Source organism: Lampetra planeri, chromosome 7, assembly GCF_965212315.1.
Source record: "Lampetra planeri chromosome 7, kcLamPlan1.2.h2, whole genome shotgun sequence".
In the NCBI taxonomy this organism is placed as follows: domain Eukaryota; kingdom Metazoa; phylum Chordata; class Hyperoartia; order Petromyzontiformes; family Petromyzontidae; genus Lampetra; species Lampetra planeri.
In genome coordinates this window covers 10,787,345-11,075,702 of record NC_136113.1, presented here as the reverse complement: position 1 = coordinate 11,075,702, position 288,358 = coordinate 10,787,345, and the positions used below count along the sequence as shown (strand labels likewise).

Here is a 288,358-nt window from a genome sequence, read left to right as displayed (position 1 = left end):
GCGGCGGCCTCTGCAACTTGCAGGAAGGGTTGAGCGGGGGGGGGGGGGCAAGTCTGGTTGTGTGGGGGGGGGTGCACGGGGGAGGGAAATGGAGGGGGGGAGGAAGTCACGCGAGCAGTGGCAGAGCCATTTCCTGACGTCAATCGGATCCCTGCCGGGCGCGTCGTGTGTTATAACAGGCGCGTTCCACGTTTGGGGACCGTCCATAAATGACGTCACGCACCTAGGTGGGGGGGGGGGGTCAGACATTTGTGACGATGTGTGTGTGACGAGGGGGGGGGTGAGAAATGTGACGTCACATCAAAATGCGCAACTTTGAATAAATATAGACAACACGTTCTACTTAATTAAATAGACTTTTTAATGTTTCCTCCTACAACATCAGAGTGCAGCGCCACATTAAATACGTACTACAATGACAATAGTTTAAAGCGATTTGAAGTTTTTTTTCGGGGGGGGAGGGGACAGCTTTGTGACGTCATATTTGAGGGGGGGGTCTGACTTTTTGTAACGCCGTGTGACGAAGGGGGGGGGGGTCAAAAATCGTCCAAAATCGCGTGACGTCATTTATGGACGGCCCCTTATGTGAAAGGTGTTCCCGAATGGATGTACCGCGTTATAGCCAAAGCGCGTTATAGTGCGCACACGTGTTAAGCGACGACTTACTGCGTTTGTGGCAACGAAATCTGGCTTTGTCTTTTCGCACCCGCCATAGGAATGTGGCATTTCCACCACTGGCTCACGTGCCGAGCCAGGAGACGAATGCCGTACATACTCCTTGACTAGATCACATTCCTCGTGAGAACACATCATGAGTTCATCGTCAGCATGGACAAGTAATACATTTTCAACCTCGTGTAAATCCACTGCTGGATGACGGCCTCTCCGAGCCCTGACCATTTCCGATACCACTCGCCACTGATGGTAGCCGTGACCCTGGCATCAAACCTATGTCGCCAGGTTCATAGCGCAGTGCGCTAACCACTGCTCCCCCGCTCCATCCATGCCACGCAGAACAATTTTTTTTTACCAAACCTCTCGGTCTCTCCACGTGGGAATTCAACATTTTTAAGTCCATCAGCATCTGGGTTTTCCAGCTCAATGATACCCAATAGTATTTGTTTCAACAGCGAATGCTGGCGGTCGAAAAGTGGCCGTACCATAGTTCTCCAGACGGCAAACAGAAAAAATGTTCACTCCAGCTGCTCCGTCCGTATGGATCAAGTGCGGCGGTGGCGGCGGCGGGGCAATGTTGCAAGTTGACATTGTTCTAGCGCAACAGTTGCTGGATCGGTTTCTATCTTTTGGGTCTCATCAGCCTACTAACCATGCTGATGAGACCCAAAAGATAGAAACCGATCCAGCAACTGTTGCGCTAGAACAATGTCAACTGTCGCCAGGTCCAACCCAGCTTAAATATACGCTCCAAGCTTGGTGGTGTTTCATTCTTCACCTGAGGACGGCTGCTTGCGTTGTGGCCGAAACGTCGTGAGAATTATTTTATTATGTTTTATTTTCATTATTTTATTATTTCCCTTCTACGTGACTTTACCGAAAGAACCAAGAAGATGAATCCCTGCAGTCACGAAAGCTTTAAATCGAAATTCAATGTCAACTTGTAACATACCAAACAGGTCTCACCGTGTGTGGAACACTCTCGCCAAGTGGGTCTCATCAGCCTAAAACCACAGGGAGGCGATCTCTCTGCCTCGAAACAGATTAATCGAATCACCTAAGAAAGGTCACGAGTGTACGACGTTTGGTTATATCATTGCTGTACAAGCGGAATTACAAACGGAGTTTCCAATACGGTGCGGTGACGATGACGGACGCGCTTTGCTCCGTCAATAGCTGCGCGATGATCACGCAGCAAATGTGTTGAAATGGGCCATCGTCCATCAGTAGAGGAGGTCTCCACCAATCAGAACCAATTATTCTCGTGCCACGATGAAGGGCCATCGCCTGAGAGGCAGTGTTGTTGACAAATGCGCTGAGCTGTTCCATGTGTTTACGGTAAGTGCACGCGTGGGTCCGCTCCTCCGGATCAACAACACACGACAAACACCACGTGGCAGCGTGGAGGCGCTGCTGCTGTTCGTGCTGCTCAGCCGTGTTCTGCGCTCGACGTTTTTGCTTCTTGGAGTCTCTCAGTGCAACGAGAAAACCGAGCATCTCTCGTCGCAAATGAAAGATGGAGTTCGCTTGTTTTACCAACTTCGTTGCTCTGTGGGTCCACCGTGCGCCACCTCCATCACCAATTCCTCTCAGCCCTTCCTCCTTGCCCCCACCGCTCCCCCCATCCCTCCCTGCACCCTCCCCTACCTCCCTCCAGCACCCCCTCCCTCCCGAAAAGCCGCCACCACTAATCCGGCGCGACTCGCTGCTCCCGATCGTGGCTGGGGATTTCCCCATGATGACGGATCGTGGATGGGGATTGCCCCATCACGACGGTGAACCGCGGGCGAGATAGGTGGGGACGCGACGCGCGCAACCGCGTGCTTTCCCGCGCCGCCGATTGACAAATCCCGGTCCCTCTATAAAACCGCGGCGTTCGCGCTCAGAGGGAACAAGCAAACGCAAGCGAGACACTCGGCACGGGTGCCCAAGAGCCCCCCGCCGCACGCGCCGCGCCGCGCCCTCACCCTCCGAGTTGCAGGGCGAGGCCATCGGCGGCCATGGGAACGCTGAACGGGAGGCGGCACCGCCGTGGAGCCGACGCGTTCCGCGTGGCGCTCATGGGGTGCCTGCTGGGGTTCGGGCTGAGCAAGGGACCGGGGGCCGCGCGTGTGCGTCCAAGTGCTGACCCTGGCAACGGCCCGATTGTCGGTCCAGACGATGGCCCGGGTACCGACCTCTCAAGCGCGGCGCTCAACCTCATGGGTCGGGGCCTGACGCGCTTCCCTTCGGATCTCCCCTCGGGCACCGTCGACGCTCTCCTCTCCTTCAACAGCATCTCTCGCCTCTCCGCCGCATCCTCGCCGCCGGCACCCGCGCCCCGCCTGCGCACGCTTCTGCTGGGCTATCAGACGGGGCCTCGGGGCCTCTCCGTGGAGCGCGGCGCGTTCCTCAACGCGCCTGGCCTGCGCGCCCTGGACCTGGGCGGTAACTCGGGCCTGCGGCTCGAGGAGGAAGCTCTCGAGGGGCTGACGGAGCTGCGCTCGCTCAGCCTCGACCACTGCGACCTCGGGGACGATGTCCTCGCGGGCCCTCTGCTCGGCCCGGCCGCGTCTCTGGAGAAACTCGACCTGAGCGGGAACCTCCTCCGCCACGTGCGCGTGGGCGCGTGGGCCCGGCGACACTTCGCCTCCTCGCTGCGCCACCTCAACCTGAAGCGCAACCGCCTGGAGCAGATCTGCGCGGGGGACCTGGACAACCTGAGCGGCGCCAGGCTCCAGGTCCTCGATCTCTCGTCCAACCGGCGTCTCTACGACGCGGTCGGCTTCGACTGGGCCTCCTGCGGGAACCCCCTGGCCAACGTGAGCGTGGAGACCCTGGACATCTCCTCCACGGGGATGGGCAGCGGCCGAGGGGATCAGCTCGGGGGCCTCGCCGCGTTCTTCGGCGCCGTGCGCGGCGCGGCGATCAGCGCGCTCGTCATGAGCAGGATGAGCGGATTCGGTCGCTCCCTGGGCTTCAGGAACTTCCACGACCCGGGCCCCGACTTCTTCAAGCCGCTCGGCCAGTCGGGCCTCCTGAGGCTGGACGCGTCCCACAACCGCGTGGTCAAACTGGGGGCCTCGCTCTTCGCGGGCCTCCGCGACCTCCGCGTGCTGGACCTGAGCTTCAACATGATCCAGGAGATCGAGGCGGGCGCTTTCGCGGGCCTCCAGAGCCTACAGGAGCTGCGCCTGTCGCACAACGCCCTCGGCTTCCTCTCCACCGACGCCCTCTCCAGCCTGGAGGGCAGCCGCCACTCCTTGCGTTCACTCGACCTGAGCCGAAACTTCCTGGGCGCCGTGCAGGGCGGCGCGCTGTCCCTGCTGGGCGCGCTCACGGCGCTCAACCTCAGCGACAACGCCCTCTCCGAGGTGCCCGTCGCCTCCCTGCCGCGCCTCGCGTCGCTGGCACTCGACAGGAACCGGCTGCGGAGCGCGTGGGGAGTGGAGCGCATCTCGGCCGAGCTCGCGCTGCTGGACTTGTCCTCCAACCGGCTGGAGGACGCGGGCGAGCTGTGGAGGGCGGCGCGCCTGCCCAGGCTGCGCGTGCTGTCGCTGGCGCGCAACCCGATGTCTCGGTGCCATCCCCAGGGCGGAGGCGCCACCACCACCACGTCCGTCAGCAGCAGCAACAGCAGCCTGCGTATCCTGGACCTGTCCCACACGCCGGGGCTGGGTGCCGCGCTCAGCAGCAGCCGCGGTGCCTGCGACTTCCCTTTCCGCGCGATGAGCTCCCTGCGCGTTTTGTTGCTGGGCCACAGCGGGCTCGGCTCCCTGCCAGACGGCTTCCTGGAGGGGCTCGGCGCCCTGTCTCACCTGAATCTGGCCGGCAACCGACTCCAGCGCCTGTCCCCCGCCGCCCTGCGGCAACTGAGCTCTTTGGAGACGTTGGACGTGTCCGAAAACCGGCTGAGCGCCATCGGAGCCGCCACGGAACCGCAGGCGGCGTCTGCCCTGCCGGCGCGTACACAGATACGGCTGGGAGATAACCCCTTCCACTGCGACTGCGAGCTCCTGCAGGATGCCCTGGGGGTGGGGGGCGACGCCCTGCAAGCGCTGCTGCAGGGACGCGGGGAGGGCGTCCCGCGCTGCGCCTCCCCGCGCCGATACGAGGGACAATCTGTGCGCACAGCCATGCGCCACGGCAATTGCACCGTGCCTCACCACGACGCCCTGCGGTGATTCTTAGAGGCGGGGGCCTCAGTGGCACCACGACGCCCTGCGGTGATTCTTAGAGGCGGGGGTCTCAGTGGCACCACGACGCCCTGCGGTGATTCTTAGAGGCGGAGGTCTCAGTGGCACCACGACGCCCTGCGGTGATTCTTAGAGGCGGAGGTCTCAGTGGCACCACGACGCCCTGCGGTGATTCTTAGAGGCGGGGGTCTCAGTGGCACCACGACGCCCTGCGGTGATTCTTAGAGGCGGGGGTCTCAGTGGCACCACGACGCCCTGCGGTGATTCTTAGAGGCGGGGGTCTCAGTGGCACCACGACGCCCTGCGGTGATTCTTAGAGGCGGGGGTCTCAGTGGCACCACGACGCCCTGCGGTGATTCTTAGAGGCGGGGGCCTCAGTGGCACCACGACGCCCTGCGGTGATTCTTAGAGGCGGGGGTCTCAGTGGCACCACGACGCCCTGCGGTGATTCTTAGAGGCGGAGGTCTCAGTGGCACCACAACGCCCTGCGGTGATTCTTAGAGGCGGGGGTCTCAGTGGCACCACGACGCCCTGCGGTGATTCTTAGAGGCGGGGGTCTCAGTGGCACCACGACGCCCTGCAGTGCTTCTTACTTGCACCCAGGTGGGGCAAACACAAAGTGTAGCCCGGTCTTCGACCTCTCCACCCCAGGGTTTTGTCCCCAGGCAGCAAAGTCAGACGTGCAGGTGGGATGCTGAGAGGGTGCCCCGTCCCTTTGTTAAACTTCGGGGTGAGCCGGTGCCGGATTATCTTCGTAGCAAAAGTAGCTACATATGCTACGGGCCCCGCACCTTCAAGGGTCCCGCGCTAGATGCTTTCAAGCTATCAATTCCGGTTCAGTGATTCTGCACTTGCTCTATTACTACAGTACTATACTGCCTTCAACTTTTATGAACGACTGGGTGTTCAAGGTTAGTAATTTGTCGTAATATCCGGCTGTATAGCAAAAGAAAAAATACAATTACTTAACTATGCAAATGAAAAAAAATACGTGTTTTTGTTTGTTATTTAGGGCCCCTTTATCACATATGCTACAGGCCCCGCACTAGCTTAATCCGGCACTGGGGTGAGCCCATTGTGGGGCCATGCCCATGGCATCAGGGAAGACGCATCTGGTATAGGGCGTAATGCAGTGGCTTTTAACCGGGGGTGCACGCACCCCCTGGGAGTACGAGAACCAAAGGCGTGCAGGCTGCAGTAAATATTAAGAACCACTTGTGTTAATGCATGAGGGGGGAAGACGCCGGGACAAGCAACGGTCTAAAGAGGCCCAGCCAATCCCAGATCGTGGGACAGCTGAAGTGAATGCGTCTCCACGTGCGTGCGGCTCTCCCAAATTCAAGGGTACATTGATGGACAGATGTTGGGGCGAAATGAAGGTTGAGAAACATGAATGCCCCCCCCCCCCAATCAGGGGAAATTGGCCCTCGTGCTTACAGGACTAAGGGGCCGTCCATAAATGACGTCACGCGATTTTGGAAGATTTTTGACTCCCCCCCCCTTGTCACACGGCGTCACAAAAAGTCAGACCCCCCCTCAAATATGACGTTACAAAGCTCTCCCCCGCCCCCCAAAAAAAAAAACATGCTTCAAATCGCTTTAAACTATTGTCATTGTAGTGCGTGTTTAATGTGGCGCTGTAGGAGAAAACATTAAAACGTCTATTTAATTAAGTAGAACGTGTTTGTCTATATTTATTTAAAGTTGCGCATTTTGATGTGACGTCACATTTCTCAAACCCCCCCCCCCACCCCTCATCACACATCGTCACAAATGTCTGACCCCCCCCCCCCCCTAGGTGCGTGACGTCATTTATGGACGGCCCCTAAGTAAGTTTCGTGTCTCCCCTTGTCCCGCGGGGGGCCCTGTCGCGTCTGCGGTGGGACGTTACGGCGTCCAGCAGGGAGAGAGGTTTCGAGTGAGCCAGAGCTGGGAGCAGAGGTCCTAGAGGTGGAGTTCACATCCCGACACCGTGACGCCGTCTGTCTCTGTCTGTCCGTGGCCACGCGTTCCCTGGTGCAGGGAGAGGTTTGTGCCCAGTTCGAGTACATTGCCGCACTTCCCTGTCGACAAGTGGTTTTTTTTTGCGTGGAAATCATTTCCCAAATCTCAGTCCCCCGTGTGCTCATTTGCTGCCGAACCGGAACAAGGCGCCCACAGAGACCTCGGTGTGGGTTGTCCTCCAACGCGCAAGTCCCGGCAAACGGCGAGAATTATACAATAATTATACAATAAACGTCCTTTGTTGTTAACTTGAGCAAATTGTGTGCGGTCTCTCCAGTGTCGGGTTAAGCTAGTGCGGGGTCTGTATCATATGCTAATAAAGGGGCCCTAAATAAAAAAAATGAAAACACGTTTTTAACTTGTGTCGTGACATAGAGTAGTAGCATAGCGCTGGTTGCTGGCAGGAAAGGAGATCTGTGGCGTACGGCAGCCCTGGCGTCAGCAGGCCAGGTGATTGATACTCCAGAGGGGAAGGTTCTATGGGTTAGGGTACAGAAGGGGCACACCAAGAACTCGCTGGTAGGTTCCAGAAGGGGGCGTGTCCGGGAGCGGAGCGAGGCCGCGCTGACAGTATAAGAGGGGCCCCTGTAGGGGACATCGGGAGCTGTTGTGTGGAGTGGGATCCCCGTGCTGCTGCTGATGTCTTCGTCACCGTTCTTCTCGTCGTCTTCACCGTCATTCCCGTCGTCGTCTTCGTCTTCACCATCTCGGGGCGCTACCAGTCAGGCAGCCCTACCAACTGTCCTGGCTGAGTAGCGTCGCTGGCAATAGACGGACTGATTATTAAGCGTGTTAACTCCGATGGTGCGTGTTAATAAAAAAGTGCCTCCAAGTCTTATCGTCTCCGAGTCGGTCACTAAACCTGCATAGTAAAGTAATTGTATTTTTTTTTACTTGCTATACGGCCAGATAATACGACAAATCGCTAACCTTAAACACCCAGTCGTTCATAAAAGTTGAAGGCGGTATAGTACTATAGTAATAGAGCAAGTGCAGAATCACTGAACCGGAATTGATAGCTCGAAAGAATTTAGCGCGGGGCCTTTGAAAGTGCGGGGCCCGTAGCATTATGTAGCTACTTGTGCTACTAGGGTAATCCGGCACTGGGTGTGTTTTTTTAACCCGGGTGGAAAAGATTGAAACTCGGCGTCAGCAGTTCGGCGAGTTCAGTCGGAGAAAGCCGCGTTCGGGACGTGGAACTCGGTGCGCGCGTTCCCGTTTAATTGGCGCCGCAGCGCCACCTCGCGGACCTCTCCGCGCCGTGAAACCCCCAAGTTCATTGGGGGGATCGGACTCCTTCGAATCGATCTTGAGGTTCTTTGTCGCGGGGGTTCTCTCGGTTGCTTGGGCTACTGCCAGCGAGAGCGTCAGATCGCGAAATGTTGACTACCTCGCCTGGTATGCAAGGAGGCCGTGGGTTCGATCTAGATCCAATTCCTGGCGCATTTATATTTGGAGTTTGCGTGTTCTCTGCGTGATCGGGGGAATTCTCCTACAGGTCCTCTGTTTTTCCCCTCCACATTTAGAATCAGCATGCGTTTTAGACACTTTTAGCGTAGTTTGGCTTATAAGCCAATTCGCTGAGCTATCATTTGTGCCCAGGTCGCTGGTAAAATTTTTAATATATAAAATATTTCTTTATACAGGGCGCTTCAAAAAAATGTTAACACTTACATGCGACTATCGTTTTTGATGTATAAAGAACGGAGAATGCACTGTCACATGATAACAAATTGTGTGTTAACAGCTTCAAAAAGTCTCCCACTTGTTCGCCATCATTGTCAACGCCCGCCTGGAATCTTCTCCAGGTGGTCTCCAGAGCTCGGAGGGCACCTTTCTTCGTGGCATTGTTGCAAATTCTCAGAGAAGCGTTAACATTTTTTTGAAGCACTCCTGTACCACTTCAGTTCAGTAATTCCCGGAGCGGATTTCGTCGCTTGGGGCAAGAGCGTCACCTCGTGGGAAATGAGGGCGGAGGTGGCCTGAAGCGGAGCCCGAGGGCGCCGTTCGCTCAGGGCTGATCGCCGTGATAAGCCACTCGTCTCGGGGTGGTGAAGGTGCCGAACGTCCATCACGGACAGCGGAGTGGAGGAACACTGCAACACCGCGGCGCCGTGTCTCTCTCTAGCACGAGCACCGCGCTCCTGGGTCTCTCATGGCGATGCCTCGAAACGGGTGGCTTTGGGGCCGTCCATAAATGACGTCACGCACCTGGGGAGGTTCCTACCAGTATAATCTACGCAATATATCTTGGAAACTGGCTGGCCTCTACCAGAGAGGGCCTCCTTTAAGGCCCTGTCTCCAGAGGTGTGGACTCGAGTCATGTGACTTGGACTCGAGTCAGACTCGAGTCATGAATTTGATGACTTGCGACTCGACTTGGACTTGCATAACAATGACTTTGTCCCACCTCTGAGATGTGGACTCGAGTCATGTGACTTGGACTCGAGTCAGACTCGAGTCATGAATTTGATGACTTGCGACTCGACTTGGACTTGCATAACAATGACTTTGTCCCACCTCTGCCTGTCTCACCTGTGTTAGACAAGACGACGCCGGAAGGCGATTGCGCAAAGACCATGCAGATCTTTTTTTTAATCATGAATAGCTCGGTTATATATCTATCGGACTCTTGTCGGATAAAAAAAACGGGGTCCCAAAGACACTCCACAATCATTATTACTCAATTGGGATTACACGGCGAGCATCGCCCCCTACTGCCAACACGTGGCAGGGCCTTGCTGGAGAGGAAGTCGTGAGGCTCCGTGAGGCTCTCCTGGGTAATGATAAGTATGATCAATAACCACCGTGATCACAACAACATGCGTATGATTAAATAAACGACTTCCTTATCTGTCAAGGAAAGCAACAGAGACAAACGGCTCTCTTTCAGCAGAGTCCCTGCATTTGTCTATAATGTTGACAGCCAATTATTGAGTATTTATGCAAGTGGGAGGCACCGGAAAAATCCCACGCGTGCGAGGGGGTAACACGCTATCCCCGTACATGGAGATTGATCCATACTTGCTGTACCGCCTTCTCCTGCTGAACCAGGGTGATGCCACCTCGACGTCCACGGGAAGGGCGTTTCACAACATTGGTGCGGCGATCCACGGACACGCGGCCTCCACATTGATGGATCACAGGCTACGCGCATAGCCATCACAGCGTGGCAACCTCATCACCATCACCACCACCACCACCACGATAATCTAGATTATCATCGTCGACGTCACGAACACCACACCACCATCAACAACCACAGCGCTACTGAAAATAATACTGATATCGATTTAAAGCTTTCGTGACTGCAGGGATTCATCTTCTTGGTTCTTTTGGTAAAATCACGTAGAATGGAAATAATAAAATAATAAAAATATAACATAATAAATTATTTTATTATAATACAATTTTAACCTAATAAAATAATTTATAATGTTTTATTTATTATTATTTTATTATTTCCATTCTACGTGACTTTACCGAAAGAACCAAGAAGATGAATACTGATATCATCATCCTGATTATGGGCATTATTGAAGCCATTCGTTGTCACACGTGGTACATATACTGCTGGATGAGGACCTTCCCATCATCAGCACCATAAGTAAGCTGCCATCATCATAAGATCACCGTAATCTCCATGGCCATAATTAACGTCAACGTCATTCAAAAACCACAACCATTACCACGACCATCACGAGTCATCATGACGAAGACATCATCATCAATCGTGAATAGCATCAGCATTGCCCATGTGACTCACTCTTAAACATCACCACGAAAATAAATTATGACTTCATAATGACCACCACCACCATCATAATCATTAATATGACATCATAATGAGTGATGTCATTATAACTGTAATGCGATTATAGTGACGATGATGATGATAACAATGATCATCAGCCCAGCCATCTCCTCTGCTGGGTGATACCAACTCATTATTCGCAAACACCCCCCCACCCCCTTCGTTGTAACTGAATGGTACAGTCCTGGCCAGTCCAAGTCAGGGGGTCAACTCCACAACGAGATAGACGATGGGGGGAGGGGGGGTGAGAGGGGAGGGGGGATTTAACGATCGGGGACGGTTGGAGGAGGGGGGAGGGCGGAGCTTCTCGACTGTCTGGTTCCCATAGAAACCGCCGCCCGTCTCCGATGCGAGTGGCGTCACGTCGCCAATGACGTCATGTCACGTTTAACATACAGCGGTGACGTCACGCGCCAGCGTGCGTTGCACGCGTGCGGTGGTGGCTTGCCGCAAATGTGCAAGCGAAGACAAACAGCTGGGACCCCCCTCCCCCCCCCTCGTGTCGCCTTGAACAGATTGTTGGGGCAATTGCTCTGCAGCGAGTAACCTGTATGACAGCCCACGCGGCACACGAGAGGGTGAGTCCCGCAAACACGCCCGGCCGCCTTTGTCTCCCCCAACCGCTGACGTTTGCACGGACCGCACCGGGTTAATCGTTTCATGCTGAGTCGACCTAGGGGAGACCCAGGACCGGGTGATTTCCACGACACGCGAACGCATCACGAGGAGGCAGTTTGTGTTCTTTAATTTACAAAAAAAGAGATTGTGTTGAGTTTCTTTATATTTTTATTCTTTTAAAAAATGGGTGATAAACAGTCCAATTTCGTAATGATTGCAATGATATTAAGCCGAATGGTTCCGTCTCTTCGTAGGAGATGATGATAATAATGGGGGTAAGGATGATTATGGTGAGAATAATAGCGACGATGATATCTATAAAGATGATGGTGAGGAGGATGATGGTGATAACGGTGGTGGTGAAAAGTGGTGAATCCGTGGGCGGTGCATTAGGCACTGTCCAACTTTTGGCTCCCCCCAAAGTTTCCTTGAGAACTCACAAATTGTGTTTTTATTGTCATTTTTACCGGATAAATGTCATTGAATGCTTTTTCATTTAAAAGGCTTCACGTTTTGGGGGAAACTGGACATCTCCCACCGCTGACGGAAGGACTAAAGTTGGGCAACACTGCCGGAATGAGTTTTGTATGCAAATTGACGCAGTGAATATTCGAATTTGTCATTAAGAGTCAGCATTAGCATAGTGGCGTCGGGATTGTACATGCATCTGCATAATGATTTGATGATGAATTGTCACCATTCAGGGTGGCGATGCGATTCAGCGGTCTATTTTGGTGGCTTTGCAATTGTGGAGACTGTAGCGGAATTTCGTGGCTGTAAGCGTTACGTGAACCCATTGCACACATCAACACAGTCGAGTTTACGAAGTGTCTATTATCGAAGTCTAAACACGCGTGATTTGGAGGCACGTGTTACGAGTTTGTACTCGATTTTAGTCGAATGAGCGATGTCAAAAATGCTGGCAAAGCGAGCGGTTCACATCCTGATTAGGGGTTAACTCAGCCCATCACCATCCCTCCGGGGTCGATACAAAACAAATATACAAGTACCAAGTTGTGGGGAAGTCAACAGTGTGTTTCTTATGGAGAGGCTCACCCCCGTCACAGGAACGTGGAATTCCCACCACTGGCTCTGTGTTTGTAAACAGCAGATGAGCACCGACACGGGATCGGTTGAGACATCACTCTTGGCTGTCAGCCTTGGCCGGGAATCCATCTCGGTTCGTCAAGTCCACGTAGCGCATTGCGCTAACCACTGCGCCACCGCTCCCCGCATGTGAACTATGATGGTGATGGTTGGAACTCCGGCTTGAGGGCGCTGTCTGTGGGCTTAGCACGCGGGGGGCTCACAAACATCAGCGGACGGCTTCAATTCCCGGTCGGGCTCAGGTAAATGTTACATTCACATGGCCGGGACAAGTCGGACCATAGGAAAGCCACTTCTGATTTGCTACAGATAAGTGAGGTCCCACTGGCTGGTGCCAATTCTATCGGTCCTGGAGAGATAATAATGGTAATGATGATTACGGTGGTCGTGATGATTTTAATGGTGATTATGGTGGTGGTAATGCTGGTCATATTGGTTCTAATTATGAAGGCCGTCATGATTATTGGTGGTGATGATCGCGATGATGGTGGTGGTGGTAGTGAAGATGGTTCTAGTGGTGACTAACAGCACTGCCCACGCATTTGCACGGGGATGTAACGTGGATTGCACGCTCTGTGGATTTACCGATATTCGTTTCCCAATGACACTCCCTGGCCTAACTTTTAGTCGTCAAAATGTACAAAATAACATATCAACACCAACTATTTTACATACCAGCAACACATTTATAAATATTACTCAGACAGTTGTACAATTATTTTACAAATGAGGCAATATAATAACAAGTATAACCACAATTAAAACGGCATTATAACCACTAACCATAACAGCCACATCACCACAACTAAAACTACATTGTTAACCATAACAGCTGCAACGTAACCACAGCAATTGCATTATAACTACAACCATAACCGCGTTGTCATCACAATAACCAGAACGATAACCACTTTATAACTACAACCACATAACCACAATAGCACCACAACAACCACATTGTAACCACCACCGTAACCACAACGGCCACGTAACCAAATTAAAACCACAACCCCATTATAATCGCATTATCACCACACCTCAGCAAGAGCGTTTGTAGGTGTTGTACGCGTGTTTCCCTTCCCCAGAGCCGTTTGCGAGATCCAGAACGTGAGTGACGGACGGGACGGACATTTGTGAACGCCGTGCAGACAGATGGGGCAGATTTGACCGTGCCGCATTAAGTTTTTTTTTTTACACAACGGAGTCCATCCCAGAATCTGATATCAGAAATGGCTTGGTCGACAGCGATGGGAGTTGGGGGGGGGATTGGTTCGGGGGGTGAGGGCAGAGGGGGGGGGCGTGCTGGGGCCGCGGGGCGGATGTTGGCAAGAGTTGGCGGAACATGATGCACATCCGGTGCCTCGGGCTCCAGGGGAAGAAGCTGGGGGGGTGGGGGGGATGGGCGTAGAGTTGGGGTCGTGGGGTGGTCCTGGGTGGGGGTTAAGTTGGGGTGGTCCGGGATGGAGGGTTGGGATCGAGGGGTGGGAGACTGAGATGGATAGGGGTGTGTGGGGGACTACGAAAAGGGAGGCTGAGAAAGGCGGAGTTATTGGGGGCTGATGTGAAGATTGTGAGTGGCTGGGAGAGGATGAGGTTTTCTTCGAGGGGGGCCAGAGATGTGGTGTAGGGGGCTGCCAAGGGGGAGTTGGTGGTGGTGATGGTGGTAACCGTAATGTCCGAGAACCACCACCCCATGCCCCCCACGCGTTATTCTCACCCTGCCACCCCACCCCAATGCGTGCTGTCACTCACCCCGCTGTCAGTCGCACACGCGGCCAGGCACGGACTGCGGTGATGTGGTGGTCGTGGGGGCTGTGTTTGCCACATTTCGCGTTTGTGTTCCTGAGCGAAACAGTCGCGTTGTCTTTACTTTTGGTATATACCGCAATTCTCAACTCCGTTCCATCGCAAGGGTGACTGTCCTTCATCGCGGGTTTTGTAACGCACAAAGCATGCTCTTACGAGCAGCAGTATCATCATCATCACAGTTACTCTGCTTATGATGATTGACGTCCACGCTTTTAGAATAATTGTGTGTCATGCATGGGTTTGCCCCGGAAAGCTTGACTTGAGTATCAAGACGATTAAGGAGGATCGTGCTGCATTCGGATGTTTGGCCAATTCCTTGACTCACTGCCGGCTTCATGTGACAGAGTAGCCGGAGAAACGCGGCGTATTCAAGGAGATAACAGCGCTGCCAATCTCTTGGCCACACCTCGCCGCTCCCGCTGACAACACCTGACAAGCTCTGGTGGTCACATATCTCAACACTTTCCAGAATAAACCCTGCTTCGCTTCAGATATCTGACTATGTCGGACACATTTGGGGTAATTTGGTCGGAGTGTGATGGATGTTGTGACATTTTTCAGTCTCATGAACGATTACAATATGTGGCCAACATTTCCTTTTCCCCATTAGTACTTTCCCAGTTGTATCCCGTGTGTTCTATCGGCATCATGTCATGGGTGTGTTCAGAGAAAGGTCCACCGAAGGATGTATCACAACATTAGTGACATCTCAAGCGGAATCTTATCCACATTTCGTGATCGGGCTGAGACCACCAACTCGCTACAGTACTCTTGCGAACTGGGTTTCATCCCAGGTGGTTGAAAATCTCAGGGGTGGCAGCTGAGAGCCCTGACATCTGAGCCAGATGACCATCTCAAAGTGATTTATTGCTCAAATGAGCATTGAGGCGATCCTCATCTCCATTTGACAGCCCTGAGCCAATGGTTGGGATTTATAGAATGTCATGGTGAGGGCAAGTATCTCCATATGTCGATCCCTGTAAAGTATTCATTATATTACCATGTGCAATTTATGTGACACACAGGGGTGATTCGATTCATTTTCGCAGTTTAAGGTAAATATTCAATTGCAGAATAACAAAGAAACTCAATACATTCGTCAAGAACGGTGTGTGGCGTTATGATGAAAAGATATCATAGGCGATGTTTTGTATTGTTTTTCTTTTGTATTTTTAGTTTAAACAGTTTTAGACAGAAATTAAACACAATTGGAGCAGATAACATTGTGCTGTGAAAATTTAAATAATTTGAGAACACATTTGAAGAGCTGTCATTGCTCTCGATTATGCATGTGTAGTGACTGACTTGGAGACGTAACTTATTGAGCGCAATTCTTTAATTAAACACCGAGCACACTTTATACACTTTAGACAATACACACCCTACACTGTTACACACTCTGCTGTCGCTCGCTTATACTCAACTCTACACTGGTTGCTAGCCTACACACAACGCTAGCCGTCTGACACTGACGGCGCTGAACTAAGACAGCCAACTACGTCTAGCAGCGCTATTATCAAGTGGAGACGACAGCGACGAAGGCACGAGACGACAGCGATGAGGGCGACGATCTTCAGCAGCAACGACGACGACAGGGATCCCACTCCAAACGACAGCCCCAAGCTCCCGCTCGAGGTCCCCTTTTATTCTGTTAGCGTGGCCTCGCTCCGCCCCGGCCACGCCCCCCTTCTGGAACCTACTAGCGGGTTCCCGGGCTTCCCTCACGTGCAACTTCTGTAACCTTTCCCCTCGATCCCTCTCGGGTCGATCACGTGGCCTGCTGTCAGTCAGGGCTGCTACAAGCTGCAGATCCCCTTCCCTGCCAGCAGCCAGCGCTATGCTACGTAGTGACCAATTCTATGTCACTACACATGGATGAGAGACGCCAGTGAATCCACTTTGGGATTAAACCATCATTACACTCCAGTCACTCGCTCACCGGAAGTCAGTGACCTCCTTATCACTCTTCTATCACTACTACCATGGTTGCTGTTCCCGTGAACTTCACCCCAGTAAACATGCAATGTTCCATGTTTACTGGGACTCTGTGATGCATTCCCCTCTCGCCACACCACACGCATGCCTAGGACCCCGAGCATTAGCCCCCAGCATCAGATCTCCCCATCTGAGGTTTTTCTTTTCTCCCGAGGCACCTATAGAGAGCGAACTGACCCAGAGTTTCCGCATTGTGGGAATGATTGTCAAAGTCTGATGTGCAGGAGGGGAAAGCGGCCAGCCCCTGGGATATAGAGAGCATTGTGCAATGCAGTGGAGCGACAGCATCAGGGATGAGCGATCGCACAGAGAGGAGTTGGGACCTGGTAGCGTGACAACCGGTGGCAAAGGGCACCGTCTATCCTGGGGAGTAGGGAAGCCTTTAGTTTAAAGAGATTGAGGCGGGTCTCACTTAACGAGTGAGATATGTTCCGCGAAAATGTATCGGTAAGCGAAAATTCCTTAAACGATCATCTTTTACCCATTGACTCCCATGTTACAAGCAGGCACCGTCCCCCCAACTACCCCCCCCACCTACCCGTTCCCCAAACCACTCCTCCCCCCAACCACCCATTATAGTGACACCACGAGGCCCCCCTCCTCTACACTTCGAAACACGCACGCACACAGCACGCGATAGCTGGTATACAAATAACTGCTGGCTGCCGTGCACCCCCCTGCCACCATGGAAGGCATTCGATTGATCGGTCTGCACTCGCTATGTGAACATTTTTGCTCGTTTTGCGAACAAATTGGTCTCAATTAAAATTGCTCATAATAGCAAATTATTGTAGAAAGAATGCTTCGTTAGGCGAAACACAAGCGCTAAAGGTGTAAGAATCACAAAAAGGTGGAGGCAGAGCTAGGAGTAACAGAGAGGTCGCTAATTTGAAGGGATAGGGTCTTCTCGTTGAGGTGTAAATTAACAGACAGGTGGGGCAGAGCTAAGGATAGGGGTAAAAGGGCCCTCGGGAGGGAAACACGCTCTTGCTTCAAAGGTCACACGAGGGTCATCGTTGAGACTTGATGCGTGTGCTCCCATCGTCTCTTTTCCTTAGCTTTAAATTCAAGGATGAGTTTATTGCTGCACAGATATAAACCTCAATTTTACGAACGACTGGTTTACGAAATTTCACGTTAACGCAATTGACAAATATTGGACCTTTTTCGATTAACGAAATCTAATTTCCATGTTAACGAAATTTCACGCGGCACGCGCCTTGAGATCAAACAAGAAGTACCTGGGAGGCTGCGTAATCCGTCCGCGACAGCGTCACGGTATCCCTGCATTGCAACAATAACGCATCCATATCACCTGTACAGTCATTCTAACATGCAGATGTTTTGGTGAGTTCCCTGAAACGGAAATTGTTTGTTTTAATTAATTCTAATTTAATCGTTTTCATATTTATGTTCTTTTATTATTTTTGCATCGCGAAAAGTGATATCGGTGTATATTCCCAAATTTTTGTGTTACATTAATAAGAAAAGCCATTACTATTTATGAAATTTCGTGTTACGCCTGTTTTTTTTTTTTAAAGAACCCATCCCTTTCGTAAAGCGAGGAAAAACTATACTGTATTATCTATTAAGAGCGCTATTTGTTGCTGGCCCATTGGTGTTTTGAGCCATTGGGCCTGCTGTGCTCAGCAGCCATGATAGGAAACCTGCACGGGAGGAGCTGTAAAGGGAAGAAATTAACTGGCCACATATGTGGGGAAATGCATAATAATGTGAAGGTGTTTCATTGACGAACAAGGCTATCCTGGGCAGGAGCTTGCTCATATTTGGAGGTACGGAGCAGGAATATTAACTAAAAACGGAGATTCCGTGCGCAGAAAGCGATTCCAACCGAAACGGAGGTCGAACCCACGCTCGAACACGTACACGAGCAATGTGCTTAAAACCCACGCTCCTTACCCTAGCCCTGACCTTGACCATGACCCTAACCATAGCCCTAACTCTGAGCGGGTGCGTGGATTCGAACAGGGGTTTGAGCACGCGTTCGACCAAGAGTTCGGGTTGTCGTGCTTCGAATTGCTGAATGCAGCCATTAGGGTATCGCCACTCTCCACCGGTTGTTGATTTCCCGCCGTTGGTTGCCATTGGATGATAGACTTGTGTCGTGTGTGCGTAACACGTGCACGAAACAATGGCCTCTATCGCGTCACGGCGCACGTGACGAATGCAGCAGCAACAGCGAGTGGGTTGCTGACCCCCAACCGCGAGCAGCATGAGTTCGTTGTGGTTTTCAAAAACTTTGGGAATTTCCTCCACGGCGCGATTACAACATTTGCAAATATGTTAGCAACCTTTTTGCTGGACTTGCTCACCCCACACACACTTTGACGTGCCACTAACCTCGCTGCAACCGCGGACGTGTATGGGTATGTACAGCTGTACGTACACAAGTGTGTATGTGTGTGGTTGTGTCGGTGTGTAAACATCGGAGCCTAAATGACCAAACCACCAATTTGAGGCCACAACAAACGAAGATCCTCCGTTTAGCTTGAACAGACTGTTGGGGCAAGTGCTGACAGCGAGCACCTATGATGTTTACACACCACACCAGGTACTCATTTGAGGCTTAGTCAACCCAAGGGAGGTCCAGGACCGATTCAGATTCATATCACCGGTGTGTTGGCCCTTGAGAGGGAATCGAACTTGCCGGGTTAGTAGCGTGGCGCACTAACTGCTGCACCACCGCTCCCAGCACTTTGAGGTCACACGCACGGTCACACACGGACCTGGGGAGGCTCAGCAAGCTTTGGGCCTGGATACTAATCCAAGCAATGCCCAGTATACATGCAACGTTGGGCCAAACATGAACTGGAGAGCAGAGGGCAATGCAGCAAAATCGGTTGTTATACTGCACCTTCTATGCTCTCGCGTCTGCGCTCCGTCCCTGACGAACTTGTGTTCTTGGTACGGCGCGTAAACATCAGTTCTAGGGATACAAAGGCGGCCAGGCCTGGCTCTGACCACCAACAGCACTCGCTGGGCCCAGCAGTTTGTTTCAATGCGACGCGGGGGATCTCGTTTTGGCAGGGCGGTGCGTGACATTGTTGAACTGTGGCAGGACTGACGGTATGAGGGTGTGTGTGTTGGGGTGTGTGTGTGTGTGTGTTGGGGTGTGTGTGTGCGTTCTGGTGTGTGTGTGTGTGTATGTTGGGGTGTGTGTGTTGGGGTGTGTGTGTTGGTGTGTGTGTGTTGGGGGTGTGTGTGTTGGGGTGTGTATGTGTGTGTGTGTGTTGGGGTGTGTGTGTTGGGGTGTGTCTTGGGGTGTGTGTGTGTTGGGGTGTGTGTGTATGTGTGTTGGGGTGTGTGTGTGTGTGTGTGTTGGGGTGTGTGTGTGTGTTTTGGGAAGTGTGTGTGTTGGGGTGTGTGTGTGTTGGAGTGTATGTGTGTGTTGGGGTGTGTGTGTATTTTGGGGTGTGTGTGTATGTTGGGGTGTGTGTGTGTGTGTTGGGGTGTGTGTGTGTTGGGGTGTGTGTTGGGGTGAGTGTGTTGGGGTGTATGTGTGTGTTGGGGTGTGTGTGTGTATGTTGGGGTGTGTTGGGGTGTGTGTGTGTGGCCTCATCGTTGGGAGCGGTGGGGTAACGGTTAGCGCACTGCGCCTTCCGAACCTGACGAACCGAGTTAGATTCCCACTCACAGACAATTGCAAGGGCGGATATATTGTCTGGGCCTCTCGGAGGTCGATTCGGCCTTAAAACGAGTGCCCAGTGTGGGTCAACACCAGCGCTGGAGGGACAAAGGCGGTCGGGAGTGGTGCTGGCCACCCACCCCCTCGTGTGCCGCAGTCAGCCATCATAAGTGTTCGCAAACAGCCCTTGCCCCAAGAGTCCGTTGAGGCTATACGGGGGATCTTTGTAGTTGTAAGTGGGAGAGGGGATGTTGTTCATGTGCGCGTGTGTGTTGGTTTGCAAATGTGACGTCCGTGTGCGTGCGTTTGTGTGTGGGGGAGGGGTGTCCGGGTATGCGTGTGTGTGTGTGGTGGTGTGAGTGTTGAAAGGTTGCCCGTGTGTTGATGTGTTGGTGTGTGTGTTTACGCGTGTGTGAGTGTGTGCGTCTTTGTAATTGTACATGTTGTACACATGCCTGTTGGTTGGTGTGTGTATGTGAGTCTGTATGTTGATGTGTGTGTACATGGGTGTTGGCATGTATACATATATGTGCGTGTGTGTGTGTACACGTGTATGTGCACGTGTTGGTGTGTGTTCACGCGTGTGTGCATGTGTGTGCACGTGTGTGCACGTGTGTGTGAATGCATGTTGGTGTGTGCGTGTAAACGTTTGTGTGCACGTGTTGGTGTGTGTTCACGCGTGTGTGAATGTGTTGGTGTGTGTGTTCACGCGTGTGTGCGTGTGTGTGTACATGTGTGTGTGAATGTGTTGTGTGTACATGTGTGTGTGTGTGTGAATGCATGTTGGTGTGTACATGTAGGGAGCGGTGATCCGAGTTCGATTCCCGCTCACGACCAACTCCTGGGTCTCCCCTAGGTTGACTCAGCCTCAAATGAATACCACGAGGGAGGCGTGGGGCTGGCTACCCACCTCCATATGTGCTCGCTAACAGCACTTGCCCCTACAGCCTTTCCCTCTCGGGAGTAGTATGGGGAGTTTGATTCCCGCTCACGGATATTAACACCAGTGGCGATCATCTCGATATATCCTGGACCTCACCCCTAGGTTGACTCAGCCTCAAATGAGAACCTCATGCGGCCAAGTTGGTCAGGCCACCCAAGCCACGTGTGCCGTGCTGGCCTTCAGAGGCGCTCACTAACAGCACCAACACACAATCCACACGTGAGTAGTTCACGTGTGGATTGTGTGTTGGTGAGTGTGTTAAGGCTCATCGTGGGGGTTGGGGGGGGCATCTCTATCTTTGTGTGTGCAGCGAACTAAGATGAAGGCATTGTCGCACACACGCGGACCCATGTCGCCACAGTGGACGTATACTGTAGCTTTACCCACACATCACGGGGTGTCAATCCGCTTGGTAAAGGTCTCCCCACAATGTCCCACAGTTGTGAGGATTGCCTGACCATCATACACCACCACGCAAGTGCATTGTACTCGAGTCCACTTGTCGATTGACAACGGCGGAAAAGTGACGCTGTCTCCATCACGAACCGTGGGACAAATCGCCACATCCACGTCTCTTTCACTCGTTCCATGATTTTGTGAATCTGTCCCCAACGTGCCTTGCGTGTGGATAGGAGGCCACGGAATTGGCCTCAGATGCAGTTCTGTGACATCCCGCGTTCAAAGAGACCCTTCGCTGGCACACACGGTGGTTCATTGCTTAATGCGAGTTTTCCAAACGATTTGACACCTTTATCTACTACGCCTGTTAAGAACGAAAATGTGTTAATTTTGTGTGCCGGAGGAGGGGGGGGGAAGTAAAAATGACACAAAACCACAAAAAAATCACCACCCCAGTGAGCATTCAACGTTGGTCCAACGTTACAATGTTTTAGGGGACACGAGCTGCGGAATTGACCTTCGTGTTGAGGTCGAGCAGGTGCTGATGGGTTGCTGCATCGCGGGGTCGTCAAGAGATGGCGACCGTTTGGAAGAAGCCTTCATCCAGCAGTGGATCGATCATGGCTGCCTGCTGGTGGTCATTCAGACTCATCACAATCAGCCACTCAACTGATGGAGATGATCACCATGGCCATTATCTATCAGCCACGATTGTGATGATGGTTATCATCTCACTCAACTGCTGGGATGATGGAAGATGATGATCATCGTAACCATCATCAGTCACGATGATGATGATGATGGTTATCATCTCACTCAACTGCTGGGATGATGGAAGATGATGATCATCGTGACCATCATCAGTCACGATGATGATGATGGTTATCATCTCACTCAACTGCTGGGATGATGGAAGATGATGATCATCATGACCATCATCACCAGTCATGACGATGATGGTGACGATGGTTATCATCAATCATCCGTGATCAATCCACTGCTGGATGGGGGGGGGGACATGAATAGTTGGTGATGATGGTGGTGGCGTGCCACGAGAGGGCGTGCGTGTGGCGTGTCCCGATCACGGTGTTGGTGGTGGTTGGTGGTGGTGGGGGGGTGCAAGGCGATGCTCACCCCCCCCCCCCCGTGATTACGCGGCGATGTGCGTCACGGCGCCGCGCACAGCTCCGCTCCATCCTCCTCTTGCTCGATTCCTCCTCCTCATCCTTTCCCCTCTCCGCCGCATCCTCTCCATCCCCGTAGCTCGCTCCCCTGCCACTCCATCCCTCTCTCCTCTCCCCTCTCTCGGCCTTGCGTCGGGCACGCATCTACCCGCTCGTCGCTGCTGCTGCTTGCTGCTTGCTAGTGCTGCTCTTGGAAGGGCATCGGCTCGTCTTGAAGACCCTGGAGTGACCAGGGAGCTCCGTGCAAAAGCACAGAAGAGGTGAAATGTTCGCGAAAGAAATGCATTTAGTGTACGTGTGTGCGTGTGCATGTGTGCGTGCGTTCGTGTTGGGGCTCGGGCAAAGGCCCTTGCAGGGGAAATAGAGGGGTGTGCTTGGAGAGAAGGAAGCATGGCCATTGGGGGTCGAGGCGAGGGGAAGGATTTTACGAGAGTGGGTGGGTTCAGGGGAGAGAGGTGTGTATGTGTGTGTGCTGGCCATGCGAGCCAAGCTTGTGCGTGGGAGGAGGAGGAGGGGGGTGATAACAGCGCCCCTGCTGTCAGCCTGGCTAGCCCACTGCTGCCTGAACTGCTGCCTGCCCGTACCACGTGTCTACTGTCTGCCTAAACCACGTGTCTTGAGTGTCTACTGTCTTCCTAAACCACGTGGCCACTGTGTACCTGAACCACGTGTGTGCGTGTTTTACTCGTTTGCCTGTCGTCTGAATTTCTGTTGTCTGCTAGAACCACGTGCTTGCTGTCCTTCTAAACCAGGCGTCTTCACATTTTCCTGAACCACGTGGCTGACTGGCTGTCTATTGCCTGTCTTAATCACGTGCTTACAGCCTTGATGGATTTCTGTCTAAATAGCTATCTGTGAGCGAGCCTTCGTGGATGTGAGTGAAAATGCTCTGCGATTACGTATTTAACTTATTCAGGAAAGTGTCAATGAGTTGCAATCCTTTTTTTTGGGAGGATCCTGCATTGAGCTATTTTGCCAATTCGTTTAAAAATAAAATCGTAAACTTGTGTTCTTTCGTGTGGGTAGGAAACAGAAACATCCACTAAGTGGTGACATCATGGCGTTTGTGCCAGAAGAGGTGCACTTTCAGGTGCGCTTCTGCGGACGTCTGGAACGCTCTTCCGATGTTAGGAAGCCGCTGGGGCTTTGCAATTTTCATATGGATTTAAAACATTTCTCTAGAACTGCTATTTGTGTTTAGTTTGTTATCCTTCCCCGCGCCTCCGATGAGCACGGTTTGCTATGTATGGCGTAAAATTAGTTCAACATACATACTTTAAGGCCACGTGAAGTTTCGAAGGCTCACTGACAGGAGGTTACGTGGCAGACCCAGATGCCATGGTTTGAACTGGCATACCGGATAATAATTCATAAACCCATTCGCAGTGCTGACATCTCTGGACACCACCACCACCATCACTGGGTTTGGGTGTTTCACAAATCTCTGTGATCCTCCAACTCCTTGCCTCCTAGGATCACAGGCAGGTGTGTGTCGCCACATCCAGCCGAGGTCACCATCATCTTCATCGCTGCACCAAACTCCTCCTGGTCCTGTCACCAGAGTGGGATGAGTAGTAACTCAGTGTTGAGGATGGTTGTGTTTGATGAATTATTAACCATGTACCGTGGGCATAGGAACACAACAATGATAATAGTGACAATTATTTATCCAGGAATTCCTGAATCTCAAGACTCGTTTAAGAGCGGCCTGCCTTGGGAATGCAAACCTGTCAACCCATACGGTGTCCCCGTATTCTTGTACAGGGAGTTGTTTTCAGGTCCATACCGCGTACAGTCGTTTCAATCCTGGCAACAATAAAACAAAAATCAACATGAGTGTGAGCATCAACATCTCAAGCAAGCAGCAGCATCAGCATGCAATATCACATACAGCATGATGAGTGGCATTAACGACAATTATCAAAATTAATGCATAAAACAGTGTTTGTTTAGTTACATTATTTTTATCTTCTTGGTTCTTTCGGTAAAGTCACGTAGAAGGGAAATAATAAAAATAAAATATTGTTTTATTTTTATCAGTCACGTAGAAGGGAAATGAAACATTATGTTTTATTTTTATTATTTTATTATTTCCCTTCTACGTGACTTTACCGAAAGAACCAAGAAGATGAATCCCTGCAGTCACGAAAGCTTTAAATCGAAATTTTACATAATTTTGTCTATTTATTTGTGTTTATCCCTTGTCATGGGACTCTGTAGGATGAACGTTGAGATTTATAAGGGCACGGGGTGACCAACAAGGTCTGAATTGGTCTGTAATAAGGTAGGCACTGATAAGGGGTTGACAGGTATGGGAATGTTTTGACCATTTTTATGAATTAGTCTTTGGCTACATGTGGGGAGGAAGCCAGAGAATCTGGAGAAACCAAGCGTGTATACAGAAAAGGGATTTTCACTCTAGCACTGCCATCTACTGCCCACCTGGTAGCCCCATGCTACACCTGGAAAACCAGGCGGTGGGCCATCCACGTACTAACCAGGACCGACCTTTCTTAGCACTGAGGTCTGACGAGATCAGATACATTTTTTGTGATTTTTACGTCGGCATCGGGCAGAGGTCGCAAACGGGTTTTGATTCCTTACCCATACCCGGCCGCACCAGGGTCGCAAATCGGTACCTGTATCCGTACCCGGCCGGGTACAGGTAGCCGTATCCTACCCGTACCCTACCCGAAATGAGTGACAAACGGTTACTCACCAGTGACTCACGGCCTACCCGTACCCATACCCGGCCGCACCAGGGTCGCAAACGGGTACCCGTACCCGTACCTTGCCGGGTACGGGTAGCCGGGTATTGGGTAGGGTATGGGTATCGGGTACCCGGTTGCGACCTCTGGCATCGGGGCAACGTAAGTTTGGCAACTGCTTCAACCACAGTTTTCATTGCAGGGGATTAGCCGTCTGTGATCCCTTCAATTAGTGGCGTTTATGGACCTCCTCTGCCTACCAAACATTGCCCCCCCAAGGCTACTGTCCCTCTCAAAATCAGAATTGTCCTTTAGAAATGTGGTTAGGACTGGATATGACAAACTACATCCGGTGATGCTGTCACCTTAAACATACTGTACTGAGGAAGGCGAAAGCCACCACAACTGCCCTCGGCCCAGTCACGGTTCACGAACCCGAGTGCCGAGCGGTGTGGGTGGTGATGTGAAGAGAGTGGGATCGGATGGAGGGAGAATGAGCCGCGGACCTGCCCTTGGGCAGATAATTTGCAATCAAGGGAGATGCAGTGTTAATGATGACGAGTTAATTGATTACTGTGAAAAAAAGGAACAACATGCCTTTCACGCCGCGTGGCGCTAACTTCAGTCGGCTAGAATAATTGATAAATTTTCTAGAAAGGGGTTTGATTTGTCGAATGGCGCCCTAAATAGAGAATGGCTTTATCGGTCAAGTTAGCTTGGAGTTCAATTATCCCACCATTTACAAAAGTCAGCGTGTGACCCACTTCTTAAGAGACCATATCAAGGGGCTCATCTCCTTTGGCCGTCCTAAACCAACGGTGGAAATTCCACATTCCCATGGCATGGACTCATAATCTTGGAAGACCATCATCTGTGTTGACTTCCCACACAGTGACACTGATTGTATCTTCCCTGAAGGAATGATTGGCATGGTTGACCCAATAATGGAATTTGAACTCAGCCTATAAATGCTGTACAGTAACAGTAAACGGAATAAAGTACAAATATTTCCTCCGTGGCCCTGGCCTCAATGGCCTGCAGTGGTGACTATTGGTGGAGCTGTTAGTGGTGTGCGTGGCAGTGTGGAGCAGAGGTCGCAAACGGGTTTTGATTCCTTACCCGTACCCGTACCCGGCCGCACCAGGGTCGCAGATGGGTACCCGTACCCGGCCGGGTTCGGGTAGCCGGGTATCGGGTAGGGTACGGGTATCGGGTACCCGGTTGCGACCTCTGCTGTGGAGGGGTTAGGGGTAAGTGACTTTGCATGCATGTGGGGGTGTGATGATGGATGCATCGGTGATGGGTATTGGATTGATGGGTGGTGGTTGTTGGGGTTCAAGGGTGTTGAGGTGTTGGCCTCATGACCTACAAGTGTAATGTTGGCCTTAGTTGGTACCCAGTACTCTCCACCAACAACACGTGTGTGTGGTACTGCATACATTTATTTATATAGTGCGAGGCAGTTGTTTATACAGCAAATGTAGGTAAAATTGGAACGTCTCTCTACTCATTGTGGCTGTCCTCTCCTGCATTACTGGGCCCTAAGCCGCTTCTAAAAAAAATCCACATGAGTATGGTCGGATCTAGTCCAGTACATTGATAAGACTTCAATACATCATGTGGCGTTGCCTCATTAAACCGAGCCTTCAAGAATTGATGATAATGATGCTGACAATGAGTTGACTGACCAGGGTATGTTGTAAGAGCATGGTGTATACATCATTGACAATAAATGTTGATACGAGCAGCAAGTAAAACGTATGCATGCAAGTAATAATACATATGCATGTTTTTCTTCTACTTATGTATTAAACCACATCACGGTTGGATTTTATTGCAATACTAAAAATTGGCTTATTCTTATTAAGAAGTCCATGGTGTTCTGCAGCTCAGCTATTATATTTGCAAACAAACTCAACATAATTCGTCATTAACACAGTGGAGGGTTCCTTAAAAGGTGACGGTTCGGGCAAAGGTCCTTTGCGCCACTGCCAATGCAGTATCACTAAATAATGTATAAAATAAGCAGTTAAAATAGGTATCCACACACACCTGGCACACATCTGGCACACATTTACATCAGCACATTGGCACATCTACAAACACGCTCACACAATGCAAAGATCCCCCGTATAGCCTGAACAGACTTGGGGCAAGTGCTGTTAGCAAGCACCGATGAAGGCCAGGACGGCACACGAAGGGGGTGGGCGGTCAGCACCCCGCCCGGCCTCCTTTGTCTCCCCCAGTGGCTATGTTTACTACACATCGCACCACGAACTCATTTGAGGCCGAGTGGACCTTGGGGAGGAGACCCAGGACCGGTTCGGATAATCATCACCGGTGCTGACCGTGAGCGGGAATCAAACTCGGGTCGCCAGGTTCGTAGCGCTAACCGCTACACTACCGCTCCCCACACACACACACGCGTGTGAGCACACGTGTGTGAGATGTCCACGCACACACACGTGTGTGTAATGTCCAGGCAAAATGTGCACGTGTGTAATGTCCAGGTAAAATGTTAACGTGTGTGGAAATGACACACGTGTGTGTGTGTGTGGACATTACACACGTCCACAATGTCCAGGTAAAATGTGCACGTGTGTGTATGTGTGTAATTTCCACACACGTGTGTGTAATGTCCAGGTAAAATGTGCACGTGTGTGTGGACACTACACACACACGTGCGTGTGTGTGTGTGGCCATCACTAAGCCTCGTCCAAAAAAATGCGAGAGGGCATCTTTAAAAAAAAAACACGCGCGGCGCGCGCTCGGGATGAGCCAATCGGAGCGCGTGCCGGGCACCACGTGACGCGGGAATCCCGCACCACCCCTTCGTGTTGAAGGAGCCCCCCCCCCGCGCGCCCCCCGGGCTGCCCCGCGTTGGTTAAAAGAGAAATCCGCGGAAGTTCCCCCCCCCCACACACACCGACCACATGGGTACACGCGCTTTGTAACACGGCGAAACAACAGCAGTTCTAAGTCTAGATTTGAAGCTTTCGTGACTGCACGGATTCATACTCTTAGGTTTTTTCGGTAAAGTCACGTAGGTAAAAATAAGAATAAATAATAAAAATGATAATTATTTTATTTCTATTATCATTTTTATTTTTACCTACGTGACTTTACCGAAAAAACCTAAGAGTATAGTTCTAAGTCTCTTTTCTCGCTCCGGCGAGCATTGTGAGGCATCGGGTGGGCGAGCTCGTCTGTGTATTCCACGTTCCTCTGGCGGGGGCGGTTACTTCGCAGACGACAACGCCCGTTTCGCTGGGGATCACTGCTCAATTTTCACACGATGTGGTGACTCATTTATCTTGTATCGACCCTGTTAGGGAGGGATGATGATGATGGGCTGAGTTAACCCCAAGACCAGGATGTAAACTCGCAGCTTTCCGCTTTGGGAGCCGCTCCCTCTGCCGTTGAGCCGACCAACGTTATCGAGTTTTGTAATCGAATAGTTACTGTACATCGTATCATCTCTGACCTGAGCCTATCAGCAAACCACTGGGGCTCTTAAGGCTCGGCCCAGATTAGTGGTGGGACAGTCAGCGTTGTAACGAGACGGGAAAACTTGACTTGCATCCCACTGGGATTTGTGCACACAGTGTTGGTGCACGGTGCTTTTTCTGCAATATTTTGCTGTCTTTTCTTGGATTTTCTGTTTGCACGTAGTCACTTTAAGATCTTCTTGGTTCTTTCGGTAAAGTCACGTAGAAGGAAAATAATAAAATAATAAAAATAAAACATAATAAAATATATATTTTTATTAATAATAAAAATAAAACATAATAAAATCTTTTATTATGTTTTATTTTTATTATTTTATTATTTTCCTTCTACGTGACTTTACCGAAAGAACCAAGAAGATGAATCCCTGCAGTCACGAAAGCTTTAAATCGAAATTCACTTTAAGATGTTTTCTTGTTCATGTTTTTTGTTTGTTGCGGTTGCACCCGATTCAAGAGCCGAATGGCTCACAGGGCTATGCCAAATAAATGACACTTGAGATGTAAACTCCCTCGCCAGGTGTGCAGGAGGTCGTGAGTTCGATCCCGACCCTGACGGCTGCTGTACATTTGGGGTTTGCGGTGTCTCTCCCGGTGGTCGCGTGGATTTTTTTTCTCTCTCTTTCTCCGGTTTTCCCCTCGACATTTAGAAGCACGCGTTTAGATTATTTTGCTGCAATAAAATCTCCACGTGAGAAGGCCATTTGCGTTGAGCTGTCATTTCTAGCCAAGTCGCTTCTGAAGCGAGTAGATCAGTGGACTTTCCCGATTAATAAAAACAATAGTTTAGTTTTTGTATTTTTTTTTGTGATTTGTTTACTTTTACTATACTCTTCACGCCTATCGTGTTTTTGTATTTATTGTAGCGTTCTGACCCGCCTCTACTGGACATCTGATCTTCATAGCTCATCGGATTCCCCCAGTATCAACAAATATTCTGAGCCCAGAGTGACACCAATCGACCTCCAAGCTGCTACCTCTTGTGGGCGCAAATTTGAACAAATTTGCCTTTTCTGACGTTTCTATTTGCAAGCATAAAAGAAACTGAACACATTCGTCAATAACACTGTGTGGCCTTAAAAGAAAAGTACATAATAGGTGAGATTTTGGACAATGACCAAAATCTCACCTATTATGTAGCACATAAAGAAGAGTCATTACCTGAAATGTCCCTTTTTGTATCGTTTAAGGCCATACAGTGTTATTTTAAAACGTGTTTAGGTTTATAATGCATGTTTTTTTGGGGTTAGAAAGCATAAATATAAATGTGTTGTTAAATCTGCTACCACCCAACACAGCCAGTTAGTAAGGTTTGTCACGTAAACAGAACATGCCAATTCGTTGCTAATACAGCACACCGGTGTGTTGGAGATTAAATCCACAACATTTACAATTCGAGTAGGTTTACTCTCCAACACACCGGTGTGCTGCACTAGTAACGAATTGGCATGTTCTGTTTACGTGACAAACCACACTAATTGGCTGTGTCCGGTGGTGGCGGATTTCACGACACATTTATATTTTCACGATCTAACCCAAAAAGCCCTTACTATGGATGATATTGGCTGCGAAAGCCTACGTGTTAAAGTGTTTCGTTTTTTTTTATTGTGATTGCCAATACAGCAGCAAGCAGCATCGCCAGATAATTGATTCAAGTCTGAGCATAGAGGTTGCCAATATTTGTGCCACATTTCAGCTCTCAATCCCTTCTGGAACATCGTTCGAATGTGCAGCTCTTTTGCATTTTTACATATTTCTATTTTGGCTCCGTAATCTTGACCAATGTTGAGTAATTACACACAAACACCGACGCTGTGACTCAGGGTGACTTCCTGAATTAGCACTCACATGCGCGTGGAGACTGTACGCATGTGTGTTCACGAGATGTATATGTGCAAGTGCAGCCCTTTTGACAATCCACTGCTGAATGAGGATCTCCCCACGCCGTGCGGGTTACGAGGGGTTATATGACCATACTTCACCTTGCTTGTCAGCGGTTAAACTATATAGCTCTTTTTCAAAAGCTACCTGGCCACATACGATAGCCAAATGAAGTGGCTTATCACGTGTAAATGTATAACGGCCAAATTCTCTCAATGCATATTTCTTAATGTGGAGGGAAAACTAGAGGACCCGGAGAAACATCCACGCAACCAAGGGGAGAACATGCAAACTCCAAATAAACAGGCGTCAGGATCAGGATCTAACCCATGACCTGTATACCAGGCGAGGTAGTTAACATCTCTCCATCATGGCGAGCACAGACCCTGAAGTGTAGAAGTATTATACAACAACGGATTTTTTCTGCACTACCATCCGCTGCACATAACATAGCCACACTGCAGCCCATAACACCTGTTATGTATGGTGGTGGTCACCCATCCACGTTCTGTCCAGGCTCAACCCTGGTTAGTTTCCAAGATCTGATGTAATTGGGCACATTTCAGGTGATTTGATCAAAGGCTTACTGGCCATTATATGATTTAGCAAATAAAATTGTTGATCTTCAACTCAATGGGGTATTTTACAGGAAAGATGAGTTAGCAGCATTGAGAACCTTGGGTTTACCTATGGCAGTAATTGGTGATTAACTCGGGCTCTTCTTTTGAAGGGCGATGGTCACACATCATGAGCACTGCATGTGCCAGAAGAAGAGAACACGAACGCAATGGGAATTGTTTTTTCCTTTATTTTGTCGATAATAAATATGCTCCCAGCCACTGTTTGCATGAGCCATGGGTCACCATGAGCAGACAGCTAAATTACATCTTTCGGATTCTTAGGATTTTTTTTGGGAAAAATCCGGAACTTTAGAGAGCCATATTAAACCCAAAGATTCGTAGATTTGTGAGAAAATATATTTGGAGCGAAGCTGGCATGTGAATAATTATCTGGTTTCATTGCAAATCTAGGGACTAAAAGAGCCATACTAATGTAGTGGGTTCTACGGAGGCACACACTTGAATTTGGAGGCAACACGTATATTACACGACCACAACAGGGTAACTACATTAACGTATACTGGTTAACTAGACCACAATGGGTAACTAGACCACAAGGGAGTAACTACATAACGGGGTCAGTCAGTAACACACTGCCTGACCCACGATGCCGAGCGTAAAGACCGAAGACCGAGGACCGAGGATCGAAAAGACGTAGCATCGTCGGGTTTCATTCCAACTGACAGCCGCGATTGCTCTCGGGATCTCCCCTTTATGCTCCCGGTCGTGGCCTCACTCCTCCTTCGGCCACGCCCCCTTCTGGATCTCACCAGAAGGTTCTCGACCGAGGATCACGTGCCCCTCAAGCCACCCTTTGGGCCCCCTCGCTACCCTGTCCCGGTCACGTGCCCTCCCGGGTTCACCTAGACCAGGGGTCGGCAACCTACGGCTCCGGAGCCGCATGCGGCTCTTTACGGGCTGCTTCTTGACGATATGTACGTATGTACAGTATGTACTCAGATGCATTGCGGCTCTTGAAATACTGAATTTTGTACCGAATTGGAAAGAAATGGCTCTTCTTGTTATTTTGGTTGCCGACCCCTGACCTAGACTGTCACGTCCTTACTTGTCCTCTCTCTGACTGTCACCAGAACCATGCCCCCTAGGGCCCGCTTCCATGCCATAGCTACTCTGGTGCCAGAGAGAGGCTCAGGACGCTCAGTTCCACTCTTGTGACAGTAGCTGGCGCTAAACACCATAGTGACTCCATTTACGTCACTACACTCAGGCATTTATGGTATTTGCCTCGTCACTTTCTGGTCATGTTGCCCTGCGAATGTCCACTCAATCAATTTTAAATCACAACTCATCCACAGTCTCCTGCAGGAGGGCACCACTGACACCCCCTCTATCACCGGAGACTTGTCATATACCCTCTAAGTTGTACTCCCTGAAGCCGTCCCATATTGCCTACAACCTTTACGAGTAGACAGCTCACTCCTCTTGCAGGCCTGGTGGATTTTCTCTCATCTCAAATTACAATTTTAAGCATACATTTCCAAAATGTCACCTCTTAAGCATTTTTTCCTTCATCTCCCACCCTCCTCCAACCTCACGCTCTCGACTGTCTACAGTCTACCAAAACCAAACCAACACCTCATGCCTGTATTCTTTGGTTATTTCGGTAAAGTCACGTAGATCCCCCCTCGGTCTAAAGTCTCTCCGCCTCTCTGCTCAATGTTGGTGATTTCAAAATCCATGTTGATGATTCATCTAATTCTTTCTCAGCCACATTCAATTCCATCGATCTCTCCCAACTTAATCTCATCTCCCACTCATCGCCACACTCTCAATCAGCCTCGTCATCCGCAACACCATGTTCATCGCTCTCACCGCTATTTCGTCCTTTAGTGTTCTTGACCAACACTTCTCAAATGTCTCCTTTTTTCTCCCTAGGCCACCGCCTTCCAGGTCCAACATCTTTTTTCAGCACAACCAGACATCTATCTCCTTCACATATCTGCTCCCACATTCTGTCTGAACTCGCTCCTCTGAAAACTCGTGCCTCTCCTAGAACATGCTTGGCCACCTGGTACACAAACACCCAGTGTCACTGTTCACTCACATCCGGCCTTGACGTGATCTCATTGTGGAATGGTTTTAGGTTTGTTTTTTCAGCTCATTGTTGCAATCTCCAATTCGTACAGTTGGCTATGTACGGTGCGAAAGAAGTCCATTTTACATACATACACAAACTGGAATAATCCTACATCGGCAAACATTCCACTCTCAAGTCAATATTCCGATTTGATTGTGCATCCCCCTAAACTTAGGCAATTTGAGTATATACCTCCTCAAAAAGCCACATTCATAAACCTTGGATCAGAGCAGTGAGTTTTCAGCACTGAGGTCCTGCGTTCAAATCTAAGTTCTAGCCACCCATGATTCACGCACGGCCGTAATTATAGTGAGTTGATGATCTTATCCCGGTAATCAATTACTGTAACAAACAAAAATCACAAGTTTGGTCATTTTTAGGTTAACTTTTCCACGGGACGTTCTCTGACATGTGGTGATGCAATGTCCTGCAACACTTCCTAATTGGCATTGTGGTCTGATGATGACGTGACACCAACAACACCAACGAAATAAAGAAATATCATTGGTCAGTGTAAGCGTCTGAGACAAAGAGCACAACGTCTAGAACGTTCCAGGGGTGACTAAGATACTTTTATATTGAGCCCTCACTGTCTGCTGTTTAATTTGCGCTTTGGCTATACCAGCTCTTCAAAAACCTGACCCTTTAGCTTCTTCTAAAAATACCACCCTTATACGCAAGCTGAACGTCAATGAACAAACCACACACGCACTCTGATTCGCTGTGCGTTACCTTGCATGCCGTGCGCGTGCAGTTGAAGCAAGTGCAGTCCGATGTCTTTGGTTTAAAGTAGTGGTTCTTAACTGTTACTGCGGCCTTGCACCCCTTTGGTTCTCAATCGTAACAAAAATAATCATGTTTATAAATACATATGTTTGATGAAACAAAGTAGTTGTACTTATGTGCCCGTGCTTAACTTGGTGTTTCGATGATTTACCTTCAAAAAAAATCTGGCCACGTCTCGCACTCCCCGAAAGGGCATCTCGCACGCCCAGGTGATGCGTGCACCCCAGGTTATGAAAGGTGCAGTCAAAACAATGAACAATTCAAAGACTGTGTGTAGATGTGTACATGCGCGGGATGTTCCGGGCAGTTCCGACAAGCGTTAGAAGCTCCGTAAATAGCGAAGAAAAATAAAATAAAAAGTGTTCTAGCCACGGGCATGAGCGTGACAGTAACACCACTGGTGAAGTCAATATAGTGCCCCTGACCATAACTTTAAAGTAGTTTTTTGTACATAAATTAATATTTAAATTCGTGTTTGACAGCCTGGGGTGCACAGCATCGCATGATTGTGTTGAAATAATAGGAAACTAGTTTTCACAATTTCGAACACATTTCCAGCACTTTAAAGTTGTGGTTAATCATCGGTCCAGTCACGACGCGGATTTTCTACTTCAGGCATAGCCCGCCAACCAAATGGGCCTGTAATTCAGATTGAAATAATATGTCCACCTTTCTTAATAAATGGAGAAATGCTCGTGAAATACCACAAAATTGGACGTACTCAGACAAACTGACTTGTCATCCACGCTGGGATGGGGATGGTGCATTCATTTTCGTGCTTGTGTCAAGCCGTGATTCTTCCTTAAATCAGCCTTATTTTTTGTAGTATCTGTACACAGCTAACTTGAAAATGACACCCCAGGGCAGGGTGGCAATGCATTAAGAAAGACCCGGTTTGGATGCATGACTCGGATGCCTTTCTGTGTTAAACTTTCTGTGTTCTCCCTCTTTACTGCATGTGTTTCCTCCAGGTTTTATGGTTTTCTTCTATAGCCAAAAGCATTCATTTGAACTGGTATTGGCCAAACCTCATGAGCACGTTGACTACGTACGGTGGCAAAAGAAGTTCCACCTGCATCCAAACAAATATTCCAACTCGTGACCCTCCTGAAAATGAGTCTTTAGACTCAGTGGAGCTTTACCGAGCGTGAATCAGTTCTTGTTATTTTGATTATTAGAATGAGCTTGACATTTTTTTTCCAAGAGGTTGCCCAATTAGTGGAACTGCCTATGAGATGCAGTAGTTTGTTTCTGTCTTATCCTCCTTGTCACAGGTAACAACGTCCATTGAGGTTGATTGCCTCATTCAAGGGAGACCTTGGAAACCCGAAAGAGGAATTTCTTGAAATACATGTTTTGATGAGTGGACCTTGGATAGGACTAAGCACGGGTGGTGAAACAAAGTTTAATTTTCACGGACTCTTCGCTTAAGGGTGATGGTTTATAGCAGATGAGACTGTTACATTAATGTCATCAACAGCAGCCATGATCAATCCACCGCTGGATGAAGGCCTCTCAATGCCATCGCCTTCTCTCACAGTCCTACGATGTAACGATCCACCTCGAGTATGAATGCACTACAGTACATCGACACATCCCACTGCCACCACAGGTCAAGGAGGCATGATGGCCAATGCTGCCAATTTCTATTCTTCACTCCCGTCCTTCTGCTCAATCCCGCGGTTGTTTGCAAATTGACATGTGACCTCTAATGTCTCTCCTCGCAGCCACATTACCACCATTACCACAGTCTGGCTTGAGCTCTTCACCTTGTCACACTCGTGACACGTTCATCAAGGACCATTCTTAGAATCTCAGCATCACCACCACGTGGGTTTTGGTCTTCCCCTTGGTTGCCATTCCAATGCCTGTATCAGTCACCTGCTCCCCACCACCCTGCAGACGTGTCCCACATCCTCCTCTTCCTAGTCACATCCACAACGCTTTCCTGCCACATTTCGTCCCAAACCTCCCAGTTGCTTATCCCATCCTTGAGTGAAATCTCCTGCATCCTCAGCTTGCACCTGTACTGTATTGGACACGTGCAGTTTGAGTGTCACACATATATACAGTTGCCATATATCCAGTAATGTTTGCCATATAGGTTAATTCTGAAGTTTGCCATCAAATTACATTGACGTGTTTAATATATTCCCGAGGGGCCACTAATTGTGGGTCAAGTTTTAATGAGAACAGGTCGCGTCGCTTTAGCGTTAATTGTCGCTTGTGGACAGAAATGCACGCACGCTCAGGCAGGGAGGTAGGTGGACAGGGCCAGAGCAAACCAACCGCACGTTCACAGCTAGAGAGACAAAGAAAGCAACCCCATCCTCATCATTATCATCATCGTCATCATCGCGCCATTATCCCTTTATAGTAAAAAAAAAGGACTGTACGATGAATGATGATGACGATTCTTCTTGTGTGCGGTAGGGTTTTAATAAGCAGTGGTGAATATCTGAAATGCCGCGGCTGGCGAATGATCACTGTGGGCAGTAGCGTTGCAAAAATGGTCCACGGTTTGAGATCGGTGACCGCCGTCTCTCTTGTGGGTTTGCGTAATTGTCCTGCGGTGTAGGAGGAGATGGTGCAATCAGCCGTGCGATGAATGATGATGATGATAATTTACAGACCTTTGTCAATCCGTGCCGTCTCAGTTGATTGAATTGTCTGTCCATACTTCACCACGTTGGCCAGTGTGGAGTTGGCAATTACGGGGTAGCGTTGACGTTGAAGCATAGTCCAGTACAACGGTGGATATTTCTGCACTGATCTGATGAGACCCGTTGCACTCGAGATGAGTTGTGCTCCCAGCAATAGGAATGTCACGTTTCCACCACTGACTCAGCACTGCCGTTGTAGATGATGATCGCCAATACTTTGATAGAAAAGGAGATAATCTGACTGTTGTTGACCACAATATGACTAAAAGAAATGCAGACACTGACAAAACATCGCATTGTCATTTGCTCGCCTTTGACCATCCTCTTATCAGATGCGTGATGGCAGCTAATGATGTAAATATTGACAATTCAATGCTTAATCATAAAAAAAATGAATTCATATTTTATTCCGATTGTGCTATCTTGTTTATGTCATAGGATTAATTGTCCATTTGTACACACCTCGTGTGCTTTATAGAATGGCCCATTAAAGCAGATTTCACGGAACTACTTCTGGGATCTCTTCCAAATATGTTCTTTCAAGGTTCTTTTGTTAACCGGGTGAAAACTAAATAGGGGGTGATAATTGCTATATATAATCCCAATTGAGTAATTTGCCACAAATTTTCGAATTTGGATAATTTGGACCCTCAACCACACTCCTGGTGCTACACCTTCCCATGCACCCTGCTACAGATAAATATTAATCGCTTGGGAAATATATTAAAATTTTCGAAATTATACATTTTGTCAAATTAGGTGAGAAACCAATGTTTACATGATTGTTATTATTTAACATGATTGTTACTGGACTGACACCATGAAATCACTAGATTAAATATACAGCAGGGCGGTTTCTTCATTAGGGCGATTGGGCGACGCACCACCAATGTCATTCAACCACAGAGTTTCGCGAGCCGTCACTGTCAGCCTCTGGATATAGTCCAATCAGCGTCATGTCACGTTCTGTGGAGTACCGCCTCTTTTTGGGCGATTTCACTCCGGCTGAGAATCGCCCCGAGTGTTCCCATAGACTTACATTCAAAGATGTTTTTTTTTCGAACGGCGGGCGCTGCAATGCATTCTCTATGGCTTCCGGGAGGGCTCGCACTAACATGCTTACGTCATCATACGTAAGCACGTTTCATCCAACAATATTATTTGTCGCCACCTAGTGGAATCTTTAATACAAGAAACTGTGTGGATTGTATTAATAGTGAGTATAGAAACACACAAGATGTATTGTAAGAGTCACTTTATTTTTCATTAATATTAAAGAAGTGAAGTTGCCTTTACATGCTTAAGCTGTTAATTTATCCATTGCATGGGTGGACCTTATCCTTATCAATCATCCAGACATTTGCCCCCCCTGAGAGATTTTGCAGGAGCCGCCACTGATATACAGTAGACTCTCGATTATACTCTTTGGTTTTTTCGGTAAAGTCACGTAGGTAAAAAATTAAAATAAATAAAATCACGACGTTTCGGGCGCAACACAAGCGTCCTTCTTCAGATGGGGACAACTTAGCGAAAGCACACCGCACATTAAAAAAAATGTTACCTACGTGACTTTACCGAAAAAAACAAAGAGTATGAATCCTTGCAGTCACGAAAACTTCAAATCTCGATGATACGCGTGCGGTTTATCCGATTTACGGATTATCTGCGCACACCTGAGATTTTGACGTAAATGAATAACTCATGAATTTTCCCTTAAGCCCAAATTAATAATAATAAAACAGTTATACATTGTTATTCTTGGAAATGTTTATTACAAGTCACGTACTTAAACCGAACAAATACTGTACTGTTGAGGCGATCACGTGATCGCCTCAACAGTACAGTAGTTGGATATCTTTACAACAGTGGGCGGGGTTTGATTGATTTTGATTGACGTGCCTCTACAATCCGCTTCGTGGGCGGAGTCTTCTGCGCGGGAGCAGGAAAGCGTTCTCACTGAGCACGCGCATCATCGGACGGTCGATACAAAACAAACTCTTAACTGAAAATAATTTATACCTATATTAGTCGTTTCATTTTTGGATTATCCACAATTTTGAATTCTTTGCGGCCGTCCTCACCGTCATTAGCGTGGATAATCGAGAGTCTGCCGTGTATATATCAGAGTGTCTCTGTGCTGTTTGGAGGACTGGTAAGTGGTCGGCTTTTTCGATGAGTCTCAGCTCGTGGAAGAAATTCCACATTACTATGACAGTGACCAGTCTGTCGAAAAACAACCCCGCTATATTAGCCTGCCAATGAAGCTGGTTGTGAGAATGTAGTGACTCCTGTGGGATGATGACTAATGAAAATAATACATCATTTTATTTTTTATATATATCGTCATTCATGTAAATGCTTCTCGAAACACCGTAGAAATTCTAATAATCACAGTTTTCTCACAGAGGTGCGGGAAGCCCAAGACAATGGGAAGGCAGCCAGATCTGTGCCAACAATTGTCCAAGCTCTATGGGCCTTTATTGGGATGTTTAGTCAACGCCATTAATGAGTGTTTATACATGATGAGTAATTATGATGATGGCACTCGTGATGATTGTGGTACTCAGTGAACCCCTGGTTGAGATTTAAATTCGCGTGCTCGCACACGGGAGCTCTGCCGCTGAACAAACTGAACCTCCAGCGCAACGTTTCCTCCGGAGCGGTGGTCGTGAGATTGAGACTGCAGCAGAGCGAGCAGAGGGCTTGTCTTGTGGGCGTTGAACAATGGCAAGCAAGGAATTGTGTGATTTTTTAGCTGTTGTACAACATTTTATGATTTATATTCTTAATACAGTGGTCGCCGACATACTGCGCCTTCTTGGTTATTTCGGTAAAGTCACGTAGAAGGGAAATAATAAAATAATACAAATTAAACATTATAAAATAATTCTCACGACGTTTCGGCCACAACGCAAGCAGCCGTCCTCAGGTGAAGAACAGGTCTGTCGGAAAGACAGCGTCTGAATGAGCACCACCAAGCTTGGCAGCGTATATTTAAGCTGCGCCTCTGTATATGTGAACTGCATTCGTTGCTGAACACCCAGAAGCCGAAGGCATTATTTATTTATATTACAGTGCCTGTGCAGCGGTGTCCTCCACCGCCCCTCTCTCTCCTGCACAAAGCACCGAATCGATTGCAGTGCTGTTTGTATATCCTCCATGCGGAAGGAGGGCACCTGGATTTTTAACGGGGATTTTTTGAACGTCCGGATCTAGGCCCCCCGTGCTCGCACCTAGCCCTTTCAATGTGGAGGCCCGTCAAGTTCAGGGCTGCGAGCCCCTGGTGCCACACTCCCCTCTGACTGAGGAGGTTCAGTTTTTTCGTGGTGAGCCGCCAAGCCTCCTCCGTGGCCGTGGCCGGGAGTTCCGAGTACCATGACCTCCTGGGTCAGTTGGGGGCTGTGAAGGGAAACAGCGGGGACACATATTTCGTGGTGGCGAGATGTTAACTCCCTCGCCTGGTATACATGAGGTCGTGGGTTTGATCCCGGCCCTGACACTTCTATATTTGGATTTTGCATGTTCTCCCCATGGTTGTGTGGATTTTTCTCCGCATTTATAAATTTGCATTCAGAAAAAAGAGCTATGTAGCTCAAGTGGGCCTTACCGGGTACAATAAAAATAGTTAAGTAGTTTTAGTTTTAACACCCCATCCCCTTTGACATGACAGTGCGCCCGGCACACATGTTTAGAGTCCGGGTGCCTGCCACGGAACGGAGTTCACATGTACGGAGTCAAAGTGTATTGGTGACCGCCGTATATAAACTTGGCTGAAGGTAAATACGGAGCTCTGCTTTCTGTTTCTGTAGCATTTCATGGCATTTCATGGCATAAATACAGGACCCCCGCCTAGGCGGTTTATTTATGTTGCTACATGTGTGGGCGGTTCCACCATTACTAATGTACATTTCATCCACTTTAAACATGTGGATGATCATCACTATAATTATGAAGTTGCTTTTTAGTTGGGCTGTTGTATGGCAATCAATTAAGACTGTAATTCAGATATGCATAATCTGTACTCAGCAGAAGTGACGTTTTCATTACCCATTCAGTTTTGTGTGTCTGTCAGAGCATTCAAGTATTTGGCTGCTATAAATTTCCACATAAGCCACTTCGTTAAGATATCATTTGTGGCCATGTCGCTTCTGAAGGAGAGATATATGGCTCAGAGGGCCTTACCGTGGTAAAATAAATGGCTTCGTTTTAATTTATCCAAAAAATAATCCTTATTTGCTACATTATAGACAAACACCTTCAAATGGTGCCCCATATGTAAGGTCTATTTATGGAACTGCTCTGGCTAAGGGCGATTTCACGCTTTTTGTCATCAATCGACACTTTGAAGCAGTCCCACCCCACATCACCATCACCGCCGTCATTATCGTCATCATTGTCATTATTGCCACCTCACGTCTGCAATATGAGCCACACCTGCAAATGGCTGCATAACCTCGCCGGGAAGTTGGCAAGAAATTGTCACGTGAATATGCTTGTTCCTGCCGTAAGAACATGGAATTCATTACAACTCGATCAGGAGCACAAAGGCAGAGGACCACCACCCAAGGCTGCTTCGGGCCTGATGTTCGCCATAACTGGAAATCGAACTCAAGCGCGGTTTGCCAACCACTCCATCCGCTTTACCCTGATACTGATATCGGCGGTGGTGGTGCACGGCTGTACTCCAGCACTCTGGAGGAGGCGAAAGTTGGTGGACCATACAAATGCCGTGAAACTCCCTACCCGTGGGCGTCAAGGAGCTGTACCCTGGCTCGCTAGGCGGTGCAGCAGGTGTGGACTTATCTCTATTTGTCCCATCTGTATTGGATAGAGTGCTACCCTCGTTCATTGGCTGAAGACATTCACATGTGCAGTATGTGCCTCTGTGTTACAGCTCGCAGCTCGTTGTGTGATGCAGTTGCATTAACTAAATATAAAAATATGGATTTTGTTATAGGAGAGGCCCAGAACCTGTTCGTATTTACACCAGTGATGTCATTCTGGTCGTCAAATTCATCGTGCGGTATGCTAACCACTACGCCACACACACACTGCGCTCCACCGTGACCCACGCGCCGTCCGCAGGCTCCGCGCACCGCCATGGACTACGCCACCATGGACTACCAGCAGGGCTATGCCGAGGGCCGCAGCCCACTGCTGCACGACAAGGACCCGCGGCTCCCCACGGGGGACGACCCGGGCCCCCGAGCCGACCCCGACGACCTGGACGAGTCGCTGTGCCGCTTGCCGCTGGCCGACGGCGCTTGCGGCGGCGTACGCACTGAGCTGCTGCGCCTGCCCGTGCACCACGACCACCACCACCACGACCACCACCACCACCAGCAGCAGCAGCAGCAGCACCGGCAGCACCCGGACGACCCGGATGGCCGCGGCGACCCCACAGTGCCCTCGTCCTCCTCGTCCTCCTCCTCATCCGTCGCGGCCGAGGACATGAAGGACCCGCTGTTGTCGGCGGCGGCCGAGCCGGGCGAGCTGGAGATGGGGGCCGCGGTGGAGGGCTGCAGCCGGCTATTCGACGCGACGAGGATCTGGCGCCTGTCGCTATACCCGGCGGACGGCGCGGCGGCGTCGGCTGCATTCTACACGGGGTCGCCGCACGCGGACAGCGTCGACTCGGCTTCCTCGCCCGCGCCGCGCACAGGTGCGAGCGCTCGCGCGCGTTGCTTGCGTGTGCACGTGCATTGCTTGCGTGTGCGCGCGCGTGCGTGTGGGGGGGGGGGGGGACGGGAGCGTAGCGGTTCGAGCGCTGCGCTACGAAGCTAGCGACACGAGTTTGATTCCCGCTCACGGCTAACACCAGTGACGATTATCTGAAGCGGTCCTGGGCCTCCCCTAGGTCGACTCAGCCTCAAATCAGCACCTGGCGCGGTGTATAAACATCGACACTGGGGAGTAAAGGCCGTCAGGCGTGGTGCTGGCCACATTACCCCCGGATGTGCCGTGCCGGCCTTCATAGAAGCTAGCTAACAGCACTTGCCTCAACAATATATTAAGGCGATACAGGGGATCTTTGTCTTTTGCAGCGCGGACATACACATGCACACACGTAAACGCATAAACACACGCGCGTGTGCAATACACGAACCAAAAGATTTGGTTCGGATCAGTCCGAAAATATGGCGGTGCAGAAAGTAACATCACTAACATGGCGTCACGCCTGCGGTTTTACCATCAGACGTGGTGTTGTGATGGGTGATGGTCCCTTTTGTAAGCATGAAGCCTTCTTAAATCATCGTGGAATATAAATCATCCATAAAAATAATGTCGTTAAAAATCCAAAACGTTTTATTTGAGAAGTCATAGTATCGCCACACGCAGTGCATACGAGGGGAGATCGCAAACTCTGCGTCCATTTTTACGGAGGAGCTTTGCGGCCTCCTGTTGAAGCGAGACGTGGACATTGCGATCGCCCCTCTCGTATGCAATTACATTTTTACTTATTAACATATTTCACCTGGATAATTCCGTGCGATGGAACACTTCATTCGCAAGGGTGTCCAGCGTGTCAATTGGCTAAAACATGGCAAACATGTAGTGGCACATGTACACACAGTGTTTGTATATAACTTACACATGTCTGCACAATGCGATACAATTTATACACTGTGTATGAAACCGAAAGTTCAGTGTTAACCTGCATCAGACCACGCTTACGTTCAGATGCATAATTTGGACGTTTCGAATGTGCAGGATTTAATTTTACGACGTGATATTAAGGAGTCATTTTTGTACTCATGTGCGCGTGTGTGGTATTTGAGGAGGTGAGCGTGTGCTGGATTCATTAGTGAGACTGCTACAAATGAGATTGGATGCTGATGGGTGGGGCGGGGGGGCGGCGGGCGACGGGGTGCGGTGCGATTGATTGTGGCCCCCGTGCCGCTCGGCACGTTCACCGCCTGCGCCCACGCGCGCTAACGCAGCCGCTGCGGACCCCTGCACGCCCGTGTTCACCATCGTGAGCCCGTGGTCTGTCTGCTACTGCATGATGAGGCCGCCCCGCGCTGATCCAATCTGTCACGGGGCTGCGGTGGCACAATCCGTCGCGCTTATCTGTGTGGATGTGATCTCAATGCCCCCATCGTTACCGTGTCCGAGGCAGGTAACGGTGAATCTATTTGTACGCTCACCGTACCAGCGTGGGCTTGTGAGAATGGATTATTTATAGTTTGCGCAGAAACACGTGCGAAACACGAACCGTTACCTCTCGACTAGGTGAGCGAATGCTCGCTGGGAGCTGGTGGCCATGCACGTGACCTGTAATCCAGCACTGTGGAGGCCAGAGGTGTGGACTCGAGTCATGTGACTTGGACTCGAGTCAGACTCGAGTCATGAATTTGATGACTTGCGACTCGACTTGGACTTGCATAACAATGACTTTGTCCCACCTCTGAGATGTGGACTCGAGTCATGTGACTTGGACTCGAGTCAGACTCGAGTCATGAATTTGATGACTTGCGACTCGACTTGGACTTGCATAACAATGACTTTGTCCCACCTCTGGTGGAGGCAGTCGGGGGGGTAGGTGGATCACACAAATGCGTCAAGCTCCTAAACACGCTGGGCTGTGAGGTCGCCACCTCCTGGCTTGTCAGGGTATGACAGTACATCAAGTCGATTCATTTCCATCGGTATTCCATCTGCACGGTTTCCTCCCACGTGTATAAACACTCAGCGGAGTTGACCAAACATCCCAATATAGGGCCACAGAGCTTGGGCAATAGAAATATTCAAATCCGAACGGTAAACATAAGAAGAAAGATGCGTTCGTTCATTCGAACTATGACCCACAATTGGGTGAAGCTCGATCATCTCGCGTTGGTTCATTCACTCGCACAATCCGCTATGATTAAGTTATCATTCAATTTCAAACCTTAGCCACTCGCAAAATAAAGTGTGTGCGTCTTTGTTTTTGATGGCAGCGGAGGGGTGGGAGCGGTGCGGGGAGACGACAGGTAATTTTAATGTACAGCACAGTGTGTTTTTTAATGATAATTTGAGCCACATCAAATCGTTAAACGGTTGCAAAAAAAAAATGCCTTCGTGCCTCTGGTGGTGTCTGTAATTAGAGCCAATTAATGAGTTTTCAAAGGGTTGAGCACTAGTGGCTGCCTAACGAGGTTAACCCCCACCCCATCACGACCACTGCTGGTCAGGAAAAGCTCAAAAGGCGCAACTTGGCTTCCCACACATTCATGCAAAACCAGCGGGACTTTTAGGCGTCGTTCAAAATAGTTGGCAGTATTAATAACGAACAATAATTTACGTAACTTTTTGCAACCCACTGCTGGATGAAGGTCCACCCATTATATGGCCATCATGGGGGTTGTTTGACCACACTTCACGATGCTGATCTCTGCAGGTTGGTGAAGGTGGGATGGTTAAGGAAGGACCAGTACCGATCGTGATATCACGCGCCACTGATGCAAGCCGTGGCCAGGAAACAAACTCACGTCACCGGGTTCATAGTGCAGTGCGCTGTCCACTCTCCCACCCCCTCCATTCCCCCTGATCTATCTATATATATGGACATCTACTGTACATTTGTGACAAAAAGCTTTTTGGCTCATCGGATTCCTCCAGTATAAATAAATATTCTAATTAATGTATAATTCGCAAGTGTCCGTCCGTCATGCTGTAGATCCCCCAAACGGTTAATTCCCTGGACATATGAAGACAACCAACATTTTTTCTCTTGCCAAGGAGATTCCTGGAAAATCGTCGCCTTTTCGAATTTCCAACGTTTTGATGCCAAAAATTCAAGAAAACTCCTGGGAACATCCAATCGGGCACCATTTGTAAATGATCATGTAATTGGAAGGTGCCTTGCACTGCATCGCTGAAACCAGGACCTGATTCGTAGAGGAGAGTGGAAGATCGAGGGTTATCGTGGCGTATCCACCTACAATATTGTCTGTCCACAAGTCTTAGAAATTACTTCAAAGCATATGGCTATTTCGACACTAATAATGCAATGTATAGACATTGCAGGGGGTGCATACGAAATCCAAATTGCTTTCTTTTCACGTATTTTTTATCCCACGCAAATGCGAAGGTAGTGCTGTAGTGAATAATGTCCTTTATTCACTCAGGAAACCCTGAATGGGTCCTCAATACTCTTTTCATCAGGGTCCTGCATCTATATATCTAAGCCAGTTGAAGCCTCCTGTAAACCACGTGACTTCTGTGTGACCACGCCCACTCTGAAACCCTCCCCTCTCCCCGCCACCTGTGAAAACAGACGCTGCTACTCCTTGCAGCTCACCCCTGCTCGCTGCTTTCTTCTGTCTCCCTCTCTTCCCTCCCCTCTCACCCCTCTCATCATCGTCATCACCCTCTCATCATCGTCATCACCTTCTCATCCCCGACATCTTTGCCCGGCCACTCCTCCTCCTCTCTTCTTGCTGCTCACCTTGAGTCATCCGTCTTGGGACTTCCATCCTGGCATCGCTTTCCTTTTCCCAATCCTTTCTCTTTTCTCCATGCATTATATCCTCAACTTTGCTCCCCATCCCGTGGTGTGCCACGGGTACAAAGCTTTATTGGGATGACAGGTTGGTTGTATTTTGCATTTGTGGTGGGAAGCGGAATAATAATAATGCAATTTATAACGCGCGCAAATTTGCGGACGTAACGGCCACAACTCAGAGGCGCGGAGCCAAGCTCAGAGTCGCTCGAAAGCACGATTGTAGAGGTGAGTTTTTAAGTCTCTCTTGAAGGAGGCGATTGAGGTGATGCTGCGAATGTGCAGAGGGATGATGGCGTACCAGACTGTGGGGGTTGCCACCGAGAAGCGGCACATAGACGTGACCATCCTGGATCTTGGTATCAAGAGGAGGTCGTGAGTCGCGCTGCGCTGGCATCTGCTGTGTGCTGAGCTGCAAGTTGTTAATAATGAAGAAAGGTACGGCGGGCAGGCAGATGCATACACAGGAGTCAAAAGTGAGCAGCTCCTACAGGACGACGAGCCCCACGGCATAAGTGAAGGGGACCGCGTTCCCCGCTTGCTGTCCCGCTTTGCAAACTGGGCCCTCTTGCTTCAAGGTGGCAATGGACACGTGGTATGGCCTTCGTATGAAATACAGCACAACGTCACACATCCAACCATCTTATATTCTCCCTGACCAATTAATCGGCCAGACCCAGTACAAGTACATATTGCGTAGCTGATGAAAAGATAAAGACACTCGACTGATTCGGAGTGAGACCTCTGCTGCCAAACCGGAGCTGGCAATAAGCACACTACCTAGGTACGGAAACTTTTCTACTCTCTCCACACCTGCCCCATCACTCCTGGGGAGTGGAGGGGGTGGAGTATTTGATGACAGTTGAGGGGGTGGAGTGTTTTCCCCACCTCCGATATCCCGGAGTTGGCTAAATAAGCTGAAGTTCAACAAGCATATGACTCAAAAGACCCAGGTAGGTCCTTAGCTTTTGTGGGCCCCTATACTAAGGCCTCACTTCTTAGTGGCATGCTGTAGGTTCAGCAAGAGAGCCTCCAATTCCTTCTCAGAGTGAGCAGATATTACCAGATCAGCATATAGAATAACATGGTTGACCAATGGGGAGCCATCCCTTGACTGCACCCGGGCATCGATCAGCCTCCCATTGTATCTATACCAGATGTGAATTCCTTTTGTACAGCCATGGAAAGCTTCTCAAACTATCTGGTCGAAAAATATGTTAAATAATGTAGGAGTCAGATGACATCCCTGTCACACCCCAAGGTGAACAGGGGATGGCTCTTGACTCCTGGGCTTTCTCACCATCATGAAGGCACTTAATGTTTGCGAGCAGAGAATCAGGGACTCTGAAAGCACGAAGAACAGCTCAGTCAATAAAGCAGAGATGTAGGTCATGTTGGAATTCCATACACCTCTGCTGTAGCAGACGGACAGAGAATATGACATCCTTGCAGGTCCGCCCCAGCCTGAAACCACTTTGGGGCTCCACAAGCCTCACCTCGGCGTGCCTGGCAAGGTGATGTTGAATAATCCTTGCAAGGACCTTTCCCGGCACACTGAGGAAGATGCCCCAGTCGTTGTTACAATCAGTATGGTCCCTCTTCTTAAAGAGAGGGACCACCGGGGCATCATTCCAATCCTGTAGAACCTGTCCTTTGGTCCAGACTGTTGTATTGATGTCACAAAGAGCAGTCTGCAGACAAATGCTACCCTCCCTCAGCAGTTGGCTTGGGCGATATGCTCTGCCTGGTGCTTTTCCTGGTCTCAGGCTTTGAATGGCACTCCACACTTCCTCAACAGTGTTTGCACGTCAGCCAGCCACTTACAGGGGTTGGCTGCTTCCTCAAATATTTGAGGCATCGCAGGCCCATTCGGGTCCACTCCAGATTACCCCATGATGTTATCTAAGCTGAAGGGTTTCCCCTAGCCCAAGGCCTGACAGAATTACTCAGAAAACCTGCAAACCCGTTCCTGGGGGTCAGAGGTCAGATCACCATTCTTTCCCCTAAGGATGGTGATAGGTGTGGCAGTTACAAGTAACTTTTCTGATGGAGTTAAAGAGTGCTTTGTGATCGCGTGCTACTGAGACATCTTCTCAGCAACCCGTGATCACCACTCATCTTTGCAGCATTGCACGGCGGCTCTCCAAACCTCCGAGCGAAGGCTGATAAACCTCATTCTCGGACATGGGATGTTGTAAATGGTGGGAGTGGGCCTGCTGCTTTCTTTCAGCTAGCCGGAACACCTCCGTTTGCCAGCATCTCTGGGGATGTCTGGACTGCGCAACCAATGCTGCCATTGCAGCTGCATGAACCACAGTTATGGACCTCACCCGTTTCACACATACACAACAAAGAGCCCCCCTATAACCTTAACAGACTGTTGTGGCAAGTGCTATCAGTGAGCGCCTATGAAGGTCGACACGGCACACAGTGAGCAGCGTGGTGCTTCATGGACGCACCACCGCGGGTGGGCTGTGCTCACAGCAGCATCGCACACACATCCAGGACCTGGATTCTCAGGTCCTGCCGCCTCCTCCATCGCAATATTGAGTCAAAAGCATAGACCAGCCTCTCTCCACGTGGCCCTGTCGCCCTACACACACAGCCCTGTCTCCCTACACTGTGTCCCAAAGCCCATGCCAGGGGTGGACCACCATTTGACCACACGACCGCATGCCTCTGCAAGCCCAGGGCATTGCACAGCCCTCTTGCAAAAGCTATGGCGAATGTCCCTTGTGAGCCACATAGAAAACCCACACCCTTGGCCTGTTCTCATGACCCCTCCGATTCCGCTGTGTCCTCGTAGTTACCATGGATTGGCGATTATCGATCCCCGCTCAGGTCTTGCACGTGATGTACACCTCAGGCTTCTGTCATGGATGGCCCCGCTCGGCCCTCTATAGCAGTGGGTGTCAACCTGTGTCTCTTCGGGCCACTGCTGGTTTCGCAAGGCCGTGGGAGGTGGTGCGTGGAAGCTTGACACATCCCGCGATTTGGAGGCATTTTAGTTTCGAAACACGTGCCATCGAGACGTGGTGGTCCGCGAAAGTGTTTCAAGGGTTGACACTGACAGACCGTGGATCCAGCAAGATGACGAACCACGGATCTATACGACGATGCCCCCCCTACCTGCAATTGTTTCCCGCACGACCACCTCCACCGGATTCCCCACGCGATGAACCTCTTCGTCGTCTCTGCAATCTTGCTACCTACAAGTCTTCTTCAGGCAAAGGTCCCCCGTATAGCCTTCGACAGGCTGTCGGGGGCAAGTACCGTCAGCGAGCACACACGCCGCGCGTGTAAGCAGCGCACACACATCGACACAGACGCAAGCACTCGGGACACGTGCGTGTGCTGCACAGCCCCATGCACACACACGAGCACGCGGCTGCGTTGATTGGTCACTAGGCCAGCACAACAGCCCACAGCCCCCTCAAACACGACGAGAGGCCCCCATCTCACTGATGCATCTGTATCTCTCCCCCCCCCCTGTCTGTGTCTCCCCCCTTCTCTGTGTTCCGCCCCCCTTCCCCTACTCCCCATTCTCTCTCTGTATCTCTCCCTCTCTTTCCCTGTCTCTCTCCATAGCCCCCCCCTCTCTCCTCGCTTCTCTTCCTTTGTCTATCCCATTCTCTCTCCCTTCTGTTTATGTCTCTCTCTCCCCGCCCTTCCCCCCTCTTCCCCTGTCTCTCCCGCTGCGCATCTCTCCCTCCTCGCTCTTTGTCCCCTCTGCGTTCTTCTCTCCCCGTCTCCCTCTCAGCGTCTCCCTCTCAGTGTCTCCCTCTCAGTGTCTCCCTCTCAGTGTCTCCCTCTCAGCGTCTCCCTCTCAGCGTCTCCCTCTCAGTGTCTCCCTCTCAGCGTCTCCCTCTCAGTGTCTCCCTCTCTCTCCAATTTAGCGTCTCCTGGTCGCTCTGCGTCTCACATACACCCCCCCCCCCCCCATGGTCGCTTCTCTGTCCCCTCTGTGTGTCGCCCGTGTCTCTCTCTGTCATCCTGTCTCTGTCCCCCCCCCCCCACGTTTCTTCCCTTCTCTCTCTCTCCCACCCCACTCCGCTCGTGGTGCCTCCTCCCCATCTCTCTCGCGCTCCCACTCTCCCTGTCTCCCTCCCCTGGCACTCTGCCAGTTGTAAGGCTGCACACTGAACCCCAGCAGCTATTTATAGCCCGCTCAGGGTAAACATTCTGCCTGGCTGTTGAACAACGCGCGCTGGCAACACGCGCACGCGCACGCACGGAGTCGCGCACGCACGCGCGCACACAGAGATGCACACGCCACATGTGTGAACACAACGATGCACACGCTACATACGTGAACACAACACGCGTACGCGTTCCCAAAGCCACACACACACACTCACATTTCACTCCCAGCTCATGCACCCAGCAATATACACAGTCATATATATACACACACACGCGGGCACACACACGCACAGTCACAAAACGCACGACCTCACGCACGCGCACGGAGTCACGCACGCGCAAAGTCACATCCACGTACGCGTGTCCTCGTACACACCTCGCCTGCAGTGCCACACACGTACAGACACAGCCGTGCACGACATCCATACGCATCTCCACACACACATATTCACATATACACATCGTCACACATACATACATACATGCACCCAGACTGTCATATATATACACACACACGCACAAAGATTCCGTCTTTATCTTTTAACAGACTGCTGGGGCAGTTGCTGTTAGCAAGCACCTAATGCAAAGACAAATATCCCCCCGTTAGACTGCTGGGGCAAGTGGTGTAAGGGAGCACCTATTAAGGCCGGCACGGCACACAAAGAAGTTGTATTACCAACACCACGGACAGCTGCTGCCTTTGTCTCATCGGTGCTGACGACAATAAGACACCGCATCATGTACTCATTTATGGCTCAGTGAACCTAAGGGAGGGCCAGGATCACTGATGTTAGCCACGACTGAGAGTTGAACCCAGATCACCAGATTCATAGCACAGTGTGCTTAACCACGACATCACGACTCCCCACACAACTAATGCACACGCAGTCCCACACACACACACACGCATTTTGACACATTATACACACGCAGTCCCACTCACACACACACACGCATTTTGACACATTATACACACGCACTCTCTTGCACAGTATCGCCGACGTGAAGACACACCCACGCACACAGCCACGCACACACAGCCATGCACACACACACAGCCATGCACACACCCACGCACACAGCCACGCACACACAGCCACACATCCTTAGCGTCACAGTCACACACACGTGCACACATACACCCACGCACTGTCATACACATGCAGCCGCCCCCACATAGCCACATACATACACAGCCATGCACACACACACACAAAGATCCCCCATATAGCCTTCACCGACTGTTGGGTCAAATGCTATTAGCGAGCACCTATGAAGGCCGGCACGGCACGTGGGTGGGTGGCCAGCACCACGCTGGACTGCCTTTGTCTCCCCAATGGCGATGTTTTCACACAACGCACCAGGTACTCATTTGAGGCTGAGTCGATCGAGGGGAGGCACAGGACCGGTTCCGATAATCGTCACTGGTGATGGTCGTGAGCGGGAATTGAACTCGGGTCGCCGGATTCGTAGCGCAGTGCGCTAACGACGACGCCACCGCTCCCCAACGCACGCGCGGCATTTATACGCACTGCTGTTCACGGTACGTCTCAAACAAAGGAAACCGCTGTGATGCTGTAGACATTGGGTAAACGAAAATAAGGAAATTATTGTGTTATTCATACTTCGTAGGTAGCATGTTGCATTTTCCTCCCATGGGATGTTGTGAATGACGTCACACACCGTATTAATAGTAATACACGACTGTAATAATTTACCCTGCATTGTTACTAATGTTGCCGTACATATGGAATGCATGAAATTGTTTCTAATTTCCGGGCTCGACTTGCCCTCGTCACGGTGATGATAATAGTGATTATTATTATTGTTGGGCTTGTCTTGGCGTTGCATAAGTAATGCAAGTGTTTGTGATTTTCTAATCGTCTTGTTTGTCCGTGTGCTATACCACAGTTAGACTTGTGTGTGTGTGTGAAGACGCCATGTCAGTCTCGTTTTTGTCAAATATTTGGCTTTTGTATTGAACAATGCGACGTCCCTGACCAGTCTGAATTTGGCATTGATTTTTTTCCCTCTCCCCCTGTGTTTGCCTTACGGAGCCCTTTAGGAGAAATGCTTAAATGCCAGATGCACTGGTTGGGTGGTTGGGCTGCGTTGGGAATATGGGTTGGGTGGTTGGGCTCTATTGGGTAGATGGGTTGGGTGGCTGGGTTTTGGTGACTGCATTTGGTGACTGGGTTGAGCGATTATGTGTGGTGACTCACGTGAGTGGCTGGGTTTTGTGACCGGTTTTAGGTGGCCAGGTTATGGTGACTGGGTTAGGCGAGTTTGATGGCTGATTTTCGTGGATGGGCTCAGTAGCTGAAATTAATGGCTGCGTTTCGAAGCTGGGTTTGGTGGCTGGGTTTTGTGGCTGGGTTTGGAGGCTGGGTTTGGTGGCTGGGTTTGGTGACTGGGTTTGGAGGCTGGGTTTGGAGGCTGGGTTTGGAGGCTGGGTTTGGTGGCTGGGTTTGGAGGCTGGGTTTGGTGGCTGGGTTTGGTAGCTGGGTTTGGAGGCTGGGTTTGGTGGTTGGGTTTGGAGGCTGGGTTTGGTGGCTGGGGTTGGTGACTGGGTTTGGTGGCTGGGTTTGGTGGCTGGGTTTGGTGGCTGGGTTTGGTGACTGGGTTTGGTGGCTGGGTTTGGTGGCTGGGTTTGGTGGCTGGGTTTGGTGGCTGGGTTTGGTGACTGGGTTTGGTGGCTGGGTTTGGAGGCTGGGTTTGGTGGCTGGGTTTGGAGGCTGGGTTTGGTGGCTGGGTTTGGAGGCTGGGTTTGGTGGCTGGGTTTGGTGACTGGGTTTGGAGGCTGGGTTTGGTGGCTGGGTTTGGAGGCTGGGTTTGGAGGCTGGGTTTGGTGGCTGGGTTTGGTGGCTGGGTTTGGAGGCTGGGTTTGGTGGCTGGGTTTGGAGGCTGGGTTTGGTGGCTGGGGTTGGTGACTGGGTTTGGTGGCTGGGTTTGGTGGCTGGGTTTGGTGACTGGGTTTGGTGACTGGGTTTGGTGACTGGGTTTGGTGGCTGGGTTTGGTGGCTGGGTTTGGTGGCTGGGTTTGGTGGCTGGGTTTGGTGGCTGGGTTTGGTGACTGGGTTTGGTGGCTGGGTTTGGAGGCTGGGTTTGGTGGCTGGGTTTGGTGGCAGGGTTTGGAGGCTGGTTTGGTGGCTGGGTTTGGTGACTGGGTTTGGAGGCTGGGTTTGGAGGCTGGGTTTGGAGGCTGGGTTTGGTGGCTGGGTTTGGAGGCTGGGTTTGGAGGCTGGGTTTGGAGGCTGGGTTTTGTGGCTGGGTTTGGTGACTGGATTTGGAGGCTGGGTTTGGTGGCTGGGTTTGGAGGCTGGGTTTGGTGGCTGGGGTTGGTGACTGGGTTTGGTGGCTGGGTTTGGTGGCTGGGTTTGGTGGCTGTGTTTGGTGGCTGGGTTTGGTGGCTGGGTTTGGTGGAATGGGTTTGGTGGCTGGGTTTGGTGGCTGGGTTTGGAGACTGGGTTTGGAGGCTGGGTTTGGTGACTGGGTTTGGTGGCTGGGTTTGGTGGCTGGGTTTGGTGGAATGGGTTTGGTGGCTGGGTTTGGTGGAATGGGTTTGGAGGCTGGGTTTGGTGGCTGTATTTGGCAGCTGATTTTCCTGCCTGGGTTTGGTCAGGGGGTGGGAAGGCCCCCTCGGTACTAAGGGTGCTAAATTGTCATATTATTTAATTGATTTCAAGTTCCGTGAGTGCCCGCCACAGGATGGATTTCAATGGTCGCTAGTCGGAGTGTGTTGGTGACTAACTATTGAAACGAATTTTAACATAAGTACTGGGTGAATCCCAGTATATAGAGGCTCAGGGGATTTCACAGGTAAACCGCTCATTATGATACGGCTGTCATTACCATCGCGAGCCTGGCAGCGGGGGCAGTGCCGCAATGCTCGCGACTCGCTGGATTCACACGTGACCTCGTGTCCTCTGTGCTGATTAATAGGCCGAGTGTGTGCACCTGACCACTCGATCACATCGATGTGCCACTGTGTGTGTGTGTACGCATTTATGCTCACTTGTGTATATTTATATGTGTACGCACATGTATTTACATACGGGCAGAGCCCCCCGGTTACGGAAGGGTGATGTTCCCGCGAACGATCCGTAAACCCGAATTTTCCGTGTGTCGTCGGAAACTGAACAATTTTCCCCCAAGATCAAGATAAAATCCCATAGCCGGAAATAGTTGTGAGTGACAAAGGACTTAATTGTTAGACGAGCAAGAAGGAGAGGGGACAGGCATTACATTATCCGGGTCAACATCAGCAGTCGGAGGTTCCAACGGCAGGGCTGCGTCTCCCTCTGCAGCCCTGCAGAGGGAGACGCAGCCTTGACTTCACGCCTCGTTCCCCCCGCGGTATTCATCAGCAACCTCACCGCGCTGCACGATTCGCGCTTAGGGGCCGTCCATAAATGACGTCACGCGATTTTGGACGATTTTTGCCCCCCCGCCCTCGTCACACGGCGTCACAAAAAGTCAGACCCCCCCCCCCCCCTCAAATTTGACGTCACAAGCTCTGCCCCCTCCCCCCCCAAAAAAACCATATTTCCATTTTGAAAATAAACATACTTCAAATCGCTTTAAACTATCGTCATTGTAGTGCGTATTTAATGTGGCGCTGCACTCTGATGTTGTTGGAGAAAACACGTATTAAAAAGGAGGCGTTGGAAAGCTTAAATTTAGCATAAAATTCACTTGAAAATATTCAACGTCTAACTAAAACTGCAGATGTTCAGAATATTATATTGTAATTATCTTATAATTATAAAATATTAAAAGTAATTATAACTATAACAAAAAAATACTTGGAACTTTGTAGTAGAACGAAGCAAAATATAGAGTACAATTTTAACAATCATATATTCATTCCACAGAATGAAAAGCCCTGGTAGAATCATTAGAATCAAAATGTTTAATAACAATCATTAAGAAAATGTTCAAAATGTATGCTTCTCCATTCTCCCATGGAGAAGCAAAATGCTCGTTCATGGAATAAATAAAAGGTGACCTTAGTAAATTTAAATTATCAAATAGTTAATAATGAAAATTAATCAAAATTAGTGTTGTTATAACAATTCTATATTTATTTAAAGTTGCGCATTTTGATGTGATGTCACATTTCTCAAACTCCCCCCCCCCCCTTGTCACACATCGTCACAAATGTCTGACCACCCCCAAGGTGCGTGACGTCATTCATGGACGGCCCCTTACGTAACTAACGCTAACATTTCCACATATCGAGTTTTTTAGTAAGTCGGGGACTGCCTGTGCTCTCTGTAGAATGATGCACATTGAGTGATTTACCGATGACCAAATAATTGGCAAAGCGCCCGATCTCATGCGATCTTCGGAACTAAGGAGGGTTGAGCCTCAATAGCACTGGCATGGGTAACCACTGTGCATCACAGGTACTATAGGTTGTGGGGCTGCGTGGCAGGTAGCAGAGAGCCAATGTAGCAAAATCCACTGTTGTACTGCACTCCAATGCACCCACATCTATGCTGCCCGTCTTCATCAACCGGCACTGATCGGTGTGGTCAAGTGTGGTCAAATAACCCCCACGCTTAGTATGGCTTGGGGAGGCCTTCATCCAGCAGTGGATTGACAAAGGGCTGTACTTGTGCATTGAGTGCTTACTAGGTCTGAGTTTCCTATACAACAGAAGGACCCGAGTTTGACTCCTGGCCTCTGGCCCTGTGGGTCACGCCTACTCACCTGGCAAAGCCTCACTGGAGGGCCATGTAATTGGGAATTGTATACCTTGTTATGTAACGATATACACTGGACATAAAAGAGCACGTTGCATTGTAATTGTGTGCAATGGATGTAAGAGACACAATGCGTAACTCATGTGTGTGTGTGTGGGGAGCGGTGGTGTAGTGGTTAGTGCACTTTGCTACGAACCCGGAGACCCGAGTTCGATTCCCGCTCACGGCCAACACCAGTAACGATGATCAGAATTGCTCCTGGAGCTCCCCTAGGTTGACTCAGCCTCAAATGAGTACCTGTTGTCGTGTGTAAACATTGCCACTGGGGAGACAAAGGCGGCCGGGCGTGGTGCTGGCCATTCACCCCCTCGTGTGCCGTGTCGGCCTTCGTAGGTGGTCACTAACAGCGCTTGTCCCAAAAGTCTGTTGAAGCTACAGGGGGGATCTTTGTCTGTCTGTGTGCGTGCATTGCTTGCGCCGCAGAGGAGAGTGTTTCTCCGTCCCCGCACGGAGGAGCGCGCGACGGCAGTGGCGACGAGCACACGGACCCCGGAGGCGCTGGCGGCGCGGCCCCCCAGGACAAGAACCGGCGCGGGCGGACCCCCCGAGACTCGCCCGGGCAGCAGGCGCAGCACACTCAGGCATGCGCTGCAGCAGCAGCAGCAGCATCACGCACCAGCACGCAAGACGCACCAGCACGCACCAACAGCAGCATCACGCACCAGCACGCACCAGCACGCAAGACGCACCAGCACGCACCAACAGCAGCATCACGCACCAGCAGCACCAGCACGCAAGACGCACCAGCACGCACCAACAGCAGCATCACGCACCAGCACGCACCAGCACGCAAGACGCACCAGCAGCAGCACGCACCAACAGCACGCAGCAGCACCAGCAGCAGCAGCACACCAGTGTTTGTGAACGTGCGCACACGTGTGTGTCGGTGCGTGCATGCATCGATTTGTGTATGTGTGTGTAGTCGTGCAATCATTGCTGTGTGTGTACTGTGTGTACATACACACACACAGTGCGGAGCGGTAGTGTAGTAGTTGGCGTGCTGCACTACGAACCCGTGCGACACAAGTTCAATTCCCGCTCACAGTCAATAGGAGTGATGATCATCTGAGCCGGTCCTGGGCCTTCCCGAGGTTGACTCAGCCTCAAAATGACTACCTGGTACGATGTGTAAACATCGGCACTTGGGAGACAAAGGCCGGGTGTGGTGCTGCCCGTGCCGGCCTTCGTCGGTGCTCGCTAACAACACTTGCCCCAAACAGTCTGTTCAATGCTTTACGGGGGTTTCTTTGTCTGTGCGTGTGTGCTTGCGTCGTTCCAGGCGTGCAGCCAGTGCGGGAAGGCATTCCGTAGCGGCAGTGCCTTGAACAAGCACTACCTGTCGCACAGCCAGGAGCGCAAGCACGTGTGCGAGGTGTGCCACAAGGCCTTCAAGCGGCAGGATCACCTGTGAGTGCCATGCTGGTCTCGCACTCACTTAGGCCTCCGCCGACATTATCGTCATCATCGTCATCAGCAATCTCCATGACTGTTATCATCGCCGTCACACATCGCCCCCTACTGGCAGGCTAATACCACTTGCAAACCAGCCCGCCGTACAAATTGTGCCGCACAGGGACAGCTGCCACCGGCGGTGCTCTTCGTGTGCACGTATCTGCGCGTGCGTGCGTACGTACGTGCCCGCGCGTGTGACACCAGTCTGCCGTGCCACCGACAGGGCGAGCCACATGGTGACGCACCAGAAGAGCAAGCCCTTCTCCTGCTGCGCCCAGGGCTGCCTCAAGAGCTACTGCGACTTGCGCTCGCTCAAGCGCCACTACGAGTCCCACCACAAGCTGCCCTACCCGCCCGAGGGAGGGCAGCCCTTCCCCACGACCTCCCCCGCCGTCGCGCGCTCCGAGCCCCACCAGCCGCCTCCCGACGGGTGCCCCACCGATGCCAAGGCTCCGCTCAATGGCCTCGACCCTCCGTCGCATTGCCCCGACGACGATCCCACGACACGGTTGTCGCCGCCGCCGCAGCAGCAGCACCAGCACCGGCCGACGGGCGACGCGGCACAGACGCTGGACTCTGCCGGCCTGCCGGACGACCCCGGGGCGTTCCAGCTGCGCGTCGTGAGCGTGACGGTCAGCGCCGAGTACACGGAGGGGGTTGTGGCGGCTCAGCCGGATGCCGGCTTCCTGCCGCTGCCGGGGGGCGGCCACGGCTTGCACCTCGCGCCGGCCATGCCGCCGGTGCCGCCGGCGCCGCACGATTCCCAGAACCACGCTCCGCCGATGCCGCGGCAGGAGCAGCGGCAGCCGGACGGCGTGGGCTCTGCACGCACGCCGGAGCTGCTCTCCGTGCCCAAGCTCCCGGAGCCGGCGCGCCCCGCCAGCTGGCCCCACCCGGCCGCCAGCCAGCTCCTGCTGGCGCCGCCGGGCGAGCCCCCGCCTCCGCCTCCGCCGCCCCTCCCCCCGCCCGCGCAGCACGGCCCGTGGGCCGCGGCCTCGTTGACCCAGGGGGCCGGCGACCGCCTCCTGCCCTCGCTGCCCGCGGGCGCCGATGGGGCGGCTCCCTCCCGCAGCGGCCAGAAACTGGACTCGTTTGTGCAGGCGTTCGCCAAGAGGAAGCCGGCCGTGCCGGGCGCGGTGCCGAGCGGCGCGCCGGGCCCGCCGCTCCTCCTGTCGGTGTTCGGGGAGAGCGACCTCGGCGACCTCGGCGACCTCGTCGCGCGGCGGGCAGCGGCCATGGAGCAGCTGTCGCCCGTCGGGGCGCAGCAGTTCACGCTGCCTTCCACGCACGGCTGTCATCAGGCGCAGCAGCAGCAGCAGCCGCCGCCGCCGTACGCGCTGCAGGTGCAGGGCAGTCTCCCTGCACCGTTCCACAACCAGCAGCAGCAACAGCAGCAGCAGCCACACGATGCGTACAGGACACACGAGTTCCAGCAGATCCAACAGCAGCTCCTTCATCAGCATCATCATCACCCTCACCATCATCACTCGCACCATCAGCTGCAACAACAGCAGCAGCAACAAACTATGCAGACTTTGGAACAATCCTGGCAGCAGCAGCAGCAGCAGGTGCAGCAGGTGCAGCCAGCAATGGCGCAACACAAGATAGAAGCCATACAGCAGCAGCAGCAGCACTTTCCGGCAATGTCCCTCCATCAGCAACCTCAGCACGGTTACCTCCGGCTGGCGCCGCAGACGACGCAGGCGTTTGCGCCGGCGCCCGCAGAGCGTCCGCCGGCCTCCGAGTGCGGCGAGCCCCCGAGGCTCGGGAAGCCGGGCGAGGGGCGCCGCACGTACGGCGCCCACTTCCTGCAGCCGCCGGTGCTGGGGCAGCACGCGCTGCGCCCGTCTCACGGCGGCGCCAAGCAGGCGCAGCAGCACGCGGCTAACACGCAGGTGCCTGTCAGTGTCTCGCCGGGGATGAGCGAGTGAGGGAGGGAATGTATGTGCGTATGCTGAACTTCTGTGGCGCCGTACGGAGCCCACCATGCTAATCGGAGTTCCGGGGGAAGGGCAAATAACTCAACATGTAAAGTAAAGTGACCATTTTGAAGATTTGACAATGAACAAGATATGATTAACACTAATGACCTGCTTACTAACCATCAAAACATGATCTGGTTTCCAATGTCTCTGTCTCGAGACATTGGCATAATTTGAACGTAGCTTTGACAACCCCCATTACCCCCTGCCCACCAAAATGGAAAAGATTGTTGGAAGATAGTGAGGGCATTTGTGCATAACCGACCGTGCTAATTGGAGGTGCAGGGGAAGGACAACAAAGCATGCGATGCTGTGACCGTCTTTGTTTGATGGATAGCCAAAAGCCGCTGCGAGGATGACCGGAGTTCGCATGATGGTGTATGCTCCTTGACAAGAATGAGTGAGTTAGTGAGCGAATTTTGTGTGAGTTCGTGACTTGTGTGCGTGGACAGGCAGGCGGGCTGGCGAGCCATGAGGCGAGTTAGCGACGGAGAGACTCGGTGATTAATTGAATGAGTGGGGTGAAATGGTCAGTGAATATGGGAGTTGATGAAGTGGTAAGGTGAATGAGTGAGTATGTGAACGATGGTGAAAATTAGTCAATGAATGGGTGAATCGGTGAGTGAGTTAATGGGAGAGAGAATGAGTTGAGCGCCATCAGGCGCTGACTAACGACGTTGAGAAGCTCACCTCCACTGGACTGACCCACCCCAACTTGGACATCTGTGAAAAAGAGATTCATAGCTCGTTAAACTCCTGCAGGATAAATGGGGGCACCACGGTGGCGAGATGTTATCTCCCTCGCCTGGTATACAGGAGGTCGTGGATTCGATCCCGACCCTGACTCCTGCTGTATATTTGGAGTTTGCGTGTTCTACTTGTGGTCGTATGTATTTTCCCTCCCCCCCCCCCCCCCCCCGTTTTTCCCTTTCATATTTAGAAACATGCTTAGAGTATTTGCCTGCTAGAAATGGCCACGTAATAAGCCACTTCGAGCTATGGGCCTTACCTGATAAAAAATAATCTGGCGGCTTTAGAGGGAAGGGGGCGCCGGATTTTCAAAAATGCCGGATAATCACATCATTATTTAAAATAGCTTGTTTTTGCATATTATTGCATAACATTATGTGCGTGTTTTAGTGTTTTAAATGTTTTACTATATGAAATTGATATAAATAAATAGACAAAAATAAATATCCTACTGTTAAAAGTTACTGTATTTACCGTACTTACCACTCCATTCTCGAAGACTCTGCATGAGGTGATGTACGTACTACGCTCTTGTTCCAACTACCATGTGTTTGGCGATCGCCGGACTAGTACGGCCTTTGGAGCGGTTTTGCCGGTTTCACCGGATCGGCCCCGAACCGCCAGATAATGTTGGAAGCCGGATAATCACGCACCGGATAATCTATGATCAACTGTTGTGGAGTTTATAGTTTTACGTACCCTCTATCACGGTCACCCATTCCTCATCCCTTGCACGCCTCTGCCATCTAAATAATTTCATGCTTCAAAAATAGTTTTGTTTCATTCTGATTCTGGCTTTGCTCGTGCGGCTCGTGCAGTTCCAGCCAGTGGCGGGCACGGCGGGGCCCGGCCCCATCTCCGTGCGCCACCTCCTGTCGTCGCGCCTCCTTGCCCTCTCCGCTCACCGTCCGTCGGCGCCGCCCGACGGCTCCGCGCACGGCCACACCTGGGCGCAGGTGAGTGTGGGGCCCGAGGCTTGGCACGTCCGGTATGGTTCCCTCTCCAACCAGCCAGATGGAAGTTGCCGTGTGGTTAAGCTGCCGTGTGGTTAAAGAACACCGGAAGTGAGTGTGGCGTGTCTGTGTGACTGTGGCGTGTGCGAGTGTGGCGTGTGTGAGTGGTGTGTGTGACTGCAAGCTGCGGTTTGGCATGGAGGTCTCGCTCTGAATCGGCCGAGTGGCATTATCTTTTCAACAGTTGCGTAACGCTGTGTAGAAGCTACCTGGCCTATCACTTCATCCAAAGCTCTGGGTCTTCTCAGCCACAGTTATGCCCTCCCTTTTCTATGCTTGCAAAACGTGGAGCCCTTTCAAGGAACATCAGCACTGGTTTTAAGCATTCAGGCTGCCCTGCCTACAATCAATCCTGGGTTTCACCAAAATGGGTTGTGTGAGGAGTTCACAGACCCTTGCAATATCTGGACACAAATCCCATGAGTATGCTCCTCCGGCAGATGAGACTGCATTGGCTTTGGCTGGGTCATGTAGCCCGCATGCCCAGCCACCGCATGCCCAAGCAGCTTCTGTGTGGCCGCATAGAGGGGGATAAACAGGTGCGGCACGGTCTAGAGAAGAGATGGACTGATGCGGTACAGGAGGATGTGGAGCTGAGTGGACTTGCCTAATGCCAGTACCAGCGGTGTCAAGATGGGCCTCTGTAGAGGAGGCTTGTAAAGCATGCTCCTGGGCAGTTGGAGGCAGTCGCCCTGCAACAACGGCAGAGGGTGGAGGGAGGAGCAACATTCACAACAATGAGTGTCGGGTGGATAAAACACAGCAAGTTGGCACAGTGGGGAGCACAGGTGATGCATCTGCCACCAGTCATCTCAGTCAGTCAACCCATAATACCTGTGTCTGTCTCGTGACAGGCACAGCGAACCGTTCTCACTTAATGTAACGGTCTAAAAGTGCACCTAGCCTGGCACAAACTCTGTGGTTGTTGTTTTGTGACTGCAGAGCGTGCGTGTGACTGTTGCACTTATCTGCAAATGCGCTGACAAAGTTGCAAGTGACCGCGTCCTACGACCTCATCATGTGACTGCGTGACTGCGTCACGTGACCGTGCCGTGTGCAGGGCCCGCAGAACTCGGTGCCTCCGCTGCCGCCACACCACAAGCCGACGTCTCCCGACAGGTGGAGTGAGGCGCCCTCTGCATCATCGCATCGCCCCCGTCCGTCAACCACTCGGCATCTTAGCATTCAGTGCCTGCAGCCGCCCTTTCACGACCAAACTCCCTCGCACAACGGGGATTAGCAGAGCGTCCGTGTGTCTGGATTGGTGATTAACACCTTACGATACAACAAAACAACTGTTTTGCCAGGTAGGGCCATTTTGAGCTATGTAGGTCTTTGTCAGAAGCGACCTGGCCACAAATGATAGCTCAACGAAGTGGCTTATGTGGACGTTTAGAGCAGCCAACGACTCTAAACGCACGTTGATTATAATTGTGGAGGAAAAACTGGAGGATCCGGAGAACAATCCACGCGACCACGGGGAGAGAACATACAAATTCCAAATATACAGGCGTCAGGGTCGAATTTGAACCCATGCGAAGTAGTTAACACTGTGCCACCATGGCGCCACGGTGGAGAGATGTCGATGTGAACCCCGCACCCTGGGTTTGATTACTGGCTGTGGATTATGTCAGCTGATAATGGTTCTGGGCTTCTCCTAGATGGACTCCGCTTTAAATGGGTGCCTGGTTTGGTCTGTCAGTGTTAGCACAGGGGAGACAAAGGAAAGTGAGCTCCACATATGAATTTGGAAGCGTCCGTCTGTGTGTATGTGGGGAGCAGTAGTGTAGTGGTTAGGGAGCTGCACTACGAACCCAGCGACACAGCCAACAACAGTGACGATTATCTGAACCCTGTCCTAGGCCTCCTCTAGGTCGACTTGGCCTCAAATGAGTACCTTGTGCGGTGTGTCAAAATATCGCCACCAGGTAGACAAAGGTGATGGCCACCCACCCCTTCGTGTGCCATGCCGGACTTAATAGGTGCCCGCTAGAAGCACTTGCCCCAACAGTCCATTGAGACGATACCGGGGGATCTTTGTCTTTGTCTGCGTGCAGCGTGTGGGTGGCTGGCGATGGCATGGAACGTGCGGCCCTGGCGTGCGCGTTGTGCGGCCGTGCCTTCCGCAGCCTCCCCGCGCTCAACGGTCACATGAGGCTGCACAGCGCGCGGCCGCCCGCCCATGCCGCCAGGGTGAGAGATCGGACACCGCCACCGCCTCCATTCTCATCGCCCGCTGTTGTCGCCGTCGCTCGCGCTCACCGTCGTCCCCGTCTCGTCCTTGGCAGGATACGGACGGCGCGAGAGCCCTCGCCGCCGCGGACGCGCAGCCCCGTGGCCTCGAGCCGGCGCTGCCGGCGTCCCTGCCCGTCCTGGCCGCCCCCCTCCCGCTTTCCCAGCATGCCTTGCACACAGGCGGAGAGGGCGACGGGAATGGCGCGGTCGCCGTGAAGGCCGAGCCCGAGACGCCACCCGTGTCGCCGCCTGCCGGAGCCGAGAAGGTGGCGGCGCCGCCCAACGGGGACCCCTGCGCGGTGAGGTTTACGCATCGCACCCACCGCACCCGACGCACCGCGCCCATACCACACCGTACCCAACGCACCGCACCCAACGCACTGCGCCCATACCACACCGCATCCCACCGCATATTGCAGGGCTGCACCTTTACTTCTTAATATTTAATATAAATTGCAATCTTTCCACCCGCTAGGAGACCCTCGGCCTCAAGAGCCACCCGGGAACGATTCCGGGCCTCGCGATCGGCAACGGGGGTGGCGCTCCCGGCTCCACCGTGACCCCCACCGCCCGCACCACCGACACGCAGCAGCAGCGCAAGCAGCGGCCGCGGCCCCAGCCGCTCATCCTCCCTCCGGCGGCGGCGTGCGGGGCACCCCCACCGGGCCTCGGGGGGCTGCCCCCCCAGCAGCAGCCGCCCCCCTCGGGGGGGCTGCCCCAGCCGCCGGTGCTCTACCAGAGCCAGCTGCGCTCGCCGCGCCTCGCCGACCTCATGGAGCGCTCCCCGCTGGAGCCGCCGCCCTACACGCCGCCGCCCATGCTGAGCCCCGTGCGCCAGGGCTCGGGACTCTACTTCTCCACGCTGCTTTCGGCCTGTGCCGGCGGGGGCGGCGGCCCGGGGCCTCCGCCCTCGCTACTCCTCACGCCCAAGGCGCCGGCGACGCCGCGAATCCTGCTCAGCCGCTCCAGTGAGTGGCTCTTTGCCCCACGCCGTCGTTCCATTGCCGAGGTGGAGGCCGTGCGGAGACATGAAGACCGCAAGATGTCGCAGCGACGCTAACGCTCGCCGCGTGTGTACTTGCGGTGTGGTGGCCGTGCGTGCAGGCAGCTTGGAGAGCTCTGGACCTTTTTCCTGCTACGGAGACGACTCCTCCATCAGCATCGAGCCGTGAGTTGCTCCACCCATGTGTTCATTGCGCCTTGTGTGCATGTGTGTGTGTGCGTGTGCATGTGTGCATGTGCGTGTGTGCATGTGTGTGTGTGCATGTGCGTGTGTGCATGTGTGCGTTAGTGTAACAGTTAGTGCCCTGCGCTACGAACCCGGCTACACGAGTTCGATTCTCGCTCACGGCCAATACCAGTGACAATTATCTGAATCGATCCTGGGCCTCCCCTAGGTCAACTCAGCCTCAAATGAGTAGTTGGTATGGTGTGTAAACATCGCCGCTGGAGAAACAAAGGCGGCCGGGCTTGGTGTTGGCCACCCACCTCCTCGTCTTCCGTGCCAACCATCATAGGTGCTCGTTAACAGCGCTTGCCCCAAAAGTTTGTTCAGGCTATACAGGGGACCTTTTTCTTTGTCTTTGTGTCTCTAGGTGGGGAGCGGTGGCGCAGTGGTAAGCACACTGCGCTACGAACCCATCGAGCCGAGTTCGATTCCCGCCCACGACCAATAACAGTGGCGAATATTTGAACCGGTCATGGGCCTCCCCTAGGTCGACTCAGCCTCAAATGAGTACCTGTTGCGGTGTGTGAATATTGCCACTGGGGAGACTAAGGCGCCCGGGCGTGGTGCTAATCACCCACCCCCTCGTGTGACCCTCCTAGGTGCTCGCTAACAGCGCTTGCTCCAACTGTCTATACAAGGCTATCAGGGCGATCTTTGTCTTTGTATGCCTGTGTAACGCTTACGAGTTCATTGTGAGTGCGGATGCCTGTGTCTCAGCTGATTGCCTAAACTTCTCGCCCCAAACAGCCTGTAAGACAACGCGCGTTGGGGGGGGGGGGAATCTTCTTTGCCTTTTCATCTTCTTGGTTCTTTTGGTAAAGTCACATAGAAGGAAAATAATAAAATAATAAAAATAAAACATAATAAAATAATTCTCACGACGTTTCGGCCACAACGCAAGCAGGTCTGTCAAGTAGACAGGTCTGTTGAGTAGACAGAGTCTGTCTACTCGACAGACCTGTTCTCCACCTGAAGACGGCTGCTTGCGTTGTGGCCGAAACGTCGTGAGAATTATTTTATTACGTTTTATTTTTATTATTTTATTATTTCCCTTCTACGTGACTTTACCGAAAGAACCAAGAAGATGAATCCCTGCAGTCACGAAAGCTTTAAATCGAAACTTCTTTGCCTTTGTTTAGGCGCATCAACATCGGCACGCGGTTCCAGGCGGAGGTGCCGGGGCTGTGTGAGTGCAGCGGGCCGGGCGGAGCGCACGGCGCTGACTTGCTGTGGCAGCCGTGGCCCTCGCTGGAAGACGACGCGGCCACGCAGCGACAAGGTGCCGCTCCCACTGCCGCGGCCCTCGCACCGAGACCGCAGGAACGACTCACCGCAGCTGCGCGCGCGCCCGCCGCACTCGCAGTCCCTTTCCGTTGTCATCGTCACCTTTACTCTTAGTTTCTTCGGTAAAGTCACGTAGGTAAAGAATGAAATAAAAACTAATAAAAATAAAATGATTAAAAATCACGACGTTTCGGAGGCAACACAAGTCTCCGTCATCAGGTGGGACCGTCACAGCCAGATTTGCTGCATCAAGTGAGGCACGGATTCCAAGATAACTTGTGTTGCCTCCGAAACGTCGTGATTTTTGATTATTTTATTTTTATTAATTTTAATTTCATTTTTTACCTACGTGACTTTACCGAAAAAACTAAGAGTATGAATCCTTGCAGTCACGAAAGCTTCAAATCTAGAATCGTCATCTTTATTATTTTTCCGTGTTTTTGTTGTTGTGGCAAGAACACAAGTCCCGTACAACGCGTCGATGGTTTCTGCGGTGGGTGGGGGGCGGGGTGAGGGGAAAAGGGTCAGGGGAGGAAGTAAGCAGCATTCTATGGGGAGATCGGGTGTGGGGACATGGGTGGAAAAGACAGGCTCTAGATCGTCCAACATACACGTGTCTTCATGTGTTGGGGTGACAACCGATTTTTCTGGGTTTTTTTTTTTACTCAACTCTTTTTCAAGAGCATCCCGCTAAGTTAACGCGATTGGCACGTGTCTCCAGATTGAGCAATTAGCCGGTAATATTTTCAAAACTTGGCCTACTCTTTCATGTCCACCTTAAATTGAACGTGGTGCACTTGATGGTCAATGCATCCGCAGTATCAATCAAGGCGGTCTGCCGCATCGGAACTCCGAACCTCTGCATCGAGTGGTGAACGCTCTGCCACTGGGCTACGTCACCGCCCTCACCCACACTCAGGTTCTGCTACAAACTTTAGTTTCATATTCTTGGTTCTTTCGGTAAAGTCACGTAGAAGGGAAATAATAAAATAATAAAAATACTACTATAAAATTCTCACGACGTTTCGATTGCAACACAAGCAATCATCATCAGGTGTGAAAACTACAGCAAGAAATTTTTAGCTGAAGTGGGAGAGATTATTTTATTATTTCCCTTCTACGTAACTTTGCTGAAAGAACTAAGAATATGAATCCCTGCAGTCGCGAAAGCTATGAATCGAAAATTAAACTTTAGTTGATACGGAGCCTCGGAGTGTTACCCTCGCGCTAACAAGTATAAACATTCACAAATTGTCGGTTTGATTGGGCCCTCTTTGACGAATTTTGGGAGTGTGATTCTTCTTCCGTATTGCTGATGATGTAAATACTGAACAACAACTACGATGTCTCGTTTAGGTGGTCAAGTCAGACAACCGCGTCAGTCGATTCACAGCAGGGCGGCTCCACAAATGAGGCAACCTCCGTCAGCATTTAAAAAAAATCATTCCTTGTGATGCACGTGGGGTGTCACCTTGAAGGTCGTTTTAGAAATATGGCTGATTTTCGGAATGGCTTGGCGTGTGCACACAGATAAAAACGAGTGGGTTTGTGAGTACGCGCATCACAATGGTAGTTGGAGCGTTTTATATTTCTTTTTTAGAAAGGTAGACAGTCAAAATGGATGGTCAACATGACATTCGCAAGGACACCAGGTGGTTTAGGGAGGCCTTCATCCAGCATTAATTGTTCATGGCTAATGATGGTGATGATGATGATGATGATGACCGCTCAATTGATTGGTCTGTATTGCTTTACGTCGATATTGATTTCCTGCATCGTTAAAGTGTGTAAAATGGAACTGCTCTGCTGAGCAGCAACATTCAGCGATTGCCACTGATAAAGCCTTTTGCTCAGGTGAGGTTCACGCCATGCGTGTTTTAATATTTACCGAATAAAAAATGTTGCATGTTTTTGTTTACGTGAGTGTAGGCAAGGCCCGATTTAAACAGCTTGGAATTTTTGGACTTCCCCCCTCCCATGGGAAGTTTCGCCTCTCACGTGCCGTGTGAACGATTGCCATGTGAATGCCGTGCGATTGCCGTGTGATTCCGAATACTTATTTATATACGTTTAACTTCTTTCGTAGCCAACCGTGCTAATCGGAGGTGCGTGGCAGGACGACAAATTAAACACAAAAAGCAGTTCTAGAGATATGAGTTTTCTAGCGAAATCAGTTTTCATCCCATGAGCTTCATCGGAGGAATCCGATGAGCCGTGAAGCTCTTTTTTCACAGATGTACGGTAGGATCGCCATGTACATGGCGTGCAGTTGCCGTGTTAATTGCGCGCGCGGTCCTCCCCCTATACCCCCTCCCCCCCCACCCCCCAGTGGAGCAGCTTCTGGCACTGGCTTCATCGAGTGCCGTGCCGGGCGGCGGCACGAACCGCGAGCTGGCGCTGCACGTGCTGCACCAGGCGCGCGGCGACGTGCTGGTGCGTACCGGCGTGGGAAGACAGGAAACTATTTTGAGCAATTTATTTTTATTTACTAGGTAATGCCCACTGAGCTATATAGCTCGGTTTTTCAGAAGCGACCTGGCCACAAATCATAGCTCAACAAAGTGGCTTAACATGTGTAAATGTATAGCAGCGAAATACTATAGACATGTTGTTTCTAAATGTGGAGGGAAAACCCAGAGGAACCGGAGAAAAATACACACGACCACGGGAAGAGAGACAAGAAAACTCCAAATATGCAGGCTTGTGTTGGGACCAAACCCACAACCTGCTGCAAAACAGGCGAGGGAGAAAACATCTCACCACCGCAGCATCCTATCCAGCAGTGGCTTGGCAACAGAGGTCGCAATCGGGTACCCGATACCCGTACTCTACCCGATACCCGGCTACCCGTACCCGGCTAGGTACGGGTACGGATAAGCCTTGAGTCACTGGTGAGTAACCGTTTGTCACTCATTTCCCAACGTCTTGTCTCTTCTCACAATTCAAGTTCCTAGAATGAACCCACCCGCGCCTGCAACATGGCTTCATCCCAGAGGTCGCAATCGGGTACCCGTACCCTACCCGATACCCGGCCGGGTACGGGTAGCCGGGTATCGGGTAGGGTATGGGTACCCGATTGCGACCCTGGTGCGGCCGGGTACGGGTACGGGTAAGGAATCAAAACCCGTTTGCGACCTCTGCTTGGCAGTGGGCTGCAACGTGTGCCTCCAGTATTGTGTGTGTCCTCCCGCAGGCCGCCTTGAAGACTCTGCTGTCTGGAGAGGTGACGCCTTGGCAGGGCCCTCACCTGCACGGGTACCACTACGCAGGTGCGCGCACGCGAGCGGCAAGCCACGGCCACGCGCGGGGCCGAGCGGCACGCATGACCACTCTGCACATGTCACCAGGCCGGCTGTGGTGTGGCAACCACTCAGATTTAGTTTGGTGGGGACCACAATGCACTTCTTCAGGAAATGCTGTTGCTGTTTTTTGCATATCCACAGAGGCCATGTGCTCTGCACTGCACAGCGTACACACCCGGTGCAGCGCACGTAATCACACAGCGTGTAGACACAAGCGCAACACGCATGCACAACCACGGAGCACAACCACGGAGTACAACCACAACCATCCGCACGGCCGTGCACACGACAACATCTTGCACAATCGTACAGTGCACACAGTACCAACACACACAATCACACAACACAAGCACGCACAGCTGCACAGCATATGCAACTATAGAGCACGCAAACACTGCCACACAATACAGACACACACAACCACATAAAGACAAAGATACCTCGTGTATCCTTGACAGAATGTTGTTAGAAAGCACCTATGACGGCCAGCACGGCACGTGAGGGGGTGGGTAGCCAGCACGATACCCGGCCGCCTTTGTCTCCTTATTGGCGATGTTTACACAAAGCACAAGCTACTGATTTCAGGCTGAGTCGACATACGGGAGGCCCAGGACCAGTTCAGATCTTTGTAACTGATGTTGGCCGTAAGCGGGAATCGAACTCGGGTCCCTGTTTTCGCTGCGAAGCGCACTAACCGCGACACTACTGCACACACAACCACATGCACAATCATTGACGGATATTATCTCACGAACAGTACACGGGGTAAATTCGATTGGTCTTCAACAATAAACTGTCCCAGATGCCCTACCGACACCGCAAACACACCAACACGTGTTTTAGGATTATCAGATATTCTACCATGTGATCAGCTATCAGTTTAACCATGTTCAAAGTTCACAACTGATTTCCAACCCTGCCATTCTTCATTTTGGACTCAAAACCCCCCGACTGACAAAAAATACCCAACGTTCGAATTTCAAACTTTTAATGCAAGCGGCCGAGAAAGCCATCATTTACCTGGTAAAATTTAAAATAGTTGATAGTTTTATCTCTGCGATGCATCTCTGAGACACCTTGAGACGCCATGTCCATTGAGGTGTTGTCGTGTCTGCGTGCGTGCGTGTGTGTGAATATGCGCGCACAGGCTCGGACAGCTGGAGCAAGCAGGAGAAGAAGCAGTTTGTTCGCGCGATGATGGCGCATGACAAGGACTTCCTGCTGGTGCAGAAAGTGGTACGGAGCGGCCCGGTGGGGGAGAGGCACAGGGAGGGGGGGGGGAGCAAGGGGGGGGTAGCAATGCAACAGGAGGGGGGTGGTGTGAAGAGACAAGAGGAGAGACCCGTAATGTTGCATCGGGAGAACGAAGGACAGAGAGAGAGAGCGAGAGAGCGAGCGAGACGGGGGTTGTGGATGTTACTCTGACATCGCTGTGCTTGTCCTCCGCTTTGCTTCCATTATTTTTTTCTTGGTTCTTTCGGTAAAGTCACGTAGAAGGGAAGTAATAAAATAATAAAAATAAAACATAATAAAATAATTCTCACGACGTTTTGGCCACAACGCAAGCAGCCGTCCTCAGGTGAAAACCAGGTCTGTCGGGGAGACAGCGAAAGAACCAAGAAGATGAATCCCTGCAGTCACGAAAGCTTTAAATCGAAATAAAAATCCATTATTTTTATTTAAAAATTAATCAAATTGGTTCACCAGGAAAAGGCCAGCGAGATTAAAGATCTCGAAGAAGCAGGCAGTCTCCCAAAACGTCTGAACCACTCGGTCACTTTTGAAAAATGGGACTCTCCTTGTCTCTCGAGTTCTCGTCTGGTTATGAGCAAAATCAACTAAAAAAACTAGAACAGACTAAATGAGGTGACCAAGGAGAGCACTACAAACACCGGCGCGGTGGAGATCGCGCTCTTCCACCCTGCGAGCCACAAGCCGCCCCTTTGATCAGGACCTCGTCTACCCCATGTCTAGCGGACGTGAAGGCGGGCACGTTGAAAAGAGAGCTCCCCTGAATATTGGTGGCAGCGATGTTTGGGTTTGTATAGCGTCGTCGGTCATTCAAATTGCATCTCAAAGTCGCCGAGGAACCGCAGGCAAGCTGGAAGGCAGCCAGGCGGCGACGCGGTGCTGCCAACAATTGTCCAAGCTGTACGTACGGTCCTCGACATTTGAAGTTGTTTTCAGCCAATTGATGATGGCAGTTTATACAACAGGCGACTTTGCCGTTTTGCTCGAGCTAATGGTGACTTCCTTAATCTGGGTGGATATTTCCACAACCCACGAATTAATTAACGATTGGATTCGCACACGCAAACACACTATTCATATGCAGTACTTACACAGGCACACATGTCGTACACGCACGCACACATACAAGACAAAGACCACCGTTGAGGAGAATGCTGTTTGCAAGCACCTATTCAGGCCTGAACGGAGCACGAGGGAGTGGTGTGGCCAAGCTACATGCCCTGCTGTATTTCTGTCCCCAGTCAGTGGTGATGTTTACACATAACAGCAAATGCCACTGTTGCTAGCACCACATGCATATGGAGATATGCACTCACATGCACACGCACGCCTATTTGCACACATACGCACACGAGTTCTCACACGCACGTGCGGGTATACAAAAACAAATAACAATTGTTATTTTACAAAGGTAAGGCCCACTGAGCGGCGATGTAGCTCTTTTTCAGAAGCGACCTGGCCACAAATGAGAGCTCAATGAAGTAGCTTATCACGTGGAAATTGATAGCAGCTAAAATAATCTCAATGTATATGTTTCTAAATGTGGAGGGAAAACCCGGAGAAAAATCCAAGCAACCACGGGGAGCACATGCAAACTCCAAATATACAGCAGGCGTCTGGGTCGGGATCGAACCCAGGACCTCCTGTATACCAGGCGAGGTAGTTAACATCTCGCCACCGTGGCGCCCCATACACACGCAAGGGCGCGCACACGCCCCGACACATACGTACACGTACGCACAAATGTGCACACGCGAGCGCACACGACCAACGCAGAGTAGACACGAGCGCGTAAACTAAGAGGGAATGCAACGTAGGGTTAATGCTATTTATATTTTACGATTGTTAATTAATCAATAATGAATACACTTCAAACACTTTGCTAATCCGTTGCTCATTATTTATTCAACAATCAATATGGCTTGAGCCCATAGCTGGTGCGATGTGAAATGAAGGGGACCAGGGCCTTCCCTTAAATTGATACTCTCGCAGCAATTACCGCCTGCACTCCCGATCCAGCTGCCACTGCTCTTTAGCAAACTCACAGAGGTGCCCGAGCAACGACAACAAATTAGAAAGAAAAAAAAACACTCAACACATTCGTCAATAACACCGTGGCCTTAAGGATATAAAACATGTAACAGGCGACATTTTGGTGGGCAATGGTCCTTCATCGTAGCACAGAGAGGCCATTTGAGAGAAAGGGCTACGAAGGGTGGGAGATTGCACTTCACTCCATGGGGCCAGATGAGAATCACATTTTAAAAAAATGTTTCGCAGCAAATCAGGTGGCCTTTTAGAAAGCTCAATAGAAAAATAATGAGCGTGGTTGAAGGGATGGTGATTGATCCGCACAAGAACCTTACGGCAGCAGAGGCGACGGTGGCACCAAGATGATTGCAATGGAATTGTTCTGCCGTGAGCCCCCCCCCCGTGCGAGAGAGCCCCTCAGTATCAGAATGTTTATTTACATTTTTTTATTGAGGCAATGCGCGGGCCCCTTACATCACGTTGTGTGCCGCACGTACACACCGTCGACATAAACTCAGCCGGTTATGAAAAGCAGGGTGCGGACTCGGGTAAGGGTAGTTTTTTTTAAGTAAGGGGGAGGGGATGACTAGGGGAGGGAGGGAGGGAAAGAAAAACATGAGAGGCGACCTGGACGACCGTGTTTACCTTCCACCCCTCCGAGTCCGGCTCCCGTCGAGTCTGTAGGGGTTATACTCCCGTCTCCCGACCCTCCATCCCGCTGACTTAATTCAGATGTATAGAAGGGGATCATTTGGCCTCGAATTCCCCCTCCTTGCCCTTGAGCTTATACCAAGGTGTGCTCGAAGCGTACTGTACCATTGTTTCCAGGAAGGTGGTTTGTGCTTCCAATTAACCAAAAACACGTTCCTTCGGAGTGGGCAGGTAGGAACTTGGTTGGACAGCGCGGCGTTCAGGGGGGGGGGGGGGCAGTTGGATGAGTGGGCGTGTTTACCCTTCCCCCCCACCCTCCCCGACATCGTCAACCAATCGCGGCTTAGCTTGGTGTTCGGTGGGGAGGTGCATGGGTGGGCGGAATTCCGGATATGCACGACAGACAGACAGACAAATAATCCCTGGTGGGCAGTGTGGAACCTGTTGTTCCTACCTGTATAACCTTCCTGGCTAAAACATTGAAGGTTTGGAGGAGAGCGTGTTGATGCCTTGAGCCCGCGGGAGGCTTTGGTATCCTTTCTTGATGGGGATAGATCTGTGCCACGTAAGTCTACAAAAAAAAAACACGCGCAATCTTGCCGTAAAGCTTCGCCACATCCGGGCAATACCAGAAGGCGTGGAGATAATTCTGCACTGAACCTGGAGGGCATCTAGGGCAGTCTGGTGAAATCTTCATACATTTCCCCCTGCTCTCGTTACTTAAGTATACCGCATGCACAAACTTCAATTGAGTTTGAGGGAAGGAGCTCTTGGGCCTACTTTAGGGGAAAACATTTAAATTAATAAAAGTAAAATAAAATAAAATAAAAAAAATCACGACGTTTCGGAAGCAACACAAGCCTCCGTCTTCAGGTGGAACCGTCACAGCTGTCGTGATTTTTTACTTTATTTTGTTTTATTTTACTTTTATTAATTAATTTTTTTTACCTACGTGACTTTACCGAAAAAACCTAAGAATATGAATCCTTGCAGTCACGAAAGCTTCAAATCTAGAACTACTTTAGGAGCTCAACTTATCCTATTCCGAGTCTGCGGTGTGATCTCGTGGGGCACAGACCTATCCCACCACTTCTTAGTGACTGGTCTCAAGACAGGGTTTCCCTTTTCCCTGGAGCCAATAAGCCTCGGATAGGCTATATTTATCTTTAGGAGTCTCTAACCAATTGATAATTGGGTGAATTAAAATCCCTAAGTCCTTGTCCAGGGATTTCATTATTGCATCCTTAATTTGGCTGTATTTGAAGACTGTGGGATATATTTAATTCGCACCTCTTCAAAGGGTAACACCCCATCCGTCCAAAGATAATATAGGTCCCTATCCAGGCCGAGGCCTTTCCAGCAGTCCCAGCGTTATGACCTTCACCCCGCTATCGTGAGTAAAGGGTTACCCTAAATTGTCGACCCCCCTATGGAGACGGGGTTAGCAGGTAGGCTTCTCATTCCCTACAGCTTTCCCGAGTCGAGGTGACCCGCCAGAGCGTTTGTGTCCCTCGCGGTCTGGTCTTGATACTTGCCAGCGCAGATCCCTCGAGGGAGCATGGTCTAGTCGACTCTTGCTCCCAGCACTTGGCGATTGCTTGCTCCTGTGTGTCCAACCAGTCTTTCGTGTTGTGGAGGCCTTCCGCCCTGTGATATTGTCGACAATCTGGGAGGGCCAGGCCTCCCTAATCTAATGGCTACGTGAGGTGGGAGTAACCAACGCACGCAGGTTTGTAGTTCCGTATCAATGAAGTGATCCTGGAGTGTAACGTCGCAAAGAAGGTCTTCGGTTAACTGAGTGGGGACCATCCTCATGAGGTAAAATAATTTGGGAATGATCATCATCTTCATTAGATGTCCTCTGTTATACCGAGAAAGGTGTCTGCCCAAGCAGCTAGCAGTGCGGTTGTTTTCTAAAGCGCCTTGCAGTGAAGTTGATCGAAACAAGCGAATTCAGGGAAGAGGGCACCATGAGGCCGAGGTCTCTGATATGGAATGGAGAACATTTAATTGGGAGCAGGTCTTCTGGAGGTTTGGGAGACACTGCTGATCGGGGCATTAATTCCGATTTTGTTACATTTAGCAGAATTTTTACTTAGACTGGAGGAGGAATCCGTTGAGCTATGAACTAACTCAGCAATTGGCCAGTCGATTTTCATATTTGGAATACGACGCCAGCAACACAACTGTCTACTCTTCTTCAAATGACGCCACAGTGGACATTTAACGTTCACTGTGAAGCAGAGCGTCGTGCGGTTAAGCGAGAAAACACCTCCCATCTCACGGCTTTAGCGATCGCCGTTCTGCGGCTTGGCTCACTGAGATGGTGTTCGCCAAACGCGTCCCCGTGGGCCCGCCACGTCGTAACTGCAATGCTCTTGATGATGCTGCTGCTGCCGTAGAAGAACGCACACGGTGTCATCTTGTCTCTATCTTGTCTCCAAAGTGGCCCATCGCGGGTCCTAGTTGACTCCGTATTTCCAGCACAGTAGGGTGGGGGCACAGGTGGTGCATCGGCCCAGTCATCTCAGTCAGTCGACCCATGGCACCTGCTGGGTCTGCCCCGTGACCTCCTGCCAGCGGGCGTTCGACACTTCACGTGGCCTCAACGTGCACCTAGCCTGGCACAAGCGCCGTGGTGATGTCACCGCCGTCATATTACAAACCGTGAACCAAATCCTATTTTTCTCATTTGCCTTTGAGTTTGCGGATCGCGGATTTGCCGATTGCGGCTATTTTCAAGAACGTAACCCCTGCCGTGGTGGGCAAGGGTTTGGTGTACACCCGCGGTATTAACCTTAGCGGTGGGCTCAGCGTAAATCCTGCGGTTAAAATCTGCCAGGCCACGAGCAGCAGCGAGCTAAAGCCAGGACGATCCTTGGAGACTGCAGGCTGATGATTAACGCTTAACAGAGTTGGTACTTACGCTAATAGCAAAAAACACCACCGCTCGGTCACACGCGTGAAGCAAGACGAATTTCCAACACCTCACACCAGACCAACCTTAAATGTCCTCCCCTGAGATATTCCTGTGATACCCCTCTGTTAAAAGAGAGAAATCATAGGAACTAGCACCGCATTAAAAGTCCGTGGCAGCTCCACCAGTGGGTCCGCTCTCTCTCTGCCTTTTAACCGTCGCAGTCGCAACACTCTTGTAGCCGCTGTCAGCATGAGTGGAAAGCAGTCGAGCAGTTTTGGTGTTTTCTATTCATAAACAATGTTACACCGGACAATCCCTCGAGATGGAACGTATCATTTGCAAGGGCGTCCAATGCTGTCAACTGCCATTTAAAGAGAATCCATAATGGCACTTGTATGTACATTGGAAATCTATGACTTTTACAGTTTGTATTTATACAATGCATACCGCACCCAATTAAACACGAAACCAAACACATAAATTCCAAAAATAATGGTGAGCACCACAACTCCAAACAGAATGCTTTTATAGCTGTAACAGTTGCACATGTCATGCCGGTGTTTTGTGACTAAAGATTTTGGTGAGTTCAGCTGAAACGCCTCCACGAAGCAGTGGCTGGATAAGAAGATGGCGGCTTGGAGTGACAGGCCCAGGTGATAGATGGTGGCACCAGTGACCGGCACAGCACGCAGCAAACAGCTGGCAGCAGCTGGCAGCAGCAGTAGCAGCGGCAGCAGCTGGCAGCAGCAGCAGCTGGAAGGCAGGCAAGCAGCAGTAGCAGGCAGGCAGGCTGGCAGGCAGCATCGACATTGCATTGAGCAAGCACTGGTACTCATGTTAATGTACAATTATTGTGAGTACAGTAAGATGTTTTCCTTTAGATCTTCAGGATCGACCAGAGGGTGACACAGGCAGTGAGGTGCCTGGGTTGCTCATAGATCGGAGCGCTGAGCTGCTACTGCTGAGTTCCTGGGTTGTCCAGGCACCTGCCTTTGGTTAAACCGGGTTCTCAATTTCTGCACGAAAAAAACCCACCACCTTCAATTGAGCTCTGTGCTTAATTTGACTGAATTCCACCTCTGATAATGAAAAATATCGATTTCATTGTCTTGCGATGAACATTGCTCTTGGTGGGGAAGTGTTGCCCCCTAATGTGCAAATCAAGTCACGTGACGGCATCTCAGGAGGTGGCTCTGATATCCACTTACGTGGGCCGTTCTCTAACACGAAAGCTCTGCAAGAGTTGGCTACTTTGACCCAACGATATGACGCTGATGGTGCAATCGGGGATACATTTACTAAAAAACAGGAGTGGGAGACCCCCTGCTGCTCCCACGGTGGAGGAGCAGATTGGTAGCCTTGCACCGTGACAGACACTCGGGGTGGGAAGTAACTGCCTGGGGTCACGCGCTCGCCTGTTCCGGCGACACGGACTTGGAGTCACCGTCGAACTCACTTCCTCCGTGCCTTCCAGCAGCCAACAGTAGCCAACAGTAGCTCCGTGCCTGGCGTGATGATGTGGTGTGGCACGACCGCAACGCACACGCGCGTACGTTCACGTGTGTGTGTGTCGAGCGGCGGTGTGCGCTGCCATGCCGGCAATTTTTTTTAATCCTCGGTATTGGGTGATGCTTTTTGCGTTTAGTTTGTTGTCCTTCCCCTGCACCTCCGATTAGCACGGTTGGCTACTTACGGTGCGAAAGCAGTTCAACATACTCACTTACGATTCCTATCCTAAACATTCGTGACGACCGATTATGATGCATGAACGTCAGTGCCGGGGAGACTGCATGGGTTGCGCTAACACCACGATCCTCGTGTGCCATTCTAACCCTTAATGGCTTTTGGTGAGCAGCACTTGCCATCCACAGTCTACAAAGATAAACAAGGAAGGACGACGTCTATGTGCGTGCGTGTGTGTGCACGCGTGCGCATGGTGGGGAGCGGTAGCGCAGTGGTTCGTGTGCCGTGCTCCTCTGCAGCCTGAGTTCGGTTCCCACTCATCGGTAACGAATATCTGAACTGGTCCTGAATCTCCCCTTTGTCGATTCGGCCTTCCAATAGCTACCTGGTGTGGTGTGTGTGCACAAAGGCGGCAGGGCGTGTTGCTGGCAACCCACCCCCTCAAGTGCTGCGTTGAATTAAAAATATTTCTGCTCGCTAACAGCCCCAACAGTCTGTTAAAGGCTACAATGGGGGATCGTTGTGTGTGTGTGCGTGCGTGCGTGCAGGTGAAGACGAAGACCATGGCGCAGTGTGTGGAGTACTATTACAGCTGGAAGAAGCTGCTGAGACTCGACCGCAAGCACAGCACCCGGCACAACGAGGGGGGGCACCAAGGGAACGCGGTAACAGCCACGCACCCCCCCCCCCAACGCACGCACAGTAAACATGCAACGTTGGGCCGACGTTGGCCTGTGGTTGGAAGTTCTAGACCAAAGTTGGCCCCAGGATTCCATATTTACCAGGCATATGCACAAAGATCCCCCATATAGCTTTAGCAGACTGTTGGGGCAAGTGCTGTTAGCGAGCACCTATAAAGGCTGGTACGGCACACGAGAGGGTCGGTGGCCAGCACCACGCCCGACCGCCTTTGTCTCCCTAGTGGCGATGCTGACACACCGCACCAGGTACTCATTTGAGCATGGTCAAGTATGGTCAGACACGCGCACTCACAAACGCACGCACGCTGAGCACATAAAGATTCACATCCCCACAACCACAGAGATCAGATGAATTGTCACAATTTGGATTCAAGAATATACAAATTTTCGTCCAATTATCACCGTCTCATTTGTATTGTATGTATGTAAATTGCCTGTTCTGTACAGTTTTGTTTGCTGCATTAACATACTTTTGACATGAGTTTATTGTCCACGTATAATTTGTAGAAATCCGCACTAATTCCCACACCCATGGCTCGATGCACGTTAGAATAAATTTCAGTTTTAATCAATGCATCGTTACGTGCCCAATATATAACCGCGCACACTCGCGTCGCCTTGCGAGTGCCAGTCGCGAGCACCTATTAAGGCTCCGACGGCGCACGGCGGGGCTGCGGTGGCCACCCTGCGTCCTCCCGAGCGATGACAGCCACCATCATCTTCCTCCTCTAGCTGCAGCCGGTGCTCGGCGGCGGCGGCGGCGGCTGTGCCAGCGAGGGCGCCTCGGAGGAGGCAGTGAGCCGGAGCGGGGAGGAACGCCCGCAGAATGAGGCAGCGGCGGCGGCGGACGCACTGGGAGGCATCCCAGGGGGCGCCCCCCCGGTGCTGGCTGTGCGGCACGCCGCCGTCACGCGCCTCGCCCCCTCCTTCCCGTGCGACGTCGTGGGCTGCCGGGCTGTGAGTGACCGCACGCCAGCGCCTTCCTCTCCCTCTCCCCGTCCACCGCGGCGTTGCCCGTCTCTCCCTCGTTCTCGCGGGGCCGCCGCGGACGGTCTTTGAGAGAGCCATTTGGTCCCATCCCTGCTGTAAAGCTTTCTGCTGTTCTATTGTCCTCTCTCGTTGTCTCGAAGAGCTGTTACTCATTGCCCTCATTTTAGGAAAAAATGCAATGTGGTCCAAGATTGCATGTCGAGGGGCACGATTAGCTGTAGGATGGCCAAGACCACAAACCCTTCTTTTCTGTAGGCTCAGCATACGACAACCATTGATCTCTTGAAAGACGTTCGTCATTCCGCTTATAACTTGAGAACGAAAAGCAGATAAAACTGCAGATAAAACTATTTGTCAAAACGTAAAAAAAAGTCTGCCTGGCAAAATTGCGAGTTCGTTTTTTTTGTTTTGCCAGGATCGTGACATGACTTGGAGAGTGGCCACAAAGGGTTTAATCGGTGTTGCGAGTGCTCTCCGGACACATCTATGACATTACAGTGCCCTCTGTTGGTGCGTTGCGAGAGGTCTTTTAACTCGAGAACCAAGCGCGAGGGCGAGCCTCGTGCTTCCGCGGTCGCCTTCCTGCGTCGTGCACGGCCGTGGTGGCAAGATGGCACTGAAGCTGCCACCGAAGTTCGTGTTTTTGCAAAGTTTTTGGCAATGCAAATGACACGGCTTTGCTTTGCTGCTCACCGCGAGTGCCGGGGAAATAGCATCGTGCGGTCGTGCGTTGGCATTTTTTTTCGGGTTTTAAGGAACATGCGACCGAAAAGGAAATCATCATTGTAGTTTGTTTCTATAACCGGGCAAGAGTCAGGTGCGTTGCCACCTTAGCGCCCTAGCGCAGTGTAATTGCCGTAACTTTCAGGATGGCACCCAAGCACTACAGAGCGGTGCAGGCAAACTCCTGCCTTGTAGTTTAACGCTTTTTAAACGAAGCTTCACACCTTTTCCAGACAGCCCGAAACTCACAGCCGAAGTACGTCGCTGCAAGGTGAGAGTCCTTCGTTGCTTGCGCCACTTGCTCATTGGCAACACGGCGATCACGCGATACGTCCATCGCGTCAAGATGCTGCTACCGCTGCTGCCGCCCCTCTCTCACGCCGCGCGCCGCTGTCTCTCTTTGCTCCGCCCGCCCGCCCGGCCCCTGACCACGGCAGAGCTTCGCCTCGAAGCAGGCCCTCAACGGGCACGCCCGCGTGCACCTGGGCCTCGTGCAGCCGCCCCCGCGCGCCATGGCTCGCCCCCGCGGCCGCCCGCTCGGCTCCGGCGCCGCCAAAATCGTCGCCGCCACCGGATCGGGCGGGGGGGTCGGAGGGAGCGGCAGCAGCGGCAGCCGGGGCGGCTCCCCCACCGCGTCGTCGACGCACAGCGGCGACGCCGAGCTCCTCGCCGTGTTCCCGTGCCGCGAGTGCGGAAAGTACGTGTGTGTGTGTGCGCACGCACGCACACGCAGATCAAATACAGACACAGATTCCCCCGGAGAGCCTTTCACAGACTGTTAGGTCGAGTGATGTTCGCGAGCAGGTATTACAGACAGCATGGCACACAAAGGGGTGGTGTGGCCAACAGCATGCCTTGTAGCACTTGCACTAAGCAGTTTGCGACTGCTCCCCACACATGCGTACACATACATATAAAGAGAAAGATCCACCGTGTAGCCTTAAAAGACTTGGGGCAAGTGCTATTAGCGAGAAACTATGAAGGCTGGCACGCCACACGAAGGGGTGGGTGGTCAGCACCACGCCCAGCTGCTTTTTTCTCTCCAGTGGCGATGTTTCCACTCATTTGAGGCTGAGTCGAACTCACGTCGCTGGGTTCATAGCGCAGCGTGCCAACACGTGCTAACACGTGGACACACACGCATGTACCGTGAGGCAACATAGCCTGAGACTCGACAGCGAGTCCTAAACCAAGACATTACGCGTGCAGCATAATAATGGGTTCAAAGCTCATTCATTTATTGATGAAGCATTCTATAAATACAAATAGAGAGTAACGTGTAAATATACATTTGTATTGAATTTGAGTGATAAATTAAATAACCGACTGAAGAAGCTGTGATGTTTTGACTCAAATAGGGGAAATAATTTGTTTGGGTCTCTTGCTAAAATATGCAAATATTCCACATGCTGCTGATGCTGCTGAAAAAAAAGCGTAAAATGTTAATTAAAATTAAACGTGACACAAAATGAGTAAATGGTACCTGGGTGTGAGCTCAAAAGTGCCACTTTTATAATAAGTTCTGGTAATTAGACCATATTTTTAATGTCTGTTTATAAAAGTTGCACCTCTTGAAGAACTATCACAATATATTGCATTTGATAATTGGGCCAAAAGTGTAAATAATTACTCATTGGGCAAATCTTGTTTGTAGTATAAAAAACTAAGAATGATGCTGATGTAATTGCACGTACAATATTAAGGGCATAACGAATATTGACAGTAAAGTAACATTGCTTTTGTAAAACAATAGCATGCTGCCCTCTTATTTCGGTGAAAATTTAGCTAAACGATTTATTCTTTGCAAATTTGACATTAAAAAATGAAAGTAAAGTATGTACATTTTATTATAACTTTGTAAAAATATTGAAGGGAAGAGAAATTAATATTTAATTACATATTTGGACCAAATTTTTTATGAAACAGAATGCAAACTAATGTTATTTTTAACCAAATTGGGCCAAATGTTCATATAAAATGTTTATAACATCTGAAAATAATGCACGTATATATTATTTTAAAAATATATGAACATTGAAGATTATGCTAAGAGTAGTGTATGGAATGAATAATTGGACCAAAATTCGCAAATTTTTGGCCACAACTTGACGTTTTATTTCGTTTTGGATATAAATTGGAACAAAGCATTCATGTATTATAAATATTACAAATATCAGAGATACATCAATAAAATGTCGTATTTTGATACTTGGGCCAAAATTGGGAGAGAGAAATATGATGTGATCGTCATTCTTGTAAGAATTTGGGCAAAACATGTTTTTAAATATGTAAAAATGTTTCATTATGTTTTGGGCAAAACCTAAGAAATCATAAATCACGTCATAACAAGATACATTCTGAAGTAAGTCAATAAACATTGAATTGCATATTTGGGCCTAACCCATTCTTGTCAAATATTTTTGCATTTTGTTTTCATAAACAAACGAAAAATAATGTCTTATTTAAAAAAAATGTAATATTGGACATGAGACAATCATTGCATTTAATGTGTCAATATAATGGGTACAAATGCGGAGCTACTGATCATTTTTGGCCAAATTGAAAATTACGTCTTGTGTTTAGACAAAATTTACATTTACGCATACACGGTTTATAAAAGTTGTAACTTTTAAAAAATATGCCCTGAGCAGAGCGCTGCGCATGTGCGTGGTGCGCGTTTCTCGTCATCTGCCCTCGGACACGAGACTCACCCACCCTCGCTCCCCACCAGGGTGTTCTACAAGGTGAAGAGCCGCAACGCGCACATGAAGTCACATCGGCAGCAAGAGAAGCCAGACAAGCAGAGTCAACAGAAGCAGCACGAGCAGCAAGAGATGCAGCAGAAACAGCAGCTGCAGTTGCAGCAACAGCAGCAGCAGCAGCTGCAGCATCAGTTTCTGGAGCAAATGCTGGATGGTTCGAATCATACTCCTCGGCCCCCATCACTCCTGTGTCCCGTCGCCCCAGACCTTTTCCTCCCATCCATGTGACCTCACCAGGCTTGGCAGATCAGCTGGGAGCTTGGAGAAGAGACGGAGCGATCCCTGGAGGGAGCTCCGTGAAGGGTGGGGGAGAAGGGGGGATGGAGGGGAGAAGGAGCTCACGTGCGTGGAGAGGCAGTTAGCGACGCAAGGGCAGTTGGGAAGCAGGGGGGGCAGTGGGGACGGTGACGAGGGGCTGCACCAGCAAGAGGAAGCGAGGGGCAGTGGCGGGGGGGGGGGGCAGTGATACAGGCTCCCCCAGGTGGGATCACACCTGGAACACAACTCAACCTCGGCCGTATCTCGAGCCGCAGGACTCGCGTCCCCTCGCTTCCCGTGTGCCAGTTTCCCTCCGCCCGAGATGTAAATTCGGCATTGTGCGCATGTTGTGCTGCTGCTGCTACTGCTGCCGATTGGCAACGTCCGTGCCGGTGGAAGACGCCAGGCTGCGGCAGTGAGGGCCGCCTGCCGTTGGGAGGCCTGTGGTCAGCATGAGTGCTTTTACACGATTTGGTATTGAGCTGTTACTTTCATTGTGTTGGGTTTTGTCCCTCGAAGGAGAACGATATCACACCGCGCTGTACATTGCTGTTTTTGGCCGTGGCTGTTTTTGCCGCTCGTGCGTGCGTTTCTATGCTTAGGTTAGGGTGGGTGGTAGTTTGTACGTAGGTGGAGTTTATATGGAGTTGAGTTTCTTTTGTAGCTATGGAATCCATGCACTTTGGTACTTTTGAACAGACTTAACTGTGGCAGTTTCTGTACCCCCCGACTGTGATTTCATGCAGTTTTTATTTGAGTATTTTTTAAGAAAAATATTTTAAAAAGTGAATAGTTTGAGCACCGACAGTGTGCCTCTGCTCAAAGGCGGCGACAACTCTGAATGAGACTCTAATTACATCTCTCATCTCTCAATCCTGCGCCTCCCGCTAACACCTCTGTCTCTTTTAGGTCTCTTTTAGCAACTTTCTCTCTCCCAGCAAATATTTTTGTAAATTCTTCTTTATTTTCTCTCTCTCTCTCTCTGTTCAGTACCTTCTCCCTTTCTCTCTCCCACCCTCTTTCAGGCTCTTTCTCTCTCTCTCTCTGCTGGGTGTTCGTGCCAAACGTCCTCTGCTGCTGTGCTATGCTTGAGTACGTGTGTCGTGTTTGTGTATTACCTGCCTGTGTGCCGGTACAGCATGAGGGAAGTGTGGTTGTTGGGCAAGGGATATTTTTAGGATGTGGGGAACGTTTCTGGGCACCGGCTGAAATGCAGGGTGAGATTGGCCATTGTTGGGTAGGGGGTAAAGGTGGCATGGCGTGGGGTGGTCCAGTGTCCAGGCACCTCGTGAGGGTCAGGGCCGCCTGGGAATGGATGCCTCAACCCAGCTGTGTCCCCCTTGAGTGTGGCCTCGTCACAGTTCGAGACGTGGCACGGTGCTATGTGCGGCAGCTGGAACAAGCAAAAACCAATTCAATTATCACAAGCCAGCAAGCTCGGTGTGCTAGCCCTCCAGAATAAGCGTCCCCTCTCTACTGAACTTGCCTGGTGCTCTCGGTGAACGCTGCGTCGCAACTGTTCATTGTAATGGCTTTTGGGGACTTTTATTTTGATAGGGTGGCATGCCGCAGTGCCCAGCTGGATAGGTCAATGTCGGAGCCAACTTTTGTGCTGCGTAGCCAGAAGATCAAAAAACGGAAAATTACGTTCTTTTTTTAATCGAAGAACATCTTTTTTAAAATCTTGAATATATACAGTATTGGCCCCACGCAATTGTTATTTATGAAGAGAAACAGCAAAATCATGTGCCTGAGTGGTGAGCGTGTTCCAGTACTGAGTGCCACTGGTTGGTATTAGGGTAAGAAATGCAAATCATGACTTCGAGTGTTCATACAAAATTACCCAAAATATCAACAGATAAGCACAACGATCACGTATGTCAGTATTTCTACCATAAGGCGTAACGTTAACAGTTACCATTTCAGGAACTAAGCAACGCAAAATGTTTTGTAGAAAATAAATAAACATTGAACCAAAAATTGGTTGACATTTTGGCCAAGGGGCCTTACGGATGGGGAAACTTTACTACAAATCAAATGCACACACAAGCTGTATATACAATGCAGTAACAAACATATACTTTACGTAGTACGGTGTATTATAAATTATGCGCACACAACAGTACGTCCTATGAAAAGCTACAATGCATGACACATTGAAATGCATTGTAAATTTTTCATTTTTACAACGTTAAGCCATTCAATAAAGTACTGTATATAAAATGTACAGGCACTCAATGGACTCTACGCTAGGTGAAACAGAAGTAAGATTTTTTTTTTAAAGACTGCTAAAACGATGAGCATTCTCACAGCCCATTTAGGCGGTCGTACAAACAAAATTGATTATTAATAAACACAAAGTTAATTTGAAAACACCCGAGTATTTTCAACATTCAATGGTTTCCAGTTACCGTACGAAGGACTGCCCTTGAGTTTAGCACCGGGCTTGGTGCTCCAAGATTGTGTCGATTGTGGGGGGCCCCCTGCACTTCAGAGTGGGGGGGGGGGGTACAGCACTGGGCATGACCCCAGGTTAACGGGGTTGTTGGGTTGGGGGGGGGCATAGGGGGGGCCGCAATCGGGCAGGGAGGGATCAGGAAAAAAAAACTTCGGGCACGCGGGTTCTTTCTCGTGGTTTTTGTACGTTTTAAAATTTACAAAAAAATTACAAAAAAAAGTCGTTTTGCCTGTGACATGATGACAAAACAGATCTAAGAGTATAGTTGTACATCTTTTGTACGTGATACTTGAATGTAACAACTGATTTCGATCTGGTTGCACTTAAAACTGAAACACGGCGCCTTTCAATTGTGTACTACGGCCTGGCACTATTCTAACAGTTTCCATTTTTACGGCTTTTCATAGATGTGTGAGCACGCATGTTCTGTTTGGAAAAAAATTAAAGAATGTGACATTGTGGCCTGCGCGTGGGTTCCTGCGTGCACATGCAAACAACCGCGGTAGGATTTGGTTGGAAATTCAATATTCATCACTTGCACCTCTCAAACCAACTGTTTGCTGAAGCTGGCCAACTGCGAATTTTTATTAAATGAAATTCTGAAAATTAAAATTCCATAAACGTGTGTGTCACACCAATTGCTCATTCCCATCAGTGTGATGCATGTGTAATGTATATCGGTATTTATATTCATTTTAATAAAACAAATTAAAGTAGGATTCGCAGAAAAATTTAAGGTTGCGTTACAACTCCACACAACCGGCCACCTTCAAATGCCAGTTGGTTTGAGAAGTGTAGGCGATGCTGTTGTGAATTTTAACTTTAATATTGAACTTACAACCAATTCTGCTGCTGTGTGCAAGCCTGCAAATGCAGCTGGGGCTTGCGGTTAAAGCCCTCGGCTCTGAGACGCAACATTATCGTTTCCCCCCAATACGGTCTAATAAACGTTTTATCGGCGTTGGTGGTGCCATAGGAGCCGTTAATAGAACATCTTGGTGGTGGAGCTCAAAGGACGGTAAGAATGGAATGAGATTTTAGAGCAGCAGGCCATTTGTCTCCCGTGCACGTGCGGTGATGAATTCCCGCTACGATGTCTTGTCAACGCCACACCAAGCCTCCACGAGACACCAAAGTAGGTTGATTACACAAACATCCATATGCTCATTGGATTTGAATTTTTATAGGTTTTGTTTACAATTAGAATTGAGCGTTTAGAAGTGTACTCATAGTTTTAGAGAAAACTAAAACAGTTAGAAACCACGAATAATTATAAACTTATAGGCTTCAAATATTACACCCCCGAGATGAATTTCAACCAAATCACAAGACAAAGCTCAAGGGTGACCGACCCTTTAGAAGTTTAGATGAACGTTAATTGCAAGTGCGGTCTGCATGTCCCGTTCCAAGTGGAGCATTTTGTGCGTCAATTAAACCACATTGCGGTTTCCCATTCTGGCTCTTGGCACCGAAATTGTGGCTCTTGGGATAATTCTTAATTAGGACACTGCCAATGGAGTCCGAGGAGTCCCAATGCTGATACGTTGAGATGCAAGTCGTAAGTTCCCCCATGAAATACACGAACCTGCCAGGGTTATCCTCGCCATTCATCGCTGTTGACACACTAAGCAAACAACTTGGATGTCTACTCGTCAATATGACAAGAGTGGATAAGTAGCTCAGTGGTTCACGTACTGAACTGGACGTTTTGAGCAAACTTACCGTCGCGGCTCAAATAAGTGGCCAGTGATACCCGAACATGTCCTGGGACTGCCTTCAAAGATAAAGATACCCCCCTTAAGAGACTTGGGGCAAGTGCTGTCAGCGAGCACCTATGAAGACCGGCATGGCACACAAGGCAGAGAGTGTTGAGCACCACACCCAAACGCCTTAGTCTCCCCAGTGGCGATGTTTACACACTACACCAGGTGCTAGCCGACCTAGGGGATTCCCAGTACCGGTTCAGATAATTGTCCATGTGGTGATGGCCGTAAACAGGACATAAAAACTCGGTTCGCCGGGTTCATAGCGCAGCGCGATAACCACTGCACTACCGTTCCCCAACCACCTTCACCCACCTGCTTATGAGCGTGGTCAAGGGTGGTCAAAAGTCCCTGAGAATGCAAGGCACAGGGTGGACTTTGTACAAGTGGCTTGACAAGGGGATGTACTACAATTATGAGGTGGCCCCTTTGTGAAAGATACAACCTCAATGGATCACTTAGGTAAATAATGATTTTACATTTTTCAGAATGCTGCCAATAGGGCATTCATCTAAACCCATAAATAGTGAAATACAAGAATGCACGTGCAGTACATTTTCCCCCCACAATGTTTTGCATACAACACTTTACATGAAGAGGGGTAATTTTATCAAATGTGAAAATACAATAAAGGAATTCAAAGCTGGCTAATCCACACTTCACAACTGATGTAATTTTACAAAAGAAATTCCACAAATGAATAGGTAAAATAGTTTATTTTAATATAATACATTAGCTATGTTATTAAGCAAAATGTGCAAATTTGCATATTTTAATGTAAAATATATATTAGACCATAAACTACCCATTCTCTTTCATTGGGAAAAACATTCTACTGAAATCTGATGAAATTTATAGCACTGCAATTAAAATCAATACAAGGAAAAAAATCTTATTTTTTTTAAATACTGTGGTGTTGTAGGAAAGTCAAGTTTTCGTACCAATTCACTGCCAAAGCAGTTGCACTAATGAACAATTGGTATCCAACTCTGAAATGACCGATTGAAAAAATAAACATCACACGTACACCTTTACATCACAAGGAGGTTCAAAACACAAAAATGTTACATTGCAAAACGGTCGTAAACTTTAAACTATGTAAGACTTCATCTGTTTATGGAAACGTTACACAAGTAAATGGTTATACAGCAATCGAAAGGAAGACAATTTTTTAATGATTGTCTTGGAACCCATCACACACAATGCAGGCGCACACCCTTCTGAGGACGCGAAAATGAGTACAAAAATATCCTCACCACCTGCACTACAACTGTTCTTTTTATTTATTGGCGCATTTTCCTTTTAAAAATATTTACATGTGAATACGCATGGATACCTTGCCAGAATTACAATCAGAAGACAAATGGTCATTGCACATGTTAGATAATTTAGTGTTTTTATGCTTTTTTATGCTATTTACTTTTTGCTTCAGGAGAAGTAGCCCTACCCAGAGGTAACAACTATGAAACTGAATGCAAACATCGAAAAACAAGTTTTTTTTTTCTTACAATAACCCTACAGGGTTCTCAACCACAACCTTTTGTTCAGAGGGCATGGGGTACACTTGCCAGGCACCACTCAAAACTGTGTGAACCATGATCTCGCTAGCTCTGGATTAGCATTTTAAAAAACACCTCTCTCATGACACGGCCACTTGGGCCTCTCTCCTCACTCTTTCCGCCATGGAAACAATTCACATTCGGCTCATCTCTGGAATGTTAGGTACAGCACTGCACGCACCAACAATGCGCCAAAGCTACCAAGTGCTTTATTTATGTCGCCGTAAGAGACGCATCGCCACACTTAAAATGTTTCTCGTTGAATAATCAGATAGTGCCTCTTCATTTTAAAACTTCATACCGCCCACGCGGAGTGTTATCGCTGGAAGGCAGGTGGGCGTCAGGGCGAGCCCAGGAGCTCCTTCAGGGTTTTAGCGATGGCTCCAGGCTGCATGGACGCGAGCGTGATAAGGCCGGGTCCCATGGCGGTGTGCAGGCTCCGTGCCAACCTCACCGTGGAGGCACGGATGTTACCGGTCCCGCCGGACATCATACCCGTGCCCGTCATGTTACCGAGCAGGTGCCAAAAAACCGGCAGCACGTTCCGCTCGACGGCCTGTGGCTTCTTCGTGTACAGGTTCTCCACTAAATCTGCGGTCACAAAAACGACATCACGACCTCTCATCAATGCTTCGAGACCCGCTGGCTCACCGTAACAATAAATAAACATACACTGCACGACAATCATACCACCAATGATCAGCATACTGGCTTAACGGGATTTTCCATGGAACAAACATATGTAGTGACATCGAAGAGGTGAGAGTAACAGAACACTGACATGGTATGGTTTATTTAAAATTGCTTAACTTATCATTTTATGCTCCTATTAATGTAGTTACCCAGAACATTAGTAAAAGCCTAGACAATGTTTAAAAAATCACAATAAATATTGTGAGAAGAATATGAAAACGATGGACGTCTCTTATTTTCTGTTACACAGCAAAGGGTTTCTCTACTCGTATACTTAATCATCTATTATAATTCCTACTGATGGCACAGCTACCAATGGAACAGCCGATAAGAATTTAAAGGTGCGGTTTACGCCTGATAAAATGAAACGTTTGACTGAGAAGCCTAGAATGATAAAAGGAGTTGCTAACAGTCCCATAGGGCTGAACTCAGAAACACTTTGGTTGGACTGTCACCAAATGTACTTAATCAGCCACATTGCATTATATTTCTTTTCCAAACTAGATTTTAACCCAACCTGACAAGGACATAACTTCCAAGTGATCATTCAGTTCCGCTGTCATGTGTGGATGCTGGAGTAGTAACGAAAGGCCACGTGTGTTAGATGCTCCTTATTTTACAATTCATGAAACTACCATGAGATGAGCCGTTTGGAATTATAATGTTCAATGCAGCAGTCGGAAAGAGGAACCATACCTGCGAGACGTTCTGTCATATCCAGTTTGACTCTTCCACTTCCAAAATGGGCTTTATTGGAGAACAACTGCAGCAGATGGATATTGTCTGTAAAATATCAAAAGAAATACGAAAACTGATTTGAGGGCCATGTGAAAACATTTTTCATGAAGATGTAATCGAGACAAGTGGAGAGTAAGCGAAGATGACGTATTTCATGATTATCTGTATGGCTTTGTATCGAGTGGGATGATGGTTGAACGGTATGTGTGCCACAGTTATTCGTAAATGCGTAACCTGAACTACACCATGATTACCCAATCATGGTATGTAATGATTAGCAAGGAAATGGAACAGTTTCTACACATTTAGCTGTTTCATTAACAGGAAAAGGTTGACAACTTTTTATTGGTGCAGATAAGCTTCTTCAATTGCTCAAAATCAACCCACAAATTCTCATGATAAACACCACACACTGTCCACACTTGTATCCTGTGCACAATTCAATATGAATGTGGCACCCACAACTATCAAAATATCGGGGTGCATCAAAACACTGAACGGACTACTACGAGCATGGAAGCTGACACGCTGTGATGGTGAGCACACTGGACTTGCAATCCAGAGGTCGCCGATTCCATCTTCCGGCACCAGCAGTTAAAACCAGTGGGCCAAGTTTCTCACATCCCCCCCCGCCACTGCCTCTGTCCACCCAGAAGTGTGAACGGGTGAACCAGTCGTTTGATCGGCAGCTCGTGTATGATGGGATGAAGTGTGTGTATTCCCACATTTTCCAACATAACTGAGACCAATGTGGAAGAGTAGATAACATGCCCTCTTGTGGAGGCCATTCTGCGAGCAATGTCGTGAGCGAGCAATTGCCGGGCTTTACCTTCGCGTTAGCATACTGCACTCATTTTGTTTTACTGCTGCAACATTAAACACAATGAATGGTCAATTACTCCACTCCCCCCCCCCCCCCCCCCCGTTTAGTTTATTGGATAAATTTTTGTTCAGACTGCACGGCACTGTGCCCAGCCACCTTTTTTTACCGTCAGTGCTGATGCCGACACATAAAGAGGCACCCAATGAAGTCTGAAACACTTAGGAAGGGGCATCACGCGAGTTTTTTAGCCACCAATTACTAATGGTTTTTGTCCATGGGTCGGGATCAAACCTGATTTTTTAGGTTTGTAGTAAAGCACACTGACCACAGAGCGACTGCTCCCCAAAGTCTACAAATGTAGCCCAAAACCAAATTGTGCACAATGAATCTCGGATTTGAATCTGGAACGTCAGTGGTGCTGACTCAATGTTCTGGCCACCCGAGACACCCAACCACTGCTCACTCTGACCTTCTGACACACGCGACCAGCAGCTGCCACATAAGCTGGGAGCTATCGGTCGCCTTCTTGATGTGGCCGTCTCTCACCGATATGTTGCATGAGTGTGTCGATGACGCTGGTGGCAGCGGTGTAGATGCCGCTTAGCTTGGAGTTGAGGTTGTTGTCCACCACGGCTGGCACCACCGACTGCACCACCTGTACCAAGTTGTCCTTGAGCGCTGGGATAATGAGCAGCAGTGACTCCAGTGCTGCCTGGTTCACTTTGCTGTTTGACTCCTGGAGTCGCGGCGTGAACACGTCAAAGAACTGCATTCATTAAAACAAAAGGAAAAACAAATTGGCATAATTCACGTCGAGGAATGGCGCAAGGGTTTGGTAGAGAATATAAATTTGCGTCACTCCCAAAGCCACTAGCCTACATGGTAGCCAGACGGTGGCAGTATGTAAAATGTGCTTGTAAATTGTCTGGGAAAACAGTTTTTGAGTTGTATCCCATCATACACATGTCTGGGTCTTATCCTGATACTGTGGTTTCCTCTCACATATCCCAATGCAAGCCCCTCCTGCAAGAGTTCTGAGACTCGGCGAGGCTTTTCAGGATAAACATGATATATAAAACATCAAACATATGATAACGTTCATCTAAACAGGGGACGACACCTGTCTAAAAGACTGTCTATACGCAAAGCACCACATGTAAGCATTACGTTTGTAAACAAGTTTTTGAAAATTATCACTTGCCACTATTGGATCAAACTAGACACAAATTTTTCACTGATACTGGTATCCCAATGCAATTCATCGTCAAACTTTGACCATCTTGAAAATCCATCAAATATGTACAGATTCTATTTGTGGCATGAATTGAATTATTTATCAATGGCATTCTTATATTATTCATTGGCCTGAAAAATCACTGCTCAGGAACGCTCCATTAGGCTGCACGGAGCGCATTCACAGTGGACGATCGGTTTTGCGTCAGGGGTCATTACCCCTTTATTTGGGCTGGTTAATTTGGACGCGACACAGCACACGGAGCACATCAGTGTGGGCTCAGAGACCGTGAAGAATGGGGCCGGTCTGTGCAAACAGCCCTCCCCCCTACGTGCCTCACTCAAGCCTTCACTCTGTTTTGCTCTACTCCTTTAACCACCGCACACACACACTGCTTCCGCCGCAAATACATGCATTCTCACGCAACGCAGCCTTGTCGTCAAAACACTCGACATCACCAACACCACGCGCCCCCCCCCCAGGACTGCACCACGACCCGGTCATAGAACAAGAACCATGCCTGGCATCTTATTATATTCAATATTCAATGATAATGCAATGTGTGCCACGCAAAGTTAAATTGAATGTATGGCGGTGCCCATCTCATGGTTACACAGCCCTGAGCCTGTGGGTGGAAGTTCCACATTCCTCTGGTTGGGGTGATTCTTCGTATATGACAGTAAAGTTAATTTTTCCCCAAAAAATCGTCTCAACTCAGGGCTCAGTAGAAGTGCCTTCGGCTCATAGATTACTTGAACAAAACTACACAAAACACATCAAAATCATCAAAGACGATTCAAGTTTCTTAAAATCATCAGGCCCTGTTCTTCACAAAGGGGCTGGCAAAACTTACCGATCAAATAGGATTGCCACCTTTTCCACAGACCAAAACTGGGCGTATATTTCAGTCAGCCGAGGTCTGTGAAAACTGCAGTATACTGTAAGAAAGTTCAACACAATGCCACCACAGACCTTGGTACAAATAAATTCCTGCCACCGGAACACAGATGCAAATTGCCGGAGTGTACGAGTCAAACCCAGCCAGGTGACAACCCTATGATCAACTGCTCACCTTGACCACGTTAGAGGCCACACAGTCGGGGTTGGCATGGCAAGTTTCCACGAGCATTTCGATGCCCTTGATGCGCTCGCGGAAGTCTTTGGACGCGAGCAGTCCCGTCACGGCCTTGAGGCGCTCCGAGTAGTCGCTTTGGCTGCGTGCCAGGGGCCGATAGGGGGCTTCGCGAGGAGGCATCGCCTCCTCCCTGGCCGTGGAAGCGTTGAACAAATTCGGTTACATTTTGGCGGTCAGCTCTGCACACACGATTATTTTGTTATCATTACTATCACTGGATTCGTTTACCGAGGAAAGCCTTACGGAGTCTCAAGACTCTTTAAGGAGAATCCTGCCAAGTTTTCGCTGTAGAGAACGATGACTGACGTTTTCCTATTCTGGCAATTTAGAAGTGATCTAAAAATGTGGCTATTTTGGAACGTGGTATGCCATCACACAATGGCCTACTATTCTTTAGATTAAGGCACGGGAGCTTCAACATCCACTGTGAAGTAGACCAGGACGGCCTGCCAGATTAGAACCGGAAACCTCTGCAACAAGCAACGAATAGGCTACCGCTGGGCCGCGTCACCGCCCAAGACGGCGGAGAATTCTCTTCTCGCTGTGCATCATTGGGTACTTCACTGCAAAAGGACAAAGGGGACATACGGCTGTTCTTACTTCCAGTCCTCTTGAGCCGAATGTATTCCAGGTTTTCTCAATAACCCATCATGAGGTGCATTTACATTATGAATGTGTTATTTGTTTCTTTCGGTTAAGTCACGTCTAAAGATAAAATAATAAATTAAATTAAATAATAGAATACGACGTTTCGATTGCAACACAAGCAATCATCATCAGGTATAATGAAATAGCGACATAAAATCTAACCAGAAAACTATAGACAGACATATTAGCAGACATAGCGAGAGCAACACAGGTAACAGAGAGGGGTGATCGTCTCTGTGTGGTGGCCTTAAATAGACAGAGGGGGGGGCAGAGGCAGAGAGAGGGAGGAGGGTTAGAGAAAAAATTAGCATATCAATGAGTGGTCAACAGACGTGGTGCTGCGAATGCGATGGCACGGCAAGCAAGCCTGAAAATCAGGAGAAGGACACACTAAAATTAAATAACCTAGTAAAGTATCGAAATGTAATGTAATACAACACAGAGGGTCGGTCAACACACAATTAACGCATAGCCTGGTTGATTACGTATTTCAAAGATTGCTAAGTTAGAATTTAAGTGTGAACAATCTAAAGAGAGGACACAGGCAGAGAAAAATTAAGATTATGAATGTGATTAAAATGTATTACAAATTAACCTTAAAAAACGATCATTTGCAATGTGCAAATTATACACTAAGGCTACCATTATGCCAATGGAGGGGCCTGATGCATAACAAGGAGATGGTCAAAACAAACCATTCTTAGTTGTAGACTCTTTACTAGTCTGTCGTACAAAAGTTCACCACAAGCACAACAGACATACATACAAAGTCATAAACACGACAGTAACAATAGTAATGGAATTCAATAGACTGCCGATGCAAAATATGTGATTATGTTAAGTGAATGTTGTGTATAATTGAAGAAAGCCCTTTTGATGGAGGACGGTGAGAAATTAAATAATATAATCAAGGATAAGATATTAGTGGGAAGGCTTTAGTAACAAGGTTGTTCTATAAGAATGAACTGGTAAATTGGGATGAATGCTTAGAAACATCTATTAAGATGCACCTGATATCTATTGCACTCTTGCACATTATTTCTAAGTGCACATTTGGTGCTGCCAGCGGGCTGAAAATCACACCGACCCTGAACGACTGGCCTCGATGTTATCGGTAGAATTTAGTCTTGGAGAATTAACCACTCGGCGAATTGCAAGATGACTGGTGAAATGGATATTCGGCTGAGGTCTGCTGGTCCAGTAATAGGCGAGATTTTTGGAACTCGAGTAACAAGTGCATGCTTCCACAGCTTGCGAACAGCGCCAATGACTAAGCTGTTATGTATTAGTTTGGCTAGGATGCCACGGAGTTCATGGACATTTTGCTTACAAAGCCTATATGGGATGTAGTTCGCTCCCATAGCAGTTTTGGCGATTGGCTCTGTTACCATCTCATGTTGGTAAGCACAAGCTCCAGCTCCATCACCGAAGAATGTGAAAGCTGCTTGAGATAGCTATCAGTGATGATGAGACGACGGTGGTGGTGGTGGTGGTACAGCCACTGACCTGGCCCTGGTGTTGGTGCCGTCCCTCACGTCCTGAGCGGGCCGCGTTCCCAGGCCGCTGCCGGGCAGAGACCGACGCCCGTGTGCTGACGATATCTCGGGAGGGGATTCTCCAAGGCCCTGTAGGACCACGAAGACAGGACATTTCAAAGTTCAAAGTTAATTTATTAGGTATAGCCCTGTGAGCCATTCGGCTCTTGAATCGGGTGCAACCGCAACAAACAAAAACATGAACAAGAAAACATCTTAAAGTGATTATGTGCAAACAGAAAATATGGTGACATGACGCACAGACCCATCACAGATGGAGATACGGCACAGACACGGTTAGCATTACACTATGCACCGACAACACCTCACTGCACTCACTGTGTGGTTACTTAATAGTGCACATTGGTTCACAAGTTAGTTACATGGCAGTACATACCAATGACAGTGTTTGCTGGACAACAAAAGAAAATGCTATCCGTAGTGTGGTTTTGGCGAAGACTTACTTTATTCCTGAGCGTGGTCACGGTGTCACGCACGTAGTGCAGATCCTTGGGCAGAACATACTTATCAATCATTTTGTCAAAATCCGGGTGGCCCATCATGATGAACAGCATCTTCTTGCCGTAGTACCTGTGTAGGTATAAAACATGCCAAGCGATATACTTAGTGGAAATCACTCACACAACCAATGGTTAATTATAAAATGAACAATTAAAACATTGCTGTGATTTGGAGACAAGATTCAATAAAAAAAGAAGTATTTTTTTGTAAAATGTTTACCATTTATCTAATTTATGTTTCTTTATTTTTTATAAGACTTGTAAAGTTTAGCTTGCTCCATTATCTTGAAAGCATATAATTTATATATAATTTGCAAAAAACAGTCAATGGTTAAATTTTCACACCATTGTCAATCAATTGCTAAAAGGCCTCCCCACGCCATGCTGGTCATGAGGTTGCTTCAGCATACTTCACCACACCACAGTCAGTAGAGTCATTGACCAGCGAGTTGAAAAGGGGGCAGGGCAGGCCAGGACCAGTTCAGATATCACTCGTCACCGATGTTAGTCGTGGTAAGGAATATAACACGGCTCGCCAAGTTCGTAGCATAGTGCGTAAACCATTGCACCACTGCTCCAAGACTTATGCTTACAATATACAAATCGAAGCACCGTTACATGGCTATAGTTAAGACTCCCATAAAAAATACAATCTCAGCTCAAGTGTCGAGAGAGGCGTCGTGTGCAAAGCGGAGGGGGCACCTGGTCTCGGGGGAGGCGTCCTGCGCGAAGGCGGTAGCTGCGAGCAGCACGCGGTCCGTCACGTCCTTGATGCCCGCCAGCAGCCGTGCGGCTCCCAGCCGTTCCACCACAGGGATGAGGTGCTGCGCTGTGCACTTGCGCACGTATATGTTGCGGTGCCTGTGAACGTTTTGCAGGGTCAGGGCCATGGCGGTTATTAAAAAGCTTTCCAAACAATGGTATAGTTTGTAGACATTAATGACAACTTTCTTGAAAAATGACAATAGGTTTTTGCGCTAGTCTGACACTTGTTTTCCAAAACCATATAAAATATAAATTATCATATAAAACGTGTTTTTACAATTTTATAATGCGGTCCACAAGAAACGGATTACTGTGCTGCTGTGACTTGAGTTCCTGGAGGCTGAAAGTTACCCGCATGTGGTGTGTACTCATTGCAACGTGGTGCTTTTTGGGAATTTTTACTGTTTCAAAACTAATCTCGCATTTACCCCAGTGCAATAATGTTCATGTCCAATCTGCATAAAACAAAACCACCAGAAGTTCCCTTCAAAAAGCTACATGTGTTCCATAAAAAAGAAACGAGATTCTCTCCGTGCATCTCGGGCCACTCACGCAAATCCCCCGTTGATGAGCGCAGTCAGTGCCCGTGTCGCCGTCACATTTGCAACCATGGTTTCCAGTGCCTTGACGATATCTTCTCGCATGAAGTTGTTGGTTTCTCCGGACTTGTGCAGCAGCACCTGGGTCACTGTGTCCAGCTCCTGGTCCATGCCCTTCTTGAGGTGAACGAACATATCACTGATGCAGCTCACCGCAGCGCGGGCAACCGTTGAGCGAAGGTTCTTTGCCTGTGAAATTGGAGGGACAGTTTTACTCTATCACTAATAATGTGCCTCAAAGTTCAGAGCACTGAGCTGGCACGACTTGAGATCCTGGGTTTGAATTAAAGCAGCCAAACCTGTGATTAAACCAGGTCCTCAAGTAAGGAAAGTGGATTGTCTCAGCCTGGTCACTAATCATAATATATTACAAACATTTTTGCTGGCTGGATTCCTGGCTGGCGTGCAAGTGCGCGTGTGTGGAGCGCCAAACTTGCGGGATGCCGTCACCTGCATCCCACGGCATTGAGCCGGGTTTGTGTATCGTGCTGACGTCACGGCTCCGCCACCCACCCTCTACCCCGGACATGTATATCGTGCAAATACATTAGAAGATAGAGGAAGATAAGGGAGGTAGAGGAACGAGATAAACGAGGGAGTAAGGGAGTGAAAGGGCATGAAACGGAGAGGAAATTTAGAGCAAAATGTAAAGAGAGTGAGGGAAAGCAATAAGCAGTGGGAGGGAGAAAATTATGGAGAGGCAAGAAGGCAAAGGTGAGAATAAGGAAAGCAAAGGTGTGAGGTGAGGGAGAGACGGGGGGGGGGGGGAGGAGGGAAATGGATGAGAAACAATGGAGGGAGGAGAGGAATATAGATGGCATAGGTAGAAAAGAGGAAACAGAAACAACATGAAACATTGAGATACATTGGGATATAAAATGAACCAGTTATGTGCGGGTTGCTTTTGAATGGAGAAAAAAACCGACCATGAAAAATTGTTCTGCAATTAATTTGGTAAATTTAGTAAACTTCAGAGAATGCTGGAGAAATGAACGACACCTGCCCATCTGATAGGCCTGTAACAATTCACCATCCTCGCTATTCAATGAATTGTTGAGCTTCAAGGTCGCGATTAAATTCAAGCAGCTACATTTTTGCAATTTGGTGTAATGCAGCATCTACAGTGATTCTAAGTGTGACGTAAACCCAATTTCAACTAATTGATGTACTGCAACACTGCTACCGTCCAGCATCTGTTAAAACTTCATTTCCGCAGATCATCCTTGAAAACACTTACTTTTTGATAATATTCCCCATCCAATGCAATGTCTAGTTTAAAACAGAAACATACGCACTCAAAATAAGTGACTCCACGTACGAGGGGCATCAATCTGCCCGGTCGCGCTGCAGAAACGCAAGACGAAGCTCACCTCCTTGGTGACAGCAAAGGAAACCTCGTGCAGGCGCGTCGCTAGCAGCTCGGGGTGGAAGGTGGCAAGCCGCTGTGCGTACGAGATGCCCAGCATCTTTTTCTCCCTGCACGAGAGTGGCGTTTTTCACGTTATCGATAACTACGTCTAAAATTTAGAAAAACAATGTATTATCCTTCACCAACCTTCACCAAAGGTGGACTGACAGAAGGCCGTAAGTTGGATAGGAAGTTGGGTCCTGAGGAGAGCATTGCTTACTTCTAGAGAAAACAAATGACGTTTTACATTTTTAAGTCAATATACGAGTGGAAAGTATGGGTAGAGTCGATCATGAGATCAAGGCATTTGTAGTAGGTTGTCTGTTCGAGAGCTGTAATTGGTGGGGCTAGAGATGGTTGATCTGTGTTCAATGAGGATATAAAATTAGTTTTACTAGTATTAAAGAACAATAAGCAATCACATTCGAAAACGGTGTGCAGATAGATTTGCCCTCTCATTCCAATTTGATGGCTGTACAATGAAAAGTTTGCTTTAATATAGGACAATCAAACAAGTTACATGGTTTTATGCCTCCTTTTTTTCAGACCCCCTAATGAGTTCCCTGCTTTTGGCTGCCAGATCATCATTGCCATTTGAACTATTGACAATCTTGATACATACAAATCCAGTGTGAACCCCAACAAATACAACTATAATGACAAGTTGCTTTGAAGCGGATATGTTAGCATTAGAGCTAAAGCCAAGTATAAACTCGAAACAATGTTGCCACTACCACTCACCAATCATCTTTTGACAAAAGCACGAGCAGCTGATCAATGTCTGCCTCGGGGGTTGAGGATGGCTTCAGCTGCGCCGATGCCAGCTCCTCTGCTGACACATGCAAAGAATCCTGGCCTCTGGAAGTCTCAATATGAGGTTTGATTTTCTCAACTGAAAGAAACACAATGTGGCAAATAAAAAATCCATCATTTCACCAAAAATAACACACAATGAGCTGCTCTCAAAGCACATTTCAAACATACTAAATGAATACAAATAAATGTTTAAGTCATTGTCATAACTGCTTAACCAATGCACAGATGATAGGAATTTTCTATTGAGAAGAAATCAGGAAATGTTGTAAATGTGTGGTCGGTGGCAGATCTTGCCAGGTTTTTGCTGGCCACTTGTGTGCACGGCAGGCAGATTGGGTGTAATGAGATTGGTCTTCGCAGCACTGGGTCTCTTCTTTATTTCTGGAACTGGGGAGTGTCTGGTCTGGACGATATTAGTGGGGTTCATCAGACGTTCGGACACAACGCCTCCGTAGACAGCCAAACCTGCCCAAAAAACACAGTGACCAACATTAACATTGCCACAGAACTCAGTGTACACATAGCATTCGCAACACTTAACATCATGCTGACAGAAACAAAACATGATGCTATTGTACAACTGAGAATAGCATTCTTAAACCATTTAGTAGTATATACCGAGATTGCATGCTCGTCACCTACTCCAGAATTGTCAGGGTTTGGAGTCGCAAGTCAAGATTCAATTATTTTTGTAAAATTTTTACCATCTCATTGGTATTTTTCTAAATGGTCTGATTTGTACAGTTTTGCTCACTCTATAAGCGTAACTGTAACATTACATTAACATAAGCTCCCCCGCCCATGCTGCTGACCACTTGGGGTTATGCCCATTTTAAACCTTTATAAACAGTTTGCCTTTAGAGGCTAACCTCTTTTTTTTTTCCCTATGCTGATGACGACCGCTTGTGTTGCGATCGAAACGTCGTAGTTTTTTTTATTTTCTTTGAACCTATCTACGTGACTTTACCGAAAGACCCAAGGAATATGAATTCCCACAGTCACGAAAGCTTGAAGTCAAGATTTGTATACCAATTTACCAACCGTGGCCTGGAAATTTGAGTATTCACAGATAAGCACGGTGTTAAGGAAGTCACGTGATGTATGACAGCATGACATCACTGTATTGTGACGTCATTCGTCTGCGATCGCCATTCTATGAATCTAGAACACACGGGTCCGTAACAGGCATTTATACATTTTGCAGGGCCTTGGTCCTCCTCTGGGCCACAGTGCCACCTGTGTAGCCGATTAGCTGTCCGTCTGTTCTGTTGTACACACTGTCCTGTCATTCTCGCAGCGCATAGACCGTGTCGCATCGCAACCACATTCACATTAACCCTTTCCCGCTCCGAGATGTCTGCAAGTTGCAGGGTGGGTCCCGTTCACCGCCGAGTCTCGGAAGGCCCAAACGGTGCCATAGCGCCGTTGTTTTAAAGACATTGCACGGTATTCATCCAAGAGAACTGAAAATTCGGGAATTTTAAGCAACACACCAGAGACCGAGCTGTCGTCTATGCCGACTCTCCCAGGGTCGATAGATTTGAGCTGCTGCCACAAATTCTTGAAGTTGTCATGAGCGTGTGGATTCACGTTCTCCCGGCTGGGAGGGTCCCTCACGACCAGCTGTGGGAGTATTGCTTTACTGCTCTCATCCTTCTCGGGATGCTTCAGATGGATCTTGTCCAACATCGGAGACCGTAATGAAATGCTCAACTGCAAGGAAACACCCAAAGACATTTAGATTTTTCATAATAAACGCAGTACCAGCGTACGAAGTTGTATTCCAGTTGTGCTACCGCATCACGACATTGGATAAAAATAATTAAATTTTTAATTCCCAAATCACATTTTGCCAGAAAACAGCCCATCATAGAACTACTCGTGAATATCCCACTATGCCAGTATTTTTTTGCATATCAATAAAACATATTTGTCAGAGCTTACACAGACCGAATTAATTATTTAAATTATTATTTTTTGTGCATTCATTGGTGACCGCATCCAAGACAACTCCCAACACTTGAGAACCCAGTTTAATCACAGATGGCTGCCCACATTCTAATCTACGATCTCTGCAAGGCTCAGGACTTTGAACAAAATTAGCCTCCCGAGCGTCCCAGCCACCTCAACTGTAGATGGAGGACCACTGCCCAAAGACAAGTTTTTCTATCTTTCAATTAAAGTGTAAATGCACGAGCGAGCTCGATACATTTTCGACGCACGGCGCTCGCAGGTGCTTACAAAGTACAGTCCTGTCGCCGTGCTTCACTATGCAGCCCATAGCAGGTGGATATCATTTACCGACAAGCGGCTGGCATCAAGTGACTACATTAAAAAGTAAACGGAGGTGAAAGCAGTGAGTGCTACTCACAGTATTCCCACTTTCGCTGGCACCATGGCTGATGTGAGGAATGCTTTTACCATTTACCCCATTCATAGATTTCCTGTGATCGTTCCTGATATATGCTTCGGAACTTTTCGCTTCTTCCTCTGCAGAGGTATTTCCAAACTCTGTGTTGTCATTGACCAACCCAAACAACATTCCTAAAGTGGAACGCAAAACAAATGTTATAAGGAGTGGGAGAAAATGTTATCCAGTTTAAATAGGTAATGTCATGCGTGCAATATTTGTATAATTAGCAAAGGAGTGATTATTATATTACAGCAAAAGCTGTTGTTATCTGGCACTTTACCATCCGGAATACTCTATTAACCGGTATCTGTCAAGCACAGCCATACAAATCTTCTGTCACGTATTTGTAAAAATTCCGACAGCCATCCTGCATCTCGCCGTGTGCTTATCGTAGATCTGTTTACTAGAGCTTCAAGACACTGCTCAGTTGTGGCGCTAGTGGAAAGATGTACCGACAATACTGTACACGACTGTATATTGTACAGTAGCAAACTCCGGTAATCCTCGTAGTGGCGGCTTTGGCTAACCAACGAACAAAAACGGTCACTGCATCACACGCTTTCAGATGTGCTTCTGCAGCCATCTGGAACGCTCTTCCTTTACGATAGTATAAAGCCACTGAAACTATGCACTTATAAATCTAAATTGGAAGCGAATTTTGCGAGAATTTATTTTTGTATTTGGTTTTGTTGTCCTCCCACACCTCCGATTAGCACGGTTCGCTACAGTACTGAGCAAAAGAAGTTCAACATACCGCTTCTCGACAATCAACTTAGAATTGTCGACAACGGACTAGCGAGCACCTCTGTAAAAGAGTATATCATTTATTATATCATAGCAGAAATGTAGGCTTAGTTTCTTTCTTGAAAAGTTTCATGTATTTGCAAAATTTGGTGAACCATAAGTATTACTTTTCGATAACCGGAATATTCTATTAACTGGCACCCTCCATTCCCCATGAATGCCAAACAAGAGCTTTTGCTGCGTAATAACGTGCAAAAAATAGAAAAAACGCAATGCAAGTCCAAACGGCATCCAAAAGGCAATCCAATGGGTATAGGAATTTGTGCACTTTTTCTCAACACCTTTTCCAACAACGGCCACATCTTTGGTAGAGTGCTGCTGCTCAGAAGCTGTTGCAACATCCATAGAGGCTGTGAACACAAACATCCGTCAGAACGAAATGTTCATCGGTGTAAATCAAGTGCTCACAACAGGAGAAAACCAAATTTCAGTGAAAGGCAACCACACACGCATTCAGATAGTATCTTCCAGAAACAAATGATAATCAGCCACAGTTCCACACAATTATTTTTGCAAGCATTATTCAGGATGGATAACAGAGTATTTGAAAATTTCCCGAGTTTTTTTTTTTTCAATGGGAGGGAAAAATGTTCACGACGTTTTGGCCAAAAAGGCCTTCTTCGGTAACTACTGAAAATGCTACCTTTTTGAATTCTAGATTTTAAGCTTTCGTGACTACAAGGATTCATCTTCTTAGGTTTTTTCGGTAAAGTCACGTAGGTAAAAAATTTAAATTAATAAAAGTAAAATACCTTTTTGAAGTTGATTTTTATGCCTGCTGGTTTTGGGCAGCGTATCCTTGCTCTGAGAACTGCCTGCAAAGATATTCTCCACACGCTTGACTCCTTTCTCGGTGTAAGCGCCGCCTGAGTTAATCTGCTGCCCAGCCGCATTCATGCCCCTGTCAGTCTGCGGGAGGCCTGCGAAAGCAAGCAGCCCCAGCATGGCAAAAGTTAATAAAGCGTGCTCAAAGTCACCATTGCTAACAACAAGACACGCACCTTGAACATGTAACACATGAAATGTGCAGCAAAGCTGATTAATCTTTCACTTTTGTATGTGTAACTATTGGAAAAGTAGTAAACTACCTTTAGGAATAGCTTCCAATATAGGGTCAGGTTTGGTGATGAAAGATACCTCTTCAGTGCTGTAAAACAGAATACAAAAGATACAATGTCCGTGGCTTCCACGAGTACTCTTCTTTAAGAGTGCACTGGTCTATGCTACAAATGACATGATTGTATTGTGTACCAGATAAAGCATACAATTAATATTAACAAGTGCAAATCGAAACATTACTTGGACATTGAATAAAGAAAAACAAGCTATCAGTGCAGGTTTAATGCTCATATATATCACATTTTTTTATTATGCATTTCAGATGCACAAACATCACATGTGCCACCCGTACATTACATCTTGACACACGCACGATTCATCTACCTTTTTGATGCAGACTTTGTTACAAATGCTTGCTGTGCGGACGGTGAGGGCGCATTTCCACCAATGCTGGCCTTGACCCTCCTCTCCTGGCCAAACTCGGAAATGGGGGAGACGTTGGTCGGGGTCACGGTACGCGGGGTCACGGTACGCGGGGACGCCCCCCCGCAACTTGCGTCCCCGTCCGGTGGGTTGCTGTCTTTCAGCCACTGTGCATGCTTCTTTGCAGCGCTCGATCGGAGGCTCCGCAATGAGTTCTGTATCTGGACATTGGGAAGAGCAGGGAGGTGGGACCAACGTTCAATGTGAAGGGCTGCTAATCGCGAGCCCACTTGAAAGACTACAGGGTGTGCCGTGAAATTAGCGTGCATCCAAATTGCGAGAATTTGTTTTTACGTTTTATAGCATGTATGCATGAGCGTTTGTCATCCGTAGTGGGGAAACCTCTAGTCAAGAAAATCAAATCTGAACAAACCCCGAGTATAAAACTTTTCTGCAATTAGAGATGTAATGGAAAGTGGGCAAATTACAGGGTTACCCAAAACTTGGGGATAAATACCAAAACAAACGACTATTTGCAAATATGCAAACACATTTTGCCCAACAGCAACCCTTTGGTTTCCCGAATGCTAGTTAAATACTTCCAAAGAAAAATGCATTTTGGAAAGCATTACATAATCCACAGACGTACAGGATTTTTTACTAACTTGATTAAAATGCGAAGGCACACAACAGCAATAAATAACTTGAACTATTAAAAAGGGTCATGCGTTAACTCGGAAATACTTTTTTGCAGCGTCCACTCGGCACACACACCCCCTCCCACGCACTTGTTTATGATTTACCTGGCCTAGTTAGTGGGGTACAATTTCTTATCGTACAAAAATGCACAGCACTTGTACAAATTCCATTGACATTAGAGATTAAGGTTGTTCAAATACATGTAACAAATATCCATTTTCATTAGAAATGTAACCATTTGCCTTTGTGACATTGTAAAATATGGTCATATATTTGGAATGTAGCAACACTTCAATTCCTTAAACACAATCATTTAACTCGCAATACATGTATAAAGCAATGCGTATATAGATTATTTTCAATTCGTATGTGTTGTGCAATCTAAATCTTGGAGCAACTACACATTCTAACTTGATCACATATTGGCTTCAACAAAATGTATTATTTAATCAAACCACCACTTACAATTGTAATATATTGATAAATGGGCGTGTAGTGGCTAGCAAACTCAACATTGAACTTGGCAACCCGAGTTTAATGCCTAACCATGGCAAACATCAGTGGCGAGTGACGTCTGATCCAGTCCTGGATTCTCACCCAAAATTCACCAACACGCACTGACCAGCCTGGTGAAGTATGTTCAAACAGCATCCATAACTTACATGGTGTGAAAAGGATTCAGGAGAAAGTTTGCAAAGCTTTTATATTCCTCAATTGAAGGATCGAAGACTGCAGCAGAATTACTATATAGCCGTGGGCTAGCAGACCTCAACATCAACATCGAGCTCCTTAAAATATTGCGATACGCAATAGAATAGAATGCTGCGAGAGGCGTTAATCCTGCCAGAGTAAATTTAGTTTTACATTCCAAAATAATAGCTTTGCTTAAAATGACGTGCCTTTACATGTGAACAGCACGCCCACCTCTTCCAACTGCACCTCTTCCGTCTCGCTGTACGGTAGAATACCACTGGTCTTGCGCTCGTGGCTCTTGTTCGCCTTCTCGTGGTCCTGTGTGCGCTTTACGACACGGTCAAACGGATCCCTGGCGCCGCCGCCGGCGAGAACGTCGCCGTGGTGCTGCTCCCTGTCGTTGAAAGGGACGCGCGGGCTCATGGTCGCCTCCATCGGCGGCATGGGCCTGCCGTGGCCCGGCAGGCGGCGCGACGCCGAGCGCGCGAGCGTGGCCTTTGTCGGCACCGGCGACACGATGCCCTCCTCTGCGCACGCAGGTAAGGCACAGCAGACAACATAGCAACATCGTAACCGGAACAGCTTCACACATTTGTATTTTGTTAAGACACGAGTGATACAATTGTTTTTTTTTATATACATTTGACACATTTTTTATAAATGTAATTAACTCATGATTGGAGTTCACTACCAATGAGCTGAGCAGCTGAGAAATGCAAATATTGCATTCACACTGAAGGTATTGTGACAACGTGCAACAAACGAGGACATACGTCGCTTCCAGTTGACAATGAGTGCAGAGCCCATGTAATCTTCCGTTTTTAAATTGCTCAGAACAGTTTAATGTCAACAGTTACTTTGTTTAACTAGTGTATTCTTTAACCGGATGCTCAGGTGAGAGAATATTTTGTTGACACTGTGGTCCTGGTGACGGTGTAGGGTGATTTGTCACCAAGGATAGGAGATACAGCACAGACTGTGTTCCGTGAAGTTGACACCTTCCCCAATCGTAAATATCATGACGCCAAAATGACTCCGACAACTCTGGATGCATTGAGTGAAATACCAAAATTTTTTTTAATTTTAATGTCTTTAAAGGGCATGTTTTCTAAATTCTGCTCTTATAGCATAAGCTTCAAAAAGTTTAATATAAAAATGGATTACCAAATAAAATATCCTTACAAAATGGTCTTCACCATGCCTAACATGCTACAAGGCTTAAAACTTAATTCCGTCTAATACCCGTACCCATTTGAAGCTCTTCTGTAAAACGCTGCGGCAGTTTTGTGCGAGGACGGGGAAAGTCCTCAACATGTTCGGAAGGCCAAGAGTATGCGGAGCGGCCCTTGTGTGTCTGCTCAGCGCTAGCGGTGGGGAGGAGGTGGCTCACGTCCACAAACACGCTGTCACGCGTGGCCGAGTGGCACACCACACTCGAGCCCTCTGCCCAACTGTGCACCGCGGCGGTGTGCTCCGCTCTTGTCGCTCGTTTCGGGAGCATTGAATTTTTGTTGAGGTTACTCGCAAATGGCTCTAAATTTAAACAGATACAGATATTTCAACAAATAAACAACAAATAAATAACAGAAGTAAAGCATATGAAGGAAAAATTGTTAAAATAATTAGTCAATCTTCATTTGAATCTAACTTTTTTGACAATGTTTACTGTGTATATCACCGTGTGTTTGATTAAGCCTGTGATGACAGCTATGGGGTACCTTGATGTGTAAACCACTGGTTAGTGGCTTTTCCGAAGAACGGGCGTTCAGTTTCAACACCCCTTCCCCGCTCTGAGTCCAACTCCTCGTTAAAAAACTTCCCAGCCTTGTGGATTGCAGCAAGCGGTCTGTGTGTGGCGAGGCCTACAATAAATAGAAGTGGCCAATCAATTTATTTGCAATTTTACAAGAACTGTTCGTTGAGGACACCGTGTGCCACACGCACCAATCACCTCCGTTCCCCAGAGCAAAAGCAGATGTCAAAGCATTTTCACACCACAAAGCAATTACTTCCGCGTGCAAGCAGGCCACACATGAAAGTTAAATTATTTCCATTAAATGTTACTGCACACTAAATAAAAGCACACCCCATAAAACTGTTATTAATCCAGTGGCTATACATTTGAAAAGTTTGAACACAATTTTATGCTTAACATTAATGAGGTAGTTTTTCCCGATAAGCCACATTTCAAAGTGGAACGCATTCCACAAACCTAGCATTTACAATATTGACGTACAAAAGTTAGCACATTTATGCGCACCATGAAACTAGACTTTACCGACAAGTAAACTACGGATAGTAAGTACATGTCAAGGAAACACAGGTCTGCATCACACTAATTATACAAGGACCAAAGCCCGGAGGACAAATTGTACGTGCTCAATATAGAACAAACTGTAGAACGTAATGACTCTGATCTTCCACCGGCAAAGCAGCCTTTAAAAAATAATTGGCTAGGCATCCTTTCGGACGAACAATCAACACTTAGTTTGCCGACACATCCAAATATAAAATAGCGAAGCTTCAATCACCACACACACACACCACACAGAGGATATTTACCAGTAAATGAATTGAAATCCTGTCTGCCATGGACGGATGCTGGTAATGGCAATTCTTCACCTGGATTCGCCATGGGTCCCTGAGACCAGCACTCGGGAGCGAACCGTGAATCCTGCAAAGGGGCCTTTCGTTTGTAACCGACTCAGCGCCGCATACATCGCCTGTCCGCAGCAAAAAGTGAACGGCTAGTGGGGGTGGCGCTTGTAAAACGAAAAAAATTAACCCGTAAAAACAAAGTGTTTCACTATAAATCCTTTATATGCGTGGCATCGGTTTTATTTTATTATTCATTTCTGTTTTTCTTGAGTAAGAGTTTCATTTTTATCACATTGGTATTTTAAATTAAATATGAAAAAAAAATTTTCCTATAAAGTGGAAAATAAATTGTCACGCACAACGAGTCTGTGTGCAAAATGTCAGCTCGATTGGATCACGGGAAGTGGGTTAAAAAACGACCGAAAGATTTGCACGGTCGTAAGCGCGCAAGCAAGTGAACTTAATATAAAGGATTTAAAAAACAAAAAGGACTCCATCCTTACCGACGGGAAAACGTAACAAATAAAACTCAAGGTCTTTTTCATGGAATTCACATTTGGGCATGCGCTATCTGCGGTTTCTGAGGCTACAAGTTTAACATTAACAAAAACAAATGCTGACAAACGTTTTACCTGGGCAAGAGAACCAAGCACACCAAGTTGGATGCAGAGGGTGGGTGGGTGAGGGGGGTGTTCGTCAGTCATAGTACCCCTGCTGTGAGCAGTAAATTCCATCGCCAAAGTACACAACATCCTTTTATGGCCAACTCCAGGACTGGTGGTGGGCAACACATTTCAGTGAAGCGTACAAACAAATAAAATATATGTATGTACGGCATTTAAGCGTGTGTTGTTGCTCCGTTTTAAAGAATTCTGTGGATCAACTTACACCGACAATCTCCAGAACGAGGCTCCTCCTCCATGGGTATTCGAGAGATCTAGTAGAGGCAAGCTCCTGGAATCTCCCATGAATATTTTACTTAATTTCTGACACGTACAGCCATGTTTGTTCGATAACTGTTGGAAGCGAGCCTCCCCCTACAAAATGTGCATTGGTGGGAGCTTATTCAACCAAACTTCACCGTAAATGTCGAGTATAACAACCGATTTTTCCGTACTGCACTCTGCTACTCAACACGTTCTTACCTGGTCATTACACGTGCCTGCCTGCCTTTCCATTGCGAACGAAGCACTCGCTCCAAAAAACTGACACCATTTACCTGTCGCATGATGGACATGCTGCCACCCGGCAGCCTGTTGCTCTGTGGGATGGACTCCACCGACGCCGACCGAATGAGGAGCTCTTCCTCCCACGGCAGGCGGCTCTTGGGACGTCCCGCGCTCAGCACCCGCCGAGAGCCGACGGGGGCTGTGCCCTCTGGGTGGTGGTGCTGCTGCTGCTGCTGGTGCTGCGGTGGCTGGTGCCGAGCCGACAGCTCGGCCTCGGCGCCGTCGGCGCGGGAGCTGCGTGCGCTGGACGAGCCCCCGGCCAGGATCCACTCCATGTCGGCGTCGTGCGTGGCCGCCTCCCGCGCACCCCGCGCGCCAGCCGACGACGGGAAGTGCGTGGCGTACTCCACGAGGCCCGAAGCGCCCAGCTTGGGCAGCTGCCGTCTGGCCAGCCGCGCCTGCACCGCGGCCATGAGGCCGTCCACGTCGGCGCTCAGCTCCACGGCGTCGACCGCGTCCACCAGCGGCGGCAGCTTGCCGGGGCCCATGAGCGCGGCGAGCACCGCGAACGTCTCGAGGGCGGCGTGCCGCACCTTCCTCTTGGGGTCTGCCAGGCTGGGCGCCAGCACCCGGCACAACTCGGGCAGGTTGAAGCGGCTCCGCGGGAAGGAGAGCACTGCCGCGATCACCGTGCTCAGGATGTCCTCCCGCACGCGCGCGTTGCTGCGGCTGCTGCCGAGCGCGCCCAGGAGGATGTCGAGCACTCGCTGCGGCGGCACGGCCTCCATGAGGCTCAGGAAGATCCTCAGGCACTCCTGCTTGGTCACCTCCTTGCCGTCGCCCAGCACCTTCACGAGAGCCGCCACCAGGGGCTGAGCGTAGCGGCCCAGCTCGCTGCGCAGCTTGCCCACCAGCATGCCGATGAGCTCCAGGGCGCCGTGCGACACCTTGAAGTGCACGTCGTCGAGCACGTTGCTCAGGAAGCCGACGAGTCCCAGGACGTTGCACGCGGCCAGCGTCCTGCCGTCGGCGCGGACGATCGCCTCCTTGAGTTTGTCCACGGCGCCCACTCGCCGCTTGTAGTCCGTCTCGTCCACCAGCTCGTGCATCACGTGGCGCGGCACGATGCCGAACTCGCAGTCCTCGAGGCCCGACGCGGCCACGACGCTGCTGCCGCTGCTGCCGTCCCCGGGCTCCCTGGGAGAGGCCGCACCGGAGGCCACCGCCGTCGTCGCCACCACGATGTTGACCCCACCGCTCGCCGCTCGCGACCTCTTGAGCAGCTTCTCCACCTCGGCCCTGAGCGAGGCGGGCAGCCTGCGCAGACACCCGTCGAAGACCGCGTCCCCCACCAGCGACCACACGTGCTCCAGGCACTTGAGCGCCGCGGGGTCGTGCTGGGTGGGCCCCGTCTCCAGGCCGCCAGGCGAGAGCTTCTCAGCGGCGGCGCGCACCACCTCGCCGAGGTCCTCGCGGGCGAAGTCTTCCCGCGTGAGCAGCACGGGCAACAGGAGCAGCGCCTGCGCGCTCACGTCGCCGTCCCGGCTGCGCACCCCGTGCTCGAGCAGCGCGGCCACCACGTGGCCCCTTCGGCGCGAGTGACGCCCGTACACGTGCAGGGTCTGCAGCGCGGCCTTGCGCACCGCGGCCTGCGGGTCGCCCAGCTGCGCCACGAGGCGCGGGGTCACGACGGCCATGCAGCGCTCGAGCTGCGGGCCCAGCTCGGGCACCACGTCGCCGATGAGCTCCAAGCACTCCTTCCTCAGTCGCCACGCCTCGCCGCCGCTCAGGAGGGCGCCCAGGGCCTGGAAGAGCGCCGCGCGTTGCTCCGACAACGCCGCCGACGCCGGCGCCGACGAGGAGGCGAGGCCGCCGCCCGCGTCCGCCGTGGGGGGGTAAAGCGAAGCGCGGCCCCGACTCGAGCCGGGGGGGGCCAGGCCGAGGCGGAGTCGGCCCAGGGCGGCCGCTCGCTCCGAGTCGCTCCCGCGTCGGAGCTGCTCGAGCACCGCGGGGTCCTCCATGGGGCGCGGGGCGCGACTCCCTCCTCCTCCTGGGATCTCGGACTCCAGAGGCGGCGGGAAGGGGAGGTCGAGGCGGTCTTTGACGCGGCGGCGATTCGGAAACAATGGTGCCCCCCCCCCCGTTAGGTGCGGCCGCTCTTACAGTGAGTGGCCCAAGGCGCAGGACGACGGCGTTGGCGGCGGCGTGAACGCGGCCACTTGGAGAAGCGGTCAGGTCGAAGCGCGCGGGCTGGCGGGGTTTAAACAGCGGAACGGGCGGAAGCCGCGGCGCGAGGCAGAAGAGAGACGACGCAGAAGAAGAAGAAGACGGCGGCGGCGGCGCGGGGCCCCACGGATGAGCGTCGATCGTCGTCGTCGTCGTGGCCGCCGCGGTCCAACGACGGCGCCGTGCGGACACCGCGGGGCCCCCCCCCGCCCCGCGCCGCGTCTCCCCTAGCAACGGCGGCCTCGCACCCTCCTCGCCACAGCAGCAGCAGCAGCCATCGACCTCGACGACGATTTTAGTTGTGAAGTGGAACGGCGGTGGGTGGCGGGTGGCGAGGAAGGGAGCGGCGGCGGCGGCGTTGTTTGTTGTTGAGTCCCCGGAGCGTCCGCGCAGATTAAAACCCCGCGGCGGCGACGGCGCCGAGATGGCGGCCACGCGATCGCCAAGGGGGGAGGGCGGGGCGAGGGGCGGGGCAAGAGGCGGGGCGAGGGGGGAGGGGCGAGGGGCGGGGCGTCTTCACGTGACGCCACCCGCGCGCGCGCGCTCGCGGGAAGTGACGTCGCGCGCGGCGGAAGCGGCGACGGGGGCCGGTCAACGCTGTGGCAACCCTGGGGCCGGGGAGGCGGCGCTCTCGCGTTGTGTTTGGTGGTGGTGTTGTGTGGTGGTGGTGTTGTGTTTGGTGTTGTGTGGTGGTGTTGTTTGGTGGTGGTGTTGTGTTTGGTGTTGTGTGGTGGTGTTGTTTGGTGGTGGTGTTGTGTTTGGTGGTGGTGGTGGTGGTGGTGTTGTGTGGTGGTGTTGTGTGGTGGTGTAGTGTTTGTGTGGTGGTGGTGTTGTGTTTGGTGTTGTGTTTGTGTGGTATGTCTGGTGTTGTGTGGTGGTGGTGGTGTTGTGTGCAGTGTTGTGTCTGGTGTTGTGTGTAGTGTTTGTGTCTGGTGTTGTGTTTGGTGGTGGTGGTGTGTTGTGTGTAGTGTTGTGTTTGGTGGGGGTGGTGGTGTTGTGTGGTGGTGGTGTTGTTGTGTGGTGTTGTATGTGTTGTTGTGTGGTGGTTGTGGTGGTGTGTGGTGGTGGTGTGTGGTGTTGTATGTGTTATTGTGTGGTGGTGGTGTGGTGGTGGTGTGTGGTGTTGTGTTGTGTGGTGTGGTGGTGGTGTGTGTGGTGTTGTATGTGTTATTGTTTGGTGGTGGTGTGTGTGGTGTTGTGTGGTCTTGTTTGGTGTTGGTGTGTGTGGTGTTGTGTGGTCTTGTATGGTGTTGGTGTGTGTGGGCCCCAGTAGTGTAGCGGGTAGCGCTACGCTGCGTTCCGAACCTGGTGACCTGAGTTCGATTCCCGCTCATGGCCACCAACACCCATTGACGATTATCTGAACCGGTCCTGAGCCTCCCCTAGGTCGACTCAGCCTTAAATGAGTACCCGGTGCGGTGTGTAGTAAGCATCGCCATTGGGGGAGACAAAGGCGGCCGGGCGTGGTGCTGGCCACCCACCCCGTTGTGTGCCGTGCCGGCCTTCGTAGGTGCTCGCTAACAGCACTTGCCCCTACAGTCTGTTATAATACGGGGGCATCTAAGAAGCGGGGAAGATGCCCTTCCAAGAAAGGAAGTAGTCTTTCCTCTTCCGAAAGATTACTTCTATGTAGCAGGAGAAATCTCCCAGAAGAGGAGGGCCACCGGTTGGAGGAGTGTAACGATGGAGCACTTTTACAACGACTGCAAAATAAAATTAGCCTCAGTAATCCATTGAGTGTCTATTCACAGATACTTAGCAAACACGTAATGACATGTGTGTAGACATCACCTAAATATAACTTTCGGGGTTTGTATTTTGTACCGCGGTGGCGAGATGTTAATTCCCTCGCCTGGTATACAGGAGGTCAGGGTCGATCTCCCTGCTGTATATTTGGAGTGTTCATGTTATCTTTCTCTCGCCTTGGTCGCGTGGATTTTTTCTCCGGGTCCTCCGGTTTTTCCCTCCACATTCAGAAACGTGCGTTTAGAGAATTTGGCTGCTTTAAATTTCCACGCGATAAGCCACTTCGTTGAGCTATCATTTGTGGCCAGGTAGCTTCTGAAAAAAAAATAGTTCAATATTTGTTTTTATTGTTTAACTGCTGCCAATCAACACCAGCTCACAAGCCAGCGCTGCTGAATGGCTGAAGAACCCAGACATCGATTATTCTAAATCGTTTGTAGCTATTCCAAAAAAAATTTGCTTATCTCTGCAACACGTCGTACGAAAGGTGGATACGGGTTCTGTATAACGATTTCTCGCTTCGGAGGTAATGGTTAAAGTCAAGGATCAATTTAAGCAACATAACTTTCTGACCTACGACTGGACATCTGTGGAAAACAGCTTCATAGCTCATCGGATTCCTCCAGGATAAACACTTATTCTGATTCTGAACATTTTCATTGGCTTGTTTGTGCAATTATTTTCATACAATTTGTACACATCGTAAATAATCGATAAGAAATTCACTTTTGAGTTCACCGTGTCAGGTTGAGTGGACCTGGTGGGAGAACAGACACGCAATGCCACTGCTCATATGCTGTACTCCCCACCCTACCAACTCTTCTCTTCCCTTGCATGCAATGCTTTACCAAAAACGCCATCATTTCTCCAATAAGTCACACCACAAACAACAGTTCGTGTTAAATACTTTTTCCTGGATTACAATAACGTACATTCAAACATAAAGCATTACAAATGTCGCTCCCACCCTGCAATTTGACGAGAGCAGAGGCCACATTTGTCATTCACACAATGTGTAGCATTTCCAAATTCATAATCCTATTATCGAAAGGCAATGGCAAGCCTTTTTGGCAATACCCTAAATATTGCAACGACTTTTCGAATACTTTTTTTTCAAATCAAGATGGTTCAGGATTTGCCGAACAGGTAAAAAACTAAAAATATTCAAATCGTTTTAATATTCTGCCAATGTTTATATTGCCACTTCACAAAGCTCATGGCTGACATATGTGCTAATCCAAAGCACTACATACAGGTGAAATCGTAAGAAGGGGGCATTCATACGCGTTACAGCGATGAGCAGGTGTCATCAGCCTGACATTCGATCACTCCGTATCACTCGTGTCTATTCACGTTCTAACTTAAGAAAAATTACATAATGCGTGTGAACCCTGATAAAGACCCAATTTAAAAAGTATTCAAAGCATGAATAGATGCAAGCTGAGATAAAAAAAACAGCATGTACAAATAAGAGACACCATAAAATTAACACGTAAGCTTTTTGTGATCAATATTATTCATGATTAAAGTCGTTTGGGTTAGATCACGTGAATGTGTTGTACACCCACCTGGACCAGACAGCCATTTAGTGAGTTTGTCACATGACCAGAACGTACATTATTACTTCAGCACACCGGTTGTGTGTTGGAGAACAAACCCACAACATTTACAATTGAGTACGACGTTTCGCTGATGATAGTGAAACGTGTATTTAGGTGCGGGAGATCTGAGGAAGAGACGACAGGAACGGTTGATGTTGTGACCATCGCTCTCTCCACCATCGCTGGTCCGGATAAGATGTTTATGTTGTAATCAGAAGAGCTTAGCCACTTTTGATAGTGGGTCGTGGGTACGAGTAGGATTTTTTTTTTGGGACGGTGGCATCTGTGGCTAGTACAACAATGTTTAGCAGCAGTAGCCCAACAAATGTTCACAACTAGTTGAAGAACAACTTAAAAGTACTTAAATCTTGATTTGAGGCTTTCGTGACTGCAGGAATCCATACTCTTTGGTTCTTTCGGTAAAGTCACGTAGTTAGAAATAATACTTATTCCGCAAATGTTTATGAATTATATCCTCAAGTCTGGGACTGGCTTGGAAATTTAATCCGATATGTATGATAACGTGGATAGTGATCATGATAGTGATAATAGTACGTCAATGCTGTTTAGCAGAAAAGCCTGAGTCGCAAGACGGTCTCTTTGTCAAGAGGATCCTGCATTGAATTGTTTCACCAATTCCACGAATAAGTGCTTGACATTTGGAAGAAAAACTGTTTACTCATCAAATCTCGCATATACGAGGGAATACCACTCAAAGCTTCATGCATAAAGATGAAAGACTCAAGAATCCTTCTGCGTGGACTGCCATACCAAAAATGTTAAGAACTGCCCTAACCTAAACTAGTATCGTAGTGCAGCATTCTTCATATTTACTACACACCTATCGGTTGTGCCATTCCACCAGGTGTACCTTCCCACGACTTCAGAAAATAACATCTAGTTTCGATTTAAAGCTTTCGTGACTGCAGGGATTCATCTTCTTGGTTCTTTCAGTAAAGTCACGTAGAATGGAAATAATAAATATAAAAATAAAACATAATAAAATAATTCTCACTATTATGTTTTATTTTTATTATTTTATTATTTCCATTCTACGTGACTTTACCGAAAGAACCAAGAAGATGACATCTAGTTGTTAAGTGGTCGAGGACGGCGCTGCCCCCGTGACAGTCATGACTGCGAGATATGCGTGAAGGCCCTCACTCTACTTAGTTCTCCTCCGTGGGGCCCGGGGAGCAGATGCCTCGTCCCTGCACGAGGAAGTCGGGGCCCCCGTCCAGCTTCCTCGGGTCACCGTGGCCCTGGGCCACGCAGCTGTACTCCAACCCGGCATCCGCACGGCCACCGTCGTCCGCGGAGCTGTCATGACAAAAGCAGGGTCTAGTAGGTCACCAAGATAGCATTTACAACGAACGCGTGAGAATATCGCCTTCGTGTGTTTTTGGGGTTTGTCCTGCAACGTTGTCCGACGTTTCAGTCCACGCGCTGTGACCTTTTTCGGCACATGGAGTGAAACATCGGACATCGTGCCAAGCAACAGGCACTACAACACACGGTACGACCAGAATACAGTACTCATCACAGAGCTGTGCAGCTCGATGGTGAGAACCTGCATAGTAAAGCTTAGGAGAGTACACGTACAGCCTTTGGTCAATCCACTGCTGGATGAGGGCATCTGTGTGCCGTGCGGGTCGTGGGGTTTATATTCTCATACTGCACCATGGTGGTGATTTCGGGTGGGAGCATGATAGTACAACAGTGGATTTGCTGTACACAAAGTAGCTCCACAGCCTATAACACCTGTTAAGCGAGGTGGTTATCCATTTAAGCACTAACAACTATGGTATGTACACAGTACAAAGAAAGAAGATGTCAGCACAAACATAAGCAATTTTTTTAAATAAATAGATGTTATCTTAAAGGAGACCTTTTTTACGGAAACACCATGTGACAGTAGAAGAGCGACATCAGATTTTTAGGAATTGGGTTGATTTCTTAAATTGGGATCTAAAAAAAAACGTGTGCCTGTTGATGCGTTGTGAACAATACAAATGTTTCAGAAAAATACTTCTCTTCGTCCCTCTTTCCTCGCATTGCTCAACATTAGAACTCCCTCCAAATCGTCTCTGTACACCCAAGTTCCTTTAACCTTGACTCGATTAAAGACGCATCTTGGGCTATTATCTGCTATACTAGTGCAAAGATGACTTGGACGCACTTGTCTTGAGATGGTTTATTTAAGGTGCCACGTGCTCGCAATCGAACAGGCGGAGACCCCACTGCAACAGCCCAGAATCTCCCGCGCGTCTCCCTTAAATACGATCAGAGGCCACGCCCCGCCCTCATTCCCAAACCTTCTCACTGGTTCTAGACCACTCACTCTACCAGCAGACTCCACTGTCCTCTTCCGTCACCTGGCCATGCTCCTATTCTCGATCATTCCCGTAGCCACCAGTCCTATTGTACTGCAGGCTCACTCCCCTGTAATTACCTCCCGTGGCCACTAGTCCATTCACACTGCAGGCTGACTCCCCTGTCATTATCTCCCATAGCCACTAGTCCATTCACACTGCAGGCTGACTCCCCTGTCATTACCTCCCATAGCCACTAGTCCATTCAGACTGCAGGCTGACTCTCCTGCCATTACCTGCCATGGCCACTAGTCCACTCACACTGCAGGCTCACTCCCCTGCCATTACCTGCCGTGGCCATTAGTCCATTCACACTGCAGGCTGACTCCCCTGTCATTACCTCCCGTGGCCACTAGTCCAATCACACCGTATGTTGACTTTACGATCATTACACAAGCAACGGTGTCTTAGCTGCTGGCTGTTTTACGCTAAATATCCCCTTTTGACCTGTTTCCAGCAATCATGATTTAAAAAAACTAAAATTATCTGTTCATATGTGTATTGCATATTCAAACATAAAAATTGAAATACGTAGTAACGTATACAGTCTTAAGCTTGAACATGAAGTTGCTGCAGAATATGCTATTACATGCACCCCCAACTTCTGCATTTCCAAATTGAATTATGTAATCTCTCCTAATGTCCATGTTCACAGCATGTGTGCTGTGTAGGATGAGCAGGAGGTACATTGCCAGTCTGCCATTTTGACATGAAACCAAATTGCAACGATTTCTGTTCAAATCCGCATGGCCGCTAATAGGCCAAGCGCAACCAGACACGTACTCGAATTTTCGTGAGAGACCAGACGAGTCGTCTTCACACTCCTCCTTGGACGCCCTGGCCGCTGCACTCCTGGCACCTTTGCATAGTGCATGCGCCAGCTGCTGTTGTTGATGCTGATCCGTTTGATATTGTGAGCTGGCATTGTTATACAGGCTCTGGTCATCCGTCATATTTTTCGCTTTAAACATGGAGCTGGGCGCACTGCAAAAGATAGAACCAGCGTTTGTTTTGGGGGACTGCCTGCACTCAGAAGTTACTTCATCCGCTAAGCTTCTCGGCACTGCCACCGCATGCTCGTTCATCAAAAATGTTCCCATTTTTTCTTGGATCGCCGGTGAAAGCTGCCTGAGCCGGCCCGGGCTCCGCTGCCTGCCATGGGGTGGCGGGCTGGGCAGCTTCCGTTGGCCGAGTGGGGGGCTGGGCAGCTTGCGCTGTTCTCCGGGTGGGCTGGGGAGAGGACACGGAGTGGAATGGCCCGGCTGTGGGGGCGGACTGGGCAACCTCCGAAAGGCCTGCCTGCGCTGCAGGTGCTGGCTTGGCTCCGTCGCCCAAGGTGGAGTGCTGGGGCATGCGCCCCTGGGTGGTGGGCTGAGCTGGCCGTCGTGCGACAGTGGTTTGAAGTGCCTGCTACTCAGAAATGGTGGACTCGCCTGTTCCTCCTCCGTGGAGGGCAGGTGGACTTGTCTCCACTGTCGGGGTGGGCTTGCATTCCTTCGTTGAGATGGTGGACTCGGTTGTCTGATTATCGGTGGACTGGCCTGTTCAGTTAGAGGTGGACTTGACTGTTTGTCAGGGCAAGGAAATGTTACTCGCCTCCACTGTGACGGTGGGCTAGCACCCCTGCAATGAGGTGGTGGGCTTGGTTGTCCAGTCCAAGGTGGGCTGTGCTCTCTTGTACTAGGTGGGTTAGTCTGTGTGGTTCTAGGTGGGCTTGCTTGTCTAATACCAGGTGGGTTAGTCTGTGTGGATCTAGGTGGGCTGGGGTGTCTGCTTCTAGGCGGACTTGGTTGTCTGGAACTAGGTGGGCTAGCCTGTGTGGATCTAGGTGGGCTGGGATGTCTGCTTCTAGGCGGACTTGGTTGTCTGGAACTAGGTGGACTAGCCTGTGTGGATCTAGGTGGGCTGGGGTGTCTGGTTCGAGGTGGACTTGGCTGTCTCGTTCTAGGTAGGTTGGCCTGTGCGGCATGTTGTGCCAGGCTTTCCCGTCCTGTCTGAGACTTTGTACTTGAATCTTTATGTTGTGTATGTGGACTGGGTTGTCTACAGTGGGGCGGTGGGCTGGCCTGCCTGGCTGTAGGTGGACTCGACTGTCCATCTGGGTTGACTATATGACTCTTTCTCCATTTGGCAGGACTTTTATTTTTGTGATGAGATGGGGGGCTGGGAGGCCTGGCTTGAGACACGCTGTCCTGCCTGTCTCTGAGTGGTGGGTTGCCTTTTGGAGGTTTTGAATCGGCACTTATGTCCATGTAGCTGCCATCTCCCCGCTCCTTTGCGTTGGAATGTTGGGAAGGTGGAATGAGCCCATCGTCAATATTCATGAGGCTGTCGGGGCAAACTACAGGTTTGAGCAACCGGTATCGTGTGGGTAGTGGAGGAAGAACTCCCACAGCATTAAAAAGCTTCGGCTTGAATGGTATGCAACTTGTGCTGCTGTAGCTAGGCATGACAGGGTTCCTGCTTGAATTGGTTTTAGGTGTGATAACTGGCACAACCCTGCTCAGTGGTATATGGGACTCATTGTTTTCATCTGGCAGAGATGGCTGGGCGTGGGGAATGATGGCTTTTAAAGGACCAGATTTTTTTATGGAGGAAACCTTGTTGCTCTTTGGCTGCTCATTCTTGTTCCCTTTAAGCAGGCCGTGATTTGGCAGCACGCTGAATCCCTTATCGAGTGACGTCTTGATCCTGCTGCTCCTCGGCTGGGAGCCCTGCGCGGCACTGGATATCTTCGGCCTTCTCTGCTTGTCCATGAGGACACTCTGCTTCGCCGTCTGGAACGTCGTCTCCAGGCACTTGGCGATGCTCTTCTGCACGCGGTGCAGCTCCCGGAGCGTCACGTCCTCCTGCTGGTTGGCGAGCGAGTCGGCTGACCGCGAGCGCCTCCTGTTTGCGCCCTTTGATGGGCTGCCTTGTGCCGTTTTGGGCCGGTTGCCCGACTGCAGTTTCCCCCCCTCCTCCTCTGACCATTCCGGGTCTGGGGGCCCTGGCGACATGAACAAAATGCGACTGCTGATGGCCTCCTTCAGCTTCAGTACCAGCTCGTCCATCTCGCTCGAGTTGCCCACGATTTGCATCACGTGCTGCTTGGCAAAATCAATTTGCCGCTCGTCTTCACGCTTTCTGTCCCACGTCGCATCCAGAACGCCGACCTCGACGTGCGCCTCGTCCACGATTTCATCTGCGAGTGCGTCCAGAGAGCGCAAGAACGAGCTCCTGCCCTGCTCCGCCATGCCGTGGTCGAGCGGTGCAAGCGCAGTGCGTCCCACCGCCGCGCTCCCGGTGTCCCTCGACTCGGCAAACATGGAAATCTGCGGGGGGTAAAAGACGTCCTTGAACTGCTTCTCAAGCGCGCAGTGGTGGGACATGGACCTGTTGCCCGGCGGCTCCGTGCCCTCCAGTTGACACACCGCGTTGCACACGAACGTGTGCCCGTTGCCGGGCGGCCACGACTCACAGCGCCGGCCATCCCTGCGAGCGCACGCGTGCGTGCCGCTCGGCGAGTCGGTGCACAACTCGCTCAGTGACTCGTTGTCGGCGGCGATGCCGCTGTCATCCGAGAGGGCTGTGGCTCTCTCGTCCGCGCCGGGTGACGGGGCGGCTCCCACCGCATGCAGGGCTAGCTGCGCCATCGTAGCCGCCACGCTCGAGTCCAACCGCATCTTGGCGATCATCTTCTCCTGGAGTTTCTCGTGCGCCGACTTCATGTAGCCGACGATCAAGTTGAGGGCCCCCGACGTGGTGCTGTTGGTGCTGTCGCTGATGCCCTGCAGCTTGTTTACCGAGTAGCACAGCACCTGCTGCGGTAAGTCAAGCCCTTCCATCTTGTCACTGCACTGCGTCGAAAGTCCGAATTTCAAACTCTTGAGCAGCGCTTCGCCGGTGAGCACGGCGCTCTGCATCGTGCTGTTGATCTCCTCGCACTTGAAAAACAGGAAGCTGATCATTTGCTGCAAGCTCTGCTGGGTCTCCACTATTTGGTCGGCAGAATTCATCATGTCGTCGTAGTCGTGCAGCGTGTGGTTCAGATACTCGTAGACGGCCTTGTGAGCCTCCACCATTCCGTCGGGAAAGTCGATCTTGCTCCGCTCTTCCTGCCCGTCCGCCTCGCTCGGACGCCGCTCCCGCTCCGGATTACCATCCTCCCGTGTCTCACCGACATTTTCAGGCACGGCTGGGCAGTGATACTCGAAGTCGTCCACTTTGCTCGACGCCTTTATTTTCGCGATCAAATCTTCGGCAAATGCCGGCTGTCCCGCGATTACCTCGGACATCACGAGCGAGGCGCTATTGACGATCCTCTCCCTCAGCCTCTCCTCCACACAGACGTGCACGATGTCCTTTTCTCTCGGGACGTAGTAGCCGATGTGGCCGTCGTCGTCCGCGTCCGAATCGTCCGTCGTGTGTTCCCCATCGTCGCCGCGACGGCCGCTCGAGGTCATCACCCAGTCGGACCGCGAGCATCGCTCGCTGACTGCTCCATCGCACGAATCCCGCAGCGGCTCCTGCGCGCAGGACTCATCTGAGCAGGTGAGGCCCAAGTGGCCAGGTAAGGAGGGCAGCACGTCCGCGTGAGATGGTGTGCACCCCATGGCAATTTCCCTTCAACCTGTAAAGACAGGACACACATATTACAGGTGTGCGAATACAAACATTTACAATGCACAAACCGTATTTTGTTGAGGAAATGAGATGACCAAACCATGTCATAAACGTTCGGCGTTGTTCTGGATGTGTCGGAACATTCTTGAATGAGTGTGCATTGTTAAAAAAAAATAAACGTACAAATAACACAGTGATTTTATTTAGGTTAACAACAGACAGTATATCAGCTGTTCACGTATACCACTGAACAACTTTTATTTAACGACAACCAAGTTGTGAATAAATATCAACTCTTTGGTTCTTTCGGTAAAGTCACGTAGAAAAAAAATAAATTAAATTATAGAATACGACGTTTCGATTGCAACACAAGCAATCATCATCAGGTAGAAAGCAAAGCTAGTGACCTTAGAAATACAATGCAATCCAACACAGAGAGTCGGCTAACACAACAGTCAGCACCTCACCTGGTTGATTACATTCATCCAAAGATTGCTAATTTTGAGAGAGAGACAAAACACAGACACGGAGACACACAGACAGACACACAAGCAGAGAGAGACAACACAGAGACACACAGAGAGAGACACACAACATAGACACACACACAGAGGAAGACCTTAGAGTAATTCCTGCAGTCACGAAAACTTAAAATCAATAAATATCAAGTTCATTAAAACCATTCTATAGTCACATTATATAACATTAAAAAGCTATCTACAAATGTAATACATTATTATATATGTACAGCCAACCCAGTTCTCTCGGGGAAATATAAAACAAACAGCTGTTTAAGTCACCATTTATTTCAAATTACATTTTAAACAATTGCCTTGTTTGCATGGCAGCTGGTTGGGTAAGCAGAGCTCGGATTAAAGAGAACACGACGGACAAAATAAGCCTCATCGCTCCGTACCTCCATGGCGATGACCAAACGCAGCCAACGTTGCCCATCTTCCACGGCAGCCGCCCTTGGGCACGGACTCCATGTGATCGGTGACTCAAAACAACAACAGCAGTTTTAATTGTATTTGACACCTTATCGTCGATTCGCTCGCAGATTGTCCACGGGTCGCCACCAGCGCAATGACGACAGTCGCCTGCCACGTCCGTCGCGCAAGGGGAAAAACACGCAGATGGTGGCGTGAGGTATTAGGGTAAAACTCTAAGCTGATTAGCGGGATTCTCCGGCGGGATCTGGCGCGTGCCTCGTGGTGCCACCTGAACGGGATGGCGCTGACGGAGTGGGTGACGGCGGTGCCAGAAAGCTGTGCCTGGGAGGCTAACCCACACACACACACAAACGTGAGAAATGTTCAATTGCATTAAGCCACAGTGGCTTGGGGAGAACCATGGTGGGGAGATGTTAACTACCTCGCCTGGTGTGCATGAGGTCGTGGGTTCAGTCCCAACCCTCATGCTTGTATGCTCTCCTTCTGGTCGTCGTGTGTATTTTCTTCCAGGCCCTCACGTTTTTCTCTCTACATTTAGAAACATGTGTTTAGAGTATTTGCCTGCTATGCATTTCCACGTGATAAGCCACTTCGTTGAGGTATCATTTGTGGCCAGGTCGCTGGCCACATACTAACCAGTCCCCATGACCCAACAGGCGTGGGGAGTCCTTCATCCAGCAGGGGATTGACAAAGAACAATCATTCACAATGTAAGTGCCCATTTTTATCTCTGCTCACACTCAACAATTACCAATTTTTTGTGTCAATTACACAACTAGCAGCGAGACGTGGTGACACGTGGCCTCTCCCCTGCCGGTATGTTCCCTTCATCAATGGAGAGTGACACCTTTTCTGAGCCAAGCACTCACTTCATAACGCATCTCATCAATAAGTGACTCCCACCACAATCGATCATCAGCCAGGTCCATTTTTATTTAATCGATCACCACAACAGTTATGAAAACAACACGTAAGAAATCACGACACCAGTCTAGCGTAGAAATCGCCTCGTCTACAGAGCCGGTGAGCCAATGTGTGAATCCACGTCTTAGTAGGCGTTCTATCGCCGTGCCGAGTTCCACATTGATCTGTCCTGACGCATTCAAGGTCACGTCCCCGCAGACATTTTCAGATCAGTCCCAAGTCTGGAAGCTCCCAGCGTGACGCCTCCTTGTTGTGCTGTGCGGTCAATCCCACCGTGACTGAAGGAGGCACTCGCAACCCAGCCGCCACAGCCCGGCGCAGAATATTCAAGCGTCGACCTTTCAGAGCTCGGCTTACGTAAACACCTTTTAAGACCTGTGGTCTATTACGTGAACATGTCAAGGCAATAAAAAATATATGTAACATCCAAGGCATAAAAAGGAGTTTTCGTGGCTCGCGTTTGTTTTATTCAAAACGATGACTCAATCGGTCAGTTATATGCTACGATCTCAGCCTTCTCACCACCTGAACTGGAACCCAAGTAAATAAGAGGAAATATACTCTTTGGTTCTTTCGGTAAAGTCACGTAGGTATAAAATAAAATAGATCACGACGTTTCGGGCGCAACACAAGCGTCCGTCATCAGGTGGAAAAGCATGGTCTGCTGCTGATGCAGACTGTTTAAAAAAGGTTTGAAATGGGTGCAGCCCAAGGGTCATAAAGAAGTGGCTGGGTCTAGTGATGTTAATGTGGGAAATTATCATGTAACTAGGCACGAAAGTGGCTATGTTAATGTGGGAGATTAGCATGATGTTAATGTGGGAAATTAACATGTAACTGGGTACGAAGTGGCTATGCTAATGTGAGAGATTAGCACGGAATAACAGCTAAAATAACAGCTGACATGTTGCGCCCGAAAGGCCGCTTGTGTTGCGATCGAAACGTCGTGAGTTTTTTTGCTTTTATTACTTTCACATTTTATTATTTTTATTTTCTACCTACGTGACTTTACCGAAAGAACCAAGAATATGAACTCCTGCAGTCACGAAAGTTTTAAGTGAAGACATATATATTTTAAAAGTGTCATGCACAGTGCATGTGACACGCATTTCAACCCCTTCACACTTCTCACATGCGCACGGAGTCTCGTGCAATTTTTTTGCTCACTGCCAACCCGCTTCGGCAGACGCAAACACAAATCGCGCACAAACGCACACTACTGACACGCGTCTGCTTTGTGAGGCTGATGTGTCAATGTCGAGCGACAACTACAAGGTGACGTTGCGGTGGTGGAGTCAGACAATTGCGTCAGGCGTAGCGGAGTGGTACATCGCATCCCTCGTCATGGTGAGTCGGGCATGCAGTGAGTCGTCAATATGTTCCGTGCTCTTTGGTTTTTTCGGTAAAGTCACGTAGGTTTTTTTACACCTGATGAAGGAAGCTTGTGTTGCCTCCGAAACGTCGTGATTTAATTTAGTTGTTTTAATTTATTTTATTGTATTGATTGTTTTACCTACGTGACTTTTTACGAAAAAAACAAAGAGTATGAATCCTTGCAGTCACGAAAGCTTCAAATCTAGAAATATGTTCCGTGGTCTCTTCTGGGTGACCACATTCGCATGCTGTCAGGCAGTTTTTTTTATTTCCCATATGTGCATTGGGTATTTGAATCTGCTGCCGCCACCGTTACGGTGCGGATGGTGGTTTATAAGGGTCGTAGCTCATAAGCTTGGCGGAATAACGAGGCCAGGGATCTGCATCATCATCAGATCTTGCACGAGGTGTGTTTGTGACTTGTTGTGAAATGACAATCACGTTACGCGTTAAGGCCATTCTATTCGCACGAAAACGGCGCAAAACTCACACTCACACCTCCCATTCCCCAGGCTACCGTGACCGTTTAAAGGTGAAGATATACACTCGCTATCCCCAATTATGGCAATTGGTAAATCTCACACATTCACCATAGGAAACCTAACAGGCCTGCAACACCGATTCTATTTTTGGGTGCTCTCGCCATCAAGGGGCAATAGTGGCGAGTGAACCTGCAACACCACACCACCGTGCTCGTGCCACGTTACCGAGGGCACCGTGACACGCCTCCCGCTCACCCGTTTGTGTGCGGAGCGCGTGCTCCACGAAGAGCGGCGCTGGGCACCTCCCCGTCTCGGCTCCTGGCGTGGAGCTCTCCCCCCAGCAGCCAGGGCACGTGGGCCAACTCGGGCACCCACAGGCGCACGTACTCGCCCTGCCGCCACCACCGCACCACGAAGCGAAGCTCGGGACCCGAGCTGCAGCGAACGCGTGCGTGCAAGAACGTGCGCGCGAGTGCGGTGTTCGTACGTCGGTTTTATGAGCGTGTGTATGTATGTTGAACTTCTTTCGCACCGTACGTAGCCAACCGTGCCGGTGTGTTTGTGTGGGAGTATATGCCCGTACACGTGTGCGTTCGTGTTGCGTGGATTTGTGCGTGCGTCCGACTGTGTTCGTGCGCAAGTTTGTGTTTTGCGCGAGCGAGCGTGCGTCTTCGCGCGTTTGTGTGCAGTGGGGCGTGGTGCTGGCCACCCACCCCCTCGTGTACCGTTCCGGCCTTCATAGGTGCTCGCTAACAGCACTTGCCCCTAACAGTCTGTCAGGGCTCCACGGGGGATCTTTTTGTCGTTTTGCTCACCGTGGGGTCGTAGTCCATGGCCTGCTTGATCATGTTGAACTTGCGCGGGTCATTGCCCACCCCGGGCCACGCACTGCCGGTTCCCGTAGTTGCTGCCCACGTCGTGGTCGATCTGCGCAACGCGACAAGCGATCCTCACCCCCGTCCCTCGCTGTCCCCGCCGCCGCTCGACGTCACCGCCACGCGAGACCCCCGGCCCCGCGGCACGCAACGAGAGGGGGAGGTCACTCCCTGCTGCTGCTGCAGGGCGGTCGTCTGCTGCCCGCGCTGCCCGACTGACGGCAAACACGTCGACCCCAAAGGGTTCAAATCGGCGAGAATCCGACCGAAAAACCTTTTGGGGGGGGACACTAAAAAACGAAAAATGCGCACAAACCAAAAATATTATTTAAAAAACTGATCAAATTTTACTTAAAATGTAAGTAAACGTTAAATGCAAGCCCCTAACCCAAGGAACTTGCTCCTCACACTCCGGTCAACGTTGTCACTGTGTCATTTCGTTCTAAAGGACTGCACCCCTGGCCCAATTTACCATCCCGACTGCAAACGGTGCAGATAGCAGATCGTTCTCATCGCGTTGATGTCACGGTGCAGTCAAACTGTGGTCAACATTCCGAAGAACATAGATCTTTTGTCCCTGAGGTTTTCTCCATTCCTCGCTCTCAAACGCCACCTCACTGAGTCATTGGTGCAAGAGACATTGAACTGTCACGCAGGCACGGGCGAGTCTACTTTCTGGTTGAAAGAGGGGTAAGAGGTTACTAAATGACTTTGCGTATAGCGGCAACAGAGGAATGTAAACTACTCTGTGAACACCCCAACAGCAAATACAATAATAACAACCTCGGATAGTTGTTATTCGACTCACCTGTTTCTCATAGATAGGCTGTGAGTAAATACGACGTTTTGGGATCTGACCCTGATCATGAGGCCTGAACCATCGGCAGCGGCTGCAACCGCACTGCACTAAATCGGGCTGAGTTTATGAATTGCAGGTAAACAACAAAAATATGAGAATTCATCGCAATGCAATGAGACGCTCAACATTGTGAAGCTCCGCGAGTGAAACACCGTGAGTCTCACGGATTACGCTGAAGACTCGCGGTTTTTCACAATGTTGAGTGTCTCACGGCCGTGTGCATCACCCAAGGGTAATCCCCGAGACTTGGGATATGTGTGCCAGCATGTGCTGGAACCACTCCCGCATGTTGGCGTCCACGAATGGAATTCCAGTGCGGCCCTCTGTATACACAATCACGTGCGCATACGGTGATGGGAGGGTTTTTTTCCCCAGGTCCTTTTTGAATCATTTTTTTCTTTTTCTCAATTTAATTCCAATTATGAGATTGGAATCGTGTCAGGAGAGAAAGTGTCCATCTGGAGCTCTCGCAGAGCAATGCATCACCTGGTCTATAGCAACAGATATTGCAGAACTATGAGACCCCTTTAAAGTGACCTTTATTTAACTTATATTGTACACTTCCCTACATACCCTGCTACAAGGACATGTTGGATGGTAGAGCTACCATAAATTAATTATCCTCAGAGGTTGAATTTAGCTCAGTTACATCAAATAACTAAATCACGTGATGTTTGTGTGTGTGTCGAGACATTGTTGATCGATTGCAGACCATTAAATAGCTACACTTGTAAAGCCACGTCGGTATAAAATAAAATAAATCACGACGTTTCGGGCGCAACACAAGCGTCCGTCATCAGGTGGGAAAGCTTCAAATCAAGATTGTAAAGCCAGTTTCAGCACTGGTGGGTGAAACCTGGATTTGCATTTGAACCCAGCTGAGTGCCCTGTACACTGAGCAACCTCCATCCCGAGTGGGTCTTAAAACAGCAAACATCCGTGAGCCTCAAACGTGTTCTATTTAAGCAATCACAATCAACAATATTTATCGTGCGTTCAGTAAGTGCACGTTTTCTCGTCCATGCCCATTTATTTTACACTGCCAAGTGCTCGTAATTCAGTTCACTTGAGGCACCTTTCCAAGCGGCGAAGAGCTTCTCGTCCTGTTTCCATGGCACGTGTTTGTCCCTCAGGCCTGCGTGGGACACAGCGGCGAGTATTTTCATTAAGCAGTCTCCCTCCTTAATCCCCTTGCGTTCCTCTCTTAGAGCCTCACCTCTTCGCCATTGTCCATTATCTTCCTATTCCCTCCCCCGCCCCTTCAATTCTCCCCTCCCCTACCCTTTCTTAAACCCTAGGTGGCTAGGAGATGTTAACTACCTCGCTTGGTATACAGGAGGCCGTGGGTTCCATCCCAACCCTGACGCCTGCTGCTGTATATTTGGAGTTTGCGTGTCTCTCTCCCTCGTGGTCGCGTGGATTTGTCTCCGGGTCCTTCGGTTTTTCGATCAACATTTAGAAAGATGTGTTTTGGGTATTTGGCTGCATTACATTCCACACGATAAGCCACTGTGTCGAGCTGACATTTGTTCCCATGTTGCTTCTGAAAACGAGCTGTATAGCTCAGTGGGCCTTACCTGGTAAAATAAAATACAAATTGTTTAGTTTATAGTTTTATGTACCCTCTATGGCGGTCACCCATTCCCCATCCCTTGTACGTCTCTGCCATCTAAATCATGTCTTGCTTTACCCTATTTTTGTTGTTGTAAAAGGCGTTCTATAAATATAAAATACAATAAAAATGGGGACGGCCATTTCACGAGGTGCATTACACCTGAAGTCGAATGTGTTTTTTCGCACTTCACGACCTCAACTGCGCGCACCGTTCAGCTGGAAAATCTTCTCCCCCGCACTTGAGGCAAACAAAGTTGAAGTAGTCTCGCCACGGCAGCTCAAACAGCACCCAGAGGAGAGAGAGAGAGAGAGGCAGCCCAAGGCACGCGCAGCCAACGAAGTTGATTCTCTTAAAGATGTGCACGCAGTTGGCGTTGGCCTTGCACGAAAACAGCCGTACGGGCAAGTCTTCAGGTTTGCGTGAAGGAAATCGTTTGTGCTCGTGTCGCAATTGTGCTGTACGGCGGCTTGAGATGCGGTGGCAAAAAAGCTAAATGAAAGGTGAAGGCGCGGCCCTGCAATTGCTGGCTCACGCTCACTGCTGGCAGAGGGGCCACCAGTAGAGGGAGCTCTAGAGAGCCCCTCTGGAGGGTATTGTGGTTTACTCGTCCACGCTGGCAAGTACGTCTTAGAAGAGGTTTGAATACCCACACTTTGCCACACCATACGCCACTTGCCGATGATCTATGATGAACCTGATTATACAACTGGATTAACTGCTGAATATGCATCCAAAATTGCGTAGTAGTGTGTGGGATACAACACTTTTATAAGTTGGGAGATATTTACCACGCATCAAGTTGGGCCCTGTAACAATGTCAAGCTTTGTGCGTGCTATTCTTTGGGTCTTTCGGTAAAGTCACGTAGATAGGTTCAAAGAAAATAACAAAAATAGCAAAAAACTACGACATCAGCTTGATGACGGCCGCTTGTGTTGCGAGCGAAACGTCGGAGTTTTTTGTTATTTTCTTTGAGCCTATCTACGTGACTTCACCGATAGACCCAAAGAATATGAATTCCTGCAGTCACGAAAGCTTCAGGTCAAGATTTTGTGCGTGCTTTTTTTTATACGTGTCCATGTTTGTGTAAACTGGGGCCTGAGTCTATTAAAACGCAGGAGATATTCCCACGCAAGTCGTGCCCCGTGACCCCGTTTTGTTAAATCAAACCGTGAACAAAAGCCCTGTGCTGCAGTTCAAACAGAAGATTGACGACAGTCAGTTCGTCAACAGAGCCCTTTAACATTGCACCACGTGCCACTTCACCTCCCGCCGTGCTCCGCTGCCTCTCACAACAGCCACTCCACCGTCGGGGCAAATCCACCGCTGAGATCGTCCGGGCAACCGTCTCACCCCAACCGTCTCACCCCAACCGTCTCACCCCAACCCATCCCGACCCCAGATGACGGCCGCACACTTTGCGACGCGTGCGCCAGGACGAGGGGAGTGGCCGCACCAGGGGGTGCTCTACACCAGGAGGTGCTCTACACCAGGGGGTGCTCTACACCAGGGGATGTTCTGGTCGGCCACTCTCTCCGCCTCGTACTTCTTCCAGAGGTCGCAAACGGGTTTTGATTCCTTACCCCGTACCCGTACCCGGCCGCACCAGGGTCGCAAACGGGTACCCGTACCCTACCCGTACCCGGCCGGGTACGGGTAGGGTATCGGGTACCTGATTGCGACCTCTGGGATGAAGCCATGTTGCAGGCGCGGGTGGGTTGATTCTAGGAACTTGAATTGTGAGAAGAGACAAGACGTTGGGAAATGAGTGACAAATGGTTACTCACCAGTGACTCACGGTCTACCCGTACCCGGCCGCACCAGGGTCGCAAACGGGTACCCGTACCCGTACCCGGCCGGGTACGGGTAGCCGGGTATCGGGTAGGGTACGGGTATCGGGTACCCGGTTGCGACCTCTGACTTCTCCACTTCCTCGTGGATGCGCCGAGGGGAGATGCAGCCCAGCGCCAGCCTGGGGTGGCAAAGGTGGCATCGCGAGGCCATGCAACGCTGGTGAATCCACTTCGATGTCGACGTGAGACGCCGATGCTCAGAGAATTCCAGGGCCGCATAGCAAACGTAGCCTGCCATGATAAGGGCTCTCAAATTTCGATTTAAAGCTTTCGTGACTGCAGAGATTCATCTTCTTTGTTCTTTCGGTAAAATCACGTAGAAGGGAAATAATAAAATAATAAAAATAAAGCATTATAATATGTTTATTTATAATTTTTATTATTTTATTATTTCCCTTCTACGTGACTTTACCGAAAGAACCAAGAAGAAGGGCTCTCAACTGAGGACCGCGGATCTTTGTAAAGGTCCACATAGTGGCGTGGCACGGTCAGAATGGGTCCTGGTTCAACGAATCTAACAGGGTCCTCTGGTGGGCCTCAGTGCAGTTGCGTCGCCAGCACACGCGACAGCTTACGCCACTGGGTGGTCTATGAGCATCATTACTGGGTTTGAGAAAGGCTAAGAGCGCTCAAGTGGTTTGGAATGTGCCGAGGATGTTGACGAACAAAGCTCCGTGCTGGATCTAAACACCTAATTCAGCGCCCGTGTCTCTTGCAGGAGGACCATAATTCTCAATTTAAAACGTGGCAAGCGAACGCGAATTTGAACGCGAGGCGTCTGCATCAGGCAGGCAGCTTGGTGGAGTAGTAGCCCGCCCCGATCAGTCCGTTGCCTGTTTCTTTGTACTTTGCCACGGACAGAGCCTTCATCAACAAGAAGATCAACAACAACAACCGAAATTTGCATAGCATCTCAAAGCAATCGTATCTCAAAGATGCTTTAAAATTGGAGGAAGAAGAAAAACAACAACACGTGAACATGATATAAGAGGAATGGGGCAGTTAGGCAAGGGTAACACGTGTGTACGTATGTTGAACTTCTTCCGCACCGTACGAGAAGCACTGACGAAAACTTTCCACGTGCTTCCCACGCGCAATGAATACTGCTGCTGATGATGATAGTGATAACAAAATAGCAATACGATTGATGCTGATTACCGCACAATTATCATGATAGTGATGAAGATCATGGTGATTTCGATAATATTGATATTTCTGATGATGACAATGCCATTGATAACTAACACAAACTCGTGAATTATCGTGAATTCTCAAGTGGCTTCTGAGCCAGCAGAGAAGAGTTCGGACCCACGGCTGTGGCGCGTCCTGCCAGCTTTCCCTTCTCGCTGTCTCTCTCTCTGTCTCTGCTCCCTCTTCTTACCTCTCTCTCTCTCTGTCTCTCCTCCCTCTTCTCACCTCTCTCTCTCTGTCTCTGTTCCCTGCACTTCTCGCCTGTCAGCGCTCGCTTTGTGTAACTCACGTGGGGCCACGCCGCCCAGCGCCGTCATCTGTTATGCAACCTCCACGTTTCTGTGACACAACTGAGTGGCTGCGTCGTAACCACGCACACACACAGAAACGTGTTCACACACACAAGGACAAAGGTCCCCCGTGCAGCCTTAACAGACTCTTGGGGCAAGTGCCGTTGCGCGTGCAGCACCACGCGTGGCCGCCTTTGTGGCGATGTTTACGCACCGCACCAGGTACTCATTTGAGGTTGCGTCGACCTAGGGGGAGGCCCGGGACCATTTCAGATAATCCTCACCGGTGTTGGTGGCCGTGAACTGAACTCGGACCCGGCTCGTGTGGTTCCTGGCGCAGCGCGCTAACCGCTGCGCCACCGCTCCCCACATTGCACGCGCGCACACAGAGAGAGAGAGAGGCGCGTGGAGGCTGCGACCACCAGAGGGCGCATGGCAGCTGCTGCCCATGATGATGATCCCATCATTGATATCCACATTTACACAACCCGCACTCACCGGCACGGCGAAGTCTGCTCAAGCAATTCCCATAGCCGACACGATGTGAGCAGGCCTTCATCGGCGACTTGACAGATCACTGAACATAATAATATAGGAATTCATCTTCCTCGTATGGGTGATGCAGGTTGGAGTGCAACCGCTGTGATTTCACAGTGAGGTGGTGAAGGAGCCAGAGGATTGCCGAGTCTAGAGTAGCAGGAGTGGTGAATCGCTTCTGTGATGATGCCTCCTCCTCCTCCTTATCCTCCTCTTTCTCAATACAGTATTTGTGAAGCGCCCACGGTTCTGTCCTCGGTAGTGACCACCAGGTTCAGACTTTGGTGCATAGGCGAGTTCGGGCAAATGCCCGGTGGGCCGGTCTGCGTGGGGAAATTGCAAATGTGATCAAAGTAAATACATACATTTATATTTACACACCATTTAGATATATTATTGCAATTCAAATATTGTATTGCCTCTTGTTGGGTCAAGATCTTGGCCGAAAAGACGTTATCGGGTTTTGTTTTTTTAGCAGCGATATTATCGTCACGTTATTTTTGGGGGGGGGGGGACGCTGAGTCGGCATTAAGTCCCCCGTATTCGGCAGCCCCAAAAATCCTTCCTCACCGGCCCCATTTGTTGTTGTTTTTCGGACCCCCCCCCCCCCTCCCCAAGTGGGACAAATGATGATCGCACGCCAATTTGTGGCCCGGTGTGTTCACAAACGCCGATTTTTTTGTGAGTCCCAGTCCGTCACTGGCGACCACAGCCACCACCGCACACTGCCAGCGAGTGTTTTTCCTTTTCCGTTTGTGCATCGCCAAGGATCCCGATGGTAAATGCACAACATGCCATGATGATATTGATATAGCGGTTTGAAAGAGTACTGTTATACTAATAAATTGTTATCTCTGGAAAGCTCGCTGAGTCTTGAGACTCTTTTTCAGCAGTTACATTTAAATGTTTGGACAATTCCAAAAGTGAGTGTCCGGCTTCATGGGGGACAGAAAACAGGAAGAACCCGGAGAAAGCCCACGACAGAGCGAAATGAGAATCCATCGTTGTGCTGCCATCTCCTCGCTGTCTCCTAGGCAGCCTCATCCCTTCAAAAGATATCCTGAAGCAGAACATCAGTGCTGCAAATGAGATTTGTGACGTTCATCTTTACCCATGTATCGATAGTTCACTTTTATCGTGCAATTGTATTCAAGGACTGTGCGTTGTCTTGGTGTGGTCTGGGACTGTTTTTGCTGTTGTTTTACTCTCTTGCCCAAGCTCGTGAATTGGTGTACTTGTGCAATTTAACGTATTTCTTTTTTTGTGATTTGCTTACCTTTCGTATATTTTGCACTCGTATCGTATTTTGTATTGTTTCCTGTTGTAACTGACTCACCCGCCCAGACTGGGCATTTGTGAAAAAGAGCTTCATAGCTCATCGGATTTCTCCAGGATAAATACAGATTCTGATTCCCAAAGAGTCCCCCATTTAAGCACTAAACTGGCTCAACTCTGGAGAATATAAACGCGAGATGATGGAGTCCAAACAACAATCAGTCCTCATCTTGAATCCATTTGCAGCAGCTGCGTGTCACTGGCTGCTCGCAAATGCGCATGAATTATAATTTCATTTCAGATACTTTATTAAAATAAACTTTTTTTCTGGCTGGTTGTTTGGCTGGCGGGAGGGAGTGAGGGAGAGAGGGAGGGAGGGACAGATGGTCAAGTCCTAAAGACGTGTGGGCTGCTACATACAATATATATTGTCCTTATATGGCTACAGCGTTATTGACGAATGTGTTGAGTTTATTTTGTTATCTGCGCTTGCGCGCCGCAGAAATCGCAGCAGAATCGCCAAATAATGCGTTGGATTATAAACAGTTATTGACATGATCATGAATTAATATTCAAGGCGGCGGAGCAAGCGATTGAGGTGAAACGCGCTCGAAGTACAAAACAACACCCAGCGGTCAGAGGGGACCAGCTCTCGGAGTGCGCAGGCAGTACAACTGCACCCGGGGCCCACGTGACCGAGGATCCCAGGCCCCGGCTGCCACAGCCGCGCCTCGACACTTTGCGCACCGCGCTTGCAATCCAGACCATCGATCATAAAACATCCGCATGTCATACCCAGGCAGTCCAAGTGCAAGAACCAGGCTCAAAATCCCTGCTTGGCTTTCGATGACACACGTGCGACGAGATGGGGGCGCGTCGAGTCGAGGACCCGCGGTTCAATGCAGTGGTCGGGGTTTGCCGCATCATCAATAACTCCACAGGGTCATCACCCGCGGTGGGGTCAGCCGCGACCTTCGCCGAGCGGGGAGGTGGAGGGCACCTTGAGCTCCCTCGTCTCTCTCTCCGAGCCCATCGCCCTGTAGCCGTAGCTCGTCATCATGGAGGAGCAGGCCTCCTGCACCCTGGACACGCTCTCGAAGGACATCTCCTGCCTCCACTTGGAGGCCACGCGGAGCGCGTCCCTGGGACGCACGGAGAACGCGGGCCCGTCCGCCGCGGCGCCGCGCGTCATGTTCAGAGCGAACGAGAGGAGCTGCGGATCGGCGCTGATGCCGGCGAAGCTGAAGAGGCGGCGCAGGGCGACCACGGGCTCCTGCACCAGGTCCTCGTATCGAACCAGGGCGTAGCGGTGGCGCAACAGCGCGGACGCCACGTCATCCAAAGAACCACCTCCAACATCATTGTAACCACCACCACCACCACCAGGATCTGCACCGCCGTCACCACCGCGGTCATCTGAATCGCCACCATCAGCGGCATAACCACCTCCCGCGGCACCAGCAGCAGCAAATATATCTCCGCGGCCTCGCATGCTCCGGCTGATGTTGTGGTTGGCGTCGCAGACGACCTTCAGCGTGCTCAGATCGTCGCCGAGGTCGTGGAAGGCGCGTCCCCTGGACAGGTGCACGGCCCTGGGGTCCCTCACGAGATGCACGACGCGGAGGCGCAGCGCCGGCTCCTCGAGAAGAGCGCGCAGCGCCGCGAGCTCCATCAGGCGCGTCTCCTTGATGACGGCGTGCTGGTGCGCCAGGCACGACTCCCGCACGCCCCGCTCCAGCCTCTCTCCGCCGCACGCGCGGAGGCAGTCGCTGCCCCGGGGCGCGTCCCGTTTGCCCCCGGCCGTGACCACGGCCGTGCCCGTTCTCAACGTCCCGCGTCCCGTCGGCTGCGCGCTCGCGTTGCAGGCGGGAGGAGCGCAGAGCGCGCGGCTCTCCGAGAACTGGAAGAGCTGCGACAGCGTGGCAGACCTCATCGTCTGTTCACCATCCTCTTCTTCCTCCTCATCCCCGTCAACAGCATCGCCGTCACGCCGACGGTGTTGGCGAGGAAGCGGCTGCGGACGATTGACGGGGAGCTTCAGGTACGGCGCGAGGGCCGCCGCGCGGCACTGGAGGAGTGACCCGAGCAGGGAGGCGACCTCCGCCTGCCTCTCGAGCATCCCCGCGGCCGCGTGGAGGGGCCGCGCGTCCCACACGTGCCACGCGGGCTCGGGCAGGTAGAACACGTCCGGGTGCCGGTTGAATATCTGTCCCAGGAAGGAGGAACCCGAGCGGAACGTGGTCAGGATGAGCGTGCGCGTGCGCGCGGGGCGACTCGTGCCGGGAGGTGAACTCGCATTTGGACGTTCGGCGGCACCGTCGTCGTAGCTCTCGACGACGTCGCCGTCGGCGTGACCGTGGTGGAGGCGACGAGAGGCGCCTCGGGGGGAGTTGCCCAGGCGGTGCAGCAGCAGCCGCAGCAGCGGGAGTGAAATCAGCACCAACGCGAGCAGGAGACGCGCGAGGCTGAGCGTTCGGGACCCCATCTAGGAGGGGGCATGGGGCGAGGGAGTCAATTGATTTCCGATCGCATGAGCCACGTACCCCTCGCCCACGCACACATATAACTCCTCCTGCTCATGCAAACTACCTGTATGCACTGGCGGAGTCAGTCTCAAGACTTTGTTTCGGGAGGGTCCCGCCTGCTACGTCGCGATTTGTGGCCAATTCTACTCACGAGTGATCGCCTTCGTGTGCGAATGGAACCGAATGAAAATGAAATAAATAAAATCTAAAATTCTAAACGCGGAGATTACCCACCACGGCACACTATGGGATTAGTGCACACGCTCCGCACAGATGGATGCAGGAGTCCATTGCTGGACTGTTATCTCTTGACCAACCTCGCAGGCAAAACCTCCAACTCCGGGAACCCCTAAGGCAGTCAGTCTCCCATTCAAACACCCTCCAGGCTCAAACCCGCTCGGATTCCGAGGTTTTGGATTCCGGATCGCCGGCATACACGATTTTACATAACGTATATTACAGTACTTTATAATTTCCGCTATGACGCACAGAGATGATTGAATACGGCGCCGCAATGCAAACTCGTTCGGGAATGTGTTACAAGTGTTACAAATAACATTCCTTACCGCACTTCGCATTGTGGCGTCCGAGTGATGGATGGAGTGGCGATGACTCTTGCCTCTTGCAGACTCGCTTTCACAACTCCGCAGGGAGCAGTCGCCGAACGCGAACTAACCCCCACACGTAAAGCTACCCAAAGAAGCGAAGGTCACCACCGCGACACGTTCTCGTAAGGGAGAGCGTTGCACGAAGACGCCTGCGTTGACCGGGGGGCATTCCGATGTGTGTGTGTCCCTCGGTGGTGCCGAGCGAGTTGACGTTTTGAGAGCGAGGCGACCACCACCACCACCACACGAGACAGAGCCGCACGTGTCTCCTCGCTCAGCTGCAACGGTGGCATCCCGTGCAGGGCGAGCAGCTGATAGCCCGCGCGTGTTTTTGCAGCGGGGACAGCTCACACGTGGTGCTTCATAAAAATGTGGGGCTTGGCTGACACTGCGGCTATTCACGTGATCATATATATACACACACACGCACGCGCACAGTATCTGCAGTTCAGGCGTACAAACACAAAAATGAAAGCAGCAACACAAAGGCATGGAAAACAGATTCCACCTCTTTCTAGCGCTTTCGGGCTGTTGGGCAATCTATGGGAAAAAAATTGCTTTGTAGCTCATAGGATTCCTCCAGTATGAGTACGTATTGTGATTCTGAAGCAGTGTTAGCGAGCAACGATGATGGTGCACCTGACAACATCACGCCCGGCCACCTTTGTCTCCCCGGTGCTGATGTTTTAACACCGCAGTCGGCACGAACGTTTAGTGCCGATTTGACCACTGGGAAAGCTGAGGACCTGTTCAAATAATCTAGTCCAGCGAGGTATCGTCCAAGTTGTACCATCAGGGCCTTTTACAGCATCCTCTGGAGCTGGTCGTGTTAGGCAACATCTCCGAGCTGAGCTGCGATGAGAGTACAATGTGGTTCATTTTGACGAGCAGAAGGATAACGGGTTTTTTATCTCATCGCCGTACTCAACAATGATTTGATCTCGCGTTTTGAACGACAACGGTGGACGATAGATTGGGAGAGAATGTGATCTGATGTGGCCGCCCCAAAGCCCTGACTTGACAGCAATATAACCGCGAATTATGAAGGAGAACACTGCACACTTAATACAGTATTGATGAATATGGAGGAACTCAAAACAGATGTCCTGGACTATACGTTCACAGTCTGCGGCCAAGATCCACTTTGGAAGATCGTGTCGGGGGAGAGCCTGGGCACAAATCAGATGTGCCCTGAGAGAGTGGAGGCCACAACGACGCGCTGTTCCAATCGGGGGGTGCAGTTTTTTTTTATGAAAAAGGCCACGCTGTAGAAGTCACGATATTGAGAAATTTAAAATGCTGTCCAGATAAACAACAACAAGAACAACAACAAAACGCGGAATTTTTCTTGGAAGTCTCCCCAAGTTATTGTCATTGCGATTAAGTCGGGGAGTAACAAACAAAAAAACGCGGTTTTTGGCTCTCAAGATTTACATTTCGATGTGGATACTGGGCTGGGGCGAGGGACTGTTCGTCACCAATAATGGCCCCGAGCGAATATCGCACTCACCGCGTTAGATGCCACTGCTCGTTACACATGCACGGCACGCACTCCACGTGCGTGTGCTGTTCCAGTGTGGAAAAAGAGCCCAGGGAGGGAATGTTCTGACATTACACTCGACACTTAGGGCCCAAAGTCAATGGAAAATTCTGACCAAATCACCTACAATACGGCCGATTTAGTCACATCTCAAAAGCAGATTTGAGCTCGGATAGTGTTTGTATGGGAAACCAACGTGCGTACTAGGTGTTATCGGATACTTCTGGGCTACGTTTGCGAGCGGCAAAGGGTAGTGGCACGAGTACCCATTGTTGTACCGTACTTCTATATCCTCCCGCGTCTACCGTCCCCGCCTTCACCAACGGGCAAACAACCCCGACGACCAGCGCGGCGTGGGGAGGCCCTCGTTCAGCAGTGAATAATTTCCCACTATTATTAAGTGGGAAATTATTTTACGCGATCTATAACCCAAAGAAAGCCTCTTATGGAAAATTCTGTTCGCTTCCGAGTGACGTTTGGATTTGAGATTAACTTATCTTATCTATTCACGTTTCGTTTTGTTGCAGAGGTTTGACGCCAAAGGTGAAACAAACAAAAAAACGCCTTGTTAGGAGTTTGCCTGTGATCCCGTCTGCGGAATATACGACGATTGCTGTCTTGCTTGCGCTTATTGAATTCTACGCTTCGTGTGTCCTTAATTCAAGAAGGGAAGTTGCATGACCGAATCGCTCACTCCGCTTCGCGCGGAGCTGGACCGATTGTAGCTGCAGGTCGCTTACTTGGTCTTCCCCTTCACGCCACTCGGCTAAATCCGAGTTGATCTGAGAGGCGGCGTGAGTTTGGGGGCGGGGGGGGGGTAGAGTGATAAGCCACTTCGTTGAGCTATCATTTGTGGCCAGGTCGCTTCTGAGAATTAAGCTAATTGCTTAGTGGGCTTTACCTGGTCAAATAAAAGTTTTTGCGATTTGCTTACATTTACTATAACTTTCACTCCTTTACTGGACATCTGTATAAGAGCTTTATAGCTAATCGGATTCCAAGTTGTGCAAGGCGGAGGGCGGAGTGTGCGCGCAGCAGGGGCACAAGGGTAGCGCTTGCGTGGTGACAGCAGAAGTGGGTCGGATTCACGACCTTTTTAAATCCGTTATATTAAGTTCACTTGCTTGCGCGCTTACGACCGTACAAATCTTTCGGTCGTTTTTTAACCCACTTCCCGTGATCCAATCGAGCTGACATTTTGCACACAGACTCGTTGTGCGTGACAATTTCTTTTCGTGAAATTTTTTTTTCCTAAATTTTACACTTTTAGGTACATTTTTTTTAATATTTAATTACCAATTGCTTAATGGTGGCAGGCAATCATCTGACCCATAGGTGGCAGCCATCTCAAGCCAGAGGACGAGAAGACTCTAGCCGCCCGTTTCAAAGACCAATGTGGGCTGGGTTGTGGCCCATTGAACACGCATATAAAGGATTTATAGTGAAAAACTTTGTTTTTACGGGTTAATTGTTTACCTGTGCAAGACGTTGTACCTGCGACCATTCACCCTGAGGTCAAGCAGGGCTGAGTCTTGTTTACCCTTAGCTGGGACATTGCCTGGGAAACACGTGTTTTATTTAGGCTTTGGCTGCGAGGTTGCTAGATGACATTTCATTAATGGATTCCTGAAACTACTGTCTATTATTGTACCCGCATTTAGGCAGGAAAGCTTAAATCTGATCCTCGTTGACTCTTTTCAGGAGGGTCCTGCCAGTGTTCTCAGCAGAGAGACTATGAGTGGTGAAATAACATTGAGATATGTAAAAATTGAGAAATGTACGTCTCATTTGTCTAAATCGGCGCACAATGGCCTTCGTGTGCACCGCGGTGGCTAGGAGATGTTAACGACCTCGCCTGGTATGCAGGAGGTCGTGGGTTAGATCCCGACCCTGACCTCTGTTGTATATTTGGAGTTTGTGTGCCTCTCTCGCCGTGGCCGCGTGGATTTTTCTCCGGGCTCTCCGGGTTTTCCCCTCCACATTTAAAAACACGCGTTTAGAGTAATTGGCTGGTATAAATGTCCACGTGATAAGCCACTTCATTGGGCTATCATTTGTAGCCATGTCGCGTCTTAAAAAGAGCTACATCGCTGTGGGCCTTACCTGATCAAATAAAAAGTTTCAGTTTATTTTTACATTTTCAAATGACGTCTCTGGGTCTTTAACGCGCACTGTGAAACGAGCAGCACGATATACGGCTATGATACCAGATCACGACGTTTCGATCGCAACACAAGCAATCGTCATCAGTTCTGCTGAAGAAGGCTACTTCAGCAGCTTTTTCTTGCTGTGGTTGTCCCACCTGATGACGATCGCTTGTGTTGCTATCGAAACGTCGTGATCTATTATTTTTCTACCTACGTGACTTTACCGAAAGAACCAAAGAGTATGGATTCCTGCAGTCACGAAAGCTTCAAATGAAGATTGATTATTATACCCGCAGTGATAACCAGTGGGAGTCGCCGATTTCGAACCCTGATCCTCTGCAATAAGCGGCGGACGTACTAGAGCTGGGCCCATAGCCTGACTATTAGGATTTATAGTCAATTCACAAGAGCAAACACTTTGTTATGTTGTATATGTAGGGCCCTCTTTTAATCGCTTAACATTTCTGCAACACCGCCACCCCTGCATGTGGCAATGGACCGACACGAGGGATGCGAATACATTTGATAGATTTGGATGTACTTCTGTATTGTCACCGAAAACCTGCCCGGTAGATCGAAAATGATCAGGTCGCTGTTCATCCGAAATTTCCCCTCGAGGGGAGCTCCGCCTTGCTGTGGCAAAGAGGCGTGGGAACCTCGTAGAGCCGAGCAGCCCGAGTCGCTAAAGTCGAGGACAGGTGGCACCCATACACCAGCCAGGTTCTTAGCGAGAGGAAACACATCTCCCTTCACCAACCCGCAGGGATCAGTTTTCCATTTTCATATCATCGATCCCATTCTCAACTCGCGAGTTTCAAGGGGATGGGAAGTTGGTTTCATCGCACATTCAGTTTTTCTGCATAACTTTTCGTGCAAAGATAAACATTTGGGTTTCCCCCCCTTCCCGATGGTGCAGAGGGTGATGTCATTGCAGCATTACCACCATTACCACGGTCTAGGCCCTCTGGGACTGGGTGGCGTCCCAGCTGCGCCCTCTCACGAGGACGTGGCCCACGAGGTGGAGCCATGAAACCCAGCCAGGCAACATGTGGACCCCAGCTGCACGGGCTTGCCACACGCACTGTATTTGGCATCGACACGAGCGGGCTTTGAACAGCAGCGAATAGAGAATGATCAGCCACGAGCTTTCATAATCATCAGCCATGTTCTATCCACTGCTGGCTGCAGGCCCTCCCCGCCCCCCCCGAACCGTGGCTTTGTCTCAGTCTACTCTGGCCGATTTCATCGCTCAATTTTCGCGGTGGACGTCTTCTTTGATTGCCAATGTCGTGATACTAAATCACCAGCCATCGTATATTCTAGTGACGTCTCCTGCCAAAGCACACTTTTCTTAAAAGTCAATGTTTCTCATTTCCGTATGTTAAATCACGACAACCTGCTCGTGTCCGCCTGTATATTATCAATTCGATTCAGGTCCACGTTTAATAGATCTACAGATGCTGCGCTTGTCCAGTTATGTTCCACCAACAGATATCTACAATTGTTGAGTGAAATTGCTGGACACGACTCCTTGTTTTTCTCACATTTATCCTGAGCCCAACGTTCACAGCTTTCCAATGGGCCATTACCTGCTTATAAATATCATCAACCATGTCTGAGGCAGGAATTTCCAAAAACGTCACTCGTTTTATCCCGTTACCCAATTGTATGTATAATTTGCTATATAATGTATGCACGAGTAAAAAACTCGCACGCTTTATTTACCTTAAATCTAAAACTATCTTGGCAGCATATTGTTAACAAGTGTTGTACCAACCGACATTCCATTCGCTATTTCATCGTTTGCCGTTACAAAGCAAAGACTGATGTTCGGTCCAAGGTTTCAATCATTTGTTGCTCACAGCTAAACCAAAAATGCATCTTTAAAACAGACGCACAGACTCCCTTTACCTCTGCATGTCGTCATCGCATACCTCGTTCACAATCTATTCGGAGTCACATTCAAATTATAGCCACTCATCTCGACTTGTAACGCACACCGTATTCGCTCATTCTCGAAGAGAGAGAACGACTCAAAGGCGCGAGGATCCACAGATACTTGAGAAGGCAGCCACGCGGTGAGCGGACACCAACAATTGCTCAAGATGTACGGGCCACTGCATGAAAATGGTTTACGGAAACTAACCGGACCACCCGAAGGAAACCCGCGCGTGCGAAGGGGATAACACACTCCATGCCATACAGACGGGAGAGAGGTGGAGTCCACATATTTCCTGTACTGTCTTCTCCTGGCGAGCCAGGGTACGGCAACATCGATGTCCATGGGAACGAAGGTTCACAACATTTGCGTACGATCCGCCAACCCTCGCCTCGAGTGCTGAATTGCAGACGTGCACCACCATCGCTCAGCATCATTGTGCCCTTCATACACATATATATAGGCAGACACATCTAGTGTAAATGTTTTGTGTTTGTTTGTTACAAATGCTAGCTTGGATGTAAATGTGGTGAATTGGTAGAATCCATCTTAAAAACCGTATGTTGTCACACATGCCCACCAGCCCGACACGACTGCAGTGCTTTCTAAAGTTTATTACAATTATCAACATGCGTTTCTTTATTATGGTAATCATTAAGGTCAGTCTTCGGCCACTAAAATGGTTTTGTTAGAAAAATATCTGGCACATGCTTAATCCACCATAAAAAAGTGTCCAGAAAACGAGTCTGGAGGATGCGAGCCGACCTCCACAAGTGGGCTCTGGGAGATGAGCCAATGTCTAAAAAACGCCCTTGAAATAAGCACACGGGCCGCACGCAGCGTGGCTATCAGTTGTGCAACATCTTGATGGAGTTTCAAATCCCAAGACTTTCGGAAAAAACAAAAACATTCGTCTCCAAGCCAGATCGGCGCTCGTGTACGAGGGCCGATCTGGCTCAATTGACGCAGCCATCGTTTGGATTTCCTATAAACTCCGAGGCGTTGTGCAAATAAGTCGGACGTATTTCTCATTACAAACTTTGAAAGAGACGCTCTCACTGACGCGCGGCAACGGCACTGCGGGCATCTCCCAAGGCAGGTCTAACCTCAGACGGTGCTAACAATGGGCACTGTGTGGATTCTAGTAGAGCGTGTCAACGATTCGCCTGCCCCAGCAATGCCACGATTTAGGGGCTGCAAGTCAATTCAAGAGTTGATGCTTTTTCGTTTAATTTTGGCCATCTTGTAAGTATTGTTTTCTAGCTCCCGTTTATAGAGTTGCATCTGCTCCATAATCCCAAATGTAACATGAGCATAACATCGTTTGCATAAACTCGTGACTCTCTTTTCTTGCACGCCATTTAATGTATCGCAGGCGTGCGAATCGTCGTGAATCGATACATCGTCACATGCCTCATGGACAGACTGCACGGCGCAGACACACACACGCACACACGCGCTACAGGCTCCTCATCGTAACTAATAGCTGCGGCCAAACAGAGTGTACGCTTTGGCCGGCTTGTTGCAGCCGACGCACGGTGGTTTGGAGGCATCGTCCATCTTCTTCAGAGGGTTGAAGGGGATGCACAAACTCTTGGCTCCCATGGACGGGGCCCCCGGCTCCACGTCTGCATCCCTGTGAAGACGCACAACCGCCACAGCGACATACAACGAGGCTTCAAATCGCATTCCAATGTTACTTCATTCACAGCCCCTTTCGATTTAAAGCTTTCGTGACTGCAGGGATTCATCTTCTTGGTTCTCTCGGTAAAGTCACGTAGAAGGGAAGTAATAAAAGAATAAAAATAAAACATAATAAAATAATTCTCACGACGTTTCGGCCACAACGCAAGCAGCCGTCCTCACCTGAGGACCTCACCTGAGGACGGCTGCTTGCGTTGTGGCCGAAACGTCGTGAGAATTATTTTATTATGTTTTATTTTTCTTATTTTATTACTTCCCTTCTACGTGACTTTACCGAAAGAACCAAGAAGATCACAGCCCCTTGTCAAATCAAAACGCGATTAAGGCCTGCCCGTGCCGTGTTGGTCACGGGGGAGGGTGTCGTCATTTGAAATGTTCGCCGCATGGAAATTCGGCTGTCTCCAAGCTGCAATTTTTCCAAATTAAGTGAAAATTATACTTCATGTCATTGTTTATGTGCAATTACTGATGACCAGGCTGATAACATTAACTCACTACACACTTGGAAACTGGTTTGACAGGCAGCTGCTTTGATACAACACCTGCGTCTCAGTGGTGTCAGGCTGAGAAGAAACCCACTTCCCTGACAACAAAAAATAGTCACACCTAACATATACGACACATTTTATTGAAACTAGATAGGTTTTACAGGGTCCACTGCGAAAATGTACGACCACTTTATACAGCGCGTATATTACAATTGAATGGGCAACATGTCAGGGCTTATGCCGATGCTGTATGCATGACAATTTATCAATTCCTCCTTTTGAGCATTTGCGTGTAGGAAGAAAGTGCAATGCGTGGAGAAACCCCATGCGTTGACAGCCTGTCCATTACAGAACGAGCAGGCGTGGATCTTAAGCCACACAACGTCACTCTGCCCTCTCCAAAGCTGTAAACCCAGCAGCACTCGGGTGTCCAATTTAGCCGAAAGTCATTTGAGATTGGCAATATTGGATCCAGAGATTACTCTGTTGTAAATAGTCAACACTAAAACCTACTTGGACTCGTTGAAAATTATAAAAAAATAATATAAAAAATACATTTGTATTCCTTTTATGACAGTAGTGGAATGTGGACGTAAGTTGTTGGGGTGCCACGGTGGCAAGATGTTAACTCCCTCGCAGGGTACGCAGGAGGTCGTGAGTTCGATCCCGACCCTGACGCCTGTATATTTGGAGTTTGTATGTTCTCCCCGTGGTCGTGTGGATTTTTTGTCCGGGTCCTCCGGTTTTTCCCGTCATATTTAGAAACATGCGTTTGGAGCATTTGGCTTCGATTAACATCCACATGATAAGCCACTTCTTAGAGCTATCATTTGTGGCCAGGTTGCTTCTGAAAAAGAGCTATATAGCTAAGTCGGCCTTACCTGGTAAAAATAAAAAAAGTTTTAGTTTAGTAGGTTAGTTTGTTTAAGTTTATAGATGTTTTTGAACGGACAACAGTTTAGTGTCCAGTACCTGCTGGCTAAGACTTCAAGGCAAATGGAACCATTCTGTGAGAGCTTAAAGAATCACAAATGCCCCCACGTGCCCGTGCTGCCGCCCAGCACGCTCGCGCGTACGCAAACACGCACCTTCCATTGTGACAAGTCGCCGTGAAAAGACCCCATTTCTTGGCCACATGCAAAAAAGCTAAACCTAACCATCGCACGTGTTATTTGCAACTGAATATATTCCAGGTTCCACTAAAAGAGAAAAACCTACAGCCACTTTGTAGAGCGTGTATGTTGTGTTTAGAATGCAAGATGTCGGAGCTTTCATGGATGCTGTATATTTACGAATATTTAACTTGCTGGGTGTGTGTTAAGCCGGCATAAACGGCACATTATCTAAACGCGCTTGACCATATGCGGGTAGAGGCTCGGCAGGTTCCACGCGGGTCCGCACAACATGCGCAGCCCACGCCGTGACTATTTAAACAAGGCAATTATCCTGGTACATGCCGACGCAATGCAGATACATTCCTGAGCCTTCGGGACAGGCTGCCGCGTGTGCTACACAACGCACCTGGCGGTGATCTTCTTGATCTCGTCCTCGCAATCCATTTCCAAGCAGAAAGGAACCTGCGCCACCTGCATAGGTACAGAGAGGGATGTGCATGCGCAGGGTCACGGAGGGGTCTCGCACGTATGGCACTGGCAGCTCAACGGTTAGGCTGTGCCAAGAGAATTTGGTGACCCGATACCTAGCCCAAGCAATGGGTGGTCCCATCTCCGTTAGTGAGCAGCTTCTCGGTCTCTTTCTCTCCGTTCACATTTGGTAGGTCACTTCGCAAACCACAAGTGTGCTGTTGTAGAAGCGTGAGTAAATGTCAAATGCATTAGCCAGTTGTTTTACAGCACACATTCGGCATGCTGCATGAGGCAACGGTTTACTTTAAACGTGCCTGCCATTATGAAAGTCAACCTGAGCTCATTTTCTCAAACAAATTTTAAGCATAATTTCGCAATACTATTAAAACTAATTCATTTTCTTAATTATATGCTTGCCAGTTTAAGCAACACGTAACAATGTTCATGTATTTTAGCGTAAGCTGCACATTTCAACACACCTGCAATTATCACAACTATTTCACACTGGACACAGCAATAATTGTAATATTGCCGTTAATTATTTAGCCAGGAGAGCCTTACCGAGTCCCAACTCTTTTCACATTTCGATCGGGATGTTTGGGAAATCCCATTCATGACCATTTGGCTTCACTCGAGAATCCGGAGAATAGCCCACCGCACGTACGAGGGGGGTGACAATCAGCACTTCGTCACCTGGCCACCACGCAGCAGCACAAATACAACGCCTAGCGCTGCTGCTGTGCCACTGTCGTCGAGACCATTTGTGATGCGAGCGAGAACACAAGGTGCGCAAAACAGGTGGAGGGGACGATGACCAAACCCCAGACGACCTCACCTTGCCCTGGTCGATGGCCTTCTGCAGCTCCGCCATGCTGTCGGCCACCACCATGTGAGTGTGCAGGTCCGTGCACGCCCTGCGCGCCGAACACAGCACACGGCCGTCATCTATCGTTAACGAGTCCAACTAAACGCCGGCGACCCCACGAGAGGGCGGCGGCAGTTCTCAAACTCCGGTCCCCACGTTCCGAGCTTCCAGGTGATAATAATTGACAGCGTCTCATCAATCCACCGCTGGATGAAGGTCTCCCCACACCGTGGCAGTTATGGTATTCATTAACCATACTTCACCATGCTGGTTAGTGCGATTAGTGAAGGGGGATTTAGGACTGGGTCAGACATCACTTAGCGGTGGCCGGGAGTTGAACTTCAGTCGCTGGGTCCGGAGCACAGTGAGCAGTGTCAGTGCGCCACCACTTCACCTCCTCGTTCAAGTATCTCACGTTGACTTCCTTAAATGTCTACTGCGAGCATTAGTTTATTTGTGATGCCGTAACGCGAGAAGGAGCTTGGCAGGTATGTATGGAAGCACGTCACGTATTGTCTCATATCATAGATGCAATTCAGTCGGTGGAGGTATGCATGCCTTGCACAAATATCCCTCGTGTGGCCTTTGTGGACTGATGGCACAAGAGCTAATCCCGAGTACCTCAGCAGGCCAGAATGGTGCGCGAGGGGGTGGTGCGGCTAAGCACCACTCGAGATCGCCTTTGGCTGCTCAGTGCTGATGTTTTACACACCACACCAGTTACTCATTTTCGGCCAAACGGACTGGGGGAGACCCACAACAAGTTTCTGATATCACTCACCAATGATAAGAGCCATGGACAGGAATTGAACTCAAGTCGCTGGGTTCGTTAAAATAGTGAGCGATTCACTGCTAACACCGAAAACAGTTGAAGGGCGTTTTAGGTATAATGACCAGCAGCAACGGGGGAAGTACCGTCTGGTGAAGAGTAAACAAGCAACCACAGAGTCACGGCAGTGGAGAAAACTGTACCCTTATCACTCAGATAAACACTGATGACTTCGCTTCTCAGCTACAATCCTACAAGTACTGGGTCAAGGAGAGAGCAGAGGAAGGACCACACCAAATGACTTTGCATAATGAGAGTCAGTGTACAGCTAGCAGTCAATTTAAAGATAATTGTCAATGTGACGTTAATATTATAAAGCTGACAGTCAGTGTAAAGCTGATAGTGTAAAGCTGATAGTATAAAGCTGACAGTCCCGAGGTCAGTGTTTCTCAACTCCAGACTTCACAACCCCCACCGTACAGCTTTTCATGATTACCAACCATCCGTTGCATGCAGTGTGCAGTGGCTTCGTTAATGTACGCATTTTAAAGGTTGACAATGATGTCAAAGTGGACCCCCGTGGTATGGGTGGCAAGGACTGGGCAGTGGAGAGATGCCGCTCTTCGGTGTCGCTAAAGGTGGGCACACGTACTTGGCGTAGAGGCTGCTCTGGATGTTTTCGAGCAGCTCCTTGATGAAGTCCACGGCCTGCTCCTCCTTGCGCACCAGCTTCTCGCCCAAGTCCCTCCGCACCGCCACAAACTCGCAGTTGCGCACGTCACGCGGGCCCAGCTCCACGCGCACCGGCACGCCCTGTGTGCAGCATCGCGGCAACGTCGACATCACCCGTCAGCGCCACTGAACGGGGTGGAGCCAAGTGACGTTAAAGAAATGGACAGCAGGTGGGCCAGGTGGCTCAGAGGTGAGATAGGCGAGCGGCACTGCTGACACCCTGGCATCGAATCCAAGCAGCTGCCTCCGATTCAACTGGCGTCCCAAGTGTCCTGTATTGATGCACTCAACCACCAATGACTGCACAAATAAAGACTTATCATATTAAATCTGGTTCTGCATTCAATTTGGCTAAATTCTGTCTCTGAGAAAAATTATTAAGCTGATCGTCATGCGGCAAACAGCAGGGTAGGTGATAAAGTGCTACCCCCTCTCCTGTGTGGACCAGAAGTCACAGCATGGAATCTCAGATGTATTTCAGTGGTATCCGCTTCCGTGGGGCATTTTCTTAACATGGTTGCCGTGCTTTGTGAAATCTCAAAATTACCTTTGTGTCTCGTGACATGACACCGATATCACGATAGTGGATAACGCTTGGGGAAAAAAAATATTCAAAAACACTTTAAAAGAGTGTATAGAGGTGAAGGGCGTGGGGGCTGGGAGGAAAGCACGGCACCTTCAGCTCCCAGTGGTTGAATTTCCAGCCCGGCGAGTAGTTGTCGCGCGTGTCAGCACGGGCGCGCACGCCAGCGTCCCGCAGCCTGCGCAGGTACTCCTCGCACTTCTCGTACAAAGTCTTCCGCTCCCCCTCGGCCAGGTTTACCGTGACGCCGCACGAGATGATCACCACCTGTACGGCGAGGTCGCAAGGAACCCCGCGGACAAAGTGACTTCATCCCATCCCATCAGACGCACGAGAGGACTCGTCTTATCGTCCCCTGTGTCCACCCCCCCCCCCCCCGGCTACATCTCTGGCCCAACACTCGGGATTCATAAATTAAAAAAAAATTACTTAGGCTCATACAATAAATGCATCGAACCGCGCAAGTCAGAAGAATAACAATTCATTCCGTTTCTATCCTATGGAAAACTGGATGGAGCCAGTGTAGAGGATGGCAGGTAACTGGCACTCCACATTCTACCTTTACCCCACACTCCATTTTCTTCCCACCAGACCTGAGGTAAATTACAATTGTACTGTAATTGTGTCACTCATAATGAATGGAAATCACAATGTAATTGTGGCATCAGCCAGCAATGTTGCTGCAAGTTCATTATATCTTAATTTTGGAGCTTTCGTGACTGCAGGAATTATTCTTTGGTTCTTTCGGTTAAGTCACGTCTAAAGATAAAATAATTAATTAAAGGAAAAGTTCATTATAATGAACCCCGGGTCACTCGCCGCCACTCCCTGTGATGGTACCTGCAAGCAGGCCACGCGAGGGGGCACCACCAGGCCCTTGTCGTCCCCGTGAACCATCGTCATCACGCCAATGCTTCTCGTCGTGAGGCCCCACGAGTTCTGGAACGCAAAGGCCTTCTCCCCGGGACGCTCGGGGTCTTCAAACTCGACCTCGAACATCCGCGAGAAGTTGGTGCCCAGGTGGTGCGACGTGGCGCCCTGGATGACACAGACGCAATGAGCCAGACGCCCGTGTTGGGGGATGGCCGCTGGGCGGCAGCTCCAGGAGCCGGTGTGAGACGGTGTTTTGACTCCCGCAGAATTCTCACCCCGGGATCAACGTGAAATACATTATGTGAACCACGACCGCCCCAAGCCAGTCTAAACCATTCTTATTTACTCACAGCTGTAATTATGTTATAGTCAATTTGCCTTGTACCTTAAGACAAACCAAAGCAAATTTGGACGTGGTTATATGAAACATTGGGCAAAAACCATAACCCTAACCACCGAACTCTAATCCTAACCCGTATAAAGTATGCTCATGCTGCGGGAGGCAGGGAGTCATATTGATATTCTTGCAATTTGTATGTGTACCCAGGGGTTCAAACAATATAATATTCCGAATGTGGGAGCGGTCATTTTTTCACAGGGGAAGCCAAATCACAATAACAAAATTTGTACCACGATGGTGGGTGGGGGCGGGTGTCCACACACACTCCTGACAATTCTACAGGAGTCAAGATACAATCCGATGCTGGCACGTGGACGCCAGCAGGCCCCCCGTTTGCGCGGGTGTCACGCGGCGCGTTAAACGTCCGCTCGTCACGCTGCCCGCTTGCCTGGATGGCACGGCCGCTGGCGGAGATGAAGGCTTCCACGGTAGTCGTGTAATCGGCTCCAGCAAACTTCTCCTTCTCGGTTTTCTGTCCCCGCACGACCGGAATGGCCAGCAGCTTCTCGTAGACGTCTGCATACAAGTCGAGGATCTGACGCACCTGCCGGGGAGATGCAAACGGCGCATCGTGAGGGGGGCGTGTGACGCGCTCGTACAGAAAACACGCTCAACCGTGCTCCCATGCTGTGAGTACTGCATTGCACGTGCGTGCTAGGAAAATACACAATTTCATTAGTTAAACGTTACGCTAATCGTACACGTACTGAATTGAGTGCATAAGAATACATGCAGCTCATTTTCAATTTTTGAAAATGATATGCAATGGTTACATTTTATCTAATGAGGTGAACGACGCTGTGCAAATGAGACAATGAAAATCAATATGAAGGATATAAAAAATAACACAAATGTAATTATACATTTCTAAAGTGGATCAACACCCACATCTATAGATCTAAATCAGCTGAAATCTCCGTGAATCACGTGACCTCTTTGTGACCATCCTCACTCTGGGCCCTTCCTGCTGAATTAAGTCAAATCTAATAAAAGTCTAAAATCTGAAACCCCCCCCCCCCCCACTCTCCCCCCCCCCCTGTGAAAACAGAACCTGCTTCTCCATGCAGCTCACTTCTGTTCGTTCCTTTCTACTCGCTCCCTCTGCTCCCTTCCCTCTCATCATCATCATCATCACCGTCTAATCCCCGACATTTTTGCCCGGTCATTCCTTCTCCCCCTCCACCCCTTCCTACCCGGCGATCCTCCCCCTCCTCTCTTCCTGCTGCTCATCTTGAGCCGTGCCCTCTACGTCCGTCTTGGGACTTCCAACCGGGCAGCGCTTCCCTTTCCCGATCCTTTCTTTTTCCATGCATTAGATCCTTGAATGGACTTCCCTTCACATGGTGTGTGCCACGGTTGGACGTTTTAACATTACGATTAATTGAATTTTAGAGAGATGCATTATAACTTTTTTACTCTGCATTATTTATCTACTCACGTGTGGAGTTGCTTTCATATTTCATTTTGAAACGATTGAACACAGTAAACAATTCATATCTACGTTTCAAACCTGAGCAATATCACCGCAGTCAGAATTTTATTTCCATTATGAACACCTCTGAAGTTTATTAACTTACGTGTAATAGTTGTTGTTGTTGTTCAGAATTGTGTTTATTAACGTTTGGTTCTACATGTACAACTTTTTAAATAAATATTACGATTTAACACAGGACACTCTTGCGAAAAAGACCAGGTTTCATATCGTCTTCATGGGTTGTTGTACAACTCCTGGTAAAATAGTGGAGTGATCAGCTCGCAGTCTGAAGGTTGCGAGTTCAAATTCTGGTTGGGCGTTGACGACGACCATCATCCATCTTGGCTCAACTGAACGAGGAGCATCACTTCGTGGGGAAGTTAACAGTGGTTGTCTTATAGAACGACTTGCCCCTCCATAGGAATGTGGAATTTCCACCACTGGGTAAGGACTATGTACGACATATGAGCACTACCTCCTCCCTCAATGGTAATTTGAGCAGCAAATGACTTTGCCTTAAAAAACAGTGGACGATGAATACAACTACGTAACATCAGGGAGAACGCCAGCTGTGCTTATTCCCGCAGTGTGCTTGTGTAATGAGCGACTTCCGCGTCACATCGTGTAGAGGGTACTTCTTCTTTACTACTCACACTGGGCACAACACTGGCCAATACTTGTTCTCCCTCACTCTGAGTATAACTCTAGGTATTAACGCCTCTACTGGCAACACACACAGCCGATCACTCGGCGTGGTCCCATCGCCCTCACTCGGCCACGCCGCTGTCTGGCGGCGTGACGATAATGGCGATGGAAACCCCGCAGGAGATCTTCTACGTGGCCAGACGACGGAGTGAGATGTCGGCGAGCAGCGACGCAGCCAGGACCCCACACACGAGCCCCGAGTCCTGGCTCCGCTCCCCCTTATATCCCCCCAGGCGTGGCTAGGCCCCGCCTCTGGCCACGCCCTCTCGTGGAACCTTCCAGCAAGTTCCCGGAGTATCTCGGTTAACCCCACCCTGTTACCTTTGCCCCAGATACACCTCCTTCTCTGATTGGTTGGTACTTAACCGCGCCCGTACCCGAGATTCCCTTTCCAGGCCAGCAGGTGTCACCCTGTCATTACACTTGTATCAAAAGCTGCTCTTTGCCTTCCACCCCACCAGTGTGATGTAAAAACGTGTCGCTTATATCTGGTGTACTTATATCCAGCTACCACTTCACTACTCCTACCCCCCTTTGAGCAGAAGGGGTTGGGATTTGTTTGGGTGCCATGGTGGCAAGATGTTATCTGCCTTGCCTGGTATAGAGGAGGTTGTGGGTTTGATTCCGACCCTGACACCTGTATATTTGGAGTTTGCATGTTCTCCCCGTGGTGGCGTGGATGTTTCTCCGGGTCCTCCGGTTTTTCCCTCCACATTTGGAAACACGTTTAAAATTAAATTGCTATTATATGTTTCCACGTGATAAGCCACTTCGTTGAGCTATCATTTGTGGCCAGGTCGCTTCTGAAAAATACCTTTCTAGCTTAGTGGGGGCCTAACCTGATCATAAAAAAGAAAATAGTTTGTTGGTGGTGGAAGCGCAGGAGAAACCTCAATTTTGGCGTCCTTTGCATTGGCGTATGCCGTGTGGCCCTCCTGCCACAGGAACTCGCGCGTGCGCAGGAAAGGCTGTGGGTGCTTGAACTCCCAACGCTAATGATGCAGACACACACGCACAGAAACAACAAAAAACATCAGCTGCCATCCGCCACTAATTGGTGGTGGCATCACTATTGTGCCTCTGCCAGGTTGGGTGCATTTCAAGGCCCTTTGGTGAAGGCTTACTGTCAGCAAGTCATGGGAGATACCCAAGTGTTTTGAGTTAAAAAAAACACATTTTAAACACAATAAGAATTAGAATCAAATATTCAATAATCTCAGGGCAAACTGAAACAATAGAGCCTTTTAACCTTAATCCTCAGGATATTTTTTTAATGACGCAACAGTGATTTCACAATGTTGTTTGTCGAGAACCAAGCTTTGAGATGGGTAGAGGTTTCGAGAGTTTGAGCAAGTTAACTGCTCGGTAGAGAGGACAGACTCACCACCACACTGCACCACTGGTTCAGCTTGATGGGCAGATCCCGGTGCGACTGCACCCACTTCGCAAACGCGGGGTACATCACTGCCAAAAGAAGGAACGCGCGCTGGCATTACCAACCAACACGATTACATCAGGATTGACGCACGCAGCTCACATGCACAGCTGACAAGCAGCGGTGCACTAACGACGGCATCTGTGCTGAACACCAAGTGATACGCTAATGATGCAGACACACTACTGCTCAATCAGTGTGCGAAGATTTGCCATCCACTTACAATGATGAATTGTCACGAGACATGGTGTCAATATTCAAGATTTTTTTTATTGCCGTTAATCTAGTACCTCGAGTGCCTACAGGGATAATGGGAACCAATTCCATGCAACATGAATAATAATGTAAAGTTCTTGTCAATTAACTGCCGGACGATAGCCTCCCCTTGCTGTGTTTGGCCATATTTGATCAAGCTGATCAGTGCGGGTCCGTGAATGGGGGCCCAGCTCTGGTTCAGATATCACTCGCCACAAATGTTAGCCACGGTTGGGAATAAAACCTCAGATTGTCGTGTTCATAGTATAGTGTGCTAACCACGTGCAGGAATCATTGAAAGTATCATGACCACAATAATCTATTTTAATTAATGAATTGATGCAAAGTTAGAAGTCTATTGCTCAGCCAAAACGTTTTCAAGACTAATGGTCATGTGACCAGTGGATGCATTTTATTTGATATGCAGTAAGGTTGGAGGGTTTGATGACAAAAAGACAGACCTGTCTCGCTGGTTGGACGGATTGCTACAGGTTCTGCCAGATCCGTTTTGCCTGATCTGGTGACCCATGCAACCTGAAGTAACAAATAAATTAAACAGTTATAAAACAGGGGAAGACATTTTAAGGTATTCTTATTCATTCCTGTAATTTTCTAATAATCACCGAGAGAACACTTAAGCCTGTACCAGAGGACAAGCTACGTGCTGCACATCCCACAGTGAATCACTCTTTATTTATCCTAGAGAAATTCAAGGAGCTATGGAGCTCTTTTTCACAGATGTCCAGTCGAGGCTGCTCAGAAAGTTACAACAATACAAAACAATGAAAGGAGTGCAAAGTATAGGAAATATAATCAAATCACTAAAATACAGAAACTACAACTACACTATGTTTTATTTCACTAGGACAAGCCCACTGAGCTGTTAGTTTTTTTAAAGATACAAAACTGGTCAGATATGATAGCTCAACAAAATTGCTGATCATGTGGAAATTTAAAGCAGCAAAATTATCTAAATGGTATCCCTCCAGAGCACGACCCCGGAAGAACAACACATTGCTGAAACAAACGTATCGAATATGAACCCCAAATTAAACCGCATCGTACATCGCAGCGAAGTAACTAGAAACGAGCTTAATTTTAGATGACTCACCTCGGGAGCGAAGTCTGCAATGTGGGATTTCTCTCTCTCCAGCGCGGCTTGGGACACCAGCATGGGGAAGTAGCAGTTCTCTACACCCAGCTTCATGATCTCAGCGTTGAAAAACTGCTGGATGGCCTCCCAGATGGAGTAGGCCCAGGGCCGCAGGATGTAGCAGCCGCTCACATCGTAGTACTCGACCAGCTCAGACTTGGTGATCACCTTCAAACGTGACGTGTCAATAACGACATTAATAATTATGAGTCGCCAGAGAAATTAAATGTAAATGGTGATTGAGGCACGCCATGGTGTTGCTCACTGGCTGAAATCACGTGACATCAGCTGAGCGGTGTATTGCACACACAGGACAGCGATGAGTCCGAGATTCTTACCTGGGAGTACCATTCTGAGAAGTTTTCCAACTTTTTCACTTCCATGCCCAGTCTAACGTACACACACACACAAATGCACAGATGTGCCCAAAAATTGACCAATGTCAAAACAAAATGAACATTTGAGGGGTGCCTTTGAAAAACGTTATAAGACACCAAATGTAATGGTCCATAAAGCAGGGTTTTTGTTGCAAGACTGCAGATTAAGTGGTGGATAAATTGTTAACTCAATTGAGCAGTCACCTGTAGGGAGATGATTCAATAACAAGAGGATTGGAAAGCGTTCCAATGGAGCTGGCACGGGTTATTATAAAACATATCTGTGGGTTATCACGTTTCCCCACCACATCCCTCATATAATGCCCATTACCATCCCAAAAACTAGATGGAATTGGTGATCAATTACAATTCCTAAAAAATAATAATCTATGATCAAACAAAACAAAGATCACCCAAGTATAGCTTTAACAGACTGTTGGGGTAAGTGCTGTTAGCGAGCACCAGTGAAGGCCGGCACGGCACACAGGAGGGTGGGTGGCCAGCACCACATCCGGCCGTCATTGTCTCTCTCGTGGCCATGTTTACACACCGCACCATGTACTCATTTGAGGCCGAGTCGACCTAAGGAAAGCCCAGGACCATTTCAAATAATCGTCACCGGTGTTGGTGGCCGTGAGCGGGGAAATCGAATCCGGGTCGCCAGCTTCGTAGTGCAGTGCACTCCCCGCTACAACAACAACCGCCATTCGCCACTAAGTGGCGGTGACGTCACCACGACGCTTGTGCCAGGCCATGTGCACCCTGAGGCCACGTGAAGTGTCGAACGCCCGCTGGCAGGAGGTCACGGGGCAGACCCAGGTGCCACGGGTCGACTGACCGAGATGACCGAGATGACTGGCTGATGCACCACCTGTGCCCCCTACTGTGCCAACTTGCTGTGCTTTAGCCACCCGGCGCTCCGCTCGTTGTTGTGAGCGTCGCTCCTCCGCCCTCCGTTGTTGTTGGAGGGCGACTGCCTCCAACTGCCCAGTAGCGTCCTTCACGAGCCTCCTCCACTGAGGCCGATCTTGACACCGCTGGTACCAGTCATCGGCAAGTCCACTCAGCTCCACGTCCTCCTGTACCACATCACTCCATCTCTTCTCTAGCCCGTGCCGCGCCCGCTTAGCCCCCTCGATCCGGCCGAACAAAAGCTGTTTAGGCATGCGGTGGCTGGGCATGCGGGCTACATGACCCAGCCAACGCAGCCTTGCCTGCCGGAGGAGCTCACTGATGGGACTTTGCCCAGATCTTTCAAGGACTTGTGAGCTCCTCACACAATCCAGCCTGGTTAAACCCAGGATGGATCGTAGGCAGGCCAGCCTAAATGTTTCCAACCGGCGAAGATGCTCCACTAGGGGGGTCCACGTTTCGCAAGCGTAGAGAAGGGAGGGAATGACCGTGGCCGAGAAGACCTGAAGCTTCGTGCGGAGCGACAGACCAGGTAGCTTCCACACAGCGTTACGCAACCGATGAAAAGATATTGCCGCTCGACTGATTCGGAGTGAGACCTCTGCTGATAAACTGGAGCCGGTCATAAGCACACTGCCCAGGTATGGGAAACTCTCCACTCTCTCAACAACTGCCCCATCACCGATTGGGAGTTGTGGGGGTGGAGTGCCCGATGGTACAAAATACCCAGGCAGGTGCTTAGTTTTGGTGGGGCTGATGGTAAGGCCCCACCTCTTAGTGGCACGCTCCAGTCTCAGCAGCAGCGTCTCCAACTCCTCTTCTGAATGAGCAGCTATTACCAAATCATCGGCATACATAACGTGGTTGACCAATAGGGAGCCATCCCTTGATCGCACCCGGGCGTCGATCAGCCTCCCATTATATCTGTACCAAATGGTAATTCCCCCGGTACAGCCATTGAAGGCTTCACGAACTACGCAGTCGAAATAGATGTTAAATAATGTGGGAGCCAGAGGACATCCCTGTCGCACCCCAAGGTGTACAGGGAAAGGCTCCGACTCCCGGCCACGTAGTTTTACCCGGGCCCGCTCACCATCATGAAGGTCCTTAATGATCGTGAGCAGAGGGTCAGGGACTCCGAAAGCACGAAGAACAACCCAGAGCCCAGTCCTACTGATGGTATCATAGGCCTTGACCAGGTCAATAAAGCAGAGATGTAGGTCTTTTTGGAATTCCCTACACCTCTGCTGTAGCAGACGGACAGAAAATATGGCATCTGTGCAGGACCGCCCTTTCCTGAAACCACATTGGGGCTCCGCAAGCCTCTCCTCAGCATGCCTAGCAAGGCGATGTTGAATAATCCTTGCCAGGACCTTACCCGGCACACTGAGGAGTGAGATGCCCCTGTAGTTGTCCCCGCTACACCACCGCTCAGACAAACACACAAACACTCACTCACCTGGTTTGCTTCTTGGGGCCATCACTGCTGCTCGAGCCTTTGTCCTGCTCCTTTGGCTTGCTGTCCTTGCTAGCGCTCGCACCTTTGGGTAACACCTCCTTCTTGGGTAACACCTCCTTCTTGGCCTCCTGCTTCTTGGCCTCCTGCTTCTTGGGCTCCTGCTTCTTGGCCTCCTGCTTCTTGGCCTCCTGCTTCCTGGCGCCGTTCTTGGCATCCCCGGTGCTGGCGGGTTTGTAATCGTGCCCCGTGGCCGCCTTGTACTGTTCCTTCAGCGCCAACAGCTGCTTCACAGCTGCCTCCACTTGCGCCTGAAGTTGATGGAAGTGACGTCAAGTGAATTCAACAATAAGTCATACTAATTAAAACCATCTGTCAAGCCTTTTGTAGATGAAGGCCACCACGCTACACAAAATGTAATAATTGTAGACTTATCACAATGGTAAGCAGTAGATTGTCAGGCATACTATACATTTGTTATTCACTAACATACTACATTTAGACTGAACTGAATTTATAGTGCAAATAAACATTTTGAAGAATTAAAATAATACAGCTCAAACACAAATTTTGAAGAATTAAAATAATACAACTTAATTATTTTTCTCCATAATGCCTCCAACGAACACGCAAACACAGGCAGTTGCAACATGCGCTGGTCTGCAACATGATATCTTTGTAAACATGTACATTTATGCAGCCGCTGGTAATTTCCCAGGTCGGGCTGCGTGTTGAGAACTTCTCAAGCGCTCGCTTCATGCTGCTGCGGAGCACTGACCCGTGAAGATCAGATTCAGAATATTTTCATACACTGGAGGAATCCAATGAGCGAAAAAGCACTTTTCACAGATGTCCAGTAGATGCCCACAGCAGTGGTTGCAGCACGTGGAGAAAGCCCGAAAGAAGAAATGCTCAATGCGCAGCCAACCCACAAAACCACATCTGGAAGATAGGAGCTCTTAGCCGCAACTGCAGCTCTCTTTAATAAATGCGACTAGGTGAGGTGGCACAAAATATGGTGAACTAAATATTACGAGTCAGTCTGTTCACTTATATTTAATCAGGTAGGAGTATATTGCAGCAATACATTTAACCAATAAATATGTCATATCTAGAGGAGACACAAAACACATCCCCCAAATAGCCTTAAATACAGCTGAGGCAAGTGTTTTAGCGAGCACCTATGAAGGCCAATACGGCACATGAGGGGTATGTGGGTGGCCCCAACCATGCATGGCTATCTTTGTTTCCCCAGTGCTGATGTTATAACACCGCACCAGGTACTAACTTAATGTCGAGTCAATCTAGGGGAGGAGGCCCAGGACCAGTTAAGATATTCGTCGCCGATGTTGGCCGTAAGCAGGAATCACACTCGGCTCACCGGCTTCGACACAAAAGACCACACACCTTTTCAGCCTTGCTGGTTTTGAGCAACCTCACGGCCTCCCCCTGCTCGGCCACCTTGTCAAACAGCTCCTTGCCAAGGGCTCCTCCGTCCGAGGGACCTGCTGCTCCCTTCTCTCCGCCCGCCACCGCAGCCACCGGAGAAGCCACCGCAACCACCGGAGAAGCCACCGCAGCCACCGCAGCCACCGAAGCCACCGCAGCCACCGCGGCAGGGGGAGCATCTGCTTTGTAGTCTTGTCCCGTCGCGGACTTGTACGCAGTCTTGGCAGCGAGCAGCTGTTTCACCGCGGCGTCGATCTCATCCTGATGAGCAGCAGGTGGAAAACGAAGGAGTAAGTGAGAGGCACAAGAGCTTGAGGGCGACACCATGGAACAAGGTGCCACGGTGGTGAGATGTTAACTACCTCGCCTTATATACAAGGAGGTTGTGGGTTCGATCCTGACCCCGATGCCTATATATTTGGAGTTTGCATGTTCTCCCCGTGGTGATGTGGATTTTTCTCCGGGTCCTCCATTGTACAACATGATGCAAATAGGAAATTTTAATAGAGCATGTAAAATAATCAAGGATTTTTGAAAGCACATAATAAGTTCCAGCTCACCTTGGGAGCCTTTTTCCCCTTCAGCTCCCTCACTTTGTCCCCCTGTGCCGTCACGCTGTTGAAGAGCGCCACAGGGTCCGACGAGCCACACTGCTGCTCGGACGTGCAGTTCTGCGCTGGCGCTTTTCCCGGTTTGTACTCCTCCCCGGTCTTCGTCTTAAACTCCAACTTTAGCGCCAGCAAGGCCTTCACGGCCGCATCAACTTCCTCCTGTGGAAGCAGTGACGCAGGACGACACACCGGTGAGCTCACTCTGACAAGCTCAACAATAAACCTTTATACCTCACTCCAGCACCAGCAAGGCTTTCACGGCCGCATCAACTTCCTCCCGTGAAAGCAGTGACGCAGGACAACACACCGGTGAGCTCACTCTGACAGAGCTCAAGCAATAAACCTTTATACCTCACTTCAGCACCAGCAAGGCCTTCACGGCCGCATCAACTTCCTCCCGTGGAAGCAGTGACGCAGGACAACACACCGGTGAGCTCACTCTGACAGAGCTCAAGCAATAAAACTTTATACCTCACTTCAGCGCCAGCAAGGCCTTCACGGCCGCATCAACTTTCTCCTGTGGAAGCAGTGACACAGTACAACACACCGGTGAGCTCACTCTGACAGAGCTCAAGCAATAAACCTTTAAACCTCACTGTGCAGACACAATGTTTGTGGCGTAGCGTCGTTGGCATGGGCCTTGGCATAAGGAATGGATTGGGGACCAATCCATTCCACATTTCCCCCACTACTTTGTAGATGGGAGAGTGCAGGCCCATTCCACCCATGGAACCAGGTGCAGTTGCAACTTCCTGCACACTCGACAGCTACGGCACTGCACAGCGCGTTTTGTGTGCACGTGTGCGTACGCCCGTTCATTGCGGTGCAGCAGAGGCCATCTGTGCCGCGTGCCGTGCCAGGCTCGTGCCGTACCTTGGCCGCCTTTTTTCCCTTGAGCGTCCTCACCAACTCCCCCTGCTCCGACACCAGCTGGTAGAGCCGTGCCGCGTCGCACGCCGGCGCTGCGTTGGGGGGGCACGATGCCACGGCCGTGCCACTCGCGAAACCGGCCGCCTTCTGCAGCGACAACAGGAGGACAGAAAGGGGCGCAGCACTGGCCCTTCAGTGGTTGAGCGAGCACTTGCTATTGGTAACTGAAGCACTTCTGGTTGGAAACTTTTATTAACCCGGTGGCGTAGTGTGATTGGCATTGGCCCGGATGAAAGGAAAGTAATGGGACTATTTCTCTCCACCTTTCTCCCTCTTCGTAACCTGGCGACTTGGGCCCTCTGGCCCGTGGGTCCAGGTGCAGTCGCACTGCCTGCACACTCGATACTGAAGCAACTTTTTCAACTGCTGCTCTACTCATGGTAGTACCAATCGATCTTCAGTTAACTGCCTCTAGTCGTTTCCACAGATGAACTCCGAGGTTTAGTCGAATTATTATGTTGAGTTATGTATTGCAATATGATTTTACATTGAACTGGGACCCCATAGCGTAAGTGGGAGGGGGTCTTTGCCTTTAAGAATGGCAGTTCACCAGCATTGATTTAAGCAAGCCTGATGCGACACTGTATGTCGAAACCAGTCCAAAGTTTGCTTGTCATAAAACAATGCTGCTGAAATTATAGACTCCCAGAAGCCCGTGCAGTTGATTGTTTGTGTAAGAAACACTTTCGTTTTTTATGTGGAGACACCGATATGTGAAGGAGGTCTGCTTAAGTATTTTGTACTGGTAGGAACCCACTGGTTCCACCAGCCCACAGGGAATTATTGTGTCTGTCGTGCAGGGAGGGGCTGGGTAGGGAGGGTAGGGCTGGGTGGGGAGGGTGGGGCTGGGTGGGGAAGGTGGGGCTGGGTGAGGGGTGGGAGGGGTGGGGGCTAGGTGGGGAGGGGCTGGTCACCCCGTGGTGCCCTTATAAAACTCAACGTTTAACCTACTCACGCCGGCTTGTGCCCGCCCTCACAGTCGGGCATATTTGCGGAATACACCACGCCGCTGTTGACTCTGGCCATTGACCGAGCAACCCAACGTTCCTACTGGCTCCCTCCGCTGGAGGAATGTGTAAAGGGCTGTAAGGTCGCCACGGTGTCTCTCTGAATCGTCCCCACCTCTTTCTTGCCAGCATCAGCCTTGCTCTTCTCCCTGGAGCCCGACGTTGGCATATCCTTGGTGTGTCCGTCAGGGATGTAGATGAGCACACAGGGAGCCTCCCTGCAGCTGTGTGGGCTGGAACACAAACATCTCCCGCATTGAGCCACATGTAATTTTGAAGAGAACATTTGTATAAGCATGCGTGATACGAAGAGTGATGTGGCCAGCACCACGCCCAGCCTCGATCACAGCTGCTTCTCTCAATAGTGCTCACATCAATACATCACTGCACTCAGTACTCATTTTGGGCTGAAGAGACCAAAAGAACCCCCCGGGTAGATTTATATCCGGATTACCAAGTGTGCATTACCTGCAATTGGACCTGCGTCAGACACACACATTGCAATATACACAAGAAAACACACATTCACACGTATAAGAGATGTTATTAAGAGTGTGTAACCATCCATCTCTCCCAAGTTTCAAAGACGTGTCGGATTCAGGGTGACAATTTAATACAGGAATCATTAACTGCCACTGTGGCGCACGGTGTAGAAGCTGTAGTGTGCAAGGACACCGATGTTCGTAAATCAGTCAGAATTCTCATGCGCCCGACTTGATACCATGCATTGTGAGCCTAATATATGCTAAAAAATCCATCAACTAATGCTTCGGCTCATGCTCATACATTAACACACACTTCCAAGTACAGCCCTCTTGTCAATCCACTGCTGGATGAGGGGCCTCCCCACACCGTACAGGTCTTTGGGGTTATTTGACCATCCGTCACAACACTGGTCAGAGCAGGTTAGTGGGGAGCATACATTAGCACACAGTACAGTGCCCCAACTACCCCCTGCTGACAATATAGACCCACAGCAGTCTGCAGAATCCATTTCACTGATGTCAGTTGCCCACCCAAGCATTATCCAGGTTTAATCCAGCATAGCTTCTCAGATCTCACAAAATTGTGCACATTCTGGGTGGCTTCGTCATAGCCATAAAACAAGAACACACGCGCGCATAAAACCTGTTTAAAAGTGCCGTCCTGAAGGCGGTGGTGGTGCGGTGTCTCTGCAAGGCTCGGCGAGCTGCACCCACCTGATGGTCTCATAGGGCTGGTCGCAGATGTAGAAGCCGCGTCGCTGCACCTGGATGATGTCGCCTTTCTTGAGCTCCGCCAGGCACGGGTCCCCAATCATGGCCGTCTCTTTCTGCACGCGCCCGCACACGGAGTGTCATGGCACGGACGTGGCCGCGGGGACGGAGAGGCACGAGCGGTTGGGGCGCGGATCACAGGGTGTGGGCGGTGCGCAGCTTTGGGTGTGGAGCACTGACCACGAGGGTGTGAGACACAGGACATTGGGGGGTTCGTTTACAAAGTGTTTGAGGAATCGGGTCTTGGGTATAGAAGACGGATAGTGGGGCACAGCACATGGAGTGTGGAAAATAGGTCATGGTGTGTGGAGCATGGGACATTAAGTGTGGATCACAGGGTATCGAGGAGGAGGGGTCTTGGATATACAACATGGAGTAATGGGACACGTGGCACAGTGTGTGCGACACAGAGCAATGTGCCATCGGTACAGGGCATGGGTAGCAGCACACGCACACGCACATGGTGGGTAGCAGCACACGTGCACGCACATGGTGCACAGCACGCGGGAAGAAGACGACGACACACTTCGCAGGGCAGGGGGCGGGGGCCGGGGGGGTGTGGGTGCAACCAACCTTGCTGTTGCGGTTGATGAAGTCCTTGAAGTCGTCGTCCTTGCCCAGCACGGCCTTGGAGATAATGTGGTCGTAGTGGACACACACGGCGGGCGTGGCGGGGCCGCGCGCCGTCTCCGCCAGCCACGTGAGCTTCGTCGTGTTCTTGAAGTCCTTGTTGTCCAGGTTCAGCGCCGCCTCCACCGACGACACCGCGCCCGCCGCCGTCCTAAGCAAAGCCGCGGCAACAAAGCGTCTCTTGCAAATCGAGGTATTTAATTAACAGTATGGAAAGGGTAAAACGCGGTAGATTTTTGCAAATAGAACCTCTTTGCACCAATTTTGCCTCTGTTTTGGGAAACCTTTTGGATCAATGTGGCCAGTTTTCAATGGGCCAAGTCCCTTAGAGATGAACGGACGGACATAAATGCTTTCAACAGCTGGCCCGACAGCAATTATAAAAACAGAAATACATGACCAAATATAGAGCATCGTTGAGAGACTGAATACCGCGCGTTCACTCTCAATGCGAAAAGTTTGGATTTTGGTGCAGTGGCAAGGTGTTCCGCACCGGTGAATCTTGCCGATGCGGAGGTTCCCCCAGTTGATGAAGGTGACGACTTCGCCCTCACGCAGCGTCTCAGCGTCGGCGCCGTCGATCAGCACGCGCGGCCCATACCACACGGTCTTCATGCCGACCGCGACGTTCTGCCGGCAGCACACGCAAGGGCGACCCCGAGTCAATCCCAGGTCACGGATTTGCTCGCTCAATTTCAGGGCAATTGAAGCCAGCAGTGGCATTTTCAACCATAATGAATGTACATAATAATTAATGTAGTTGCCCCGGATCTGGATAAATGTGTTAGTCTCCCTATAATAGGCAACTGGAACAGCAACGTTCACTCCGATGACAGAGGTTATGTAACTACCCAATGTTGTTGCGTGCTATGTGGACCAATCACTGTGCACCACATTATTTAGTAACAAACTCGGGTTTAATTGAAGTTACAGAACTCTGTCACTCATACCACGTTGCCAAAGCAAGTTGCAGTTGTTGTATAATAGGCTAGCATTTCGGGCAAAAACGGCAAACACCAACACCACCAGCCAGTCAAGGAGAGAGGCCGCATGCTTCTGTAACATGAGAAATAAGTGTAAAGCCACGCGGTTCATTTAACATTGAGCCTGTGTGACTGTAGCCAACAGTGAGGGGTGTCCGTCTTACCTTGGGGTGGTGGTTTAACATGTAGGCTTTTGCGACCAATATCATCCACAATACAGGTTTTTACCTTGGGGTGTTTGGCAGCATCCTTTTGCTCCTCCTGGGCCCCGGCCACAAGAACGGTGACAGCGCCCTCCTTCTGCAGCGCTGTGTAGCGCGGGGCGATTGGGTCGATCACCTGCACGTACACCGGGTCGCACATCAGCCCTCGAAAAACCGGCTGGGACTCCCACACACGATGAGGATTTTCATCTTACCTTAATTGCTCACAGAGGGCAGATTAACTTTCTTAACAGTACAAGAATCCCTCTGATTATCTATGGATGCCATATCGTGATGCATTGTAATTTTTCTCCAAATCGGCACTGAACGTACCAAGACCCTGTCATGTTCATTATCACACAGAGAAATCCACTGCTGGATGAAGGTCTCCTCAAGCCATCACCATCTCTAGCTTCTGCACACAAGCTGATTTAATTGCTCCATCTCTGCAGTAGATGTCCTTTTGGGTATGTTCCCTCCTTCGGCTGCCACTGGGTCAATATTTTCGATCCCCAACCACCTTTCGGTCTTCTTAACAGTCTGTCTGATGGGTTTAGGATCGTGTAATGTGGCAATCAATACCGACGTTAAGTTAGGTGAAGTTGCATAACACCCTGCTCCAAACAATGAGAATAGAACAAGCAGGTAAAGTTGGCATAAATTCCACGTGGCGATGACGTCAGTGAATGGGTGATCAGATGGAGAGCACACAAGCGCATTCCACCATGTGTCGTTTAAAAGGGGTTTCCCACCCTCAGCAGGCGTTACCCACCTTCTTGTTAAAGGCCCAGATTTTGTCCCATTCCATGTTCACGACCGAACGGGAGGAACCCTGCGGGTAACAGGAGAATCACACGTGCGGTGAACACAAAAACAGTGGACTTGCGTCTGACCTGGCATGACCGGCACGACGACGAATCGATTTCAATAACTGGACTAACAAACAGTAGTGTCTTGTAATTTCATTTTGTTCATAAATCCGTATTGTGCCTCATTTAGCAAATTCACTTTTCATAAAATCATTGAACATTTATCCAAAATAAGTTATTATTGAAGCCAAATGTGATATGCATTTAAAGAAAATAAGTTAGAAATTATACTTCCCAGAAAAACCCTCTTAAAACACTAATGTGACAATAACAAATGGGTTTTAAGGTTTTATGTAACAGGCAAACAGCTGAAGATGTGGACACACCTTAGCCAGGCAGCGCCATATTCTAAAATACTTTGCAAAGAAGGAAACTTTATATAAGCGTGTCAGGTCTGGCGCACGCGGTGATGCGGACGATGTTGTCCGCGTAATGCTCCATGCAGTACGTCTTGCGACAACGCAAGGTGTGTCGCGTTTGGTACCTGGGCGGCAATGAACTGCTTCAGGCCCTCCACGGTGAGGCCTCTCCTGAGCACGCCCCGCACGGTCGGGAAGCGGGGGTCATCCCTGGGTGGGACAATCGCATTAAATCATCCTCCCGCAGCAACAGTAACAATAACACTTTGGATTGACGTACAAGTACCATTGTAACATTGTTTGGCAATAGGTGTAGCGGCAGAACAGTGTGACGCAATAGTCTGAACCGAAAAACTCAGTGTAGCCTTTAAAGTATTTTATAGATGCACTGCTGGATGAGGCCCTCCCCACACTGTGGGGTTATTTGGTCGTACTTAAGTATGCTGGTCAGTCGGGGTTGGTACAGGCCAAACAACATATAATGACATAATGCCCGATCCACACATAGGAAGGAGACATCACAGCGATACACTCTGTTACTCCTGTTGCGGTTATCTGGCTTTACCACCTGAATGTGAAATTGTAATTTTTGCTCTGCATCTACATCCGTCATATGAGAGAAGAAGAAGGGGTTGAGGAAGTTAGGGAGCATGTTTGAGTACATTACAATGGATGTTTCTGCAATGCCCTCTGCTGTCCACAATGTAGCCCTGCAGCCGTGTACAACACCTGTAAGGATGAATGGAGCGAACTCATACAAGCACTTTCGTCCAGGCAAAGGTTCGCTTAGCTTCTGAGATGTGATGAGATTGGATGCATTCCAGGTAATTTGTCCGTCGGAAATTTGATTTATATCATATCTAAAATGCAACCGCATCTCAAGAATTAGTAAAATAAATTGTGGGATTCACATTCTGGGGTAATAAGGAAAAGTGATGTGAGGAAATATATAAATGATTTGGGGAAGGGGTAGTGCAGTGGTTCGCGCACTGCGTTATAAATCCAGTGACCTGAGATTGATTCAAACAAGTCCTGGGCACTCCCTACTCCACTTCACCAACTCGCACTGACCAACGTGGGGTAGTATGATCAAACAACTCTCATGACCAGCACGGTGTGGGGAGGCCTTCATTCAGCAATACATTAACAAACGATTGTAAATGATAATTATGATAGAAGTGGGATTATGATGATGATGATGATGATGATAACAACAATGATGACATGCTATGGAAAAAACGCAACTCTTGACAAATCTATCTTGACAGAATCGGTTGGTCAGCAGATGAGCAAATTAGTGAGTCGTTGAATAAACACCGCAGGGAGACAAGGCAACGGACAATCACTCACCAGCCCTCTACGAGTCCCTCCTCCACGAACCAGGTGAGCTTGCGCTTGGACAGCACGGTGTTCATGAGGTTGAGGCGCGCGTACGCCCACACGTACGGGCGCCGCAGGCCGAGCGACTCGATCACCCAGTAGAACTGGTCGTCGCGATCGTGGTACTCGGTGGTGCGCAGTGCGTGCGTCACGTTCTCCACGCTATCCACGATGGGGCACGCAAAGTCGTACGTCGGGTAGACTCTGCGGCCGGGGGGGGGGGGGGTGAGGTCGATGGGGCGGCGAGATGGTTGTTACGGATGGAGAGATAGCACATCGCTACTGGAGAACCTCACCGCATGACTCGTTTTTCTATGTATTTACTCTACTCTCCAGAATATGCTTAATTGTTAATGGCGAACTGTTATTATTGATTGACGTTTCTATAATATTTAGGATTCTTGTGGATCATTTACTGTATTGCTTTATTAAACTAATTACAGTACTGGTAGAGAGAGACACGGCTCACCTGTACTTGCTCCCGGTACGTGGGTGCGGTTCGTTCTTGCAGCGGTAGAGAGTGGGGTCGCGCATGCAGCCGTTGTTGGAGTTCATATCGATCTTGGCGCGCAGGCAGCACGTCTGCCCCAGCTCTGAGCCCTTCTTCATCTCCTCCCACAGCTGCAAATTCTTCTCCACCGCTGCACAGACAACACCACTGCCGTCGTCACTACCACTCCAGAGGTACAACCGCCATGACGATGAAAATTATCATAGAGGACATTAATTTAAATGAGGCAGGAGATGTTAATGTTAATCAGCGGTCTCTACATCACATGGGACGTATTTGCTAGGGGTGAAAGAAACCAGCCTTTTGTAAGAATAGGCGGAGTAAGTGAATTAAAAAAAGTTCATTTTAAAGTATTCCAACGAAGCAATCTTAAACACATATCACATTTTTTTCAAGGACACCCCTCAATTGGCCTAACATCCCCACACCAGACCGAGCTGTGAGACTAGGTGACGACATTATTGGTGTGTTCTGCACTGTGATAGAGGCGGCAAATCTCACAGTTGCTCCTGTTCTTGGACTCAACGCGCTGCTCCCGCTCCTGCTTCATGAGTTCGGCCGGCGTGTCATCCACGTACGCCTTGCCCTCCTTGATCAGCTTCTCGGCGTACGTGGCGATCAGGTCAAAGTGGTCCGACGTGTAGGTGAACAGGTCGGGCTTGATCTTCAGCATTGCCACGTCCTCCAGAATCACCTGGTGGCCACGGAGCAGGAGAGAACAACAACAGCAGCAATTTGAGTTGATAAGGCAACTGCATCTCAAGCCGCTCAACAAAAATAAAAACTACATTTTGGTAGAAAGGGAGTGGGATGGGGGGGGGGGCGGTCAATGGAGGGAAACACAGAAGGGAGGGAGAGAGAGAGAGAGAAAGAGCAACACGGCCCGGAACCAAGCAACCAGGCTTGAGCACCAGCAACGAGTCCTAGGGACAGCCGGGGCAACCAGGGCAGCACCAATGAGTCCCATGGCATCCTCAGTAGGCCATAGACCAGGACCCATACACCAACGAGACCCAGGGCATCCATCTATGTCGTGCTCCTAATAATAGCCCGAAACGTAATGGTAAGTTTAACCCCAACGTTGAATCCTTTAGCAAAACTATAACCCGAATGCTAAACCCTAACTTCATGGCTTTTCACCGAGAAGTTGCAGAGACCGAGTAGAAGGTAGGGAAAGAAATGAATGGGCATGTAACAATTAATCAATTAATTAAAATACATTACTATACTCTCAATGCGTAGAATTGTGCATACAAGAATCAACTCTTTATTATTTATGCAAACACAATCCATTTAGGTGAATGGGAGAATGAGACTATAAATTATACGGGGGGAAAAAATAAACACAGAAACGAGACGGTAAAAAAAAGAATTGAAAAAAAAATCATGATTGATTTATGACCCAGAACTATGGCAATTAATTAAATTGCAGCAGGCGAGTGAATCGTTACATGCCAAAAAATAATTACGTCAGCTTCCCTGCTCTCTTCACAGTGACCACTCTAACCTTCTCAAAGTCCTCCTTCTCCTTGGCGGGGTTGGTGTCGTCGAAGCGCATGATGAGCTTGCCGTTGAACATCAGCTGGTAGTACTGGTTAAGGAGGGCCGCCTTGGCATGGCCAATGTGCAGGAACCTGCCAAGGCAAACCCACAGCATATGCACTCGCAGGCACAAGACGCACAACCTCCATCACTCGCAATGCTGAGAGGCATTTTACTTAAGAACGTATATGATGGTGTTGAGGATGTTCAGAATGATGATGATGATCATCATAACAATGATGATCATCATGTTGATGTTCATGATGATGATCCTAAAGAAAATTATCATGATGATGATGCTTATGAACATGGCTATGCTGATCATGATGGTAATGATGGCAACGATTGTGGTCATGATTATATGTGAAAATTAATTATTATGATGATGCGTTCATACCCGCTGGCCTCCGGGGGAAACCTCACGACCACCTTGCCCATCTCAGCGCCCGGGAGCTCCACAAATTTGCCCACGTCCTCCTTCTTCTCCTTCCCCTGTAAATCGACAGTCCCCGTGAAGCAGCCTCCTTACACATACATCTACCAAATGCCCCGGACAACCAAAGCACATTAACAGCCCTCTTTTCAATCCACTGCTGGATGAAGGCCCCCCCGACCTTACACTCAAGGAGGTTGCTCACCACGATTCACCATACTGATCTTTGCAGATTTGTGAAGGGGTGCCCAGCACCAAGGTTAATAAATCACTTACCATTGGTGTTAGCCGTGGCCAGGAATTGAACTAAGTTCACTGGGTTCACAGTGCAAATCATTCACTATTGCGCTAACATTTTACCCCCTGCATCTACTGTACATATCCTGAAGTTGCCGAGGCATTAAGTGCCCTGCCGTTTCAGCCTACGGAAGAAGACATAATTGTGTATTTCGCAGACACAATGACTTCAAATTACCCAGAACGCACCTGATATCATCAGATCACGGAAGGAAAAAGGATTAAGCCTATTGAGTACTGAGATAAGTGAGCATCAGGCATAACAAATGTTATAGGCTGCAGGAATATGTTGTCAGAAGCACAGGGCAGTGCAGCAAAAAAGTACAGTACTTCTATGTGCTTCCCACCGTCACCAACCCACACTGGCCAGTCAGGTGAAGCATGGTCAGAAAGATCTTCATCTAGCAGTGGAATAACAAAGTAACTGTGCTACTACCACAACTACTACTACTCACTCCCGGGGCGGCAGAGGCGCTGGTGGCAGCAGCAGCAGTGGGTACGCAGCCCTTGAGGTTCCACGCCTTGGAGACGGCCTGGAAGGTTGCGTTGGCAGATAGAAAGGCAAACCAGCGTGCCACGTGCGTGGACGCCTTCTTCTGATCCAGCATCACCTGCCACATGTTGTTGCCTGCCACAGGACAGAGCCAGGATGAGAGGTGACGTGTTAAAGCTATTTTTATTACGAATAGAAAACGACCAACACTGAGCCACACTCGCAGACTTGGCAGCATCTATAGCCCCCTCCACAAATCCTGTTTTTCATCTCCATTGGACTAAACAAGTCGACGTGGCAGCTGTTGCAGTGGTGTTATTGTTGCAGCCTTGTTGCAGTGGTGTTATTTATCCCAGCTCACTTATAAACAATTGGATATTAAAATTAATGTTTGTTTCTGGGACGGGGATTAATGTGTAAACTGTATATTTAGTTTACCGACGCCCTTGGACATATGTCAAACTTAAACGATGGCGTGGCAGTGTCGCACACCTTTCAACGCGGCCCACACACTGATGTCGGCCAGCGAGAGGGCATGCCCGACGAGGAACGTTCGCAGTGCCAGGCTCTCATCCAGCTGCTGCACAGCGGCCGAGAACGAGGTGGTGCCACAGAGCATGGTGGCACCAAACTCCAGCCAGTGGTCGACCTGCACACAGCGACCGGCAAAGGCGCTTGTCAAGTGCCTCGCGCAGAGTGCACGTGTAATAATTCTACCCTCCCCCTCCCTCCCTGGCCCCAACGAGTCGATTAATTTACATGATTTGATGAATTTTGAGATTCTATGAAATGTCGGGATTGAATGGATTATCATTTCGATTTAAAGCTTTCGTGACTGCAGGGATTCATCTTCTTGGTTCTTTTGGTAAAGTCACTTAGAAGGGAAATAATAAAATAATAAAAATAAAATATAATAAAATAATTCTCACGACGTTTCGGCCATAACGCAAGCAGCCGTCCTCAGGTGAAGGTCTGTCGGAAAGACAGCGTCTGAAGACTGAAGATGCCGTCTTTCCGACAGACCTGTTCTTCATCTGAGGACGGCTGCTTGCGTTGTGGCCGAAACGTCGTGAGAATTATTTGATTATGTTATATTTTTATTATTTTATTATTTCCCTTCTACCTGACTTTACCGAAAGAACCAAGAAGATGGATTATCATTATGTGGGGATGCAGTTTCACTTTAGAACAGATTATTTTTTTTACTCATCTTTGGCATTTCATTTGTATTATTTCTTGGTTATTTATATCTCGTTTATACAGTTTTGTTAGATTCATCATTCTGTACGTTGAAATTATTTTGCACCGTACATAGCCAACCGAGCTAATCGGAATATTAGCATCACAGGTTACTGACTGGGCAATTGTAGACGCTGCCGTTACCTCTGTCTGTTCCAGGAGGTTTGCCCCATACAGCCCATGGCTAGGGCTCTGACGTGCGATGAACCGGCAGATGGAGTTGGGGTCGTTGAACGTCACGCTCCTGCCAAGAAAACGCACATTTTGGTCACTCATGTGTTTGTTTCAATCAGCATTGATCAACGTGGGTGCGGAGCTAACATTTTGTATCGAGCTCAGGTGGCAACTCATCTTGTGATTGCGCTGGATAGACACATTCACTGCATTACCTTCCCCCAAATGTAAAACCACCCACAATGCCACTGCCACAGTGAATTACAATCAAATTGAATAACTAAGGACCATAATTTTTCCATATAATACATTATATTTGGGGTGGAACAGTAGAACACTGCTCTATGAACCCAGCAACCTGAGTTCAATTTGCAGCCAGTTAAAATAAGTGGTGAGTGATATCCGAACTGGTCCTGGACCACCCTTCAACAACCCGCACTAATTAGCATAGCCAAGCATGGTCAAACAACCCCCACGACTGATATGGCATGAGGCCTTCATCCAGCAGTGGACTGACAAAGGCGTGTCAAATGTGTAAATTACAATGTTTATTAACATGACATATCACTGTCATGTAAACACATGAGGTCTTGAAAGTCCTAACTTGATTGTGACACAACCAACCAGCTATATACACTGGGAAAATGTTATTTTACCTAGAAGATAACCATTAGAAAGATCTCCAAAGGCATGACATTACCTCACTTATATTTGGGAAACATTTCATTTGTGCATTCTCTGCTTTAGGACTTAACCAGTGACGAATGAATGATGAAACCGACTGAAAGAAAAAAAAAATTAAACATTTTTACACTGATCTGTGTTATGTCATTACTGTATGATTCAAATCGTTTTTATAGTCAAAATCGCCAAATTTGCGGAGCTCCGCTGCAAATACAGGAAGAGACGAGAGGTGAGGCAGCGACGAGCTCAGCCTCCCCTCTGATTGCGCAACCCCTCAGTAACTGGATGGAGCGCGGGCAATAAGCGCATGCCTGTTACTATCTCTCTGTATGCCACCAATGTAATGATTACATTGGTGACAGACATGTAATGATTACATCGGTGATATATTTAGACTATACAAATCATACATAAATTACATTTATAACACAGATCAGTGGAAAAATCTTATTTGTTTTTTTTTTACTTTTCGTAACAGCTATTTTCATTGGAGTATGACAGGTGAGGCTCTGCCGCCCCTGCCTCCCCTGACCTCACGTCCCTGCTACACATCCCATATTTTAATTACCCCGCTTGTCTTTGTTTCAGTCCTGGACACTTACTCGGACACCCGGAGGCTCGTTTCCTGTCCTCGCACCACTGCAATGAGCAAGGAGTCCTTCACTTGCTCAACAGCCACCAGCACGCCTTGAGTTCACAAACGACAGCACGCAAAGACCGAGTTATCGACAGGCAGCAGATGAGGCACAAGAACGATGATGTCATCTCAACGTGAAAAGAATGCTGTACTGCTGTTTTGGCAATGAAGACGTTCGACATTTTTGTGTATTTGAGCAAAACTTTTGGTGAAACAATCTTAGCAGCACACTCCAAGGTTTGAAACCCGACGAGGTATTCCTGGATAACTGACTACAAAACTTTTCTATAATATACGTGCACAGGCGTATGCAAAACCAGCCTGCATCGTTAAGACACACTGTACTACAAAGTACAGAAATGGGGCTTAAAAGGAATACATCATGATCAGTCACTGGGCCAATTTCATGTATAATTTGGTGATGATGCTGTGTTAGCAGTGGTGCACGAGCACAAATAACAAAAACTACTCATCACATCGGTCAACTTTTCCTTAAAAGAATAAGTATATTCTAGACGACGTTTCGGGCAATGGCCCTTTTCTTCACATCACACAGACAGGCCAAAGGTCAAAGTGATGTACATTTCATAGTGTCGAATTAAAAATGGTAGGTTCTGAGTTTACGGTGCCATGTTCATAGCACGTACGTGCATATCAACACAATTCGCACAAACTTACAAGGACGTGTTTTACACAGGTCAGCTGTTTATTCATGTACCCTTACACTGTAGTTTGAGGAAACAGTCCAAATGCATGTGTGGCCACAATGTTTCACTTCTCTGCAGACACGGGGCACGGCTGTTAAGTTTTCTTAAGTGACATGCCTAAGAACTGATGATCATCGCTTTGAAAAGGAACGGTTGTGAGTGCTAAACGTCTTGTCTTTTTGATGAATTCCTTTAAACACGTACACCAAACCCTTCACAATTGCATAGCCCATCAAATGGCAGTGTCCCATGGTCTGTAACTTCGGGAGCCGCCTCCACTCATCGACAGACAGGAATTCACCCAAGTGGCTCAGCGTCCTGTATTGGGTTTTTTTCTCTCCCCCAAAAGTATTTCATTAACAAGACGTTTCAGGTACACACACGGAGGATATGAAAGTAGGTTGACACCAGCACATACACAATACGGATTACAGTCCAATGGAAACCTGTCTAAACCGCATGTTTCAATAAACTGTTTCAATAAACTCGAGAACGTTGGTGTCTTCCTAAGCTCTGATACTCCTGTAGGAGAAAGGTAACAATTAAGAGGGGGACGACCTAAATGCCCTAATGAATGCTCTTATAAACCAATGCCCACTGGAGGAGAGAGGTAGTGATCGGGTTCCATGTTTGGTGGCAAGCTTCCTCCTCGCCCCTTAGTTTGGCACTCAAGATGCTCTAGAGCGGCAATGTTTGACAATTTATTGGCCCATTCATGCAGTGCTGGGGGAGCATGCTACTACTTCCAGTTTGACCATAAAACACCATCGGTTGAGCAACAACACAATGAAACAACACAATGAAACAACACATTCGTTGCTTTGTGCATTGAGACGGTGGCGGGCGGGGGATGATCCCATAGTTTATACGGAGTTGCTAATTGTCAATAACAGCCGGCAATCTAAGATATTATTTTTTAACCAAGCCCTAAATTTGGTGATGACCAGGAATGATGAAGAGGATGAAAGTGGAAACCGTTTCAGAGTTTTCTTTAACAGAAAAAAAGCTGCTGGATGATATTGCCAATTTATTCAAGAAACTCTTTGGCTAAGAAGTGTTTTGTTTCCACGCAGCCACACAAGGCAATTGGGTTTCTGTGTAGCTGATAAGCTGAACAATCAGGTTTGATCAGGTTTGTTCCCTCAGTGTCGAAACCATTTATAATTTTACATACAACGCTTATTATCTCTATGCGAAAATTTACTTTAATGACATGTCACAGCTTGCTACATGAAGGCTTTAGTGCAAAGCGTGATGCCGTTGTTGTTGTTGTTGCTGCACTAATCTTAGTGAGCCTCAAACAAACATTCAGTGTTAAATACTGTATAGAGTTAAGTATAATATACATACTTTCATGGTAAATTGATGGTGACAGCGGTTGTGATGATGGTAGCTCTGATGGGACACTGGTGGTTGGTGAATGAACATGGCATTAGTCATAATCGTAGTTCGTAATCATGAATATGTTATAGATATCCTCGCTAATGATGTTGTTTCGTGATGACGACGGCAGCAGCAGCAATGTCGACTTTATCAGCGATAGTACCAGCTGCTGCAGATACTGCCGAGCACATCAACGATGAGCCAAAGCCGACGATGCTTCCGATGACAATATATATACAAAACCACGAAGTAACCAACTTTGAGGCCCGGGTGCACTAACAATGATCACGTCAATAAGAACAATGACAGCTGTGATGTCTCCCCCCACACACTCCTTCCCACCCAACCTATCAACCCGTCACCAAACCCAGTGTCCGTGCTGGCTCAGAGGCTACTCACCGGCAGGCGGGCTCGCCTCGTTCACCACGAGCTTCAGCTGCATGTCGACACGAGCGAGGGGACACGACGGAGCCACACGAAGGCAGTCTTCACAGCAGCAGCAGCAGCGGCAGCAGTGGGCCTCCTCCTGCTCCTCGTCCACCGTCTCCGCTGTCGCAGGCCCGGGCCACGTTGTGCAGAGACCCCGGCGAGAAGAGACCTCCCCTTCCAGTTACGTCACTTTTCTGAGACGAATTGGCGGCGGCCATATTGGGTAGGGAGACTTCTCCCCCCCCGCTACGTGTACGTTGATGACGCAAAGGGGCGTGGCGCTGAGTAGGTTGAGGCTGCCCCCCCGCCCCCCGCCATCCACCCCCAACGAGTTCTCTCCTTTACCAAGATGGCGAATGGGATGCTCGTTGCTAAAGTTAACGTCAACACCAGGTGGTAAGGAGTGTATCGATTCATATCGATTAGACAAAAAACAACGATCCTCCCCCCCCGGTGTAGCCTGTAACAGACTGAAGGCGGGAACGGTACACGAGGGGGTGGGTGGCCAGCACCACGCGCGACCGCCTTTGTCTCTTCCCAGTGGCGATGTTTACAACACCGCACCGGGTACTCATTTCAGGCTGAGTCAACCTAGGGGAGGCTCAGGACCGGTTCACGTAATCGTCACTGATGGTGGTGGTGGCCGTGAGCGGGAATCGAACTCGCCGGGTTCGTAGCGCAGCGTAGCGCTAACCACGACGCTACCGCTCCCCCACTCTCTATAGGACCGCACGTACACACGTGTAGTTACGATTGCTTTAGTATTACACTTGCTACTGTTCGTGTAGTTACGATTCCTTTAGTATTACACTTGCTAGTGTTCGCTTGTTTACCCATGAAAGTATCACCGAGTCCCAAGACTTGTCTGTCGAAGTCATTTTGCGGTGTCCTCTTTCAAACTTGGGTACATTTGGACCGCACATGGCGTGGGTGCAGGCGAATGTGTTGCTTGAACCCAAGTTAAAGTTTTATTAAGTAAGGCATATCAGTCTTATACCGCCTGCGTGTGTGTCATTGCACATTGCAGTTGCATGTCAACGTGTCATGATGCAATCCACCAACAACCAACGACAAGGATTTCACGATCGTTGCAACAACGCAATGAAGGTGTAACGTCACTAATGTGTACCCGAGTGGATCGATGAATCTACAATTTGACTGAAGACACGGCTGTGATGAACCTGTACAAGCTTAAACAATTACCGTCTCTACCTTATTAACACGTCGGCGTTCGCAACTAATGATTCGTAATTTAAATGGTTACTCAATTGGCTGTCGGGTGGTGGCGGGTTTAACGACACATTCACTCGATCTAACCCAAACAGCACCTGTATTATGGATTCGTTATTGATTTTTGGTCAGATCGCATTAATGTGTCGTGCACCCTCCACCCAAATAATATCACGTGAACAAACGTGCCAATGTATCACCAATGTGGCCTTTAACGTTACGTGGCCGGTTACAGACAAAAAAAATCGTCTAACGTGATTTTGTTCTCTGCCATGTACTTGTCTTTCAGTGACACACGAATTATAAAGTTAACTGAAGGTGTTTCATGAAACTGTCTGCAGGTAATTAAACCCAATGAGCTCCCTGGAAGAGAAACTGCGAACCTTTCTAACTGGGCGACCACCTTGAAATAAATGATCGACGGCAGAATTTGCTTAGCACAACTTGCATACGAATTACCATCATCATCGGTCAATTTCATGGCTTAATTGCCGAAAACCTGTCCATAATGTAGCCATCGCTTCACGGGCTTTACGTTGAGAAAAAAAATGTGCAGTGTAATCGAGACGGCCAAACAGTCCCGTATTGGGAGTGAACTCAGCTGGTTATTGCCCTAAATTCAAGGAATTTGGTGATTAAAAGTCACGATGGTTATGCATTGTGAAGAATCCAGTGATGCAATGCGAGAGTAATGTGTGCAGAATGCCGCCCAGGGTCTCGTTAGGACACATTTTGTACACATTGTGTGGCGATAAAGTTTTACAACGGACATGTCAATTTGTCCTCACCGTCGTTTCTTCAAAAACACGCAACATTATTTGAAATGCCGTTTCAAAATGCATTTTCAACTTTATTTTTGCACCAACATCAATTTTCACAATCCCACGATTCATTCTCGTTAACACATTGGTCCACTCTTTACCTCAAGCATTTAATGTAGATTGGAAATCAATGTTTTTTTCATTAATTAATTGGACACATTAAATGTGTTTGCCAAAATTCCAATATAGTTCTAATCATGTGAAAATGAACAGATGCATCTTTAAATTTAAGTAATTGGCTTGTGAAGACACCTGTATGGCTTAACCTCTATGGTTCCTGAAAGTTTATAATAGAATTTTGAGACTGCTTCAAACCAAGCTCACCAACAAACTCGTAACAACTTCACTAAATTAACAATTACAACAATAGCATTCCCAATATCACAACCACCAAAACAGTTTGTAATACAATACATTGAACTTTTAAACAGTTCAAACTAAAAACAGGCAGGATAACTTGCCAAGACCTGCAATTCAAAACGAGTGAATCGTATGGCCAGGTTTGTGTAAAACGTGAGATCAGGCTGGTAAAAATACAGGTAACAATTTACCACTCAACAATTATATCAATGAATAACATGAATTGTTGCGATTCAGGATCAGAATTTGTTTTGCTATTGTGGTGATCCAATCAAAATGCAAATGCATAGAAATAATAGGTTCCTACACAATGTACTGCTTGTATAAGGAGCTTAAATTTACATGTATGAATGAAACGTATGCCTGGTCAAAATGCAGTGGTTCAAAGGCCATACACGTGGGCATCCAGGTCGCACAGATTAAGAAGCACACCCGTCTCACGCTGACAAAAACTTGGAAAAATGCATAAAGTAACATCCCGCCAGGCTTGTAGCATAAATATATTCCAAATGATACAGTGCATTGCACACTGGATTTTTAAATAGAAATATGAGAAACTACTGCACCTATACAATTACATATTGTACCTTATGCATTCGAAAAAAATGAAGGCCTGGTCTTGCACGCATTTTTTTTCTTTTGCAACGAGGTATGCGTTTCTTCATCTCAAAGATTTGACAAATATTTTCTAGCTTGAATAAACACCACTTATTCGAGCAAGAGTTAAACTGAAATTAGATGCAATGTTTTCACATTAATCAGAGAGCTCATCAACGCAAGTTCACTTTACGTGCCAAGCTGCTCTCGCGGCTGGGTGGTGTCAGCTGCCATGTAACTGTGCGACATTCAGCGTAGGAGGTGTCGTGTCACCATCAAAACCGCGTCCCGCGCGGCAATGTCAGGGCTTCAACGCGGCCTTTGTGGTGGGCGGCACGCGCGCCGCATAGTACTCGTAGTCTGTGAGCGCCGCCAGCACTCCCGCTGAGTTCATGTGCTTCACCTCCTTGTGGTACTCGAAGGAGTTGCCGTGCATGTCCGTCAGCTTCCCTACATGCAGACACGCGAACAGCACCAACACGCTTTCCATCAATACAAAAATAACAACTATCACCAAGTTACAATAATAAGTATATTCTTTAGTCATGTAATTACCCCACCCCTCTGCACCAGACCCCCTAGCTTTCCCTCCTAATAGCAATTCAAAGAATTGTCACAATTTGGGGCTTGTGATTTGCTTCAAGAATTGATTGTTTAGTGGGTTTTTTGGATGTTCTTCTTCAACATGCAGACGATTTTTACAGCATTGCTTCTGGTCATCAGTGTTCGTTTTACTATTCGAGTGTATAAGTCCGCACCTCCCACAGCATGCAGAATGGCTTCCGGAGCACACGTGTCCCACTTCTTACAGCCGAGGCTAGCGAACACGTAGGCCGACGCCTTCCCCTCAATCAGGAGCAGAACCTGGGGTGACAAGAGTCGCGTGACATTTTCACCCACGCATGCAAAGTTGGTGACCCACGCCGAGCCGTGGGTCACCAGGATCGACACATTGCCGAGGGTGCAAGTGGTATGGTCACTCCGAGGTGCGTAGCAATGTTTTATAAGTTTGGAGGGTGGGCAGCTATGAATGTCCGTGTCGAGTAGCCAATGAGAGCAGCCGTCTCCCCTGCCAACTATGTTCTCACTCCCATGACTGCCCCAGCTGCAGTTTCAGCAAATATTGATCCAGATGTGCTCATTCTGTATAAATCCACATTGTATTGCATTGTTAGTGGCAAAAATAAATGTACTTCAAAACCTTCTGATGCAATCGAAGTGTCGTCAAATAAACCCCGTGGCCGACACGACATGGGGATGCCTTGATTCAGCAATGACAATTGACGAAGACCTGTACATTATTGAATATTTAACAGGGGGCTTGACACTCGTGGTAAGGTTGACCTCACCGCACGATCCCACTCTGATGCCCATGCGCACCTTGTTGCCGGCTCCTCCGACCCGCAGCACATCGGTGGGCTCCATTGCGTCCACACAGGCGCTCACCACGGGGTTGCTATGCGAGCGCGTCGTGGTGATGACGCGCTTACCCGCGGGTACCGATGCGGGAACATATCCAAAAGCTCCAAGGCCCAGCAGCCCCCACACTGTGCGGCCCATCGTGGCACCCTCACCCGCCTGCGGCATACGCAAGCACACGGGGTTTCGCAATTTCAGGAGAATGTGCAAAAAAAACCTTTAAATTCACAAATGTTAAAAATATATGAAATATCTAAAATATTCAATGTGTTTTCGTTGATCAAGTGACATGAGAAAGCACGGAGGTCACCGTAATACGTTCATGTGCATTTCATATTTAAACTGCACGAGATAAAAAGCACAAACCTGGTAGTTGAAAAACGGCTGGTTAATTACTCCAGCAATCGCCTTTCCCTTGTAGGCGATGCCGATGAGCACCGTCACATTGTCGAGGAGCCCTGTCGACGGGAAGAGTGGATGGGGATCAGCTGTGGTGAAAAGCAGCTGTGGTGTCACATGACAAACAAAAATGTAAACGGGGCAAGTGCGGAGTGTTTAAGGAAAGAAAGAAAATAAACCACCTTCAGTGTATTCCTTCGTGCCATCGAGAGGGTCAACCCAAACCACGAGCTGTGAAAATAAGCATCAGGTTCTGTTTTAATGATCACTGTGTGGCAACCAAAAGCGCTTTTGTGGTACAGTATTCCCTTGCTCTTCACAAACTTGCTATCCGACGAATCGCATCTGGAACTCTATAAGACTGCATTGAGAGAAAGTGATTAGATCAAGTAATAAGATAAAGTGATGTGAGAGATAGAAATTATCAGATTTAGAAGCATCTGCAGACATTGCATGTACGATATTCGTAGGCAAATATCGGTGAAGTTTGCTATTCATGAGCATCTCCGAAATGTATCCCTTGTGAATAACGAGGGAATACTGTACTCCACATCATCGTACCAGCACTGCCAGTCTACTCATGATATCGAATGGTGGGTTTTGATGCTTATCAGACATTACACAGTAATTGTGACACTCAATAAAAATTACAACGCCTCTTGCTTAATACATTCCATTGTATGAATAGTAATAAGAATAATGGACACACTTTGTTGAGTAACAGAACATGTGTTATACAACATGTGTATTGCATGGCAAGATCCCATACTCTTCTGGAACTTCATAGAGGATATCACTTGTCAGATTTTATTCGGACACAACAACAAAGTAGTGAACGTGAATGTCTTCCAGAAATGGCTATAGAGGTGACTTCTCAACTAGCTGCCCCTTTATCAGGTGCTTACTCATCGGCTAGTTGATAACCGGTGCGGTGGGAGAACGTGAACGCCGATTAAGGACGGCTGCTTGCGTTGTGGCCGAAACGTCGTGAGAATTATTTTATGTTTTATTTGTATTATTTTATTACTTCCCTTCTACGTGACTTTACCGAAAGAACCAAGAAGATAACTGCCACCTGCTTGCGTGCCATACACACCTCCTCCTCCTTCACGTTCTCGTACTCCGCAGGACACTTGTGTCCCAGGATCTCCTCCATGAATCCGTGCTCCACCATCTGGGCATCCACCTCTCCAGGTGGCAAGTCCTGGTACCGACAAGTGTCACTGTTAAACACCAAGCAAGGAGAAGCGGCCGCCTGGGCTCAGGGTCAGAGTACTGAGCTGGCACCGCTGAGTTCCTATGTGGTTAAAACGGATTCTCAGGTGTAGCGAGGTGATGGTCTCTGACAAGTCACCAATGACTGCACAAAACAATATAACATTTTTTTTTACTTAATTTCGTTACATTCCAGCTATGAGGATTAAAAAAATATCCGTTCAACTGGCATGTGGCATATATCTCTATAGCAGGGCACGTGGGAAAGTGCAGTGCCCCTGGTGTATATAGAGAGATCATAAGTATCTTCTTGGTTCTTTCGGTAAAGTCATGTATTATATTATTTTATTATGTTTTATTTTTATTATTTTATTATTTCCCTTCTACGTGACTTTACCGAAAGAACCAAGAAGATGAATCCCTGCAATCATGAACGTTTTAAATCGAGAGATCATAAGTAGTTGTGCGACGATTCATCCCGCAGGCTGTGCTATAACATGGCCGATTCCACTGCTCTGCGAGAGTCCTGAACAGATACTTCATCTCCTGACATGATGCTGAGAGATTGTGCTGATGGTACACCATCTGAAGAGTAGAAAACTTGGCAAATACTGTTGATGTAAATCATGTTAATTTCTTTAAAAACATTTCTCGAAATGTTTTGGGTCAATTCGAAGTGCCATAGTGAAGACCAAGATTTTACAGATACGGATTTGCTTACGAAAACATAACCAGCGCTTTAGGGGAATACAGGGTTTGAATGAACAGAGATGACGTGTTTTCAGCAGTACACCGCCATAGCAAATCAGTAATGAGTAAGAACCTAGTGAGGACCAGAGAGGCAAAGCCTTGAGGAAATCTGGTGAGTAGATGCTCAGAGGTCAAAACACAAGTGTGGGCTGTTTAGGGTGAGAGATGGAAGGTACTTTTATGTGTCAAATGCACAAACGCCAAGCACTCCTCTCACCGCACCGTGCCACCACATGTACCCACCTCCTCGCCGATGATGGTGAGCTTTGGGAACTTGAGGGCGAGCGAGGTACAAATGCTCTGCTGAGCCAGGCGGTCAGCCTTGGTCTGAAGGTCATTAACATTCTCCTGCGCACCACATCGCAAACCCCGTTAACACTCCCCCATTCTTGGGGACTCACCCAACGTTTACCAGCAATAACGAGAGGCAAGCTCCGTTAAGACAACTACGAGCAATTTTCCTAAAAAGACGGCTCCGTGCGAGCCGACAACATAGATCAGTGTTGTCCATGTTGTCAGTGCTGTCAGTACACACCCATCGAAGCGGATGAGCGCAGTCATCATTACCAAGGGTTTAGTGGGGGTTAACACAACAATTTATGTGGGCTCCGCTCAAGGTCATGGCTTGCACAAATGTTTCTTCAGCCGGCAAGCACAGCCACTTTTTTTATGGGCCACCATACCTGTGCACTGTGTGGTTAAACCCAATTCCCATCGCCAATCCCAACCACTCCCCAAGGGCTCAGCCAATTCTTCCCAGACACATAGCCGAGAGCCTAACCCAGTCCTGGGATGACAACCTAATCCTTTTCTACAAATAAACGAGACCTTTTCTACAAATAAACATATGGACTTACGTAACTTCTTAAAGACCGACACCCTAACAGGGAGAGCTTACACAGAATCCAGTGTGCGAGTTCGGTGTGCACACAGGCAAAAGTCAAGGTGAAGAGGTCATCACGACAAGTGCCATCGATGCCACCACACCTTGCTTCCATCCATCATCTCAACATCACTTCATCTTTGACAGAAAAGTGGAAACTAGTAAACTATTTGTTCATGTGTTTCATTCAGGTCCTGCATTAACATATTTCTCCATTTTAGATTAAGGACTATTTTGCATGCAGGAGGAAATTCCAGTATCTGAAAAAACCATACTACCTTAACAGCTAATGCTCAAAGGTTCATACAGCATATCTACTGATAACTTCACATACCACTGGGTTTTAAAGTTTCACAGATGAGTGATCCATCAAACTGCCTCCAAGTGATGGATTGAAAGGTGTGCACCGTCACCTATTATACACCTTTTTCTTCTAAGGACATTTAATTGACATATCTGTTTGAGTTTTTTATTCGTGCGTGTGCACCACTGCCAATGCAATACCACCAAATAATTTTCTTAATTGATTTGTGAATTTGGTTGTGCACAAATTAAAGATATGCACGCTGCACAACTGCATCACGGGAAGGGGGATCGGCTACGTGATTAGGGAGCACAGGAATACAACTGTTATAATTCAGAGTGTCTGGGAAGTGGCATAGCGTGGTTGGCATGGGCCCTGATGCAAGGAGTTAAATGGGGCCTCCTGTCCAAATGACTCCATATCCGCGCCTGGACCCCCATTTCCCGTGGTCCCTGGTGCAGTTGCACCGCCTGCACACTGTGTATGGGACGAGGACAACTTTGCAGAGCGCAGGGGAGAGAGCCCGGGTGTGCACACCTTGATGACGATGCCGAGATCTCCGGCTCGGAGGACGCTCCGCACCAGCTCGGCCGCTCGTTCCGCCACTCGCCCCGCGCTCGCCAGCACCCGCAGCACTAGGGGTCCGCTCATGGTGGGGTCCCCGCTCGCTCCTCGATGCTCACCGCCACGTACACCTGCCAAGACGACAAAGACACCCCCGTAGAGTGTTAATAGCGGGCTGGGGCAAGTGCTCTTGAAGCAGCGATGTGGCCAAAACCACGCCAAGCCATCTTGGTCTCCCCTGTGCTGATGTTTACACACAACACCCGGTTGTATATTCGATACTCTTAGTTTTTTCGGTAAAGTCACGTAGGTAAAAAAATGAAATTAATAAAAATAAAATTATATTTTAAATGAAATAAAAATTAATAATAAAAAATTATTTTATTTTTATTAATTTAATTTTTTTACCTACGTGATTTTACCGAAAAAACTAAGAGTATGAATCCTTGCAGTCACGAAAGCTTCAAATCTAGAATGTATATTCAATGTTGGGTAATTACTAGAAGAGGCCCAACACACGTTCAGATATTAAACACTGGTGTTAGCCGTGGCCGGGAATCAAACTCAGGTGACAGGGTTTGTAGCCCAGTGGGCTAAACCACTGCGCTACGAAACCCTGCTCCACACACCTGGCACACCCTGAATAAGTGACACGCGTACAACAGGCGCACGAGGTTAACGTGCCCGCACACGGCTGTATTGAAATGTACCAGGATGGCAAGCGTCGCCAGGAGGCGCGCTGTTCGGTGTGCGATAAATGCAAGCACAGTGCACATTGCGATGCACGACCAATGAAAGTTCGGACGCACAAACTTCCAACACATTAAAACAAACACTTGGTACTGATCTCTTAGGCTAAGCAGGTTAAGTGAGCCTCAATTGTGCGTGGATGCCCCAACACAACGCTTCAAACAGAGAAGGTATTGTTTTAGGTTGTTTGCGAGGCTACGTTGATGGCATTATAGAGCAGTATAACAATATATTGTTGTATTGTACTACATCGACGTATCTGACCGTATTCTTCTACCAGCGTTGTGACAAATGACAGGGCACGCGTTCTGAGGCCCCTCATCCAGCAGTGGATTGGCAACACGGGGCTGTAGTGTCATACACAAAGACAAAGATCCCCCGTGTAGCCTTAACAGACTGTAGGGGCAAGTGCTGTTAGCGAGCACCTATGAAGGCCGGAACGGCACACGAGGGGGTGGGTGGCCAGCACCACGCCCGACCGCCTTTGTCTCCCTAGTGGCAATGTTTACACACCGCACCAGGTACTCATTTGAGGCTGAGTCAACCTAGGGGAGGCCCGGGACCGGTTCAGATAATCGTCACTGGTGTTGGCCATGAGCGGGAATCGAACCCGGGTCGCCGGGTTCATAGCGCAGCGCGTTAATCACGATACACTACCACTCCCGCTACACACACACACGTGCACAGGCACACACACACACGTGCACAGGCACACACACACACGTGCACAGGCACACACACACACGTGCACAGGCACACACACACACGTGCACAGGCACACACACACACACGTGCACAACAACAACAACAACCGCCATTCGCCACTAAGTGGCGGTGACGTCACCACGACGCTTGTGCCAGGCCATGTGCACCTTGAGGCCACGTGAAGTGTCGAACGCCCGCTGGCAGGAGGTCACGGGGCAGACCCAGGTGCCACGGGTCGACTGACCGAGATGACCGAGATGACTGGCTGATGCACCACCTGTGCCCCCTACTGTGCCAACTTGCTGTGCTTTAGCCACCCGGCGCTCCGCTCGTTGTTGTGAGCGTCGCTCCTCCGCCCTCCGTTGTTGTTGGAGGGCGACTGCCTCCAACTGCCCAGTAGCGTCCTTCACGAGCCTCCTCCACTGAGGCCGATCTTGACACCGCTGGTACCAGTCATCGGCAAGTCCACTCAGCTCCACGTCCTCCTGTACCACATCACTCCATCTCTTCTCTAGCCCGTGCCGCGCCCGTTTAGCCCCCTCGATCCGGCCGAACAAAAGCTGTTTAGGCATGCGGTGGCTGGGCATGCGGGCTACATGACCCAGCCAACGCAGCCTTGCCTGCCGGAGGAGCTCACTGATGGGACTTTGCCCAGATCTTTCAAGGACTTGTGAGCTCCTCACACAATCCAGCCTGGTTAAACCCAGGATGGATCGTAGGCAGGCCAGCCTAAATGTTTCCAACCGGCGAAGATGCTCCACTAGGGGGGTCCACGTTTCGCAAGCGTAGAGAAGGGAGGGAATGACCGTGGCCGAGAAGACCTGAAGCTTCGTGCGGAGCGACAGACCAGGTAGCTTCCACACAGCGTTACGCAACCGATGAAAAGATATTGCCGCTCGACTGATTCGGAGTGAGACCTCTGCTGATAAACTGGAGCCGGTCATAAGCACACTGCCCAGGTATGGGAAACTCTCCACTCTCTCCACAACTGCCCCATCACCGATTGGGAGTTGTGGGGGTGGAGTGCCAGATGGTACAAAATACCCAGGCAGGTGCTTAGTTTTGGTGGGGCTGATGGTAAGGCCCCACCTCTTAGTGGCACGCTCCAGTCTCAGCAGCAGCGTCTCCAACTCCTCTTCTGAATGAGCAGCTATTACCAAATCATCGGCATACATAACGTGGTTGACCAATAGGGAGCCATCCCTTGATCACGTGCACAGGCACACACACACACACGTGCACAGGCACACACACACACACGTGCACAGGCACACACACACACGTGCACAGGCACACACACACACGTGCACAGGCACACACACACACGTGCACAGGCACACACACACACGTGCACAGGCACACCTGACGCACAATGTCAACTACTGGACATCTGTGAAAAAGAGCTTTGTAGCTTATCGGATTCCTGCAGTACAAATATTCTGATCGCACACCAACACCGTCTCTTTAACTCCCTGCACTAACAAGACACAATCAGCAATAGACCCACCAACATTGACGTACCACCACATGATGTAACAATGTAGCAACAGCACACTAAACAACAAGCCCACGCCACCAAAGTGGTGTGGGTTTGTTGTCCGTCCCTATGAAGCCCTGGGTTCTGTTGGGCGAAGTTACAGGAAGCAAGGTCACAATTGACCACATGGTGGTACTGGTCACATCAAGGAAAATTGAAGGCCCCTTGCTGTGGCCGGCACCACGCGTCAATTGACACCCCTTGGGACTGCCTTGCAAACGAGAGGTTTCATTTCGATTTAAAGCTTTCGTGACTGCCGGGATTCATCTTCTTGGTTCTTTCGGTAAAGTCACGTAGAATGGAAATAATAAAATAATGAAAATAAAACATAATAAAATAAATCTGAAATAAAACATAATAAAATAATTCTGATAATTATTTATGTTTTATTTGTATTATTTTATTATTTCCATTCTACGTGACTTTACCGAAAGAACCAAGAAGAGAGGTTTCATCCCAAGGGGTTTCACTTCCCAGGTGAAATGTTTAAATAAAGACAGCCACACACGGGAACACCACAAACACGTGGGAGCTGTGATGAGTGGCGGTGACAGTGGGGGGTGGGGATGGGGGGTGACAATCCAATGGTGGATAGAACATGACTGGCCTCGTCACAGAGACGTTCTCTCTCTGTATTTTTGTGATATCCGTCTGCTTATATGTCTGTCTATAGTTCTCTGGTTAGATTTATGTTGCTATTTCTTTTATACCTGACGATGATTGCGTGTGTTGCAATCGAAAAGTCGTATGCTATTATTTAATTTATTATTTTATCTTTATACGTGAACCAAAGAGTAATTCCTGCAGTCACGAAAGCTACAAATTAAGATTGATGCTGTGAATTTCAGTGGTTGGGAACTGAACTCGGTTATCCCACTACTACTACTACCAACCAGCACAACACAAGCAATGACACAGAGTAAAACACGGACATCATCACCACCACCACCCCGCTACCCTCAACAGCAAGTCGCTGTCAGCGAGTCGCAGCTACGAAGGCCGACACGGCAACCACCACGGGGGGTGGTGGGTGGCCACCCACGCGCCCGGCCGCCTTTGTCTCCCCCAGCGACGGTGTTTACTACACACCGGCACCGGGCACTCGTTTGAGGCCGAGTTGACCTACACGCGGCGCCACGAACACTTAGAAGTGGGGGGGGGGCAGGAAATGCGCAGAGCTACACAGCGCCACGAGTTAATACTGCACATAGCAAGTACACCGTCTATAGATATTATTAATACTGCACAAAGCAAGTACACAGTCTACAGATAGTATTAACACTGCACACAGCAAGCACACACGACTCTACAGATATTATTCACTTTAACGAGTGTACAAGACTAACTTTAAACACAGCGCTTCTTTACAAACGCTACCTCTTGTATCGGCCCCGCGGTATAACGACGACGCTGCTGCAGCTGATGATGATGTCGATGATGAGAGGGAAAGAGACGTCGGGACAGACACTGGGGGGGGTGATTTAAAAGACACGAGGAGCCTGGAGAGAGGGATGTTCAGAGGTACAGAGCGACAGGGGTGTACGAGTCACCAGGGGGGCAGACACGCGTACAAGGAGACACGATGACACACAGACACCACCACCACCAACCACGAGAGACTGAGACACACACAGAGGGGAAGACGACAGCGAGAGAGACGGAGAGACACGGGGGGGGCGAGACGCAGCGGTGTGGCGGTGTCTGTGCTGAAGGCCGCCCGCGTTAAATGGCCCCGCGGGGCCCGGGGAGGGTGGGTTCAGGGTACCGCCTCCTCCACCCCCTCCTCCTCCTTCTCCTCTCCCCCCCTCCTCTTCCCCCACCTCCTCCCCCCCTCCTCCCCCCCTCCTCCCCCCTCCTCCTCCCCCACCTCCTCCCCCCCCTCCACCTCCTCCCCCCCCCCTCCTCCCCCTCTCCTCCCCCCTCCTCCTCCCCCACCTCCTCCCCCCCCCTCCACCTCCTCCCCCCCCCTCCTCCTCCCCCACCTCCTCCCCCCCCCTCCACCTCCTCCCCCCCCCTCCTCCTCCCCCCCCCACCTCCTCCTCCACTTCCTCCTCCACCTTCTCCCCCTCCTCCCCCCCTCCTCCCCCCCCCCTCCTCCTCCCCCCCCCTCCTCCCCCCCCCCCCCTCCTCCTCCCCCACCTCCTCCTCCCCCCCCCACCTCCTCCTCCACTTCCTCCTCCACCTCCTCCTTCTCCCCCTCCTCCTCCTCCCCCCCCCCCTCCCCCCCCCCCTCCTCCTCCCCCACCTCCTCCTCCCCCCCCCCACCTCCTCCTCCACTTCCTCCTTCCCCCCCTCCTCCTCCCCCACCTCCTCCTCCCCCCACCTCCTCCTCCACTTCCTCCTCCCCCCCCCTCCTCCTCCCCCACCTCCTCTCCACCCCCTCCTCCCCCTCCTCCCCCACCTCCTCCTCCTCACGGTGCCACTCGGCAATCTCACGGCACTTGCCCGTGCGCTCATCTCTCTCTCGCCAGTCGTCACCTCAGCTCGACACCAGGGTCATACCACTCATACATGTGTTGGGTAAGCAGCAAGTGGTGCAGGACTCCATCAAGCACCGTCTGCCAATGCGTCTTACGGTGCAAATGGACGCAGTGCTCGATTTAGTCGCGTTAACTTTCAATACGGGTTCTTTACACTTCATCTTTTACCGTATTTTATTTCACGTGCACACTCTTCGCGTTCTCCCTCGCAAGAGATGTCTGGCCTCAGTGGACACTCACCACGGAACGAGGCAAGTAGTACTTAGACTGTACTGGAGGAATCCCATGAGCTATGCAGACCTTTTTTAACAAATGTCCAATACCTTGTCATAAAGACCATCCCTCTGTCTAGAAAGTAATGTGGGGGCCCCCTTATACCCTGGCAACTAGTACGTGCACCGTTTTCGAGTACATTTTGTGTTTCAATAAAAACATCTGGAGCTGTGCTTTGGTGTACACTTTTCTTTAGTTAACTCGGGTACCCTGTGTGAAGAGCGGGTGGCGTAAGGGTCAAGGTCCCTGTTTGCCCGGTATGTTGAACCCACAGGCTGCTGCACCTTAACCCTAACCGTGCTGTCCGCAGACCCGCACAGAACCCACACACACCAAGAGAAGTAAAACTTATCTCAATATCCCTCTTCTATAACCTTTCAGGCTCACACGGAGCATCCATTTACAACCCACTCTTCCAGGTCCTTGTGCATCCAACTACTTCAGCTGTGCCAAACATCACGTCCCATCGCCTTCCATTAGTGCCTTCTTTACACATTACAGGTGGTTAAACACGTTGGGAACTGCTTTTGCTGAGGCTGTTTGTATCTGGGTAGGGTTTGTGGATGGAAGGGTATTACAAAAATAGCATCTATGGTGGAATGAATGAAACACAACTGCAAATATTGGTGTAACTTTACGTATTTAGGCCTAAATGCAGTTTGTCAAAATATATAAGTTTACAATTTACCATCAGGATAAAAACTACTTTAAATACCTTTAACAAACGATTAAATGTTAATGTAAAGCAAAAATGATCTTAGGTATTACCTGTGCAATGTGACTGAGATGTAATATCCTAATGGAACATTCCCATTGAATCCTGAGATGTCATCTAAAAACGTACATCATCATAAATCTACCCCTGCCTAAATATACTCAGAAATGCTCTTGTAAAATCGATAATCAATCTCAATGGATTCTTACGTGGTTAAAATAATCAGAATTCTCATCACCACAGCTTCCATACACTGTTCAAATATGCATGGAATTAGCAGAAAAAAACATTTTAAATGTGTGGGTAAAAGCCAGATCCTGCTGTAAATCATTCACGTACAAAAAAAGCTTGGTTGTAATATTGCCCACTATTATGCAGAGGAGGACGATGACCTGTAGGAATCACACCAGAGAATGGAGTCAACAACCCAGTGAGCAATAACATTTTACAACAGAATGCGAACGTTGCCATTTGACTCGCTGCAAAGCTTGATACAGAAGAAAAAGAATCACTCGTGTAAAGGCACAAACGGTGACCAGCCACACCATATGCAAACCATCGTGGGAGTAGAATTTGGTTCAACGACACTACATGACCCCGTAAACACCCTCCTTAAGAACTCAAGTAAGGATTTCATGCATGGAGCACTCCAAGAAGTCACGACTAAAGTGTGCACATTTCTTTCCATGCCGATACTCTAGTTTGAAAAATGTAATGCCATTCTCTCAAAGTCACCATCAAGCAACATCCTCAAATTGCAACGGCTAGAGAACATTACTCGTGCCATACTTGGTGTCCATCATCGACAACTCGACTCAGCCACCGCTCTCCGTACTCTTCATTGGCTCCCATTCGCTAGCAGGACAAATTATAAACTCGCCTTTCTTTTTCATTGCGCCTTCACCACCACTTTCCCACCATACCTAGCCTCACTGCTCTCTCCTTGCACCAAAGCTCATGGTAGAACCCTACGCAGCGTTACTCAAAATCTGTTTCAGACACCAATGTCTCGACGTGTTACAGCCTCACGTGGGTTCTCTGCTGTCGCCCCCTCGGTGAGGAACTCTTATCCCTTTGCACATCCACAACATCAAATGCACTCTTGACTTTTAAGAAGCATCTAAAGGCCTGTTTGGTCAGGCTTTTGAGCAGCAGAGCTTGGCACTGTGCCCCTTGAGTTTTTGACTTGTCTGCAACATCTGGCCCGTTGTCATAATTGCGTGCAAAAAAATCTCTGTAGAGACTATACATGTTTCACTTGTTCATTCCATGGATGCACGTTTCCCAACATGTTAGTGACCATGCTGCAATAAGCATCCATGCAGTCAACACCTAACGCGTGGATGAATTCCTGGAAACATCCATCTACTTCTCAAAGTTTTATTCAGCAGAGATCAATAAAACATTACCTCGCTTCTGGCTTTCGCAGATATCCACGGGAATTTTCTCCCTCCCCCCCTCAGATTGGGTCAGCACTCGCACAATCCCTACACAAAGCAGAGCATAATTAATCAATCTGTACAAATTGTTGTACCAATAGGACAGGTTTTCTATAAAATGTTTAGTCTCATTGCAAAAACATTTCTATTTCATTTGACCAGGTAAGGCCCACTGAACTATATACTGTAGCTCTTTTCCAGAAACGACCTGGCCACAAATGACAGCTCAACGAAGTGGCTTACGTGGAAATTTATAGCAGCCCAATACTCTAAAAGCATGTTGATATTAAATGTAGAGGGAAAAACCAGAGGACCTGGAGAAAAACGTATGCAACCATGGGGAGAACATGCAAACTCCAAATATACAGGCGTCAGGGTCGGGATTAAAACCACGACATCCTGCATAACAGGCCAGGGAGTTAACATCTCGCCACCACAGAGGACCTGGAGAAAAACGTATGCAACCATGGGGAGAATATGCAAACTCCAAATATACAAGCGTCAAGGTCGGGATAAAAACCACTATGTCCTGCATAACAGGCGAGGGAGTTAACATCTCACCACCGTAGCACCCCTAATCAGAGTTCAATCCCAGTAAAAGCTGTTTTAAAGCTATATCAGTGTAATGCTGTGGTCAATAGCTCTGCAGAAAATACTAAATGTCAGATACCACATCTATCCACATCTGTTGCTGAGAACTGAGTAAATGAATGCGTTTGGAGACCTATCAGTTTTAGTACTAATTCTTTTGCCACTTGCTGAACTTCCAACATAGTTTGTGCTGCATGTTTAGATTTTTGCAAGTGCTCATGTCATGCTTTAGGTTAGCTTTTCTAAATATTGGACATTTATCCAAAACACACAAACAACATAAACAGGGTGTTGTACCATTTATTTGAAAAACCATATACAGTATCTGCAAATTATGGGCCATAACAGTTCGTTACATACACATAAGCGCGAATTAACAGCTGTTGAAACTTGTATCCATATATGCCTGGTCAATCTCTATGTGATAAATGGCAACAAGTCGACATTTATAAAACGATGTATGATGAGGCTAGACTTAAAAGCCTTTCTCCAACAACCACCCCTTGAGTTGGGTATCAAAGTATCCTCTGATTGTTAGCTTCATGGAGACTTCATTGACTCTTATAAGTGGTTCCTCTCCAGATAAAGTTTTTAAGAGTTCTCGGACTTCTTTCTCCAGAACCTGTGGACACATTAACTGCATCAACGACAATCTCAATGTAAAGAACATTCATGTTATCAGTGCACACCAATGCTTGTATTAAATCATACAGGCATGCAGCCCGATAGTCGTAGAGCCAGGATTTGATGAAAAAAGGAATCGTGTTTTGCATCATCTTTAGTATTACAGTATTACTATTATTGTGAATGTTGTTCTTTCTCATTTACAAAGCTTGGTTCACTTCACTTATCTAAACAGAACAATATCATACTATTTGCATTCATAATAATTTACAGATTATCAATCCATTGCTTCCCCGTGCTGTGTTGATCGTGGGGTTGTTTGACTATAATTCACCACACGAATCAGTGCTGGTTGAGATATCACCACTGATATTAGCCATTGTTAAGAATTGAAAGCAGGTTGCCCAGATCATTCAGCAGTACACTAATCACTGTGACTGCTCCCCCACTTTATTTGCAAATAAATAGCAAAAATAATTCATAGATTCTCACATGCACGAGTCGATGCGTGCATATTTAGTACATTATTGCATTTTTGTTTGAATAATCAGTGCAATGTTACAAGCCTCATGGAGACTATCTTACATTTATGTTAAAAAACCAAAACACTTCCAATGATTTAAAATCACTAAGGTGACAACATAATCAGCAATTGTATTTTAAAATGAGACATTTCAACTACATCAAGGAGATCTCGTCACCATTAGCATGAAATTTCACCACAATTACTGTTGGCTAAAGTAGGTAACAATAAGTTGACGTGGGGAAGGAGTCCACGTACATTATACAGCTCAATAGAATGCCCAGATTATGCAGTTAATGCTTCTCACTTGTGAAAGACCAAACAATCTGCTGTTTTATGATCATCCGTATTTCCAGTTGCCCAAGGTATATTAATCAGTAACGTCAATTACATTTTTAGCAATGCATGTGTAATGCGACAATAAGACACTTACCCAGATATCGCCTTCGATGTTGCTGATGACTGTCAACTCCCGATTGCCGTGAGTCATTTTTTGATACACGGGGATGTTGTGCATTCGTGTTCGCTTCACAAAATATGGAAGAGCAGGTGGTGGATCTGATAGGGACAGTATTATTTAACGCCCATTAATAGCCAAGTACCATTAACCACACGGTAATAGGCAACAACCAATATCACCTAGTGAACAGAGTTCAACAGAATTACATTTCAATGCACGCATTAACTTTGTAAAATGAATGCAATGAATCCAGTTGGCATTAAATAATTTAGCAGTAGGCAGCCAACACAAGTAGATAATACAAATAATTTAGTTTGGGCTGTTGGTCAAGATGAATGACAATCAGTTTCCAAATTGTGCGACTTTTTAAATATACTTGTACACAAATCCAACCGTAGCTATTAAGGGACGAAGGGGTAAAAAAAACATCCCTTGCATGGCAGCAAATATGTGGAACCAAAGAAAACTATTTTGTATGTAAAGGTTTAACTTCACCAGGCAGGTCTTTGCATGTTCCAGTGGGTGAGTGTACAAAAGTGTAGAAGGAAATTGCCTCCTTCCACTTGACTTTCCACTTAAGTGACAACTTCACGGAACAAATGCCTTCCCTGTGTAGTCAATGACCATCTTGCAAATGTTTTCACGTTAAACCAGGTCTTTAAAGACAGACGACCATGAGGTTAGTCCACATTTTAACACACATTAACCAGCATCTCAACAATCATGAGACAAAGGTAGTATGCCTATCGCAACTGTTCATAAGCATCAAACATGTTTTGTAAGGACACAGTAGATTTGGCGAGGGATACATAGTTTTCACAGGTTTCGGATAAAGTTCAGTTATGGCACGGGAGTAAAATAAAATCCGACCTTCTCAGTTCACTTTCTGCAAGGGCCTACATTACATGAAGGCTGGAATATGGAATACTGCAGCTGCTCTGTATAACAAAACCATTCCTTCCCAAGCGGTGTCTAAACTGCATGCACTGCTCCATAACTATGAATGTGCTTTTTGAGTTATACCTCCATTTTAAATGTTATCCAAAATGAATGTCACCTCATTTAAGTTTGAAATTATATTTCTATTTTTCATTGTGTTACTTTGATTCTGTATTTCATTAATATGCCATGCTTTGTTGTGAACCGTCTTTCTTGAAAAAAGAGAGTCTTGTTTTGGTTTCAATGGTTCTCACCTGGTATTAAATGTAGGTATTTTAAAATTAAACAAGCAATTGAATGTACTGTGCAGATTCACTAATTGCCTCACACCTCATGTGAACCCTTTCCCATTCCGAGACATCTGCAAGTTGCAGGGTGGGTCCCGTTCACCGCTGCACCTTGGAACGTGTAAGCGGTTAGCATTAATTTTATTTAGAGAGGTTTAGTGCCGTTGTTTTTAAAGACATTGTACTCTCCGCAGATAATTATAGGGACACGACTTCACACTATGATAGCTGGCGCCAAATTGTGCCAGACACCCATTGTCTTGTGGGAGCCTCGATACCAATAAAGTTATTTTAGTGTACGTCATCGGAACGGAATTGGAAGAAAAACTGATGACGTACATGTACATCATCGGAATGGGGAAGAGTTAACATGTGGATTTGACTAATAGGGAATGATTATTAACAGGCCCACTCTCACCTCGTGGGGGGCTCCACCCTGACGGCGTGGGGTAGTGCTCGTGCTTGGGAGGCGTGGGAACTCGGAGTGGAGGAATCAGTCTCTCAACGTAGTGAAAATCGTCGTATGATATTTTTACTCCGGTGTATTGGTCAGGTTGAGATGAAACTTTTTCACAAAAGCACTGTAACAGAAAATAAACACACGCAATATTAGATAAACGTACAGCCTTTTTTGTCAATCCACTGCTGGATGAGGGTCGTCCCACCCTGATTAGTGCGGGTAGGTGAAGGCAGACAGCATAGATGTTGATGCCTAGTACCGTGCAATGCATTTTTCTGTCGTTCCCTTTGCTCACGTGGCCCCGTGCAAGCGACACATGATACATAATTAGATAAGATACAGAATAAATGCATTATCACATCCGATTAGCACTGTTGGCTACGTACAGTGCGAAATAAGTACAAAATTACATACTGTATGTAGACGTTTTAATGCACATAATTCCTGTCTGGATTTAACATTAACCCGTGTGGTGTTCAATTAAATATCAACTATTTCATAAGGATTCCATTTATGAGTTATTGCATACAGCCTTTGTTCATTTACTCTCCGGTATAGAAGTCCAACTAGTTATGTATAGTTTAGTGGACCAAATAATATATGCTAGGGCGGATAACGCTCATATTCCAGGCGCTTGCATGAACCCCTTCAGTTGTGCAATATTTGTTGATGTATTGCTTTTACATTCATAACAATGTTTACTCAGGGATGTAAAATCATGTCATGAGCACAACGCTACCAAGGTCTCGTACTCAGTTCCTCCGTATGCAATGACACCAGAAACTGAGATGCAGACGTTATTGTGGCAGTAAAAACGCTGTGACGTGGTACATTTAGACGCTGTCTGCTGTACATTCCAAGTGCATTCTTCGTGCCAAACTTGCAATGATGCGGCAGCTATCAACGTTGACAGTCATGAGTAACCGGTGCGAATTCAACATTCCCATGACAGACGGAAATCTTTCGACAGAATGAACATCCTTTACTTCCTACAAAATGGTACTCGTATCGATTCCAGATGATGATAACACTCATGACGGGCCGGGTCAAACGCCGCCCGTGTGCATTTGAGCTGTCGACCTTGATACCACAGCGACACCAGCGAAGACGGGATACGTCCATGCTGACAAACCAAAGCACAACAGTTTGTATCTGTCTCATTGAAGTAAACCCCGTGCGTGCACCGTTGGCCGATTAAACAATCACTGCTACAAGACATTGTCTTCTTCGCGAGGCTTTGTAGTCTTGACGGAGGAGTCAATGTTACTTCATGCCGTTAATTTTTTGATGAGCAACTCAAACCCCCTTGTCTGTGTCACGAGCTGCGATTGCCATCGTTCTGTTGTAAAGATGCGCGCGTGGTGGAGGTCTCACCCGGGCCGGGCGCACGAAGCCGGCAGCCGCGGGGATCAGCGCCCGGCGCGTCGCCGCCGCCACCACCGCGGCAGCCGCCATGCTCCTCCAGGGCGCCGCCATCTTTCCCTGCGAGGCGAGCACGTGACCGCCCTCACGTGACTGACTTCCACCCCAAGACAAAGGTGCCCCGTGTAGCCTACAACAAGCTGTCGGGGCAAGTGCTGTTAGCGCCTATAAAGGCCGGCACGGCACACGGGGGGGATGGGTGGTCTGCACCACGCCCGGCCGCCTTTGTCTCTCCTCCCCCCCCACAGTGGCGAAGTTTACACACCGCACTTGGTACTCATTTGAGGTGCCCAAATACAAAGATCCTCCGTGTAGCTTTAACAGGCTGTAGGGGCAAGTGGTGTTAGCGAGCACCTGTGAAGGCCGGCACGGCACACGGGGGGGTTGGGTGGTCAGCAACCACGCCCGGCCGCCTTTGTATCCCCCCCCCCCGTTGCGAATTTTACACCCCGCACTTGGTGGTACTCATTTGAGGTGACCGATACCAAAACCCGCCACAACGGCGCCTGTGCCAGGCCAGGTGCACTTTTGAGGCCACGTGACATGTCGAAGGTTCGCTGACAGGAGGTCACGGGACAAACCACGACCAACCACCACCACCACCAACCATCCCGTCGTGGATGGTGTAAATAACGTCACGTGGGGGGCTGGGGGGGGGCTCATGCACCCCCCCTCCCACCACGTGACATCCCATCGCCCACAGCAACCGAACCCATCCCGAGACCACGTGACCGGCTCCCCGTGTTTCCACGGCAACCCCATCCATCCCGACCACGTGACGCGGATATGACCACGGGGCAACGTCGCTCGCCCACGTGGTTCAGCGCGACGTCGCCCCCCCCCCTCCGCGCATGCGCACTGCGTCCCCCCCCCTCCTCTCTCTCCCTCTCTCTCTACCGCCTCCATCTTAGGCGCCTCGCAGGTGATGCAGCGCTCCGGTCTCGCAGCGGCGCTTCTCTTCTCACCTTCGCTCTCCTCTCCCCTCGCTCTCCCACCCCGCGTGAGGGAGGCCCTGCTCTGCTTGTAGTTGTATGAGCGCCGCACGGCTCGCGGGGGTGGTGGTGGTGGTAGCCGAGGGGAGGTTTGGCACGAAGGCCTCGGGCCTAGCGCGGCGCCGTCCTGGGCCGGTGGCGTGAACCGACTCGGCGTGGCCCCCGTCTGTGTCCAGCCTCTCGCTCTCTCTCTCTCTGCGCGTTAACTCGGGAGAATGTTTCGCTTAAGATACAGCCGGCCACGTGGATTGGTGTGTGGTGGAAGGGGGGGGGGGTCATATTAAAGGGGTTTGTACGAGGGGCTGGTAATGAAAAGCGAATCGTGGCGACTTCACGTGGTGTGTGGTTTTTAATGCGAGGCGGATTCTAGGGTTCCTATCGCAGCGGGAGGTTTGATTATCTTTGTACGGCGTCTTGTGGGTCGTATTTGCGTTTGTTGAACTTATTTCGCACCGTACGTCACCAACCGTGGTAATCGTAAGTACAATCGCGCTAGTGTATTCATTGTTTCATTTCAGATTTATTTTGTTGGTGTTGAGGGGTCTAGGATTCTTGTGGAAGGGCTTCATGGCACAGCGGATTGTGTTCCGTGGACTCGTTTAATAGTCGGGCTTAACTATGTTCACAAAATTTTTTTTAAAAAGTTTTGAAAAATGGACCGCGACACGTGTTTTGGGCCGGAGCTCCGCGCGTGAAGCCCGAATGACTGCGTGGCTCAGCGACCAGGGGCTGTTACCCTCCTTCCACGCGTATTCTAAAGTCTTATATGTACAAATGAGACAGTCATCTTTCGATTTAAAGCTTTCGTGACTGCAGTGATTCATCTTCTTGGTTCTTTCGGTAAAGTCACGTAGAAGGGAAGCAATAAAATAATAAAAATAAAACATAATAAAACAATTCTCACGACGTTTCGGCCACAACGCAAGCAGCCATCCTCAGGCGAAGAATGAAACACCCCAAGCTTGGAGCGTATATTTAAGCTGGGTTAGAGGGGGGGGAGGTGGGAAGAAGAGCGCCTAAACAAAATAATTTGCATATCAAGAGGATATGCTGAATTCCTCTTGATATGCAAATTATTTTGTTTAGGCGCTCTTCTTCCCACCTCCCCCCCCTCTAACCCAGCTTAAATATACGCTCCAAGCTTGGGGTGTTTCATTCTTCGCCTGAGGATGGCTGCTTGCGTTGTGGCCGAAACGTCGTGAGAATTGTTTTATTATGTTTTATTTTTATTATTTTATTGCTTCCCTTCTACGTGACTTTACCGAAAGAACCAAGAAGATGAGACAGTCATCGCTCATACTCCACTGATCGTACATCTCCACCGATTATCTTTACAGCTTCAACATGCAGCTGTTTATACGAGGTCAGAATGTCCACGCGTTGGACATTTCTGCGCACGAAACCGTCCATGAGCTGAAGGTAAGTTCTTGCAAGTCTGATGCGACCTTCACTCGAGTCCAGATTACAAGTACAGTATGGGGAATTACTCCTTGAATATTACTCACATCGTCAGCCAGGGTAAAGTCACTGCTGGATGTTGGTCATGAGGTTTGTTTAACATTACAGTACTTCACGCTGGTCAGTGCGGGTTGGTCATGGGCAGCTCCAGGATAGGTTCATGTCACACCAGATAAAAGCCATGCCTGGGAATTGAACTCTGTTCGCCTGGCTCGGCACATTTCCCTGCTCGCCAAATTCCCCGCTAGAGGGAACTCATCTCCAGATGGTATTTGGCCTATTCCATGCTGACCAGACACCTTGTTGGAGATGTGAGTGCCCACACGTTACACCACCACTTTACACCTCTCAAATACCTTGCATAGAAACATTTAGTAAATGTGGCCGTGTGTTGTGTGCGTGCAGGAGCGCATTGCTCCTTTGGAGGGGATCCCTGCCGAGGAGCAGGTCCTCACGGTGGCTGGGGCCCCCTTGGAAGATGACGCAGTGCTGGAACTGTGCGGCCTGGCTGAGCACGCCACCCTGGAGCTGACGGCTCGCCTCCTGGGAGGTGTGCCCCTACGCCGCGCTACCTGGATTTTGCCAAAACGCGATGATGATTGACGCAAAGGTTGCACGTGTTTGCTTTGCTGACCCGATGTGATGCGTGTGTGTGTGGTGCCACAGGTAAAGTGCACGGCTCGCTGGCGCGTGCCGGAAAGGTGAAGGGTCAGACTCCCAAAGTGAGTTGAAACCACATGTGTGTTTTGTGAATATGGCAGGGTATGTGGATGTTTGTGTTGAAGGCAAAAGGAAGTTTTCCCGAGCGTTATTATTGCTGGGAGGGAGCTAATTCACAGTTCTGGTCAGAGGCAGTAAGAAGCTGGTATAGATTACCTTTGCCCTGAGTAGCATTTCGTTAAGTGTTCATTTTCACCATCCTAACAGCGATGGAAAAAATACATTGTTATGCAATTTGAGTTTGTGCTGGCATTTAGACCTTTCAATCACTTTATTGTAAACCATCACCTTCAAAGTCATACATTTAATGTAAAAACAAATTCTAGTTAAATTGAGGTCACTTGTGCAAATGACACTTCCCATGGTCTCTTGACTATACATAATACACTTACAACAGTGGTGGTAGGGGAAGGATATTGACCTGTTGTCTGGTTATGCTCTTCAGGTCGCCAAACAGGAGAAAAAGAAGAAGAAAACGGGACGCGCCAAGCGACGAATTCAGTACAACCGGCGCTTCGTCAACGTGGTGCCCAGCTTCGGCAAGAAGAAGGGCCCCAACTCCAACTCTACATAAATGCTTCTAAAATCTGTTGCATTGTTTGCTTAATCACAATTCTAGAAATACACCCTGCAAACAAAACCTTCACTGTGTGGTGTCCTTTATTAAAATCTATATTTTTTTACGTGTAAAAATGTGAATAGTCGGTAGAAATGTTTCTTAGTGCTCGGCCAAGTGAATGCCATTCGCGCTTGAGATGTGCAAAAGTGTTGTCAAACTGCTTCATAATGTCAAACTGCTCTGAGCTTGAATTGTTTGACATTAATTAACCCGGCAGGGTTTTAAAGTCAACTTGGGTGGATGGGTGGTGGCTCTCCTGAGAGATCAAATCTGTGCAGCCACGTTTGATTAAATTAGGTTAAATAGTTGATGTGGCCTGGTCACAAATACAAAAAGTTTGCTTTTGCACAACTTTGGATTTAATATGAGCTCAAACTGGTTTCAGGGAAAACATGAGTGCATGACAATTTTGGGATTCTACCAGGCTTGTTTTCTGTGGGGGGGGGGGGGGGCAGTGATGTGCTGCTTTGGCATTGGTTCTTGTTAATGGCACATTTTTAATCATGGATGGGAGACAGAATCGATATTTATACTGGAAGAATATGGTGATCTTTGAGGCTCTTCCACATTCAGTAAGGGTGGATCCGGAATTTCAAACTCCAAAAAACCGACTCGAAAATGCGGTCATAAATTATGCCGATTTCTCAACATTACATGCAAGGCAGGAACCAACCAATTTCTAATAGTGTTAAAGAGAGATTTTGGAAATGCTTACTGGAACTGTTACATCTGCAATGCGGTACATAGATGAATATTGTTTTTTGGGTAACATCTGCGAGGCTGTGAAAGACCAAAGTGCGAGAACCCTTTGCCACAATCTACTGAAGATCAAGATAGGTTTAGAACAATATACTGGAGGAATCTAGGAGGGGTGGGTAAGAATGTTACAACAACGATACAAACAATATGCGTGCTCATTTTAAGAAAGGTAAAAGCTAAACAACCATCCCCATTCAACCAGGCAAAGCCCACTGACATTACCTTATTTGTCAAGCAGCTTGGCCACATGAGAGCTCAACGAAGTGTAATTTATGGCAGCAAAATAATCTCAATGCTTGTTTATAAATGTGGACGGAAAAACCGAAGGACCCGGAGAAAACAACCACGCGACCACGGGGAGAACATGCAAACTCAAAATAGACGAACCCCAGAACCTCCTGCATACTCTGCGTGGAAGATAAGATCACACCACCGTGGTTCAGAGGCCGATTGCATGAAAGGCTTTCATTGAAAACCATCTCAACCTGTCGCATAATGAAAGAAAAAAACCCGTGGAGGAATTTAAAACTCCGTATGACGAAGCAGATCACAATTCGAGACGGACACCATCGCAATATCCACTTCGTGGAAAACTGCCCGTGGGTGGAAACTTAAATAGTCTCAGTCCCCAGTGATTTAAAAGTCACGCCAATCTTTGCTCAGAAACAGCCCACCACTACATAAAACTTACAAAAAACCTTCGGGCAGATCATCGCCTATCTCAGAAAGCCACCGTGCCAGAACGTGGCCAGCAGATGTCAGAATTGGGTTCAAAACGCTCCCCGAAAAAAAAAATCAACCCCAACGACCTGGGGGGTGGTGACGGACGTCGCGAATTTCCGCGTGCGGGTGGCGCCCCCGTGTGGCCGCGACAAAAGCAAACGAATCCACGGGCCCACACATCACGGGGGTGGTGGTGGTGGGGTTCGTTCGCCGTTTGACCTCCAGCCGACGACTACTTTAGCCGACTGCCGCCCAATGTTGAGCAGGGTCAGGCCCAGGGTCCGCGTTGGAGTTGGGGGTTGGATCCCGGCATGGCAGAGCCCCAGGCGCGAGCTTGTGGCCGCGACAGAAAGGGCAGGAGCGCGCGGAGGAGGATATTGCTCAGCACCGTCTACCACTTCGTCGTTGTCGTCGTCAGCGGCGGCGGCATCGCCATCCTCCAAGGAGGTGCGAGAGACGTTCGTCCGCTTCTTCAGGGAGAAGCACGGACACGCGTTCGTGCCGTCCTCGAACGTGAAGCCGCGGGCCGACCCGAGCCTCCTGTTCGTCAACGCCGGCATGAACCAGGTGCGGTGCCGTGGACGCGAGGGGGCGTGGGACAGCTGAGAGCACGTGGGCAGAGTGCCGAGAGGGCATGGGCCGGGTTATGAGAGGGCATGGGTTCTGAGAGGGCACGGGTTCTGAGAGGGCATGGGTTCTGAGAGGGCACGGGTTCTGAGAGGGCATGGGTTCTGAGAGGGCATGGGTACTGAGAGGGCACGGGTTCTGAGAGGGCATGGGTTCTGAGAGGGCACGGGTTCTGAGAGGGCACGGGTTCTGAGAGGGCACGGGTTCTGAGAGGGCACGGGTTCTGAGAGGGCATGGGTACTGAGAGGGCATGGGTTCTGAGAGGGCATGGGTTCTGAGAGGACATGGGTTCTGAGAGGGCATGGGTTCTGAGAGGGCATGGGTTCTGAGAGGGCATGGGTACTGAGTGGGCATGGGCCAGGTTCTGAGAGGGCATGGGCCAGGTTCTGAGAGGGCATGGGTTCTGAGAGGGCATGGGCCAGGTTCTGAGAGGGCATGGGTTCTGAGAGGGCATGGGTACTGAGAGGGCATGGGCCAGGTTCTGAGAGGGCATGGGCCAGGTTCTGAGAGGGCATGGGTCAGGTACTGAGAGGGCATGGGTCAGGTACTGAGAGGGCCAGGTATTGAGAGGGCATGGGTAGAGTGCTGAAAGTGCTGAAAGAGCATGGGTAGAGTGCTGAAAGGGCATTGGCTAGGTACTGATGGAGGTTGTAGGTTTTGAATTTAATGAAAGGGGCAATAGTCACGAATTTGAGGTGAGGCATGGCCCGATAACGGGCTACGAAAGTCATTTGAACCAATATCCCACAAACAGCATGTGACATAACCTTCACCTGAAGCATAATCAGTGCCATCACCTTTGGCATTACATTTGTCAGCCAATCCCATTCTATCACCTGTACTGTAATGTGTATCCATCACCGTGCCAACACCTGTACCATCACCCTGTATCGTCACCTGTACCATCTACCGTGCCACAATGCCTGTACCGCCACCAATGTCATAATCTGTACCATCAACTTTGACATGACCTGTGCCGCCCCGTGTGCCCGCACCGTACGCAGTTCAAGCCGCTGCTGCTGGGCAGCGTGGACCCGCGGAGCGAGCTGGCGCGCTGCACCCGCGCCGTCAACAGCCAGAAGTGCGTGCGCGCCGGCGGCAAGCACAACGACCTGGAGGACGTTGGGCGAGACGTCTACCACCACACCTTCTTCGAGATGCTGGGAAACTGGTCCTTCGGAGACTATTTCAAGGTGGCCCATGACGGGCGGAGGTGGCTAGGCACGTGGTCTGTGATCCAGAACAGTGGGATTCCGCAGTGTTGAACAGTCGGCAGGAATCTATGAACTTACTTATATATTTGTACTCCTATACTTTATTTACGTTTATTTATTTTTCTTGACTTGCTTAACTTTCTTATACTTGGCACTCTTATCGGTTTTTGTATTATTGCTATAACTGTTGTAACTTTATGACCTGACCGTACTGGACGTCTGTGAAAGAGAGCTCCATGGCTCATGAGATTACTGCAGGATAAATACAGATTGTTATTCTGAGTAGTTGTAGGAAGTTGACCCAGCACACGTTAGAACTGCCAGGTTGCTAACAATGTAAGGCTTTTTCTATCTTTGCGTGTTCAAATGTGTCGAGTAGCTACAAAAACAAGCACTATTATTTTCTAAGATCGTTTTTGCAATGAGACATTTTACTTGCTTTCACAGCAAAGCAAAGGCTAGGTAACACATACTGAGCAGAGTAACGATGATATTGCTTTGTTCAGAAGTTGTATCGAGGCAGGAAGAGGACTGAACTGGTTGCATCTTGCATGTAAGCAGAGACACTTTCGGGTTTTGTAACATTTTCAGGCCTCATTCCACAATTTACGTCTGGTGTATGTGGCGCGTGATGTTCGAATAACACTGTGGTATCGTTTGTGTTTTTTTATAAACACACGCAGAAAGAGGTATGCCAGATGGCTTGGGAGCTGCTGACGGAGGTCTATAGAATCCCCAAGGAGCGTCTGTACGTGTCATATTTCGGAGGAAGCCAGGCCCTGGGGCTCAAAGCGGACGAGGAGTGCCGGGAGATTTGGCTGCAGCTCGGGTAAGTGGGTGGGTTTACCGTGGGTAGTGGCAGCACCAGCACCTGCGTGTGCCGGAGTGGGGGTCAGGACATCTGCTCGGGGCCCTGGTGCAAGGAAAATCTTTATCCACTTTCCCTCCTCTTCATAGCCTCAGGCCAGGTCCTGCCGGGCTGTGGACCTCTGTGCAGTTTCACCGCCTGCACACACGATAGTTACGCCACTGCTTGCTATCCCCACCCCCCGCCTGCCTCCCGACCACCTCCTGTGCTTCCCAGCGTGCCCGCGCCCCACGTGCTGCCCTTTGGGGAGAAGGAGAACCTATGGGAGATGGGCGAGGTGGGCCCATGCGGCCCGTGCTCCGAGATCCACTACGACCACGTGGGCGGGCGGGACGCGAGCGGCCTCGTCAACGCCGGGCACCCGGACGTGGTGGAGATCTGGAACCTGGTGTTCATGCAGTACAACAGGTGCGCCCGGTGGTCAGAGCAGCACAAGCGGGGCATGGGCCAGCGGTGACACAGCTACGGCCTGCTGTCCTGTGAGAAACCCAAGACATAATAATCTGTGAAAAAGAGCCAAATAGTTATTCCGGGATAAATAAAGATTCTGACTGATAAACATTCTAAAGATTCTGCATCATGAGGCCTCCTTTGCCAGTACCAAAATATAATAATACGGTTTTTCCCCTTTTTTCTGGCGACAAAACTGAAACCTTTTGCAAGGAATCATGTTTACATTAACCACAATACTTGCAGTAAAAATGCAAACAAATGCTTACCCCGAGCCCTCATTACTCTGATAGTGCGTTGTCTTTGAACTGTGCGCCTTTTGGCGTCATCTGGTCGAACACCGTATGAGACTAGGCTCTAAGGAAAGCTGTCTCTGGTGAGGACCAATCAGTTTCAAGGACAATGCATCAATTATCAGAGTGTTGTTTTTTGTTTGTATTCTGACTGCAAGTATTGTGGTTAATGTCAACATGATTCCTTGCAAAAGGTTTCAGTTTTGTCGCCAGGAAAAAGGGGAAAAACCCTATTATTATTCTAAAGATTATAAAACACAGTAATGAAGGAAGTGTCTGTGTGCCTTATGGGCTAGAGCACCTAGCCGGCACCGCTGAGATTCTCAGTCCGAATCCGGTCATTGCTCTGTAACAGGGCAGATGGGAAACGGCTGCCCCGTACTGCGTGGATCGGAGATTACTTAAATAGATCTCAGAAATAGTTTTGTGACATCTGCTTCCGTGATTCATTCTCGAGCATGGTGGGATGCGCTGCTCTGCGAGAGTTCCAAATGGAATCTACATCTTGTATCGTGACATTGATAGCAAAATTTAGATAACATTGGGGAAAAGAACCCAAAAATAATTTTGTCTGATAAGCCTGCACTGCTCTTGTAAATCTGTTACCCGTGTTTAATATATGAGTGGTTGAGACCAATGGCACCTGGGTCTGTTGGGTGACGTCCTGCCAGCGGGTGTTCGACACTTCACGTGGCCTTAACGTGCACATAGTCTGGCACAAGCACCGTGGTGACGTCACCGCCACTTAGTGGCAAATGGCGGTTGTTGTTATTGTGTGAGGAGCGGTAGTGCGGTGGTGAGCGCACTGCACTATGTAGCAACCCGAGTTTGATTCCCACTCAACGACCAATGTCAGTGGTCTATATTTGGACCAATCTTGGTCCTCTCCAAGGTTGACTCAACCTCAAATGAATACTTGGTACGGTGTGTAAACATCAGCACTGGGGAGACAAAGGTGGCCGGGCGTGGTGTTGGTCCACTGACCCCCTCGTATGCCACGTCGGCTTCCATAGGTGCTCGCTGACAGCACTACACGGGGGATCTTTGTCTTTGCGCGGCAGGGAGGAGAACGGAAGCCTCCGCCTCCTGCCGCGCCACAACGTGGACTGCGGGATGGGACTCGAGCGCCTGCTGGCCGTGCTGCAGGGCAAGCGGTCCAACTACGACACCGACCTCTTCACGCCCATCATGAGCGCCATCCACAAGGTCGGCCCAGCTCCCCGCTGCCCCCGGTGTGCGGTTCCATCGGAACCACGGTGCAGGAAACTCCTACTCTAGGCTGTGCTAGCACGGTTGGCTACGTATCGTGCGAAAGAAGTTCAACACACATACATGATATATATACGTAGTTGCCATTTAACGATGCTTTTGTTAAATTGACTGAAGTATTTTACGCCAAGGAGCTGCACAGTGTTGTTTGTGGGAGATTGGTTCAGATGACTCTGGCAGTCACTGGAGGTGCAACGGTCAGTCAACCACAATGTCAAAACTATTTTTTGTATTCTTACAATGGTGCCTACCGCTGCATGGTGGCCTTGTGCTGTGCCCCACAGCCACGTGCTGAGGCCCAGTGCTGCAGGTGGTTGTGCGTGGTGCAAGACGTGCAACGTAGTCGGCACTCTACTGTGTGCCGTGCTCTACCGTGTGCCGTCTTGTGCCACGAATCGCCACAAGGATGCACCATCCTTGTTGCGCCCTAACCCCCGCCGCGCGCCGTTCCCGACTCGCAGGGCACAGGCGCGCGCGAGTACCGCGGCCTGGTGGGTGAGGCCGACGAGGGCCACGTGGACACGGCGTACCGCGTGCTCGCCGACCACGTGCGCACCCTGGCCGTGTGCATCGCTGACGGCGTCTACCCCGGCATGACCGGCGCCGAGTACGTGCCACGACCTGGCACACGAATACGCAGCGTTACATTGCAAAGACAAAAGACAAAGATTCCCCGTGTAGCCTTAATAGACTGTAGGGGAAAGTGCTGTTAGCGAGAACCTATTAAGGTCAGCACGGCACACGAGGGGTGGGTGGGTGGCCAACATCACGCCCGGCCGCCTTTGTCTCGCCAATGGTGATGTTTTTACACACCGCACCAGGTACTCATTTGAGGCTGAGTCGACCTAGGGGATGCCCAGGAGCGGTTCAGATAACCGTCACTGGTGTTGGCCGTGAGCACAAATCGAACTCGGATCTCCGGGTTCGTAGCGCAGCGCGCTAACCACTAAACTACTGCTCCCCACAATGTTACACACAGCCTGGCACACACAAACACCCCATGCCATGCCTTGGTGCACACACAGCGCCCCACACCCATGTCACATACACACCATACCAGATCATACACAGCCTGGCAACACACAGCACTCAACACCATGGTGACCATGGCACACATACCCTTGTATGGACACCATGACACACACCATACAGCAGTGATCTCGGGAGATGTGTGTATGTGTGCTTGCGTGTGTTGTGTCCGTGTGTTGATGGATTGCCTGTTGGGCCCGTGTGTTCCTAGGCTGGTTCTGCGACAAATCCTCCGTCGCGCGACGAGATTTGCCGTCGAGACGCTGCGGGCCCAGCCAGGGTTGCTGGCCAGCCTGGTGCCCACGGTGGTCGACATCCTGGTGGGGCTTCCCCTGATCTTCTGCCCTCTCACCGTTGCCACGCCGTCGTGACCTCGCCGTCACGTTGACCTGAGAATCACCAGACCTCACCTTGCTGTCACCACACCACATTGATCTCACAAGTGCCACCCCGGCCGTGATCCGTATTGCGATCTTCACCCCCGCCCCCGCTTCACCATTCTCTCCCTGCCCACGGCGCCCTCACTCCCCACAGTCCTCTTGGTGCCAGAGAACGATGCAAAACTCATTGCCGTTCGTGCATATTGATGACGCCTGCCGCGCTTGTCTTTCGCAGGGCGACACTTACCCCGAGTTGAACAGAGAGGCTCAGGTGGTGAGTGTTAAAAACACGCACCAACAAACTCCCCCTATTTGTATAACAATGCTGTCCCCCGTTTGTTTGTGATTGGACGCTTTGCAATTAAGATTGCCTGTGCCGCGAACCGACTCTGTTCCTCCGCCCCGGTCCGCGGTGCCTGTGCCGGATTATCCCAGTAGCAAAAGTAGCTACGATATGCTACGTGCCCAGCACTTTCAAGGGCACCGCGTTAAATGCTTTCAAGATATCGAATCCGGTTCAGTGATTCTACACTAGCTCTATTACTATCGTACTATACTGCCTTCAACTTTTATGAACAACTGGGTGTTTAAGGTTAGCGATTTGTCGTATTATCTGTGGCTGTATAGCAAATGAAAAAAATACAATTCCTATGCAAGTAAAAAAAATTGTGTTTTAATATTTATGTGTTTTTATTTTATTCCGGGGCCCTTTAATAACGTATGCTACAGGCCTCGCACTAGCTTAACCCGGCACTGCGCGGTGCCCGCCCCGGGCGCGGTGCCCCTCGCGCAGGTGATGGACGTGATCAATGAGAACGAGGCGGCGTTCCTGTCCTCGCTCTCCCGGGGCCGGCGCCTAATGGAGCGAACCGTCGCCAAGATGGGCACAGCGAGCACCTCCTTCCCGGGTACTGGCGGCACGCGCCCTGCGGTCAATTGTAGTCGCAATTGCAGCAGCATTTGTAGCCAAAGTTACAATTACGTTTCGCGACGTCACTACACTTGTGGCTGCGGCGACTGTATATCCAACATTGCTGGGGTGACAGTGCGGTGATGTCATTTGAGTGTGCCCAGCCTGGCTATGTACATGCGTGGCTCTCTTTTTTGTTAATTCACTGCTTCCCCATGCTGTGCGGTTCACGGGGTTTATTTGATTGTACCGCGCTGGTCATTGGTGAAGGCGTGGAACATCGACGTGGGGGCATAGAACTACACTACGACAGTGTGTTTTGCTACACTCCCCTCTGCTGCCATCACGTAGCTCGGCAGCCCATGCCATTCGTTATGCATGGTGGTTGCCCATCCAGGCACCATCCAGGTTTAACCGTGCTTAATATAAAGACATCTGAAAAGCATGGGCACATTGCGGGTGATTTGGTCATAGGCTCAGCCCCAATGCATATCCTGTAAAACAAGATTGATTTGTTTTTCACGAGTTCCGTCGTTAATCACGGGGGATTCGAGTTTAAAACAGCAGCGTGCGCTGGGGAGCGAAGTGACGTGGAGACGCGCGGCACGCTGTGTTCCGCCCGTGCTCGGCGCGTGTGCAGTGGACGTGGCATGGTCGCTGCACCGCGGCCTCGGCTTCCCCTTCGACCTCATCCACCTCATGCTGGACGAGCGGGGCCTCTCGCTCGACACGGTCGCCTTCAACGAGCTCGAGCGGGCGGAGGTGGGTGCAGCAGCACACACGCCAAGGCACGCCAAGGCACCCCAAGACACCACACCAAGACATAGATCCCCAACATCGATTGTTGGACCAAATGCTGTCTGCGAGCACCTCCTATTAAAGAAGTTCCACATACATACGTACTCCACAACAGCAAAAACAACCAACATTCGCCACTAAGTGGTGGTGATGTCACCACAACGCTTGCGCCAGGCTAGGTGCACTTTGAGGCCACGTGAAGTGTTGAAGGCTCATTGGCAGTTCACGGAATAGGCCCTCTTGCTTTCGGTTGACCGATCATGGTGACTGGCAGATGCACCACCCGCATTCCTCACTACCACTTGGCTGTGGTGTAGGCACCTGGCGTTCTGCTCGTTGTGAAATCTACACCCACGCAGACACGTGCACCTACTGAACTCACGTCCACACACACGGGTGAAAACGCACGCACACTGACGCGTGTATATACGTGTACACGTGTACAAAATTCGGCAGCGCACGTCGACACACGCCGTCTCGACGCGCGCGTGTGGTGCATGCAGCTGAGGAGAGCGCAGCAGCAGAAGCAGGAGGGGGAGAAGGGAGAGGCCCCCGGGCGAGAGTCTCTCCTGCTGGACGTGCACGCACTGGACGCGCTGCGCAGCAGAGGTGTCCCCGCCACCGACGACGCCGCCAAGTACGCGTACGAGCTGCGCCCCGACGGCCGATACGGTACGATGGCCCCGAGGTGCACGTGGTACGCACGGAACACACGGGGTGGCACGGCATCACGGCGTCCGCAAATGTGATTGTAAAGCGGTACCTTGTGTCTCATCTGTATGGCTACGTCTCGGCGAGCCGCATCTGTTTGCACGCCACTCCCAGGCCCGTAGGTAACATCTGGGCTGAAGGGCGCCAATTGAAGAACCCTGGCTTAGTGGTTCTAAAGCTTGTGGTATAACCACGCCAGACACAGCAGCGCGGACACATGTGCACGAGTCTCAAAGTGACGCCCGTGGTCGCGGCCGTGGCGTCGGCGTCTGTCGCGGTGCAGAGTTTGCCCGGTGCTCGGCGCGGGTCGTGGCCGTGTGGCGCCGGCCGGGTCTGAGCGACGTCGTGGGGGCCGGAGAACGCTGCAGCCTCGTGCTCGACGCGACCTGCTTCTACAGCGAGCAGGGCGGCCAGGACGGCGACACCGGCGTCGTGCTCGCGGTCGACGCCGCCGGGCAGCAGGTGCGGGCTACGGGCGCGGCATTCGGCCAAGAGACGAGAGGGGCCGGCGTCAGCATGCGGTTGCAACCGTCGAACCGACGCCAGCCCTACGTCGGCCCGACTTGGGCCCGACGTTGGCCCGACGTCGTACCGTGTTTTACTGGGTTGCGCCCCGCTCGTGTTGTCGCAGGACATCGTGGCCATGGTAGAGGACGTGCAGGTGTGCGGGGGGTTCGTGCTGCACCACGTCGTCACACGCGACACCGTCCGCGTCGGGGACCGGCTGCTCCTCGCCATCAACGAGGTCTGAGATGCTGCCGCATTTAAACACGTCGCAAAACTCCGGTCGAATCGCGGTTGTTCATTACAGCGTATGCCGTGGCCAGCATTTGTACACGCAATCGTCTTTGTTATGTCTGTGGAATAGGAATACAACTAAATCTGGTGTGGTGACACACTCCTGCGACCCAGCGTTTTAAAGGCAAACGGATCGTGTTCGATGTGAAAGTTCCTAATCTGCTGGGCTGCGTGATGGCCAGGAGATGGCAGTATGGTAAATGGGATATGAACTCATCTGGTCAGAACTTTGAATTATACCAAAGTATTGTACACGTAGAACTTACTCGACGAATCGAGATGAATTGAGGGGCACCACGATGGCAAGATAGTAACTACCTCACCTGGTATGCAGGAGATCGTGGGTTTCGATCCCGACCCTGACGCCTGCTGTATATTTGGAGTTTGCATGTTCTCTTGTGGTCGCTTGGATTTTTCTCCGGGCCCTCCGGTTTTCCCTCCAGATTTATAAACTTGCATTTATTTGGCTGCTATATTATTTGGCTGCTATACATTTCTATATTATAAGCCACTTCATTGAGCTGTCATTTGTGGCCAGGTCGTTTCTGAAAAAGAGCTATATCGCTCAGTGGGCCTTACCTGGTAAAATACAAATATGTTTTATAGATTAATTGAATCGTTACTCACCGAGTCATTTCCCGCACGTGAACTGCTTCTGGGGCCTCAGGCTCGACTCGTGGTTTATGGTTCTTCTCCCCCCCCCCTACGTGCCCGTGAAAATAATTTACAATTTAGGCAAATTATATGGCAATGTTACATTCAGACTCACGGAACCAAGAAATCTCCAAATGAGATGAAAAAGTAGAAAAAGAAAATCGTTGAGAGGATAAAACCGTGGCAATAAAATTGACTTGTGTAATAAATTGCAAACGCAAATCGTGACACTTCATCGAATCGCCGCGCCGTGAATCGTTCCGGACCGAGCGGTTGGTGGCTTCATATTCTTAGGTTTTTTCGGTAAAGTCACGTAGGTAAAAAAAAAACCTAAGAATATGAATCCTTGCAGTCACGAAAGCTTCAAATCTAGAATTAACGGTTGGTGGCTGCGCCGGCGTCTGGTCGAGCGCCGGTGCCGACATCCGCATCGCTGTGTCCTTAGGAGCGCCGCCTGGGCTGCATGATCAAGCACACGGCCACGCACCTCCTAAGCCAGGCCCTGCGCGACGTCCTGGGCGACGCGACGCGGCAGAGGGGCTCCCACGTGGCGGCCGACCGCCTCCGCTTCGACTTCTCCACCAGGGTGAGACGCGGTCGGGCCAGCGTTGCGGCGCCGCGGTGGCAAGATGTTAACTACCTCGCCTGGTTCACAGGGGGTCGTGGGTTCAATACCGACCCTCCGCCTGCTGTATATTTGGAGTCTGCATGCTCTCTCTCTTTCTCCCCTTGGTCACGTGGATTTTTCTCCGGGTCCTCCGGTTTTTCCCTCCGCAATTAGAAACCTGTTTAGAGTGTTTGGCTGCAGGTGCACTTTCAGGTGCTGTACAACAAGCGGGACATGCACATCGTGGGGAAACCACCAAAATCTATGGAGATATGTTTGTTTAATATTTAAGATGCTGTACAACAAGCGGGACGTGCACATCGTGGGGAAACCACCAAAATCCATGGAGATATTTTGTTTCATATTTAAGATGCTACCTTGATGGGAGACAGTCATGGGCAGAAGAGAAGAGGAAGGACTTAAGCCTGGACTTTAACAGAGAGCTGGCAGCTTCGGTGGCCCTTAGGGGAGGGCGTTCTCTCAGAAGGGGCAGCAATAGACCAGGAGCAAGCACAGACCTCCCATTGAGTGGAGGTCGACAGACTTGTCACAGAAAGCCTTGGGTTCAAAGAGTAGAGAGCATGCGAAGAGGAGTAGAGGGTCATGTTACATTTACAGAATTCTACTTCCATTGTGACATACACACAAAGATCTCCCATATAGCTGTAGCAGACTGTTAGGGCAAGTGCTGTTAGCGAACACCTATCAAAGCCGCCATGGAACACGAAAGGGTGGGTGGCCAGCACCATGCCCGGCTGCCTTTGACTCCCTAGTGGTCTATGTTCACACTGCACCAGGTACTCCTTTGGAGGCCCAAGATAGGTTTAGTTCATCATCACCGGTGTTGGCCATGAGCGAGATTGAACTCGGGTCGCCGAGTTGATCGTGCAGTATGCTAACCGAGACACTACCGCTCCCCAAATACAAAGACCCCCCATGTATCCTGAACAGACTGTTGGGCAAGTGCTGCTAGCGAGCACTTACCACTCCCCCACACACGCACAAACACGAGCACATTAACCCCACACGACCTTTTCCATTGGTTTCATCACCTGCTCACCCGCCGTACATTCCGCCCAGTCACCAGCAGCTCAGCCGAGCGAGCGCCCGCGCGTTGCCATTCTTCCCGTGCGCTCTGCAACTGGTTGGTGCCGCGTGTCTGGCCGTGTGTCCCCCCCCCCCCGCCGCCTCGTGCGCGTTCTCAGGCGCCCGTGTCGGTGGACCAGCTCCGCTCCGTGGAGGCGGCCGTGTGCCGCCTCGTGTCGGCCGACGAGAGGGTGTTCGTGGCGGAGGCCCCGCTGGCCTCAGCCCGCCGCATTCCGCACCTGCGCTGCGTGGACGAGGCACGCGCAACCGCACGGGTGGACACGTGAATCCCAGCCTCATCGTTTTAGGAAGCTGCCCTTTGACCTCTTGTGGTGGACGAGCGGAGTTGGGTGGACGTCCGTCCGGTATTCTGTCCGTGGGTGGGCAGGTCGGGTACCTCGGCCTAGTCGCCCTTCGATGGGTAATTGTCGGTGTCATTGCCGAATTGTAAACTTAGAAACAGAGCCGCAGTGTAAATTCAGATTCGTAATTGGCGCTTCGAGGGAGTTTTTTTAACCCCTTGCTCATGTGCCAGTTGGCTGGCTGTAATATGTGGGTGGGGTGTATGAGGAGTGTCACCCTTGCTCACTTCCGTCTTCTCTCGAGACAAAGCGATCATCATCTCAGCTCCAGTCGAAGCTGAAGCAACATCCAGTTCTATGTTTTTCTATTGTCCGATGGATGCACTTGGCTCTCCACCACAAGAGGATCACAGCAGCACTCACACACGCATCTGGACACAACACAGCGGCAGGGCACAGCACTAGTTGCCTCGTATAGGACGATAGCTTTATTCTTAGCGGATGCGTCACCCTATTCACACGTATGTTCTGATTGCCCTATTTCACCCCAATGCTTTATGTCAAAATAAATCCCGTTTCACATTTCCTCCGAGGGCCACTGCAGTTTTCCGTACCCGATAGAGATTCAGCGCTCTCGCCTTACTAGTCCAAATACAGGATGTTCAATGCTTACAGGAAGCCAGTCTACATTATTTCCCAACGTTCATGTCTCTTTAGACTACGTCTCTTTAAACAAAAGCTTCATGATCTGCAGACGTTAATCATAACACGACGAGCCATGTTCTTAGGGCTACTCGCGTCTTACAAAGACCAATGCGTGGTCCTCAGCATTGCCGGCAGTAGCAGGCGGTAGCCATGCCGTGTGGCTGCCTGCCTGCCTCAAATCTTGCTATGGAGCTGCTGTCTCTCATACGCCGCACTGGGTGTAGCCCCACCGTCAGTATTTCAGTTGGGGGGCGCTTATTCATGTTTTGAACAATGAGAAGCTCGCGTCCATGAGTGGTCACACACCCCCAATGGTCTGGGTGCACAGCCCTGTCCGGCCTCACTCGGGCTTCAGCGCTCATCCAGTGACGAGTTTGATGAGACCACCTCGTCGCTCTCATCATCCAACCACCTCGTGCTATTTATCTGTCGTGGTAAAATCACCGGTCGTACGGAATGAGCGAACTGAAGGGAGGCTTCGAGATGTGAAGAGAGACGGACGTAAGGGTGGAGGGCAGAGGCGAGGAACGGAGTTGTGCGCTGCGGTGCGCAGGACTACCCGGAGGAGGTGCGCGTGGTGTCAGTGGGGACTCCCGCCGAGCAGCTGCTTCGACAGCAGCAGCAGCAGCACACGGACCGCGCTGGCTCCGTGGAACTCTGCTGCGGCACGTACGTACACCGCCACCACCGCCGCCACGCTGAACTTCTCACCGCTCGCGTGGCTTGTGCTCCTGATGAGACTTTGCTGTAGTGATTCGCGGGTTCCAAGCTGCATAACCAAATGCTTTATTTGGACACTCGAGGTCAAACGATCCACGCCTTTGCTTTGATTCAGTCGTAATTTGGCATCATGAGTCGACTCACAAATCGGGTTTTATTCTTCCGGTGAGTGTAGTGGATTTTAGTGTCAGAGGGGTCACATGGTCCCATTACAAATCACTCTGATTGAAAATATCGATTCTTACAAATGTGATTTACGCAAATATCACGAGCCTATGAAACTATTTATCCATGCATTGGTACATCTCTATTGGCCACCCACCGGTACAAGTTGCTAAAATGGTCAAGAATGTCGGTGTCATGTGACCTTGCACCTGTCGTTTGTGGCTCCCCCCCCCCACCTGCCCCCCCCTCCCCGCCTGACCCTCCAACTCAGTCACCTACAGCGGACGGGGCTCATCGAGGATTTCGTGATCGTGTCTGAGCGAGCAATGGTCAAGGGGCTGAGCCGCGTCGTAGCCGTCACGGACCGGGAGGCTCGCGAGGTGAGATCGCTCGTCCACTCTCCGTGCGCGACACGGGGGGGGGGGGGTGAGGCCTTCAGGGTACACGGGGGAGAGATCACCCCGTGCCCGCGATGGCTGCTCGTGATCGGGCAAACAGGTATTGTATGTTGAACTTCGTTCGCACCGTACGTAGCCAACCGTGCTCATCGAAGGTGCGGGGGAAGGACAACAAAAAGTCGACACACCACGGAACAACGCTGCATTGTGAAGGTTTCCAATCCTCGGACGTTTGGTGATTGAAAACATTCACAATCAAAACCTTCATAGTGCAGGACTGGTAGATGTTAATTGCTTGTTCTGAATCTTTTTTTCATTACATTACAGTTGTGCTATTGGCGATCATATGAGCGTGCAGTGAACCACCTTGTGTCAAAAGAAGATGTCATTTATCTGCAACGGACCCCTTATCCACACGAGGAGCACACATTTTATGTTGCCCAACGTGCCAATCAAACCAACATTTGTTTTGTTCTAAGCTGCAATTTTCAGAATTTAGGGGAAAATCATATGTAATATGGTTGAGTTTTGTGTGTGCAGTCATTGGTGACTCGGCTAAGACCAACTCGTGTGTGTACACGTGCGTGTACGTGGTAGTGTAGCGGTTAGCGTGCTAGTTACCCGGGTTTGATTTCTGCTCACGGCCAACACCAGTGACAATTATAAACCAGTCCTGGGCCTACCCTCGGTCGACTTAGCCTCAAATGAGTCGCTGGTGCAGTGTGTAAACATTGCCACTGTGCAGACAAAGGCAGGCTTGGTGCTGGCCACCCCACCCCCCTCCTGTGCCGGCCTTCATAACAGCACTTGCTCCAACCGCCTGTCAAGGCTGTACGGGGGATCCTTGCCCTTTGTACGTGTGCGCGAAGGCTCGCCGGACGGGAGAGGCGCTGGCGCAGCAGGCGGACTCGCTGGGCGAGCGGGTGGCCCACGGTGCGGCCTCGCTCCCTCGTCTGCTGGGCCTCTCCAAGGAAGTGGGCCAACTCACCGACGTGGGTCTCGCTCCGCCGTCACCTCGCCTCCAATGCAGCTCGATTACTAGAGTCGTTTTACGACAACCAAGTTGGTGAATGTTTTGGTAATTTTTTTTAAAGCGTCTGATGATTTGCGCGGGGGGGGGGGGAATGGAAACTTGCATCATCATGGGACTTGAACAGTGGAGTTTGGGATGTGTATGCAGCTCTGCATGCGCAACACTTTTTCCAGTTAACATTCAGCTTCCTTATTGCTGACACAAGTTTGTTTACAAAGCGTAGCATTAAATATTTAAGAGCGACTCAGTCGACAAAATTGTACTTGTTCATCACCCAGTTTGCCCGCTCGAGTAACACGCCGGCTCATTGAAAGATCTGTAGCTGCTTTATCTACACTGAGATGTCAACAGGGACACGCACAGGGCGGCGGGCACTGGTGACACGTTGAGTTCATGTCTCCCTTTCGCCGACCTCCACAGGTTGTGGACAGAGCGGTGATGCCTCACTGGCAGCGGAAGGAGCTGCAGCAAATGCTCAAGACCGTGCAACGCAAGGCCAACACAGCGGTCCGCAAGCTCAGGACCTCTCTGGTAATAATAATAATAAAGTATATTAGGTTTTTTCGGTAAAGTCACGTAGGTAAAAAATAAAATTTAAAGTTAATAAAAGTAATAATGGAAATAAAATAAAAAAATAAATCACGACGTTTCGGAGTGATGCAGTGACGGTCCCACCTGATGACGGAGACTTGTGTTGCCTCCGAAACGTCGTGATTTATTATTTTATTTTATTTCCATTATTACTTTTATTAACTTTAAATTTTATTTTTTACCTACGTGACTTTACCGAAAAAACCTAAGAGTATGAATCCTTGCAGTTACGAAAGCTTCAAATCTAGAATAAAGTCTATTGTCTAAAGCACAATTCACACACGGCCTCAAAGCGGTTTACACGAAGCTTAAGTTATGGAGAAAGCATGTTGTAAAAAGAGGTGAGTTTTAAGATACGATTTAAAAGTGTAACAAATTCAGATTCCCGAATTGACTGAAGAGGAAAGGAATTCCACGATTGCGGAGCATGTGGCTCCAAAAAGCTCCGTCTCCCATAGAACAAAGTCTGGTCTTTTGAATATTGAATGAGTCGATCAGAATCAGCAGATCTAAGTTTTTTGCAGTGCAATATAAAACTTAAGCAGATCGGCGAGTCATTTAGGAGCCAACTCATTCAAGGGCCTTAAACGCGAGAAGAAGACTCTTCAAGTGGATTCTGTACTCTACAGGGAGCCAGTGCATGGAGGAAATAAATCGACGATTAAAGGTTAAGGGTACCGTAGATGTGAGGATGTTGTCGACTATACAAATGCCTTTTTGATCAAATTCCGCCCTGTGCCGTGCGCTGAGCTCAGGCCGAGAAAGCCGCCGAGACGCTGGCGGAGAAACACGCGAACGAGACGCTCATCGTGGACGTGATGGAGGCGGAAAACCTGTCGGTAATTACAGAATGAGCGACCGCGTGGTCACATGGGTGCTCGCGCAATGCCAGCTCGGTGTCGCGGATTGTGCACGGAGCCCCCGTCACGACGGGCAGTGGCCCCGCACTGTCTGCCGGCTGCCAACGCCCTTGGTGCACTGCACGATGAGCAGATTACCATGCATCGATTAATATCGCAATCCAACACGTGACTCTATCGTGATAAGGTAGCGTTGGGTAATTAAGGGAGTCTTTTCCGCTTGCGTTTCACACAACTGCATATGCAGTGGTTAATGGGCATGCAACGACGCGATGATTCGTCAACTACTCGGCTCACAATGCCGATTGTCCGTGCGAGAATAAATGATTTTCAATCCATATACAGTCCGTTGGAATCGATTCACGCAACCCCCTGACGCCACTAGAGGCGACCGCCTGTGTTGCGATCGAAACGTCGTAGTTTTTTGTTATTTTCTTTTCACCTATCTACGTGACTTTACCGAAAGACCCAAGAATATCGACAATCACCGCCATGTACAGAGACAATGGACTCTGAAATTAAGTTGACAATTCAATGAATTGCGTGGTGGAGGGGTGCATTGGGGAGCATCAAGGAACACACGCCGACCGTACAAGCGCACTCTCACACGTGGTTCTATGCAGGTGCTGGTGAGGACGGTGAACGAACTGAGCAGGGCGGTGCCAGACGCCCGCGTCCTGCTGATGAGCATTCAGCCCGGCGGGCAGCTCCTGTGCGCCTGTCAGGTGCCAAAGGTGAGCGTCGCCAGCGAACGACGCGCGGCCACCCGGTGGGGGGGGGGGGGGTTCTGGGTCAGTGGAGCGGCAACCGGGACACTTTTAGAGTCTCATTCTCAGCCCGGCACTTGGTACACATGCTTTTATTGACTTGGCAAACATTGGGGCAGCAAAAGCGTGACGGTGCTCAACGCCTGAGATTGGGTTGAGGAATCTCTCGTGAAACCCTGGGTTATCGCATTCCATAATAACGAACAAGGATTTACATTACTCTCTCAATCCACTGCTGGATGAAGGCCTCTCCACGCGGGGGTGCCCAGGACAGGCTCCAATATTACTCGCCACTGATCTTAGCCTTGGTCTGGCATTGACATGCGGTCGCATTCCATGTCCACGTAAACTGCCTGTACATGCCAGCCAAGAATAGATATCCTGAGAAGGCATTTTTGCCTAAATCTGGAGCCATGAGGTACCCCTTTGCTGTACAGCTGTCCGGCCAGCCTTCGGCAGTAGAAAACACGGCAGGCATGCGAGACGCACATTGGGACACGAGAGTTAATCCATTTTACTTTTATGGCTTTAGATTACTTTCATGACACCGTTATACTAAAAATATCATTCACCCCCCCCCACCCCTTATGATTTGATTCAGTATTATTAAATTAAATAGCTTATTTAACAATGTGGTGAATGCAGTGGTCACGAGTGCCCACAGGGTTCATGTGAACCCATTACCTACATCTACATTATTAGGAAAATAATTAAATTCACGTTGTGACATTAATACGCATAGGTGCATCAACGCAGCGTCACACTCACACCTCCTTGCCAGAAGATATTGCCGAGCTTCGTGCTGGTTAAGACTACGGCGTGGCGGCACTGTCACTGTCTGCCGTTGCAGGAGATGGTTGATGCATTCCCAGCGCTGGACTGGGCCCAGGCCGTGTGCGGTCCCGTGGGCGGGAAGGCGATCGGCTCCCAGTTCCTGGCCAAGGTCTCGGCCACAATTGGGGACCACGGAAACAGCACCGCCGCGATCGTAGACGCAGCTCTCCGGCGTGCGAGGACGGAATCGTGATGGCCGCCAGTTTCACCACAAACTTCCTCTCTCTGCTGCTCAAGCTTCAGTCCAGAGCCCCACATCTGGCCCAGCTTTACAAGTCTGATGATCTTGATAATGCGTCTGCTGGTTTGTGGGGTTTGAAAATCGGATGAGGCGTTTGACATTTGCGGGCTTGAAAAGAAGTACTGTGACTGATCAACAGAAAACCACTTGGCCATGAGGACTTGGCTGTTTGGAAGAGACGTCAATGCGTCTGTATGTGTACGGGTTTTCTTTGGGAGAAAATCTCAACCAGGCCACCACAACGGAGCAGATAATCTCATACATACACCACAGCAAGAGACGACAAATGTGCAGCATCACGCATCCCGTTTAAACCGGCCACATGTACCACGCATACAGGGGCCCATGAGACGACGCTTCCCCGTGCACCGGCTTCCACAAACAATCTCCCGGGTCGGAGCCGACATCGCGTGTGCGGGGTCCATGCAATGTGCGTTGGTGACCGTGCATCTCCTCCGAAAAAGCATCAGTGTACCCCGCTGAGCATAAATCAAGGAACATGTCCTTGTGTTTTTTTGTCAAAACATGGTTTATTAAAAACGGCTCGCTGAATAGACACGTAACGTGCTTCACCTTTGCCTTATAAAGCTTTTCATACAGGTAGCATTCCAAAGGGGGCTGCTTGTCAACAATGGTTATGTGAATTGAAAAACGATTGTGTCACATACCGCAAAAAGGTTCATTGTTTTAATATTACAAAAGGCAGAGTATTACTCTATTGTCCCTTTCGTTTAAGGCTTTGTTGTTCTCAGCAAAAATATCGATACTGAGGACCAATTACAGACTGGAATGATTCAACCCTGTAGAAATGTGATGCATGGCATGAATAACGGGTGGCAACTCAAGGCCTGAATCAAATGTTTCTTTCTCCCCGTATAATCGTGAATTTCTTTATGGACATTTGTTAAACACATTTTTGAAATTAAACTGACAGAAATGGACACTATAGACTACTAATCAACCTTGACACTGGGTGCAAGTAACATTGGTCACTTTGAAAGTATGCTGCACAGCTACCGACAGTATACCCCCAGTATCCTTCCCATCTACACTCAGACGAGTACAGCCTTGACACATCTGCTAGCCGTTTGTCTCAATTTTTTCTGCTTGCACTGTATTTGTCTTCTACACTGGGCTCTCCCTTTTTGACCACCCTATTTTTTTTGCCTTTTGTTGGCACTTTTTGTCTGGTCTCGTCCATCTCCCCTCACCGGTCTGCTCTGGCATGAACACAACATGAAGATCGGACGCAACTTTACATTAAATGCAGAAGCAACATTTGATTAAGGAAAACGATTCAATGCGTGAATGCATCAATCTTGACAAGAATTGACTTTCATCAACGCATCGTTCAGTGATTCAATTACATGCCCAGTTTGGATCACCCTTGCTGGGATGGCAAGAAGATCAACTCGCGAAGAGCCCCCTTCAGGAACTGCTGATCTCAGCCTGTGATCGCTCAGGGACGCAAGGTTTCTTAAACCCAGGCCAAGCTTTCACATCACAATGTAAGAAAGCTTATGTTTGTTCATCAATCCATTTGTATTTTTTTTCCATAAAAGAGCAAAGGGCTCAATGTACAGCAGAGAACACGAAAAAATACGACGTACAATACTTGCGTAAAAGTAAACAAGTTGTATAAAAATTCCACAGAAATGCAACAAAAACACACATTCTTCATTTAAAAGCATAATGAGTAATGACTGCACTTGTCTGCACGAGCAAAGATTATTATGGCATAGGCAGCGGGGAAAATGAATGTGTGATGGCAATTGCAGCACTCGGCTGGTAAGGGTAACACACAAAGTGGGTGAATGTTATTTAAATCTACATTAACACAGACTACGGGGTCTAAACTCGCGAGAAATTTATCAGTCAACTAGTAAAAATTTGTTTCACTTCGTAGCACACGGACGCACCCTCCAGAAATGTATGTTGTGAATTTGATGATGTAAATTGATGTTTTGTGTTTATAAAAAGTAGAGGCAATAAAAATCCGAAAGGTTTTGAGTGTTGCTAAGCCAGAAACGAGTTGAGATCAGTGACAATACTCGCGTACTTAAAAAAATATAAAAGACGCAATCCAAAAAAACCTACCCAGGCTGTCCAACATGAGTATAAAACTTTGTTATAAAAATTGTAAGTGACTTTCAGGCGAGTTGTCTGAGGACTCCAGCAGTGACTTGTTGAAAAGCACCAGTATCACCCTGCTGCAATTTCACTGGACCCACTACTACAGTGTCGCCGAATTCCACTTGAAAATACTTTTTCTCATTAAGAAATCTTAAAACTTGTGTTGGACAACTTGTGACGTGCAACTCAGATACGGGTCTACAAGAACTCTTTTGATTGCGGATGCGTCAACCCTTAATGGCAACACTTTGAAAAAACACTGAATACTTGCCACTCATTAAATAGCGGAAAGATAATTTAAAACCTCAGAAGCTCTCGTGCAGACACTACACATGTCTGCACATTCCCACTTACACACAGGTGTATGTTTGTGCGGAACTATCTCGCACAGACGAATGGGAGTGGGTTAGTATACACAGGACGGAGAGCTGGGACAGCCCTGGCGGTCATCCCCGCGCCTCGCGATGCAGCAGCATCACCAGGGAGTACGCGACAGGGACGTATGGCAGTGGGTGGCTGAAACCTGCTTGCACATACACATACACAGGGATCCCTCCGTTAAGCTGAACAGACTGAGACAAGTGCTATTAGCAAGTGCCTATCAAGGACAATACAGAATGTAGAGTTTGTATGTATAACTTAGCCCCCCACATGATGTTGATCCTTACCTTTAACACCGGCAAACCTGGAAACACTTTTTAAAAGGCCACAAACTGCTGATGAGTACATTTTATATATATACATATATAGTTTGCCTGCTGACACAAATGCTGCTGGAAAACGTTCATCCAGAAGGCCCAATGTGCATAAAATCCCACATTCTCTGGTGTTAAAACAGGCCTTGTACCGGTTTACAATGAATCGCTTATTAATAGCAGCATTACACAAGCAACCCTTTCCCAATTGTGACTAGTTACGTCTGGCTGCCTTTGTCATCCCTGTGCTGGTGTTGAACATACCACACTGCAAATGGCACTCACTTTTGGCTGAGTATATCCATGTCGAGGAGTAAGGGCAGCACAGTGGTGAGCGCGCTGCACTATGAACCTGGCGACCTGATTTTGATTTCTGCCCACGGCTAACATCAGTGGTGAGTGATATCTGAACTGTTCTTGCACCCCCCTCCATTCACCGACCCACTGACCAGCCCTCATGAACAACAGGGCACACAGAGGCCTTCACCAGTGGATTGACAAAGGGCTGTAAACAATCATTACTCCATGTGCTGCATTGGAGGAGTCTAGTACACCGCGTGCACTTGGTAAGGCATCACTCAGCCTCTAGGCCAATAACGGGGAAATTTACAAGATACCTTCACAAAAATCTCTCCCTAGGCACCGTAATTCTGAAGCGTGCGTCGATAACGTCTCATTGGATCGACTCCAGTTACGAGGCGCCAACTGTTACATCGATTGTAATGTGGGTGTACATATAAATTTGGCACTAGTTACCAGCAATCCAATTATTTATCAAAGCATGAATAAAGACCTTCCGCCACCTTAGGAGTGTACAGTATCCACCAAAGGCTCAGGTACTAATTTTAGCCCTTGCATGGATATTTGCTTTACAATACAATTAAAATGTATACAACATCAAAATGCAACTTCATCGTAATACATCGTACAAAGCAGTGGCAAGTGTATTATACTGAAAGAGGGGGCATATATTTAAAAAAATAAAAGACTATAAACCCGCACGCATTTGGACACGACCATCCCATCCATACATCCCTCAAAAAACTTATTTCAAAAACCGAATTTAGTAATTGCTGGCAGAAAATTAAACACTGCATTGACGTTCACGTATGTACAAACGTACAAGGTCGGTCATAATCCCCGTGTAAATGGACCCTGTGGCAGGATCATTACCGCAAGGCAGGCTCCATGCAAGCAACATCAAGAGCTCGCCTAGACGCTCCGGGTGGCGCAGGCGGCTCCACCAGCCCAGCACCGGTGAACTCCGGCTGTCAGCAGATTTCCCACCTACGGCACAAGCAGCACAAACAGCGTCGGGTCTCGCAAACACCGGGCAGCGCCTCTGATACACAACCGCCACTCACACTACTCGGTGTTGCCAATGGGAACTGATTTCACGCTGTCGATCAAGGCGTATAACAATGCACACTAACCGCTACACTATCGCTCCCCACAATGCTGATTTCACAACCTTCACCAGTCAGAAAATCAGTTGCAAAAAAACATTGAACAATGCCGAGCTCAACCTTCATGATGAGGACCAACAGGGATGGTTACTTACGATCTCCGGCACTGTCGCTCTGAGCATTCTTCTGCGTGCGCGCCCTCCGGGAGATGACATAGCCCACAACTATGCAGGCAAACAAGGAAGTCAACCAATCAGGAGTTTGTAAATATAGTGCCTCTTTAGATTCAAAGTATTTCAGTAAAAAAAGTATAAAACAAATGTACAATTTTCTTTTTTCAATGCACAGTTAAGTATATAAAAAAGAATATCTGAAGCCTATTTTTACACTTAATTTCTAAAAGATATATTTATCTGAAGAAAATAAGAAAACAATTAATTCAAAAGGTGCTCTTTTGGTTCAATCATAACATTTAAGCACATGGTTACCACATGCCATATTTTACAAAGACTACATCAACGATAACCAACAACAGGTCTGTGAGCTTTCTACAATAACACAAACACTGACAATACAACCTGAAGAGCACCTCCGATTAGCACGGTTGGCTACGTACGGTGCGAAAGAAGTTCAACATACATACAGCATAGAGATGGGGGGTATTTCCTTCAGTAATTCTCCAATCTGTCCCCCTCCCCAAGAATTACTTAAATCTGCTGATGTCACAGTAGTTTATGTTGTGATTTTTGCTGAATGATGGACTACAGGGCAACCAGTTTCGCTGCTGTGTGTGTGGTGTGTGACACAACACATACATGTACCATACATAGCACGCACAATTGCACCACACATGCGCATGTGCTGTGCGTGTTGTGTGCGGTACGTGTGTATGCTATGCGTGGTTCGCGTGTCTTGCATGGTACACGTGTGCGTGCTGCAAGTGGTACATGTGCGAGACGTGTGCTTGTGTGGGGGACAGGATGGCAGCACGTACGGTACAGCAGGCAAATCGCTGCGGCCCAGTAGGCGGTGAGCTCCTGGTGGTGGTGTACCAGGTAGTAGGCCGGCAGGCTCGAGGCAAAAGGTATCCATGCCAGGTTGGTAAAGGCCAGCAGGAAGCCAAAGTGTTTGTGCGGGATGTCGCCCGTCGATAGACTGCGCTCCTGTCGCCGTCCGAACCGCATACACACAGCCAAACATGTGTCTTTGTAATCATCATGCCTCTAAGTTCCTTTCATTAGTAGACGTATTGATATTACATTTTTAATGATGGCCTAAATAAGCACGCTTTGTCATTGTCACATAATAAAAAACAGAATTGGCCATGCAACGGAATCAGGATCCTTCTGAAATAGTCTACGAGGCTCGGTGAATTACAATACTTTTCAGAAGACGAGCCTAATATCATCTTTGGAAAAAAAAATTTTTTGCAATAAGGTTACATTAATAGGCAAGCTGTATAAAAGCCGGACTTGGACTCTGTAAGGGGTGTGCAAACTTTCTGGCCTGTAACGCGGATGTGACAGGCCCGAAGGTCGGTGAATGCTCGGCAAACAACTGGGTGGGTGGCTCACTGCAAACATGCTAGCCATAACTATTCCCAAGTGTGATGTCACGCTCGATCACGCGACGCTTAAGAATGTGACGTTACTCGCTCACGTGACATCGTGTCACTAGGTTTCCATGTGGCACTCTTGGCCCGTAAGGGAGCTAGGAGATTCTCAATGTGGCCTGCGCTGAAAAAAGGCATAGCAACAGTTCCAGCAGGCGAGGTTTTCGTTCATGGGCCTCAGCAAAAATTGGTTATCATTTGCGGAAGCATAACTTTAGTTGCACCTATGTATTTATAGGACTATAATACATTTTTTGATAACTTAATGATGTCAAGTGGATATCATATTATTTTATTGTTGGCCACATTAAGAAATTAAAACCGGTATATGTATGCCACCTCAGGTTTTACCAACAAATGAAATATCTGGTCTGGCCTCATGAACCATTGCACTGGAGGAGTTTAAATTAATGAGTCCAACTTTGTTGGCTCACCTCGTTCCACAACACGTCAGCCACATAGATGAACTGTAAGGCAACGTAGAGAAGTAGGGCAGGCGAGAACGCCTCATTCTTCTGGAGGTCTTGAAGAACCATGACCAGGCTGATGATGGCCTGTAATCCACAAGCATGCAGTCAGAAAAAACCTTTACATGGCCTCTTAACAGAAAAACTCCCCTGTGCACTGGCATCTTCACATGAAACGTCCAGCATGCAGTTTTAACCGAATGAAAAATCCCATCCCAGCAATATCCTACAAAGTAGAAAGTGTTAGAGACTTACTTACCCAGCCAATAAATCCAGGCCGCAATTCAAAGAAACTCTTGAGATCCATGTTTCCAATCCGGGGATTCAGCTCGCGTCCAAAGAAGAAGTCGTAAAAGATGTTTCCTGATAAAGTGGACGTTTATGAAGTGCTTCATCATCACCATTACATGGCACCTCTTAAACAAAAGATCACTACAGATGAGTTCCATATTTTTGACTGTGGTGAGAAGTCGAGGAGAAATAAAAGTGGCCAAAAGTTGAATGAGCTCTAACTGAATTATTTTGTGACTTATCACAAATAAATCGTGTCAATGAGTAACATAAAGAAAACAGGATTGAATAAAGCAGGATTGCCCGGGTGCAGAAAGACAGTTTGCATGCATTTTGTGTACAACAACCAGGCGCTTTGTTTCAGGCACGTTAACCGCTCTTGTTGCCGCTCTATCATTAAAACAGTGTGCATGGGTTTCACTTGATGTCTTGGTTGGGTGTGTGCCAACACCAGCTTCAGCGGGTGCTCACCGGGGCGTCTGGTAGTGGCGACAGCAATGTGCGAGGCACAACGTGCGCGCACGAACAGGTACGCGGAGAGCAGGTACGCAAGCAGCACAGCCGACACGGCCAGCTGCAGGAACTTGTCGTGAACAAAGGCAACGTAGGCCTCCTTGTACTTGGCGAGGCTGAATGCTGCGATGCTCAACACCAGGGCGTGGATGCCTGTGGTGGAAGCAATGCTCAAGTGAGAAATTAATATGCAGGACAGCAGCTTCATATTTATTTCATTTTAAATGTGCAATTGGCATCATGTCATATGACAAAGTATCCATTGGGAACTCTAAGCAAAGCAATGCGACCTTTTCCATTGAGAATAGCCAACAGAAGCGGATATTGCAAAGCTGTCTCAGAGATCCTTTCAAGTGAACTGGTCCATACGGTAGAGGGCATGACTTTCCCACCCACTGCCAGAGAGAGTAAAGTTCGATTGCAACGAATATTTAGAATCTCAGAGCTGGAAGTCCAGTTAATAAAACCATAAACTCATCAACTCACGCTTGAGAACCCAGTTTAATTAAGGTAACTTCCTGGATTCCAATCTAAGATCTCAGGGGTACCAGCTCAATTCTCTAACCTCTGAATCTCCACAGTAGCATAAACTTATTACGGGGAGGCAGAGCCATGGCCCAAGCACGTGTTCAGGTGATTTAAGTTACTTAATAAATTGCATAATTTATTCAACATACTTAATTTTGTCCATGTTTAAAGAAGAATGTTTCTGATTAAAAAATATACCACTCATCACTGGACTATACAACTATCATGAATGCCAACTGAAATAATCAACTGTGAAATTCCCTTCGGAGTGGCAATATAAATTAATTTAGAAAGTGTTCAACTTTAACATGCCATTCCCAAAAACATTGTGACAACACAAGCTTGCCTATTGATCTGCATCACACAAGAAGGTTCTCGGCCGTTCTGAAGTAATTTGCGGGAAATATATTTTCATGAAAATTTGGCCAGAGCATCGGCTTACTCATGCGAAGACCAAACATCACGGGGTCTCCCGTGGAGCTGCCAAGCAGCACCACCAGCTGCTAACCTACCCCCCCCCTACTTGAGACATTCCTCACTTTACAGTAAACGCCTGCATAAGCAGCACAGAAAAAAACCGACACTGACGCACAAAACTCACCATTCAGCCTGTACTTCAACCGCTGCTCCGTGTTTGGTGGCACCCTCTCCGTGACCTGAAAATTCAAAAACAATAAAGCCATCTGTTACCAACACAATAAGAGAACCCTGTCGCTATTAATGTGAGAATTGGGACGCACGGAAAAATTGAACAGCCTTGCCATGTGCCCAATTATGCACGTAAAACATATCCAGAGACTCCATAAAAGTGACAAATGTGAGAAGCCACACACGTGCTTAATCTCAACTGCATTCATTCAAAACAATGTCTCACTACTGGCAGTTAATGCAATGCATCCAGTAAACATATCGTCAAAAGTGGCTATGTCACAGTTAATATGGTTATGTTTCAAGCTCAGAAGTGGTCATCCACCTCAGGCTCAATTCAACCTGTCTTTAGCATTTGTTTCCATCAGTGGGGATCCTCTTGTAGTGTCAAGAAAAATATTCCACGAGGTTTAGTTTGTGTACAGTTGGCCAAAGTGATGACAAAAACATAAACACTCCTGCAGCATACACACTCAACTCAAACACCCAGGGTAACATGCATAAAATGTAAATTTTACATGCAGCTATTAAATGCTTAAACTTCATACACATATAAAGACATCTATGTGGCTGTGTTGTTGTCGTATATGTATTTGAGAAAGTTATTTATTGACAATGCCGCTGCCGAGGGACTGCACATGTTCAGGTGACAAATAAGGCCCTTGGGACACTGGCTTCTTCAGCCTCACATTGACGGATTCCAAATTTACGACACATTCACCCTTACAAACAGTCACATTGGAGAGTCTTGGCTGTGTGCTGCGCACATTAACCATGTACAGCTGAGCTCAACTTGCAAATATTTTCGCTAGTTGGCAGCTTTATTGCAACTGTAGGTGAACGTGCATTTACTCATCACACCAAGTACAACCGTTACACTGCAACTCAAAATCCAAAACCGCTTTGTGCAAAGCACCTGAATAGGTAAAGGTGAGACACATGCACCCCCATTATCCATGACCCCCCACCCCTCAGCTCCCTGAGCACCAAACAGTGCTTGCGTGCACATACATTTCCAAGGGGCAGGCGGCAGAGCAGGGCCTGGAAGAGACACCAGCCAAGGCAGAGAACCAACGTGCACATGTCCCACAGCGAGGCCAGGCCCGGGGGCGGGGCGGGGGGGGACAGCAGGCTGCAGCCGTCCGAGCAGCACACATGCAGGACGTAGAGCAGCACCAGCGGGAGAGCCAGCGGCAGCAGCGCCGTGCCTGCCGAGCCACACACAGCCGCCGGGTGTCACCGGGGGAGAGAGCCCGAGCAAGGCTCGCGAGTGAAACCCCTGCCGGATTCCAAATTTAGAAGGGGAACAAAGCCTCTCAACGGATGCACGCGAATCGCGATTGGTGCAAGCAGCAGCCACGCCTCTTACATTATTTATTATCATTGTTGTTAGATGTTATGTAACATTAGCATAGAAATCTGATATATTATTTCACCCTGGATGCATTGCCATCGGCCAAGCAAGAGAGGCCTCACGGAAGAAGTGACCACAGTGGAGGACTAAATGACAATTTTTTTTTTATAAATTGCAATAACATAAAGATATTGCCCTCGGTAATCTACAGGTTTCAAATATCACTAATTTGGTATAATAACCATAATGTATTGATTCATAATCCCTATGCAACATGACCGAATGTCAAGAAAATATTTTTAAAGGCCCACCTCTACTTTTTTTTGCAGTCAGGAACCAAATCCGAAGGCAAATATCCGTTGTTGGTCGATGTCATTTAGCCATTTAGTAGATAAGGAAAGATGCAACAATCAATACATTAAAATCAATTATTACTCAATACATACATCAAATAGTGCAAGTAAGAAGCAGTAAGTGATTTATAAGCAAATGACATGCATGCACAAAACAGCAAAACAAATTCAGAAAAAAAAGACAGATGGGAAAAATGAGACTAGAGATACTCGCTTAATCGAATCAGTGGGGGGGTGGGGGAGGGTACATCGTTCCATGCCTACCAAATTAGGCATGTGTACATCCAACTAGCGGTGACCAGTGAGGGACTTGAACCCAGTTACACAGGTGCAGTCACCGCCTTAGGCACCAGACCGACAGTGGTTCAGCACAGCTGCTCCCGGCAGCGCTGCCAGCAACACCCCGCAGGCGACACCGACCTACCGAACGTCACCCCGAGCCCCGGCTCAACGCAGATCTCTTCCGGTTTTGAGGACAGCTTGGGAAGTTCCACGGGGGGCATCTCCTTGGGCTGATTGATGCCCTGCCGACTCCTGAGGCGGTAAATGACTAACGGGCTGCTCTCGCTCGCCACGGCACCCATCTTCTTCTTCTTCTCCTTCATCGCCTTTTCCTCATTCATCGCCTTTTCCTGAGTAGGAGACCAAAGGCAGGAGGGGCACACGCACGGGGATCGTGATGCTCCAAGGCCGGCGAGGCGCTTGCACGTTTATACCCTGCGGGTTCCAAAGCGATGACCTCGTCACCATGTCATGCGCAGATATCCCAGTATCTGTGCATGCATGTGTATAGGTGTGAAGCACCAACCTTTAGTTGTGTGAAGCATCTTGGTGTAGATTGTTTACAAATTGTGCGAGACAAATGAGCAATGTTATTCTAATTTTTTTTATTAATTCCAAAATGAAACCACCAAAATATAGCCATTTGAGATGTGTTTTTGTTACAATTGAGTGAGCAATACAAGGAAGAAAGAGGATGTATAAATGGAATCATTCACGAAGACCAAGGCATTTTCACGAGACAAAACCACACTGCAGAGGAAAACCACGCACCTTCACGATGACGGCCGCTTGCTTCCCAGTTTCCGCACCATTGTTTTCTTTGCTGATTTCCTTCACTTTAGTGATAGCCTAGGAACACAAGAAAATCACTTTCCAAGTATCACACTTTGCTAACATTCTATCCACCTTCACAATTTATGCACCATATTGGAGGGATTACTTTGCTGTTGCAATATTATATTTGAAATGTTGTATATTGTCATTATTTCGGCTTAGTGATCATCTTTCACTTTCATATCGATCTATTATAACAATGCTCTTTGTTTACCTAGGTAATCCTGAACATTTGGCATGCTAGAGGAGACCAGAATAGCCGAGAAAAACCCATGTGTTACAAGGGCGTAACACATAAAGCTCCATACACACAGGTTCACGATTCCATTTGCTTTACTGCCATCTCCTGGCCACCTCGCAGCCTCATTTTTATTAATGCATCTTCCACACAATTTAATGTATCTTAATTGTGTTACGTTTAATAACCGTGATGAGTATCATTGGAACATTCAATATCACAAATTACATTCTTGCTTTTAGAAAAAAGAGAATGTCTGTTAAAATACAAGTAAAGTATTTGTAGCCTGTGATTTTAAAGTACTTCCAACGCAGTGGCTAACAGAGCAATGATCTATTAATTAAAATGGATTCTTACACTTATGATAAGAGTAAATGGTGTGCGCGAGACTTGATTACTTTGGATTTTTTTTTATATGTTGCAAGTTATCGGTTCACACAACCCCCTTTGTAGTTCACCACAACGTTAAAATATTCGTGAATCAAATCACCACAGAGGCGACTCGTGACATGCCTACAGGCTAAATAACCGGCGTTCTATTATAAAACCAATTTCGACTCTTTTACAGAGTTTCGCCTTGTTGCAGTGCCAAAACCCTGCCTGCGTTACCTGCTTGACGGCCGTGTGGTTGGTGGTAGTCTGGATGGGCTCCTCTTCTGGCTTGGTGGCCCTGCTGCTCCTGGCTTCCTCATCGTTCTCTTTGGGGGAACGGATTGGGGAGCGAGCGCGGGGGCGCCTCCCGGGCGAATTGGATCGCCTCCCGGGCGAATTGGATCGCCTCCCGGGCGAATTGGATCGCCGACCCGGGGACTTGGAATGGGAGCGAGACTTCCGGGGTGTACGGAAAGACCCGATCTTCTGCTCAACAGGCACGCACATTCACAAGAGAAATCTAATCACTTGCTCCCTTGCTGGTTTTAAACCGACACATGTACACCCGTTTTAACAATGCACTATTGGATGAGGGCCTCCCAACAACATGTGGGTCTTGGGGATTATTTGTGCAGATTGAAGGTGGAAAGTACATTACAACAATGTATATTGTTATAGCTCCACGGCCGACAACCTGGTGTGAAAAGTGAATAGCCAACCAAGCACGATCTAGACTAGACCCTGCTTCAATTAAGATATTTGACAAGCTCAGCTGCATTCCAGGTGATTTGATCACACAAGTTCCTATTTTGAAAATGTCATTTTACGAAATTCGAGATTTTTGTGATTTTTAAATATGCTGCACCACATTCATTCATATTATTCTCTTGAGTATAAACTCGCCCCCACTAAAGAGGACATCGCAATCATTTACAGTATCACTACAATGACAATTGAAGCCCTACTAATAGAACCATCCAACCATTATATCAGGGAATAAGATGGTCCAAGTGCCCCAAATGCAGACTCGAGTACATTCTCAGCTGTGGTAATGGTAAACGGCTTTATGCGAGTGTTCAGAATGGAAATTTAATCGTCTCATGATAATTAAAAAAAATGTAATCTCTTAAAAGTGATGGCCTAGAAATAAAGCCTTGATGGGGATCAAGACTCTTTCTTGAGGATCCCACATTGGGATGTTTGGCCAATTCTTATTCACAAGCATTGCCTTCCTGTAAAAAAATGCAAGCACCCAAGAAAACACGCATACTGGTAGGTAATACTCAATGCTTCACACATGCAGATTCAGTGCAAGACAGTTCGGATTCAGAGTACTTTACATTGCATCTAAATGTGACCCTATCTGAAGAATCCATTGCTAAACCCGATTTCCGAGTGAAGTGCACTTGATATCCGGGTTCACTACCTGATGACAAAAAATTCGTTTGAGTGAAACGTCATATTTTGATGTTAAATTCAGTCATTCAAAGGCTTAAGACACCAGTGAGCTTTCTTGGTCAGAATTTAATCAATACTTTGGCACGTATAGATGATGTATTTGTAAACGTGACCAACTGCCACGTGGCTTACCCCAGTATCGACTCTGTATTTGAAATCTGATGAAATTGTGTACACTCAGGGTGATTTGCTCATGAGATAGAGTCACTGGAAGAAACACCAACTTGTCATACTACAATGGAGGGCTGCTGTGAAGCACAGGTACCTTGATGGAGCTCCGCTCCAGCTCCAGCTCGGTTCCGTCCTCATACTTGACGTTATAGATGCTACTTCCTTCGCTGTAGGACAGCACCTGCACCTTATACCACATGCAGCTGCCAGGCCAGCGCGCCATCACCTCCTCGCCTATCGTGAACTTGCTGTGCACCATTTTCCTGTACGCTAACAAAAAGCAAATGACAGTAATGAATCCGTGTTGTCCACAAGTTTTACGTGCAAATATTAAGTTAGGTAAAACTTACTGAAGATAGTTTACTCAACCATAAACTTCGACAAAACCATTGTTTAGGTCGGCCAGCATCAATCCAAACGCTGTTTTTAGCATTGAGCAACTAAGCGAACCGATTTCTTTCAACGATCGATTAAATTATACGGTATGCAATATATGCCTACCGAGATTCTAGATTTGAAGCTTTCGTGACTGCAAGGAATCATCTTCTTAGGTTTTTTCGGTAAAGTCACGTAGAAAGTAAAATAAAATAAAAACAAAAATCACGACGTTTCGGAGGCAACACAAGTCTCCGTCATCAGGTGGGACCGTCACAGCCAGATTAGCTGTATCAAGGGATACAGCTAATCTGGCTGTGACGGGCCTACCGAGATGTTTAACATCGCGCTCTTTAGTCATTCCCGCACAAGCCCTCCACATGAGGGCACATATCCAACGATTTTCCTCATTTGGGAAGCGCATATTACATGGTACACCAGATGGTTCGTGCACGGCTCTGCAGCGCTGCGCACACATTTATTTCAGTGATGCTTTTATTGCAAATACGCTATCATGCAACGGGTGTAATCGTTTAGGCCGAATTGACAGAGAAAGTCCAGACCAAGTATACCACTTAAAATGCGTACTGTTAATTTACAAGGACACTGCTTCCAAATCGAAGATGCCTTGTCACGCATTCTATACCACACACACGGGGAACAACACTTGTAACCACCATCAAGAGCAGTAGCTGTCATGCACGTGGGTGGGTGTGTCCGTGTGTTTAAATTCAGGCTGTCATGCCATCCTGGGTTTTACCAGAATGGATTGTGAGCTTACAGATCCTTGAAAGATCTGCTTAGATTTTTATCGGTGATCTCATCCAGCAGGGATCGCATGACAAAGCAGCTTGTTTAGCCGGATAGAGGGGTGCTAAACTGACGCGGCACGGGCTGGAGAAGAGACGTCACTCATGTGTTGTTTATTCGCCCTACAACAACAACAAAAAGGAGCGACGCTCACAACTACGAGCGGAGCGCTAAAAGGGCAATAAACTAGCATAGCCGAGAGCACAGGCTCGTACATCCGCCAGTCATCTCAGTCGACCGATAACGCCTGGCTCTGTCCCATGACCTGCCAGCCGAGCTCTCAACCCTTAAGGGAGGCGCTGGACGTGCACCTAGCCTGGCACAAGAGCTGCGGTGACGTCGCCGCCAGTTAAGACGAGCGTGGCGGCGGCTGTTGCCGTGCGTTTAGACGCCGCGCAAGTAACGGTCCCCCACGGGCCCGCAGTTGAACCCCCCACGGGCCCGCAGTTGTACCCCGCGGGGCTCCAGGCAAACTCCGCGCGCCTCGGCATCGACAATCGCTCCGAGATGACTCTCGACAACAGTAACGCTCTGCGTGCACACCGGCTTCAGACAGCCAGCCACCGACGGTCATGATTAAACAAGGCTGTGGAATTGCACGTGGTAAGAAGTTACGATCTTAAACGCGTTTGTTTACGAAGCGCCTCGGTCTCTCTAGTTTTGAATCTTTACGGGCCGCGCTCGACTAGCCTAGGCCTCGCGAGGGCGGGAATCGCGGCTCTCGCACCCAACCGCTGTTGTTGTGGTGGGGTGGGGGGGGTTTACGTTTAAATGTTTTACTTATTTTACGTCAACGTTCTACCGCACCTTTGGCTTCGGCTTGAGATGGAAAAAAAACTGAAGCGAAATAAAACAAAAAATTTAAACAGAAATCCCGCGAAATTTACCCCTCCACCAAACGACTTCCTTCTCGCGAAGTTGGGCGCGAAACTCGCCGATTGGCCCCGCGCACACCACGTGGGGCACTAACCACGCCCCCAACTTCCGCCAACTCTTCCGGCCAATCGGAAGGCCGCTTGCCATTGCGTCACCCGCTAACCCCCCCCCCCCCACTGGACGTTACGAAATGACAGCGTCACCCCAGGAGGGCTGCGCGGTGACGTCAGCGTTGCGCGATGACGTCACCGTTGCGCGATGACGTCGCCCCGAGAGCCGAACGCGCGGGGACGTCATCGCTCAGCAGCTTTTGCGTGCCGTGTTAAGCCTCTGACGTCATGGCACGTGGAGCGCGGTGCATCGTGACGTCAAACGCGCGATCCTCCGTTTTTCTTTAGAGGGATGACGTCGCAGGGGAGGGGGAGGTCACAGTTCGCGATGACGTCACTAAATACAAGCGGTCGTCTGCTGCGGGGGCAATTGAATCAGCACAAAGCGTCAAAGAGAGTCCACGTGTCGCTTTATCTGACGATCTTGATTTAAAGCTTTCGTGACTGCAGGAATCCATACTCTTTGGTTCTTTGGGTAAAGTCACGTAGGGTATAAAACACCTGATGAAGGACCCTTGTGTTGCGCCCGAAACGTCGTCACTTATTTTATACCGACCGAAATAACCAAAGAGTATTCATCTCGCCAGCTTAATCGAAAGACAAATTTCACTATGATCACCGTTTCATTGCTTTCATGGCTTTATTTTGGTGATTTCGAAACGTTTTTTGGTTTGGCCATGTTTGTTGTAGTACGGAGTTAGACTGATGACCTTAATCTAAGTTGTCTTGTGGTTTGACTTTGCATCCCACTGGGATTTGCGCACAGCGTGGATGCGCGGTGCTTTTTCTGCAATATTTTGCTGTCTTCTCTTGGATTTTTTGTTTGCACATAGTCACATTCACTTTAAGATGTTTTCTTGTTCGTGTGTTTTGTTTGTTGCGGTTGCACCCGATTCAAGAGCCGAATGGCTCACAGGGCTATACACAATAAATTAACTTTAAATGAACTGGGCTACGCTCCTGACTGTTCTCGCATGTCTAGTGGTGGCATTTCCACATTTACGTAGCAGGGTCCAGGACATCCAACCCACGGGATGAACCACCAATCGCCGACTCTTACCGACATCGTTCCTGTTTGGAACAAATGTGCGCAGGCCTTTGTAAATCCACTGCTGGATGAGAGTTTCACCCCACCCCCGAAGCAGTGATGGTTATTCGACCATACTTCACTACTTGGTCGGTGCCGTAGACATTGCTCGCCGTCAGACCCTCAAGCCCGATGACCACCTGTCTGTGCACCCATTCACTTGGTTCAATGTGTAAACATCAGGATGACTGGGGAGACAAAGGCGGCCGGGCGTGGTTGCTGGTCATATCCAGTCCCTCGTGCTGGACCTGAAGAGGCGCTTGCTAAAAGCACTTAACCCCTACCACCTACAAACACACCAAGTCTACACAGATACCCCCCCCCCCGTATGTCCTCAACATACTTTGGGGCAAGTGCCCTTAGCGAGCGCCTATACGGAACACGAGGGGGTGTTGGTGGCCAGCACCACGCCCGGCCGCCTTTGTCTCCCTAGTGGCGATGTTTAAACATCAAACCATTTGAGGCAGAGTCGACCTAGGGGACACGCAGGACCTGGCGTTGGCCGTGAGCGGGAATCGAACCCCTGTTTGAAGGGCAGTACGCTAACCCGCTACAACACCGCTCCCTTACATAGATCGATTCAGACGTTCATCCTACAAAGTCCCATCACAGGGGAGAAACACATACTTTTGTTGCCCTATTGTAACGACTGTACGCCGTATGGACGCGAAAACTCAATTTCCCTGTAAAAGTATACGGGTAAACCGTGTGGGTTGACAGGTTTGCATAATTATAATATACTAATTGAAAAATACTTTGGTCATTCTTTTAAATGAGGGATCAAACTAATTTGAAGAAGTGGACCCACTAGCCCCCCGTCATATCTAACAAATTATTCACGAATATCATCACACAGGTGACAAAATAATGGACAATTTAGAGGTCACCAAACACGAGGAAGCTTGATTTATACAAAGCTGGTCTAACAGCAAACACAAACATGTCATTATAGAAAAGACAAATGAATACCATAATGCCCGACTTTTCAGGCTACAAAAACGAATTTAATTCAGTGGATAATGATGCAGTCATCTAAATCTCCCACAAACCAAGGCCTTAAAAAATATAAATTATAAAACCATAGGTCACTGCACTGAGACTACATGAAGTAACGAACACAAACCAATCGGACAAGGAGATGCTTTTTCACTATGAGATGCTTTTTGCCAAAACTATTCACAGCATTGAAAGATATTTCAAGAAAAATTTATGGTAAAAACAAATGCATTTATTGTTACGACTCCAGTATCTGTTGCAACCACCCATCTTAAATCCCATCATATCCCAACCACTCGACTAAGAATCAGCCAACACGTGCATCGAGATCCACGGGTGGATTGCAACAAATGTCTTGTGGATCTCAGGGCAAATAAGAACACTAAAATAAGTATACAATGCACACACATTTCAGTTTTGGAAGATGGAAAACACAAATCTCCGACTAAGAATTCATACCTTAAATAACTAATTTCTACCAATAGATGGTGCTAGTACTTTGTCAGTAGTCTAGTGGCATTTGTAGGTCACAGCATTCTGGTGGAGCTCGGGGCCTGCTGAGATCCACCAAAATGAATCGGTGCTTGGTGTATTGGCCACCGTTGCCTTGGATGCTCCAGAATATTTAAAACTGCTAATAAAAGCTGAAGGCTCAAAATGGTAATGAATTGTTTTTTTTATTTATAATACATTTTACCCAGGAAGCAACTCCATGCCAACAACACCAGGGCAAGGCTTGCTGGTCACTTGTTTAAATGCTGTATTAACCAGGCTCATCATTGCTTACTTTTTGAGAGCCAATGATATTTGGTTGTCTCAGAGTAACTTGGTCAAAGGTGTGCACAAAATATTCATCCACTTTCTCCAGTTGTTAATTCCTCGCAACATAAAGGTTAAGGGGTGAAGATCGGTACAGAGGTCACGCCAAGCCCCTCCACCACGACCAACATGCAAAAGTAACCTCTCGGACAACATCTTTATTAAGTTACTTTAATAAGGTAGCATGCAACTGATAACGCCACACGGTTCACTAAAAGCATGAAAGGACAGTCAGTAGAGTGAAAATTAAAAAATCTGTTACCTACGTACAATACACCAAAAAAAAACTTTATTTGCACGCAAGTTTAACTGCCAGAAACACGTGCACGAGCCTCATGTCGGCAAACTAAAAAAATAGAAACTAAACATTTCATTTGACAAATTTCCAATACGTCTGCGTGAAATTGTATTTTCCGTAAACACCTGCGGCTGCTTAAACTGCAAAAACGTCTAATTGTTATTTTTAAAAATAAAATAGTACTAACGCAATATTTTAACAAAAGCCTGCTTGTGACGCGAGTACTTTGAGTGAAGATACTCAGCTCAGAGCCCCTCATGACACACGACTCGCGCTGCCCGACAGCTGTTTTTTCTTGTAAGAAAAAACGAGTTTTGTTTCTGGTCCACACACAAAAAACAAGCGTTTAGTGGCTTCAACAACGCAAAATGTAAACATCAGTTAGAGCAGTACGTGACTTGTCTATCGTTATTAATAGTTATCTTCCTTCACAGAAACACGCATGAAGCGGTGAGCTACAGCAATATTAAAAGTGTTTTGGCATGTAACAAAAATTAATTTTTTTGTTCTTTATGTTTTTTTTCCTTTCTCCATAATTTCTAACTAAAGCATGGGTTTTAGAACTTGAAGTGGTGGTTGTGATTTGTTATTGTCACGTGATTAATTTAAAAACTTATAGCGATAAAGTGTGAGTGATTTTTTTATTTACTTTTCTAGTATTAGTGAAATTTGTATCCCGTACATTTCATCAGTGGCATTGCAGCTGAGATTAACGCGCCTGCGCGGAACGTGCCATGCCTGGGCAGTGGCAGTACCCTCGTGTAAGCAGAGAGTGATGAATCGCACCGCCTGACCAGCGCTTTTGCCATCACAGGCCCTCATACCGGCACTTTAAAATCGCTCTCAACTGAATTAAAAACGGCTCCGAGTGTACTTATTCAATTACTGTCCCCCCATGGAGTTTGTGATTCTTACGACAATTTAACACGCACAAGCCTACCCCAGCCCTCCCACATTGGACGAGTGACCACCAGGGTACATCTATATTATTATAACGGTATTTATTATTTCCCCAGTCAGGATCAAGGACGTTAGAGGCAGCAGCCTCATTGCAATGCCTTGTGGACCAGGCAAGGCAGGCTTGTTGAACCTGACAGACCTCATGCTTGGGCTCCGCTGCTGCGAGTTGTCCCTGGAACGCTACGGTGGAGGCGACTTTAAAACCGGCTATGCGAAGGGAGGTCAAACTAAGATATAGTCTCCTCCCGCCGTGTTGTGAGCTAGCTGGCGCCACTCGCGCAGGGGACAGGCGCACGTCCCTGAAACTCCTAAAACCTTCATCTACCCAATCGTGACCTGATCACATCCAGTGGTTGCCAGCGCAACCAAAATTAACCGCCGTCACAATTTGGCACTTTTTGCTCGAATATTCGAGACTCCGCTGCCCTCTCACGACGTGCTGAGTCGGTTGAGCTCCTCTCGAATAACTGGAATAAACAGAAAAAAAACAGACACTTATCACGAGACTATTTTTAAAAATCTACGACGCAACTGTGTTCACACGCGCTTGCGAGTAAAAACTATATTTGCAATTATAGTAACGTTGTGGGTAAAATAAATAAGGCAGCCTAATTCACTGTGATGATCTTTCCATAAATGGTCAAAAATGTGCTGTGAAAGAACCCCTACATTTAACTGAAGTGGCAATTGCATATAATGGAGCAGTGTGCCATTGCAGTAATTAAACCCAGTGCAAAGAAAAGTGTTAATAAGGTTATATTTTCATGAAAAAGTGAAAAAATCTCACCATTAATGATCTCTTCTTTGACCTTTTGTAGTTCTTTCCTCATCTCCTCCATTATCTCCTGCAAAGGAAGCATGCAGCGTCATGCACATGGAGGGGTTCTACAAACGCCCAGGCAATAGGGCCTCAAATGAGCTATGCATGACCGGCAGCAGCACTCACATGCTTGAGTCGCTCGTTTCCCGTTTCGGGTGCTGCACCATTGGAGGATCCGCCATTGGTTATAGATTTTGTCCTGTGGTGATTTGAACACAACGGGAAGTCGTTAAAGCGTACATCCGATTAGCACAGTTGGCTACGTATGGTGCGAAAAAAGTTCAACAGCATACATACATACATAATGTAACACCGAATAACTGCAGCTGCTCATCGCATTCTACTCACCTGGCGATGACGGGGGATTTGTTTCCAGCGACAGCGTTGCTCCTCTCCCATGTCCTCCTGCTCACATCTGTCAAGAGGAGGAAATATTTTCCGTTGTGGTAATTTATCCATCACTTTGCAATAACAATTCCAATAATTATTTACAGATCTGATGGATTGAGGATCTACCCAATATGTTAGTCAGTGCAGATTGGTGAAAGGGAAGCCCAAACTAGCTCGGATATCAATTGCCACTGATGTTAGAGTGGCCGGTATCAAACTCAGGTCGCCGTGTTCAAAGCATAGTGCGCCAACCAATGAACTACCGCTCCACCCCGAAAATGTTGAAACCATCTACGATCCGAGCTGCTGCATGGATTGCTGCTGACCATGGTATGCAACGGTGGGGCTGAATGGGTCTGCTACATTTAGACTGTGGTCACAGCAGGTCAGAGCCCCCACCCCACCACCTCGCCAACTAAGTGCTGCGATGGCTTTCAGAAAAAAAATGACACATCCACTTAAGCAAGGGCCGGGCAGTCGACTAGCTCCGAAGAGACATGGTTGTTAGATTTACCTGCGGTGCTCACGGGAGTGGAGCTCCTCGCTCCACCTCCACCCTCCACCTCCTCCTGCATGGATACGCACAAGAACACACAACAGACAACGAGGCAGTGTTTCGATTAGACTGTTGGGGTAACATGTTTCTCGCAATAAGCTAATAAAGTCATGGTGGTACATCATGGGGTGGTGTGTGGCTGGCACGACGCCTTCCCAGCAGTATTTGTCTCTGGAGTAGTGAAGATGTTGAATGCCACTACTACACCAGGTACTCATTTTAGGCCTCGTCAGCTATGCTCCCCATCTTTATCAACCCACACTGACTGGCGTGGTGAAGTAGGGTCAAATAATCCTCACGATTCGCATGGCGTGAGGATTATTCGTATTGACTAAAGGACTGCACAAGTACAAATTGCCCATGATGTGCATGGTCAGTATTGAACAACGGTCAGATAATCCACTCAAGCTATAGACTCTGTTTTCAAGTTACTGAATCGAGTTTTTCAGATAACAAGTTTTTGCATGAGCAGATGGACTGCTTCTTCCTGTCGATATCAAGGTCATGATGGATGACCCGAAACATCTGGTGTGACACAAAGGGGCTTAGGCACCCATGGACAGACACACACGCACGCACGTTTTCACCCAATAGCGTGCGCGCATACACCCCCTACCCTACAACTGTGCAGAGCTGTTCGGCACACATTCATTTAGCCAGCAGCCCTAAGGCTTTGCACATTCATCCGTTTAAGAGATAATGTACTCAAACACCTACCAGTTTTTCATCTTTTGGGTCAACTTTCTCAGACGAGGTCCCCGTTTCGGCAATCCTCCTCCTGCACATGCGAGCAAAAAGAGATGCTGACGGTCATACACATGGAAATACAGATCTCAACGGACTGTCGGGCGTAACACTTTTAGGCCCCTGGATCACACGGATAAAGACAAAGCACAATTAATTTCACGAACTTATAAACATACACCTATGTTGTGTGGGCATGTGTCCAGAGCCGTCTGACATGAGTTTGAAGCTTCATTAAATGATAAAAACGTTATATTTACATTACGGTCAAATGCACTGCCAGAGCATCCACTATCACTATCACAGCACTGATCCTTACATATAAAACTCGATGGGTGCGATGTGACTCGAGTACAATATTGAGCTACATGACCCGACCCCAACTTTAAATGTTAATTTAAATCAGCGATTCTCGAGGCCACTGCTCCCCACGCCCTGCCGCTTCCCCAGCCCCGAAAACACAAATAAAGTTTCCCAGGCCTTAGGAGAGAGCAATCCCCACAATTCTAGTCAAAGCAGTGTTATAGCAAGGCACCGCTTCATGTTGCGCATTACCGCGTTGCGTCATACTGATGTTCCCCACACACACACTATCAAAATATCTCCTGCAAGGTATCCATGCTGCAGACTGCCTCCCCCCACTCCCCCAAAAATAATTTTGCACCCCCCCCCTCCGTCCCCCTTCAGGGGGGCAATTCCCATTGGTTGACAATTGCTGATTTAAAGTCTCATGAATGAAGCTTCAATCTCAAGTTGAATAGCCCAGGACACAGCCTAGGAAACTTGGTGGAGTGTAAGAATTCAACTCCCCCATCCCCCATTCACAGCAAATCGTCAATATTTGTTGTTTCAATTTCATTAAAAAAATCGATTTGTTAATGTTTCAAATGTAGTCTTGTTTTAATAATGTATCATTTATATCCGTCTCATTTGCCCAACTGTGTTGATTCCTTTTAGCCGGCATGTAACATTGGCATATACGTTTGCTTATAACTTGTATAAATCGTGAATAATCGATTCTTACACACGTGATTTGATGCATGTATCAAAAGTATACATTTTATGATTCCTGTAAAGCTCCTTGGAATAAGGCACTATAAAAATCTACATAAGATAACTTATGATCATGTTGAGAATTATCTATTTATGGGAGGTCACACCTATTAAAAAACGTGAAGTGATGTCAATGGGAATGAGTGTTGTCGCCTCCCCTGCTGCGTGGAGGTCACTGGACATATCAAGAAATGACAGTACACACCTGCGTGCCAGCAGGGCGCTCATCTCTTCCATGAGGCCACCTCCTACAAGCGGCACGGGCACACGGGACCCCTCCCCTCGGGACGAGCCCGGGCTGGACACGGCCACCCCACCATCTTCGGACTGACATCACCACGCACACAGTGACGCACATCTTCACTTTCGCATTCAACAGACTGCTGGAATAAATGCTCTTATGAAGGCCGGCAGGGTACACAAGGCACACACACGTATAAAGGCAAGAGACTGCAAGGTGGCCAGGTGATGATAGAGCAAGGGGGTTTGTGAACCCACATGCGAGTCTTAACCACTGATAAACATGTATTGTGTCTTCTTCGTGCTGCATGAACCACGTCGTCTGCAAACGATGGCTGCCGCAGCTAGAGCGGAGAGAGTCAAAGGGACAGTGAGGAGGTCCACTCACCCGGTAAACCTTGCGAAGGCGCGCCGAGCTTAGGGCAGCAGCCAAGCCCGTCAAGCAGGGCCCGTCCTCAGCCTGTTGCTGCTGCTGCTGCTGGGAGGCGGCTGCTGCTGCTGCCGCTGTGAATCCCGGAAGGGGGGGCGGTGGCGGCGGCACAGGGGTGGCCGGGGGGCACGCAAACACAGACGAGGAGGAGGAGCAGGGGGGTGGAGAAGGTGGCCCGGGGGAGCCGGGCGGCTGGAAGGCACCTCCGAGCAGCACGGGCGGGGGCCCCGGAGGGGGCGGTGGTGCAGGGTGGGCGGCCATGGCCATCGGGGGGGGAGGAGGTGGAGGAGGAGGAGGCGGCGGCGCAGGGGGCTGTGGGGGGCCGACTCCCGTCGGCTGAGCACCCAGTGATGATGGAAGAGGCGGCGGTGGTGGTGGAGGTGGAGGAGGAGGTGGGGCGCCGGCCGGCAGGAAAACTGAACCAAACGCACACACGGGGGTGGAGTGCAATTGAAATGCAGCGCTTTGCAGGCAAAGCTGGTGGATCATCTAATGTTCCAAGTTTCAAGAAATTTGCAGCCTATAGTTTTAGTGTACATGCATTGCATGTGTACATGTAGAGCTCCCCCCGCCCCCCCCCCCCCCCCCCCCGTGTCAATCACTACAATATAAGTCTATCCATGCCAGGCTGGTTGTGGAGGTTATTACAATACCTCAGCAAGATGGTCAGTGCAGGTTGGCGAGTGCACAGATGTTGCAGTATAGTACAATACTAAAGTGGATTTTACTGCACTGCCCTCTGCGCGAAAAAAAGCCCTGCAGTCGTATTTGCAGATGCAGAATGTGCGTAACGGGCACGTTTTTAAAAAATAATATTAGGCGCTAATCAATGCATCCGTGAAATTCCATCCTTGCAACCAACAAACGTGCATCGAATCGTGCATATGAGAATTACTTAATAATCGTAAAGACTATATACCAATTATTTTATAATGTTACACTGTAGACTTTTGGAAAGAGCAAAACTGTACAAACAAATTAGGGAAGAAATGACACCTACAAAAATGCATGGGAATGATGCGACAAAAAAAAATCGATTCTTGAATGGAATCACAACCCCCGAATAGTGACGATTCATCCAATCGCTTGGGGAGAGTGAATCATCGGTAGCCTTACAAAAACATTACTCAATCACGAATCGCACGACCGTTTGGAGAAAGTGTCTTGAGATGCTCGAGAAGTAACAGTCTTTTACTTGCCAAAGAAAAGATGAGACGATGATCGCTATTGTAAATTACATGCGCAGAACATGGGGAGTCGTGGCGAAATTCATTTTTCTGAAGCCGCGTGCCCACTTCATGAAACAGTTGCCCATGGAAACAGTTTCATAAGCACAAACACAACAGAAGAGCCTTTTGAAAGCGATCAGCTTTTCATCTCGCCATGGGTTAAATAGGACGGCGATAAAACAAAACAAAATAACCCAACAGAGCTGCACAAGAACATCAAGTCCCCCCTGTGGAAAGCGGTGCTTTCATGGTGCAACTCAAACATGTAAATGTGAACACAACTGCACAGGACTGCTCCCAATCACATCACAATATCCACATTACAAGTAATACGCACATACAGCCCAAGTGCTGCATTACAACACAGCTTCAATTGTCTAATTTGCAATGAAAAAGAACCAGTTCCTTGATGCATAATTCATTTATTTTGGGTTAGATCAGCATGGAGGCATATCACGATTTTAACCATAACCCTCCACCACCCGACAGAGGTGTTGCTATTATAATGATCTGATGTTTTTTGTGCCGTTGATGTGGACTGTGATGTGCATTTAGATTTTTCCTTTGCCCACACGTGGGGGTTTGAACTTTATGCCTTTTTGAGTGTCTAGAGGAGACCCCAACACGCAGGCGTAACGATGACGATAAGTGCTCAAGAATCTATTCCTGCATGCACAATTCGACGCACGGATCTCGGGCAGTACGAATTGACCGCAACAAGCGAAGAAATCAATCAATGGGGACATACCGACGAGTCACCTATCGGCACCGCACCTTGCCATGGGGGGGAAGGGGTGCTGGGGGGGGGGGAAGGTTGGGTTACCGAGCGACGAGGCATCCGGCTGGAAGTCGCCGGCGTCGTCAGCAGAGCCCGGGTCCTGCTCGACCCCAGCGGGCAAATCCTCAACGCCCTCGAGGCCCTCGTCCTCCTCGTCCTCGTACTGTGGACAACACGCAGAGTTGCACACGTCTCCCCCTCCATCCCGTGTGCAATAACAATAAGCATAATGTAGAAGCTGGATTTTAGCGCACCGTATATAAACTTCTGATGCGAGTACACTTTGGATATTAGCACCACTGGCCTTGCTGCAAAGGAGTGTGCTCATGTCCAGATTGTACTGTAGTAATAATAATACATCTTCTTGTATTAGGGATTCATCTTCTTGGTTCTTTCGGTAAAGTCACGTGGAAGGGAAAAAAACATTCAAAAAGAAAGAAAGAAAAAAAAAACTTACTTATTTATTTTAATATGTTTTCTTTTTATTATTTTATTATTTCCCTTCTACGCGACTTTACCGAAAGAACCAAGAAGATGAATCCCTGCAGTCACGAAAGCTTTAAATCGAAATGTAACCATAATGATATTAGCGCACCGTATATAAACTTCTGATGCGAGTACACTTTGGATATTAGCACCACTGGCCTTGCTCCAAAGGAGTGTGCTCATGTCCAGATTGTACTGTAGTAATAATAATACATCTTCTTGTATTAGGGATTCATCTTATTGGTTCTTTCGGTAAAGTCACGTAGAAGGGAAATAATAAAATAATAAAAATAAAAATTATAAAATAATATAAGAATTATTTAGAAATAATAAAAATAAAACATAATAAAATTATACAATAATTAGTTATTTTAGTATGTTATATTTTTCTTATTTTATTATTTCCCTTCTACGTGACTTTACCGAAAGAACCAAGAAGATGAATCCCTGCAGTCACGAAAGCTTTAAATCGAAATGTAACCATAATGATATTAGCGCACCGTATATAAACTTCTGATACAAGTACACTTTGGATATTAGCACCACTGGCCTTGCTCCAAAGGAGTGTGCTCATGTCCAGATTGTACTGTAGTAAAAATAATAATACATCTCATTTATTCCCCAAGCTTAATCCCTCACCCAATACAGGAATAGCCACGTGACTACGCACAGCATTAACGAGAGGAATACTGGATGTGGTGGTGTGCTTGGCTCAGAAATATTTTATGCGTCGCTGACCCGGAGGGACGTAAAATAAATTAAGCCCCATTATTCGTCACCATTTGCCAAATTACTTTTCCAAATGTCCTTACAAAAGAAGCCATCTTCAGCACCATTAAAGCAATGCTTTATTTGTTTCAATCGACCCACATCGAAAATAAGATTTCTGGCGTACAGACTTAAAGATAATCCAAATAAATGTAGAAACGTACAGATCATATGTGAGGTTGACTCTGGAATGACGGCTGGGTGAATATTACAATTTAGCAAACAAAACCAAACGGGGCTAGCACGAATAGCACCAATTACCGAGTCTGGTGCAGGACGGTAATTGCACATCAATTCAAACTGGCATTATGGAGCTGTGGCAAAGCTTTATGGAACTGTGGCAAAGCTTTAGGAGGGCACGCATGATGATAATCAGTGTCGAGTGCAGCAGGGTTGTGGTCATCCTCAGCACGACGACGCACGGCAAGTGCGCGCGCATGTATTGATAGAATCCGTGATGGGAAATGGGGGGGGTGGGGGGGGAGTCACTCAAACTCAAGTACCTCTCCACATCGCTGTCATAAGCATCTTTTACTTTTCAGCTGCCCTGCATCGATCGGATTATAACTATGATGATAATAACCATCGTCTCAGGCAAGGTCAATCGCCTAAATGCATACGCAGCGCGCTCACAACCACCGTGCGTTGTAATCAAAGAGGGGGGAAGATGGGGCACGTGTGCTCACTGCCGCGTTCTCCTTCTGCTGGGCCTCCAGCCTCTCTTGCTCCAGCCTCTCGTGCTCCGCGTGCTCCAGGCGCTCCTTCTCCTGGCGCTCCCGCTCCTTCTCCGCCCGCTCCTGCTCCACGCGCTCCTCCTCGCGGCGCTCCCTCTCGCGGTGCTCGCGCTCCAGTCGCTCCAGCAGCTCACGGTCCGCGCGCTCCATCTCCTGACGCTCGCGCTCCTGCTTCTCCCTCTCCTGCCTCTCGCTCTCGAGCCGTTCCCGGTCCTGCCGCTCCCTCTCCAGGCGCTCCAGACGCTCCAGGTCCTGGCGCTCCCGCTCCAGGCGCTCCCTCTCCTGCCGCTCCAGCCGCTCGCGGTCCTGCCGATCCCGTTCTATGCGATCCAGCCGCTCGCGGTCCTGTCTCTCCCTCTCCACGCGCTCTCTTTCCAGGCGCTCCAGCCTCTCCCGGTCCTGTCGTTCCCTCTCGAGACGCTCGCACTCCAGGAGCTCCTGTCTCTCCTGCTCCTGCCTCTCGCGCTCCTGCTCCAGCTCCTTCTGACGTTGCCGCTCCGCCACCTGCATCTGCCGCTCCTGCATTTGCCTGCGAAGGCCGTGGACGAATAATAACGGTGCCAACAACTCCGTAAAGCCGAGTCGGGAAACGGTACTCAAAATGTCGTGAGAGGGGCCTGATAAACATAGTAACCTCATGCAGGAACAACTGATACAAACCCCGAATCTTATATTATTAAATTGAGATACGAACAGGACTCTCACCTCCTCTGCATCTCCAGCTCCAGTGGGAGGGGTCCATTTGGGTGCTGCGGGTGCTGAGACTGCTGTGGGTGCGGTGGGTGCTGGGGATGGGGCGGATGCGATGGCTGATGCTGCGTGCGGGAATTCTGCCGCTGGAGCATGGGTCCAGCTGCAAGGCGCACGCACGCAGGCGCACGCAAGCACAGTGACCAGGAGTGTAAACACACGGCCAAAAAACGCACATCATCGGCAAGAGCTGCAGGTGGCAATGGGTGGCGAGTTGTTAATGGTGTGTTAAGCGACACAAAGTCCCTGCGAACACAAGTAGGGCAAATGGGAATATGACCACCGTGACAGGTTTGAGCACATACAAGCCTTTTTAACGCTTTTCAAATAAAGTTGAAAGTATTTTATGCATTGGCTCTTCCACCCATCCGTCTGTCTATAACACTTCAATACAAAGTTGTGTTACGATTAGGAACTCATCCTAGACAAAAGCTAAATTGATCAAAGGGTTACCCAAAACTTGAAACAAAACCAGCGGTAAAAAGGATTGACCTTGACATTTGCACCATAACGTCCCAAGGGAGTGCTTCCCCTCCCAACTCCTTTCACAATGACGTAATCGAATGTCAAGTGAATCTCAGGGTGTCCCGCAGTGTGACATTATTTTGTTGTTAAAGCAAATCAAACATCTTGCGAACACAAGCAAGTTTTGACAACGGCAAGTAAAATATATTAAACACCCATCTAATATATCACCACAGATTTGAAGTAGGCACAGCACCCATTAAGGAAAGGATAGTGAAAGGAGTAGTAACAAGTGGCGTGCCTCAACTTGTCGATACGTCAACCCTTAGCAGTTCAGCACAAGCTATCGTCAGGGACACGTGCGATATCTGGTCTCATGCGCGTGTTGGTCTTGCGTGTGCGCAAGTCACGCGCGCGCGTTTCTTCGCGTTGCGAGTTCGTCACGAAAGCACGTTGGGTGTGCGGGTGCGCCAAATGCCACATGCACGTCAGTCACACGTAACCGCCGCTCCCACACACACGCGTGTGCGTGCCGCGCAGAATAATCACCGTACAAAACGATATCGTGTGAACTAAGACGGTCACTGCATCGTGCACTTTCATTCTTTAGAAAGGATGTTTACGTTTAGTTTGTTGTCCTTACCCCGGACCTCCGATTTGCACGGATGGCTCCGTACGGTGCGAAAGAAGGTCAACATAAATACATACAGGTTATCTGTGTGTGCGTGCGTGCGTGCGCGTACGCTGGTCGTGCGTGCGTGGCGGGACGTGGGTGTCCCCTCCGCGGCCGTCCTCACCAGGCTCCTGGGCATTCAGCACATCCAGCGCGTGCATCATGGCGCTGGCAAACACGTGCGCGTCCTCCTTGCTGCCGAAGTTCAGGCCATAGACCTGGCGCGCGTCGCGCCACTGGTGGAAAGTGGGCGTTGCCTGGTTGTACTTGAGGCCGCGGATTATTGCGCAGTTTATCACCACCTGCGTGCCGCGATTGCACATTCGCGAAGAGGTTCATTGGCGGAGGGGAGGGGAAAGAAAAACGCAGGTAAAAATTGAACGCAAGGCCGTAGTGACTATTTACACGCGAATGCAGCAGTTCATAGCCACCAGACAACTGGTGGTTGACAATCGGTACATTTGGTTGTCAGATCCGTTCCACCATCATGGAAGCAACCTCTGTGGTGTCTGGGTTCGCACACTTGATTTGCAATCCAGAGGTCGCCGGTTCAATTCCGGCCACTGGCGCGGCAGTTGAATGAATGGAGCAAGTTTCTGAAATCCCAGCCCCACAAGTGGCAGGTCGAGGGTGGTGGGGTAAAGTGTGGGTATGTCTACTTCTTCTCACATTTGATCAACGTGGAATAATATAGTTCACTTTAGTGGAAGCACTTCTGCAGGGCTGCACATTTACGTACCTTCTGCCTCCAACCTCGATTGCACTCCTCAATCTGGTTATGAGTCAGGTCTCAAAAAATATATCTCTTCCACGAAGCAGTTTTAAATTAATGATACTAATTTGTTTTTGATATAGCGCCCTCTATGCTGGGGCGTCTCAAAGCACTTTACATCTCATCTCAAACGTCTGGAAGGAGATCTCTAGCGGCAGCTGTCCCTGTGGGCACAACGTGATACAGCTCCTAGCCTAAAAATGGGCATTAGTCTGTCATCAGGGGGTGGCGATTGCTGTGTTATCCCAATTGCATAGTTTGCGAGTAATGTTAGAATTTACCATACTTGGACCCTGACCATAGCACAATAGCTTACTCTTTCAAAATACTTCACAGGATCTTTAACATCCAATGTGAAGCAGACAGGGCATAGTATTTTTTAGAAATAAATCCTTAGTATTAATCAGGGCGGCTGCAGATGCAAACCGTTAACCTCTATAACGAGCCTTTTGCCCGTCCAAGGACGGGTGTATTGGAGCAAATCTGAAATTTGCAAGCGAAAAGCAGACCAAGACGTGATATTCATTACCTTAATTTGTGTGCAATTTGTAAGAGCGCGGTGACACAGACTTATTTCATTTTAAGGTTATAATCCCTTGTTCATCAGGACGTCCTTTTTACTTTGAGGTCTCAACAGCGTTACGGAGATCGCGTGACGCGAGGGTTCTGCCTCCTCCCCCCTCCTCCTGATGCCGACGAGGGGGGAGGAGACGCCTCGGCCCCCCATGTGGAGTGACGTCAGCCGATAATTATTATGAATGGGGGGGGGGCGTGTCCATTTGGAGAACGTCACCTTATGATTATTAATGAGGGGGCTGTTTGATGTGGAGTAACGTCACCTGCTCATGATTATTAATGGTGGGGGGGGGGGCGGGTGTCCATTTGAAGGACGTCACCTGCTCATGAATATTAATGAGGGGGGCTGTTCGATGTGGAGTGACGTCACTTGCACATTTATTATTAGGGGGGGGGGGGGGGAGAGTACTAAATATTGAGTGACGTCCCCCGCTCATGATTATTAATGAGGAGGGGTGGGGGGGGGATGTCCATTTGAAGGACGTCACCTGCTCATGAATATTAATAAGTGGGGCTGGTCGATGTGGAGTGACGTCACGAGCGTTAAGGACAGACATTCCTGGGTGATTATAGTCGGTATAAGCGGCAATCGTGCTACCACTGGGTCGTGTCACCACCCCAAATAACCATGAAGCTCATGGCAAGAGAGCGTCTGGTCCATGGTTGCATGCCCTACGATCAATATTTGAGCGTATAATTACGCATGCTGTATAGGATGATTGTATGGTGCGCGCATTGGAGTGGTTCCTTGCGGAAAGCCATACTGCAAATGCAGCAATCACATGGCTCACACGCTTAAACCTGGACGTATAATATACGCACTGGACCTACGCTAACGATGATAAATTATTACAAATGTTATTATTGTTTGTGCTAAATGGGACAACTCTTCAAATCCATCCACCATGCAACAGTTTAAAATAATCAGCTCATTTATCTTTTAAAATATTTTTGATAATACAAATAATGTAAAAAGAAAAAATCGTGTACTTTCCATACATGTTATTAATGTTATAATTTTGAAACAAGGGGGAAAAAAACACTGTGGGGGGTGAAAAAATGCACGTGAAATATTGATACAGTTTCACCAGAGTAATGCAGAGCCACACTTAAGAAGAGATACGGCGAATGCACCCGCGCATGATTTGTGAGCGAGCCGAGAACGTGACGTAAACCCACAGAGAAACTGGACACGGCATGGTCATAAAAGCATGCTCTTTCCAGTGCGACGCAGTGATAACTTCCAGGTTATAAATTTTAACAACTCAGACCTTACCCCAAGCCACACAGTAAATTATAAATACAAAGTGCTATTGTTGATATTTGTTAATTAGCAAATTGTTTGTACAAATGTTTATTTCATTATGAACACAAATTAATAAAAAACAAATCCCGGGAAGGAATGTTTGAGGGAAAAAAAATTTCGCGACCAATAAATATTCATAACCAAGCTCTTCTTCATAGTTACCATAGGCAGTACTCCCAAACTGTGCACCCCCTCCCCCCCTCAGTGATTCAGGAAGGGCTTTCCACACAAAGCAACTATGCTGTTCTATACTGGGACTTTTAAAATGAACGGAGCAAGTTGGTGATTTGAAAAACCATCCCCTCACACCGAGGAAATGAATAGACTTGTATTAATCATGTACAGCCAGTGCTCAAACTGAAACGAAACCATCAACTCGGCAACTAACCCATCCAGCCCGGCTTTTCACAAGCGGCCCCCCCTGGGTGTGTGCATACATATATGTAATTCAGCTTGCTGAAAGACTTGTTTCTTTTTTAAATTGCAGAAACATTGTGTTTCATCGGCTTTTTTAGTAAGCGCAGCAGTGGCAAAAATCCAAGACCCTCCACCACTTGAAGAGAGCAGGGATGATATCGGCAATGGCTGTGGAAATGAAAGGCAGGGTGCCAAGTGGGGATTGTGAGACGGTGGGGGCAGACGCTGCCACATTCTGAGCGCCACGCAAAAGGCAGCACGGCCATGCAAATGTTTGAGGTGATAATTGATGATTTTCCCCATTCGAGTCGGGTCGCCCCTGTTAGGAGGCACGTCTGTTGCTCGGTGAGCCCAGTTTTCAAAGCTAAGCCAGCAGTTTCAAACGCCCACAGCAAGTCACTTCATGGGGCCTGCAGTGAATGATATATATTTAAAGAGGAAATTATTAGGTGCCGAAATACAGATGTCTGTGCAAAAGTGAAATGCTTAAATATTTGCAAAAACCTACGAATGTAACTTTGCCAAACTGCCTGTTAAACAGACCGTGGTTGTCCATTGCGGCTGCTTAGTTTTCTATTGTTTTTGTTGTCCTTTTTATCCAGACAAAACCAGCCACATGAGATGAACGAGAGCAGTTCACAGATGGAATCAATTTAGTTTAAGCTACTTGTAAAGAGGAAAAAGTAAGACAAAGAGGGCAAAAAGAATCGGGCTTTTTGGATCCAATAAAAAAATGAAATCCGTGCTGCATTCCCCCAAGGTTGGATTTAAGAGACGCAGCACCGAGTGGGAAACAGGAGCCACTCGGAGGCACACACACCTGGCACTGCAACATACTTCTGAGATTTAAATATTGAACAAAAGAAATCAGTGAGCGCAACAACAGCACTTTGCTCAAGGGCCCAACTACGCCGTTTCAAATCATGTGACATATGCCGTTTGACTAACAATCTACAGCCCTTTGTCAATTCACTGCTGAATAAAGGCCTCTCTATGCCATGTCATTTATAGCGGTTGTTTGACCATACTTCACCACACTGGTCAGTACAAGTTGGTGGAAGGGCGACACCAATTCAGATATCACTGGCCACTGAGCCCCGGCTGGGATCGGACGCTGGCCAGGTCACAGTTGAGAGCGCAGTGCGTCAACCATTGCACCAAGGCCCCAACCCTAAACAGCGTATGATATTTAGATTTACACAGATATGAAGGGCTGCTCCTTTCACTATTTAAAAAATGATATGCAATGCATCGTGCCTCACAGCTTTTACACGCCACTGTTCTACGAGCCAGTCCTCCGATCAACCACCTTGTTCCACTGAACAGAACGACATGCGAGGCAGATGTTCTAAGATAATTAAATAAACCCCACACACCGCTGGGGAATAATACGTGGGATGATGAAGAGCGACGGACTCGGCACACCGAGCGGTAGGGAGTATTTTAGGCTTTTTCACACAACAGAGGCGGTCACTGTACGACGCTTGTATTCCCACAGTGAGCGCAGGGTCAACACAGTCGCCATGACCACCAAATTTTGCACAAATTCAATGTGAGCAACCATAGGGACAAGCCCCATTTTGAAACACTTTTACAAATAACTGCTTTTAAAAACCCATAACAGTTCACGTTCCAAAAACCACGTCCGTCCTCGTTCTTTCCAGACTGGATCCCTTGGGCATAACACGAGAGCTTGCATGCACTGTGCTGCCTACACAGTAATCGAGTTCCTCCATTGCTAAAACCCTCAAGCTGATCTCCTACACGCAAGTGTATAACAAACACACACAAGAAAATAAAACCCCTCTTCTTGCATTGCCAGGGCCGCCCCCCCCCCATCCCCACCACAACATAAGCTTTGTCCGCGTGCCACGCTCATCCAAACACCTATGTTCCACTCTCTCCTAGGACCACCCCAGTTCCTTCACTCAAGGTCTGCAATGACCCAGAGGGCCCCCTGCTAAATCCCAGCCCTTCCTGCTCAAGAGTTTTCCAGATCATACAAACACCGTCTGACGAGTTCGTCATCATTTGCAGAAATTATTTATTGTCACCCTTAGGCAACACTCCCAAACTGCACCCCCCCCAACTCCTCTGTGATCAGGAGGGGCTTTCCATACGAAGCCCCCTACGCATAAGCCAGCAGTAGGTGATGACGACTATAATGAAAATTGTGAAACCGGAAAACTTGACTTAATGTTCTGCTGCTGTCTAAAGTGATACGTTGACAATTTTGACCCTTGGGATCTGAAACTAGGCTGCGTGCTTCATACGCATAAAATGGTGATGTCATTTGGCATACAAAAGTGTATTTTTTGTGTCTAGAAAACATCTTTTCCGTATTTTATTTCTCCACATTTCTCAACTCAAAGATTTGATGATAAGCTAGGGCCTTTGTAGTCCAAGTCAAAGTTTAGCCGAATCCGTTAGGTTTTCACACGTCTCTCTTGTGAAATAGATTATTATGTTATCGGGTTCTTATCTGGAAAAATTATGACACCGACTCACTGGGTCAAAGGTAGGACTGGAGTATCATCATGGGACTACATCTCTGACAGGGGTAGGACTGTAACAGGGATGTGTGTGTCTTTGGCTTGGTTATGAAGGCTGTCTGTAAAAAGGCTCTAGTCTTCATGGAGTCTAATCTGTGCATGTTAAGACAGCCTTTCGTTCACTGACATGGACATGTGGGGCAAGCGGCAACTCAACCCATACAAGGCCAATAGTGCCACAGTCTTGAGGCCCAAATCGTTCATTGGCCCTGGGAATGAAAACATGAGTCCGAGTTTGCATGAGTCTGACCGTTACAATGTTTTCTCTTATAACGTTCTAAATGCTGCGTTTTTATTTGTATCACCGGACCAAGTTTGCCGTTACGATGTATTCATTTCTCACCCAAATTTCCCTTGAAAAATAAACTTTTAGTCCAAAGAGGCTCTTGGCTCGTAATGAAGGAATTGTATTAATGCATTTTGAGCCTGGAAAATGTGGACTATTGTGAGGTCCTCAATTAATCACTATAAAAAATACGGTACATTATTTTAAACCCAGCGATTAAGAAAAGTTATTTTTCAAGTAAGATTGGCAGAAAAATGGAAAGCTACTTCCATATAATAACTAAATCCACGTTGCACGATCCAACAAAATTCATGAAACCGCACCAATCACAAGTGGAGAGGCATCTAAAACTGGAAATCCATTCAAAATAAAGAATCTGTAGTAAACATCACAAATAATAAACAACTTTGAGAAAACGCACAGTTACACCGACACTTTGTCACTTCCCACCCTCCTCCGCAACACTCCACCCTTCCTCCTCCGCCACACTCCAGCACCCTTCCTCCGCCATGCTCCATCACCCTTCCTCCTCCGCCACGCTCCACCCTTCCCAGTCGCAGGGCATGTGCAATCGTGACATCACGCAACTCACCTGGTGGTCCTGGATTTTGCGTCCGACGACGCGGAAGGTGTTGTTGCCCGTGTGGTGGTAGATGTGCACACGGCTGAATCCCAGCGAGCCTCCCGACGGCACCCACTTCTTGTTGGTGTCGTCGTAGATCATGACGGAGGCACGGGCCTGGCAGATACTCTGCTCGCTGCTTGGGGGGGAATGGGCAGAACCGCTGGGGTTTGAAAGACAGGGACCCCCCGCACCCGTGTCAGCTTTTGGCACTTGGGACGACAAACGCAACTACCAATTCCGGCACGACGCCCCTCCCCCCCCCCATATCCACACTTAGGAGGTAAAACCAGCCCCGTAGGATTGTAGGGGGCTCTAGGATGAGCCACCCTTTGTCGAAGGTTCAGCAACTCTGATAAGCACGGTTGGCTACGTGCGGTACAAATTAAGCTTGACATACTTGCATACAACCGCTATTTTAAATTCCTGGAGTCAAGTAAAAATAAATGTTGTACAAAATTTAAAACACGTGGTAGTTTTTTTATCTTTCTTTGTCTATATTGGGGATAGAGCCAGAGCAGAATGCACGATAGACTGGAGCAGATCGTATCGTGTTATGCTTAGGGTTCAACATGTGTCAAGTTTGTGTAACTTGTGTTGCACTCCCACCCCCTAACTTGTTGTATGCCTCCCCATTTCAACTAAAAAGTCTACAGGCCTGGGTCAAACCACTAAACATACCATGCAATTTCACGTAGAGTACTTGTACAGTATTTAAATGGTCACAGTAAAATAAACGTGTACATGTACAGCTCTTTTGTCAATCCACTGCTGGATGAGGGCCTCCCCATGCCGTGTGGGTCGTGAGGATCATTTGGCCATACTTTACCATGTTGGGTCAGTGCGACTTGGTCAAGGCAGTGAGCACAGATGTGGGAACATAGATGTCAAGTACAGTATAACAACAGATGTATATGCACTGCCCTCTGCTGCCGACCACGTCGTAACTTAAATACGATTCCTTTGAGAAAAATCAGTGTTCCCATTATTCATGAATACTCATTATTCATTAATCATGAGAAGCATCACTGAAGCTTCAGATGATTTCCCCCGAAGGGTCCCAATAGGATATTTGACCCCATACAGCACAATACTTATGCCAACTAATACAAGAAAGAACTCCTATCACCCACAGCACTATTATCCATTGCTCCTATTATCAGTGGAGGATATAGAGTCCACGAAAGCCTCATATCTTTGGCCCTAATTGTTACTATTATGCGCGATTTTACCTATAATGCATAGCAATCTTGCTTACCGATGCTCATGATCTTTTCATGGAAAACAGGAGATACGCGGCAATAACAAGAGATACGCGGCAAAGAAAGGGAAACAAACAGAGACAGAGAGTCACAGATACAGAGAGTCACAGATACAGAGAGTCACAGAGACAGACACACACAAAAAGGTGACAGAAATACACGAAGACGCCATTACTATTATCTGTGATTTTTTTTCACAGACAAGAGAAGTCGTCCGGCAAATTAATCTTATAAAAGTATCCTATTATCCGTGGGTTTTCCATAATTTAGAATTAACCACAATACTTGTGGTCAGAATGCAAACCAAAACCACACTCTTTGAAACTGATTGGTATTGTGGTTAATGCAGACATGATTCCTTGTAAAAGGTTTCAGTTTGGTGTTTTAAAATCTTAACACAGCTGTTTTGTTGCCAGAAAAAAGGGGAAATCCTATTCTCATATTTTGGTACTGGCAAAGGAGGTCCCATGATGTAGATGTTCCATAATTATTAGCCTGTGGATAGGAGGTGTAAACTTATGGATATCACCACGGATCAGTGTTCTCCTGTGCAAGCATAGGACGCCTCTGCACATGATGAATATTGATTGTGCTTCATTTGGAAATGGTCATAAATAGATGACCACTCCTCCCTCCAAGACCCATGGGTAGTCTCAGCTTCCACATTTATCACAATCGTTAGTACAGCGATACTTGTGTGCAGGTTACATGCGTTCGCAATTGTCTGCCCGAGGAGAGGTCAGAATGTTTAGATAATTAATCATTTAATACATAACAATCACACAGACCTAATACCAGACTTATTTTTCAGATTATGAATAAACATGACTAAATTTCGATTTAAAGCTTTCGTGACTGCAGGGATTCATCTTCTTGGTTCTTTCGGTAAAGTCACGTAGAAGGGAAGTAATAAAATAATAAAAATAAAACATAATAAAATAATTCTCACGACGTTTCGGCCACAACGCAAGCAGCCGTCCTCAGGTGAACGGCTGCTTGCGTTGTGGCCGAAACGTCGTGAGAATTATTTTATTATGTTTTATTTTTATTATTTTATTACTTCCCTTCTACGTGACTTTACCGAAAGAACCAAGAAGATGAAACATGACTAACTTATAAATAAATCCCAATATAAACTGAATCGGTACGTACTCTGAACATCCCTTTATAAACGTTGACAGGCCTCTCTATACATGCATTATTGCACATACGTACAGAATAAATTCATAAATAATTAACTACTCCCAAAATGAAAAATTGTTTGCAAGGGCTACAAATCGAAAGTTGTAAGTTATTTGAAGAATTTTCATTAACGATTTTCATTAATGAATCTATTAATACATGCCTGCATCTAATATTTATTCTGGTAGATACATAGTAAGACATATTTTCCAGATTCTAATTCAAGTGTGTTATCAGAATCATTAAGTGTCAATTCATAACTCTCAGATGCAAGCAGCATGTCAAAAGAGATCAACACTGCTTATGGGATTCCCTTTATGTGACCTCTAACTCAGACGAGGATTGCTCCTGCACTCTCTCTCACGCACATTGCGAGCGGGGTGTGCATCACGTGGCCGTAGCACTTCATTCATTTTTTTTCTCCCAAAGATGAATTTTCTTTTAAAAAAATTAAGCAACAATTTTAATATTCTTGATTCTTTCGGTAAAGTCACGTAGAAGGGAAACGATAAAATAATAAAAATATATAAGAATAAAAAAACGTAGCAAGAACATTTTCTTGCTGTGTTTTTTTCACAGCTGATGATTGCTTGTGTTGCAGTCGAAACGTGATAATTTTGTTATATATTTTTATTATTTTATTGTTTCCCTTCTACGTGACTTTACCAAAAGAATCAAGAATATGAATCCCTTCAGTCACGAAAGCTTTAAAACTATTTCAATGTAATACTGTACTATTGTTTTTAAATGCAGTCATTGTTGATTTAAAGCTTTTGTGACTGCAGGGATTCATATTCTTGGTTCTTTCGGTAAAGTCACGTAGAAGAGAAATAATAAAATAATATTAATATTGTTTTATACGTGACTTTACCGAAAGAACCAAGAATATGCAGTCATTGTGTCACGGATGAGACCAACAACTCACTAACAGTTGGGAACCTGATTGAATCACAGGCGGCTCAAACCCAGGATCTCAGATCGTCACGATGCTGGTGGTGCCAGCCCAAGTGCTCCGATCCTGAAGAAACCCAACCACCTCAGGGGTGTCCAGTTTGTCTGAGAGTATACTTTCACGCAAAATAATATATAGTATATACAGTATGATACACGAGAGAGATATGAAAGTGACAAGCGTTCTACTCAACGCGTTTTTCTTGCGCGTTTTAATGTTCAACTCGTGTAGCCTTCAGCAAGGGTTATTATTTATATTGCGTGCACGATTTCAAAACATTTGTTTTGCATTTACGCCGATACGGTTTATGAATATTAACGAACACAACAAGAATGCGTGCCTCCACGTTCCAAACTTTCGGGGGGTCTAATAGTACTGAAAAGTCACTGAAGGCAACACTTGTGGGAGCATATACCCCCCCAGATTGGAAGCCAAAACTTCTGGGAGTTTAAACTAAACTGTGTCTGCCAGACCGGCAATCCTTGATCCACAGAAAAATTTGTATGCATTGCTTTTTCCTCATTACTCCCACACTGGACATGTCCAAAACAAACACAAGTACGATTCACAGCCTTTCTTACAAATCGCTAAACGCTGTTCCGTGGTCACACATGGATGATGTGGGCGCTTTAAGAGATGTGCTTCTGGGTTATTTTGTTCCACACGCAGGCGAGAGGGAAGTTGATTGAAAATCATGGCATATTATGGTCAATGTCGTTTATTTATTTATTAAATATGAACCACTTTCCAACCCCAATCCCCATTGTCATTCATCACTCTACCCACATCAAACCTCAACGCTTACGATATTTACGGGATTACATTGACACTTTCGAACAACTTGGCGAGGACAAAGTGACGGGAGCAAATTTGGGGCAAACGCCTTCTACGTCAATTAACTGCACTGCGACACACCTCAAGCGAGCCGTCTGGAATGTGGTGGCCAACTCCTGTTACCAGACACCATATGTACAACATCTACCAAAGCCTAAGCAGCCAACTGAAAAGTCCATAACCATCAACTCCATCCCAACCCTGACCTCCCCCAAGGCATCGCAACTCAGGAAAAAAGCATTCCACAAGAAATAATATTGACACTAACTGCATGTCACAAGAGAAGGAAGGGCACTGCCAAACACAAAACAACTTTTAATGGTTTTGCCAACACGCTTAATAGTGTCCTGACAGATGCTCGACACTAAATTGTCAAGATAATAAATCATTAAATTAACAAATATATTAATCGCCAATGTCCTTACAACTCCAAGGGAGCAAACAGTACCGTGGCCACCTTTTTTATACAATTAATTCACAACCCCATGGCAAATTTTGCCACGGGGCATCACAGGGTTTTAAGAGGTCGCTGGGGCAGCTAAAATAGACGCGCCAAAGAACTGTCGTCAGCTGCTGTGGGGCAGAGATATTTTTACAGGGATGTGTCACATTTTCGCAGGGTTAGCTACCTAACCATGGTATGGTCACTGCAGCACATGCCACCGCCACCACCACCACACAAAAAAAGAAGCAATAAAAACCGTACCACGTCCTTGGCCCCATTTCATGAGGCCGTTCCCAAAAGTGTAAAGGTCCCTATGTCAATGGCCTGAGAGGCGAAGCTTCCTCAATATCCTTGTCCTGGATGAAGCAGCACTTTTCCTCCTCACTGGGTCCTTCCCACCAAAATGCACCCGTGCTTTTCAGGGTAATTAAACGTGCCCCACGATGTTCATGAAGAGGTCTTTCTTCTAACATTTGATAACAAAGCTGCATTTATTTCACAGTATACATGTTGCCGATGAGCTACATTAACCGGTCCAAAAATCAGTCCAGAGTTTACTAAACAAATACTGCCGCAATATTTTTTGGTTCTAAGACTGATACATCGATGCATTTAAAGTTTGCTTTACATCGTTTTTTTATGTGGTGGAACACACCGTCTCCTTATTACTTTATTACGACAGTATTGACTGGTGCGAGAATCATAGCTGTCAACTCCTTATCAGTGCCTACCTTATTACAGTCCAATTCAGACCTTATTGGTCACCCCGTGCCCTTACAAATCTCAATGTTCGTCCCACAAAGTCTCATCACAAGGGAGGAACACAAACAAATAGACAAAAACATTTGGCCGTATTGGAACGGCTGTACGCCCTATGGACCTGAAAACTCATTTTCCCTGTACAAGAATATGAGTAAAGACTATGGGTTGACAGGTATGGAGACTGGTTGAAGGTTCATGATTTTTTTTTTGAGCTTCTTAAACTGCAGTTGTACAATTTACCACAGAGCAACGTGTTCTTCGAAAAATGTGCTATATTTGGACACTGAAATGAGCAAATGCCTCAAGAATGCACAAGGCGATTGATTAAATTAGACCACCACTTGGGTCCACTCGGGTCCACCGGCTGGTCAAAAACTATGCCCCACTATCCCGATTTGTAAGCGGCTCGTTGCAATTGTGTGCCGTTTCCCTGCTGGCCATGGCTATATGTAGACATACAGTGGAGTATTTTTGTACTTGCCATTTTACTGTCCCTTTAGTGCCCTCTGCAATTGCACGCCTTTCATCTCTCCCTCCTGGGTAGGCCAACCTTCTTGTGTAAATAGTAAATACACACCGTGCATTGCAAGTGAGCACCCGTGGTGCTTGTGCTGGGCTCGCGAAAACATTGCCCGGGGTACCATCGCACACACACCTTGCTAATTGTTTAACTGGCTCAGATTTGCAGATGATTGCCAAGTCCAACCAACAAAGCAGTCCAAGTATTTTGCTACGGAATTGTCAATGGGTTTTATTTTTGCGCTTGTTTATTGCTGGAAAGGATCACCAAGTCTCACATTTTTCACGTGCGAGTCCTGCAAGGTTTTCGAAGTAGTGGGTGACGTTGCCATGTGCCAAGGCCATAATTATAATATAAATTGGGGGGGACACATCCACCCCCAATATTAAAATATTCTCAAAATGTCCCCCCCCCCAATATATTGCTATAAAATAGATTTCTGTTTGTATGATTGTTGTTATGGTTGTACTTTATTAACCCATAATCTCTGCCATTACATACAATGAAACAAGAAAAGATAAAACAGAGCAATGTAATACAATACACTATTAGACATTATTGTAAAAATAAATAAAAAGTCCACCCTATGTGCAAGTGAATTTTTTAAGATTTTAGGCAGGAAATTCGTTTTCAAATTTAGATTTTTTTTTCTGGGCGGGGGGACCCCCAAACCCCCTGGAAGATTTGCTCCCCCCCAATGTTGACTCCATGGCTACGGCCTTGCCATGTGCAATCCCAATTGAGTAATTTGCAGATGAATTTTCAACATTCTGATGTTTGGCTAAGACTAGTTAGTGTACTTTGGGGATTTTTGTTTCTGCTCTGGGAGGAAATCGGAGTGCCATAGAGGAGACCCACGCAGAACAGGGGGAGAACATACCAAGTCCAACACAGCAAGGCAGCTGTGTAGCGGAGGTCGCAAACGGGTTTTGATTCCTTACCCGTACCCGGCCGCACTAGGGTCGCAAACGGGTACCCGTACCCTACCCGTACGGGTAGGGTACAGGTATCTGGTACCTGATTGCGACCTCTGGGATGAAGCCATGTTGCAGGCGCGGGTGGGTTGATTCTAGGAACTTGAATTGTGAGAAGAGACAAGACGTTGGGAAATGAGTGACAAACAGTTACTCACCAGTGACTCACGGTCTACCCGTACCCGGCCGCACCAGGGTCGCAAACCGGTCGGGTACGGGTAGCCGGGTATCGGGTACCCGGTTGCGACCTCTGCTGTGTAAAGGAATCTAACCCAAGCCCCTTCCTCCACCCACAATCATTTTGTCCCTTGTTGACTTGCAGTGCAGCACTTCAATTAAATGTACGGTCACAAAATGGGTTACGTGGCCATACCTTACTACTCTGATCAGTACAGTAAAATGTCTTAATCGTACGCAGTATTCCGTATTGTAACTCTGTGCTGTGAAGCCATTTGAAATGTCCACATTTAATAATTCGTAAACGTGCTTGTATCGAATTGGATTTACAGTGTCCATGCTTACAGTACATGCAAGCTCCATGCTGCAGTGAAGCCGCACTGTATAATGAACACACATGGGGGAATCTTTAATCCACAAACACAAAACGCACGTACTGCTCACCACCCATCAACACAGTACACCAAGCGTGTGTCCGGCACGTGCGTATTCAGTGATGCCACTACAGCACACACTTTATATACTGCACACTAACAGTGTATACTGGCCATTAGTATATAGCGATATATAATGTCCTATTCACATGCAAACAATGCGTCTATGCGTGTATGTATGCAGCACATGGCATGTTACATACACATCGTTGACAGATTCACGTGGTCGAAATGCATTAATGTTTCTACGCTTTTCCTATTTACTGCACCGTATTAACGTAGTCTATACGTCGACGGTACTCTGCCGTGTTATGCAACAAATACATCTGCGTTTGTCAATGCAGAATTGTGCTTCCAGGACGTATTTGTTTTTTGGAGGAGGGACAGGTCTCGATAATATGAATACGTGAAGAACCCCTGGGCTCCACTTGCACATGTGCACACACACATAGGAAGGAGCAGGCACCCAAGTATGTCGTATTCAAGCACACCACAGAGTTCGTGCACACAAGCAGTGTGTGGGTGTGTGGCGGTAATGTGATATTATACTACGCGTGCACACCTACAGGAAATCGTGTGTGCACTGGGTATGCACTATGCAGATGCATCCAGTATCATGCAGTAAAGGTGGCTATGAAATGCACTGTTCACGATATTTGATGCACAGTAATTGCGTATCCATTCACGAACATGTGCATATTAAGTAAACACAGTAGGCATGTATTTGTGGATGTACATGTCTATATAGAAACGTGTCCATGTAGCCCAGTATGTGTCTGTAGAACAGGGGTGTGTGTGTACACGTGCAGTACATGCACTGTGTGCTTAGAGTGTCCCGGGTCCGGAATGCATCAATCCGTAACGATTCGTGTATATTAATGCAGAATTAACTGTTCTAGGCAAGCACGTATCATCCATTGTACCTACATGTGTTACGCATGTCACATCATCACATGTGTGTCGATGGTAAGTGGCTATGTATATAGACAAGGCACACGTGTACACGGCGCATTCTGAATGTTCAGCATCTGTAGAGAGTCACGCAGAAGCGTGCAACGACGAGCCCATGGTCCGTGTGTGTGTCAATGTACATGTAACGTGTCCCTGCGTGTATTATGTTGTGTGTTGCATGTTGTATGTTGCATGTTGTATGTTGTATGTGGTATGTTGTATGTTGCGTGTGGTATGTTGTATGTTGTATGTGGTATGTTATATGTTGCATGTGGTATGTTGTATGTGGTATGTGGTATGTTGTATGTTGCACGTAGCATGTTGTATGTTGCATGTGGTATGTTGTATGTGGTATGTTGCATGTTGTATGTTGCACGTAGCATGTTGTATGTTGCATGTGGTATGTTGTATGTGGTATGTAGCATGTTGTATGTGGTATGTTGCATGTGGTATGTTGCATGTGGTATGTTGCATGTGGTATGTTGCATGTGGTATGTTGCATGTTGTATATAGCATGTTGTATATAGCATGTTGTATGTGGTATGCTGCGTGTTGTATGTTGCATGTTGTATGTTGCGTGTTGTATGTTGCATGTTGTATATAGCATGTTGCATGTGGTATGTTGCATGTGGTATGTTGCGTGTTGTATGTTGCATGTTGTATATAGCATGTTGTATATAGCATGTTGTATGTGGTATGCTGCGTGTTGTATGTTGCATGTTGTATGTTGCGTGTTGTATGTTGCATGTTGTATATAGCATGTTGCATGTGGTATGTTGCATGTGGTATGTTGCATGTGGTATGTTGCATGTTGTATATAGCATGTTGTATGTGGTATGCTGCGTGTTGTATGTTGCATGTGGAGTGTTTGTGGGCGAATGTCCCGGGTCTGGACCGCACCTCATGGCTGCTGCTGCTGCTGCTCGCCTCCTCCGCTCTTCTTGCTCGGGACACCGGCTCGGATTTGACCGCAAATTATTCTTTTTCTTTCCTTCTTAAATCACAGAGTAATCCACGATCTAGCGAAGGGACGGGGGGATTGGGGATTGGGAAGAGAGGGGATTGGAGATGATGATGATGAGGTTGGACGAGGTCCGTGGTGGTGATGTTGGTGGTCGTGGCTTTTACAATGGCAGACGCACGTTTTTTAGTAACACGTTCACATATCTACTACGTTTCTTACAACAATAAAAAGACGGATTTGACAACAGGGAGAGAGGATGAAACGCGCACACGCCTCGTGTAGAAGCAGCAGCAGCAGCAGCGGCAGCAGCAATCGCACGAACAAAAAATTATTCCGAAACAAACGATTCACATTTACGGGATGAGAAGAAGCGATTGCGAATCCAACTGAATGAAGAGAATAAGGCAGCGGGCACGAGAAACGAGGACCCCACACTTAGTGAGATGGACAGAGGGAGACGGGACACGACACAGAGATGACACGAGAGAGAATCCCGGGGAGGGGAGAGGGCAGAGATGGGGAGATAGAGGCGAGGGTGGTGGGTAGTGGTGGTGGTGATGAGTGAGTGGTGGTGGTTGGTGGGGAGTAGTGGTGAGTGGTTGGTGGTGGTGAGTGGTGGTGGGTGGTGTTGAGTGGTGGTGGTGGTGAGTGGTGTGGGTGGTGAGTGGTGTGGGTGGTGGGTGGTGTGGGTGGTGGTTGGTGTGAGTGGTGTGGGTGGTGGATGGTGGTGGTGGATGAGTGGTGGTGGTGGTGCGGTTGGTGGTGGTGCAGTTGGTGGTGGTGGTGAGTAGTGGTGGTGGTGAGTGGTGGGTGGTGGTGAGTGGTGGTTGGTGTGGGTGGTGGTGAGTGGTGGTGGGTGGTGCGGGTGGTGCGGGTGATGGTGAGTGGTGGTTGGTGTGGGTGGTGGTGAGTGGTGGTGGGTGGTGCGGGTGGTGGTGAGTGGTGTGGGTGGTGGTGGTGGGTGAGTGGTGGTGGTTGGTGTGTGTGGTGAGTGGGGTGGGTGGTGGTGAGTGGTGGGTGATGGTGGTGGTGAGTGTGGTGGTGTGGGTGGTGGTGAGTGGTGGTTGGTGGTGGTGAGTAGTGGTGAGTGTGGGTGGTGGTGGTGAGTGGTGGGTGGTGGTGAGTGGTGGTGAGTAGTGGTGGTGGGTGGTGGTGAGTAGTGGTGGTTGGTGGTGGTGAGTAGTGGTGGTTGGTGGTGGTGAGTAGTGGTGGTGGTGGGTGGTGGTGAGTGGTTGTGGGTGGTGGTGAGTGGTGGTGGGTGATGGTGGTGAGGGTGGGTGGTGGTGGTGAGTGTGGGTGGTGGTGAGTGGTGGGTGGTGGTGAGTAGTGGTGGTGGTGTTGGCGGCTGACTCCTCGGTCCGCCACTCCGCCTGTACCGCTCGCTCACCCGTCTCGCTGTATCACGCAGAGACGCGAGAGAGACAGAGAGGCAGAGAGAGAGAGGGAAGGAGGCGATGTCTTCTCTTCTCTGTCCCCTCCCTGGCCGACGAACAGACGCTGCGGCGGTGTTCGGATGGTGATGGTGGTGCTGGCGGTGCGGTAATGCCAGTGATGGAGACGCGCATCCCGTTACATCTTCTTCATCACCACCACCATCATCCCCACCACCGCCATCATCGCCATCTGCAGTTGTAACGGCCTCCAGACGCCTTAAATAGCTTCCGGTGCTGGAGGGTGGTGCACCCCCCCCCCCCACGGGGAGACTATAGACTGGGTCTACATAGACTATAGACTGGGTCTACATAGACTACAGACTGGGTCTACATAGACTACAGACTGGGTCTACATAGACTATAGACTGGGTCTACATAGACTACAGACTGGGTCTACATAGACTACAGACTGGGTCTACATAGACTATAGACTGGGTCTACATAGACTATAGACTGGGTCTACATAGACTACAGACTGGGTCTACATAGACTATAGACTGGGTCTACATAGACTACAGACTGGGTCTACATAGACTACAGACTGGGTCTACATAGACTACAGACTGGGTCTACATAGACTATAGACTGGGTCTACATAGACTATAGACTGGGTCTACATAGACTATAGACTGGGTCTACATAGACTACAGACTGGGTCTACATAGACTATAGACTGGGTCTACATAGACTACAGACTGGGTCTACATAGACTACAGACTGGGTCTACATAGACTACAGACTGGGTCTACATAGGCTATAGACTGGGTCTACATAGACTACAGACTGGGTCTACATAGACTACAGACTGGGTCTACATAGACTATAGACTGGGTCTACATAGACTATAGACTGGGTCTACATAGACTACAGACTGGGTCTACATAGACTATAGACTGGGTCTACATAGACTACAGACTGGGTCTACATAGACTACAGACTGGGTCTACATAGACTACAGACTGGGTCTACATAGACTATAGACTGGGTCTACATAGACTATAGACTGGGTCTACATAGACTATAGACTGGGTCTACATAGACTACAGACTGGGTCTACATAGACTATAGACTGGGTCTACATAGACTACAGACTGGGTCTACATAGACTATAGACTGGGTCTACATAGACTACAGACTGGGTCTACATAGACTACAGACTGGGTCTACATAGACTACAGACTGGGTCTACATAGACTACAGACTGGGTCTACATAGACTACAGACTGGGTCTACATAGACTACAGACTGGGTCTACATAGACTATAGACTGGGTCTACATAGACTACAGACTGGGTCTACATAGACTACAGACTGGGTCTACATAGACTACAGGCTGGGTCTACATAGACTACAGGCTGGGTCTACATAGACTACAGACTGGGTCTACATAGACTATAGACTGGGTCTACATAGACTACAGACTGGGTCTACATAGACTATAGACTGGGTCTACATAGACTACAGACTGGGTCTACATAGACTATAGACTGGGTCTACATAGACTACAGACTGGGTCTACATAGACTACAGGCTGGGTCTACATAGACTACAGGCTGGGTCTACATAGACTACAGACTGGGTCTACATAGACTATAGACTGGGTCTACATAGACTACAGACTGGGTCTACATAGACTATAGACTGGGTCTACATAGACTACAGACTGGGTCTACATAGACTATAGACTGGGTCTATATAGACTACAGACTGGGTCTACATAGACTATAGACTGGGTCTACATAGACTACAGACTGGGTCTACATAGACTACAGGCTGGGTCTACATAGACTACAGGCTGGGTCTACATAGACTACAGACTGGGTCTACATAGACTATAGACTGGGTCTACATAGACTACAGACTGGGTCTACATAGACTATAGACTGGGTCTACATAGACTACAGACTGGGTCTACATAGACTACAGGCTGGGTCTACATAGACTACAGGCTGGGTCTACATAGACTACAGACTGGGTCTACATAGACTATAGACTGGGTCTACATAGACTACAGACTGGGTCTACATAGACTATAGACTGGGTCTACATAGACTACAGACTGGGTCTACATAGACTACAGGCTGGGTCTACATAGACTACAGGCTGGGTCTACATAGACTACAGACTGGGTCTACATAGACTACAGGCTGGGTCTACATAGACTACAGACTGGGTCTACATAGACTACAGGCTGGGTCTACATAGACTACAGGCTGGGTCTACATAGACTACAGACTGGGTCTACATAGACTACAGACTGGGTCTACATAGACTACAGGCTGGGTCTACATAGACTACAGGCTGGGTCTACATAGACTACAGACTGGGTCTACATAGACTACAGGCTGGGTCTACATAGACTACAGACTGGGTCTACATAGACTACAGGCTGGGTCTACATAGACTACAGGCTGGGTCTACATAGACTACAGACTGGGTCTACATAGACTACAGACTGGGTCTACATAGACTACAGGCTGGGTCTACATAGACTACAGACTGGGTCTACATAGACTATAGACTGGGTCTACATAGACTACAGACTGGGTCTACATAGACTACAGACTGGGTCTACTTAGACTACAGACTGGGTCTACATAGACTACAGGCTGGGTCTACATAGACTACAGACTGGGTCTACATAGACCACAGACTGGGTCTACATAGACCACAGACTGGGTCTACATAGACTACAGACTGGGTCTACATAGACTACAGACTGGGTCTACATAGACTACAGACTGGGTCTACATAGACTATAGACTGGGTCTACATAGACTACAGACTGGGTCTACATAGACTACAGGCTGGGTCTACATAGACTACAGGCTGGGTCTACATAGACTACAGACTGGGTCTACTTAGACTACAGACTGGGTCTACATAGACTACAGGCTGGGTCTACATAGACTACAGACTGGGTCTACATAGACCACAGACTGGGTCTACATAGACCACAGACTGGGTCTACATAGACTACAGACTGGGTCTACATAGACTACAGACTGGGTCTACATAGACTACAGACTGGGTCTACATAGACTATAGACTGGGTCTACATAGACTACAGACTGGGTCTACATAGACTACAGGCTGGGTCTACATAGACTACAGGCTGGGTCTACATAGACTACAGACTGGGTCTACATAGACTACAGACTGGGTCTACATAGACTACAGACTGGGTCTACATACACTACAGACTGGGTGTACAAAGACTATAGACTGGGTCCACATAGACTACAGACTGGGTCTACATAGACTATAGACTGGGTCTACATAGACTACAGACTGGGTCTACATAGACTATATACTGGGTCTACATAGACTACAGACTGGGTCTACATAGACTATAGACTGGGTCTACATAGACTACAGACTGGGTCTACATAGACTACAGGCTGGGTCTACATAGACTACAGGCTGGGTCTACATAGACTACAGACTGGGTCTACATAGACTATAGACTGGGTCTACATAGACTACAGACTGGGTCTACATAGACTATAGACTGGGTCTACATAGACTACAGACTGGGTCTACATAGACTATAGACTGGGTCTATATAGACTACAGACTGGGTCTACATAGACTATAGACTGGGTCTACATAGACTACAGACTGGGTCTACATAGACTACAGACTGGGTCTACATAGACTATAGACTGGGTCTACATAGACTATAGACTGGGTCTACATAGACTACAGACTGGGTCTACATAGACTATAGACTGGGTCTACATAGACTACAGACTGGGTCTACATAGACTACAGACTGGGTCTACATAGACTACAGACTGGGTCTACATAGACTATAGACTGGGTCTACATAGACTATAGACTGGGTCTACATAGACTATAGACTGGGTCTACATAGACTACAGACTGGGTCTACATAGACTATAGACTGGGTCTACATAGACTACAGACTGGGTCTACATAGACTATAGACTGGGTCTACATAGACTACAGACTGGGTCTACATAGACTACAGACTGGGTCTACATAGACTACAGACTGGGTCTACATAGACTACAGACTGGGTCTACATAGACTACAGACTGGGTCTACATAGACTACAGACTGGGTCTACATAGACTATAGACTGGGTCTACATAGACTACAGACTGGGTCTACATAGACTACAGACTGGGTCTACATAGACTACAGGCTGGGTCTACATAGACTACAGGCTGGGTCTACATAGACTACAGACTGGGTCTACATAGACTATAGACTGGGTCTACATAGACTACAGACTGGGTCTACATAGACTATAGACTGGGTCTACATAGACTACAGACTGGGTCTACATAGACTATAGACTGGGTCTACATAGACTACAGACTGGGTCTACATAGACTACAGGCTGGGTCTACATAGACTACAGGCTGGGTCTACATAGACTACAGACTGGGTCTACATAGACTATAGACTGGGTCTACATAGACTACAGACTGGGTCTACATAGACTATAGACTGGGTCTACATAGACTACAGACTGGGTCTACATAGACTATAGACTGGGTCTATATAGACTACAGACTGGGTCTACATAGACTATAGACTGGGTCTACATAGACTACAGACTGGGTCTACATAGACTACAGGCTGGGTCTACATAGACTACAGGCTGGGTCTACATAGACTACAGACTGGGTCTACATAGACTATAGACTGGGTCTACATAGACTACAGACTGGGTCTACATAGACTATAGACTGGGTCTACATAGACTACAGACTGGGTCTACATAGACTACAGGCTGGGTCTACATAGACTACAGGCTGGGTCTACATAGACTACAGACTGGGTCTACATAGACTATAGACTGGGTCTACATAGACTACAGACTGGGTCTACATAGACTATAGACTGGGTCTACATAGACTACAGACTGGGTCTACATAGACTACAGGCTGGGTCTACATAGACTACAGGCTGGGTCTACATAGACTACAGACTGGGTCTACATAGACTACAGGCTGGGTCTACATAGACTACAGACTGGGTCTACATAGACTACAGGCTGGGTCTACATAGACTACAGGCTGGGTCTACATAGACTACAGACTGGGTCTACATAGACTACAGACTGGGTCTACATAGACTACAGGCTGGGTCTACATAGACTACAGGCTGGGTCTACATAGACTACAGACTGGGTCTACATAGACTATAGACTGGGTCTACATAGACTACAGACTGGGTCTACATAGACTATAGACTGGGTCTACATAGACTACAGACTGGGTCTACATAGACTACAGGCTGGGTCTACATAGACTACAGGCTGGGTCTACATAGACTACAGACTGGGTCTACATAGACTATAGACTGGGTCTACATAGACTACAGACTGGGTCTACATAGACTATAGACTGGCTCTACATAGACTACAGACTGGGTCTACATAGACTACAGGCTGGGTCTACATAGACTACAGGCTGGGTCTACATAGACTACAGACTGGGTCTACATAGACTACAGGCTGGGTCTACATAGACTACAGACTGGGTCTACATAGACTACAGGCTGGGTCTACATAGACTACAGGCTGGGTCTACATAGACTACAGACTGGGTCTACATAGACTACAGACTGGGTCTACATAGACTACAGGCTGGGTCTACATAGACTACAGACTGGGTCTACATAGACTATAGACTGGGTCTACATAGACTACAGACTGGGTCTACATAGACTACAGACTGGGTCTACTTAGACTACAGACTGGGTCTACATAGACTACAGGCTGGGTCTACATAGACTACAGACTGGGTCTACATAGACCACAGACTGGGTCTACATAGACCACAGACTGGGTCTACATAGACTACAGACTGGGTCTACATAGACTACAGACTGGGTCTACATAGACTACAGACTGGGTCTACATAGACTATAGACTGGGTCTACATAGACTACAGACTGGGTCTACATAGACTACAGGCTGGGTCTACATAGACTACAGGCTGGGTCTACATAGACTACAGACTGGGTCTACTTAGACTACAGACTGGGTCTACATAGACTACAGGCTGGGTCTACATAGACTACAGACTGGGTCTACATAGACCACAGACTGGGTCTACATAGACCACAGACTGGGTCTACATAGACTACAGACTGGGTCTACATAGACTACAGACTGGGTCTACATAGACTACAGACTGGGTCTACATAGACTATAGACTGGGTCTACATAGACTACAGACTGGGTCTACATAGACTACAGGCTGGGTCTACATAGACTACAGGCTGGGTCTACATAGACTACAGACTGGGTCTACATAGACTACAGACTGGGTCTACATAGACTACAGACTGGGTCTACATACACTACAGACTGGGTGTACAAAGACTATAGACTGGGTCCACATAGACTACAGACTGGGTCTACATAGACTATAGACTGGGTCTACATAGACTACAGACTGGGTCTACATAGACTATATACTGGGTCTACATAGACTACAGACTGGGTCTACATAGACTATAGACTGGGTCTACATAGACTACAGACTGGGTCTACATAGACTACAGGCTGGGTCTACATAGACTACAGGCTGGGTCTACATAGACTACAGACTGGGTCTACATAGACTATAGACTGGGTCTACATAGACTACAGACTGGGTCTACATAGACTATAGACTGGGTCTACATAGACTACAGACTGGGTCTACATAGACTATAGACTGGGTCTATATAGACTACAGACTGGGTCTACATAGACTATAGACTGGGTCTACATAGACTACAGACTGGGTCTACATAGTCTGTAGTCTATGTAGACCCAGCCTGTAGTCTATGTAGACCCAGCCTGTAGTCTATGTAGACCCAGTCTGTAGTCTATGTAGACCCAGTCTATAGTCTATGTAGACCCAGTCTGTAGTCTATGTAGACCCAGTCTATAGTCTATGTAGACCCAGTCTGTAGTCTATGTAGACCCAGCCTGTAGTCTATGTAGACCCAGCCTGTAGTCTATGTAGACCCAGTCTGTAGTCTATGTAGACCCAGTCTGTAGTCTATGTAGACCCAGCCTGTAGTCTATGTAGACCCAGCCTGTAGTCTATGTAGACCCAGTCTGTAGTCTATGTAGACCCAGCCTGTAGTCTATGTAGACCCAGTCTGTAGTCTATGTAGACCCAGCCTGTAGTCTATGTAGACCCAGCCTGTAGTCTATGTAGACCCAGTCTGTGGTCTATGTAGACCCTACAGACTGGGTCTACATAGACTATAGACTGGGTCTACATAGACTACAGACTGGGTCTACATAGACTACAGGCTGGGTCTACATAGACTACAGGCTGGGTCTACATAGACTACAGACTGGGTCTACATAGACTATAGACTGGGTCTACATAGACTATAGACTGGGTCTACATAGACTACAGACTGGGTCTACATAGACTATAGACTGGGTCTACATAGACTACAGACTGGGTCTACATAGACTACAGGCTGGGTCTACATAGACTACAGGCTGGGTCTACATAGACTACAGACTGGGTCTACATAGACTATAGACTGGGTCTACATAGACTACAGACTGGGTCTACATAGACTATAGACTGGGTCTACATAGACTACAGACTGGGTCTACATAGACTACAGGCTGGGTCTACATAGACTACAGGCTGGGTCTACATAGACTACAGACTGGGTCTACATAGACTACAGGCTGGGTCTACATAGACTACAGACTGGGTCTACATAGACTACAGGCTGGGTCTACATAGACTACAGGCTGGGTCTACATAGACTACAGACTGGGTCTACATAGACTACAGACTGGGTCTACATAGACTACAGGCTGGGTCTACATAGACTACAGGCTGGGTCTACATAGACTACAGACTGGGTCTACATAGACTATAGACTGGGTCTACATAGACTACAGACTGGGTCTACATAGACTATAGACTGGGTCTACATAGACTACAGACTGGGTCTACATAGACTACAGGCTGGGTCTACATAGACTACAGGCTGGGTCTACATAGACTACAGACTGGGTCTACATAGACTATAGACTGGGTCTACATAGACTACAGACTGGGTCTACATAGACTATAGACTGGCTCTACATAGACTACAGACTGGGTCTACATAGACTACAGGCTGGGTCTACATAGACTACAGGCTGGGTCTACATAGACTACAGACTGGGTCTACATAGACTACAGGCTGGGTCTACATAGACTACAGACTGGGTCTACATAGACTACAGGCTGGGTCTACATAGACTACAGGCTGGGTCTACATAGACTACAGACTGGGTCTACATAGACTACAGACTGGGTCTACATAGACTACAGGCTGGGTCTACATAGACTACAGACTGGGTCTACATAGACTATAGACTGGGTCTACATAGACTACAGACTGGGTCTACATAGACTACAGACTGGGTCTACTTAGACTACAGACTGGGTCTACATAGACTACAGGCTGGGTCTACATAGACTACAGACTGGGTCTACATAGACCACAGACTGGGTCTACATAGACCACAGACTGGGTCTACATAGACTACAGACTGGGTCTACATAGACTACAGGCTGGGTCTACATAGACTACAGACTGGGTCTACATAGACTACAGACTGGGTCTACATAGACTACAGGCTGGGTCTACATAGACTACAGGCTGGGTCTACATAGACTACAGACTGGGTCTACATAGACTATAGACTGGGTCTACATAGACTACAGACTGGGTCTACATAGACTATAGACTGGGTCTACATAGACTACAGACTGGGTCTACATAGACTACAGGCTGGGTCTACATAGACTACAGGCTGGGTCTACATAGACTACAGACTGGGTCTACATAGACTATAGACTGGGTCTACATAGACTACAGACTGGGTCTACATAGACTATAGACTGGGTCTACATAGACTACAGACTGGGTCTACATAGACTACAGGCTGGGTCTACATAGACTACAGGCTGGGTCTACATAGACTACAGACTGGGTCTACATAGACTACAGGCTGGGTCTACATAGACTACAGGCTGGGTCTACATAGACTACAGGATGGGTCTACATAGACTACAGGCTGGGTCTACATAGACTACAGACTGGGTCTACATAGACTACAGGCTGGGTCTACATAGACTACAGGCTGGGTCTACATAGACCACAGACTGGGTCTACATAGACTACAGACTGGGTCTACATAGACTACAGACTGGGTCTACATAGACTACAGACTGGGTCTACATAAACTACAGACTGGGTCTACATAGACTACAGGCTGGGTCTACATAGACTACAGACTGGGTCTACATAGACCACAGACTGGGTCTACATAGACCACAGACTGGGTCTACATAGACTACAGACTGGGTCTACATAGACTACAGACTGGGTCTACATAGACTACAGACTGGGTCTACATAGACTATAGACTGGGTCTACATAGACTACAGACTGGGTCTACATAGACTACAGGCTGGGTCTACATAGACTACAGGCTGGGTCTACATAGACTACAGACTGGGTCTACTTAGACTACAGACTGGGTCTACATAGACTACAGGCTGGGTCTACATAGACTACAGACTGGGTCTACATAGACCACAGACTGGGTCTACATAGACCACAGACTGGGTCTACATAGACTACAGACTGGGTCTACATAGACTACAGACTGGGTCTACATAGACTACAGACTGGGTCTACATACACTACAGACTGGGTGTACAAAGACTATAGACTGGGTCTACATAGACTACAGGCTGGGTCTACATAGACTACAGGCTGGGTCTACATAGACTACAGACTGGGTCTACATAGACTACAGACTGGGTCTACATAGACTACAGACTGGGTCTACATACACTACAGACTGGGTGTACAAAGACTATAGACTGGGTCCACATAGACTACAGACTGGGTCTACATAGACTATAGACTGGGTCTACATAGACTACAGACTGGGTCTACATAGACTATATACTGGGTCTACATAGACTACAGACTGGGTCTACATAGACTATAGACTGGGTCTACATAGACTACAGACTGGGTCTACATAGACTACAGGCTGGGTCTACATAGACTACAGGCTGGGTCTACATAGACTACAGACTGGGTCTACATAGACTATAGACTGGGTCTACATAGACTACAGACTGGGTCTACATAGACTATAGACTGGGTCTACATAGACTACAGACTGGGTCTACATAGACTATAGACTGGGTCTATATAGACTACAGACTGGGTCTACATAGACTATAGACTGGGTCTACATAGACTACAGACTGGGTCTACATAGACTACAGGCTGGGTCTACATAGACTACAGGCTGGGTCTACATAGACTACAGACTGGGTCTACATAGACTATAGACTGGGTCTACATAGACTATAGACTGGGTCTACATAGACTACAGACTGGGTCTACATAGACTATAGACTGGGTCTACATAGACTACAGACTGGGTCTACATAGACTACAGGCTGGGTCTACATAGACTACAGGCTGGGTCTACATAGACTACAGACTGGGTCTACATAGACTATAGACTGGGTCTACATAGACTACAGACTGGGTCTACATAGACTATAGACTGGGTCTACATAGACTACAGACTGGGTCTACATAGACTACAGGCTGGGTCTACATAGACTACAGGCTGGGTCTACATAGACTACAGACTGGGTCTACATAGACTACAGGCTGGGTCTACATAGACTACAGACTGGGTCTACATAGACTACAGGCTGGGTCTACATAGACTACAGGCTGGGTCTACATAGACTACAGACTGGGTCTACATAGACTACAGACTGGGTCTACATAGACTACAGGCTGGGTCTACATAGACTACAGGCTGGGTCTACATAGACTACAGACTGGGTCTACATAGACTATAGACTGGGTCTACATAGACTACAGACTGGGTCTACATAGACTATAGACTGGGTCTACATAGACTACAGACTGGGTCTACATAGACTACAGGCTGGGTCTACATAGACTACAGGCTGGGTCTACATAGACTACAGACTGGGTCTACATAGACTATAGACTGGGTCTACATAGACTACAGACTGGGTCTACATAGACTATAGACTGGCTCTACATAGACTACAGACTGGGTCTACATAGACTACAGGCTGGGTCTACATAGACTACAGGCTGGGTCTACATAGACTACAGACTGGGTCTACATAGACTACAGGCTGGGTCTACATAGACTACAGACTGGGTCTACATAGACTACAGGCTGGGTCTACATAGACTACAGGCTGGGTCTACATAGACTACAGACTGGGTCTACATAGACTACAGACTGGGTCTACATAGACTACAGGCTGGGTCTACATAGACTACAGACTGGGTCTACATAGACTATAGACTGGGTCTACATAGACTACAGACTGGGTCTACATAGACTACAGACTGGGTCTACTTAGACTACAGACTGGGTCTACATAGACTACAGGCTGGGTCTACATAGACTACAGACTGGGTCTACATAGACCACAGACTGGGTCTACATAGACCACAGACTGGGTCTACATAGACTACAGACTGGGTCTACATAGACTACAGACTGGGTCTACATAGACTACAGACTGGGTCTACATAGACTATAGACTGGGTCTACATAGACTACAGACTGGGTCTACATAGACTACAGGCTGGGTCTACATAGACTACAGGCTGGGTCTACATAGACTACAGACTGGGTCTACATAGACTACAGACTGGGTCTACATAGACTACAGACTGGGTCTACATACACTACAGACTGGGTGTACAAAGACTATAGACTGGGTCCACATAGACTACAGACTGGTCTACATAGACTACAGACTGGGTCTACATAGACTACAGACTGGGTCTACATAGACTACAGACTGGTCTACATAGACTACAGACTGGGTCTACATAGACTACAGACTGGGTCTACATAGACTACAGACTGGGTCTACATAGACTACAGACTGGTCTACATAGACTACAGACTGGGTATACATAGACTACAGGCTGGGTCTACATAGACTACAGGCTGGGTCTACATAGACTACAGGATGGGTCTACATAGACTACAGACTGGGTCTACTTAGACTACAGACTGGGTCTACATAGACTACAGGCTGGGTCTACATAGACTACAGACTGGGTCTACATAGACCACAGACTGGGTCTACATAGACTACAGACTGGGTCTACATAGACTACAGACTGGGTCTACATAGACTACAGACTGGGTCTACATAGACTACAGACTGGGTCTACATAGACTATAGACTGGGTCTACATAGACTACAGACTGGGTCTACATAGACTACAGGCTGGGTCTACATAGACTACAGGCTGGGTCTACATAGACTACAGACTGGGTCTACTTAGACTACAGACTGGGTCTACATAGACTACAGGCTGGGTCTACATAGACTACAGACTGGGTCTACATAGACCACAGACTGGGTCTACATAGACCACAGACTGGGTCTACATAGACTACAGACTGGGTCTACATAGACTACAGACTGGGTCTACATAGACTACAGACTGGGTCTACATAGACTATAGACTGGGTCTACATAGACTACAGACTGGGTCTACATAGACTACAGGCTGGGTCTACATAGACTACAGGCTGGGTCTACATAGACTACAGACTGGGTCTACATAGACTACAGACTGGGTCTACATAGACTACAGACTGGGTCTACATACACTACAGACTGGGTGTACAAAGACTATAGACTGGGTCCACATAGACTACAGACTGGGTCTACATAGACTATAGACTGGGTCTACATAGACTACAGACTGGGTCTACATAGACTATATACTGGGTCTACATAGACTACAGACTGGGTCTACATAGACTATAGACTGGGTCTACATAGACTACAGACTGGGTCTACATAGACTACAGGCTGGGTCTACATAGACTACAGGCTGGGTCTACATAGACTACAGACTGGGTCTACATAGACTATAGACTGGGTCTACATAGACTACAGACTGGGTCTACATAGACTATAGACTGGGTCTACATAGACTACAGACTGGGTCTACATAGACTATAGACTGGGTCTATATAGACTACAGACTGGGTCTACATAGACTATAGACTGGGTCTACATAGACTACAGACTGGGTCTACATAGACTACAGGCTGGGTCTACATAGACTACAGGCTGGGTCTACATAGACTATAGACTGGGTCTACATAGACTACAGACTGGGTCTACATAGACTATAGACTGGGTCTACATAGACTACAGACTGGGTCTACATAGACTACAGGCTGGGTCTACATAGACTACAGGCTGGGTCTACATAGACTACAGACTGGGTCTACATAGACTATAGACTGGGTCTACATAGACTACAGACTGGGTCTACATAGACTATAGACTGGCTCTACATAGACTACAGACTGGGTCTACATAGACTACAGGCTGGGTCTACATAGACTACAGGCTGGGTCTACATAGACTACAGACTGGGTCTACATAGACTACAGGCTGGGTCTACATAGACTACAGACTGGGTCTACATAGACTACAGGCTGGGTCTACATAGACTACAGGCTGGGTCTACATAGACTACAGACTGGGTCTACATAGACTACAGACTGGGTCTACATAGACTACAGGCTGGGTCTACATAGACTACAGACTGGGTCTACATAGACTATAGACTGGGTCTACATAGACTACAGACTGGGTCTACATAGACTACAGACTGGGTCTACTTAGACTACAGACTGGGTCTACATAGACTACAGGCTGGGTCTACATAGACTACAGACTGGGTCTACATAGACCACAGACTGGGTCTACATAGACCACAGACTGGGTCTACATAGACTACAGACTGGGTCTACATAGACTACAGACTGGGTCTACATAGACTACAGACTGGGTCTACATAGACTATAGACTGGGTCTACATAGACTACAGACTGGGTCTACATAGACTACAGGCTGGGTCTACATAGACTACAGGCTGGGTCTACATAGACTACAGACTGGGTCTACATAGACTACAGACTGGGTCTACATAGACTATAGACTGGCTCTACATAGACTACAGACTGGGTCTACATAGACTACAGGCTGGGTCTACATAGACTACAGGCTGGGTCTACATAGACTACAGACTGGGTCTACATAGACTACAGGCTGGGTCTACATAGACTACAGACTGGGTCTACATAGACTACAGGCTGGGTCTACATAGACTACAGGCTGGGTCTACATAGACTACAGACTGGGTCTACATAGACTACAGACTGGGTCTACATAGACTACAGGCTGGGTCTACATAGACTACAGGCTGGGTCTACATAGACCACAGACTGGGTCTACATAGACTACAGACTGGGTCTACATAGACCACAGACTGGGTCTACATAGACTACAGGCTGGGTCTACATAGACTACAGACTGGGTCTACATAGACTACAGACTGAGTCTACATAGACTACAGACTGGTCTACATAGACTACAGACTGGGTCTACATAGACTACAGACTGGTCTACATAGACTATAGACTGGGTCTACATAGACTACAGACTGGGTCTACATAGACATTTTGGATCTCCAAAAATGTGGCTTTGGGGCAATTTTTTTAAAATGTACTTTTTGTGCGTGAACCTGCACCAGATGCACGTTTGTATTTGGTGGCTCCCAAAGCTGCTAAATCCTCAACTGTATATTTTAAAGCCAACTTTTTACAGTTGCCTTTAAAATGCACCCCAAATTTTGGAAGGAAAAAATGTTGAACGTGTTTGAGCGTAGTTTCTCTTAAGTAAAAATCTGGATTGAAAATTACCAGAATATGCATTTTCAATGAGATTGTTAGATCCTTTCTTTAGGGATGTCACACTAAAGCCATATCCAGTAAAGAGTAGAACATACGTACTATTATATAGCCATAAACAGATGTATACAAATCTACACTACAGTCTAAATACATACAGATAATAGGTATAAATACTGTAGGCTACACAATACTGCATATGATTTCAAAGTCAACGTGTCTTCCTGCTCACGTTAATAATGGACAGTGCTCATATCTGCCCCACGGATGGAAATTCCACATTTATATGGTGGCGCCAGTCTTCCCATAGAACAACCACTGATTTCCCATTGGCCCCTGAAGGGTGATAGGCCGAATTTAACTGCACCAAATACATTATACAATACAATGTACATCGTATAAACCATTGACTATACAAACTAGATTCGAAGCTTTCGTGACTGCAGGAATTACTCTTTGGTTCTCTCGGTAAAGTCACGTAGAAAATAACATCAAATAATAATAGAATGTATTCTATTATTATTTGACTATTATTTTATTTTAATAGAATGTATTCTATTATATATTATTTTCAACGTGACTTTACCGAAAGAACCAAAGAGTCATTGACTATACAGTATATTTCAGTCTAGAAGAGGCACAAATATACTACAGACGAAACTTATAATTCAATACATCGTAAGTTAAGCCCCTTTGTCAATATACTGCTGGATGGTGGCCACCCCACGCCGTGTGGGTGATGCAGCATGTTTCACCAGACTTCACGCTTAGTGCGAATTGGTGAATACCGCACTTGTCATTTGTGCATACAATACAGAATAATTGCCCGCCAATAACAATATCCGTGGCAATTGGTATCTGCAGTACGTACTTTCTAAACATGCCTTGGGACTCCTCTACGTTGCCTCATCTAAGTTAGTATCAAAAGAGTGTTGATTGATGTCAACATTATCACTGGGTAGGCAAAAGCAGCCGTGTCATGGCCACAGATGGCTTGATCAATGAAGGTCACATTCAAGATTAACTTGGGTGCTTGTTTGTATACAGTGCATGTACAAAACGTGACACTGGAAAGAGCTGGTAATGCCCCACGCGTGAAGAATTCGGTGTTTATTCGTCCATATATAGACAAGCCGAGCAGCAGAACAACCAAGGTCCAGGCCTGGAAAGTATTGGCAATTAAACCCATAAAAAGAAATAAGGGAACTTAGAACCCTGGCACGCACATACGTTCACTAGTGAAATTCATAGCACATAATAACATGCACATACACACATATGTATACATGTGTGTATCATATATACATATGTATATGTGTGTATCCATCTCAGTAGAGCTTAAAATGTTACCTCTTGTTATGTGTGAGTGAGTTTTGTTTTCTCTGGGTACTCCAGTGTCAACGCATGTTCTAAACAGTAACGCGAACGAATGTAGTTGTCCAAACTTCCCAGAGCAGGATACTCATGAAGAAAGTATTGATCCTCGGTGGGGCTCTTCTTGATAAAGGACATTGTGAATACAGTATGGTACTCGTAATGAGTATTCACCACTTTAATTGTTATGGAAATTCTAAACAAAGTGTCCCCATATTCAAATGAGCACAGTGTGTGGTTGTCACGAATCCTAGTGGTGGCATTTCCACATTCCAATGGCAAGAGGCCAGATTATCCATTGGCTTTGCCGCTAAAAAGGTTTTCGGAGGCCTGGGACAAAATGCCAAATAAGGCCATCTCGGCCCCTTCTGAGGTCTGCTTGGGATCTAAGACGCAGGGAAAACTGCCCCAACTGCCACCCCTATCGCAACCCACTTCTCTGCGGTCCTTCATCCACGGGGCCAAACATTGAGAGCCCAAATCCAGTGTACAAGTTGGCGCAAAGGCGTTTGATTTAACTTGCTGTTTGGTGATCACACGCAGATTTATATTTACTTGGGAAATATATTCATGGGTATGCAGTCGTTTCCGTAGAGTTGGTGGTTGTATTTTTCATAAGCTGTCTTGTTATGTCACCTGGTCTATGAAAAACACCTACGTTGTAATATGGATTCTGCAGATTGTGTCCATCATGTGCACGGTCAGAACACAGTGTATGAGCACAGGATCCATTTAAAATGTATTGACTACTGTACAGTTCTTGGTAGTACGGTTATAATGACAACAGCTCCAGAATGTACCACATAAGTGGTTAATCTATACTGTATATGTATATTTGTCTGGATAACTCCTCCTAGGCCGCTCCACACATGTTCACTTTTAAATATTCAAGTTTATTTAGTTTGACTTGGTGAGCGCTAGAGACCAGGATGAGTGCCATTTGCAAGCGTGACCTGCTTTTTGTGTTAAGGTTGTTGTCCTTCCCCGCACCTCCGATTTGCACGGTCAGCTACGTACGGTGCGAAAGAAGTTCAATATACATACGGCTGAATCTGATGACAAGAGTAAAAACACAAAAAATATATACAACAGTGATGTAAACTGAGATCAGGGCAAAAATTATTCAAGTAAAAATGCTGGCAAACCCCGCCTTACAGAAGACATGAAAAACAGTGCACATAGTCAATGTGAAATGAAATACATTTCCTGTAAGAAAAGTTGACTCAGGCAATTAAAAAAAAACACACAAGCAGCCCGCACGTCCTTTGGAAGTGACCGTCCATCCTTAACTCCCTCTAGCCAACAAACACAGGGTTTTTCCTCACATATTGTGGAATGAAAAGGTGGAATTATAACGTATCTCACGCATTTGCACGAGGTCTACGTACGTCACCACCTCGCGTCCAGCGAGGAATCCAGCCACGCAGCCCAGGAATCCAGGCAGCCAAGACTCCAGCAAGAAAAAACTGTTTTCCTAAATAGTAAATTAAAGTTATAGAAACAGGGTGATTATTCTAGATTTGAAGTTTTTGTGACTGCAAGGATCCATACTCTTTGGTCCTTTCGGTAAAGTCACGTAGGTGAAAATAATAATGTAAAAACTATTTAAAGAAAAAAATTAAAAACCACTATTTGTTGTTGTTTTTTCATTTTTATTCACCTACGTGACTTCACCGAAAGAACCAAAGAGTAGGGTGATTATCAGAGGTGGGACAAAGTCATTGTTATGCAAGTCCAAGTCGAGTCGCAAGTCATCAAATTCATGACTCGAGTCTGACTCGAGTCCAAGTCACATGACTCGAGTCCACATCTCATAGGTGGGACAAAGTCATTGTTATGCAAGTCCAAGTCGAGTCGCAAGTCATCAAATTCATGACTCGAGTCTGACTCGAGTCCAAGTCACATGACTCGAGTCCACATCTCATAGGTGGGACAAAGTCATTGTTATGCAAGTCCAAGTCGAGTCGCAAGTCATCAAATTCATGACTCGAGTCTGACTCGAGTCCAAGTCACATGACTCGAGTCCACATCTCATAGGTGGGACAAAGTCATTGTTATGCAAGTCCAAGTCGAGTCGCAAGTCATCAAATTCATGACTCGAGTCTGACTCGAGTCCAAGTCACATGACTCGAGTCCACATCTCATAGGTGGGACAAAGTCATTGTTATGCAAGTCCAAGTCGAGTCGCAAGTCATCAAATTCATGACTCGAGTCTGACTCGAGTCCAAGTCACATGACTCGAGTCCACATCTCATAGGTGGGACAAAGTCATTGTTATGCAAGTCCAAGTCGAGTCGCAAGTCATCAAATTCATG

The 288,358-nt window shown here is 48.6% G+C and overlaps 11 protein-coding genes across 17 annotated transcripts; 5 read left to right on the top strand and 6 right to left on the bottom strand.

Annotated features, from left to right (window-relative positions):
* Window positions 1-2,447: 2,447 nt before the first annotated feature.
* On the top strand, window positions 2,448-7,212 carry LOC144719956 (toll-like receptor 5). Its single transcript, XM_078596330.1, has one exon. It carries the CDS (start codon window positions 2,676-2,678, stop codon window positions 4,836-4,838), a length of 2,163 nt encoding a protein of 720 aa, XP_078452456.1. The 5' UTR covers window positions 2,448-2,675; the 3' UTR covers window positions 4,839-7,212.
* A 15,132-nt stretch (window positions 7,213-22,344) lies between these two features.
* Window positions 22,345-57,095, top strand: LOC144720150 (uncharacterized). Its single transcript, XM_078596656.1, has 4 exons — window positions 22,345-22,629; window positions 41,717-42,293; window positions 56,450-56,607; window positions 57,072-57,095. Exons 2-4 carry the CDS (start codon window positions 41,732-41,734, stop codon window positions 57,093-57,095), a joined length of 744 nt encoding a protein of 247 aa, XP_078452782.1. The 5' UTR covers window positions 22,345-22,629; window positions 41,717-41,731.
* On the top strand, window positions 56,930-86,161 carry LOC144719955 (uncharacterized). Its single transcript, XM_078596328.1, has 16 exons — window positions 56,930-57,433; window positions 57,702-59,373; window positions 61,029-61,166; window positions 62,284-62,342; window positions 63,281-63,416; window positions 63,512-63,757; window positions 63,934-64,426; window positions 64,563-64,626; window positions 65,826-65,965; window positions 68,300-68,403; window positions 69,164-69,239; window positions 70,420-70,508; window positions 78,357-78,473; window positions 79,242-79,466; window positions 80,660-80,919; window positions 82,954-86,161. Exons 1-16 carry the CDS (start codon window positions 57,255-57,257, stop codon window positions 83,210-83,212), a joined length of 4,257 nt encoding a protein of 1,418 aa, XP_078452454.1. The 5' UTR covers window positions 56,930-57,254; the 3' UTR covers window positions 83,213-86,161.
* A 2,003-nt stretch (window positions 86,162-88,164) lies between these two features.
* Window positions 88,165-112,469, bottom strand: TOGARAM1 (TOG array regulator of axonemal microtubules 1). 4 transcript variants are annotated; one of them, XM_078596324.1, is made up of 22 exons: window positions 109,846-112,469; window positions 108,591-108,702; window positions 107,747-107,890; window positions 107,277-107,561; window positions 106,260-106,555; window positions 104,598-104,857; window positions 104,243-104,301; window positions 103,907-104,074; window positions 103,436-103,504; window positions 102,309-102,481; window positions 101,431-101,650; window positions 100,232-100,402; window positions 99,863-100,013; window positions 99,084-99,189; window positions 97,667-97,902; window positions 97,052-97,210; window positions 96,293-96,419; window positions 95,800-95,918; window positions 93,583-93,775; window positions 91,823-92,042; window positions 90,412-90,498; window positions 88,165-89,613 (listed from the first exon to the last, which is right to left on the bottom strand). In XM_078596324.1, exons 1-22 carry the CDS (start codon window positions 111,814-111,816, stop codon window positions 89,363-89,365), a joined length of 5,577 nt encoding a protein of 1,858 aa, XP_078452450.1. In that variant the 5' UTR covers window positions 111,817-112,469; the 3' UTR covers window positions 88,165-89,362. The 4 variants fall into 4 exon arrangements, with proteins under 4 accessions (XP_078452450.1, XP_078452451.1, XP_078452452.1 ...); XM_078596325.1 differs by having other exon boundaries at window positions 106,275-106,555; XM_078596326.1 differs by lacking the exon at window positions 107,277-107,561.
* Window positions 112,470-135,437: 22,968 nt separating this feature from the next.
* On the bottom strand, window positions 135,438-137,753 carry LOC144719952 (carbohydrate sulfotransferase 6-like). Its single transcript, XM_078596323.1, has 2 exons — window positions 137,663-137,753; window positions 135,438-137,056 (listed from the first exon to the last, which is right to left on the bottom strand). The coding sequence occupies exons 1-2, from the start codon at window positions 137,672-137,674 to the stop codon at window positions 135,533-135,535; spliced, it is 1,536 nt and encodes a 511-aa protein (XP_078452449.1). The 5' UTR covers window positions 137,675-137,753; the 3' UTR covers window positions 135,438-135,532.
* Window positions 137,754-143,929: 6,176 nt separating this feature from the next.
* EPRS1 (glutamyl-prolyl-tRNA synthetase 1) lies at window positions 143,930-177,454 on the bottom strand. Its single transcript, XM_078596322.1, has 33 exons — window positions 177,274-177,454; window positions 174,750-174,834; window positions 173,434-173,533; window positions 172,543-172,699; window positions 172,013-172,185; window positions 171,225-171,319; window positions 170,793-170,919; window positions 169,787-169,979; window positions 169,244-169,415; window positions 168,745-168,978; window positions 167,520-167,604; window positions 166,939-166,998; window positions 166,192-166,302; window positions 165,474-165,610; window positions 164,924-165,131; window positions 164,294-164,406; window positions 163,210-163,327; window positions 162,031-162,174; window positions 161,107-161,316; window positions 160,505-160,807; window positions 159,101-159,408; window positions 156,691-156,742; window positions 156,311-156,520; window positions 155,661-155,733; window positions 154,894-154,973; window positions 154,400-154,501; window positions 151,719-151,874; window positions 150,898-151,095; window positions 150,151-150,324; window positions 149,395-149,555; window positions 147,944-148,022; window positions 147,044-147,108; window positions 143,930-144,966 (listed from the first exon to the last, which is right to left on the bottom strand). Exons 1-33 carry the CDS (start codon window positions 177,314-177,316, stop codon window positions 144,810-144,812), a joined length of 4,683 nt encoding a protein of 1,560 aa, XP_078452448.1. The 5' UTR covers window positions 177,317-177,454; the 3' UTR covers window positions 143,930-144,809.
* Window positions 177,455-179,357: 1,903 nt separating this feature from the next.
* LOC144719948 (3'(2'),5'-bisphosphate nucleotidase 1-like) lies at window positions 179,358-199,164 on the bottom strand. Of its 2 annotated transcripts, XM_078596317.1 has the most exons (11): window positions 199,003-199,164; window positions 197,587-197,749; window positions 193,715-193,792; window positions 185,819-185,976; window positions 184,338-184,442; window positions 183,226-183,333; window positions 182,312-182,360; window positions 182,097-182,188; window positions 181,692-181,889; window positions 181,070-181,175; window positions 179,358-180,761 (listed from the first exon to the last, which is right to left on the bottom strand). In XM_078596317.1, exons 1-11 carry the CDS (start codon window positions 199,102-199,104, stop codon window positions 180,613-180,615), a joined length of 1,308 nt encoding a protein of 435 aa, XP_078452443.1. In that variant the 5' UTR covers window positions 199,105-199,164; the 3' UTR covers window positions 179,358-180,612. The 2 variants fall into 2 exon arrangements, with proteins under 2 accessions (XP_078452443.1, XP_078452444.1); XM_078596318.1 differs by lacking the exons at window positions 193,715-193,792; window positions 197,587-197,749; window positions 199,003-199,164 and adding an exon at window positions 190,215-190,576.
* A 654-nt stretch (window positions 199,165-199,818) lies between these two features.
* FAU (FAU ubiquitin like and ribosomal protein S30 fusion) lies at window positions 199,819-202,860 on the top strand. Of its 2 annotated transcripts, none has more exons than XM_078596319.1 (5): window positions 199,819-199,972; window positions 201,380-201,461; window positions 201,906-202,050; window positions 202,167-202,222; window positions 202,666-202,860. In XM_078596319.1, exons 2-5 carry the CDS (start codon window positions 201,387-201,389, stop codon window positions 202,792-202,794), a joined length of 405 nt encoding a protein of 134 aa, XP_078452445.1. In that variant the 5' UTR covers window positions 199,819-199,972; window positions 201,380-201,386; the 3' UTR covers window positions 202,795-202,860. The 2 variants fall into 2 exon arrangements, with proteins under 2 accessions (XP_078452445.1, XP_078452446.1); XM_078596320.1 differs by having other exon boundaries at window positions 199,907-200,050.
* A 130-nt stretch (window positions 202,861-202,990) lies between these two features.
* On the top strand, window positions 202,991-224,757 carry AARS2 (alanyl-tRNA synthetase 2, mitochondrial). The gene is made up of 22 exons (XM_078596315.1): window positions 202,991-204,888; window positions 205,953-206,141; window positions 206,846-206,991; window positions 207,247-207,438; window positions 208,835-208,979; window positions 209,504-209,649; window positions 210,283-210,391; window positions 210,687-210,725; window positions 211,245-211,359; window positions 212,002-212,123; window positions 212,663-212,831; window positions 213,154-213,332; window positions 213,502-213,615; window positions 214,768-214,908; window positions 216,135-216,272; window positions 217,576-217,691; window positions 218,179-218,287; window positions 219,175-219,297; window positions 219,759-219,869; window positions 220,685-220,768; window positions 221,413-221,523; window positions 222,407-224,757. The coding sequence occupies exons 1-22, from the start codon at window positions 204,577-204,579 to the stop codon at window positions 222,581-222,583; spliced, it is 3,087 nt and encodes a 1,028-aa protein (XP_078452441.1). The 5' UTR covers window positions 202,991-204,576; the 3' UTR covers window positions 222,584-224,757.
* On the bottom strand, window positions 223,142-237,677 carry LOC144719950 (delta(14)-sterol reductase TM7SF2-like). The gene is given in 15 exon segments (XM_078596321.1): window positions 223,142-225,287; window positions 226,633-226,746; window positions 227,021-227,089; window positions 227,860-228,028; window positions 228,912-229,031; window positions 229,204-229,307; window positions 229,707-229,901; window positions 230,878-230,932; window positions 231,936-232,132; window positions 233,056-233,263; window positions 233,685-233,762; window positions 234,595-234,843; window positions 236,081-236,256; window positions 237,483-237,536; window positions 237,539-237,677. Coding segments are annotated over 15 exon segments (1,989 nt in total). The 5' UTR covers window positions 237,663-237,677; the 3' UTR covers window positions 223,142-225,210.
* Window positions 237,678-241,216: 3,539 nt separating this feature from the next.
* LOC144719946 (uncharacterized) lies at window positions 241,217-270,080 on the bottom strand. 2 transcript variants are annotated; one of them, XM_078596313.1, is made up of 15 exons: window positions 269,809-270,080; window positions 268,358-268,476; window positions 258,935-259,127; window positions 252,504-252,735; window positions 251,251-251,398; window positions 250,498-251,074; window positions 248,603-248,720; window positions 246,509-246,966; window positions 246,086-246,207; window positions 244,801-244,861; window positions 244,042-244,096; window positions 243,486-243,552; window positions 243,264-243,336; window positions 243,105-243,162; window positions 241,217-242,784 (listed from the first exon to the last, which is right to left on the bottom strand). In XM_078596313.1, exons 2-15 carry the CDS (start codon window positions 268,360-268,362, stop codon window positions 242,747-242,749), a joined length of 2,205 nt encoding a protein of 734 aa, XP_078452439.1. In that variant the 5' UTR covers window positions 268,363-268,476; window positions 269,809-270,080; the 3' UTR covers window positions 241,217-242,746. The 2 variants fall into 2 exon arrangements, with proteins under 2 accessions (XP_078452439.1, XP_078452440.1); XM_078596314.1 differs by having other exon boundaries at window positions 252,558-252,735.
* Window positions 270,081-288,358: the final 18,278 nt, after the last annotated feature.

What these genes read in the sequence shown, in the direction of transcription:
- LOC144719956 (XM_078596330.1), top strand. Translation starts at nt 2,676, where the DNA reads ATGGGAACGCTGAACGGGAGGCGGCACCGCCGTGGAGCCGACGCGTTC.
- LOC144720150 (XM_078596656.1), top strand. Translation starts at nt 41,732, where the DNA reads ATGGACTACGCCACCATGGACTACCAGCAGGGCTATGCCGAGGGCCGC. An exon ending in CTCGCCCGCGCCGCGCACAG is followed by an intron (nt 42,294 to 56,449) that starts GTGCGAGCGCTC and finishes CTTGCGCCGCAG; the next exon opens with AGGAGAGTGTTTCTCCGTCC. An exon ending in AGCAGGCGCAGCACACTCAG is followed by an intron (nt 56,608 to 57,071) that starts GCATGCGCTGCA and finishes TCCCGCTCACAG; the next exon opens with TCAATAGGAGTGATGATCAT.
- LOC144719955 (XM_078596328.1), top strand. Translation starts at nt 57,255, where the DNA reads ATGCTTTACGGGGGTTTCTTTGTCTGTGCGTGTGTGCTTGCGTCGTTC. An exon ending in TCCTCCATCAGCATCGAGCC is followed by an intron (nt 64,627 to 65,825) that starts GTGAGTTGCTCC and finishes GCCTTTGTTTAG; the next exon opens with GCGCATCAACATCGGCACGC. An exon ending in AGGCGCGCGGCGACGTGCTG is followed by an intron (nt 68,404 to 69,163) that starts GTGCGTACCGGC and finishes GTCCTCCCGCAG; the next exon opens with GCCGCCTTGAAGACTCTGCT.
- TOGARAM1 (XM_078596324.1), bottom strand. Translation starts at nt 111,816, where the DNA reads ATGGAGGACCCCGCGGTGCTCGAGCAGCTCCGACGCGGGAGCGACTCG. An exon ending in TACAGAAGAGCTTCAAATGG is followed by an intron (nt 106,556 to 107,276) that starts GTACGGGTATTA and finishes CTGCGTGCGCAG; the next exon opens with AGGAGGGCATCGTGTCGCCG. An exon ending in ATTGGAAGCTATTCCTAAAG is followed by an intron (nt 104,075 to 104,242) that starts GTAGTTTACTAC and finishes TTGCTTTCGCAG; the next exon opens with GCCTCCCGCAGACTGACAGG.
- EPRS1 (XM_078596322.1), bottom strand. Translation starts at nt 177,316, where the DNA reads ATGCAGCTGAAGCTCGTGGTGAACGAGGCGAGCCCGCCTGCCG. An exon ending in GTCCAAGAACAGGAGCAACT is followed by an intron (nt 169,416 to 169,786) that starts GTGAGATTTGCC and finishes TTGTCTGTGCAG; the next exon opens with CGGTGGAGAAGAATTTGCAG. An exon ending in TCTGGGCCTTTAACAAGAAG is followed by an intron (nt 166,303 to 166,938) that starts GTGGGTAACGCC and finishes GTGTACGTGCAG; the next exon opens with GTGATCGACCCAATCGCCCC.
- LOC144719948 (XM_078596317.1), bottom strand. Translation starts at nt 199,104, where the DNA reads ATGGCGGCGCCCTGGAGGAGCATGGCGGCTGCCGCGGTGGTGGCGGCG. An exon ending in CTGCGAAAGCCAGAAGCGAG is followed by an intron (nt 185,977 to 193,714) that starts GTAATGTTTTAT and finishes TCGTCTTGGCAG; the next exon opens with GTGTACGTGGCGGTGAGCAT. An exon ending in TCACCATCATCGGCGAGGAG is followed by an intron (nt 183,334 to 184,337) that starts GTGGGTACATGT and finishes TGTCGGTACCAG; the next exon opens with GACTTGCCACCTGGAGAGGT.
- FAU (XM_078596319.1), top strand. Translation starts at nt 201,387, where the DNA reads ATGCAGCTGTTTATACGAGGTCAGAATGTCCACGCGTTGGACATTTCT. An exon ending in AAACCGTCCATGAGCTGAAG is followed by an intron (nt 201,462 to 201,905) that starts GTAAGTTCTTGC and finishes GTGTGCGTGCAG; the next exon opens with GAGCGCATTGCTCCTTTGGA. An exon ending in TGAAGGGTCAGACTCCCAAA is followed by an intron (nt 202,223 to 202,665) that starts GTGAGTTGAAAC and finishes TATGCTCTTCAG; the next exon opens with GTCGCCAAACAGGAGAAAAA.
- AARS2 (XM_078596315.1), top strand. Translation starts at nt 204,577, where the DNA reads ATGTTGAGCAGGGTCAGGCCCAGGGTCCGCGTTGGAGTTGGGGGTTGG. An exon ending in GAGATTTGGCTGCAGCTCGG is followed by an intron (nt 206,992 to 207,246) that starts GTAAGTGGGTGG and finishes TGTGCTTCCCAG; the next exon opens with CGTGCCCGCGCCCCACGTGC. An exon ending in CCCGGCATGACCGGCGCCGA is followed by an intron (nt 209,650 to 210,282) that starts GTACGTGCCACG and finishes GTGTGTTCCTAG; the next exon opens with GCTGGTTCTGCGACAAATCC.
- LOC144719946 (XM_078596313.1), bottom strand. An exon ending in GCAAAATCCAGGACCACCAG is followed by an intron (nt 252,736 to 258,934) that starts GTGAGTTGCGTG and finishes CGCGGCACGCAG; the next exon opens with GTGGTGATAAACTGCGCAAT. An exon ending in AAATCCCCCGTCATCGCCAG is followed by an intron (nt 243,337 to 243,485) that starts GTGAGTAGAATG and finishes AAATCACCACAG; the next exon opens with GACAAAATCTATAACCAATG.